General features: G+C 33.1%; 2 protein-coding genes across 3 annotated transcripts; one reads left to right on the top strand and one right to left on the bottom strand.

The window, feature by feature from the left end:
• Positions 1 to 58,903: 58,903 nt before the first annotated feature.
• Positions 58,904 to 252,348, bottom strand: LOC140451485 (uncharacterized). Of its 2 annotated transcripts, XM_072545316.1 has the most exons (5): positions 252,119 to 252,347; positions 202,172 to 202,422; positions 172,134 to 172,282; positions 78,861 to 79,034; positions 59,892 to 60,032 (listed from the first exon to the last, which is right to left on the bottom strand). In XM_072545316.1, the coding sequence occupies exons 1-4, from the start codon at positions 252,215 to 252,217 to the stop codon at positions 78,862 to 78,864; spliced, it is 672 nt and encodes a 223-aa protein (XP_072401417.1). In that variant the 5' UTR covers positions 252,218 to 252,347; the 3' UTR covers positions 59,892 to 60,032; position 78,861. The 2 variants fall into 2 exon arrangements, with proteins under 2 accessions (XP_072401426.1, XP_072401417.1); XM_072545325.1 differs by lacking the exon at positions 78,861 to 79,034 and having other exon boundaries at positions 58,904 to 60,032; positions 252,119 to 252,348.
• Positions 252,349 to 265,314: 12,966 nt separating this feature from the next.
• LOC140451478 (uncharacterized) lies at positions 265,315 to 266,606 on the top strand. Its single transcript, XM_072545304.1, has 2 exons — positions 265,315 to 265,920; positions 266,207 to 266,606. Exons 1-2 carry the CDS (start codon positions 265,497 to 265,499, stop codon positions 266,287 to 266,289), a joined length of 507 nt encoding a protein of 168 aa, XP_072401405.1. The 5' UTR covers positions 265,315 to 265,496; the 3' UTR covers positions 266,290 to 266,606.
• The last annotated feature ends 21,752 nt before the right edge of the window (positions 266,607 to 288,358 follow it).

Here is a 288,358-nt window from a genome sequence, read left to right as displayed (position 1 = left end):
TGATTATATGAGATAATGGTTCCAAACCCTAGTATCAAGAAAGAAAATATAACAAAAATTATTAATATTGTATAAAGTTGAAAATTATGTACATAAAATAAAAATTATTGTAATCTTTTAAGGTATTAATACAATACATATATAAAAATTGTAAAATTTATGGACACATAAAATACCAAATTGTAATTAGTATTAATAAATATAATAATATTAAAATATAAAGTTTTTCATTTATAACACATTCTATATTGTTTAGCAAAAAAAAAAAATAACGGTCTCAGAATATGCTTTAGAGAGTGTTATATAAAAATTTTAAGAAATAACTGCGTAAACTTAATGCATTATCTTTAAAAACCTGATTTGCTTGGTACTCAGGGCGTATGCGTCAGCTAGGTGTCAGGTATGCGTCAGCTAGGTGTCAGGTATGCGTCAGGTATGCGTCAGCTAGGTGTCAGGTATGCGTCAGGTATGCGTCAGCTAGGTGTCAGGTATGCGTCAGGTATGCGTCAGGTATGCGTCAGGTATGCGTCAGCTAGGTGTCAGGTATGCGTCAGCTAGGTGTCAGGTATGCGTCAGGTAGGTGTCAGAGACGTTTTTGCTTTTATTAAAAAGTGTTAGTTCTCTTTATCGCTGGTGATCAGCACGTTATATAGATACGCATCACTTTTTCAAAATCATTTAGTGATTGACAGCTGGTGGAGTAAGACGTGACTATGTTTGAAGAATATGACTATGTGTTTGGCCCCGAGTATGTTGGCGATAGAACATGGAAGCTGGGAGAGACAACTTTAATATTTGAAGAGGATAATATATTAGTAGATGAAGAAAAGTTTCCAGCAACAGACGGTCTTCAGAATTTATTATTTTACAAGTATCCTAAAAACTTTACGCCTCTAAATCATCAAATGTACAAACGAATACTGCAAATAACTGATGTACACAGAGATACGTTGGGAAAACTAAGACACCAAGCTTCACCCGAAAAATATCGTGACATTATTAGACCACTATTTAAAATGACTAAGAACAAGAAGAAGAAGAAGAAGAAGAAGATTCATATGAAAACAGATGGCAAAAAGGGAGTTTTAGATAATAATAATAATAATAACAGCCAGCAAAATACTATTGGTAATCGGATAGCGATAAACAACGATCCACAGAAAAGCTACTCTCCAAGTAGAATAGGTTATCTTTGTAAAGGTGAAATACGATATGTATAATATACATGTATATTATTAATAAATTATGTTAATTTTTCCAGTGTTTTATTTTCGGTGTTTAAAGTTTTTAAATTCATAGCTAAGTTCATTACCGTTTTTTTTTTGTTGTTATATATTTTTTACCGAAATTTTCCACTTTACCCTCGTATTTTGTTTTATTTTTATTTTATCAATGTTTTGATAATGTATTTAATCAAAGCATATTTTGATCTTTTTTTTTTTTTGTTGACTACATAGCCATATACGAATAATAGTTTGACTACATAGCCATATACGAATAATTGTTCTTTGATTTTTTGTTTATATAAATGACGTTTTTACAAATAAAAGAAAGGAAAGCTATTTGGTTAGTTAAAAACAATGTTCACACTTTAGAGTTTGGACATTATTTTCAACCGTAACAACAGACGGGACGAGAACCCACAGCTTGTGTCTGTCGGGTTAGTGGGAGAGGTTGAATAGGAAAAGTAAGGAAATGTTTAAAGGTTTTGGAGAGATTTCTAGGTATCTTAGGCTAACATTTATATATATATTACAAGTATTTCTGTTTCTTCGTTTCACATAAACTACTTACTCAGTCACTAAGTTCGTCAGTACTTCCTACAGAATCATCTTCGGTATCACTGGCTAGGAAAAACTGAGTAGCTATACCAACAGTATGCACCGTTCCTCCACACGTAAATTTATACGTTGTAGGCATGGCGTGATAACCACAACGGGGGTGAAGCGTTGGTCTAAATACATCGTCTGTAATATTCTTCGTAAATGATGTTTTACATATTTGGCAAAAAAATGTCACCTCAATATTGACTGAGCACTTGGGGTCGCATTTGCACATAAGTGGCTTACAATTGGGAAACATCTTATGGTTTAATGATTATCTTACTCACAATGTTTAAAATACTTAAATACTATGTTTTTAATACACGCTGCTTATTATATCTTATAATAATATATATTTCTTATGTATTCTTATGCCGTTATTTGTTAAAACATAATAGCATTACTGAACAGATAAAGAAATACAGAACCTACTTATCGAATATAAAATTGTTTAAATACTTTTCTCAGTGTAGTAATAGAATTAGCCGTCTTTGTTTGCGAATCCAGGAATATTGCTCTTAATTTGCATGACACATTTTTATCTAAGAATTTTATCTATGAAATGTATAGTTTATTGCAACTGCATCCTGTCTAACAAGCAATTAGAACCGCTGAATAAACTAATATCATCAAACATATGATTCGAAGACCTTAAATGCATCTGGATCATATGTGACTTTCGAATTTCTCATGATATATTTAAACCATACTTGCGGTCAAATATCTAAGACTGCATGTTTTTTTGGTATTCTCTGACTAATTATTCAAAATGCATAAAAAGACGGGATGCTCTATTTTCTGCGACAATTTCTAACCAACTAATAATGGGTAAGTTTACTCTACAAACTTATTAGTCAAGTGTCTTAAATACCTATCTTTTTCCAGAACCGGCAATCAGAAACAGGATAAGGGCGCACCTCACCCCGCACCAGCGAGTAAGTTTTTGTAAAATTTTTATATGTTGATATAGTTAATTACTTGAAACGTATAGGTCTGCTCTTCTTCTGCATAACGTTGAATTTTAGTTAATTTCTACTGTTTTATTTTTATATGTTGATATAGGTAATTACTCGAAACGTATACTGCTATGCCTTGGTCTGCTCTTCTTCTGCATAACGATGTTTTTTTTTTTTTTAATTTTTGTTAATTTCTACTGTTTTATTTTTTATATGTTGATATAGGTAATTACTTGAAACGTATAGGTCTGCTCTTCTTCTACATAACGTTGAATTTTTGTTAATTTCTACTGTTTTATTTTTATATGTTGATATAGGTAATTACTTGAAACGTATACTGCTATGCCTAGGTCTGCTCTTCTTCTGCATAACGATGTTTTTTTGTTAATTTCTACTGTTTTATTTTTATATGTTGATATAGATAATTACTTGAAACGTATAGGTCTGCTCTTCTTCTACATAACGTTGAATTTTTGTTAATTTCTACTGTTTTATTTTTATATGTTGATATAGGTAATTACTTGAAACGTATACTGCTATGCCTAGGACTGCTCTTCTTCTGCATAACGATGTTTTTTTTTGAATTTTTGTTAATTTCTACTGTTTTATTTTTATATGTTGATATAGGTAATTACTTGAAACGTATACTGCTATGCCTAGGTCTGCTCTTCTTCTGCATAACGATGTTTTTTTGTTAATTTCTACTGTTTTATTTTTATATGTTGATATAGATAATTACCTGAAACGTATAGGTCTGCTCTTCTTCTACATAACGTTGAATTTTTGTTAATTTCTACTGTTTTATTTTTATATGTTGATATAGGTAATTACTTGAAACGTATACTGCTATGCCTAGGTCTGCTCTTCTTCTGCATAACGATGTTTTTTTTTGAATTTTTGTTAATTTCTACTGTTTTATTTTTATATGTTGATATAGGTAATTACTTGAAACGTATAGGTCTGCTCTTCTTCTACATAACGTTGAATTTTTGTTAATTTCTACTGTTTTATTTTTATATGTTGATATAGGTAATTACTTGAAACGTATACTGTTATGCCTAATAGGTCTGCTCTTCTTCTGCATAACGTTGAATTTTTGTTAATTTCTACTGTTTTATTTTTATATGTTGATATAGGTAATTACTTGAAACGTATACTGCTATGCCTAGGTCTGCTCTTCTTCTGCATAACGATGTTTTTTTTTGAATTTTTGTTAATTTCTACTGTTTTATTTTTATATGTTGATATAGGTAATTACTTGAAACGTATAGGTCTGCTCTTCTTCTACATAACGTTGAATTTTTGTTAATTTCTACTGTTTTATTTTTATATGTTGATATAGGTAATTACTTGAAACGTATACTGTTATGCCTGATAGGTCTGCTCTTCTTCTGCATAACGTTGAATTTTCGTTAATTTCTACTGTTTTATTTTTATATGTTGATATAGGTAATTACTTGAAACGTATACTGTTATGCCTAATAGGTCTGCTCTTCTTCTGCATAACGATGTTTTTTTGAATTTTTGTTAATTTCTACTGTTTTATTTTTTATATGTTGATATAGGTAATTACTTGAAACGTATACTGCTATACCTAGGTCTGCTCTTCTTCTTCTTCTGCATAACGATGTTTTTTTTGTTAATTTCTACTGTTTTATTTTTTATATGTTGATATAGGTAATTACTTGAAACGTATACTGCTATGCCTTGGTCTGCTCTGCTTAGGTGTCGCTGTTTTTTTTAAATCTGATCGCTACAAAATTTTAGATATATGTATTTTAATCTTGTTTTTTAATCGGTTTTTTTTGTTTTGTTTCAGACCCTACCAATGATCGTGCTGCGGGGCGAGGCTGCCCCGAATGCCGCCACCCCCGCGGATATGGTGCCCCTAGGCACCTATAAAGGGGTGAAGATTTTAGTGGGCGTACGCCAGGCCAGCGTGCTGGTCTGGCTATTAAAAGGTACTTTTGTGTATATATATTTTTAATACTTGTTTTTTTAATATGTTGTGTATTTTTTTTACAGAACAACAATAAAGAGTTGTAAAGAGTTGTTTTATCTTTTAATGTTTTCCTTTTTCCTTCTTTGTTAACCATGCTATCCTTTGTATTGGAAATTTACAAAAAATTATTAAAATATTAATTCAGTTTTCATACAATCTATAGACTAATAATTTTCTGTTATTCTACCTAGTTGTTTTTTATCTGTGCAAATTTTAACCTTTTTTTTTCATTCTGTTTTGTGCTTTGATTTTTGTTTATATAAATGACATTTTTACAAATAACAAATAAAGGAAAGCTGTTTGGTTAGTTGAAAATAATGTTCACACTTTAGAGTTTGGACATTATTTTCAACCGTAACAACAGACGGGACGAGAACCCACAGCTTGTGTCTGTCGGGTTAGTGGGAGAGGTTGAATAGGAAAAGTAAGGAAATGTTTAAAGGTTTTGGAGAGATTTCTAGGTATCTTAGGCTAACATTTATATATATTACAAGTATTTCTGTTTCTTCATCTATGTGTGAATGATTCACGGAAATTTCTCTGCTAATAAAAACATCTGGAGCCATAACATCATGGGCTTATAAAATAGACGCTTTGGTCATTTAGCATTTGTCGTTCAAACGGTATGGCTGACTATTTAATGTTAGTTTTATTAAACAGTAGTGAGTTCGCAAATGTGACAATCCACCCGGTAGTAATTAATTTTCTGAGTTTTTTTTCACGTGATCGGATTTTTACCTTCTCGTATTGTGTCAACGAGTACGTTTATACGAACGATCTACGTTTACGGCGTGATTTTGTTACGGGGGAAGTGCTCCAAATTCAGTTCGTGGTCGATTCAGTTATCGTCTTAACGATCAATTATATCCATAATACTGGCTTATTAGAACAGCCCATTGATAATTTCTCCACTGCCACCATTGTGCACGTTTTTACTCCTCATCCTCTTCCTTCTCAGCCTTAGTTTTCTCTCGTCCGTAACACTTTCCCTAAATAACAACTAGACTTTTTATTTTCTCGCGATAGCTCCTCTTCCTTCTCAGCCTTAGTTTTCTCTCGTCCGTAACACTTTCCCTAAATAACAACTAGACTTTTTATTTTCTCGCGATAGCTGCTCTTCCTTCTCAGCCTTAGTTTTCTCTCGTCCGTAACACTTTCCCTACATAACAACTAGACTTTTTATTTTCTCGCGATAGCTGCGAAGATATACAAATAAGTGCCCTGTGTAGGATTCTACAGCCTTTCAGATCATTGCAGTAAGGTAAGTTTTTCCACAATTTTCTTTTTTCAATTTTATAAAATTACTGACATGCTGAGTGAAATTTAAAAAAATCTTACCAGCAGCGTTTCTCCTTCTCAGTGTTCGTGTCTCTTCATAATTTGTAACGAGTCCGTTACTTAAATAATCGTTTACCTTCTTTTTGTGACTGGAATCTTTTAATTTTGTTCTAAATTAAATTCATATTGAAATATTCTTAAACTAAATATTTAAATAACTCCCAGTGAATATTATTTTCTGAGGTTGGCATTAAACTGCGCCCTCAGCGGCGAAATTCTGAAAGTACATTTATTCTGCGACGTGTAAAATCTCAACTTGTCACTTGTTAACTGGATGTGAGTGAATAAACATCTCAGAGTAGAGCGGCTGGGAGTCCATTTTTTTTCCCGAATTTAGTTTAAGTTTATTTTTTATGTGAAGAGCTGTTATTTTAGAAGAAACCATTTGAGTTATTTTGTTGTGTTGTACGAGGATATTTTCAGTTGGATCACCCTAGCCGGTAAGATAACATTACAAATAAATTATAAGGAAAAATCCTTCATACCATCCGCCATTGTTAGTAAAATTCAGACTTATTTTAATTTCGTCTTTGATAGGTATCTCATATATTTGATACATGTTATATTTCACCTTATTTCATTAAGGAAAAGTTTTATACCTAAATAAATTATAAGTATTAGATTCTATATCTATCTCAAATTTTTATTTCCTTTCAAGAGTTAAAGTAAACAATTATGTATTTCAATTTCATACCATTTAAACCGGCTAATATTTCTTTTTTTTCTATTCTATTTAATATAAAGATCATGTTTTCCGTTAAAATTATCTATTTAATATATCCATACATTATAAAAACATTGTCACACCATTCGAAGGTCACTATTTACCGAAAACCATTAAGGTTTTTATTTCAATAAGGTCACTTCCTGACATTTTTTGTATCGCCTTTCAAGATTGATAACCCTTGTGTTTTTCCGTACCTTTTGTATGTACAAAAACATGGAGTAACACAACTGTTTTTTTAGCCTACTCAAGAATCCAGTTACAAGTCAGGGGAAGAATTATTTTTTAGTTGGGGTTATACTTAATAAAGATAAGGGGAAGGAGTTTCAAGTTGGTTTTTTTTATGGGAAATTAAGAAGCAGTTTAAAGGGACGTATTTGTCCAATAGTACCTGATCCAGGGAATACAGGTTTGGTATCTTGTTACCACCTGAGTCCAGTTCTCCAATCTTCGAGGGAAACCGACAGGAAGAACTGACTTATTTTTTTTTATTATCATTCAATTACTTTAAATAATTTTTTTATGTCCTCTTCAAGGTTTAACTTTTGGTTCAATTTTTAATAACAAAAACTATCCTTAATAATAAATATTTTCAATTTTTCCTAAAAAAAAAAACATTTTATCATTGTAATTTAATTTAATTATTTATTGTTTACCAAGGGATGAGGTTATAACTCTCCCTTGAATTTCTCTTTGTTAGGTTATTGTGTGCACACATATCCCAGAGAATTTTTTACTTAAAAACCTAAACAATTTTTGAACGAAAACTAACTATTAGTGAGTAGTATATAATTATATTTATTATTTATACATTATTATTGGATCTAACTTTTGTCACAATTTGAAATTTTTAAGGGGTATATCAGGGGTAAATTGTTTTATAATTATTCAGGGATTTTACTGTAAACATAGATAAGTTAATTGTATATAAGAGGTGATGGGTCATATATAAGTGTTTAAAATAGTCTGTACATAAAATTGGTATTTATTAAAGTTGGGTTAAAATTTAATATTTCAATTAGTACCTATCTTTCTTATTTTCAGCAATACAAGATATCTCGGAAGAAAACATTTAACTTCCTGGCGCCCAAGCATTCACTAGAGCAACTTTTACTTTTCATCTGTTTATTTCTTGGTGGTTTTCGTGTCATTAGTTCTTATATCTTACGGTCTCTGTAGGGCATGCAAATTGGCCGAATCCTTCTTTGAGTGTCAAGTGGTCATTCTCCTGCATAGTCGCTAGCCAACATTTAATTCTGCTATAATTTAAAATTCATAGTTACTCTTTATTGATATCTTCTACATAATTTATCTCTAATCCCTTCTATCTTCTGTTCTTCCACATATTAGTTCGTTGGTGTATCAAGGTACATTTTAGAGTTCACCCTTTTGCTACACTGGATAGAGTCACCCAGACTTTCTCTAGCACAATTGTTGCTACATTAACATAATTTTGTTACATTGGCGCCCAACGTTGCCCAATTGTTTTGATTTGAATTCGTTATTAGTGAGAAAACATAATGATAATAGACCTTATCTTCCTATTAAGATTTTAGGACAATCTTGTTTAGCTCTTTTAGATAGTGGCTCGAACATTTCTGTGATAGGTTCACATTCATTAGCTTTACTGAAAAATGCTGAGATCTCTATTATGCCCATTTCTTCTCTGCAAGTGTCTACTGCAGATGGTACAGTTCAGTCTATTACAGGCAAATTTGAAACTGAAATCACAGTAGCAGATTTATGTAAACAAATTACATTCTATATTATTCCTTCAGTTCAGAATTCTATAATTTTAGGTATGGACTTCTTAAATGCTTTTAATAGCACACTAAATTGTTCTAATTTTTCCTTTTCTATTTCTCAATTTAATCTGTCCTTACTTAGTGCTATTCAGGATTTTACTAGTTTATCTAGTTCAGAACAAAGTCAATTAGAGAATATGATCTCTAAATTTACAACCCTTTCGTCAAAAGACAAATTAGGTCGTACATCCTTAATATCTCACACTATCGAAGTGGGAGATACCACACCTTTTAGACAATATCAGTATCCTATTCCTCAGGCTTGGCAAGTTGACTTGGAAAAGGAAATTGATTCCATGTTAGAGTTGAATATCATTGAACCTTCCACGTCTTCTTACTGTAGTCCTTTGTGGTTAACCAAGAAAAAAGATGGATCTTTTAGGGTTTGCTTCGATGGTCGAAAGTTGAATAATATTACTACAAATCGGGATGCTTATCCTATTCCCCGAATAGACGTCATTCTAAGTAAACTCCAGAATGCTAGGTATATTTCTTCTATCGATCTATCTAAAGCTTTTTTACAGATTCCTTTGAGTGAGGAAAGTAAAAAGTATACAGCTTTTGCAGTTAGTGGGAAAGGATTATTTCAGTTTGTCACTATGCCTTTTGGTCTTGTTTCAGCTCCTCAGACAATGTGTCGTCTGATGGACTTAGTCATTGGTCCTCAGTTAGAGCCCTATGTTTTTTATTATTTGGATGACATTTTGGTTGTCACTCCTGATTTTTCTCTTCATATGGAAATTTTGGATAAGTTGTTTTTACGTCTCAAAGAGGCTAATTTAACTATTAATTTAGATAAATGTCAGTTTTGTCGTCCTAGTCTTAAATTTTTAGGATATGTAGTCGATAGTAAAGGTTTAAGGACTGACCCTGATAAAGTTACAGCTATCAAAGATTTTCCTATACCTAAGACTACTACTCAAGTCCGTAGGATATTAGGCATGTGTGGATATTATCGTCGGTTTGTGCCGTCTTATTCTACTTTGTTATCTCCACTTACAGATCTCCTTAAAAATAGGAAAAAAGGCCAAACTATTACATGGACTTCAGAAGCCGATGATGCTTTCCGGCGTATAAAAGAAGCTCTTACTAGTGCACCTGTCATGACATCTCCGAATTTTAAAGAGCATTTCTATCTCATGACAGATTGTTCCAACACTGCTTCAGGTGGTGTACTGTTTCAAATGAAGGATGGTTCGGAACATCCAATAGCTTATACCAGCAAAAAGCTCAATAAAGCACAGAAAAATTATTCCACCACAGAGAGAGAACTTCTTGCAATTATCCATGGTCTTGATGCCTTTCGGTACTATCTTGAGGGTCGTAAGTTTACTATCATCACAGATCATAGTTCTTTATTATGGTTACATTCCATGAAAAATCCGTCACAACGTTTATCCCGTTGGATTTGTAGGCTTTCTGTCTTTGATTATAATATTGTTCATCGCAAAGCCAATGGTGTTGTGGTTGCAGATGCGTTGTCACGTACATTCGATATCAATCTTTTAGATCTGTCCACTTTATCTCCAGATAATTGGTATCGAAAGATGATTCATAATGTCACCCAAGAACCTACTAGATATCCTGATTTCAAGGTAGAGAATAATATCCTGTATAAACATGTAATCAGTCCAGTTGAGTCTTTATCGAATATGTCTGATTGGAAAATAGTAGTCCCAACAGCAAATAGGGATGAAGTCTTGAGAACTTTTCATGATGATGTGACATCAGGTCACTTTGGTTTTTATAAAACATTTAGTAAAATAGCTGAGTTATATTACTGGCCTGGTCTGCGCAACTCAGTTAAGAAATACATCTCTAGATGTAGAGTTTGTGCAACATGCAAGCCGAGTAACCTACCTCAAGCTGGATTAATGGGTTCGTTTAGGAACATTAATTTTCCTTGGCAAATGATCTCTTTAGACCTTATTGGACCGTATCCACGTAGTTATTCAGGTAATACGTATTGTTTGGTAGTTGTAGATTACTTCACCAAATTTCCTTTAGTTTGCCCTCTTCGTAAGGCTACAACTCCAGCTATTTTGAAGTTCTTAGAGGAGCAAGTGTTCTTACTATTTGGTATTCCCCAGATAGTATCATGTGATAATGGTCCACAATTTATTTCTAAAGCCTTTAAAGATCGTTTAAGTAAATATAAGGTCCAAAAGATATTCTACAATGCAGCTTATCATCCGCAAGCTAACCACACTGAACGTGTAAATCGTAGCATTGTTACTGCTCTTCGATCTTACACTTACACTGATCATAGAGCTTGGGATCAGTACATTCATTCAGTTGCTCAAGCCATTCGAACTTCTATTCATGAAACCACTCAGTGCTCTCCAGCTTATGTTAATTTTGGTAGGCATGTTCCATTGTCAGGTGATTATTTCGGTTTAATTTCTGAAAATTCAACAACTCTTCCTCAAATTTCTGAGAAACTTCACCGTATGGAAGATATCCAAAACTTACCTCCAATATTCGCGGACATTAGGAAGAAGTTGAAAGCTTCTTACCATAGAAATCAGCATCAGTATAATTTGAGGAAACGAGATTTGCGATTTTTTGTGGGCGATCGAGTTTTGAAACGGAATTTTGTAAAATCAAATAAAGGTGATGCCATTTCTGCTAAGTTTTGTCAGAAATATGTTCCCTGTACTGTCGTTAGGGTAATATCTCCTTTAGTATATAAATTAAAAGACAATTCGACAAATAGACGAATTGGTCAATTTCATATAAAGGATTTACTCCCTGATAATACAACAGATGAGGCAACATCTTCATCTTCAGAGGAAGATTAACTTAATGTCTATTAAGTTAACTTATTCCTATGAGTGTTATTGTTTTGGCTCGGTTTGGTTACGATTTGATATTTTCTTAGATTTTTGTTATTAATCACCAGATTTGATATATCTACAGCTTATATTTTGATTAGTATCTGTTTATAATAAGTTAAAATTATTAAGGCCATTAGACTGTTTACTTATATTAGATGTTGCATTGGTATGGAACTAAATATTGTAATGCTACTATACTGTGCTATATGTTTATGTGTTGTATAACCTATGTTCACATTTTGCTTACTTGTTTTGCCAGGTTGGAAAGAATGTTGTATTTTTTTTTATGGATTTGATTCCGGTTATTGGTCATGATCAAGTTATATAGGAACATGTATCTGGATTTGCTATGTGGGATGGTTTTTTTTTAATGTCATTAGGAATTTATATAGATAATCAGTATGCATAATTTTAGTACACTTCTATATTATATAGACTATTCTGCCTGTGTATATGTGACTGAATATGTGGGTTCGAAGTTTTAGTTCAATTGTTGGCCTCAGTTGTGCAATGAATTTCGGAATTCACCATTTTCATGACAAGTTGTACAGTTATCTAGGCAGGAGAACGTCTTAGGATTTGAACATTTAGCTTTAATCCTTAATATTTTCCGACTTTGGTCTAATATAAGAATTGTTCCTTAGCTGATTTATTATTCTTACTTATATAGTTTACTCAATCCATGACATATTCCCTTTACAGCTAGCATGTTTAGATTACAGTTATGGATAGTGATTCCATATTTTGGCAACAAATGACCATTTATAGTTATTTTCACTTCTTTCCTCAGGCACTTATCTATATTTTGGTATATTGAATTAGGAATTATCCTGTTCTCTTTTATTAGTATCAGAACGAATTATAAATTTGCAGTTTCTTCAGAAATTGGTCTACTCGTTCTTGATGTTCTGTTTTGTTATTACCCCTACCTTAACCCTTACTGTTTTGCTATGGTTGTTAGAGTTACTGGCACATTAAACTCTTTTTAGTGCTCTTATGTTAGATATTCTTATAAATTTGTTGTAGCTACCTGCTATAGTTATCGAGTATCAGCATAAGTTAATTTTGTTGTTTTTTCTAGTTTTTATTTTTGGTCTTTATTTTGGATCCCAAATGTACTGATGGCAGATCATCAGGATGGAATCGATTTTATGGCTGTCCTTTTGTTTAAGCCGTTAGTCCCACATTTTGATCCAATAATTTATTTGATGAATTTTAAGGTTAGGCACATATTACCGGATGTGGGTATATGTGGACCTACCATATTTGGTTTATTTGGTTATAGTGTGAATTGGGTCATTATTTGCCTGATTGATTATCTTTGGATATGCTACTTTATAAATCTCTTGTCCACTGTATGGTCAATTTTGGATTTACCATCCAATTCGACACTGATATTGTTGTCTATACATTTGGTATTTTTTATTGTTACTTATATTGTTTTATATAAGTATGTTGGTACTTTTATTATTACTTATTATTGTGTATCGGTCCACCCATTTGCCTGATTGATTATTCCTTGGATATGCTCTTCTATAAATCTGTTGTCCATTGATGAGTCAATTTTGGAACCAGGGTCCGATTGCACATTATTTTGGATTATTTGCATTGAGTATTTGTAGTACTAGTCTATACTATGCTATGTTAAAGCTTTACTTTAATTTTACTCTAGATAGTATGTGACTTTGTACTTAGTTACATGTGGGTATCTTTATATGAAACCATATCTTTGTTTCTACATCACTCATAATCTGTGGTTAATGATAATCGTGTGAATCGATGTAGATTGTTTTGGAAATATTTTAGTGAGTTAATATAGTTTATAGCTGTACTTGGCAAATTGTTGCCATGGCTATAATTTTTATATATAAGTTTATTTTTTCTTCTCGATTCTTGATTGCTCCACATATGGTTGAAGTATTGGTTAACCTACATCTAACCAATCAGTCAAGTAAAAAAAAAATTTTTTTCACTAAAAATTTTTTTTCTCCAAGTAAGAGGGGAATGTAACGAGTCCGTTACTTAAATAATCGTTTACCTTCTTTTTGTGACTGGAATCTTTTAATTTTGTTCTAAATTAAATTCATATTGAAATATTCTTAAACTAAATATTTAAATAACTCCCAGTGAATATTATTTTCTGAGGTTGGCATTAAACTGCGCCCTCAGCGGCGAAATTCTGAAAGTACATTTATTCTGCGACGTGTAAAATCTCAACTTGTCACTTGTTAACTGGATGTGAGTGAATAAACATCTCAGAGTAGAGCGGCTGGGAGTCCATTTTTTTTCCCGAATTTAGTTTAAGTTTATTTTTTATGTGAAGAGCTGTTATTTTAGAAGAAACCATTTGAGTTATTTTGTTGTGTTGTACGAGGATATTTTCAGTTGGATCACCCTAGCCGGTAAGATAACATTACAAATAAATTATAAGGAAAAATCCTTCATACCATCCGCCATTGTTAGTAAAATTCAGACTTATTTTAATTTCGTCTTTGATAGGTATCTCATATATTTGATACATGTTATATTTCACCTTATTTCATTAAGGAAAAGTTTTATACCTAAATAAATTATAAGTATTAGATTCTATATCTATCTCAAATTTTTATTTCCTTTCAAGAGTTAAAGTAAACAATTATGTATTTCAATTTCATACCATTTAAACCGGCTAATATTTCTTTTTTTTCTATTCTATTTAATATAAAGATCATGTTTTCCGTTAAAATTATCTATTTAATATATCCATACATTATAAAAACATTGTCACACCATTCGAAGGTCACTATTTACCGAAAACCATTAAGGTTTTTATTTCAATAAGGTCACTTCCTGACATTTTTTGTATCGCCTTTCAAGATTGATAACCCTTGTGTTTTTCCGTACCTTTTGTATGTACAAAAACATGGAGTAACACAACTGTTTTTTTAGCCTACTCAAGAATCCAGTTACAAGTCAGGGGAAGAATTATTTTTTAGTTGGGGTTATACTTAATAAAGATAAGGGGAAGGAGTTTCAAGTTGGTTTTTTTTATGGGAAATTAAGAAGCAGTTTAAAGGGACGTATTTGTCCAATAGTACCTGATCCAGGGAATACAGGTTTGGTATCTTGTTACCACCTGAGTCCAGTTCTCCAATCTTCGAGGGAAACCGACAGGAAGAACTGACTTATTTTTTTTATTATCATTCAATTACTTTAAATAATTTTTTTATGTCCTCTTCAAGGTTTAACTTTTGGTTCAATTTTTAATAACAAAAACTATCCTTAATAATAAATATTTTCAATTTTTCCTAAAAAAAAAAACATTTTATCATTGTAATTTAATTTAATTATTTATTGTTTACCAAGGGATGAGGTTATAACTCTCCCTTGAATTTCTCTTTGTTAGGTTATTGTGTGCACACATATCCCATAGAATTTTTTACTTAAAAACCTAAACAATTTTTGAACGAAAACTAACTATTAGTGAGTAGTATATAATTATATTTATTATTTATACATTATTATTGGATCTAACTTTTGTCACAATTTGAAATTTTTAAGGGGTATATCAGGGGTAAATTGTTTTATAATTATTCAGGGATTTTACTGTAAACATAGATAAGTTAATTGTATATAAGAGGTGATGGGTCATATATAAGTGTTTAAAATAGTCTGTACATAAAATTGGTATTTATTAAAGTTGGGTTAAAATTTAATATTTCAATTAGTACCTATCTTTCTTATTTTCAGCAATACAAGATATCTCGGAAGAAAACATTTAACTTCCTGGCGCCCAAGCATTCACTAGAGCAACTTTTACTTTTCATCTGTTTATTTCTTGGTGGTTTTCGTGTCATTAGTTCTTATATCTTACGGTCTCTGTAGGGCATGCAAATTGGCCGAATCCTTCTTTGAGTGTCAAGTGGTCATTCTCCTGCATAGTCGCTAGCCAACATTTAATTCTGCTATAATTTAAAATTCATAGTTACTCTTTATTGATATCTTCTACATAATTTATCTCTAATCCCTTCTATCTTCTGTTCTTCCACATATTAGTTCGTTGGTGTATCAAGGTACATTTTAGAGTTCACCCTTTTGCTACACTGGATAGAGTCACCCAGACTTTCTCTAGCACAATTGTTGCTACATTAACATAATTTTGTTACAAATTCACCTTCTTTTTTGTTTATATATATATATATATATATATATATATATATATATATATATATATATATATATATATATATATATATCTATACACATAAATGTTACCTTTAACAACAGATATACAAATAGACAGAATAGACAAAAAATATCGTACTAGTGATTTTATTTTCAAGAATTTTAAAAATTTAATAAAAAGTTAAAAAAAAAAATGAATTAATTGTCAAATTGACGGTCTTCTTGTGGTTAACTGTAAAAATTTTTTATTAATAAAAAAACAAGTTCGAAAGGAGCACATAGTTTTTTTAAATCCAGATTATATTTTTTAAATTCAAAATAATAATAATAATAATATTCAATCTTACCTCAATACAGCTGGTTGGCTAAGGCTAGCATACCTATCAGTTCTGCTGCATCTGCAAAATAGTTTTTCAGTTTGTGTTCCATACATAGTTATACACGTTTGTACTTACTTACAACCAGCAAAATCAGGATATACACTCCTCGTTCTAAAAAAATACAATGAAATATGTGTGTCACTAATACTAGATTTTTTTATCTTAACAAATTACTACAAACATACTTACCAAATACTCCTATAGCTGTAAAGTAAATAAAACTGTATATTTACAATTAACAAAAAATTCAAAAAACGTTTTTACCTTCGATGTTCATGTCTGTAACAAAGAATTAAAAAATTAGGTATCGTCTAAATGATATTTTAGTGTTTAACTTACATGTCAAAACATGCGTCGATAGATAACCTGCTAAAGCTACACAACAATTAGTGTAGTAAAAGTACTTTTTTTTTTACTATGCTTAGGGCTTACTTACCTATTAACGACACCACATCTACAAAGAATTGAATAAATATCCTCTCTTTTTTTCCCCCGTTTTATTTATACTTACATCCTAGTATAGCCGACACTGTAAACAAAAAATTATTACTAATAATACTAATAATAATAATCGGTAATCGATTCTTACCTATGGGCATTGTCTCAGCCCTGTTCACTGAAAAAAGTAGTGATTTTCAAGTGATCTAAATTATTAGAGTATACTCACTTAGTTGCTCATCTAAAATCAATATATATATATATATATATATATATATATATATATATATATATATATATATATATATATATATATATATATATATATATATATGTAAGTATAGTGTTGCCGAGAGGGGGCATTTGGGCCTGTAGGACCCATCGCCGGCTCTTCGGACTTATTCCTGTCTCCGGAATTGGAACGGGTGTTTACCATCTTCGTTTGTCGCTAGTGAAATGGGTCAGTACTGTTGCCGTTACAGAATAACCGTTACAGCGACAAGTATCTGTTACAGGTAACGGTTCCAAGGAACAGTTACAAAATAACAGATCAAAAATGGAAAACAGAACAGGTAAAATAATCTAAGTATTCCTTGACTTACGGAAGGAATAACTTGGTAAACAATAAAATAAAATGGTATGATAAATGTAGTGCAAAGAATATGTTTCTAAGTGTTTCTTGACTTACGGAAGAAACAACTTAGAATGAAAAGTAAAAATGTACAAGATCAAAGAATAGAAAAATGCAGAAATATGAGTAAAAATACACAAGGTAAAAGAATGCAGAAATGTTCTTAAGTGTTTCTTGACTTACGGAAGAAACAACTTAAGAGAGGAATATAAACAAATGAAATAAGTAAATATAAAACAATATGTGAAAATATGTCTAAGTGTTTCTTGACTTACGGAAGAAACAACTTAGAACATAAAAACAACAAGAGAATCAAATATGCAATAGAAGAATATAAATATTTACAAGTGTTTCTTGACTTACGGAAGAAACGACTTGTAATATAGAATAGAAAAAAATAAAATGCAAAAATAAGAATACAAATATTTACAAGTGTTTCTTGACTTACAGAAGAAACAACTTGTAATAGAAAATAAGAAAATAAAATGCGGAAAAGATATAGAAATATAACTAAGTGTTTCTTGACTTACGGAAGAAACGACTTAGCGTGAAAATGCAAATAACAGAGACAAGTATACGAAATATCAGAAATAAGAGTGCAAATATGGAAATACTTCTAAGTGTTCTTTTGACTTACCGGAAAAGAACGACTTAGACATAAATACAAGAAATATAAACAATCAAAAATAATTAAATAAAATAGTAAATAAATCAATACATGAACAATAATAATATTCTAACCTGAAAAGGTCTGAATATACGACAAATGCTAAAATAAAAAGGTACACAGGAAATCAGAAATTAAACAATAGCTCAAGTTGATACAATAAAGCACCGACTAGGTCTACAGTAAGAAGAGGCAAGCTCGACTGACCGATGAGAGAAAATCTACCTGCTTTTATGTAAAACAAATCCTTTGTTTTACGTAGCGAAAGTGGAATTTCCCTGCATCGAATCAATTAGAAATTTGGATTTGGCCAACCTTGGAATTCCCAAGTATTTTAACCGATATCCAAATTCCTTGATGCGTCGAGGACATCCCCCCTCCTCTGAAAGACCTAACGGTGCTAAGAAAATTTATTAAAATAATAGAAAAATACAATTTAAGAATAAAAAAAAATACAATAATAAAATTTTTACCCTAAAAGAATATAATGTAAAAGACTTAAGATAAAAAAAAACTAAGATATTGTACTTAAGATATTTGAACTTAATTGTATATGGTCCAGTAGGCCCAGGTGGTCCAGGTGTGCCGGGTGGCTCGTCTGCTTCCGTCAGGGCTACTTTATTCACCCTGAGGAGGTCCTACGACGTCGTGAAGGTATAAGGCTACTCAATTCACCTTGATATCTCCACGTGTCGTAATGGGACCTTATCCTTGTTCATCTTTGGCGGTCGGCTGCGCTGTGGTTCCTTCATCCCGTCCGTCCGGAGGGGTCAGGGTCCTATGGTCAGCATCGTCGACCATCGTGAACTCTTGGAGGAGATTCTCTTCAATCTCGCTCCTGGGTACGTCTTCTGAGGTTTGCTGCTCGCGTCTTCGAAGTCGTTTCTTTCTCTTGTGTGTCCGGTGACTTCTCCGGATTTCCTCTCGGAGTGGTATGTCGACCGGACCGTCGAGGATGGGGTCGGTGTCCTCCTCCTCGTCGCCGTGCTCCATTGTCTCTATCAATAGAAGGCATTCGGCGTCTGGCATGTCATCTGCTGTCAGGCTAGATTCTTCCTCCTCGTCGACGTCCTCCATCGTCTCTAGTAATGGAACGCCGTAGGCTTCTTCTTCTTCTTCGGGTGTGCCTGTACTGATGTCCGCTGTTTCGGTTTCTTCAGTGGTCGGCTGACGTGGACGGTTGTCTAATACTTCATTGTCCTCTTGGGTTGACTGCTCTGCTTGTTGGGATGGGGTTTGATGGAATTCCAGCTGTTGTGGTTTGGCTTGCCTTTCTGCTGGGGTCGCCCAGTAGATGGTGGTTCGGCAGGCAGTACCAGCGTGTAGACATTTTCGGGGTATGTCTACATTGGCCTCTTCCTGCTCCAACCAAGGCATCCCTAACACAACGTCGTGGTTCAAATCCTCCATAACCATGCAGTTTACAGTCGTGTCCAGAGTGTCAATGTTCATATTGACTGCAGCAGTCCCTAGGGTGTGGGATGTGCTGCCCGTGCATGCCAGCTGAACCAGTCCTGGTCCTCGGTGCAGGTCCCGTCTCTGGATCAACCTCTGGTGAACGAAGTTCCCGGAGGCACCGGTGTCGACCAAAATCTTCACTTGCTGCCCGTTGATCCTTCCATAGAGTTGGGGGAGGCCTGGTGTCGAGGGTTGTACCTGAATAGGATTCAGTTGGGGCACCATCGTCACAACAGGGTTCAGTTGGCGCCCCGATTGGCGTTTCCCTGGTTCTGTGGGGTTGGAGGTGGTGGTTGGTTCATTGATGGCATCCTATACTGTCCACTGGGGTTCCTCCATTCGTCTATCGCCTCAGGGTGTCGTGGAGCGTTATCCTGACGTGGGGGACGGTACGGTTGTTGTTGCTGCTGCTGCTGCTGGGGTTTGCCGGTCCGGCGGATGTCAGATTCCATGCCCTGGGCGATTGTCAGAAGGTCTTCCTCGGTCCTGGGGATGTTCGCTCTCAGGTAGATCGCGATGTCGGGTCTCAGTAAGTTCGCTATCGTTATACACCTCTGGTCCTCGGGGATATGTGGCATGAGACGTCTGAATAAGGCAGATTTCTGGTTAATGAACTCCTCCGTGGATTCGTCTCTACGTTGATGTTCTCCATGAAGCTTCGACGTCAGGGTTGAAATTGCGGCAGGGTCATTGTATCTCCTTAGGAGACGGTCTCGAAATGTGGTGTATGGCAGGTCCGTGTATGAGAATTTCTGAGCCCATTTCTTCGCATCGCCGTGGAGGGAGTTGTCTATGAGGTAGTCGATCCATTGGTCCTCGTCTACGTTATGTTTGATTAAGAAATTCTCAGCTTTTGTCGAAAAGCTGAGCGGATTCTCGGTGTCCCGGCCTGAGAATTGAGGGGGCTTCGTATATGTAATTCTGGGCTTCGGTGGCTCAGGTTGAGGCATCTGGGGTGTAGTGCCTTGAGTAGTGGATAGGGCCGTCATCGCTTGCATTAGGGCAGAGATAAAGTCAGCTGTGGAAGGCTGGCTTGAAGACGGTCCTGGGGTCGTGGATTCGGATTTTGTGGGTTGGGCGCCATGTTGCCGAGAGGGGGCATTTGGGCCTGTAGGACCCATCGCCGGCTCTTCGGACTTATTCCTGTCTCCGGAATTGGAACGGGTGTTTACCATCTTCGTTTGTCGCTAGTGAAATGGGTCAGTACTGTTGCCGTTACAGAATAACCGTTACAGCGACAAGTATCTGTTACAGGTAACGGTTCCAAGGAACAGTTACAAAATAACAGATCAAAAATGGAAAACAGAACAGGTAAAATAATCTAAGTATTCCTTGACTTACGGAAGGAATAACTTGGTAAACAATAAAATAAAATGGTATGATAAATGTAGTGCAAAGAATATGTTTCTAAGTGTTTCTTGACTTACGGAAGAAACAACTTAGAATGAAAAGTAAAAATGTACAAGATCAAAGAATAGAAAAATGCAGAAATATGAGTAAAAATACACAAGGTAAAAGAATGCAGAAATGTTCTGAAGTGTTTCTTGACTTACGGAAGAAACAACTTAAGAGAGGAATATAAACAAATGAAATAAGTAAATATAAAACAATATGTGAAAATATGTCTAAGTGTTTCTTGACTTACGGAAGAAACAACTTAGAACATAAAAACAACAAGAGAATCAAATATGCAATAGAAGAATATAAATATTTACAAGTGTTTCTTGACTTACGGAAGAAACGACTTGTAATATAGAATAGAAAAAAATAAAATGCAAAAATAAGAATACAAATATTTACAAGTGTTTCTTGACTTACAGAAGAAACAACTTGTAATAGAAAATAAGAAAATAAAATGCGGAAAAGATATAGAAATATAACTAAGTGTTTCTTGACTTACGGAAGAAACGACTTAGCGTGAAAATGAAAATAACAGAGACAAGTATACGAAATATCAGAAATAAGAGTGCAAATATGGAAATACTTCTAAGTGTTCTTTTGACTTACCGGAAAAGAACGACTTAGACATAAATACAAGAAATATAAACAATCAAAAATAATCAAATAAAATAGTAAATAAATCAATACATGAACAATAATAATATTCTAACCTGAAAAGGTCTGAATATACGACAAATGCTAAAATAAAAAGGTACACAGGAAATCAGAAATAAAACAATAGCTCAAGTTGATACAATAAAGCACCGACTAGGTCTACAGTAAGAAGAGGCAAGCTCGACTGACCGATGAGAGAAAATCTACCTGCTTTTATGTAAAACAAATCCTTTGTTTTACGTAGCGAAAGTGGAATTTCCCTGCATCGAATCAATTAGAAATTTGGATTTGGCCAACCTTGGAATTCCCAAGTATTTTAACCGATATCCAAATTCCTTGATGCGTCGAGGACAATAGTATATTAAGAATGCTTATAGATACTTACAATACATGCCTGGTTCCTCTGAAAAATAATATTGATATATATATATCAGTATTATAGTTTCGGGTTTTACTATTTACTTACGTGTTAGTACTAACATCATAGCTAGTACGAAGTGTACCAGTACCTGTATCACTAAAAAAATCTAAATTTTAAAAATTGAGGATATAACTGACTGGCCCTTTCTTACCACCCAAAAACACTATTGATTGTATAGGCTTCATTGTAGCAACTATTCAAATTAATAATATTGTTCCCTAGTTATATAGGATAATGTTTGCGGTTTTACTTTTTTTTTTTATTATTTTTATAATGCGTCTAATTGATGATTATACTCTGAGAAAAAATGAGAAAATATATAGTTCTAACTTTTTGCATTCCATAGTATGTTATATTTTACGTCTTTAGTCTTATTTCTTGGTATTGCAACAATTATTCTTATTTGTCTGTTATTGCAACATTTTGCATTTTAATATAAAGGCTTATGACTTGTATTTTTTATACTATATGTATTCGTTTATTGGTCTCTGTCTTAATATAAAGAGAAAGAAAGAGAAAGAAAAAATAACTTGTGTATTTTTATACTTTGTGTATTCGTTTCTTAGTCTCTGTCTTATTCGTTTCTTAGTCTCTGTCTTAATATAAAGGCTTATAACTTGTGTATTTTTATACTTTGTGTATTCGTTTCTTGGTCTCTGTCTTAATATAAAGGCGTATAACTTGTGTATTTTTATGCTTTGTGTATTCGTTTCTTAGTCTCTGTCTTAATATAAAGGCTTATAACTTGTGTATTTTTATACTTTGTGTATTCGTTTCTTGGTCTCTATGAAGGTGAAAGAAAGAAAAACGATGGTGATTAGGAGCAGAGGGCAGCAAAGACACATATACCGTAACAGAGCGTAGCAGAGGCTAGCAGAGCATAGCAGAGGGTAGCAGAGACACACAGAGGGTAGCAGAGACACACAGAGGGTAGCAGAGCATAGCAGAGGGTAACAGAGACACACAGAGGGTAGCAGACACACACACACACACACACACACACACACACACAGTACGCGCTTCGTAGGTTAAGAATAGACGCTATTATCACGTTGCGTAAAAGAAAAAGAAGAAGAATTGATGTTGCGTAAAAAAAGAAGAAGAATTGATGTTGCGTAAAAGAAGAAGAATTGAAGCTATCTTCACGTTTAGGTTTGGTTAGGTTACGTTAGGTTTGGTTAGGCTACGTTAGGTTAGGTCATACGTAAAAGAAGAAGAATTCGTAAAAGAAGAAGAATTAGGTTAGGTTAGGTTAGGTTCGGTTTGGTTAGGTTACGTTAGGTTAGGTCGAATCTGGGGAAATCTGTGTCAGGGGTCTGGGGAAATTTGCCATATTCACCATAGGGTAGCGAGCGGTTTTTCCCCAGAATCTGGGGAAAAAAGTGAACTGAAGTGACACCCTATCTACTAACTGTACTTGTCCAAACAGTCACTCTAGGGTTATTTTGTAAATAGAAATCGATTTTTATGGCTTTGTTTTAAATTATTAAAAACAAACATCAAGATTATATTAAATTTGTTTTTAAAAATCAGTTTGAAGAATAACAAATTTTTAGCATATAAAAATTTCTAATAACTTTGACTTTTTATGTGATACACTTGTATCTAGACTCAATATAAAGCTAATAAAAAAAAACATTGAAATAAAACCAAAACCTTCTATTGCTTAGAGGAAATCAAATAGCATTTTTTTTCTTGTTTAAGAAATTGCAAATATTTTCATTGTTTATTAAAATTAAGAGCTGATAATTGAACACATTGTAAAAGAATTTCTAAATTTTATAATTCGATTTATAAATGGCATACACAGTGAAGAAGTAAATTAGTTTTGAAACATTAAATAATGGTACTCGTAAAATATCGCCACAGAAAAATGCAAGGGAGATCTGTCTGCTGCAATATCTCAGCTTGTTTCTTATTATTGGTTATGGAAATTTCTGTTTTTTTTTTAATTGTGCTTTTACACCAGCTTTTCACTGAGCCTACGTACAGCCGTATGGCATGAAAAATATCAACAGTAGTAGAAGCTAAAAAGCACTTTTTCAAACTGTTTTTTTAATAAAATGTTGAAGTTTACAAATAAAGCTTCAAATAATCGATTCAAAAAACGTCAAATACCTGTCAAAGGTTAAACACCCTTTTTAAAGTTCCTCACAGATTTTAAAGATTTAAACAGTGTTAAACAGATAAACGGCCGGTTTCCGAAACGTTATTCAAATCTCCAATCATGTAATCAAGTATCAAATTTGATCAATTGTTAACAAGCGACAGGTTTCTGAAACGAAAATTATGGTAAAATTACGTGATCACCGATTATAGATTATTTGACATACGATTTTACATGGAAACAGTAGAATCGATTGTAATCGTTTATTATTTCTGTAGGAATTGTTCTTTATCTTGCTCTAAATTAAGAAAGTAATGTTGCTGTTTCACTTTACCATCATTCCTGTTTATGTGTAATCTGCATTCTGAAAATCAACAAACAAACATAACCTAACTAACTAATAATTTTGTGTCGTTCGTTAGTGTTTACCAATTTGTCATTTATCATCTTTAATTCTTAAAATGAACCTTTGTAACAATTTTTTTGGGTTCTTTCTAAACAACAGCTTTTTATAAAACACCTTAGGTTTATGTATTTTACAACGTAACCAAAGATTTTATTTTATTTACTTACAACCATTGGTACATAACCAAAGATTATAAGATTAATCGTCCAAAAATCTCAGATTACCTGACAAGCTAGTATGACAGAAGTTTGACATAGATAAAACGATAATTAGCGTTTCAGAAACCCAAAGTACTTCTGACAGGCTGTTAATCATCGATTATTTGCTTGTTAGATTAGTTAATGTGTGTTATGTGATTGAGGTTTGATCGATGTTTCTGCAACACAAAATGCATTTAATCGACTGTTAACAGTAGATTACCTAATTTTGATAATGATCAGCCTTTCGGAAACCGGCTGAAAGTAATTCATCGACGAGTTAACAATACGAAGCGAAGTTCTTTAATCACAATGTGATAAGAAAATGAGTATCAAATTTGGTTTTATATTTCAATAGTCGAATTTAATTGCGGCTATATTGGTGTAATTAAAGAAAACCAGTGAAAATCCCAAGAAATAGGTGAGATCCTTTTTTCTTTCTATCCAGTTTGGGAGAGGGTCTATTAGGTACTCACATTTAGGTAGGGTGTTACGGTCTGGGTAACCAGGACTTCACATCATGAACAGCAATTAAATATTTACATTTACACAAAACAACTTCAAATCCAACCCAAAATCATATGTCGTTGCCGCAGTCTCTAGACCTCCTCCCCGTTCGTTTTCTAAAAGGGAACAAGTTATTGTCATGCACTCCATTTTGAATACTGTGTTATTTAAATATACTAAAGAAATTGGTGAAATAGTTTATTCAAAAAATATTAATTTTACATCTCGCATTTCGAATAATCGAATCTGCGTTTTCCTCACTTCTACCGACATCGTTGATCAACTAATACACCGAACGTCATAATTAATTCCACCGTCATCTTTATCTGCAGGCTTCTTTCTGCGACCAAAAGAATCCTTATTTCAAATGTATCTCCTTCCATCCCGCATTCACTAATCGAGCCGTCCCTAAAAAATACGGAACATCAGATGATCAATAGGCATATATCAGGAGTTTTCCTAGGGTAACATTTGTAATCCCTGACAAGGTGAACTTCGAAGTGCAATCTTCTCTGTTAATTAACCATGAAAATACATCCCTTAAAATATTTTTATTCTCTGACAGACTATAGTGTTTTCTTTGTAAGCTTAGGGGTCGTACCGTGGGGTCTGATTGCAAAGTCTCCAGTTGACCAGATCACACACTCATTGCAGCTAATGCTCCTCCCTCTTCTTCATTTTTAGCTGACTCTAAGGAGTCCTTAATCCTAAATCCTTAACTTCATCAAAAGAATTTCTATCTTCGGAAATTGAGTCCATCTCCGTTAACTACATACCCATCCTGGCTGCCATTATGGATTTATCCATGCCTTGTCGTACTAATTCAAAGCCCATGTTGGCAGTAGGACAAAAAAGGGGACATTTCAATGACAGTCCTCCTGATACTCCTACCATTCTATCTTCATCCGGTATTCTTGCTCTATTAAGTTCTTTTCCTCCTTCGGCATTTTCGATGCCACCCAAACCAGCCAAAAAATGTCCAAATCTAATCTTTGATTGGATTACTCGATGAAACCTTATTATATTTCCGCTATAGAAATGATTTACAAAGATAATCCGACTAATTTTACACTCAATTCCACGCAACTTATTACACTTCTTGAGAACTCTTTTGTATGTATCACCCCACTACAAGAAGCTTAAAAATCCTCCAACATAGATGGTATTCAAAAGGACTTATTGCAGCTCTACATAGGTACAAGGAAAAGATCACTAAAAAATCGTATCACTAGAATCTTAAAAAAGTTAAAAGAACAGCCTACCTCCGACTTACAAGAGTATATATAAGTGCATCCTCTGATAAATCTTCTGATGTCAAATCTAATCACAGCATACATGATGAATAGAATTTCTCTCTTTCTCTCGTATTTATTCATTTTTTCTGCTCTCTGTATATTTTTACTTCATCTTTTGCCCAATTTAGACACGATATTTAATTAAGTAAGAAAACTTTATTTACTTCAAATACTAGCCCAAGTCCAGTGTGGAAAAAAAATTGTTAATAAAAAATAACCTTAAAATGTCCAATCTCTTTTTTAATCGAAAGGTTATCCTTGACAATTAAGAGACAGCCAAGATTCTGGCAGAAAATTTAAAATAAAAGTTTTGCAACAAATCTGGACCTAACCATATATACTCTTTTCTTCCTTCGCCCTTTCATTATTCATCCTCAGTTTCACAAGATACCAATTATCCGAACTCTCGTATAAACTATTTCGAACTAAAAGCTGCACTCAAATCCTATAAAAACACAAAAATTAGGGTTTTCTAGAATGATCTTGAATGAAAAATTTCTCGAAAATTCCTTAGGCACCAACGACCCTCTAAATGAAGCCAGTAAATTTATCACTGACATACCGCTGACAATCGTTAATGAAAGATCTTGCCCTAATCTATACTAAGATTAAAGAAAGATCATTACAAAAAAACAAACGAACACAAACGGGTTATGTCATGAAGACAAATCGTTTTCGGAATCCATATTCCATCATCAGGTGTATATTATTTGAGCCACTAAATATCTGGATAAAAACCCGTTAAAAGTTATATGTTACAATTTAGTTTACATTATTTAGTCTTATATATTAGGATGTTAAAGTTACCTGTGGATATGATAACTCCACTCTCATTTATAAAAAAAAACTGTTTCACAAATCCAAGGCAATAAAACTAACCTTCATCCTATGAATTTAGTCTTCCTTCATTCCTATATCCTAACTATTTCTCCTATCATCTTCAACAACACAGTTATCTCTGACAGTCAATTCATTTCCGACACACTCGCTAATGGGGTTGAAGACAGATTCAATAAAAGTAATATGGCTTTTACTCCCAGTTCTTTACGCGCTCAATCTTTCTCCGCCATCTCGTCAACTCCACACGATGTCAAGTTTATGAACGCCTTGTTTACCCTAAATAAACTAAAATTTACCTTGTTTTCATGTACAAAATCTGCTGATATGCAAAATCTCTCTAAACTTCTCGAAATTTTTATAACCTTATCTAGAACACACAAAAATTCCCAGATGTTTGGCGCAATTCTATAATCATTCCAATTAAAAAACCTGACCAACCATCTATAACTCCAATATCTTTCGTCTGATTTCTCTTACTTGTATTACCTGCAAACTTCTTGAAACAATGATCAATGAAATACTCACTTGGTTCGTTAAACAGTATAATATTATTCCCGACGATCAATCCGGCTTCCGACGTAATCGGTCTACTATTGATAACTTTTTTATTTTTCAAACACACATTTCTTAAGCAATCTATAATTATTAACAAGTTGTCGTAGAAACTGTGCTTAACGTTGAAGGGGCATTTTATTCAATCTCCAGAAAAGCAATCATTGACAAAATCTCCCACTATAATTTAAATGGTAATATTTTCTCATTTGTAAAAAAATATCTAATTGAAAGAATCTTTAAAGTCCTTGCCAAGGGTAAACTTTTTAATCTCTTCCTCAAAATTAAGGTGTCGCTTTAGAATCTGCATTAAGTTTAACTTTATTCATTCTTGCCATCAACGAAATTTGCCTCCCATTAAATATGTTCAATACGCTGATGACCTAATCATTTACTGCCATGTTAAATCTGTCCCAACCTCATATAAACTTATACAAAGCGAAATTAATAAAATTTTCCATAGGGATTTCCACTCCCTTACCCCAAATTTTATTTAACAATTCTCTAGTTTCTGTTGTTAATTATTGTAAAATTCTCGGTTTTATGTTTGACTCCAGATTAAATTGAAAAAATCAAATCTCTGAACTTAAAATCAATTGTTTTAAAAGGTTGAACATTTTTAAAACCCTCAGTCATCTTCAATGGGGTGCCAATAAAACTACTTCTAGGTCTGAGCGCCTTTTGCTTTAGTGCTATTGAGAGTGTATACCGTGAATCTAATGAACTTTCTCCTACCCAAGACGATAATCACTTCTACTTTCGTATGCTTCATCAACGTCCGCAAATCCATTTAATCCCGTTCATTCCCTAATTGCCACAATGCCGTCTTCTTCCACTAACAATAACCAACACCTTATCATAAAACCTCTACCTCAATTAATTTGTCCACTACTTAAAAATATTGACCTTTTTCTGACTAGTTCATTTCCTCTACCTTTACTTCCCCTCTGGGCTAAAGATCTCCCTTCAATATATACCTCACTCACTATTTTTAACAAACTTGAATCTTCTAACCTTCTTATAAAGAAAGCATTTTTAGAATTTAATTCTCTATAGAGATACTTTTAAAACTACCACTGGTATTGGTTGTGCAGTAGCCACTAAACATGAACTTGTAAGATCATCTCGGTTACCCTTAATATGGAACGTTTGCACAGGTGAACTATATAGTAATGTGTTGGCTTTTAAATTCATCTCACATTAAAACAGACATATTGCCATTTGTTCAGATTAACTCTCATATATCCATTTAGTCAATACAATTTTCACTGAGCATCTATTAGTTCAAAACATTCATGATATAATACCAAAATCTCTCTGCTTACGATGTAACAGTCTCTCTCATATGGCTGCCTTCTTACACCGGAATTACTGGTAATAAAACAGCAGATCATTTTGCCAAACAAGCTACCAACCATGGGGTGACTGAAGTCACTCCAATTCAACTAGCTAACGAATCTCGAAATTCGTTTTTAAAAAGTCGGTAGAGCATACTTGACAAAACTTAGAACAAAAGAGCAAAACAACTTTTCATAAACTTCAATCTTTTGTTGGTCATCTCTCCCTAGACTTCATAACTAGAAGAGAAGCATCGACTATTACAAGACTACGAATCAACCATACCAAACTTACAAACTGCAAACAATTTACCAACCTGTATAAAGCACTGGACTTGAAACCTACTCTAAGGAACTAGAGAATTGTCTACCTCTTTCTCAACTGTAAATTGTATATGTTGATTATAATTATTTTGTGTTTAGAAAGTGCCAAAACTAAATCATCTACATATCTTTAAAAAAAAAGGAATGAAAAAAGTGCAATTGTTGCTACAATCACTGATAACATCATCCATGACATAGCAACTTAGAATGGGTGAAAGACTAGATCCCATAGGACTACCAAAAATTTGTTTTTGGTAGTCCTTTCTTTTTTCTTACTCCTATATATATATATATATATATATATATATATATATATATATATATATTGGCATAACTGCCAAGTTATTTATATTTTAAATACAGAACTTAAATTGTTTTGTTACTTTATTGTGCAGAAAGTTGCTTTTTTTCAGTTGTGTTAATAATAATATTGTTGTAGGTAATGCTGCATTGGAAAGTCTGGAGCTACCCGATTTAAAAAAAAATTTCTATGCAGTAAGCATTTTGTCCAAAAATATCTAAATGCAAACCAAAAAAATATAGTGAGGTAGAAGAGGAAGGTTTGTTAACGACACCACGCGTTTTTCATGCGTATTCGATAGCAAAACAACCTCGACCAGTGCCAATAGTGCTTCGCACTACATACATTGCTTATTTTAGTTCATGAAAACAATGTTACAATCAATTTATATAATTATTAATGTAAACAATTTTGTTTTGTTTTTTTACCTTGAATTAATATTTCGTTAATATTGTCTATGTGTAGATATTAGAATTTTGATAAGTGGTATATAACTATTAAAATAATGCGAATTTAATTTTTGCAATATCTATCACTTTGTCATTTAAAATTATTTCATTAATAAACAGCTCAAATCGAGCGAGTTGATTGAAAAAAACATTCTCATTTATGTAAACAGAAATACAAAAATGGTGTTTATATTATAAAATACATAAATAAATAAAATAAAGGATACTATTTATTAAAGTGTTGTTAATTATTATTCCTTTTATCCCAACACATAGATTAATTTTTCCTTAAATATGTGTTGCCTCTTGTTGTGGCATATCGATGTGTTTATTTGTTTCAAAAGCATTATCCAAAAACCATACCCATAAATTTACTATATTTTCAAACGTCATTTTAAAGATTAAAATATTGAAAATTTAATTTTCTCAAAACATACATAAACCATTGTTTAAAAAGATTTTTTTTTAAACAATGATAAAACTTAAGTCTTGACTAAAAAATAAACCTCCGCATTAGTGTTCTAAGACCATAGCAATCGAGTCTATTTCAATTAAATATTTAATCCTTTTCTAGCAAATCATATAACCAAATTAAATATCTGGTAAACTAATAAAAATTTAAAAAAAGGCAGCATTTACCTACTTCATTTAAATAGATTACTAACCGATTTAGATTTAGCAAGTCTCAAAGTATAAAAACAATTTGAAATATTTGCTCGAAATAGTCAAGTTATCTTTCACTAGACGCATACAACGATAATAACAATAAGCATTTTATTAAAGTCTTATATTTTCTTAACAATCTGGCATCCGTGTACAGGTTTGCATTAATTATGAGACAGGTAAAACTATACTCGAATAGAATCCTGCAGAGAATTAAGTTTCTGTTAATAGTTTTTTAAATTTATGACTAGAGGCCGCCACATGACGGCAGACTAAAAGTCAAACGTTTGTTCCATAAGGATTGTCTAACTAGTCCTATTTAAACAATGGTTATATCTTTGTTTCTCATTTTTTGTTTAATGTCACATATCAGCTCACATGTTTTATGGTTTAACTCAGTATTATTAAGTCCACTAAGAATTGACTTAGAGTCTGAGATGATCACAGCATCTTGCAAATTTGCGTGCTCTAGCCAATCCAGAGCTTTCCAAATAGCTACCGCTTCTGCAGTGTAAATAGAGCAATGTGGAGGAAGCTTTATTTTAAGTGATTTGTTTTTGGAAGGAATATACACTGCAGACCCTACTTTCCCATCGTTCAGTTTAGAGCCATCTGTGTAAATTATAGTTTTATTAGTATATTCACTCAATATGGAGTTCAACAGCTTGTTATTTATTTGATGTGAATCTGAATATTTCGGAAATATAATATTAAATTTTTTGAAGATTGTATTAAATTCTAGTTTATAAGATGGTTTAATAAAATTTGTTGAAAGTGTAACCGGTAAATCATTGGTTTCCATAAAGGCATCTGCTAATGGTGGTGAATTTTTTATTCTCCAATAATTGTTTACTAGATTTTGTATGGATAATTCATACAGCATACTTAGTAGGCCACTTGTTTTAGCCCTTAATTTTAATACATATTTTGTTGCTAATAAAGTTCTACGATTTTCTAAAGGCATTTCATTACTTTCAGCAAGTAACAGGGGGCATGATGTTGATTTCATAGCACCCAAAGTTAATCTCAAACTTTTAAAATGAATACGATCTATTTTTAGTAAATGTGTTTTGCGTGCTGATCCGTATAACACACATCCGTAATCCAAAATTGATCGCACGTAGGTCCTGCAAAACATCAATGCAACTTTGGGATCAGCACCCCATTTCCTGCAAGTGACACATTTAAGTAGATTGATGCCTTTCTCACATCTTTTTGTTACATATTGGACATGTTTAGACCATAGTAATTTGGGGTCTAGGATTATACCAAGATATTTATACTCAGTGACAACGGGTATATCATATCCTGACAGGTGTAGACTATCAGGCGTACGTAACCTATGTCTTGTAAATATCATAATGGCAGATTTTTCTGGGGATATAGTAAGTTCGTGGTCTTTAGTCCAATTATCTACTAGTTTCATGATGTGTTCCAGGACCTCCACACAATCGTCATATGAATCACGGACGGAGTAAATACATATATCATCGGCGTACTGTATACATTTTATGGAATCAACAAAAATGTCGTGTATACTTGCCGAAAATATGTTGAAGAGAACTGGGCTTAATACAGACCCCTGTGGTAATCCTGTATGAGTTATTCGTGGACCATATAACTGATTACTATGGTCTCTGTTAAATTTGTGGACAACCCCAGTTTGCATAACTTTGAATGCATTACTGTTAAATTAACACAGTCGTAAGCGCCTTTAAGGTCTAGAAAGAAACATGCTAAATATTTATTTTTAGAAAAATTTAGTTGGATATCTGTTGTTAAGTGACTTTTTGCATCTAGTGTTCCCAGACCAGATCGAAATCCATATTGAGTGCTTGGCAAAAGATTATAGTGTTCGACTGTCCAGTTAAGATGATTTTTGATAATTCTTTCGAAAGTTTTTGTTATACAAGACAATAGAGAAATGGGTCGATAAGACGATGAGAGAGTTTTGTCTTTGTTGGGTTTGATAAAAAGACATATAATTGTTTCTTTCATTTTGTCAATGTAATTTCCTTTCAAAAGCCAATCATTAAATATTTTTAATAAACGATTTTTTGCCTTATCGGGAAGGTGGTTAATTATGGAATAAGTGATATAATCTTTCCCGGGCGCAGTAGATTTTGATATTTTAATAGCTGCATCCAGTTCTTGGATGTTTATTGGATTTTCTAGTAATTTAAATTTACTGGAATTGCATATTGTTACGTGTTTTAATTGGTCTTGGACGTATGGTGGAGCGAACTTGTCAAGTAACTCTTCTATTAGCTCTGTTGAAATTGGTTGTGTCTTTGAATGATAATTTGAATGATAAAACAGCAACGCCTCCATAGCCATCACGTCGATCAACTCTAATATTATTAAAACCTTTAATATATAAATTTTTATTTTGTGACAACCAAGTTTCGTTCAGAAGAATGACGTAAATTTTATGACTTTCTAGAAAATTAAGCAAATTAGTCTTTTGTTTTATAATAGATTGGCAGTTCCACTGAAGAATATTAAGTGTTCTATGATTCCCCATCACTATCGTTGTCTGATAAACAAGAAAGTATATTTCTGATTTCATTTTGAGTAACTTTTTGAAATTCAACTGAGACTAGTTTGGGGTCAATTTGTTTAATTATTCTTTCTAAAGCAAATGGAATTTCTTGTAGAATTTGTAATTGTATTTTTTCTTTATATGCTATAAACTCATTACGATATGGGTTAGGAATTATAGGATGTGACACTGGTTTTGTTTTAGAAGTTGAAGGAAATTGTAAGGCAGTTTTACATTGAGTCGTGGATATGGCTTTTCGTTTAAGAGGATTAGAACTTTGTTTAGGTTTAGGAACAAATGAATTGTTTACTGTACAGTCATTTGCCGCTGTCGGGAGTTGGGGAAAGTTATTTAAGTTACTAAGCAATTCAAATTTATTATGTGTCGTGATTTTGGCATAGGATGGATTTTTTGCTATAAACTCAGCTTCTTTAAATGTAGTATTCTCAATCGCCATTATTTTTTTAATATTATATTGATGTTGATAAGCTGGGCATTGTTTCGTTAGAGTCGTATGATCGTTTGTTTTACAGTGAAGACAATATTGTGAGTTATTACAACGGGAGTTGTCTTCGTGTTCTTTGCCACAATTTTTGCATAAGCTGAAAGTGGACTTACACTGTCTGAGAGTATGACCAAATTTAAAACAATTTAAACACTGTACTACAGGGTATATGTATTGTTCAACTTGAAACCTTACCAAATCTGACGTAATATATTGAGGAATAATATTTCCTTCAAATGTTAAAATTACCATTTGCCTAGGAACAAAAATAGTTTCATTATCTGAATCAATACGTTTTCTTTTCATACGTCTTACCTCGGTTATTTTTTGGTCGGAAATAATATTATTCATCATATAATTTTCGTCCAAAAAAGTATCAACTTGTCTAATTATTCCTTTTTTGTGATTAAAAAAATTCGGAATATAAGCAATAAATTTGTTAGAAATAATTATGTCGTGATTGACTAAACTATTTGCACAAGTGTAAGAATTAAAAATTACTTTCACTTTATTTTTACCGACGAGTTTAATATCGACAACATCTTTCTTAAAAAAGTTATTAATGAATAAATAATGACCAACTAAAAAACGGGCCTTTATCAGAAGATTTATACCTATTATTTAAATCAAAACAGGCACTTACTGCCTCCATATTTTCACCTTTATCAGGGGGTGGCTTTTCGCCACCCGAAGAATCATCCATTTTTAAATATAAAGAACAATCCTACCTTGTTTTATTAGTCATAGTCATAGTCATAGTCATCTTTATTGATCCTTTAAGACATTCAAAATAAATGTATAGGATAAGTCACTACAGAATTTGGTATAAAAAACATTAGTGTGTATAATACAATATTCACAGTGTAAAAGAAATTGACGAAACATAAGAATTGACGAAACATAAAATATATAAAATAACATTTTTACAAGTAAAATATGAAGCTATTGCAGTTTGTCCTCAAGATATTCATTTATAGAATAATATGCTTTTCTTAAGAGTAAATCTTTAACATTTTTTTTAAATTTAGAGATAAGTGGTATTTCTTTCACAGTTTTTGGCAAATTATTGTATAAGGTCAGTCCCATATATCTGAAGCAATTTTGAAATTTGGATGTTCTGTGTTTAGGAACTCGTAAAGATTCAGCACTTCTTGTATTGTAGTAGTGATTGTCTGAATTTACTGGAAATGTATTGATTTCCTCTTTGACATAAAGTAAACATTTATAGATATATAGGCAGTAGAAAGTTAAAATTTGATGTTTAATAAAAACTGGTTTACAAGACTGTTGATAATCCAAATTAAAAATTTTACGGATAATTTTTTTTTGGTTAATGAACACTTTGTTACTATCTACTGAGTTCCCCCACAAAATTACATTGTAGCACATGTGGCTGTAAGCAAGGCTATAATAAACGTTCATTAATGCCGAGATGGGTAGTGTGTTTTTAATTCTAGATATAGCATAAAAAGCTTTATTCAATTTCATGTTCACTGAATTCACTTGCTCTGACCATTTGAGATTACAATCAATGAATACACCCAAGAACTTTGTAGAGTGAGTGGAAGATAACATATTGTTTCTATCGTGGATGGTTAAGATATAGTCATATTTAGATGAGTTGTATGAATGAAAATAAATAATTTGCGTCTTGTCAATGTTTAATATTAGTCTGTTGGTATCACACCAGCGTATAAAGCAGTCAACAACAGTCTTCATTGTCATTTTTAATTCCTCTAGTGTACGTGCAGAGACTATTAACGAGGTATCATCAGCAAACATTGATATTATAAGTGCCCTTATGTGATCTGGTAGGTCATTAATAAAAATTATGAATAATAATGGTCCCAGCACGGATCCCTGTGGTACTCCTTTATTTGTCGTGTATGGTTCTGAGCTTGATTCTTTCATCTTAACAACACTCTTCCTGTCACTTAAGAAATTTATTATCCATTCTAGAAATATCCCTCTAAAACCAACGTTATATAATTTATTGCGAATAAATGTTATGTCTAAGCAGTCAAAAGCACGTGATAGATCAAAAAATAGTCCTGCCACGTGGTTTCTACTATCTAGTTCATCATAAATACGCTCAAACAAGCTGCATGCAGCCGTGAGTGTTGACTTTTTTGATCTAAAGCCGTGTTGGGTTGGAGTTAATAAATTGTATTCTTCTATAAAATTTAACATTCTGTTGTATACAACCTTCTCTATTACTTTTGAAATTATGCTAAGGACAGATACTGGTCTATAATTTGAAATATCATGAGGGTCATTCTTTTTGAAGATTGGAATAACTTTTGCCATTTTAAATATGGATGGAAATTGGCTGGTTGTTATTGAGAGATTAACTAAATGGGTTAAAGGAATCGATATATGATCACTTATCAGTTTTATTATTTTTACAGATATGTTATCAATACCAGTACTAGGCTTATTTTTTAGTTGATCGATTGTATTTTTTATTTCAATTGGAGTTACCGGTAAAAAGAAAAATGTTTTGTTACACATTTTTGAGGTAGTACAACAAGAAGGTAACGATGTGCCAAAATGAGTTTGAAGATTGTATTCTGTAATTGTAGCAAAATATGAGGCAAACGAATTAGCAATATCACAAGACTTGGTAATAATTTTATTATCATAATGTAGAATAATATCAGACCTGTTCTTTTGCCTACCAGTTTCACTGTTTACTAAATTCCAAACTGTTTTTGGTATATTGTAAGATTGATTAATTAAGTCACTATGAAAGTTTTTTTTAGTATTTATTAATAGAGAATTATATTCTTTTTTTGCCTGTTTATAGGTATCTTGAGACTCGAGACTCCCTATATTTTTTGCTATCCAGTGTAAATTTTTTAGTTTTTCGCTAGCGTGTCTTACCTCATTTGTTACCCATGTAGCCTTATTTGTTTTGTGTGCTTTATACCGTGTTTTTATTATTATTATTCCTTACTATTTAAAAAACTAAACTTTAACTGCTTAGAAATCGAAAACTAATTAGCACTTAATTGATGTGGACACTATCGATGCCAGCACACAACTGTTTACCAAGGTAGAAGTTAAGAATTGTAAGTTAATTGCTACCAGTGGCGTAGCAACACTTGGATACATTTCTTACAGAAATTTATCCACCGTTTATTTATCTGAGATATGTTGTTCATTCTTCTCTAGGGATGTACTTAATCTCTTATCAATTCTTTGATTTGGTTTTTGCGCTCTTTCACATCTGTTTCAAACCCTCCAGCGGAGTTTTAGGTCTTCATTTTATATAAGCATTTTGTTTTTTCTTAGCATTCTACTTTTACCTCTTTTAATAAAGTATATTTATTTTTCTTTCTCAAAGAGCCTCTTTTATTTCTGTTTTTATGTTGGTATTATAATTTTTCAAAATAATTCGACATTATTCCCACTTGATTCTTTTTTTTTTTCAGTTATTGCTCTAGCCTAATTTGACAGATTTTTTCTTTCAAATCATAAAATTTTCATGCTTTGTTTATATTTCGCTATAATAAAATTAATTTTTTTCACAGCTAATTTTGCCAGTTTAATACTTGTTTCTAGTGAAAATTTTTGTTTGTCAAAATGTATTATATCACTGATTTGTGTCCGCTTGATAAAAGTATACTTTTATTGATCTTGGTTATTGAAATATGTTATTGTTGTAATTGTTCTCCATTTTTAGTTTGTGTACTTTAACAGAGTTACTTCGTGCATAGTCGTTGCCAAATATTCTATTTAAGTATATCTTTCATAATGATTATGCATATGTTGTTTTTATTGCCAACATCTTTTCAATATCTTCATAACATTTAACTCTAAGTTCTATTGGTTTACTCTCTTAGGGCTCGTATACAATTAATATTTTAATCTATTGTTACGTAAAAATATGAGTTATATTAAAAAACCTGTAAACTTGTTTATTCGCTAATATGTTCTAGATTCTACGACCCTTCGACCAGCTGGCAGAAACTCCAAGTAATAAAAAAACTGGTTCCAGTCGAACGTTCCGGAAATAGCATTCGAGGCAAAACCAGGTCAATTGAGGTCAACATCCATGGGGTTCGAGAAACAGCTGTTTTCGTATAAATATGACGGAACTTTGACGTGTGTTTTAATAAATTAAAATAAGAACGATAAATTAGAATTAATTAAAGACATAACAGTTAAATAAAGACATAACACTATATTGTTCCGTGTTTCATCTACTATGATTCCCTTGGAGATGTAGTCAACATTTGTATTGTTATTCGTCATCGTCTTTTTTTGCTTATTAGAAGTTCTGGTTTTCTTGGGAACTCTGGTATATAGTGAGGTATTGGCCTAACTATTCCTGTCTTGTGACCTTTTTTTATAAATTTGAATGGCACACATGTCTTAATTTATCTATTAATTCTTTTATCAGTTCCTTGCCCTTGTTGTTCAGTGCTGTAATATTACAAATTGCTATCATTCATTTATTTATATTTACTTTTACTTTCGAATATTTCTTCGTACGCCGTTTTTAGTTCTGTCAAATTCCGTTAAAAAAAATTAATATCTTAAATTTAATATTTACTCGTTTTTTCTGGTATATTTTGCAAATGTGTTGATTTGACCAGTTTTTCTCGATTTAAGTCGTCGTACAATAGGCTAATATTCGAGGAGTGCATCTTGCGATTCTAGACTTTGTTTCTTTCGTTCTCTAGCTACTTATCTTCGAATATTAAGTGGAGTGATAGCTCTCCGAAGAGAAGACGAATCGACTTTAGGTTAGTTCAATGGTTAATTTCTTAGAGTAGGAAATTCTACTAGTCAAAGGAGAGGTAACGCGCCATCTAGCCTTAAAGCGAAAGTGAAGCCGATTTTAACCGGTCCGCCATTCGTTTGGTGCTCATTTTCGGATTGGCACAACTCGTTTTGTTAATTATTTTTGTGCGATTTCTGAGTGAAAAGTAGCAATTTTTTTAACTCTTTAAAATGGTGATGTGTTCGGCTTACGGTTGTAAAAGCAACAACAGAAAGAATGAAGTGGAAGTTACATTTCACAGGTAAATAAATATTTTTGTTATGAGTACGTAGATGAAAATACCCTTAATACTCCTTTATTCTTACATATTGCCTTTTAAACTGTTATTTATTTAAAAAACAACACCTTAATGTACCTAATTAATAACTAAAATTACATGTTTTAGTTATAAATTTCGAAAAATTCACATGTAAACTTAAAAACAGCATAAAGGAGCACCATTTTACCAGTGGTGTATGATTAAATTAATTTATAATGGGATTTATAAAATATATTATGGCAACTACGAAAATGAAATCAATAACAATTACTTTTTATATAGGTTTCCAACAAACGAACCAAAAAGAAGTCTTTGGATTGAAAATATGAAAATTAAAAACTTAAAAAATAATTTTCCGTTGGGTCCACATTAAAAATTATAGATTAAGTACAACTAGTTTGAAGTCACTGATGTGAATCTTTAAGTTAAACATGATTGTACGGTGCCATTTAATAAAATTATTAAATGGCACTGTACAGTGCCCTATTATTAAAAAATATTTATTTGTCTGGTTTTTCTTATTTTACATGACTTCATAATTATTTATTATCATGGTGTATTTATAATACGTAGTCATGTTTTGAGTAACTGAACCTGGATCACAGTGAGACTATGCTTATTTAATCAATGTTTTTGTGTTGACGTTTTACTAAAAGTTCCACAAAAAATTTACTCCTTATGTACTTTATTGTTAAAAAGAAAGAGACATGCAGAGTTAATTGATGTGGGATTGCTATCTCTAGTGATGAACTCAGTGCTCAAGTGAAGAGATTAAAACTTAGGTTAGAACTGGCAGAACAAAAAAGTGCGGTTAAGTCCCAGAAAATCAGAATTATGAATTATGTCACAAAAATTAAGAAGACTGAAGAAAAAGATATTATCAATAAAACGTCTGATAAAAGAGTTACAATCAAAAAATTTGTTGTTAGAGGAACATTCAATTTTATTTGAAAACATGCCACCTATATGTAAAGAACTGGCAAGACGGAAAATAGGCAAAAAAATGAAATATTCTTCTACATTGAGACAATTTGCGATAACTTTAATTTTTTTGTCTACAAAGGGGTATATTTATGTAAGGGAAAAATTTCAAACTTGTCTTCTACATCCTTCAACAATATCCAAATGGTTCAGAAATGTTAACGGAGAACCTGGGTTCACAAAAGAATCTCTTGAAATTTAAAAAAAATATATGACAAAGTTAAGTCACAAAGTCCTCTATTGCTATCTCTTATAATGGACGAAATGTCAATAAGTAAAAATGTAGAATGGGACGGGACAAAATTTCACGGGTATGTAGATTTTGGAAACAATTTGCAAAATGATAGCAATGACATAGCCAAAGATGCTTTTGTTTTTAGGCGAATTGTGTTAATGGAAGCTGGAAAGTTCCTGGAAACTGGAGCTGGAAACAACAGCAAATGTTGCAATGACGCATATTCTGGTGATCTGGTGGTTTAGGAAATTGTGTTCCATTGGACGATATTCCTATTTTAAGTGGTTCAACTCGATTTAAAAAACCTGAGTTGAATATTTGTTCACCTGAAGCTCGATTATTAGAAACATTTTATGAACAATCTAGAAACTATTTGGAGCAAACATGACTACATAATGAATTCGACTGTAATTAGCGAGTGTTCCATTCAAATAATTACTTACATAGCAGGTTTTGTAGCCCGAAAATTGCAAAACACAATAAAATGTGTAGATTGTGTAGATGCATTGTCTGAAAGCAAATTAAATTATTTAAACTCATTAATTACAAAAAAAATCAAGGAGGATTGACATATCCGCCCAAAGATGTGATTGGCATTTGCAAAACATCGGAACATTTTTTAAGAATAAACGAAATGGGAAAATCCAATTTTATCTCTATTCTAAAAAATAAAATTATGCTCAACTGCGTTCAATTTGAACAATATTTTTGCAATCTACAAGAACATATTTTAGGCTGTGCTTCAAATCATATATATTTTTTAATTGAAGCAATAGTGGACAAACATAAGATTACATTTCATAACAAAAAACAAAATGAATTTGATGATATTCTAAATAAATATAACAAATGAATACTGTTTAGTGGACAATAAATCAATATTTCAAAAAGTTGTTTGCTTCTATCACATCCCCTAATCCCTAATCCTGGTTTATTTCGACCTATGTATAAAAGTTAGACAAATTCTTGAGACCAAAGACTCAAAAGAGTCATTTTTTTAAATCTTTTGTGTACATCTTGCATAATGTTATGTAAAATTAATAAAAATAGAAAATTAAACTAAAATTATGATTACTATTATTTGGAATTTAATTATGTAGTTTTATATTCTTCTTATTGGCCTAGGTGATACGCCACTGGTACACGTGTTTGGTGCTCACTCGGCTTCACTGTTGTTATCGTTGCGGTCACTCCTTTGACGAGTAGAATTTCCTACTCCAAGGTTAATTTATTGGGTTAGGTGTTACTTGAGAGACGCGTAGTTATGGTTAATTAATTAAGTTAGGTGGTGCCGCGAAGCGATTTGTGACGTATTTGTGTAACGATTGTGATAGCGTGTTCGTTTTGTGTTTGTCCTACAGGAAAAAAATAAAAGTAAGTACTATTGTCGCTGAGGTGGATCTACGGAAGGTTGTGGATCACCGTCAGTCGCTCTATCCGCTAAGATGGATGATCTTAATAGCCTTTGTGATTCCATGGTACACTAAAACAAAGAAACAAAAGGGACAGGAACAAAATAAGAAACACAAAGACAAGCTTCTTTATTTATTAAAAATCGGCGCGTCGGGGTCAGTTCGCCAAGGATTCTCCCACTCTGAGAGTATATCGAGGGTTCCTCACTGGATGACGTGTGTGACCTGGCGGGTGTAATTGGACACACTGTAACGGGATTTAATTAAGCATCAGATTCAAGTAATCTTTTTAATACCGTGACACATTTGCGAAAATATATTATTTGTTTACGACATCGAAAATATCGTTGTAACGAGGACACACTCTGACCTAGTGAAATTTGCAATGTAATCAAAAGCTTCTTAAATAACGTGTATCAATTAACAAATAACAAACGTATTATCATAACAAACTAACGTGTGTTAAATAGCTGGAAATCACGGGATTAGGGGTATTATTATTATCAATACAGTTAAGAATGAAGAATCAAGAGAACGCTCTAAGTTAGTCAACGTCAACTGAGTACTATTTAGTATTGTACTTGATTCTAATAAACTAAACTATGAGTCTCTAGTGTTTTAAATAAATCTACCATACAAGACGATAAGTGAAGATTATTTATTACATGGCGATCCTACCTTTCGAATAAGGAGTTTTCTGATTCGCAGAAACAAATCAAAAATGCCAACCACATACTGGAAATTTAAATGGAAATTTACATAATAGATGATATATGGAACCCACTGTGGAAAAAACATCAGCAGGTAAGAAAATTCCCGAAAAATTTCGGTCCAAACCCGCCAGGAGCCCCGCGACAGAATCCCAGCTCATGATAATGGACAATAAATGGGAACAATGGATAATTGGACAAAATGTGGAAAAGTGAATTAACAAAAAACCATGTATATATATTATGTAAGTAAATTTTATTTTTTATCCCTTATATAAATTATGCAGTCTAACAGAAATTATTACTTAGTATTTGAATATAAGAATTTAACTAATTCAAGTTCAGAATGTTGAGTACACAATTTTTATTGTTTTTAAAAGTAGTGCAGAATATAATTTATTTTTAAATTATCGCAAATAACTGTTTATATATCAAATTCTATTTTTAATGAAAGAAATGTGCCATATAATTTTATTTACTAAAGGTATATTTTTAAAAATATTTATATTTGACCATGAAAATACACCGACAGATCGGAAATATTAAATTACGACATGAATTTGCTTAAATGACAAATTCTTCAATTAATATAGACGAAGAAATCGGATATGACTTTTTATTTTACTATTTAGCTATAATACATTAGGATATTTAGAATTATTGTTACATTTATAAGGAAGAAAAACGAATTTAAAAGAACTTTTAAAGACAATTGACCATGGCGTCAGAAAAATTTTCATTATGTTGGAACAATTTCCACGAAAATATGAGTTCAGGAATAAATTCATTATGGAAGAGCACAAGGAAAATGCATAAAAGCGCATAAAATGGTTCTTTCGGTTTGTAGCCCATATTTTAAAGAAATTTTTATGTCAAATCCCTGTCAACATCCTATAGTAATTTTGACAAACGTGACTTACGAAGCACTAAGAGACTTGTTACAATTTATATACCATGGAGAAGTACAAATTAGACAAGAAAATTTAAATACCTTCATTGAAACGGCCGAATCATTGCAAATACAAGGACTCACTGGAGATAGAAAAGTTTTAAATGATAATAACATTATGGAAATTTCGGATAAAGAATATACTCAAAATGTAAAAGATTTTAAACCAGTTTCTCTACCTGTGACAAAGAAACAACAACCTATAAAGAAGGAAGAACATAGCGACACAGAGCAAGAAATAAGTATGGCTCTTACAACAAACGAATTTTTAAATATCGCAAGCAAGGTGTTACCCAGCGAGTTTGATGGAAAAGCAGGTAAACTGCAATCATTTTTAGATGCACTAGAACTCCTTGAGAAAATAGCGATAGGACACGAGGAGACAGCGACAACATTGATAAAAACAAGATTAACCAATAAGGCCAGAAACGTTATAACTACAGAGGATACAATCGCAAGAATAGCAGAGGTACTGAAGAGAGAACTGAGAGGAGACAGTCCAAAGACGGTAATAGCTAAATTGGCGAGGAAAAGACAAGGACATAAAGATGCAGAGGTCTATGCATCTGAAGTTGAAGAATTAGCGGAACAGCTAAAAGTTGCATACGTAGCGGAAGGAATGCCATTGGAACTAGCGAGAAAATACACAACAGAGGCAGTAGTAGCTACAATGAAACGCAACGTCAACACAGAAAAAGCTAAATTCATTTTGGAAGCATGTAACTTTTCAACCACACAAGAGATAATGTCCAAATTTTTATCGATTGATGAGACGGAAGATAGCACACAAGGAAGAGTGTTAAATTACAGGAACAAATACGATTTTGATATGAGAAAAGAAAGGAAGAATGCAATATATGGATATTATAAAAATAAATTCGAAGCAAGAAAACAATATAGAAACAAAAATTATAGAAATATAAGTGAATATGAAAGACATAATACGAGGATATATCGTAATAGAAACAGAGGAGATTGGCAATCACAACGAAGAACAAAGAATAGTCAATGGACACAGGTGAGATGCCACAGAAATAGAGGCACAGCAAGAGCATATTACGCACCGCATGCGAATACGAATACAGTGACAAAAGTTGATTTTTGACAGAAATGTAGGCAAACTGCATATGGTTCGACCTTAATGGTTGAAACCTACGTCGAGCAGGAGGCTGCTAAGAGGATAAGCTAGGGTGGTACTTGAATCCCAACCCGCTGAGAGTCCTGCGTCTCCAGCACGACAATACAGTAACTACAGAATGGATTAAAATTGCGGAACGAATTTTGAATAATGATTTTTTTTTAATGAAATAAATGGAAAAATGATTGAAAAAGATGTTTGTCACAATGAAAGACGATTCCCTACAATTATTTTATTTATATGCAAGAGAAGAAAATATGTTAAGTAAATTAAGTAAGCACAAAGGCGAAAAATGATAAACAGATTATTTTGAAAAGTATATGTCAGTATTATTATATATTTGGAGAAATTAATTTCGAGATCGAACCGAAAAACAGAAGAAAAAGTTACAGCAATAGAGAAAACAGAAGTTGAGAATTAATTTACAGTAGGATTAATAGATAAACCGATTAAAATTATGTTTCCTATACGAATCATAAATGTAAATAATCGAGACATATAAATTAGATGTTTAATTCCGAAGATACAAAACCAGGAAAATTTTTTATATATTTTATATGGAAGAAACACGGCAAAGAGTAAAAAAGAGTCGAACAACTATTAAGCACAGTAAAAACTATCAATATTGGAAGAAAACGGCCCATCGAAAAAAAATGCAAAATATGCAGATGTTTTTTATTTTGGAAAAGACCCAGATGTACAAGCAAAAGTTAGTTTGTAAAAGACGAGAAACCAAACAATAAACAAACAAAAAACCATAAATATAATAATTTCATTACGAAAGCAAACACAGTATTAGTCATAAAAACATTACATAATGACATTAGGTTAATAGTATGATATTTGATATAGTTTGAATGTACGTAGTAAGCATGTCCATAAACTTGAAATAATTAAAATATAACTGACCAGGTTAAATATTTTATTATTAAGATCCGTATATTTAAAATTTTATTTACGATGCAAGAGGAAATATTAAGACCCTCGGAGAAACTTTTTGAGATTTTGGCTCACAAATGTGAGTGCAGAAGATTATAAAGAAAATGATAATAATGAACTGAGAATAAAACGTGACGAAAAAAGAATCAACCAATTCTTAATGAAATACGAAGAGAAAAATAATAATTTTTTTTTAAGGAAAGTATAAAAGCTTGTATAGTACAAGATAAACATAATACAATCAACACATAATATAGTACAAGATAAGCAGATCAAGAAGAGTTATAATTAATGACTTCCACATGTTAGAGGAAGGATATGGAAAAATAAATAGGATATATTAAATACAGAAATATAAGTTAATACTATTTCTGGAACGAATTACGAAGAAATGTTGAGAAATATGTGAAATGTGAAGAGATGCGACGACTGCCAAATACATAAGCACTAAATCATAAACAAGGAACCCATGAAAATGTACATGGATGAAAATGGAAACAGATATATTGACGTACAATGCGAATTAAGCAACTACGTAGAGAATATGTAATAGAAAATAAAATAAGCCAAAACAGTAGCCAAATCATTGGTAGAAAAATTTATCTTGAGGTATGGAGTACCCAGAAAAATAATAGCAGACCAAGGCACAGAGTTTATAGCTAGAATAATTAAGGAAACAATACTTTGCTACAATTAGAGTCAATGAATATACTCGTAATATATAAATGTACTTTTGAATGCAAATAATATAAAAATATATTTAAATGTATATAATGTGTAAATATAGTTTTAAGTTCGTACAATATATATTTAAAATGTGTATAACAAAAAGAAAAATGTTAGACTGTATAGTAGTAGTTAAACAAAAGAAATAGGGATAAATGAATAAAACGACAAAACTTTATTGTGAGATGTCAAAGTTATTAATAGTGTATATGAAAAGTGAAAACAGAACTATTACTTGGTACCAAGAATTAATGCAAGAATTAATGCAAGAATTAATGCAAGAATTAATGCAAGAATTAATACAAGAATTAATATAAGATTTTATTATTATAAATTTTTATTTATTATTTAAAATATGTAAAGGTTATTGTAAATATTATGTGCACATAATAGGGGGTAAGATATAATATGTAATCAACCACATAATAGGTGGTAATATAAGGTAATATAATCTAAATGATTTAACGTAAGGTAAGAAAAACGTACGTAAAATATTAAATTAATATACCAGTAAGGCATAATGAAGGATACCAGATAGCATATTATAAGGGAACAATTTGGGTAACCTTATAATATGCTGAGGTTAGGTTAGGTTAGGTTACTAAATTTTTTTAGATATAAGGAAATATGTACCAAAAATTTGTATATAATTCTATAAATATGTATATGTAAATACTGAATGTAATTAATGTATATATGTACAGTAATCAGTTGATGATGACACGAAAAATTTTCTTCTTTCGGAAGGGAAGAGTAAAAACAGTTTATGTAAATTGATTGAAAACGAACAGCACTCAGAAAATTTTTCTTCTGAGGGATAGGGATGTAACGGGATTTAATTAAGCATCAGATTCAAGTAATCTTTTTAATACCGTGACACATTTGCGAAAATATATTATTTGTTTACGACATCGAAAATATCGTTGTAACGAGGACACACTCTGACCTAGTGAAATTTGCAATGTAATCAAAAGCTTCTTAAATAACGTGTATCAATTAACAAATAACAAACGTATTATCATAACAAACTAACGTGTGTTAAATAGCTGGAAATCACGGGATTAGGGGTATTATTATTATCAATACAGTTAAGAATGAAGAATCAAGAGAACGCTCTAAGTTAGTCAACGTCAACTGAGTACTATTTAGTATTGTACTTGATTCTAATAAACTAAACTATGAGTATCTAGTGTTTTAAATAAATCTACCATACAAGACGATAAGTGAAGATTATTTATTACAACACGCCTCTTGCTTGTTCCGAGTTGTCCACTCACAATACGAGTTACGTAAGTTTGAATCTCGGAGACAAGCTTATCTCGGAGACCGTCTTTACTAACCGTATAGAATGGTATAACAACTCACTGGTCAAGCTTTAGAGAGCGTGCTTTGTTGCTGGGAAAAAACAGAGTGGAAAGAATATGGAAAATAACCGAAGTTGATTTAAAATAATAAATAAATAAAATTGAAAGTGTTTATGTAGAAATGTCCTGTAAGAGAAGAATAACAGATGGTTATCATAAATACACACACAAATATATATAAGCACAGATATAAGATAAGGTTATGATATAAATGAAGGTAGAATGTCTGTAAAAGAAAATAAGGTTAAAATAGTGTGCGCTGGAAATCAGTAGCAAATAAAATGTTCTGGAGCAACAAGGTTGCGACAGAAATATTGAACACATAAAATATGCAAAGTAAATATTAAAAAAAGTCAAAGTTAAAATGCAGTAAAATATCAATACAAATAGCATCAACAAAATATCATCAAAGTAAACACAGCTAATGGTAAAAATAGGTAAATATAAATGGTCAAAAAAATATAACACTTTAAAATGGAAATATTCCTGAAAAAGATAAAATAAATAGTACCAAAAATAATATTCTAAAAGAATATTAGAAAGTACCAAGCTGGAACGATGACGAGCAGAAGAGAAGTCTAATTCTCTTCCAAGGTTTCGAATGTTTAACATAAGTGGGTATTCCCCAATCAGAGGTCTTATCTAGATCAGAGTCGAAACCTAAAAGGCCTTCTGAAAAAGTGCACCGTCTTTTATCCCATTTTCGTAACCTTGGTTAGTGTAAAAAGTGGGCGTGACCACTAACTCACCAATTAGAAAATAAGATAACGCCAGGGACCAATCAAAAGGCTAAGAGGTGAGAAATGCGCAGATCTGGGTGCGTACTAGTCAGTCTTACGCTGTTGACGTGGCAGATCTGACGACACTATTTTATATATTTTAGAGGGCTTTTATTTTGATTTTATACAGCATCTATTATCCATCATTCTTTCTAAGTTTGTCATGTTGTTTAATTTATTTCTACATTATTTGATCAAATACTGTTGTAAAATGTTCACGCATGTATTCTATTAGAAAATTTTCTTTGTATTTTCAGTAGATCATTTCGACAAGTAAAAAACAATTACTTTAAACATTACTTTTTTTTATTAAGTATCTTTGCTACAATATTAAAAATTTCTTTGGTATTTCAAGTAGACATTCTGGATCCTCTTCAAAATATTCCGTCGTTGATTTGGTCTTCTTAAAATCATGATAAATGTCAATCATTCTTGGATCTTCGTCACTTTTATGCATAAACACTAAATTTTTCAGTGAAAATTCTATTTGATGAGGTAAATGATATTTTGTAATTGCATCTGATGGATCGAATACTATCTCATTATGTTTATTCCAGAAATGTGGCGTAATTACAACACCATTTGAATAGACCTTTGCTCATTGTTGTCAATTGATTAATATGTTATACTGTGTTGGCTTCTGTATCTGTATCTGTAGAGTAGGGAGGGCGAGTTAAGTCTAACAGCACTTAGGCCACAATTGACCCATTGTGCATCCTCCCAGGGAGCTGTCACCCTTAGCTCATTGTCCATCCTGCCATTTCTAGCAAGGTGGACAAGTCACCAGGAGACATCTCTCTTATGTGGGCAGGTGTGGGCCAGGACTCGCCGAACGCGTACTCTCGTATTAACGATAACTCTGGGCATTGACATAGGACATGCTCTACAGTTTCGTCTTCTCGTTCACACTTCCTACATAGAGGTGTGTCTGCTAGCCCCAGTGTGTTGAGGTGTTTGCTTAGTTGACAATGACCAGTTAAAAAACCAACTGCCAAACGTAGGTTTTTCCTGGTCATTCCCAAGTACTTCTTTGATGTTGACTATTCAAGGTTACTTAGTGTTAGCCTGGCAAGTTTATATCCTTTCCCTTCTTCCCATCTTTTTACGGTTTGCGTATGGGAGTGACATTTAACAATTTCCGAGATTGCTGCAGTTGACCAACCAAAAAGATCCCCAGGTCCTAAGAGTCTTAGGCCTGCCGCCTTCCTAGATAATTGGTCAGCAATGCGGTTGCCTTTATTCCTATTGTGTCCTTTAACCCACCTCAGGATGATGGTACTACCATCCGAAGCTTGAGTTAGTGACTCGTGACACTCCATTACTAAACCTGATGTGACACGTGGTCTATTCAAGGTTAGTAGCGCTTGTCTGCTATCTGTGCAGATTATTATAGTTTTCCCTGCTATACCTTTTTACTATATCCCTGCTATACCCTATACTATATCTCTTTTGCGGCTATGGAGATACCAGTCAGTTCTGTCTGAACTACTCTGGCATTTTTGCCCATACCCCACTTTATTCTTAGGTTCAGTGATCTGGAGTATATCCCGCATCCTGAGCCTTCTTTCATTTTGGAGCCATCGGTGTATATGCAATAGGCATTTGTCACGTTTGTCTCCATATACTGTCTTCAATTTTGTAGGGTTTGTTAAAGACAAACTTTGGTTCAATTGAGTCGCAACCTGCCTGTAGGAGTGGTAACGCATCCAACTCTCCTCGCCAGAAACGAGTTCTCAATTGTCCCATTCCTACATCAAGGTTTGCACCAGCTGAGCGCAGTCGCATCATTGCCACTAGCGCCACCTCTTTGACATATATATCTAGAGGTGTGATGCCAATGATCAACTCCATTGCAGCAGTTGGTGTTCTTTTCATGGCACTTGTTATATTTATGCAAGCGATCCGCTGAATATGGTTTAGTTTGTTAATCGCTGTTGCCTGTAGCACTTTTAGTACCCAAGCAATAGCTCCGTAAGTTAGCATTGGCCTAATGACAGCGGTGTAGACCCAGGCGATTACCTTGGGCGTGAGGCCCCAGGTGCGTCCGACCGTTCGTCGATACTGCTCATAGGCAATATATGCTCTTTTAGCTCTACCATCTAAGTGTGAGTTCCATGTTAACTTCTTATCAAGGGTAATAACAAGGTACTTCACCTCGTCAGAAAAATTTAGACTGTAGTTTAGAATCCTTGGGGGTATTAAGCCCGTGATTCTTCTTTTCCTGGTAAAGAGGACCATCTCTGTTTTCTTAGGATTTATAGATAGTGAGTGTTCCTTGCACCATGTTTCTATTATTCGGAGAGCAACTTGTGATCTCTCACATAGTGTGTTCTCAAACTTACCGCTTTGCAGGACAGCAATATCGTCTGCATAGGCTATTGTGTAGAAACCGTTGCTGCTGAGTTGGTCAACCAGGGTATCTAGAACTATGTTCCAGAGTAGTGGTGATAGCACCCCTCCCTGTGGACACCCCCTCGTAACCATGCCTCTAACAGAAACGTCTTATGCTTATTGCTCTATTAGAGAGCATACTGAATATCCATTCGCTTATTATTCTCTATTAAGCAAATTTTACATTATGCTCATTGTATAGGTGTTGGTATAGTCGGTTCGCTATTCTCAGTTCTAACTGTCTAGTGAATTTAGTAATTATTATTTTGCGAAGTTAGTTACTTTTTGACAAACTAGAATTGGCTGGAAATTACTATACAACGAAGCACACGTACTCATAGCCAATATTAATAGTAAACAAACTAAATAGTAAATAAAATAAAACTTTACGAATTACCGACAATCAATATTTATTTATTTTGCGCCATATAATAAATAATTATGTTAAATTATAACAACTAAAATATATTTTTTAAATTTTAAGCTGTTAATACTGTGAGATAGGAACTTTTGTGTTGTAGGGTTCCAGCCAAGAATCTGTCAAAATATGCCCGAGCTGAGCGAATGAACTTTATTGGTATTTCTTGTATATGCGTTAAATTCAGCACTTTTTTTTTCGAGTTGTAACTTACGTGTTCTAATAATTAATTATGAATATATTTTGACCTATTACTTTGAATAAACGGGTTTTAAATTACTTTTATCGCATTATGTTGTTTGGCTTTTCCAACACGTGAACTTTGGCTTTTGTACATACATACTGAATTAGTTTTATACATATACGAATGATCTTTGCCTTTTCGGTATTTTAGATTTTTATTTAATTTTGTTATATATGTGGTGTGTTTCAGCAGTTTTGCTGGTAAAACGCTTATTTCGTATCTAATGTACTTTTTATATCTGGTGTCTGTTTTACGTTTTTTTTTATTTTTGTGTCATTTATTTGTTAACTTATTGCTTGAATTATATACTGTTTCTATTTGGGGTCTGATGTTTTGTTTTTACAAAATAATTCGTTATCGTTAAATTTGAGCTGCTTTTATGACCTCATATGCGTTTTCATGTTTTATTAACTAAGTGTTATTGCGTTAGTAATTGTTCTCGGTTTCTAAAACGAAATCTGTATTTAATTCCACTTTTCCTGATTTCTTAAATATGTTTTATATATTTGATCATTAATAGTTTATTTGTGTATTATATTGTGTTAGTTTTTGCTTTACTATATGTATGTTATATTTTATAGACATTTTTATGTATGATTTGTATTTTTAGAAATACTTATTTTTCCGGTATTTTTGATATGCCTGTATGTCGTTTGTAATTTAAGCTTCTTCGTGAGTTTTATGGGTTTTTGTTATTTAATGCGTAACATTTTTGTATACAGTTTATTTCATCTTCTTTATTTTCCTAGATATATTTACGATGTTTATGTTATTTATGATGTTTATGATGAACTTTGAGACTTTTATTTTGTATGTATTTTATTATTGTTTATCGTCTACTATTTGTATTATTAGCTAGGTGTTAACATATATATTAAACTTCATCTTTTTCTTTATGGGCTTATTTCAAACAAGTATTCTAAGTTTCCATTTCTTATATTATTGGACTAACGTTACCGCTCTGTATTCCATAGCTTTCTGTTCTAGTCACCTGCAAATTGGTATGTATACAGATATATCTATATATATATATATATATATATATATATATATATATATATATATAAACAACACAGTTTATTAGGGCTGCAGTCAGTAGGTTTGGCCGGGATGTTATAGAAACACTCTTTTGACTTTGGTCGAGCTTTCGGAATTCTTTTATTCCTTCTTCAAGACACTGTAATTAGAGGAACACTTCAACATATCTCAAATTGTCATTACAAATTACTATAGATAAATTCACATTCAGATGGCAGCGTTCCAGAGATAGGCCTGTACTTTCTATATGCCAGAAATAACTACATTGTTGTCAGTTTTTAATCGTACCTACAATCGTACTTTATGGGCCGGCTCCTATAAAAGAATTATAATTTCGGAAGTATTTATGAATGTGAAACGGAAAAATACTACATTTTTTTAATTATATAATTTTTCTGTTGGTATTTTAAAAATAGAAAGTTATATTTCGGAAATGGAATTATATCTTCTGTTCAAAATTGTTTACAATTCGTGGAAATGAAATAATTATTTGTATAATCCGTTTTTGATCTTAATGTCCTTTTAATGACACACTTTCTCTACCTGCATTTACAGTTACAGACATTAAAAAATAATTTAGAATTAAAAAAATATACCTATTTATAAATTCAAAATTATTGTCTAATGCCAGCAATTATAAATTCAGGTAAATACTTGAGAGTCATTAAAAGAATTTTCAGTTGATATCAGACGTTTGTGTCGTGTCAGTGTCAAAATGGCCGCGAGTGTAATAAAATTCAAAAACGGTAATTTGTTAAATAGTGAATGCAAAAAAATAGTGTTAAATGTTTTTAACTATTTATCAAACAGTAATAATGATAAAAGTGTATCAACAATAGTGCGGGAAGTTTCTGCTATGACTGGAGTCTCTGAGCGAACGATATTCCGATATAGAAGTGAAAGTAAAAATGGTCCACTCGTAACTCCTATAAGAAAAAAAAGAACCGGTTATTTGAATAGTCGTGAGAATAGATATGATGAAGCAACTCGGTCTAGAATAAGACAAGTAGTGCACGGTTTTTTTATGGACAATATTCCTCCAACCCTTGACGTAGTACTAGAAAAAATTAAGCAAATGGAGCATCTTCCGAATTTTTCCAAGAGTACGTTGAGAAGACTATTGCACGACATGGGTTTTATATATGGCAAACAAGGTAGAAATTCAATATTAATAGAAAAACAAGAAATAGTCGCTTGGAGGCGTCACTATCTCCGGGAAATAAAGAAACTGAGGAACGAAGGAGCCAATATCATTTATATGGACGAATCATGGGTTAATACTGGAATAACCAATGGGCAAGTATGGCAAGATACAACAATAAAAAATAGCCGACAGGCTTTCGTAAATGGACTTACTACAGGTTTAAAAACTCCGACCGGAAAAGGGCCAAGATTTGTTTTAGTCCATGCAGGAAACAAAGACGGATTTGTTGAAGGTGCTGACATCACTTTTCTTGTCAAAAAAGGTGCTGAAGATTACCATGAAGAGATGGACGGAGATCTATTTGAAAAATGGTTTGAAGAGATGTTAATACCGAATCTCCCAAAAAATAAAAAGAATGTCATTATCTTGGACAATGCATCTTATCACTCTAGAAAATTAAATTTTCTCAAACAATATTGGATGAAACGTCAAATTAAGGAGTGGCTCTGTGAAAAGGACATTTATTTTGAAGAAGATTACTTAAAAAATGAACTTCTGGAAATTGCTAATGTATTTAAAAATATTTATGACAAATACAAAATTGATTGTATTGGTGAAAAATACAGGAATCACAGTGACGAACAATGCCGTGTAGATGTACATATCTTAAGACTTCCGCCTTATCACTGTGAACTGAACCCAATAGAAATGGTGTGGAGTGAAGTGAAAAGGTACGTGTCCTCTAAGAATTCAAGTTTCAAACAAAACGACGTTAAAACATTGATTTATGAAGGTTATGATAAAGTACAGAACAATGGACATTGGAAAAATTACGTCAACCATGTTATAAAATTGGAGAATAATTTTTGGACAGTAGACAACATTCAAGATGACATTGAACCTATTAGAATTTCATTAAACGATGACTCTGAAGATGAACTAGATTATGAAAATGAAGATGATTGAAAATTGTTTTTCGGGGGTATTCTTTTCTCAGTAAAGGTAATAAAATATTTAGTTGATCTGGTTGAAATGTAGCACACTTAAATAACTCATTAATCGACATAATTTCAAGTAGTTATTGCACAATTGAGGCCCCTAGAACACAAGGGGTGTAAGTGCCAAAAACAAAGTTTTGAAAAATCTTTGTTCAAAGTTCGATATAAATTTAAAAACCTAGGTAGCACTTTTTCAGTTTTCAGCATGTTTTCAATGACATGTAATTTTTGATGGTGTTATTGTTGTTAATGTAGAAAGTTTGAAGCCAAAAGTACGTGCCTGTTGTTAGATATCAGTTGCTAAGTGATAAGCAACTGCACTTACACCCTTGTGTTCTAGGGGCCTCAATTAGGGGTTTTTTGCAATTATCTCAGTCATTTGTTTATGTATTTTAATTTACAAACTAAAAAATTAAAAAACTGTTTAAGATCTGCAACATTTATTTGAAACATTTTTCCCTAAAATGCACGAGGAACAAAATAGGCAAAAAAATGATTTTTTCCAAACTTCATCTTTCTTTAAAAAATAAACAAAGCAAAATTGGCTGTAATTCTTCAAGGAATTATCATCAGTTATCCCTTATCTACCGTTTAGAACATTAAAAAACCTGTAGAATATTTTTCATATTTTTTTCCCTATTAACTGCGGTATTATGTATAAAAGCATTTTAGGAATTATTACCATTTATTTCATTCACGAATTTTCTATTAACAACTTTAGCTTACCTAAACATATCTTAGTTTACCGTGAGTTTGGCCCTGCTTATTTTACAAAAGTAGCAAAACTTACAATGGCAGTAGAATTGGCAACGCTGTTATCCTATATCCGTACACTGCCATCTCAACGTGACTTTATCTATAGTCGTTGAGATTATTTGTGTAAAAGCTACGGCACTCAACATTAAAAACACACATATAAAATATAACATGTAAAATAATGGACAAAATACATTTTAAAATTTAGTTGGAAAGTTAAAATTTTGTTAGTGACATCTTTTAATGGTGTGTTTTGACTGATCTTTTACTGAGCTTTACATTTAACGTTGAATATTTGATGGTCGTTTACGGTGTACAAAAAGGATGATCGACTTTTTCCCGCACGGAGTCACGCCTGTGTACCTTCACGAACGGGGTTGTATTTAAACCTATTAGTTGATCGTGAGACGGGACCTGCAAAGTGCGCTGTCAACTAGGGTTAGGTATATACAGTGCATTCCGTATGTTTAATAAACATGTTCAGGGGAAATTGTTGCCTGATGGCTATCAAAGAACCGTCTATGACCAACATATATTCTTACAGAGACTTATGTTCAATATCCACTTTAAAACAATAAATTACTTGCTCGTCGTAGATAAACTATAGTATACAAATATTTACGTTTTCCTTTCGCCTTTCATTTAACGTCTCGCGCGTCAAAATCGGATAAATAACAATGAAGATGTAATGGTCTTTTGGCACGTTAGTTGGTTTGAACATAATTTATGGATGGTAAACATTCGTTTGTCATTCTTGGATTATATCTGAATATGATTGTAAAATGGTAATTGTTGTAAATAAAATATAGTATGCAACAAAACGATATTGTATATCAATAATTATATTTGTTCAATCACAAATTAACCCCTTAATTTGTAATCTCACATTATTCTTAACTTCTTAATCTATTACAGTTTCACCGTGTATAAGTGACATTGTGAAAATTATATCGAGTAATATTTTAATAATTAAAGTCCATTCACCTGTTAATGAATTTTCGAATAATATATTTTTTCTAATTGAACTTCCTAAGTGTTGCAATGATGGCCTAGATTAAATTGTAATGTAAGCTAATAGTGCAAAGTTGGTATGACATGATAGGAAGCAATAACCTCTGTGCTTAGGTATGAACTATTTGTGAGATTATAAATTGGGGATTTGAGCTCATTTGAACACAGTCAATCATAAGTAGTTACCTAACGAACATCATATTGTGTAATTACCAGTAGCTGTCAATAAATCAACACTTTTACTCCACAACTTCAACCTTTGATTATACCTATCATCGTCGATCGACAAGAAGCGGACAAAGGGGCATTTACAAACCGATTCGAACCTCAAATCCAAGTTCGAAACTTTCCAATATTGGTGAGCTGTGTATAGTAGTTACCGTTCGGAGGATACTTGTAATGAATGCTCAGATGAGTTTTATATTTACGTATAGTAGTTGATGACCTACATTTCCCTCATCTTTCCTGCGGTGTCCAATATAATACTTTTTGTTATTCAGTTGTTGCTCATTCTTTGGAAGAGTCCATACCAGCGTAGTTGTGATGTCTTTCGTTATTCTGTGTTTAACGCACATAATTTCTTACGATTCTTTCATTTCTTCCTCTGACAAATTTCGTTTTTCCGACAGATTTTTTTTAGCGATTGTTCTGTCCCATCTTGCCTCTGGTATACGTCTGCTATAAGTCTGATATGAGTTAGATTGCTTTTGCTATGCGTTAAATTGCGCATGCTGTACGTTTGCTATACGTCTGATCTACGTCTGATATGCGTCTGCTATATGTCTGATATGAGTTAAAATGCGTCTGCTATACGTTTCATATGCGTTAGATAGCATCAGGTATACGTCTGCTATATGCTAGATCGCGTTAGATATCTGTAAGCTGATGTTTAAGCATTGGAACTACATTTTAAGTATATTAATATAGCGTGGATGTCGTTTTGGTGATGTCTTTGCGTTTGTTTTTTGCGATAACATATTCATTAGCGCATCCTCTTTCATTTACCGCTTCATACGTAGTAATTGAACCAATAACAAAGAGGATACGATATAGTGCCGTTTTGGCAATGTTGCCATGTTTGATTTTATTGTTGTCATATTCGATATCCCATTCTCTTTCATTTGACGTCTCATACGTCAAAATCGGACCAATAACAGCGGGGATACAATATAGTGCCGTTTTGGCAATGTTGCCATCTTTGATTTTATTGTAGTCATATTCGATATCCCATCCTCTTTCATTTAACGTGTTACATATATTAATCTAACCAATAACAACAGAGAAACGATATAGTGCCGTTTTGGCATTGTCTTTGCGTTTGTTTTTTGTCCTCACATATTCATTACCACCTCCCCTTTCCATCGATAACTTGCACGTTGTTGTACGTTAAGCCGTTTAGACGTTACAAGCTTAGTGTTCTTTAGTGGCAATGCCGCCATCTTTGTTTTCTGTGTTAACGTATTTCCCGTCTCCTCCCCATTCCAACGAGCCCTGGTACGTCACGATCGGACCAATAGAAACGACGATATGACGTAATGCCCTTTTGGCATGCTCCGATGCGCATGGCACATACTGCGTTAAACTCCATTTTTTGCCCTCATTCCAACGAATCCTTGTACGTCACGATCGGACCAATGGAAACGAAGATATGACGTAATGCCCTTTTGGCATGCTCCGATGCGCACAGCACATACTGCGTTCTGTTTTTTTTGTGGTAACGTATTCGTTATTCCCTCCCCTATATGGTTTCGGTCACGAATAAAGGTTCGGAACCATGCTAAGTTACGCGTTGGTCGGTAATGTAGATCCAATGCTTACCGACAGTGACGTTACACTGTCTGGCCCAAGTTTCCCATACTCTGCTCTCGTGCGACGGCACGAATATCGACAAATCGTCTATAGTGCAAAGAGTATATACGAAGGTATTTTCGTCTAGATTGGGACTCTGTATAATACTGACTTTACCTTTTGTTTGCTAGGTATTGTCTGAAAAGTTTGAAGTTACATATCTGTAACATTCCTATTACGGAAAGTGGCTATTAAACCGGCCACATCTGCAGACGACACTGCAATACTAACTGTCAGTGAAACATTTCAAGAAACAACTAGACACATCCAAAATGTAGTGAACAAAATAAGAACTTGGAATAACAAATGGCGCATAAAAATTAATGAAGGCCCATATCAATTTTAGTTACAAAAAAATAAATAATCACCCAGTTGGGCTAAACAATAAAATCGTCGCGTACAAGAAAACCGTGAAATACCTAGAGAGTAGAGTAGCAGGAACATATCAGAAAGAAAATTGAAGAACTGAAACTGAATTATAAGAAGTTATATTGGTTATTAGGTAGAAGTTCACAACTTAAAAATCAAAAACAAAGTATTAGTGTACAAACAAATGCTAAAACGAGTATGATTCTAGGGTCTACAGATATGGAACTGTATTAGTGAGGAGAGTAACTATGCTTGCCTTCAAAGAGACTAAAACCGAATACTAAGAATCATAGTCAACGCTCCGTGGTATATCCGCAACAAAGACTAACATCGGGAACTTCATATAGTGGCAATTAAACGAGAAATAAAGAATATTCCCAGGGGTCACGAAAACTGACTCCATAACCATACAAACAGGGAAGTGTTAGAACTGCTAGATAATCAAGACTCAGTCCACAGGCTCAAACGCGCCAAACCTTTTGAACTTATGTGATAGTGATAAATGTGTAAATGTCAGTTTAAATTCGGGAGGAAAACCTACCCAAAAATAGTGAAGTGTGCTACAATAATCTTATATACTTAGAACAGTAAACTAGAATATTAAGTTATAGGTATATAAGGTATAAAATGTTGGTTAATCAAAGGATTAGGTATATTGTTCCTTTAATAAATAAAAAAATATTAAAAAAAAATATTAATTTTAATCGTTACAACGAGAAATATATCATTTTTAAAAGTATGACATTTCATTTTAACATCTTAAAACTAAATAATTGTTTTGCATTGTACATTTTAGTATAGAATTTTTAACACAAAAACAATGCTACGTCACGATTTATACAAACTAACGTCAGTTGTATTTAAAATTTTCATAACATCAACTTTGAGTTGAAATTTCTCCAACAAAGCTAAAAATACATCCTTACGGAGCTGCTCGATCTTTCATAGGCGTCAACATGGTATTATAACAAGAAAAATAGAATCGTGATGACATTGAGAAGTTTAAAATTATATTGATTAATTAACCAAACACATTTTTTATTATTAATAATATAAATTGTATAACAATTGTGTATAAGTTAAGTACTTCAAAAAATAAATTTTAATTAAATAGATAACTGAAAAACGTACGCCGCTGATACGAGTATAATTCAAATACCACGTTCTATTTCCTTTCTATTACACTGTCTTTACCAGCCCTTTTTAATGTCTCACTGAATTCTTTCTCCCTAATTTAGATTTAATATTACATAATAAACGTTATTGATTTATTTAATGCCTTACTGTTTGAGTTTTAAAGTGTATTAAAAATATACATTTTATGTGATCTTTTATAATATTGTGGTAAACCTATCTCATTTTCCACATTATTGTAAAGTGAAAAAAGAAATTTTGAAAATTCGATTATTTTCTTTATTGTAAAAATTAAATTGACTAGTGTATTATGAAATAGTTGACATTTTGAAAATTCCTCACTTGTTTACTATTCTGATGTTTTGGCAACACTGTGGAGTTCTGACGTCGTAAATCTTGAATCACGTAACATGATTTTAATATGAAAAATACTATAGTAAATCGTTGTTATGGCGACTATTTAAATATGTCAAATTAAGTAAATTAAATTCCAAGAAATTTTATAAAACATCAAAAGTTAACATTGTCCATTAATGTATTTTGACACTGTCTACATACTTTCGATATTCTACATAACTGATGTATCCGTCGTTGTCCGGATCTATGCGAGTTAGGAATTCATCGACGTACTTAGATATAGCCTCGTCAGATAGACTTTTTGCCGAGTCGTCACCATCTAAAAACAATTACAACAATTAAAAAATGAAGATAAACAAAAACCGTATTTATGGTCACTTTTGACCTTGTCATTTCACCACATTGTTGCCGTATTTTCGGAATAGACGAGAGAACAAACTACTACTTGACAAAATATTTGTGACTACAAAAATAAAAAAATACTGTATTTTTTTAACCCAGTCTCAAGTGTGTAGTAAATTTAGTAATTATTTTTTTGGCTACGTTGAACAAATTTTGACAACTACAACTGGTACTTACTATAGAAACCAAGTAATAATAATTGTAATGTAAATAAAAATCAGTCGGGTGCAGTTTGTTATAGTTATTTATGCACCAAGGGTGTTATTAATGATTACACCCGGAGAGCAATATAATCTACCCAGGGCATATGGCCCGAGGGATGGATGTTGTTCGATGGGCGTAATTAGCAGGTAATACCAGTGGTACATACAAGATTTTGTCAGTTCAGTTATGGATTTATGTCATTTATTTATATTCAGTTATATATTAAAAAATTTACTTTCAATATTTATAAAAATTGTTAAAAAATGTTAGTTCTATATTTACTCCTTTCGAAATTGTTTAAAATAAAAAAACTTCGTTCTATACCATTTGCTTTTTTTTTCTTATACAACAGGACTTTATAGGCCATAACACCCGCGTATTATGCCCTAGGATATAACAAGTTTGTTTATGGCAGCCGTGTGTAATAGAATGTGAAAACACTGGTTTGTCTTCACTTCTCCGCTGGTTCACTGGTAAATAGAATCGAATTGAACACTGTCTAGGTATGTGTACACTTTTACTTCTTACTAATTCTAAAAATGGAATGAATGCGCATAACCAAGCGCGAAGTTGACATGGTTGCCATTAAACAAATATAAAAAAGTCAGAACATAGCCCCCCTTTTGAAGGGTACCTTCAAAAATATACATATACACAAAATAATGAAATAGTAACACAAATAAATACACAATAAAAAAAAAATAAAAAATAAACACACAAATAATTGTCAATTGATAATGTCTTCTTGCATGGGTAGAGGGCACAAATGTCTTATTGAACGAGTAACTGTTGCATTCCTGGTGCTTACCTCTGCTACTCTGGTCTCTCCGTCTCTACCTGGATATAATTTAGTGATTCGTCCTGTAATCCATTGACAGGGAGGAACAGAATCATTTTTAATAAGAACCAAGTTCTCTAGTCGAATCTTGGTGACTGGATCTTTCCATTTATACTGCTGATGGAGTTGAGATAAATATTGTTTAGAAAATTGACGCCAAAATTGTTGATACAGCTGTTGAACATGCTGGAATCTGGATAAGCGACAGCTGGCTATATTGTGTACGTCATACTCTGGCAATAACGTGTAACTTGTAACTTCAAATGTTACATTATTACGTTTTAAATGATGCTTAGTGCTTTTAACAGCTGCTTCGCATAGCCCCCCATGATTGGGTGTATAAGGAGGAATGAAAATCCACTTTATTCGTAGCTCGCTTGTAGCCTGTTCAATAGAACTATATTTATATATTTATATAAAAGTGCTGCCATTGTCTGAATAAATAGTACTAGGTATACCACGTCTAGCGGTTATTCTTTTCAAACTTGATAAGAAATTCTCTTTTGTAAGATCTAACACAACTTCTAAATGAACAGCTTTTGTGCAAAAGCAAATGAATACTGCCAAATAACATCTTAATACTTTAGCCCCACGCCCCTTTTTGTTAAGAATATTAAAAAGACCTGCATAATCTATACAAGTTACATGAAATGGAAAATTCGGTTTAATTCGATTTTTTGGTAGATTAGACATTGGACTTACAAATGGGGTAGGATTAAATTTGAAACAAGTTAAACAATTTTTGACAACTTGTTTTGCTAACACACGTCCTGCTATAGGCCAGTAACGTTGTCTTACTGCCGAAAGCAATAATTGAGGACCTGAATGAAATAGTCGCTTGTGTTTATATTCGAAAATTAAAATTAATTTAGTAAAATAGTGTTTGGATGAAAGAAGAATAGGATGTCTAGTATTAAATAATAAGTAAGTATTGTTGAGTCTTCCACCCACTTGAAGAATGCCTTTATTATCCTACTTTCTACTTTTAGAGATTATTTTATCAGTTCTATTAGTTGTGTTGGTATATTAAATTCTTTCATTGCTTTTATTAAGAATTCTCGGTTTATATTGTCATATGCGCTTTCAAAGTCTATGAAGAGATGATGTGTGTCGATGTTATATTCACTTGTTTTTTCGAGGATCTGTCGCAGAACAAATATATGGCCTATTGTTGACTTCTGTCTACAGAAGCCACTTTGGTATTTTTTTTGTCTGTTATAATCTAACATTCTTCGTCAAACCAGTCATTCGTTCTTGTTCTTCTTTCTCTACCTTCTATGCCTAATACTTCTTTAGCTGCCTCTTTTATAATGTCTCTGCATTCTTCCCACTCCTTATTTAGGTTTTCATGTGTTATTCTGTTTTCTAGTTTGTTATTTATCTTTTCTTTATACTCTTTATTTTTGTTTGTTTCTTTGAGTCCTTCTACCTTGTATCGTTCATGTTTAGAGCCTCTTTTCTTTTTGATGTTTGAAATTCTAGCCCTTACTCTACTTTCGACCAGGTAGTGATCAGAATCCGCATTTGCCCCTCTTCTGGTGCGGACGTTTATTATATTCGATTGGTGTCTCGAGTCTACAATGACATGATCTATCATATTTACTGTAAGTCCATCTGGGGATTTCCAGGTACCTTTGTGTATATCTTTGCGAGCGAAGTACGTGCTGGCAATCACCATGTTAAGTGAACTTGCTAGGTTTATTAACCTATTGCCATTGTCATTTGATTGCTCATGGAGACTGTGCCTACCTATTGTAGGTTGGAATTGCTGTTCTTTTCCAACTTTGGCATTTAGGTCTCCATAGATTATTTTTATATCATTTTTTGGGCATAACTGATATGCGGACTCTAATTCGTCATAAAACTCTTCTTTAATTTCCTCTTCTTTTTCTTCTGTCGGGGCATGCGCATTAATTAGACTGTAGTTAAAGAAACGACCTTTAACTCTTAAAATGCATATTCTTGGACTAATGGCTCTAAAATCTCTTATAATATGCTTTACTCTCTTGTTCACTATGAATCCTGTGCCCAAGACGTGATCTTTAGGATCGCAGCTGTAGAAAATCGTACGGCTTCTTTTTTCCATTACATTGTTTCCAACCCACCTCATTTCTTGTATGGCAGTTATGTCTACTTTGTATCTGTCTAGTTCATTTAGAAGATTTTGGAGAACTTCCAATCTATATAAGGTTCGAATATTCGATGTCGCAACCCTCAAATCGTGTTCCTTTTTCTCGCACAGTCGTCGTCGTTTGATCAGTCCGGCTTTTCTTCCTTAAACGTTCATAACTCATAGTTTTTCTAGGAGAAGGTAGTTAACCTTCAGCCCAACCCCCTATTCGTCGGAGGACCAAGACTCCCTTCTTCGTCAGCCCTGACCCCACCTTCCACTGGGGGTTGGTTACCCAATCTCCAGTGGGGTTGCTCAGGTTACCGGCGTGTACTAAATTGGAGGTAAAGATAGGAATTGAGTAGGATAGGCTAAGTGATGCCAACAGGATACGGCATCATGTATTGCGCCTCACTACCCCCTTTACACATTCTGACTTTGGCAATTGCAAAAACATTGGTCCGTTCCACCAAATTCCAGGTGAACATGGTAGACAATGCTTGAATTTTCGCTAGTCGATTAGCAACGAAAACTTATAATTTACTAGGATCAGTATGAATTCAATTTAATGCTACCTGAGAATCAGACTACATGAAAATGGGAACATTTACGTTAATTACTTCTGTTACGATTTTTATTAATTTTAAACCTAATAGACAAGCACAAAGTTCTAGTTTCGGAATAGTTACAAGTTTTATTGGCGCAACTTTAGTTTTTGAACACAAAAGATTAATGTGATACTGATGCTAATAATCGACGCTTCTAAGATAAATGCACGTAGCATATACAGCTTTCGATACATCACAAAAAAATGAATATCAAGTAAAGTATTCGTGACAACTTTACGAGGAATAGATATCTGATTGAAAATAACAATATTATTTTGAAATTGGAACCAAGTCTGTTGCAAATGCAAAGGAATCGAAGTGTCCCAGGAAATATGAAGAGTCCATAATTGTTGAATGAGCATTTTTGCAATAATAATAGATGGACTTAACAGACCTAGAGAGTCATATATCTGAGCAATAATCGATAAAGTGTGCTGTTATAATATATAATATAAATATAAATATATAATATAAAATATAAACTCATAATTGTTTATGTAGGTGCTGGCATAATTTTAATATGAAAATAAGTTATATGTAAATTTATCAATTAATATAAATACTGTGTGTGTATGCAATCAAATTACGGTACTGTGATGTTGATGTAATAGTTCTTCTTCTTCCTCAGTGCACTGGGTTGACTCGGGAACAGAATCTTCTCAAAAGGTCACGTGGTCAGGTTACACAAAAATACTGAAGTGTTTGTCGCGCTGATTTATACAAGACTGTATCTAAACTAAGATTGAAATGCGTGTCGCCCCGTAGCGTTGCTCCCTTAAGACTTTTAGGAGGGGGCGGACTGTACAGGTCCGTATTAATTCACGATTGACAAGACATACACACACGTTAATTAAAGAATTAAATATAAAAATAAAATATTAAAAATTATTAATAAAAAACTAAGAATATATGTAGAGGGACGTAACATTCCCACCCACCAAAATGCATATTTGCATTTTTAGTCAATATAAGGCAAAGGGCATAGCTTAACCAAAGGTCGCCTAAGTTCACCGTTCGCGGTTTGTACGATAGCTACGCGAGCAATATCATCTTGACCGAAAATTAAAGTTTTAATTCGACCCATTTGCCATTGTAAGGGAGGCTTGTTCTCATTACGTATTAATACGAGTGTACCTATATTAGTGTTACCCTCATTTTTATGCCACTTCGAGCGTTGATGAAGAGTATGTAAATATTCTCTGCTCCATCTTTGCCAAAAGTCTGCATGTAATCGTTGCAGCAATTGCCAACGACTTAGTCTATTTAAATGAAAATCACTGTAATCCCGATCGGGAATTATCTTTAAAGGCTCTAGTGTAAGAAAATGTCCAGGTGTTAACACTGAAAAATCATTTGGATCATTACTGACAGGACATAAGGGACGACTATTTAAGACAGCCTCTATTTGTATGAGTAATGTATTGAATTCTTCATAGGTTAAAACCTGTTCGCCTATGACTCTAGACACATGTGTTTTTACGCTTTTTATACCCGCTTCAAACAATCCACCAAAATGGGAAGCTGCCGGAGGATTTAAATGCCATGTAATGAAGTCGTTTTTATCAAAATGTGACTTAATGTCTTCTAAATAGGATTTTGCTCCTTCAAAATTTGTTCCGCAATCAGAATAGACAACAGAGCAACGTCCTCGACGTGCTATAAAACGTTTGAATGAGGCTAAAAATGCCTCGGTACTAAGTTCAGACACCAATTCTAAGTGCAAAGCCTTAGTGGCAAAGCATACAAATAGGCAAATATAGGCTTTCGTTCGTTTAGCATTTTTAAGCTTATTGGCTCGTATCAGAAAAGGACCGCCAAAGTCGACGCCAACGCAAGAAAATGGTTTGGCCTTGGATATCCGTAGGTCGGGAAGAGCCCCCATAGGTGGCTGATAATTTTGAGGTTTTAGTCTCCAACAGGAAAGACATTTTGAAAGAACACTACGAATAACACGTTTGAATAAAATTATCCAAAAGTTTTGTGACAAGGCGAAGTGCGTTCCTTGAATGCCTGCATGTAGATGTACAATATGAATTTCCGAAATAAGTATTTTGATAAAATTACCTTTGGAAGGTAAAAGAAGAGGAAAGCGCTTCTCATACGCTAATTCTGACTGGCTAAGTCTTCCGCCCACTCTGAGGAGATCATGTGAATCAAAGAAGGGATTTAATTTTTTCAAATATTTGAATTTTATAGAATTACCCTTAACCTGTTCTATTTCCTCCCTCAAATATCTTTGTTGCACTAATCTAATTAGTTGATTAGTGGCGTTACTTTGTTCCTGAATAGAAAGCCTTCCAACTGTTCGTTGATTGGCTGATTTTAGGTTACCAACAAATCTAAGAACATAGGAAAAGATACGTTTTAATTTTGAAAAGGAAGAAAATCGATTACAGAGATTATCGACAAATTCATCAGATGGAAAAGACAAAAGACAACTTTTCTGTTTCAATTCTAAGTTATGCTCGATAGAATTGGTCAAGGAGAATGACCAGTTATCTTCAGTAGTGCGAAGAAACTCCGGACCCACCCACCAAGCAGGAGTATTTAAGAAATCCTCAGGGAAAAGTCCTCGGGATCCGTGATCCGCACTATTTAATGAAGAAGGAATATATCGCCAGTGTTTTGAAGCAATTCTGTCTTGAATATAAGAAATTCTGTTACTGAGGAAGGTTTTCCATTTATATGGCTGTGAATTAATCCAGTGAAGAACAACAGTCGAATCTGACCATGCGTAAATTCTACTAAACGGTATAGTGAGAGTCTGCAGTATATAAGATAATAATTTACTAAGAATTACTGCTGCATTGAGCTCGAGACGAGGAATAGTTTGTACCCTGGTAGGAGATACCTTTGTTCGGGCTAAAAGAAAATAAGTTTTGATGACTCCCGTATCATAACACACACGAAGGTATGTAACAGCAGAAGATCCACGTAAAGAAGTGTCGCAAAAGCCATGAAGCTCACAGGAAATAATTGCATTTAAAGAAATATGACGAGGTATAGTCAACTTAGACAGTATAGGCAGTTCAATTTTAAATTGTTCCCACCTTGAAGTAATTTCCAAAGGTGGAGTTGCATCCCAATCTAAATTAAGTAGCCAAAGACGTTGAATAATAGTCTTTACTATCAGGTTAGTGACAGGATTAAGAATGCCGTAAGGATCGAATATGCGAGCTATTTGGGCTAAGAGATTTCGCTTTGTACAGGAAGCTTGAAGAGGTAAAATTTTGTAAAAGAAATCATCAGATGATGGATTCCATCCAAGTCCTAATACCGTCAACGAAGATTGATCTAAGTCAAATGAAAAAGACTGTTGCAGGATATGATCCAAAGGAATATTAGCGAGAGAGAATAACTGAGGGGCATTACTTGCCCATTTTCGTAACTCAAATCCACCACGTTTCAATAAAGATATTAATTATTTTATAGCAAGAACACTATTTTCTAAAGAATCCTTTCCTGTCACCACATCGTCTACGTAAGTATCTTTTAGGAGTATAGATGAGGCTACAGGTAAGTCCGGTTCGTCGAGTGCTAGCTGCTGTAGAGTACGAATTGCAAGATATGGTGAGCTAGACACACCGAAAGTAACCCGTGTAAGTTCGTATTCAGCAATAGATTCCTGTTCCGAAAAACGCCAAAGTATTCTTTGAAATCTTTGTTGCTCAGGAGCGATAAGAATCTGAGTAAACATGGATTTAATATCTGCAGTAAAGACATATTTATGAAACCTGAATTTAAGCAATAAATTTACAAGATCATTTTGTAATTTTGGACCTGAATATAAGGTATCGTTTAAATACGGAAAGTTAGGGGCGTGTGCGGAAGCATCAAACACAACGCGCAATGGAGTAGTACTAGACTCCTTGTAAATACAATGGTGTGGTAGATAATAAGCAGTATTTATTGCCGTATTTAGCTGAACAAGATTTAAATAATGATTATCTATGAAACTTTTGATAAAGCTTGAATATTGAATCTTAAGTGATTCATTTTTGGCAAATCTGCGCTCTAAAGAACTAAATCTTTGTAAGGCTAAACGTTTCGTGTCGCCAAAAGAAGGTATTTCGTTTTTGAAAGGCAGCTTTACTACAAATCTGCCCTCCGAGTTTCTACAAGTGGTATGAGTATACAGCTTCTCACAGAACGAGTGTTCCGGAGAATAAGATTTAACTTCTGGTACTTCCTCAATGGCCCAGAATTGTTTTAATGTCGCATATAATTGCTCAGAATCATTAGAAGAAAATGACGTAAAAAAGGAATGAATATTTGTTATATTTGTAGGTGGAATATTGCCCATCAAAACATAACCGAAACTTGTTTCAAGAGCTAAAAGCTGATCATTACGGGTTTTAATAATTCCTCCTGTTAAGATGTAAGGAAAGATATTCGCTCCTAATAGAACATCAACTTTACCTGGAATATTTGCCATTTTATCAGCCAACCTTAAATGTTGAAGATAAGGCAAGTTGTTTAAAGAAATTGGAACAGTTGGCATATTTTGACAGATTTGAGGAAGAATTATTGCATCTATCTCGCAATGAAAGTTTATGTCATAAGACGAAGAAATGTTCAATTTTACGCCTGATTTAGTTGGGGTGCACATTCTATCAAGACCTTTTATCGATAAAGCCGCATTGAATTTAGGGAGACTTAATTTGTCTGCACATTCTTTACTAATGAAGTTAGCTTGAGACGCACTGTCTAATAAGGCTCTAACTTCAAAGGCTTTACCAAAACGATCGAGAACATGGATTGTAGCTGTAGCTAGCAAGACATTATTTGTCAAAGTATTTGATAAGGCGGATATAGAAGGCACAGGATCGTTAGATGAACTAGCAACCTCGTTTTGAGAAGAAGAAGAAGAATGATCATTCGCATTGAGATTATCAAAATGAAGAGCAGTATGATGTTTTTTATTACAATGTGTACATATTTTGGATGAAAGGCATTTGATCGTAACATGAGTTTTAGACAAGCAGTTTATACAACATTTATTCTGTTTAGCAAAGTCAAAACGTTTTTGAGGTGATTCAGCAAGAAATTGATTGCATTTAAATACAGTATGATCCGAACCACAAAATAGACACTTATTTTTAACAGAACTGGTCAAAAATGTAGAAGTTTGACGAGATGAATACCTTACGTTATAAGAAGTATCGGAATTAATAGATTTAACATTTTTGCCGACTTGTCTTTTATATGAATCCAATGAAGTGCAACGCTGCAATGCGAACTTATAAACTTCCTCATAGGAAGGTACATTTTTTGAAGCAAAGTGTAATTCGAAAGCTCTAACTGTTTCTACATCCAATTTGTCCATCAGTAAATTCATTAGAATGAAGTCCCATTGAGAAAGAGAAAAAAGTAATTTTTCTAGGGAAGCTAAGTTTTCATTGAAAATATCTAATAATTTTCTAAGTGAGATAGGATCATCAGTTTTAACCACACTGGCATTTTGAATATTTTTCGATAATGCTCTAGAGAAGTCTCGTTTACCTTCATAGCGATCAATTAAGGTGTTGTAAGCAATTATATAATTAGAATCTTGAAGCTTAATGCTTTTAACTAAATTGTAAGGTCCTCCCTTAAGTGATTGCAGAAGATAACTAAACTTTTCTATATTAGAAAGATCAGAATTATTATGTACAAGATCATTATACAAATCTATAAATGTGGGAAAATCGGTAATCTCGCCCGCAAATATACTTAAATTTAGTTTCGGAAGATTTACATTAGTTTTTGATCTAATATGTGGATCAGCGGACACATTTTGAGTTCCACTAGTAGTATTGTTCAATAATGAATTATGTTTAAAATAAAGAGAAGCTATTTTATTAATACTATTAGCAAATTCAAATCTAATTAATTCCTCCGAATCCAAATTTGCGTCATCCTCGACAGCAATTAAATTAATTAATTCAGTATGTTGATTATTAAAACTAGTATTGATAGCTTCGTAATCTTTTGCAGCAAAGAGAAACCCTGGAATTAATGAAGCATCAACTAACATTTCATCTGCCAGCTTTTCCATTTGTTTAATTTTACAAATGTCAACGTTTCTCATTGCACGCAAACGAACAATTTTATTTGAATTTCTGGAAGCCATTATTATTTATAGAAAGAGAAATTTATGTAACACAAAGAACCTTTAAAGAATGATCTCAATAAGTTCAGTATGTACTCGTATATGTAATATATGTAATACTTTTAAAGTTATGAAACTCAATAAGTATCAGTAAGAATAAATATTTATTATATGTGAGTATGTATAATCGAGCAAACAAAAAACACTCCAAGTATTATTTAAACAAAATCAAAATATATTTATTTAATTGTAACTAGAAATATACGCATAAAATATTTTTAAAAACCAAAGTGTTCCATAAATATTGCGTTTTTTTTAAATTTCCTTTAAAGTTATTTAAAATAAAATATATGAACGTATAAACCACTTGTATTTAAAGAATTTTAAATTGTAGATTGTAGTACCTAGTCACAGAAATTGTATGTGATTTTGGAGACTTTTGAAGGCTGTACCTAGATTTAACAATAGTTCAGGTAGAGACCTCGTTTGGGATTAACGGGGCTGATGCCAGATGTGTACCGCTTGTGGAATTTTTATAATGATTTTAAACGAACTTTGATAAGAAGGTATGCCCAAATATTTAAAAATTTATATAATTTGATCACGTTTTTAATTGAATAAATTACTTTAAACTAATTTTAATGTGGATCTGAAGGACCAATGAATGAGCTTTGAATTCTATAAGAGAAACACTCACTCATAATTGTTTATTTAGGTGCTGGCATAATTTTAATATGAAAATAAGTTATATGTAAATTTATCAATTAATATAAATACTGTGTGTATATGCAATCAAATTACGGCACCTGTGATGTTGATGTAATAGTTCTTCTTCTTCCTCAGTGCACTGGGTTGACTCGGGAACAGAATCTTCTCAAAAGGTCACGTGGTCAGGTTACACAAAAATACTGAAGTGTTTGTCGCGCTGATTTATACCCCGTAGCGTTGCTCCCTTAAGACTTTTAGGGGGGGCGGACTGTACAGGTCCGTATTAATTCACGATTGACAAGACATACACACACGTTAATTAAAGAATTAAATATAAAAATAAAATAATAAAAATTATTAATAAAAAACTAAGAATATATGTGGAGGGACGTAACATGTGCCTTTTAGTAAATGGTTCATGACTACGTAACTTGTTTATGTTAAAAGTAAATGAATCAGACGAATTTAACCACTCGACACCTAATTTTTTGCAACTATCATTATCTCCCAAATTTAATACTGAATTTCGGATTCTTGAAAATTAGTAATTACGTGCTGATCATTGGAGACCAATTTTGTTAAAAGAAATTGAGCTCTACTGCTCAATTAGTAGCTGACTTGAGCATATCATAAATAGATTTGCATCTTTCTTGTAGTTCGCTTAGATCATTAGATCCAGTTAATGGATCATCGACATACATATCATTTAAAAATGTGCTGGAAGCTAACGGAAACTTGTCTAAATTGTCTTCAGCTAATGCTCTGATATATTTAATTGCTAAATAAGGCGCAGATTTAGTGCCGTATGATTATCTTACGCCAAAGAATTTGTTGTAAATATTTATGATCTGGATGTATGAGTATCTGCCCATACATCTTAGAAATGTCTGCTGATACAACATATTTATAAATTCTGAATCTTAACAAAATGTTTAAAATATCGTTCTGCACTTTGGGTCCTACATATTGAAGGTCATTAAGAGACCATCCTGATGAGCTTTGACAGCTTCCATTAAAGACTGTTCTAAGTTTTGTAGTAACACTAGACTCTTTTAATATGCCGTGATGTGATAAAAAATAGGAATATTCTGAATTAATAGAAATTTTATTCATGTGACCAAGGATTTCATATTCGTCTTCTTCTTGTAGTTCCTTCTCCTATCGAAGGTTGGCTATCATCACAGCTATCCGTACCTTATTGGCGGCTGCTCTAAAAAGATCTACTGAGCTGCAACTATACCACTCTCTTAGGTTTCTCAGCCATATTCGTGAAAAAAATCAAAATAGAGTTGCTTAAAATAGGAATTGGAGAATTTTGATTCTAATGACTTAAATCTTTTAATAGCTGTTTGCTTTGAATCACCTAATAAACTAGGAGAGTGTTTTAAAGGCAACTTTACAACGAATTATCCATTCTCATCACGAGATGTGTCTTGTTTGAATAAGGATTCGCAAATGCCATCGTCTTGAGACAAAAATTCATTCTTGGTAGAACATCTTCAAGTTCCCAAAATTTTTTTAATTGATCATCCTCAGGGATGTGTACTTTAATAAAATTGCATACATATTTATCTGAATTAATTGGAACTGTACCTGTTACAACCCAACCCAATTGAGTATTGATTAGTAATGGAAGATTTTTACCTAATGAGATTTTATCTTGTAATATAATATCCCAAAAAATGTGAGTTCCAAGTAATAAGTCAATTTCTTTGGGACAATTGAATTCTGGATCTGCTTAATTAATATTGTGATGTAATCGAATGTTATTCATATCAATAGGATAAGCAGGTAATCTACTTGATATAACTGGTACTACTAGAAATGATATACTAGAATTGAAATCTGAAAATTGTAAAAATATTTTTAAGAACATTTTTTATTAAGGTTAGAAGAACGTTGACTAATACCAGTAATTGAACAATTTGTACCAGTTAATTGTAGTTTTAATTTATTGCAGAAATGTTCGGTGATTAAGTTCATTTGTGCACCGCGATCTAGTAAGGCTCGGCACTTATGATAATTACCAGATTGGTCTTTAATATTAAACATAACTGTAGCTAATAAAACTTGACTCTAATTTTTTGCAAAATTTATACTTATTTGCTGTTCTAAATTATCATTTCTATGATCAGAATTAGTAGGTAAACTTACTTGGTGACTGGTGTCAGGAATTGAAACTTGTACATAATCTTTATGAAGCAAAGTCTTTGTGAGTTTTACAAATATGACATGGACCAAATTTACAATGGCTCTAATAGACAATTTTCGCATAATTTATGTTTTCTAACTTCTTGAAACCTCTGAAGCTATTTTCTTGTGGCATTTTAAAGTAATTACTATTTAAATGGGAATAAGCCACAATTAAAGGTTAAAGTACGTTTATTGACGTTTCCATTTTCGAAGTGGAAATGGAAGGTTTTCTAACTTCTTGAAACCTCTGAAGCTATTTTCTTGTGGCATTTTAAAGTAATTACTATTTAATTGTGGCTTATTCCCATTTAAATAGTAATTTCTTGAAACCTCTGTTCGACCGATAAAGCTTTAAATGTGGGACACTTATAAATTGAATGTTCCTTTCTGCAGAAATTGCATCGGTTTTAAATGTAAAGTGTACTAGATTGTTAGATCTGTTGTGATACTTGTTTGAAGTTGAAAATTGTGATTTGAATGCTTGAGACTCATCTAAACTTTGTAATATATCTGTTTTGTTTTTTAAGAAATTAATAAACTGTTCTAAAGAAGGTAAATCATTTGCAAATTTAGTTTCTTTCCATTCCCGTATAGTATTTTTCTCAAACTTGTTAACTAAGATATGGATCACGAATTTTTCGAACATTTTTCGAAAACTAGCATAATTATTATCTTTTTGCATCGTTGATAAATTTAATAGAGATTTAAAATGACTATTCGAAATTGTTTTTTCTCGAACCTATCGCATAATAATTCTTCAACACAACTAGCTGCATACCCTTCTAAAGAGGCTTTTAAAAAATGAAACTTTTGTCCATCGCTTAGCGAAGTATTATTAGCAATGGTCGCATTAAAATTATTTTTAAAGGCAATCCAAGATTTAAACTCTCCTGCTGTGGCGCACCCAGGGGGGGTTTTGGGGGTTAAACCCCCCCCCCCAGGGCATATAAAGTAAAAAATATATAAAGAATAGTAGGAAAATGTAACTTGTCTTTCACACACAATACAAAAAATCCAAAACGCTGATTGAATAATTAAATTACCACTTTAAATATGTAGAACACAATAATTATTGTATAAATAGACAATAATTAATAATATTTTTCATTATATTTAGATATATATACCTAATATTAGCCTTATGAAAAAGTAGACTGAACGAGTCTGTTGCGAGTAGCATGTGCCTACGGGACTGTATCTGCGGCGGCCTTGTGGACTATCACGGGTTGTGTTCCTCTGCATGTGTTAGCAGTAGAAAAGAAACATCTCTATGGGAGAAGAAAGCATTTGACAACAGCTATAAAAAAAAGAAGAAAGGGAAAGATGAATCGAAAGATGGCAAGAAGTGTGGAACAACAAGGAAGATATTGCTCAGTGGACAAAGATGCTGATCCCGAGCCTAAGGGACTGGGTAGATTGTCTGTTTTAAGGCGTATCTTCATAGGTTCAGAAAGACAGATACAGATAAATGCCTATACTGCGAATATTCCGACATTGTTACTCACACAATGCTGCAGTCTAATAGATGTACAGTGAAAAGAAACAGAATGTATAAAGAAATAGGTATGAACCCTGTGACTGTAAGATAGATGATCGTGAAGATGACGGGAAATGCGGAGGGATGGAATAGTGTTCACAATTACATCCGAGCAGTCTTTAAAAAGAAAGAAGAAGAGAAACACCAACCGGGCTTACAACAGATCTAATTACTATTTTAATGGGAATAAGTCGCAATTGAAGGTTAAAATAAGTTTATTGACGTTCGAATTTTTGATCTTTGATCTTGCACTGATAACTTGTTTATTCTCCAACAATTAATAGAAAAAAGAATAGCGGTTGGTACCAAAGTACATCTAGCCTTCATCGACCTAGAAAAGGCGTATAATACAGTTCCAAGACTTAAATTATGGCAAGCTTAACAACAACTCGACATTAGTCCATACCTTTTAGGAATAATCACAATAAAAATCGGATATAGACTATCAGAACCAATAAAAGTAACTAAAAGACTAAAACAAGGATGCAGTATGTCATCCTTACTGTTTAATTTATATATTGAGGCAGCCCTCCAAAATTGGAAAAACCACTGCCAGAGAATGAGAATCCCCATAGGAAATGACGTACTGTTCTCCCTGAACTTTGCGGATGACCAAGTCATCCTAGCTCAAGATTCTTATGATCTAGAATTTATGATAAAGCGTCTATAGAGAGAATATTTAAAATGGGGGTTACAAGTTAGCATAAAGAAAACAGAATATTTACTTAATTATCAATTCAGATGCAAGGTTTGAAGTGTTAATAGACGAGGACGTGGAAATCAAACAAGTGGAAAAATTTAAATATTTAGGTCCACTCATTGCTAAGAACGGCTTGGGAGAAACCGAAATTAACCACGAATTAATCAGGGACGTAAAATTTTAGGATGTCTGAACTCCTTATGGTGGGATCACCACATTTCCAAAAGGAACAAAAAAAGAATAAATAGGGCAAATCACGGTTGAATCAGTTCTTTGTTATGGCTCTGAAGTATGGACAATTAATGCAGATCTGAAGAGAAGATTGTTGGCAGTTGAAATGGATTATTTGAGAAGTGCTAGAACATCAAGCCAGGAAAGGAAGACCAACGAATCTATAAGAAATAACATGAATGCTACAGAAACGGTCATTGGCAGAATAGAAAGAAGAGGTTCAAAATGGTTTGGACATCTATTAAGAATGCCTAACGAGCGTTGGGCCCAAAAACTTCACAAATAGAAGCCCCCTGGAAATAAAAAAGAGGTAGACCTCGACGCTCATGAAATGAAGGAATTAGAAGAGCGATGGAATCGAGAGGTTTGGAGGAGGAGCATGCTTTGGACCGGGAGGATTCCCGGAGGAGAACGGGAATACGGCGATAGCCGTTTTCAAAATGTATTGTATTTACAAGTTGGATTAATGTCAAACGTCAATAACTTTATTTTAACCTTCAATTGTGGCTTATTCCCATTAAAATAGTAATTACTTTAAAATGTCACAATAAAATAGCTTCAGAACAATAGATAAGAGAAGGGAGTGTTCCAAAAATGTCGTCAGCCTTACAGTGACCAGCCCACTTTTGGGTGGTTTTAGTTGGTAGGCATAATAATAGATACCTGAATCTTTGGCACTGCTATCTTTACTACTTTAAATTAAACTAAAATCCAAATTTTAGGGACTCAAAATGGAGGTAGCATAAAAAAATTTCAAACCCCCCCCTAAGCAAATTCTGGGTGCGCCACTGCTCTCCCTGCAAACACTTTTAATTTTATTTTAGGCAATAGGACATTTTGCAGGGGATCATTCCTTGTTTTAAATTTACTAGACTGACTATATTGTGAGCTATTACTTGTTACTGGTTTTAAAACACCTTGTAAATACGCTTGCGCCGCATAAAATCGATTTTCAAATTCCTCTCTTTCTAAATAGTTTTCTGGTAATTGACTTTCAGAGCACTTTCTTTCAATTTCTGTTTGAATTATATCAAAATCGTTTAATGGATTTATATTATTATCGTACCTAAATTGAATATCTGTAATATCAACATCACATTTGTCTTTTATTTCATATCAACCCGGATATGGGTGAAACATTGTCATTTCCCAGAAGACATTTAAACAGTAATTACTTAGAAATGGATCTGCAATGCGAAAAAATCATCGAAATCCAATTAAGGATTCAAAATAAACATAGCTTAAAAATTATGGTTCAGTTGAGGTGGTAAATCACGTAATACTTTGAATGTACTTTTCTTTTTTGAGAATAGAGATATCGAGATGATTTTTTTAGGAAAATGTTGAGAAAGGATAAAGCTATCTCAAAATATTAAAAAGATAAAGCGTTTGTTGCTAATACAATACACAGGGTGTTGTAAAATTAGATGAAAAAACACAATTTTATTTTTACACCTAGTATATAGATAAAACGTTAACATTTCTCAAAAAAAAATTAATATAGTAATTCATTAGAAATATACCTTCAATCTGAAAAAAATCATCGAAATTAAATTAAAAGTTCAGAAGTAATATAGTTTCAAAATCATGGTCCATTTAAGGTGGTGCGTTAATTTTGGAGAGTAGTATTTATAAACTTAAAAAATTATAAAAAAATATAAAAAAATTATAAAAAATTGTAAAAAATTATAAAAAAGTAAATCAAAATTAATAAAATTAAATAAAGTACTATTTTTATTTGGAATAAGCCACAATTTAAGTTTAAAATAAGTTTATTGACGTAAAATAAAATAAAATTACATAAAATTAAATTAAATAAAAAATTAGGAATGGGTATATCAGGGAAAATTTAGGGGTTAATGATGTGAACTTTGGTTAAGTACTGGTAACAGTTACTTTTTGTGTTAGGGCTCGTTGCTTTGTAACTGTTACTTCTCGTGGAGTTACTTTTTTTAAAGTACTAGGTAATTAGGTATATATGTATTAAAAAAATTGAAGCTCATAAAACTATAAAATTTAAGATAAGGCATGATAGACTGTTTCATGTTAAGAGGATTATAAACAAATAGAGCAGAAATTTTCAATTATCAAATAACAAAGTATATTCTAAACAATAAAATAATTAACAATAACAATGAAAAAACAAATAAAAAACTTAAAAATTTACTTCACTTATTCTAGGTCTGACAAATATTTCTTTGCCAATACCGCTAGTCATGGATATATCTTTTCTCTATCCTTTCACCAGCGCAGAGGATTTTGTTTTGTTGTTACAGTGCTTGAAGATTTGACCAAGTGTCAAAATCTTGCCAAATGATGTCGTCACTTTCTGTACTTGACGTCTCCGTCAACGGTAACTGATGTGTATCATTACAAGGCTCTGCGGCCGTACCGTCTTGTTGACTTTTTTTAATAATTAGTCTAACTAATTCTTCTTGAAGCCTCTCTTTAACCTTTTTTAAACAGTCATCCTTATTAAATCCATTAGTTTTAAATCTTGGATCCAGAAAAGAGTATTATTCCATTATTATATTATTTTCAGGGTTCCCAAAACGTGTAGTTATTGAGGCTATAGAGCGTTCCACGTTAAGAAAATAACATTGCGGAGATAGGGCCATGTATTTCTTATGAACGATAGAAGCGCAGCGATGGCACGATGAACACAAGCACGATTCAGGGTTGTATAATTTGTATTTTCGTTTCCACAGACATGAATTAAATTAATGTTTTTTAAAGTAATTGACCAAAAGTGACCATTTGAAACAGGAGATGAAAAGTAGGGAAAATGATTTTAATTAAATAACTAGTATTTACAAAAGATAATTTTATTTTATCTTATTTTAATTATAGTAACGACAGTTTATTTGTTTTTCGGTAAGAATACCATATACCATGAATCATAGAAATCAGTAGAAAATATTGCTTAGTTAAATCATGCACTTTGCCGGCTATTAAAGATTTAAAAGCAAATAAACGGACCGCTTGGAATGCATATATCTATATACTAATTGCAACTTAAAATAATACGGTGTGCGTATGTCCGCGATTTTATGTCGTTCTCTGAGACTACATAATGATAAGGCTTTGTGGTTCTTCAGTTGTTATTCTGACTTTATAGTTAAATGTTAATTGAAAATGGAAATTCAAAAATAAAGCCAAGGTAATATATTGGACATCCGTGCAAAACAAATTGTTTTAAATGTATTTAATTATCATCTAAACTTAAAAAGTGGTAAAAGTGTTAGAAGTTTAACCTATAAAGTAAGTGCTATGACAGGAGTAAGTTTTAGTACTGTTTTTAAAATACGCAAAGAAGCTGCGGAAGGAGGACTAATGCCCATAAAAAAAAACAAGAAAACGTACCAAAAGTAGAGTGAACAACAGAAAGTTTACTTATTTAGTTTACTATTGATGCATACAAATTATAGCCATTAAATTCTGTCCCACGTTTTAAAACAATTAGTACTTCAAAATAATTCAATATTTTAAGATGATCTACATAAAACTAATGAAAAAAACACATACATTAAACCTGAGGTTTTCCTGTCGCTTTTTGCTGAGCTCTAATGAATTCAGGATAATCAATATAACCATCTTTGTTGGAATCATCAACGTTTAGAATAGGATCGATAAGATTAGTCAGTTCTTCATCAGGGAAGATTCTCATCGCCTCGTTAGTTTTTTCTTTGTTGCCTTGCTCTGTATGATACACATTAACCATTACCAATACAAACATATGATATAACTAGTTTTAGAGGTATCTGGTAGGAATTATTTGAATTTTTAAAATTAGAAGAAAAAACAAAATCTTTTACTGTAATACAAAATAATAACAGAACATAGAATGCGAATATTTATATATATATATATATATATATATATATATATATATATATTATATATATATATATATATTATATACAGGGTGGTCCTTAAGTAACTGTACAAAAGAAATAGTAGATTCTACACTTTAAAATATTACGATTTAAACCAAATTGCTTTAATAAAATGTTGATATTAAGAAAGATACTTGTCTTTCTACAAGTACAAATTTAAAATTTTATTTTTCGCTATGACTTTCATGTTTGTAAAGATTTATGTATAAAAATTTACAGCTGGGTACTTTTAAATATGAGAAATTATAATTTGATGCACACTTGGATATAACTGATAGGGGGCGCCACATAATATGTGGTATAAATTTGTACTTAAATTTTTGCTCTTTAAGGTACCTGTATTTGGGATAAGAAATATTAAAGATACATTATATTAACAAAAAAAAGGTATACCTGTTAATAACTTCAAAACTCAACAGTTTTCAAGATAATCGCATTTTACCAATCAGCTGCATAATTCTGATTTAAGGCAATTACTCCAGGCAACGAAGAAAAAATAGACAAAAACATTAATATAATACTTCTGAATTTTGGTATAAAATACCTTTAACCAAAGTTAATAGTTAACGAAATATTAAATAAAATAAATATATCAGCAGGACAATTAATAATATGATTTGACAAAATAACAGAATAATAGGATTTTACATCAAACATTTTACTTTTTATGTTAAATTAAAGTCATAATCAAAATATTTTGTTTAGAAACCAAATTAAGAAATAGTTAAACTAAATAACATAACTTTTGGTCAAAGTAAGTGTTCGATATGAACACCATTTTCTTTAATTTATTTGTCAATATATTCCATAAAAGATCGTCTCATATTAAATAGCATCATTGGTTCTAAAGAAACTGCTGCAGTATTTATTTCTTCCCATAGTTGGTTGCGAATGTTTATGAGATTCTTATAGACACGTTGTTTTAATGCGTTCCATATACCAAAAGCTAGCGGATTAAATTCTGGGCTACGTGGTGCCTATAATGTATAATGGATGAATATACTCTTTTGGATACATATCCAAATCTTATTGTATATTATGGAACTACATCTTATTTGTCACAGAGGTTAAATAATGTATTAAACTGTGATGTATCTCGTTCATTGGTTACTTACATACACACGGAATAACCTATCGATGACATTACTTATTATTTATATGATTACGTTACAGCTTACGAGTAACTATAATTAGATCTCAAACAAATGGACTATTATGATTTAGTAACGAACTAATATTATGCTGAACTAAATTGCCTGTGTGTTTACTCTATTTATAACAATATTGGTTATTAGGCTAACGATGATGTTTTTGTAAACATGCTGAGTTTTTAAGGTTAGATTTGTAGCAAAAGTATTATGAAATAAGACACATATGTGTTCTTTAATACCTGTGCTCTAGTTTCTATTTGTCGTAATAAAAATGGGTAAACAATTTACGTAATGAATAATAAGTATTCTTTTCGGATTTTTTATGAATTAAATAATTATATCAATATCTCACCACATTGCCAAGGAATATGACTACCACGACCAATCCAACGTTTAGAAAAGTTGTATTTAAGTATGTTCTAACTGCCTTCCCTCTAGAATGTGGTAGTGTAAAATCTTGCATAAACCACATATTTTGGGTTTTCAGCATTTTGCAATAGAGAAAAAGTAATACAACGCCATTATAGAAACTTAAGAAGCGATAGAAAAGGGAAATTGTAAACATAATGACGGCCAACGTCTAAATACGGAAACGACACTTAAAGAAGAAAATGAAGAATCGTTTCTCCAGTAAGACAATTAGCACCCATAACAAAGCATTTTGTGATGTTACATTATCATCCTTGAGTTCTTTTAATAAGAATAAACTATGAATTATGCTTATCTACAGGTATTCAGTGCTTTACAGCACAAATATTAAACTAAGAATTATTATGTAGCTGACTTATAAAATGCGATTATCTCGAAAACGGTTGAAATTTCAGGTTACTAACAAGTATACCTGTTCCTTGTAAAAATAATGTATGTTTAATATTTTCTAACACAAATATAGCTAACTGAAAGAGAGAAAAAGTTACGCGCAAATTTATGCCACACATGTGGCATATGTGGCGCCCTCTATTAGTTACATTAAAGTATGTATAAAATTAAAATTTATCCTACTCAAAAGCATCCACCTGTGAATTTTTGTCCAAAAATATTTACAAACGTAAAATCTATAGCGAAAAATAAACTTTTAAATTTCCACTTTAACACCCTGTATCTTTCTTACCCTCTTACCTGTACAGACTAGTCACTTTGAGACCATGTATAGGTAAATATACAACTGAACGAAGATAAATCTGTTGCATCCCAACTAGCCAGCAGATAGTTTCAATGTCGTTCTTTAAACTTGGCCCAAACCGATCGATATTTATGTATCGAAATACTATTTTAGGTAATAAATATTTACTTCGGCAACATCTATTGATACTAAAATGATAAAAAATACAATGATTTTACCTCCTGAGGTCAAAATGTATGTTTGATTTAAAATATTTAATATATAAAAAAATCGGAATATTGAAAAACCGACAACGGTGCCAAGCCTAAAAATATTGTTACGAACATGCATTCGGCGTGGCCCATGTAACGGTTGCATCTCGAAAGTGCCGAGAACTTTCGAGCGATGTATGGAGCGCCGAAGGGATCGACCCGTCAAATAGGTGAATTAGAGGTGGGATACTCCAGAATATTCTAGTACATAATTACATTTATATATAAGCCTACCTAGTTGTTAAGATACTATCGAACTGTAAACTTATAAATAAATATATTTATATAAGTTCGAACCGCTCGTTTTATTTAAATAACGTTACAAAACGAACATACACGACTTATAAATAGAAAATGATAGTATTTCTTGGTTATGCTAAATTACTGCAACGTGAAAAGAGTTTAAGATGATAGCGGGATGTATATATATATATATATATATATATATATATATATATATATATACATATATATTGTTGGCGTAGGTTAGACCATTCTTGTTCTCTTGAATGATTCTGTTCGCCCTTGTAACTGGTGCGCTGGTTTAACTTCGCTAGTGGACTGTATCTCTAGTAAAAATTAAAGGATATGTGCACAGATACCAAATTTATTATCCAAACTCTTATAACAAAATAATATCGACTATATCGACATGCCATCTGTTAACCTATTTTTTTTCGACCGACTGTCACTCTCGGCTGGCGGGTGGCGACTCTTCTCTTTTTCGGCAAGACATGAAGTGTCAACCGCCAATACAGCTAAGGCCCCGTCTACAAATGCGCGGCAAATTTAAATAATTCTCATTATTTTACATTTCTGAACATATATGTATATATATATATATATATATATATATATATATATATATATATATATATATATATATATATATATACTGTAATTTTGGAATCAGCAAATCATCAATGTAATTATCTGATTAATTAACATATAATTAGCAAACCAAAACAAAAAAAAAATTAATAAATTTTATTATTAATATGTTAATAATTTTTATTACAGATGCCAAATTAATAATTATATGTTTTCTTACCTCATGGTTCTTATTTGAGTTCAGAAATACCTTTACCTTTTATAATGGTCGATAACAAGAGGAGTAACGGAATAAATAAAAGAATTCAAATAGTGCAATACAATTAAAATATAATGATAAAATACCCTTGAAAATTTTCATACAAATAAACAGATCCCTTAGAAATAAATGTTTCCCCAAATTATATGTACATTATATAGCTTTTACACATAAACTAACACAAAATCATACAAGTTTAGTTCAATTAATTTTCTCGTCTCAACAATTTGCCTCTGTACTTTACTAAAACACCCTCCCTGGTTCTGCTTATAAAAACAATACTGTGGATTAAAAACGTCCTTACAACCGTTTGTATCTCCTTTTGGCGGCCAAACTCTCCTTAGCTATGAATCTCCCTAGGAATAGTAATTTGTTTTTTTTTACTTACAAATTCTGAAACTTTTTATACTACGAATTCTCTAACTTAGGATTCAAATAGTAGCACTGTTCTCACTTTCATTTACAATATTTCTCACAAATTAAAATTTTCTTTCGTCTTAGTACTATTTGTCTTCTCTTGGATTCGAGGTTCATTTAAAGTCAAATAGCAGATCCTCATCGTTGCTTATTACATTTCAAAACACTTATCAACTTTGTTTTTGATTCTAATATTTTTATATTTAATGGTGCCTTTTATAAACAAATTTTTGGTAGTCCTATGGGATCTAGTCTTTCACCCATTCTAAGTAGCTATGTCATGGATGATGTTATCAGTGATTGTATCAACAATTGCACTTTTTTCATTCCTTTTATTAAAAGATATGTAGATGATTTAGTTTTGGCACTTCCTAAACACAAAATTTATTGAAACAGTCAACATTTTCAACAATCATAATCAACATATACAATTTACAGTTGAGGAAGAGGTAGATAATTCTCTACCATTCCTTGACATGAGAATTGTAAAAAATACAGACAATATGTTGAAAACCAGATGGTTCAGAAAACCCATATGTAGTAATAGATTTATAAGCTATTACTCTCATCATCCCAATAAGATAAAAATGAACCTTATAACAGGATTAAAAGAACGTGTTTCAAAGCTTTATCATTCACTACCTTTTATACCATCATTAACACCTAAATTAATATAAACACTAAAGGTTATTGACAATATAAAAATAGCAACAAAGAACATCAAAACTATTTCATTTATATTCCAAAACTAAGTATCCTATAAACAAATTAGAAAAAAACATGTAGTAAATCGCATTATTTCTCACAAAAGTGATTGCAGAATTAAAAAACCATCTTGTGCTTTGGCAGAGCATGTAATCGATAAAGACCATATTATGGATTTTGATAACATTAAAATTTTATGAAGTGAAAGTAATAAATTCAAAAGGACTTTTTTGAAAATGGTTTGTATTAGCAAAAGTGATAATAATTTAAACAAAAGATCAGAAATTCAAAATCTAAGCAAAATTTATATAATTATATTATTTCTTTGTAGTTTATATATGAAACCTGTAAAATATCACATTTTGATTTTGATTTAATTTTCCATATATTTGTTACATTTTTTCAGACATCTATCAATGGTGAATAAATCTTCTCCTTTTTTGTTACTAAACAAAAAAGAATGTTTAAACAAAATTTTATTTTTGGCAATATAATTATCAAAAATAAAAATTTTAAGTTGGCATTTATGACATTGAGGCTTAATTGTAATTAGTCGCTATTCTAACTTATTTATAAATTCAATTGATTTTGTGTTAAGAAAAATCTTTTCAAAATTATATTAAAATTTCAGAGAAACATTTATTAGATAAGGACATTTTTATAGTAATTCTTTTTGAAATATGTTAGCAGCAATTTTATTAACCAAACTAATTTAATTTGGTGAGTTAACAAAAATTTAGTAGCAGTTAATAGTAGCAATTTAATGTGTATGCAGTCTAATTCTACCTGTTATTGTTTTTTAAGAGGCAGAGTTCAAAGTTTTGTGTTCAGTGCCGGCTTCGGCCTCAAATGGTCGGTCCAATTCGCAGTGTGAGATGCAGTCCTTTTGTGCGGGTGTTCGTGTCCAGAGAGTTCAACTCCAGTTTCCAACCTCAGGAACTTAAAGTTCTAAAGTGAAATCCAGGTAACTTTTTGTGCATAAATTTCAAAGTAAAGTAGACATTTTTTTTAAATAACAATAATTGCTTTCATACACGATAAAAATTGTAATATTTAAAGTTGTACATTTTATGGTTTAACTTTAGCTGTCATTTTAATTGTTGTTTTAAATTTAATGTTAACTTATGACACCTCGTTTTATTATTTTTGATATTAATTTTTGTTAAAAAAAAAGGTTAACCTCGATGTAATAATAGTTTTGAAAGTTTTTTGTAGCGTTTCCCAATGGTAAACAGATAGGACATATGTAAGTCTTTTTATATTTTAATCTTTGTATGTGGGTATATTTTATTTTATAAAAACTGAACTGAACAGTTACCAGCTGAAGTCCGTTTGAAGAGGTTTACTCTCCGGACACTGGAACACACTTAAGCATGGGTGTATGTTACCTGAAGTAAAATTTAATTAAAATATTAAACATATAATATTATCAACATCATGTACAATCTTTGGTAACACATTACATTTTAAAGGGTTTTTACCCAAATATTTTGGTGGCTCAGGCATGGTAACCTGTATTTTAACCTGATGATGGAACAGTTGTTTCGAAAACGTTCGTGTTTTTAATGTTGCCCTTTTAAGGGTTTTTATAAAATAAAATATACCCACATACAAAGATTAACCTCTTTTTGTTATACGTGGTATACAGCCAGCTGCAGGAATTATTTTCCTTGTGGATTTTTTTTTTATATTTTATTTTGGTATAAACCCATGTAATTTGTGTCATTATTTGTATAACTGTTTGTGGTAAGACACAATAAATGTTAAATTTTTTTAAATTTTTTTAACAAAACCTTTTTTGAGTTTCAATTGAAAAAGATTTTTCTCATTTTTAATAATTATTTCAATAGTTACAACTAGCTGTTGTAATAGTTATAATTAAGCACGTCAAAGTGGCGTCCTTTTTAAATTACTAGAGGTGTTTCCTGTTTCCTTTCTGTGTTTTCTTTTATTTGTCCCAAGAGACTCATGTAAGTACCCCTTTGTTCCATTTTTTTGTAGTTGCCCCAATCCAAAACCCTTTGTCATTTACTTATCCGCGACCCCATCTCTCCTAACAAACCCTGAGTGCCGTTCGCACAAGTTTCGATTATTTTGCTTGCCCTATTTCCGCCCCAATAATTTCCGTCACCAATTTTCAACCCCATAATCTTACCCTATCTATCTATACAGCCCTTGCTGTCCAATTTTGGACATAGGCCTCCTCTTCCTTCTTCCACGTCTCTCTATTGTAGGCAGTTTGTATCCACTTCGGGCCTGCGTGTTTCTTCAAGTCATCTGACCATCGCATTTGTGGCCTTCCTCTTTTTCGTTTGTAACTATATGGTCTCCAGTGTATAATCATCTTATTCCATCTGTCGTCTTTCTGTCTTATGGTATGTCCAGCGAACTTCCTCTTAAGTTTTGCTATCTGTCACTTTTGTTTTGTTGCGGATCCAAGTCTTTCTTTTCTTGTCTGATAGCCTGATGTTTATCATTTGCCTTTCCATAGCTCTTTGGGTCTTTGCTATTTTTTCCATGTTTTCCGTTCCTTTGTAAACGTCCAAGTTTGAGAACCGTTGGTGAGAACAGGAAGAGGAAGTATACATTGGTTGAAGACTCTTGTTTTTAAATATTGGTGTTATTTTCTATTTTTTAGTATATAGAAACGTTTTCCGAAGGATACCCAAGCCAACCGTAGCCAACCTAATCTTACCCTACGGTAGGCAAAATATAATTGTTACAGAACTGCAGTCAGAAATACTGACTGCAGCCCTAATACCCTCTGTTGTTTGTTTATTTCGACAGTTACTAATATCCAGTATTTCTTATTATATATATATATATATATATATATATATATATATATATATATATATTTATTTATATATATATATATATATATATATATATATATATATATATATATATATATATATATATCTACGGCTTAAAGTGGACTCCGCCCATGTTAAAATTCCGGTTCAAGTGAGCTCCGTGGTCAAGTGGCCACCGATATACGGAGCTCACTTGACCATTCCATAATATTGGCTCTGTCGATTCGTCAACATGTATAGTTTCACAATTTTTAAAAAGTTTGTGGAGCCCCTAAGTACCCCTGTATCATGAATGTATATCGCTTAGTTCACGTGTATATATTATAGGGGTCGTTCAGATCTTGTTCCGTGTATATTGGAACCATACGTTCCCTGAATTTGGCTGACTAATTTATAACTAAATATTTTATAAGTTATTTAAATAACTATTTATAGGCGGCATTTAGATTAACAAATACCACTCCACATACCTGATATTTTTCGTACTTCTCCTCGCTGTGTTGGGCAAGATTTAGTATTTGTGACATATATGATCTAACCTGTCATATATAGCCACTTTTGTCTTTTAATTTGAGTTTTTCTTTTATTATCGGTTTATATTAAGGATCATGTACAGAAGTATTCTGTATAGCTGACAAAATAAATAGATATATTGGCCGATAGCTTTTGTGGTCGTTGGAGTTTTTGCCAGGTTTAAGCAAGGCAACAACTTTGTCTTTGTTTTGCTTGTCTAAAGACTTTGGATATTAGCCATTGTTGTATTTTTAGTTCAAATTTTATAGTTAGTTTTGTGCTCAGATCCTCAGCCAGGAGCCGTAATATTGTTCATTATATACGTGGATAGCGGATCCAAGCTCAACATCGTTGAAAGGTTCTCTCAGCTGACTGGTTTTGTTTTCTCTCATTATAAGTTTTTCTTTGCTTCTTTGCCTGCATTTAATATGTAATTTTCAGCGATTAGCTTAATACCAAATACCATAGGATTGGCCATCTATGTGCTTCCTGCATTTTGTTAAGCGCATATGTAAAGTGGAGTGTCTTTATCTCTAGATATACTCTTAATATTTTTACACATAATTAGAATAATCCGTAAAATAGTTTCGAAACACAATTCCGATAACTGCCTTAATCTGAACCTTCTATAAATGCAAGGTATAACAGACGCTGATAAAGATGTTAATAGAGACATGGGGAATCTAAAATTTGCATTCCACGACATGTCTCCTCAGCTAAGCAGAAATCGTTAGCGAATTGGTTTCTTGTACTCATACAGAGTAGATCCGAATAAAAATAAAATTAAAGACAGTCAAGATTTCCCTTCACGCAAAAATAGTCTATGTATCTGTTGATACGTATTTCGCTTTAATAAAGCTCATCAGAACAGTTATTCATAGGCTTTCTCAACGTGAAAAATAAATCTTTTCCTGTCTTTGTGAAGCAACGATAAAATGGCTTCGAAACGGACGCAATAGCGACATCTAATATTAAATCCGTAAAATAGTTTCGAAACACAATTCCGATAACTGCCTTAATCTGAACCTTCTATAAATGCAAGGTATAACAGACGCTGATAAAGATGTTAATAGAGACATGGGGAATCTAAAATTTGCATTCCACGACATGTCTCCTCAGCTAAGCAGAAATCGTTAGCGAATTGGTTTCTTGTACTCATACAGAGTAGATCCGAATAAAAATAAAATTAAAGACAGTCAAGATTTCCCTTCACGCAAAAATAGTCTATGTATCTGTTGATACGTATTTCGCTTTAATAAAGCTCATCAGAACAGTTATTCATAGGCTTTCTCAACGTGAAAAATAAATCTTTTCCTGTCTTTGTGAAGCAACGATAAAATGGCTTCGAAACGGACGCAATAGCGACATCTAATATTAAATCCGTAAAATAGTTTCGAAACACAATTCCGATAACTGCCTTAATCTGAACCTTCTATAAATGCAAGGTATAACAGACGCTGATAAAGATGTTAATAGAGACATGGGGAATCTAAAATTTGCATTCCACGACATGTCTCCTCAGCTAAGCAGAAATCGTTAGCGAATTGGTTTCTTGTACTCATACAGAGTAGATCCGAATAAAAATAAAATTAAAGACAGTCAAGATTTCCCTTCACGCAAAAATAGTCTATGTATCTGTTGATACGTATTTCGCTTTAATAAAGCTCATCAGAACAGTTATTCATAGGCTTTCTCAACGTGAAAAATAAATCTTTTCCTGTCTTTGTGAAGCAACGATAAAATGGCTTCGAAACGGACGCAATAGCGACATCTAATATTAAATCCGTAAAATAGTTTCGAAACACAATTCCGATAACTGCCTTAATCTGAACCTTCTATAAATGCAAGGTATAACAGACGCTGATAAAGATGTTAATAGAGACATGGGGAATCTAAAATTTGCATTCCACGACATGTCTCCTCAGCTAAGCAGAAATCGTTAGCGAATTGGTTTCTTGTACTCATACAGAGTAGATCCGAATAAAAATAAAATTAAAGACAGTCAAGATTTCCCTTCACGCAAAAATAGTCTATGTATCTGTTGATACGTATTTCGCTTTAATAAAGCTCATCAGAACAGTTATTCATAGGCTTTCTCAACGTGAAAAATAAATCTTTTCCTGTCTTTGTGAAGCAACGATAAAATGGCTTCGAAACGGACGCAATAGCGACATCTAATATTAAATCCGTAAAATAGTTTCGAAACACAATTCCGATAACTGCCTTAATCTGAACCTTCTATAAATGCAAGGTATAACAGACGCTGATAAAGATGTTAATAGAGACATGGGGAATCTAAAATTTGCATTCCACGACATGTCTCCTCAGCTAAGCAGAAATCGTTAGCGAATTGGTTTCTTGTACTCATACAGAGTAGATCCGAATAAAAATAAAATTAAAGACAGTCAAGATTTCCCTTCACGCAAAAATAGTCTATGTATCTGTTGATACGTATTTCGCTTTAAAAAAGCTCATCAGAACAGTTATTCATAGGCTTTCTCAACGTGAAAAATAAATCTTTTCCTGTCTTTGTGAAGCAACGATAAAATGGCTTCGAAACGGACGCAATAGCGACATCTAATATTAAATCCGTAAAATAGTTTCGAAACACAATTCCGATAACTGCCTTAATCTGAACCTTCTATAAATGCAAGGTATAACAGACGCTGATAAAGATGTTAATAGAGACATGGGGAATCTAAAATTTGCATTCCACGACATGTCTCCTCAGCTAAGCAGAAATCGTTAGCGAATTGGTTTCTTGTACTCATACAGAGTAGATCCGAATAAAAATAAAATTAAAGACAGTCAAGATTTCCCTTCACGCAAAAATAGTCTATGTATCTGTTGATACGTATTTCGCTTTAATAAAGCTCATCAGAACAGTTATTCATAGGCTTTCTCAACGTGAAAAATAAATCTTTTCCTGTCTTTGTGAAGCAACGATAAAATGGCTTCGAAACGGACGCAATAGCGACATCTAATATTAAATCCGTAAAATAGTTTCGAAACACAATTCCGATAACTGCCTTAATCTGAACCTTCTATAAATGCAAGGTATAACAGACGCTGATAAAGATGTTAATAGAGACATGGGGAATCTAAAATTTGCATTCCACGACATGTCTCCTCAGCTAAGCAGAAATCGTTAGCGAATTGGTTTCTTGTACTCATACAGAGTAGATCCGAATAAAAATAAAATTAAAGACAGTCAAGATTTCCCTTCACGCAAAAATAGTCTATGTATCTGTTGATACGTATTTCGCTTTAATAAAGCTCATCAGAACAGTTATTCATAGGCTTTCTCAACGTGAAAAATAAATCTTTTCCTGTCTTTGTGAAGCAACGATAAAATGGCTTCGAAACGGACGCAATAGCGACATCTAATATTAAATCCGTAAAATAGTTTCGAAACACAATTCCGATAACTGCCTTAATCTGAACCTTCTATAAATGCAAGGTATAACAGACGCTGATAAAGATGTTAATAGAGACATGGGGAATCTAAAATTTGCATTCCACGACATGTCTCCTCAGCTAAGCAGAAATCGTTAGCGAATTGGTTTCTTGTACTCATACAGAGTAGATCCGAATAAAAATAAAATTAAAGACAGTCAAGATTTCCCTTCACGCAAAAATAGTCTATGTATCTGTTGATAAGTATTTCGCTTTAATAAAGCTCATCAGAACAGTTATTCATAGGCTTTCTCAACGTGAAAAATAAATCTTTTCCTGTCTTTGTGAAGCAACGATAAAATGGCTTCGAAACGGACGCAATAGCGACATCTAATATTAAATCCGTAAAATAGTTTCGAAACACAATTCCGATAACTGCCTTAATCTGAACCTTCTATAAATGCAAGGTATAACAGACGCTGATAAAGATGTTAATAGAGACATGGGGAATCTAAAATTTGCATTCCACGACATGTCTCCTCAGCTAAGCAGAAATCGTTAGCGAATTGGTTTCTTGTACTCATACAGAGTAGATCCGAATAAAAATAAAATTAAAGACAGTCAAGATTTCCCTTCACGCAAAAATAGTCTATGTATCTGTTGATACGTATTTCGCTTTAATAAAGCTCATCAGAACAGTTATTCATAGGCTTTCTCAACGTGAAAAATAAATCTTTTCCTGTCTTTGTGAAGCAACGATAAAATGGCTTCGAAACGGACGCAATAGCGACATCTAATATTAAATCCGTAAAATAGTTTCGAAACACAATTCCGATAACTGCCTTAATCTGAACCTTCTATAAATGCAAGGTATAACAGACGCTGATAAAGATGTTAATAGAGACATGGGGAATCTAAAATTTGCATTCCACGACATGTCTCCTCAGCTAAGCAGAAATCGTTAGCGAATTGGTTTCTTGTACTCATACAGAGTAGATCCGAATAAAAATAAAATTAAAGACAGTCAAGATTTCCCTTCACGCAAAAATAGTCTATGTATCTGTTGATACGTATTTCGCTTTAATAAAGCTCATCAGAACAGTTATTCATAGGCTTTCTCAACGTGAAAAATAAATCTTTTCCTGTCTTTGTGAAGCAACGATAAAATGGCTTCGAAACGGACGCAATAGCGACATCTAATATTAAATCCGTAAAATAGTTTCGAAACACAATTCCGATAACTGCCTTAATCTGAACCTTCTATAAATGCAAGGTATAACAGACGCTGATAAAGATGTTAATAGAGACATGGGGAATCTAAAATTTGCATTCCACGACATGTCTCCTCAGCTAAGCAGAAATCGTTAGCGAATTGGTTTCTTGTACTCATACAGAGTAGATCCGAATAAAAATAAAATTAAAGACAGTCAAGATTTCCCTTCACGCAAAAATAGTCTATGTATCTGTTGATACGTATTTCGCTTTAATAAAGCTCATCAGAACAGTTATTCATAGGCTTTCTCAACGTGAAAAATAAATCTTTTCCTGTCTTTGTGAAGCCATCTTTCGAAGCTGTCTTTCGAAGCCATTTTATCGTTGCTTCACAAAGACAGGAAAAGATTTATTTTTCACGTTGAGAAAGCCTATGAATAACTGTTCTGATGAGCTTTATTAAAGCGAAATACGTATCAACAGATACATAGACTATTTTTGCGTGAAGGGAAATCTTGACTGTCTTTAATTTTATAATTAGAATAGTTTGTCCTAAAAAGGACCGATTTGACAAAAAACATATTGAACGGGTGATTTAAGAATTAACGATTACTTAATTATTCATTACCCAGGGTACGCCCGATTCCGGTGGTCTTATTAGTACTTCAATTTTCGTGAACGCTTCTACTTTAAACTTCATAAAAAATGACTTTTCTGTTACTGTTATTTTAAGACGATATTTCGAGTCAGATTTGTATAGTAATAACGATAGTCAATATATAGTCTCTATAAGTAAATGAGTTTGTGGTATCGGTTACAACTCATATATATTGATAATGAGGAAATAAACAGGTTAAAATAGGTGTAGAAAATTTTACCTACATATATCGGCACCATTGTTCAGGAGATGGGTTTATCCCAGAGATCAAAGGTTACATACTTTTACAGGCGTATTCTAGGTTCTATTTATATATTTTTATTACTAAAAAAGTGTATTTATAATAAAGGCCTTAAGTTATCTGTAGATTCCATGAATATTAGAATCTATGGAAATTAGCAAATTAAAAAATACAGACATAATTCTGAATGACCAACTTGAGACAACCAGTTATCCCTTCCTCAACTTATTCAGTTACAAAATATGACGTGTAAACGCATACCTGTTTAATTGTTAGATAAAATGAATTTCCATCAAGTAACGGTCGAATCTATCACTTACTAAAAGAGTACGAAAATACCTGCTTATGCTTTAGAGTATGGGTACTTTAGTACAAAGTACCCTTTGCTTTTGCCAATTGCTTTGTCACTTTCTCAGCGATGGGTCTTCCTTTTGCTCATCAATAATGTTACCGCTCGATATAGTTATTCTAAGATATTCAGATTTCACTATATGCTCTACATTTGGTTTTATCTCCTATTAATTTACAACTACGACGAAATCTTTATAATATATCTGATGCATTGATATTAAAGTGGAGTAGAATACTTGGTAGATAATATTTATTTGTTTTGAGTATACTTATTTTACAACCTAGTACATAAAAAAAAATACTTGTGTGCTCAGTGCTTTCTAAGTCTGTAAAACATAAACATGCTTCCATATTAGATTATACATTTATTAAGAATGTCCACCCTCTGAATTGAAGTTTTTATCTTAAAATATGACTGTGTCCCACAATCTTTCACAAAAGTTATTCTTTTCTGAAATTTTCTGAATAAGGTTCAATAGGTTTTTATATTTTGTTTTACGTTTTAATCTTTAAATCGGAGTTCATTTTTTAAAAAACTATAAACATGTGACAACAAATTGCTATATGAACGGCGTTATGCATCACTAGACCCAGCCCCAATTTCTTAAATTGTGGATTATGGCGCTTTCTGGTGGAAAAGAGGAACAACAGGATAACATCAGATGTAGACCAAACAAAAGAAATTAGGACACGCATTGAAATAGCACGTGCATTATTTTTTAAACTTAAAAAGTTTCTTTGTTTTCGGGATATAAAGTTAGAGCCTGAAAATGCTTCGATGTTACGTGTTCTTTACTTTTCTTTATCGCTTGGAAGCGTGAACACTAAAACAAGTCCATCTGAATAAGTTGGCCGCCTTTGAATTTTGGTGTTACAGAAGAATCCTACGAATATCATGGATTCAAAGAATTTCAAACGTGGAAGTAACTAGAATGATAGGAAATGGGGCGAAAATATTATTAACTATCAAAAGACGAAAACTTGAGTACTTAGGACATGTGATGAGAGGACAAAAATACGCATTATTACAACTTATTATGCAAGGCAAAATCCGAGGAAAGCGAAATGTGGGAAGACGAAGAATATTCTCGCTTAAAAACTTAAGGGAATGGTTTGAATGCAGTAGTGCAGAACTTTATAGAGCGGCAGTCAACAGAGTCCGTATAGCCATGATGATTTCCAACCTTCGATAGAAGATGGAACTTAAAGAAGAAGATAGAAAAAAGCATAAACCATTTACGTAATAAATCCCATTAACCCGTTAGTAACGGATAACCAGATATATTTAAAAAGATTAAGTACCTTTCTTTTTAATTTGGATTTTGAATTTTGCATAACTAGAGCAAGCGACTAATTTTTGTGTATTAGTTTTGGACCAAGCGCCTCTTGCGAGCGTTTTAATGATTGTAAATCGAATATTTGGCAACATTGTACATAAACGTGGTTAACAATGGTGACGTTGGCAACTTGTTGAGGCGTTTAGGTTAAGAAGTAGTTTCAGTTATTGCTTAAATTTTTCTATAATAGTCACATTACAGAAGAGCTAACACAGAAAGAGAATACTTAACAAAAGACATAACATTAAGTAAAATGTATGAATTGTATATTGAAGAAGCAGACAATGACCTTGTTAAATTTTCGTTTTACAAAAACATGTTTTTAACACGATTTAATCTTCAAAGAAAAAAGTTGAAAAAAGATACTTGTAGTAGATGTGATTGTTTCGAATTAGAAATTAAAAATTGCGCAGATAACGAACAATTAAGCGTTAAAAAAAGAAAAAATGTGCACTTAGAAGAAAGAAAGCTAGACATGAAGATAAGCAACGATCAACCAGAAGTGGAAACCTTTTGTTTTGATTTAAAGAAAAACTCTTCCCCTTTTGAGAATTCTAATAAATATTGTATATTATAAGCGTCAATTATGTATTTACAACCTTAGTATCCATAGCGCCAAGGATAAAAAAGGTCATTGTTGTATTTGGATAGAAGGTGAAGCTGGTCGGGGAGCCCAGGACGTAGGCATTTGACTTAAGAAACACATTGAAGAAAATGTTACTTCTGCAAAACATGTAATTTTGTGATCAGACTCTTGTGGCGGCCAAAACCGCAGCATTAAAATAGTTTTGATTCTGAAAATGATTTTGGAAACTCATCCTACCATTGAAAAAATTACATTACGCTATTTCTTTCCTAGTCATAGCTTTTACCCAATGGTAGTGATTTTGGAGATTTTGAAAATGCCCTAAAATTTCAACAACGTTTATATACCGTTGATGATTACCTAAACGTGATGAAAAAATTCCGTAAAAAGAACCCACTAGTAGTTCACAGAATGAAAAAAGAAGAATTCGTCAAGCTAAGAAGAAATACAAGCGAATCAACAGAAGAGACCAATTTAATAGATCTTGATAAAATATTAAAGTTAACAACTACAATTTCGTAAATATGGAACACTTTAAATATCTTAGATAAATAATCACGGTTAATAATAATGCCACTTAAGAAATACAGATCATAATTTAAACTTTTTACCTATTTTAATACATAGATGTTAATCATGGATAATGACTAAAACGGATAAGGAAGAACTACGAATATTTGAAAGAAAAATAATAGGAAAATTGTTTTAACCTCATTATCATATCGCTACAAATCCGTATAGAAGAAGAACACATACTGAATAAACAAAGCTCTTATAACGATATTGTTCAGGAAAATAAATCCCTTAAGGTATATCGGACACATGCATAGACGCCAAGATATCAAACTTGTAAAACTGGTATGGAAGGAAGTTAGCACAGAAGAATACCACTTGGGCGTCTCAGTATGCAATGAAGAGAAAACATCCAATCATATCTCAAAAAATTAACATCGTGAAGGTTTTTCTCTGAACCCCATAACAAATGGCTAATCTTTTACTTTTCATTAAAAATTTAAATTTTAATAAGTCACGTAAATAACGTTTTAAAAGTGCCTTTCCTGAGATAACTCTTTTTAAGCCTGGTTTGTTTGATTACATGTAATTGATTTGATAGTCCCCAACAGATGAGTATTGACTATAGGTAGGATAGCAGGTAGTTGAACAGGCATGTGTTGATAAATATGATGGGTCGGTAGATAGTCTCATTATTCCTAAATCTGACCTCATGTTACCTTCCCCCTTCATTTGTGGAAGTCCTAAAGGCATTTTTCTCGTGGGGCATCCTGATCTAATTAATACCTGAGTTTTACGTACATTGTTTTGTTAGCGTTCTGGCCACATATCCACACATTAGCACTGGTTTAATCACTGTTTTATATATCCTGATTTAAGAAAGTCGTATTAGACCTCTGAATTTAAAAGTATTATAAGAGTTATATATACATCAGTTAGCTACCTGAATATTCCCTTTTATTTCTTATGTTACAACGTTATCTACGATATCTAAAATGTTGCAATCCTTTAAAATTATATGGGTCTATTGTTACGTTATGCCCTACTCTACGTCATCTCTTTTGTATGTTAAAGAACATTTATATGCTTTATTACTGACTATTAGACCGTTTTTTTTATGCTAATATCATTATTTTATAGCATTCTAATAATTTATGGATTAAATCCGGATAGCAAATTGATATTCTTCAATTTCTCGGAAATATAATATTCTAACACACAAAATCCTATTAAATTGCCAAAACCTTCCTTGCATATTCTATTCACTCATGAGGGGCAGCAGCAATATCAGTACCATAATAAGGCGTATAGTACTGGACTGGCTAATCGTTGGATAATGGGAAGCATGAGTTTTAATGTTTTCGGGACTGCCATCTATTAGCGGAGAGCAGAGATATCAGTACCAAGTTAATGCATATAGTAATTGTTGCTTGAACTTTATTATTATTAAACAACACTATATTTTCTAGTAAAATCATCATGACTTTACAGTAAGACAAATTTTCGAACGTTGGTTATGGAAACATCATGTACATACCACCAGGTTCCCTATGTCGATATCCAGCAAAATCGTTGTAATAAGGAGACGGCAAACAAAAATCCAGAGATAAAAATATGCACCAAGAAAGTCTGTTTTATTCAACAGTCGAATAAACTACAGATTCTTGATTCAAATAGTCAAAAAATCAATAAACAGCTTAGTAAAATAGAAATAACGCCTATTTAAGATGTAATCCATTAACGGGCCAAGGTACAAAGCACTCCTGGCATATGCTAATGATATGGATCTCATAAGAAACTCTCTCCGGTCCGCAAACATCTTTAACAAAGTGCACGAAAAATGTTTCACTTAAAATCAACGAAATGAAAATCGAATACAAGCGAATCAACAGAAGAGAACAATTTAATAAATTTAGAAAAAACATTTAAGTCAACAACTACAATTTCGAAAGTATGGAACACTTTAAATTTGCTGTGACAAAAATCATCATACTTGGGTTACATTGATATTTATGTGGCAATTAGCTGTAAAATTCATTGCCTTTTTCCTGTCGTATCATATTTTAGCATATCATATTTTGAGTGAAACTGATCCTAAATGCGTCTAATAATATTAAGTTTGTAAAACAGCTGTCCTTTTATGCTCATTCGTTCACCTTTTGTAAAACAGTCTGTGTAATTATAGGGGATTTATATAATCTTTTCATTTCGTAATCTTTTCGTTTTATAATTATAGTTCTCTTGCTTTTATTTTCTATGGTAATACATATACATACCCAATTCAAAAGGGAGAAAACCAGCGAGTTCTAAATTAAACATAAACATTATTCTCTCTTTCTCCCAATATGTTATATAAAGATCATCGTCATCGTATAGTCAGAACGGAACAAGATTCTATTGCCTTTTCTTCTTTTTGTCTTCTCTTTCCTATTGAAAATACAGCCAGGTAAATGACGTTTTTAAAATTTATGTCAATATTTCTGAAGTGCCTTTCCTTGGATAATTTTTTTTAAGCCTAGTTCGTTTGATTACATGTAATTGATTTGATATTCCACAACAGATAAGTATTGATTGTAGGTAGGATAGCAGGTGTTGATAAATATAATGGGTCGGTAGATAGTCCCATTATTCCTAAATCTGACCATATGTTACCTCCTCCTTCATTTGTGGAAGTCTTAAAGGCATTTTTTCTCTTGGGGCATCCTCCCTTGGCAATGCAGTTATTATAGAGTCTTTGGATAAAGCCAGCGCAACTTTAGCACTGAGATTTAGTTTCTTGTACGACGTTGCTATCTTTATATATGTGTTTGACCTTGGAATTAGCTCTGTTCGGTATTGGTTAGTACTCGGACCTCTGTAAGTCGGAAAATACCTCTGATGGCTTTTCTAGCATCACCATTTCCTGGTCTAATTAATACGTTCTCGTCACGTATCCACACATTAGCACTGGTTTGATCACTATTTTATATATCCTGATTTTAGAGATTCGAATTAGACTTTTGGATTTAAAAAAAGGTTATATATACATAAACATCAGTTAGCTACCTAAATATTCCCTTTTATTTGTTATGTAACAACATTACCTACGGCATCTAAGACGCTGCAATCTTTCAAAATTATATGGCTTTATTGTTCCGTTATGCCCTACTCTCGATCCTCTCTTTTGTATGTTAAAGAACATTTATTTGATTTTCTCATTAGTGACTATTAGACCATCAGTCAGACTATCAGTCAGTCCCACGGATTCTGGGGTGGGGGCGGGTAGGGGGGGACGGCGGCGGGGGGGGGGGGCAAAATTCTGACATATTTTAGAAAACCATCTAACAGATATATATCTCTAAAAATTGCAACTTTCAAAGCAAGAACCCTGCTATCAGAAGAAAAATTCATAGAAATGGAATCTGAACTTGATAAAATCAATTGGGACATTGTTGGAGTCGCTGAGGTCAGGTTCAACATGCCCTCAAAAATATGAAAAATAATAGAGCTCCGGGGGAAGATGGTATAGTCATTGAGACAATTAAACTAGGAGGTCCACTTTTGATGTCCCGAATCAAAACACTTTTTAATCTATGTCTGCATAGTGAAAACATTCCAAGTAAATGGAAAAATTCGGTTACAATCCTCCTCCACAAAAAAGGGGATAAATCAGATCTCGAAAACTATAGGCCAATTAGTTTGCTTAACTACCTATACAAGCTCTTTACTCGAATACTGACAAACAGATTAGAAGCAAAACTCGATTTCTATCAATCAGAAGAACAGGCAGGATTTCGAGCGGGACACGGAACAAACGACCATTTGCAATGCCTTAAAACTCTAGTTGAAAAGTCTATCGAATATAACAGACCCCTTGCTCTTATCTTTGTCAACTTCCACAAAGCATTTGACACAGTCGAAACAGTTGCTATCTTAAAAGCACTATCAGAATGCAGAATAGATCACAGGTATGCAAATATTATTCGAAATATATACGAAAATGCGACAACAATCGTTAACCTCCATTGCACTGAGAAGATAAAAATTGGCAGAGGCGTGCGGCAGGGAGATACCTTGTCGCCAAAACTATTTATAACAGTTATGGAGTACGCATTTAAAAGGCTAGAGTGGGAATCAAAGGGTATTAGAATCGATGGAAAGATATTCAATCATCTCAGATATGCCGATGATATTGTTCTCATAACAGACAACTTAGGAGAAGCCAGAGTTATGCTACAACAACTACAGCAAGTAACCCAGAAAGTCGGTTTAAAAATAAACTATGGAAAAACAAAAATGATGACCAATCTCGTCCCCAATGAGCTAATAGAAATCGAAAAGTCGTCCATAGGACTTGTGGAAAAATATGTGTATTTGGGTCACGAAATAAGGTTAACGCGAGATAACCAAACATGCGAGCTACTCAGAAGAATAAGTCTGGGTTGGGCTGCATTCGGAAAAATGAGAGACGTATTTAAAACAAATATACCGATCCATTTAAAAAGAAAAGCTTTTAACCGGTGCGTTCTACCAGTCCTCACATACGGAGCAGAAACCTTAACTCTCACAAAAACATCAGCCGAAAAATTGAGAAGGACACAACGAAAGATGGAGAGTTCAATGCTTGGAATAAACTTAAGCAATAGAATAAGAAACGAGGAAGTTCGTAGACGAACCGGAGTGGAAGACATTATCGAACATATTACAAAAAAAAATGGAGATGGGCAGGACATGTTGCAAGAATGAAAGACAACAGTTGGACAAAAAAATTGCTTGAGTGGAGACCACGGGCTGACAAGTGAAGCCGAGGAAGACCCCCAAAGCGATGGACCGACGACCTCAAAAGAATCGTGACCAATTGGATAGCAGAGGCGCAGAACAGAAGCAGATGGAAAAGTCTAGAGGAGGCCTATGTTCAACAATGGACAACTCAGAGCTGATTGATGATGATGATGATGACTATTAGACCGCTTTTTTTGCTGCTACTAGCATTATTTTAGAGCATTCTATTATTTAGTTTATGGATTAAATCCGGATAGCAAATAGATATTCTTCACTTTCTCGGAGAAATAATATTCTAACACACAAAATCCTATTAAATTGTCAAAACCTTCCTTGCATATTCTATTCACTTATGAAGAGCAGCAGCAATATCAGTACCATAATAAGGCGTATAGTTCTGGACTGGCTAATTGTTGGATAATGAGAAGCATGAGTGTAGCAGTTTTAATGTTTTCGGGACTGCTACCTGGTATCGGGGAGCAGAATTATCATTACCGAGTTAATGCATATAGGAATTGTTGCTTGAACTTTATTATTATTAAACAACACTATATTTCCTAGTAAAATAATCATAAATTTACAGTAAGAAAAATTTTTGAACGTTGTTTATGAAAACATCATGTACATACCACCGGCTTCACTATGTCCATATCCAGCAAAATCCTTGTAATAATGATACTGGAAACCAAAGATGAAAATATGCTCCAAGAAACTCTGTGTTATAAAACAGTCGAATAAAATACAGATTCTCGATTCCAATAATCAAAAAATTAATGAACAGCTTACTAAAATAGAAATAACGCCTATTTAAGATGTAATCCATTAACGGCCCAACGGACAAAGCACTCCTAGCATATGCTAATGATATAGGACTCATAACTCTAATGAGAAACTTTTCCGTCCACAAACTTCAATAAAGTGAAGAGAGCACAAAAAATGTTTGACTTAAAATCAACGAAATGAAAACCAAATAATACAAGTGAATCAACAAAAAACCAATCAACCAATTCAATAAATTTAGAAAAAACATTAAAGTCAACAACTACAATTTCGAAAGTATGGAACACTTTAAATATCTTAGATCACTAATCACGGTTAATAATAATGCCACTAAAGAAATACAGAGCATAATTCAAACTTCAGACCTATTTTAATACATGGATGTGAGTCATGGAGAATGACTAAAACAAATAAGGAAGTACTCCGAATATTTGAAAGGAAAATAATCAGAAATTTTTATTTAACCCCATTATCATAACTACTATTTAAATGGGAATAAGCAACAATTAGAGGTTAAAGTTAGTTTATTGACGTTTTAATTTCCACTTCGGAAATCGTTCTCAAAATACAAACATTAGTGAGAATGATTTCCGAAGTGGAAATTGAAACGTCAATAAACTAACTTTGTGGCTTATTCCCATTTAAATAGTAGTTATGATAATGGGGTTAAATAAAAATTTCTGATTATTTTCCTTTCAAATATTCGGAGTGCTTCCTTATTTGTTTTAGTCATTCTCCATTACTCACATCCATGTATTAAAATAGGTCTGAAGTTTGAATTATGCTCTGTATTTCTTTAGTGGCATTATTACTAACCGTGATTAGTGATCTAAGATATTTAAAGTGTTCCATACTTTCGAAATTGTAGTTGTTGACTTTAATGTTTTTTCTAAATTTATTGAATTGATTGATTGGTTTTCTGTTGATTCGCTTGTATTTGGTTTTCATTTCGTTGATTTTAAGTCAAACATTTCTTGTGCTCTCTTCACTTTATTAAAGTTTGTGGACGAAAGAGTTTCTCATTAGAGTTATAAGTTCTATATCATTAGCATATGCTAGGAGTGCTTTGTCCCTTGGGCCGTTAATGGATTACATCTTAAATAGGCGTTATTTCTATTTTAGTAAGCTGTTCATTAATTTTTTGATTATTGGAATCGAGAATCTGTATTTTATTCGACTGTTTTATAACACAGAGTTTCTTGGAGCATATTTTCATCTTTGGTTTCCAGTATCATTATTACAAGGATTTTGCTGGATATGGACATAGTGAACCCGGTGGTATGTACATGATGTTTTCATAACCAACGTTCAAAAATTTTTCTTACTGTAAATTTATGATTATTTTACTAGGAAATATAGTGTTGTTTAATAATAATAAAGTTCAAGCAACAATTCCTATATGCATTAACTCGGTAATGATAATTCTGCTCCCCGATACCAGGTAGCAGTCCCGAAAACATTAAAACTGCTACACTCATGCTTCTCATTATCCAACAATTAGCCAGTCCAGAACTATACGCCTTATTATGGTACTGATATTGCTGCTGCTCCTCATAAGTGAATAGAATATGCAAGGAAGGTTTTGACAATTTAATAGGATTTTGTGTGTTAGAATATTATTTCTCCGAGAAAGTGAAGAATATCTATTTGCTATCCGGATTTAATCCATAAATTAAATAATAGAATGCTCTAAAATAATGCTAGTAGCAGCAAAAAAAAAGCGGTTTAATAGTCATCATCATCATCATCAATCAGCCTTGAGTTGTCCATTGTTGAACATAGGCCTCCTCTAGACTTTTCCATCTGCTTCTGTTCTGCACCTCTGCTATTATTTGCTATAGTTTATTTCAAGCAATGATCTCTCCATCTTTCGTTGTGTCCTTCTCAATTTTTCGGCTGATGTTTTTGTGAGAGTTAAGGTTTCTGCTCCGTATGTGAGGACTGGTAGAACGCACTGGTTAAAGGCTTTTCTTTTTAAATGGATGGGTATATTTGTTTTAAATACGTCTCTCATTTTTTCGAATGCAACCCAGACTTATTCTTTTGAGTAGCTCGCATGTTTGGTTATCTCGCGTTAACCTTATTTTGTGACCCAAATACACATATTTTTCTACAAGTTCTATGGGCGACTTTTTGATTTCTATTAGCTCATTGGGGACGAGATTGGTCATCATTTTTGTTTTTCCATAGTTTATTTTTAAACCAACTTTCTGGGTCACTTGCTATAGTTGTTGTAGCATAACTCTGGCTTCTCCTAAGTTGTCTGTTATGAGAACAATATCATCGGCATATCTGAGATGATTGAATATCTTTCCATCGATTCCAATACCCTTTGATTCCCACTCTAGCCTTTTAAATGCGTACTCCATAACTGTTATAAATAGTTTTGGCGACAAGGTATCTCCCTGCCGCACCCCTCTGCCAATTTTTATTTTCTCAGTGCAATGGAGGTTAACGGTTGTTGTCGCATTTTCGTATATATTTCGAATAATATTTGCATACCTTTGATATATTCTGCATTCTGATAGTGCTTTTAAGATAGCAACTGTTTCGACTGTGTCAAATGCTTTGTGGAAGTCGACAAAGATAAGAGCAAGGGGTCTGTTATATTCGATAGACTTTTCAACTAGAGTTTTAAGGCATTGCAAATGGTCGTTTGTTCCGTGTCCCGCTCGAAATCCTGCCTGTTCTTCTGATTGATAGAAATCGAGTTTTGCTTCTAATCTGTTTGTCAGTATTCGAATAAAGAGCTTGTATAGGTGGTTAAGCAAACTAATTGGCCTATAGTTTTCGAGATCTGATTTATCCCCTTTTTTGATGAGGAGGATTGTAACCGAATTCTTCCATTTACTTGGAATGTTTTCACTATGCAGACATAGATTAAAAAGTGTTTGGATTCGGGACATCAAAAGTGGACCTCCTAGTTTAATTGTCTCAATGACTACACCATCTTCCCCCGGAGCTCTATTATTTTTTATATTTTTGAGGGCATGTTGAATTTCCTCTCGTAATATATCTGGTATATCCTCCGATCCTACATTATGTACCTTTTGTATTGGTTTTTCGATGAGCTCTGGAATAAGTTGACTTTTATATAATGTTTCATAGAAACTTTCCACTATATGTAATATGCTTGGTCTATCTGAGATAATATTTCCATTTTTGTCTTTAAGTTGGAAGATTTCTTTTTTGTCATTTTCTATTTTTCTCCTCAATGCTTTCATGCTTTTGTTGTCTTCTATAGTTTTTATAATTTTCTCGTTGTTGTATTTTCTAATATCCCGTCTGATGGCTTTAGAGATTTCTTTATTTATGTTGTTTATATCTTGTGAGTCAACATTTCCTTGACTTCTCAGCATTCTACGATCTTCCATTTTTTGTTTCGTTTCTTTACTATTTTTTGTTCTTTTCCATGTTTAGGGCCAAAATTTTCCTGAGCTTGTGTTATTGTATCTACTATTTCTTCGTTTAGGTTATTTATGTCTTCTCTTGTTGTATTTCTGAGTAAGTTACTGGTGATATATTTTTCAAACTCGAGTTCATTCGTTGGGCGCATCCAAGGTTTGAATTTTTTACTTTTTATCATCTTCAGTCTTTCTTGCTTAATATTGACTTCTACAGTTGCTCGGACCATTCTATGATCGCTTGCAACCGAAAATTGATTTAAGACTGTAACATCTTTGACTATATGTTTTTTGTCAGTGATGATGAAGTCGATCTCATTTTTGGTCTTACCATAGGGGCTCTTCCAAGTCCATCTTGTATGGACCTTCTTATAGAAGAAGCTATTCATTAAATATAGATTGTTTTCTAATAGGAAATTTAAGAGTATTTCGCCCCTTTCGTTTCTACCTGGTGTGCCAAAATTTCCGAGGGCATTTTCAGCTGGGTCAGTGCTTATTCCTATTTTGTCATTAAAGTCGCCACATATTACCGTAAAATGTTCTTGGTCTTCTGAAACAGCTGTGTACAAGTCATCATAGAACTGTTCTATTTCTTCGTCAGCGTGACTCGATGTTGGTGCAGAGACTTGAATGATCTTTATGGAGTAACGGGTGTTAAGTTGTAATTTTGCAAGTATAACTCTTGTGGAAACTGCTTTTACTGATATGATATTCTCAGCTAGTTTTTTATTAATAAAGAGCCCAATGCCTCCATTCCCATAGTTTTCTCCGACATGATAGAAAATGTGACCGGATTTTAAAGTGGTTAGGCTTTCTTCTTTCCTTCTGACCTCAGTGACTCCAACAATGTCCCAATTGATTTTATCAAGTTCAGATTCCATTTCTATGAATTTTTCTTCTGATAGCAGGGTTCTTGCATTGAAAGTTGCAATTTTTAGAGATATATATCTGTTAGATGGTTTTCTAAAATATGTCAGAATTTTGCCCCCCCAGAATCCGTGGGACCGACTGATAGTCTGACTGATGGTCTAATAGTCACTAATAAGAAAAGCAAATAAATGTTCTTTAACATACAAAAGAGAGGATCGAGAGTAGGGCATAACGGAACAATAAAGCCATATAATTTTGAAAGATTGCAGCGTCTTAGATGCCGTAGGTAATGTTGTTACATAAAAAATAAAAGGGAATATTTAGGTAGCTAACTGATGTTTATGTATATATAACCCTCTTTTAAATCCAGAAGTCTAATTCGAATCTCTAAAATCAGGATATATAAAATAGTGATCAAACCAGTGCTAATGTGTGGATACGTGACGAGAACGTATTAATTAGACCAGAATTGCTAGAAAAGCCATCAGAGGTATTTTCCGACTTACAGAGGTCCGAGTACTAACCAATACCGAATAGAGCTAATTCCAAGGTCAAACACATATACAAAGATAGCAACGTCGTACAAGAAACTAAATCTCAGTGCTAAAGTTGCGCTGGCTTTATCCAAAGACTCTATAATAACTGCATTGCCAAGGGAGGATGCCCCAAGAGAAAAAATGCCTTTAAGACTTCCACAAATGAAGGAGGAGGTAACATATGGTCAGATTTAGGAATAATGAGACTATCTACCGACCCATTATATTTATCAACACCTGCTATCCTACCTACAATCAATACTTATTTGTTGTGGAATATCAAATCAATTACATGTAATCAAACGAACTAGGCTTAAAAAAAATTATCCAAGGAAAGGCACTTCAGAAATATTGACATAAATTTTAAAAACGTCATTTACCTGGCTGTATTTTCAATAGGAAAGAGAAGACAAAAAGAAGAAAAGGCAATAGAATCTTGTTCCGTTCTGACTATACGATGACGATGATCTTTATATAACATATAGGGAGAAAGAGAGAATAATGTTTATATTTAATTTAGAACTCGAAAGGGAGAAAAAGGGTTTTCTCCCTTTTGAATTGGGTATGTATATGTATTACCATAGAAAATAAAAGCAAGAGAACTATAATTATAAAACGAAAAGATTACGAAATGAAAAGATTATATAAATCCCTTATATTTACACAGACTGTTTTACAAAAGGTGAACGAATGAGCATAAACGGACAGCTGTTTTACAAACTTAATATTATTAGACGCATTTAGGATCAATTTCACTCAAAATATGATATGCTAAAATATGATACGACACGAAAAAGGCAATGACTTTTACAGCTGATTGCCACATAAATATCAATGTAACCCAAGTATGATGATTTTTGCCACAGCAAATTTAAAGTGTTCCATACTTTCGAAATTGTAGTTGTTGACTTTAATGTTTTTTCTAAATTTATTAAATTGGTCTCTTCTGTTGATTCGCTTGTATTCGGTTTTCATTTCGTTGATTTTAAGTGAAACATTTTTCGTGCACTTTGTTAAAGATGTTTGCGGACCGGAGAAAGTTTCTTATGAGATCCATATCATTAGCATATGCCAGGAGTGCTTTGTACCTTGGCCCGTTAATGGATTACATCTTAAATAGGCGTTATTTCTATTTTACTAAGCTGTTTATTGATTTTTTGATTATTTGAATCAAGAATCTGTAGTTTATTCGACTGTTGAATAAAACAGACTTTCTTGGTGCATATTTTTATCTCTGGATTTTTGTTTGCCGTCTCCTTATTACAACGATTTTGCTGGATATCGACATAGGGAACCTGGTGGTATGTACATGATGTTTCCATAACCAACGTTCGAAAATTTGTCTTACTGTAAAGTCATGATGATTTTACTAGAAAATATAGTGTTGTTTAATAATAATAAAGTTCAAGCAACAATTACTATATGCATTAACTTGGTACTAATATCTCTGCTCTCCGCTAACAGATGGCAGTCCCGAAAACATTAAAACTCATGCTTCCCATTATCCAACGATTAGCCAGTCCAGTACTATACGCCTTATTATGGTACTGATATTGCTGCAGCCCCTCATGAGTGAATAGAATATGCAAGGAAGGTTTTGGCAATTTAATAGGATTTTGTGTGTTAGAATATTATTTTTTCGAGAAAGTGAAGAATATCAATTTGCTATCCGGATTTAATCCATAAATTATTAGAATGCTAATGATATTAGCATAAAAAAACGGTCTAATAGTCAGTAATAAAGCATATAAATGTTCTTTAACATACAAAAGAGATGACGTAGAGTAGGGCATAACGTAACAATAGACCCATATAATTTTAAAGGATTGCAACATTTTAGATATCGTAGATAACGTTGTAACATAAGAAATAAAAGGGAATATTCAGGTAGCTAACTGATGTATATATAACTCTTATAATACTTTTAAATTCAGAGGTCTAATACGACTTTCTTAAATCAGGATATATAAAACAGTGATTAAACCAGTGCTAATGTGTGGATATGTGGCCAGAACGCTAACAAAACAATGTACGTAAAACTCAGGTATTAATTAGATCAGGATTGCTAGAAAAGCCATCAGAAGTATTTTTCGACTTACAAAGGTCCGCGTACTAACCAATACCGAACGGAACTAATGCTAAGGCCAAACACATATATAAAGACAACAACGTCGTGTAAGAAGCTAAATCTCAATGCTAAAGTTGCGCTGGCTATATCCAAAGGCTCTATAATAACTACATTGCCAAGTTAAATTGGGAGGATGCCCCAAGAGAAAAAATGCCTTTAGGACTTCCACAAATGAAGGGGGAAGGTAACATGAGGTCAGATTTAGGAATAATGAGACTTTCTACCGACCCATCATATTTATCAACACATGCCTGTTCAACTACCTGCTATCCTACCTATAGTCAATACTCATCTGTTGGGGACTATCAAATCAATTACATGTAATCAAACAAACCAGGCTTAAAAAAAGTTATCTCAGGAAAGGCACTTTTAAAACGTTATTTACGTGACTTATTAAAATTTAGATTTTTAATAAAAAGTAAAAGATTAGCCATTTGTTATGGGGTTCAGAGAAGAACCTTCACGATGTTAATTTTTTGAGATATGATTGGATGTTTTCTCTTCATTGCATACTGAGACGCCCAAGTGGTATTCTTCTGTGCTAACTTCCTTCCATACCAGTTTTACAAGTTTGACATCTTAGCGTCTATGCATGTGTACGATCTACCTTAAGCAATTTATTTCCCTAAACAATATCGTTATATGAGCTTTCTTTATTAAGTATGTGTTCTTCTTCTATACGGATTTGTAGCGATATGATAATGAAGTTAAAACAATTTTCCTATTATTTTCCTTTCAAATATTCGTAGTTCTTCCTTATCCGTTTTAGTCATTGTCCATGATTAGCATATATGTATTAAAATAGGTAAAAAGTTTAAATTATGATCTGTATTTCTTTAGTGGCATTATTATTAACCGTGATTATTTATCTAAGATATTTAAAGTGTTCCATATTTACGAAATTGTAGTTGTTAACTTTAATATTTTATCAAGATCTATTAAATTGGTCTCTTCTGTTGATTCGCTTGTATTTCTTCTTAGCTTGACGAATTCTTCTTTTTTCATTCTGTGAACTACTAGTGGGTTCTTTTTACGGAATTTTTTCATCACGTTTAGGTAATCATCAACGGTATATAAACGTTGTTGAAATTTTAAGGCATTTTCAAAATGTCCAAAATCACTACCATTGGGTAAAAGCTATGACTAGGAAAGAAATAGCGTAATGTAATTTTTTCAATGGTAGGATGAGTTTCCAAAATCATTTTCAGAATCAAAACTATTTTAATGCTGCGGTTTTGGCCGGCACAAGAGTCTGACCACAAAATTACATGTTTTGCAGAAGTAACGTTTTCTTTAATGTGTTTCTTAAGACAAATGCCTACGTCCTGGGCTCCCCGACCAGCTTCACCTTCTATCCAAATATATCAATGACCTTTTTATCCTTGGCGCTATGGATACCAAGGTTGTAAATACATAATTGACGCTTATAATATACAATATTTATTAGAATTCTCAAAAGGGGAAGAGTTTTTCTTTAAATCAAAACAAAAGGTTTCCACTTCTGGTTGATCGTTGCTTATCTTCATGTCTAGCTTTCTTTCTTCTAAGTGCACATTTTTTCTTTTTTTAACGCTTAATTGTTCGTTATCTGCGCAATTTTTAATTTCTAATTCGAAACAATCACATCTACTACAAGTATCTTTTTTCAACTTTTTTCTTCGAAGATTAAATCGTGTTAAAAACATTTTTTTGTAAAACGAAAATTTAACAAGGTCATTGTCTGCATCTTCAATATACAATTCATACATTCTACTTAATGTTATGTCTTTTGTTAAGTATTCTCTTTCTGTGTTAGCTCTTCTGTAATGTGACTATTATAGAAAAATTTAAGCAATAACTGAAACTACTTCTTAACCTAAACGCCTCAACAAGTTGCTAAGGTTATGGGATTTATTACGTAGATAGTTTATGCTTTTTTCTATCTTCTTCTTTAAGTTCCATCTTCTATCGAAGGTTGGAAATCATCATGGCTATACGGACTCTGTTGACTGCCGCTCTATAAAGTTCTGCACTACTGCATTCAAACCATTCCCTTAAGTTTTTAAGCCAGAATATTCTTCGTCTTCCCACATTTCGCTTTCCTCGGATTTTGCCTTGCATAATAAGTTGTAATAATGCGTATTTTTGCCCTCTCATCACATGTCCTAAGTACTCAAGTTTTCGTCTTTTGATAGTTAATAATATTTCCGCCCTATTTCCTATCATTCTAGTTACTTCCACGTTTGACATTCTTTGAATCCATGATATTCGTAGGATTCTTCTGTAACACCAAAATTCAAAGGCGGCCAACTTATTCAGATGGACTTGTTTTAGTGTTCACGCTTCCAGGCCATTAAGAAAAGTAGAGAACACGTAACATCGAAGCATTCTCAGGCTCTAACTTAATATCCCGAAAACAAAGAAACCTTTTAAGTTTAAAAAATAATGCACGTGCTATTTCAATGCGTGTCCTAATTTCTTTTGTTTGGTCTACATCTGATGTTATCCTGTTGTTTCTCTTTTCCACCAGAAGGCGAAATAATCCACAATTTAAGAAATTGAGACTGGGTCTAGTGATGCATAACGCCGTTCATATAGCAATTTGTTGTCACATGTTTATAGTTTTTCAAAAAATGAACTCCGATTTAAAGATTAAAACGTAAAATATAAAAACCTATTGAACCTTATTTAGAAAATTTCAGAAAAGAATAACTTTTGTGAAAGATTGTGGGACACATTTGTATTTTGAGAACGATTTCCGAAGTGGAAATTGAAACGTCAATAAACGTATTTTAACCTTTAATTGTGGCTTATTCCCATTTAAATATAAATTAATTGTGGGACACAGTCATATTTTAAGATAAAAACTTCAATTCAGAGAGTGGACATTCTTAATAAATGTATAATCTAATATGGAAGCATGTTTATGTTTTACAGACTTAGAATGCACTGAGCACACAAGTATTTATTTTTTTATGTACTAGGTCGTAAAATAAGTATACTCAAAACAAATAAATATTATCTACCGAGTATTCTACTCCACTTTAATATCAATGCATCAGATATATTATAAAGATTTCGTCGTAGTTGTAAATTAATAGGAGATAAAACCAAATGTAGAGTATATAGTGAAATCTGAATATCTTAAAATAACTATATCGAGCGGGAACATTATTGATGAGCAAAAGGGAGACCCATCGCTGAGAAAGTGACAAAGCAATTGGCAAAAGCAAAGGGTACTTTGTACTAAAGTACCCATACTCTAAAGCATAAGCAGGTATTTTCGTACTCTTTTAGTAAGTGATAGATTCGACCGTTACTTGATGGAAATTCATTTTATCTAACAATTAAACAGGTATGCGTTTACACGTCATATTTTGTAACTGAATAAGTTGAGGAAGGGATAACTGGTTGTCTCAAGTTGGTCATTCAGAATTATGTCTGTATTTTTTAATTTGCTAATTTCCATAGATTCTAATATTCATGGAATCTACAGATAGCTTAAGGCCTTTATTATAAATACACTTTTTTAGTAATAAAAATATATAAATAGAACCTAGAATACGCCTGTAAAAGTATGTAACCTTTGATCTCTGGGATAAACCCATCTCCTGAACAATGGTGCCGATATATGTAGGTAAAATTTTCTACACCTATTTTAACCTGTTTATTTCCTCATTATCAATATATATGAGTTGTAACCGATACCACAAACTCATTTACTTATAGAGACTATATATTGACTATCGTTATTACTATACAAATCTGACTCGAAATATCGTCTTAAAATAACAAAAACAGAAAAGTCATTTTTTATGAAGTTTAAAGTAGAAGCGTTCACGAAAATTGAAGTACTAATAAGACCACCGGAATCGGGCGTACCCTGGGTAATGAATAATTAAGTAATCGTTAATTCTTAAATCACCCGTTCAATATGTTTTTTGTCAAATCGGTCCTTTTTAGGACCAACTATTCTAATTATGTGTATAAATATTAAGAGTATATCTAGAGATAAAGACACTCCACTTTACATATGCGCTTAACAAAATGCAGGAAGCACATAGATGGCCAATCCTATGGTATTTGCTATTAAGCTAATCGCTGAAAATTACATATTAAATGCAGGCAAAGAAGCAAAGAAAAACTTATAATGAGAGAAAACAAAACCAGTCAGCTGAGAGAACCTTTCAACGATGTTGAGCTTGGATCCGCTATCCACGTATATAATGGACAATATTACGGCTCCTGGCTGAGGATCTGAGCACAAAACTAACTATAAAATTTGAACTAAAAATACAACAATGGCTAATATGCAAAGTCTTTAGACAAGCAAAGCAAAGACAAAGTTGTTGCCTTGCTTAAACCTGGCAAAAACTCCAACGACCACAAAAGCTATCGGCCAATATATCTATTTATTTTGTCAGCTATACAGAATACTTCTGTACATGATCCTTAATATAAACCGATAATAGAAGAAAAACTCAAATTAAAAGACAAAAGTGGCTATATATGACAGGTTAGATCATATATGTCACAAATACTAAATCTTGCCCAACACAGCGAAGAGAAGTACGAAAAATATCAGGTATGAGGAGTGGTATTTGTTAATCTAAATGCCGCTTATAAATAGTTATTTAAATAACTTATAAAATATTTAGTTATAAATTAGTCAGCCAAATTCAGGGAATATTAAGACTCACATCCATACATAAGCTCTACAATATCGTAGCTATCAATCCACCTAATATCCGAAGATAAGTAGCTAGAAAGCAAAAAAACAAAGTCCAGATTCGTGACATCCACTCCACGAATACCAGCCCATTTTATGACTAGAATAAAGGAAAAACTGGCTATATCAACTCATCTGCAAGATATACAAACAAAAATAAGCTGCTCCTCGCCATCTGATCCCTCGAACGGAACTTCCTTATGGTAGTTATCTTCCTTAAATCTGCCAGGAGGACTCTTGCCTGCAAACACCGGTTAACTTGTGTGCATGTGGGGTGGTACAAGACTTATCACACTTTCTTAGTTAACTTTACCGTTCAAATCGCTCTTTATGAAGGGAAAGGTTTATTTATGTGAACTGAACACGTAAAGTACAGTCAGTAAGCTATTACTTATAAAGATCATTGCAAATTTGACACTAACTCCACTTATATTGATTACATATTACCCCTAAATACGAGATAAAACATTCAGAAATATGTAATATTGGTGAAGTGGTATAATTCATGTTAGAAAAATTAATCATTCTTCCCTTTTTTGTGCACTACTAGCCATTTTAACAAAAAAATATCTACTCGTATTTTAGCACTTAAATATTTATTTTGAGATAACCTTCTATCCAGAATTAAAAAATAGAATAATAAGAAATAGAATCCAGAAAAATATAAAATAATAAAATAGAAGAAATAAAATAATAAAAAAGCTGTATATAAGATATCATGAAACAATGGATGATATAAAAGAAGTTCTTATTAATGGGATTCTTAAATAAAACGTATAAAGACATACTCACGTTAACAAAATACATTAGGAAATTTTCGCATATGAAAAAACACATCCAACTTGGTAATGAAATCCCTTTGTATCTATAAATCTATTTTTAGAAAAGCACGTACCTACCAAAAACAGGTATTTGGTAGTACACATATCTGTTACATACTGTAATGCGTATGATAATGATAACAAAAGTAAGGACTCTATATGAACCGTTTAGAATATACGTTGGAAATAAATGGCTTAATCCCATAGTTGCCAAACTATCAGAGCTTACTTAAACCGATATACGTATGGTTCCAATATACACGGAACAAGATCTGAACGACCCCTATAATATATACACGTGAACTAAGCGATATACATTCATGATACAGGGGTACTTAGGGGCTCCACAAAATTTTTAAAAATTGTGAAACTATACATGTTGACGAATCGACAGAGCCAATATTATGGAATGGTCAAGTGAGCTCCGTATATCGGTGGCCACTTGACCACGGAGCTCACTTTAACCTGAATTTTAACATGGGCGGAGTCCACTTTATGCCGTATATATATATATATATATATATATATATATATTGTTATGATGTGTTTTTTGTTTGAATGATGAGCAATGAGTATTTTTAATAATATAGGGTTTTTATCGCTATCGGTTAAAATTTTAAACAAACTATCTTCAAAATTGAAATTGTTATGACACTAACTAAATTATATTAACAAAATTTTGTACCTTTCTTTCACTGAATGCCTAAATGAACTGTTTTCCACTAAGTATATAGATTCTAATCACCACTGAATGTCTTCGTACTTCAGTTATCCTTGTTTTTTTTTGTGAAATTACTTTTTCCAATTATCAGCTTCTACCAATTTAAGATATAGTTTTCTTCACCAGCATTTATACACCACCAACCAAACCAGCAAACAGCATTTATATTTATTCTTCTTTTCAATATACCAATATCCAATTATTATAAGTTGATTTATACTAATCTCCAACCACAATATAATTTAATTTCTTCCAATATACTTTTATAATCTTCAATAATTATTTGTGTATAATTATAAATGTGCATTAATTATATGCATAATTTTTAATCTTCATTTAACTCACTATATTAAACAATTTGACTATTTGTACCTGATTCTCTGACTCCAAATAATCTTTCATATTTCTTACTAAACTTTTCTGACTGACTTCTTGAAAATTCTGAACAATTTACTTCACTAAATGTGTCTAATAACTTTCATATTAAACTGGCCTGACTTCTGACTAAAAACTTCCAAAAACTGCCATCTTGAATCCAAATCACGGGTATTTATATCTTTTTGGATTTCTAGAACCATCTCGTAAGATATCATGTTCCAATTTGTTCTATCAAATACTTGTCTGAATTTTCTGGAACAAACCATTTCGCAAACATGACCATCTCCGGAGATCCAGAGAATTCCATTCTTTTCTATTAATAATTTTGTTTACATTTAGGCTTTTCAGATCAGAATATATAATTAAATTAGTAACTAACACTCTAATTTAATAAAATACACATTTCAAACAATATATTATATAACCCCACTTTATATTCCCTTATGATTAATTTCTATCTGTCAAATTACTCCGAGAGTATTTTTGGTTGCCTATGCACATGGCTCACTTATATATATTTACAATATTAAAATACAACTTTTTACAATTATTATATGCTAATTTATTAAAAATGCCCTCACATAAATATATTTTTATTAAATTCTCTAGTATATAACTTATTTAAAATAATCAAATACTTTTTTATATCTAATATTATGTAGTATATAACTTATAAATTATTTTCTATAAACCCCAATCGTCACAATACCCCAAAAATAATATTTAAAATAAATAATTTACTTATTATTTTTTTAAATATTAATTTTCTCATACCTTATTAAATTTAATAAATCAATTTTTTTTTTTATTTAAAATGTGTTAAATACATCCCTGTTCGCTGTCTATATCAAAGCAGAGAACAACGGATCACAGTTCGGCTATTTTATGGTCAAACTGTCATGTCAAATGGAGCAATGAAAATGGAGGCTATGTCAAAAATTAAAAACAACTAATGTAAGGTTCTATAATTATTTTGTATTCTGTTTATTTATAGACAAGATTTCCGTTCACAAGGCTTTCATCTATATGAATCGTAAGTTTTACACTTTCCATATTATTTTTAGAAAGACATTTATAGTATTAATTCTGTATCTAACCCCAAATTATGATTTTTAGGGTAGCAACAATTTCCACATGTACAAAATTCAACAAGTATGATGTCAAATTTATTCACAACAAAGAAATCTACCATCTATCTATGAAATGGATCTATCAGTAAGTTATTAGTGTTATTATATTTGTGTTAAAGGTATAGAAATCATTATTCAATCTCTTCATGATATTGAAAAATGTCGTTGATATGAAATATGCCTCTTAGTCTGTTCTCTGCATCTATTAACACATAACTATTTAGTCCATTCTGATTTTCAATTGTATATGGACCTTCAAACATTGGTTGTAATTTCTTACAACGGTTTTCTTTAACATTACTTTTTCTAAGTGAACGAATTAACACTAGGTCTCCTTTTTGAAATGTGATTGGTTTTTTTATATTTCGATTTTGTCTTCTGATATATTTTTCAGCTTTCCTCCTAATTCGGTTATTCACTTTCTGCATTACTTGTTCTAACATATCCTGATTATATTCACTAATCCACTTTCTGTTTCCTATATGGCCAAACATTAAATATTCTGGTACTTCCTCTGTATTCAAATTATGTGTATTATTTAAAAAATATTCTACTTGTGGTATATGTTGCTGCCAAGTTTCGTGTTGATTTTGACACAGTATCCTTAAATATTTTATAACTTCTTTAATATATCTTTCTGCAGGATTTGCCTGAGGATGTCTGATACTTGTAAAATGAATGTTGATTCCCTTTTTCTCACAAAATGTCCGAAATTTTTGGTTGTTAAAATATGTAGCATTATCTATTATGCAATTTCTAAATGGTCCTATTTCTTCGAAAAATTGATTAATATATAATTTTAATGTTTTAACATTTGTTCTAGAGCAGGGATATAGTTTAATAAATTTTGTATATAAATCAACTATCACTAGTATATGCTTTTTTCCTGTTGGACTGAGAACTAAATTTGAAATAAAATCCATGGAAACTGTATTTAGTTTTTCATATACAACATTAGATTTATATGTGTTCTGGTTTTTGAAATTCTTTTCTTTGTTTAGTTGACATATTGGGCATTGGGTAGTAATTTCTTTTGCTATACTTATGTCATTCTTTGCAAAATAATTGTTCCTAAATAGCATCCATAGCTTTCTTGAACCAATATGCATATAATTGTTATGTAAATTTTTCAATATTTTCTTTGCTAAAGTTCTAGTTATTACATATACTTCTATGCCATTTATTATTTTATAATATACCCCATCTTTCCTAAGGACTTTTTGTTTTTCACTCAAATTGATCTGATCTCTTATAATTTCTTCTTTAGAATATAATCCAGTACTTTCTACTAATTGATTTAATCCAATTTTTATTGTTCGCTGCCCTTTTTGTGATGTATTTTCTAACCTTGATAAAGCATCTGCCACTATATTGGATTTTCCAGAAATGTATTTGATTTCAAAGCAGTATTCACTAAGTATTAGACTCCACCGATGTATTCTACTGTTTCCATATTTGTTATTTAATATTGACGTTAAAGCTTGGTGATCTGTTTCTATTGTAAATTCATTACCCAACAAATAAAATCTTAATTTTGTGACACAGTGTATTATACTTGCTAGTTCTAATTCTGAAACTGAGTAACCCTTTTCATGTGGCTTTGTGATTCTTGAAATGAATTGTATTGGGTATTCGACCCCATCATGTATTTGTAATAATACCCCTGATAATCTCTCTATTGATGCATCTGTTCTTAGTATGAATGGCTGTGTATAGTCAGGATAGTATATTTTCAAATTTGACAGAAAAATGTTTTTAATTTCTTGGAATGCTAGTTCTCTTCTCTGATCCCATCTCCATTTTACACCTTTTCTCAGTAGTTCAAGTAATGGAATTTCTTTTATACTTAGATCTGGTATCATCCTTTTATAATAATTAATTATTCCAATAAATCCTCTTAAAGTTCTTAAATTGTGTGGTGTTTTATATTCCTGAATGACTTGTGTCCGTTCTGGATCCATTTCGATTCCCTTAGTGTTAAGTTTATAACCTAGATATATGACTTCTTTTTGAAAAAATGTACATTTTTCTTGATTTATTTTTAGTCCAACTTTGTCTAATCTATTTATTATAATTTTTAGGTGTTTCTCATGATCTTCAGCCGTTTTAGAAAAAATTAATATATCATCAATGTAGTGAATTACAAAATGTTCATATTGATCCAAAATATCATGAAGACATCTACATAGAGCACTGCAAGATGATTGAAGTCCAAATGGTACTACTTTGAATTGATATACTACTCCATCTATCTGAAATCCTGTATACTGTCTACTTTTTCTTTCTAGAGGTATTAACCAGAAACTATGCTGTAAATCGATTTTAGTGAAAAATGACATTCCTGTAATTCTTCCTAATATTCCATCTATACTCATTGGTGCTTCAAATTGCTTTTCAGTAATCTTGTTAATATTCCTTGCATCCAAACATAACCTGATTTCACCTGATCTTTTTCGTACTACTACTATGGGGTTAATAAAACGTGTGTCTGCCTTCTCAATGATCCCATCTTCTAACATATTATTAATTGTTTTGTTTACTTCTTCTCTGTATTTATATGGTATTGGGTATGATTTTGTTTTAAAATCTTTTTCTTCTTTAACTTTTATACTATGGATATAATTTTGTGCAATTCTATTTTCTTTATTGACAAGTCCCCTGTGTTGCTGCAATATGGAAATGACTATTGATTTATATTCTTCAGGGCAATTTAAAACTTTCATTATATCTTCTTCTTTACAAATAAAATTATTCTTCATTATGTACTCATTATTCCTTGCGTCCAATTTTACGCACTCCGCCTCGTAGGCATCCATCTGCTTAAAATTTCCATTCCTTAAATATTCACTACCATTATTCTTTACATTCTTTTGGGACATTTCCCTATCATCAAAATACATTTCTTCTTCATAAACATCATTATTTTCTTTTAATAATATCCTATCAACTCTTATTCCTTCTTCCACCTCATCTTTCTGCATAAATTTAATTATTTGCCCTTCCAAAGTTACCATTTTTTCTTCAAAATCTATCTTTACTTTCTTCTTTTCCAATTCATCATTTCCCATTAATACATCAACACATAAATCCTTGACAATAAATCCTTGCATATTAATTTCTTTATTAAGAATATTAATTTTAAAATTGGCTAGTTTATCAATTTCACCCAACTTCTTATTATTTGCACCAATAATTTTAATTTTTGGAATCTTTATTATATCTGATAGTTTTAATGTATTAAAAATAAAATTCTCCGAGACTAAAGTACTTTCTGAACCAGTATCTATCATAATTTTAATCATTTTATTTTTGGCCAAAGCATTTATATAAATTAAATTAATAGATTCAATAATTTTATCTTCATCTAAAGAAATAAATTCAGAAGGTTTTTCATAATAGCAATGGCCTAACTTGTAATTCAGAAAGTTTACTGCACAAAATTTTGATTATTAGAATTGTCAGATTGTATCTGACCACTTGGATCTGATGTCCTATGTCTTTCCCTACTATGACTTCTACTCACATTCTCCTGCCTTGTACTACTTCGTTCCCTGCCTTCGCAGCTTCTATTCCTTCGAACACAATTTACCTGTCTGTTATAGTTAGGTCGTTCTGTATTTCTTCTATTGTTAAAATCTTGTCTATTATTATTAGTACTGTTATTAAAATGTTGTCTATTATAATTAGTATTATTATTAAAATTTTGTCTATTATAACTAGTATTATTATTAAAGTTCTGTCTATTTGGATTAGTGTTAGTATTATTAAAATTTTGTAAATTATCACCATACCTAGTATTATTGTTATATGATTGTCTATATTGTTGATTATCATTTTTATTATATTGAAAAGTATTGTTGTTTTTTCTGTTGTTATTATTACTTGTCATATTGCCTCTTTGTATTCTTTGAATAAAATTAATAAAACTATCTATTGTTTGAATATTTTGTACAGTTACGGTTTGCACAACATCAGCATCAAAATGTCTAGATACATTTAAGACTGTTTCATCCTCTCTAAGTGGTGGTTCTAAATATTTTGCAACTGTTATCAATTTCAATGCATAATCTACCATATTTGATTTTAAATTTTGATTATACTTTCCAAAATATAGAATTTCTCTAAACTTTGCTTGCTCTAATTCACCCCAATAATAATTTAAAAATTTATTTTCAAATGTTTGAAAGTTATCTAAATCATTTTCAATACTAGCAAACCAAGTTGCTGCATTGTCATTTAATGTCATTCTAATATAATCTTTAATATCATTAATATTATTCACAAATCTTAATTTATGTTTTAAACTATTGATGTATACTCTAGGATGCAAATTTTTTATATTACCAGAGAATTTAATCCCAGTCTCATTTGTTAAATTTAAGTAAGGTCTCCCTATGTCTCTCATTTGTGAAATATCATCTATTCTCTGTTCCACATTTCTTATTTGATTACTATTTATTTGGATATTTTGTTGTATATCGTCTAATTTTTCTTCTGTGTTTCTCCTGTCTTCATTAATTTTTACTTCTAAGTTACATTTCTCCAACTCTATTTTCTGTTCTATATCTATTTTATTATCTTGAATAATCCTCTTTACTTCTGTCCTCTCATTTTCTATCCTTTTCTTGTAGTCATTCCGTATACTTTTTATTTCATTTGCTACTTTTTTCTCTGCAGTTTGAAGTTTTTTATCCATTTGTTTTTCTATTTGCTTTACAATTTTATTATTATTATCTTCTATTTTCTTTTCTAATTTTCTATAATTCTCTTCCAATTTCTGTTCCATTTTTTTCATGTCCTCTTTGACTTCTTTTGAATTCTCTTCCATTTTTTTCGTATTCTCTTCTATTGTCTTGTTCATCTGCATCATTAATGACATCAAAGCTGCCATATTGACATTTTCCTCTCTTTCTGGATTCATTTCTGCAGTATCTTGTGGAACTTGAACTAAACTCTCCTCTTGTATAGGTTGTGTTTCTACTTCCACATCTTCTTCATTCTTTTTGCTTCTTGTACCTTTCTTTCCTTGAGACATTTTGAGACTTTACTTGTTCAAATATAATTAAAATTAAAATCTATACTTTTTTCTTTCTACTGATAATTAATTTAATTATATGAGAGCACTTATCTTCCCAAACTAATTCTTTTAAATAGAGAGCCACCGCGTTGGGTGCCAAATTGTTATGATGTGTTTTTTTTTTTAATGATGAGCAATGAGTATTTTTAATAATATAGGGTTTTTATCGCGGTTCTCAAAGAATTAGCTTGTAAGTACTTTTTTAAATTATCTTTATTATAACTATTATGAAACACACATATATATCTAACCTAGTCAATGTAAATTTAAAATAAACTATCTTTAAACTGATATTCTTATAAAACTAATTAAATTCTATAGACAATCTAAAATTTTAAACAAACTATCTTCAAAATTGAAATTGTTATGACACTAACTAAATTATATTAACAAAATTTTGTACCTTTCTTTCACTGAATGCCTAAATGAACTGTTTTCCACTAAGTATATAGATTCTAATCACCACTGAATGTCTTCGTACTTCAGTTATCCTTGTTTTTTTTTGTGAAATTACTTTTTCCAATTATCAGCTTCTACCAATTTAAGATATAGTTTTCTTCACCAGCATTTATACACTACCAACCAAACCAGCAAACAGCATTTATATTTATTCTTCTTTTCAATATACCAATATCCAATTATTATAAGTTGATTTATACTAATCTCCAACCACAATATAATTTAATTTCTTCCAATATACTTTTATAATCTTCAATAATTATTTGTGTATAATTATAAATGTGCATTAATTATATGCATAATTTTTAATCTTCATTTAACTCACTATATTAAACAATTTGACTATTTGTACCTGATTCTCTGACTCCAAATAATCTTTCATATTTCTTACTAAACTTTTCTGACTGACTTCTTGAAAATTCTGAACAATTTACTTCACTAAATGTGTCTAATAACTTTCATATTAAACTGGCCTGACTTCTGACTAAAAACTTCCAAAAACTGCCATCTTGAATCCAAATCACGGGTATTTATATCTTTTTGGATTTCTAGAACCATCTCGTAAGATATCATGTTCCAATTTGTTCTATCAAATACTTGTCTGAATTTTCTGGAACAAACCATTTCGCAAACATGGCCATCTCCAGAGATCCAGAGAATTCCATTCTTTTCTATTAATAATTTTGTTTACATTTAGGCTTTTCAGATCAGAATATATTGTTACGATAATTATCCTGGCCTAAAATAACCGTAAATATTATGACTAATGTGTTCTGTTTTTAGATTTTACGAGAGTATTCTATTAGCCGGCAGAAATTTACCTGAATGAACCTTCCAGAAACGGTCGAGCCGATGTAAAAATACCCGTTTGCCTTACCGTTATAATTTCACCGCTAATCGAGAAGGCTGTTCGATGATTCTAGCGTAAAGGCAATGGCATATATAAAGGACATTTTATTTGGAAGGAAGAGTTAATTCGGACGACGCGCTCGCGATAAAATGTTACGTTCGCTTTTTAATAAATTATGTATGTTTAGTGAAAATAAATAAATATCAGTCATTGTGCTTTTTAATGAATTAAGATAAGAACAAGACATTATAAATTAAAGACTTAACAATTAATAAATTCACAACAAATGGTGTCAGAGTGAGATCGAACATAAATTAGACTTATAATAATAATACAAGTGAATATAAAATAAATTGTGAAAATGGCTACGATTTATGAGCTGACAGTGACTAATTTAAGAAGACATCTTGAAGACAGAGAATTATCTTCCACCGGAAAAAAGGCTGAGTTAGTCCAACGACTAAAGAACGCTTTGCTAGAAGAAGGACTAGATCCAGAGACTTATATATTTGAAGACAAACATGATGCTGTCATCTCGTCGATTTCGAAATTGGAGAACAAAGTTTCTGACGATATTTCGAAAGTTTCTTCTGATGTAGCCAAAGTATCCGGCGACATCGCTTCTTTAGAAAGCAAAGTTTCTAACGAGATTTCTTCTCTGGAAAGCAAAGTCTCTGCTAACATCTCTTCGGAAATCTCTAAAGTCACTTCTGAGATGTCTGCCCTGGACGATAGAATATCTTCGTTAAAAAACCAAGTTGCTGCCGATATGTTGGCCTTCGAAGAAAAGATATGGAAAGAGATGGAAAAGAAGATGGAGGAAACCGGGACAGCAGAGAGAGGAAACAATCCAATTACAGTGGAGATAAAAGAAGACGAGACGAAATGTAAGTTGGAGACACGGCCGAAATTTGAAGGAAGTGGAGGTTCTATTCATGTTAAAGTCCCAACTTTCGACGGAAAATCATCATGGAACAACTACATGAAACAGTTCGAATCAGCCGCAAGAGCAAATGGATGGTCTGAAAAAGAAAAGGCGGTAAACCTGACTATCGCTCTTCGAGGAGATGCCTTAGATGTGCTTCAGACCATAGCAGTAGAGGAGACCGATGATTTCGAACAACTGAAGAAGAGGTTAAATATGCGATATGGCCACGAACATTTGGAGCATGTATATCAGTCGCAGCTTAAAAATCGTAGACAGAAGAAAGATGAGGCTCTTCAAGAATATGAGGTAGATATTGCCAGATTAGTACGATATGCTTATCCAACAGCTCCCGAAGACATGATGGAAAAATTGGCCGTTCAAACGTTTATTGATGGTCTTCGTGATCATGAAATGCAGAGAACACTACGATTAGCTCGTCACAAGACGCTGGTTGATGTCTTATCCGCCGCCCTCGAATACGAGTCAGCTACGCAGGCCTCTGGTGGGTACAGTAAAGTTAGGACTGTAAAAGAGGAAGGAGATGAAGATAAACTTGACCAGCTCGTTAATATGATGAAAAGCATGACATATAAGAAAACGAAGACCATCAGATGCTGGAATTGTGGCGAAATAGGACACGTGCGAAGCTCCTGTAAGCACCCTAGGTACGACGCAAATCAAGAAACTCACCATCAGGAAAACTAGAACGGGTCAGCCTTAGGGGGGCAGCTTCGACCCAGAACTTTTCCAAAGACCCTCTCATACTAATAGCTTCTTTGAAATGTCGTGAAGATAGTGTATATGTAGATGGAGACATAAATGGTAAAAAGCATACGTTGTTGGTGGATACCGGAGCGACCAGAACCATTATACGCCCGACAGTTATAAACAGCCGAAAGAAACTGTTACCAACGAGGTTGCGACTTCGGACCGCTACAGGTGAAAATGCTAACATTCATGGAGAAATCCAGGTACAATTGGGAATTGGAGCAGAAAAGTTCGTCCATACTGTTATAGTTGCTGACATCGAAGAGGATGTTATATTAGGAATGGACGTAATGAATATGCATGGATTCCAATTGGATTTTAAGAATAAGGTAATCAAAGTTGGCAACGAGGAGGTATTTCTCCATCCACATAATGACAACACTGTGCAAGCAGCCATTACAGAAGATACAGTCGTGCCTGCGAGAAGCGAAACGATCATAGTAGCGCGACTACAGGGAATTGTAGACGAAGGGACACCTGTTATGATGGAGCCTTGGAACCACGACGATGAGGTTGGCCGTGGAATCATAATTGGAAAGGAATTGGTGACTTCGGCTAAAGAAATTCCTGTGAGACTTATCAATGTCAACGACTACCCAGTGACCATCAAGAAAGAGACAAAGGTAGGAACTTGTGTACCTGTGACATCCATAATCCGTCAGGCGACAACATATGATAATTCCAACGACAAATTCGACCAAATGGTTGCAGTTGCAGGACAGTCTCTAAATCAGATGGAGAAAAGGAAATTAAGGGAATTTCTTCGGCAGTATCGTGATATTTTCGTACCGAAAGGAGGAAAGACGGGAAGAACTACCGTTGTTAAGCATAAAATTGATACTGGTAATGCTAAGCCAATTCGTCAAACAGCTCGACGATTACCACAGGCGAAGAGAGAGGAAGCTGAAACGATTGTTCAGGAAATGAAGAAAGACGGGGTGATAGAACCTTCTACGAGCCCATGGGTCTCTCCGGTGGTCCTGGTTAAGAAGAAAGACGGAACGACGAGGTTCTGTGTGGATTACCGTTTGCTGAACAACGTTACCAAGAAAGATAGTTATCCTCTGCCTCGGATCGATGACACATTGGACACATTGGCTGGAAGTAAATTGTTTTCTACTTTGGATTTGAAGTCTGGATACTGGCAGGTAGAAATGGACCCAGTAGATAAAGAAAAGACAGCCTTCACCACAGGATCTGGATTGTGGCAATTCAACGTTATGCCATTTGGACTCTGTAATGCTCCTGCGACATTTGAGAGGCTTATGGAAAATGTGTTGAGAGGGTTATCTTGGAAAACATGCCTGGTTTATTTGGATGACATAATCGTCTTGGGGGAGACATTCGAAGAACATCTGAAGAATTTAGAAAACGTTTTTAATCGACTTAAAGCTGCCCAATTGATGTTAAACCCCAAGAAGTGCCAGCTATTTCAAGGTAAAGTCAATTATCTGGGTCATATAGTTAGTAAAGAAGGAGTGGCCGTGGATAAGGGAAAAATCGATTCCATTAAGGAATGGCCAAAACCAACTGACAAACATCAAGTGAGAAGTTTTCTTGGACTATGTACTTACTACCGGAGGTTTATTAAGAAGTTTGCAGATATCGCTAAGCCATTAACGCGACTTACGGAGGAAGCAAGAGATTACCGCTGGGATACAGACTGCCAAAATGCCTTTGAGACCTTGAAAAAGCATTTAATAACAGCACCAATTTTAGGGTATCCACTGCCAGAAGGAGAGTTCATCTTAGATACAGATGCAAGTAATGTGGGAATTGGAGGAGTGCTGTCTCAGATTCAAGGAGGACAGGAACGAGTCCTCGGATATTTTAGTAAAGTTCTTTCAAAACCTGAGCGGAATTATTGCGTCACGAGAAGAGAACTTCTGGCAGTAGTGAAATCAGTAGAGCACTTCTATCAATACCTCTATGGAAGAAAGTTTCTAATCCGAACCGACCATGCCGCCCTTAAGTGGTTGATGCAGTTTAAGAATCCAGAGGGTCAGATAGCCAGGTGGATCGAACGACTCCAAGAATACGATTTTAAGATTGAGCACCGGGCCGGAGTTAGCCACAGAAACGCTGATTCTCTTTCCAGAAGGCCATGCTCAGCAGAGTGTTCCCACTGCAACAAAACGGAATCCAAGGAAGCAGCAGTGCTAAGAACGACGATTGTCAACGACGACTGGACGCCTACTAAGATAAGGGAAGAACAAGAGAGAGATCCAGTTATACAGAAAATCCGAAAATGGAAAGAGGAAAACCGTCGACCACCTTGGCAGGAAATATCAAACCTATGCTCAGTAGTTAAGACGTATTGGGCCCAGTGGGACTCATTTATCATCGAAGATGGCTTGCTCAAACGAGTCCTGGAAAATGATGACGGTTCAGAGAAAAGAAGACAGTTGGTGATCCCAAAGAGCAGAATAGCCGAAGTACTTCGTCAGTTACACGACAGTCCATCGGGAGGGCATTTTGGTGTAAGGAAAACCCTTCAGCGAATTCGGGAACGGTTTTATTGGATGAACAGTTCCGACGACGTAAAAGACTGGTGTAAGAAATGTACTATTTGTGCTACGAGTAACGGGCCTCACCGGAAAAGGAGAGCTCCTATGAGACAATATAATGTTGGAAGCCCGTTCGAAAGAATAGCTTTGGACATTGCAGGGCCATTTCCAGAAAGTGAAAATGGGGGCAAGTACATGTTGGTAGTAATGGATTACTTCACTAAGTGGGTCGAGATTTATGCACTTCCAGACCAGAAGGCCGCCACCGTTGCAGATAAGTTGATCCAAGAATATATCAGCCGATTTGGAGTGCCTTTGGAGATCCATAGTGACCAAGGCAGGAACTTTGAAAGTGATCTATTCCAAGGAATATGTGATAGACTAGGCATGAAGAAAACAAGAACTACCGCGTATCATCCGCAATCGGATGGTATGGTAGAACGAATGAATAGGACAGTTGGCAAGTATTTGACAAAGATGGTGTCCGATCATCAGCGAGACTGGGACCAATACCTTCCGTTCTTCACAATGGCCTACAGATCTGCTGTTAACGAATCAACGGGCCAGACACCAGCCAGAGTCCTATTCGGACGCGAAATGCGACTACCTTGTGATCTAGAATTTGGGTGTCGACCTGGAGAAGATGTAGCAGGTGAAGATTATGTGATCGAATTACGAAGAAGAATGGACGATGTACATGAGTTGGTCCGTTCCCACCTTCAGATCGCTAGCGACCGAATGAAGAAACGGTACGATACACAAGCCGAAAAGGGTTGCTTTAAGAAGAACGACAAAGTATGGCTGTATAATCCCAAGAAGCGAAAAGGTTGTTCTCCCAAATTGCAGCAGTTTTGGGAAGGTCCATACCTCATCATGGAGAAGATCAACGATGTCATCTACCGAATAAGCAAGATTCCGAGGGGAAAGCCGATGATAGTACACCATAACCGGCTGGCGTCTTTCGAAGGTGACCACGACGTAGATGAAGAAGTGGAAGTAAACCAAGTCCAAGACGTGTCTGACCTCACGTTTGAGGAATTCATGGGTGCCTATGGAGGTACCGGTAAAGCAAGACATGGTGTTACCACTGAAGAAAAGCAAGATCTACTCGCGCTCCCCGATGACTACTCGCTGGCCCTTACCATCCCGGCCAGTATCAAAGACGCACCAGGGTTGGCATCCGTCTTTCGAAGGAAGTTTGGTCGAGTTGCAGAACTTCAATGCCAGGTGCCAGCTCCCGGTAAAACCTTGAAACTCCAAGATGCATCACGTTACCTTTTCTACCTGGTAACAAAAGACACTGCCCGTGACCAACCTACCTACCGAGATGTGTGGGAAGCCTTACTTCAATTGAGAGAGCACGTACTAGAGTCCGACGTGCAAAAGTTAGCCATGCCAAAGTTGGAGTGCCGCCAATTAGATTGGAGGGTTATCCGAAATATGGTGGAGGAGATCTTTAAAGACACCGAAGTCCAGGTGTTAGTCTGTTGCAATCCGCATAGTTACTGGTGCGGAGAGAAAACCGTCCCTTGTCATTTTTATACAACTGGAAGTTGTAAAAGAGGGTCCAGTTGCCGATACCAGCATACAGTTCCGGTTTCAGTCCCGACAAGGTTCCAGGAGGAACCATCTTTTAAGAGGGGGGCAATGTTACGATAATTATCCTGGCCTAAAATAACCGTAAATATTATGACTAATGTGTTCTGTTTTTAGATTTTACGAGAGTATTCTATTAGCCGGCAGAAATTTACCTGAATGAACCTTCCAGAAACGGTCGAGCCGATGTAAAAATACCCGTTTGCCTTACCGTTATAATTTCACCGCTAATCGAGAAGGCTGTTCGATGATTCTAGCGTAAAGGCAATGGCATATATAAAGGACATTTTATTTGGAAGGAAGAGTTAATTCGGACGACGCGCTCGCGATAAAATGTTACGTTCGCTTTTTAATAAATTATGTATGTTTAGTGAAAATAAATAAATATCAGTCATTGTGCTTTTTAATGAATTAAGATAAGAACAAGACATTATAAATTAAAGACTTAACAATTAATAAATTCACAACAATATAATTAAATTAGTAACTAACACTCTAATTTAATAAAATACACATTTCAAACAATATATTATATAACCCCACTTTATATTCCCTTATGATTAATTTCTATCTGTCAAATTACTCCGAGAGTATTTTTGGTTGCCTATGCACATGGCTCACTTATATATATTTACAATATTAAAATACAACTTTTTACAATTATTATATGCTAATTTATTAAAAATGCCCTCACATAAATATATTTTTATTAAATTCTCTAGTATATAACTTATTTAAAATAATCAAATACTTTTTTATATCTAATATTATGTAGTATATAACTTATAAATTATTTTCTATAAACCCCAATCGTCACAATATATATATATATATATATATTGTTATGATATGTAAAATCGAGACCTGTACTAAACAAAATGTAAGCTATACATAAATTATTTATTTGTCATACTTGAGTGACCCGCATAATTTTAAGTGAAATCAAAAGACAATTGAACCGGGTTTTCCAAATACATTAATGCAGTGATTAGAGACAATAGAAGAGATTTTAGAAAGAGGTTTTTGTTAGTTTTTAAGAATTATAGAAAAATATTATTTGTAAATAAGTTTTAGGAAATTGTATAAGTATAGGTAAAAATTTGTTTGTTATCGAAATGAAAAAATGGGGAATTGTGACGAGTTTTGATTGGCGGAGATTGAAAAAGGTGGGATAGGTATGTAGGATTGAAAGTTTAGCTAGATTTAGGAGAGAGAAAAGATAATCAGTTGGTTTCCCAAGTCTGTAAGACGAACAGTGATTGTTCTCTGGCGGTTCCCGAAATGTAGCAAGCAGTAGTGTTGAATGTTAGTGAGTTTTTGTGGAGTTAGTGTATCTGACAGAAGCTGAAGCAGCAAAATATTGTAAGTCATATTTCTCTACTTATATTCCAAGAGTCACTGTTCAGGCCAACGAGAGATTCAGTTTATCGTAAAGAGAAGATATTCCAAGAGTCATTTTTCACTCGGGCCAACGAGAGATTCAGTTTATCGAGAGGAGAAAGGCTATCATAATTTGAATGATTTGTGCTTTTGAAGGAGATCATTAAGGACGATATACTTGCAACAATCTATTGTAAGATTGCTGATTACATAGGGAGCGGTTGAGAGGAGATAATATAGTCTACAAGGAACAAGGATTTGGACCACTCATCATCAGAGAGAGATATTTTTGTTTTCTGCAGTTTTTTTTCTTTTATTGATAACACAATTTTTACACTTAATTTAGAAAGGATATAAATATTTTGATTAGGAGAGTTAGAATAGTTTGGGATTTTGAGATTTCAATTAATATTGTTTGTACCATTAATTTTGATTGTTCACGTACGTAGAACAAAATTTTGAGAATCATTATATGAGATTTGTTTATTGAAAACTTTTGAGTGTGAATTATTTCATTATTTTTATTTCAATATATAGTGTTAGATCATATGTGTTTTTTATTATTCCGGTATTCTTTGGACCTTACCTTTCACATGTAATAGCATAGATATTGAAGCACGAATTTAACCCTGAGATAAAAGAATTAAAAATTGTGATAGAGTCATAATCATATCATTTAAATAATTTTAATTAATCAAAAAAAATTAATTAGCTAATTATTGCTTGGCGCACCAAGACTATAAATATCACAATAACTGGCTTCCAAAACGTGGGGCTTGAAAATATCGCAGCTTTACATTTGAAGGAAGGGAAAGAGATCTGGAATAAGTACAGGTGATCCAGAGATAAAAACATATAACATTGAGGGAATTTGAATTTGAAAGTATTTTGACAATTTTTCCAGGGAATATAAATTTGATTTATTGATTGATCGTAGTTAGTGGATATTTACTGCTATTAAATTATTTGATTTTATTTTCTTTACCAATCGTACATTTGATATTTATTTTGAATTATTTGAATTTTACTGATTGCATATTTGATATTTGTCGTGAAAATTTAATACATTTGGGGAGAAATATTGTCGTGTTCTGAAACATATAGAGTGTTGTAAAATTTCACATTTGGCGGGGACAAAAACAGTAACGAAAAGAAACAACATGTCGACCACAAGGAGTCAAAGCAAAATGCAAGAAAGGAAGGAGGATAACAGAGAAGAGGAAACAATTGTTGAAGAAGGATCGGATAATGAAGGAAATGTTACAATAGTTGAGGAAAAAAAAGAATTATCAGGAATAGAGAAAATATTACAACTAATGCAAATACAGACACAAACAATAGAGAAAAACCAAAATGAAACATCAAAGAAAATGGATAAAATGGATAGAAATCAACAAGAAACATCACTAAAAATGGAAGAAAACCAACGGGAAACAAAACAAACAATGGAAGAAAACCAACGGAAAACAAGACAAGCAATAGAACTAAATAACAGGAATATAGAGCAGCGTCTGGAAAACTATGAACAGGAAATTAAAGGATGTGTTGAGGGGATAAAGAAAGAACTGATACAACAGATAGAAGAAATAACCCTAAAGAATGCAAAACAAGAGACAGAGATTAAAGATATCCAAAATACAATGAAGGAGATACAAAATTGCCAGAGAAAGGAACTAGAGATGCAAAGAGAAGAAATAGAAACTAAAATGAAGGATATTAAGACTGTCCAGAAAAAGGAATTAGAAAAATTAGAAACAAAATTTGAAAACGTTTTACAAGAAGACATGCGAGAAATAGAAAGAAAAATGGAGGAAATCAAAAAGGAACAAAATTCCGGGGAAAGAAGGGAAATGGCCATCCATGGAACAAGCGAGGCGAAAATACAATTTGGCGGGGATATTCGGAAAACACACCCAGTACCGTTTGTTAAAAATTTGAAAACCAAATTACAACATATTAGATATTTTGACGATTGCAAAGAAACAATTAGAAACCATTTGAAAGAAGGAGCAGCGTTATGGTATGAAAGCAAGGAAGATGAGTTTGAAAATTGGACAGATTTTGAAAATAAATTTCTCAACTATTTCTGGGGGAAAAATAAACAGAGAGAAATCAACCAAGAGCTACAGAATGGAAAATATCACGAAAAAATGGGAATATCTGAAGAAAGATATGCTTTGCAGATATATAACAATTCAAAATATCTAGAATACAAATATTCTACCGAACAGCTGGTAGAAATGATCAGCAGACATTTTGAGGAAACTTTGGAAGATCAAGTGATTTTGAGAAACTATCAAGATATTGATAGTTTGTGCCAATTCCTTCAATTAAAAGAAGCGAAAAGAAAAGAAATGAGAAATAGAAGACAACATGACCAATATAATGGACCGGAAAGAAGGTATTCATCAAATTATGACCAGAGAAACCGACATCCCAGATCAACAAACGAATATAGGCCGAGAAATTACAATAATTACAATAGACAACAAAATTACGATAACAGGAATGACACACAACATAGAACATATGAAAATCACAACAGGAATAGAGATGCACAAAATCCTCCGAATAGGAATACTAACGAACAAAGGGACGATAGAAATAACCAGAGCTTCCAACAACAAAATAGAAGGGAGATGAATCATGTAGCAATAGGAAACGAAAGACAAATTTCTAATTCTAATCTAATATTTTTAGATGCATTTATAAAACATAAAGCGATTAAAATTGTGATTGATTCTGGCTCGGAGATATCGCTAATCAATAAAAAACTAGTAAAAGAATTAAATTTGGACAGATTTGTGTATAAGATTCCTAGGGTTGATTTAGTGGGTGCAAACAATAAAAATTTGACGACAGTAAACGAAGGTTTGGGAGTACAGATAAGAGTGGGAAACAAATTCCATATTATGAAATGTGTGGTGATTGAAGATTTAAATCATGATATGATAGCGGGAATTGATGAATTGAGGAAAAAAGATATCACCATAAATTTTTCGGAAAATAAACTGGAAATCAGAGCAGAACCAGACAACACAGGAGAAGAAAAGCAAACAGATAGGAAAACAAATTCTGGAAGGATCAATGCACAGGAAAAACGCAAAGAAATCGATATGACTGTAGAGGATAAACCGAAAGTACAAGAACAAGATCTAACAGAAGAGAAAAAGAGAGGGAAGAAAAAGAAGAAGAGTTCGAAAAGAAAGCAGGAAAATAAGATGGAGACCAGAGAAAAACAGGAAATAGAAGGTACAGAGGAATTGTTGGCAACCGGCGATAAAACAGAATGGAAGCAGGAAGAAAAAGAAAGTATCATCAGAGAAATAAAAGGAATAGAAACATGGTGCTCGGAATACCAAAGGGAATTAGAGGATAAAAAGAAAACAGAAGAAAAAATGGCACTGATGGACGAGAATCCAGAATTTTGTGAAGAAGTATTATGGACAGTGAACACATGTGAACAAAAGGAGGATGAAAGAAAAATAAATTGTGGAGAAAACATGGGAAAGAAAATAGAGAAGATTTTAGGAAACCATGGAGATCTTGTTAATGAAGTAAACCGAGTGGCTAAAAATTATGAACTTTCTTTTAAGGGAAAATACTTGGAAAAATTTAAAACGAAAATATATCCAATCCCGTATAAAGACAGGCAATATACGGGGTATTTTAACATTCACGACATTTATCAGTATCATAAGTAGATTTTAATAACATAGTGAAATAATTTGATCCTAGAAAACTTTTGTCATTTTTAAAATTTAACAAAGAGTTTTCGGCAGATCAAATGGCGGGGATTTGTTATGATATGTAAAATCGAGAAAAATATTGGTTTGTTTAAAATATTTTAAAGTTAAAAAAAACATTAAAATAATTCAGAAAGAATAACCAACAAACATTTCGAAGAAGGAAAGTTATTAAATTCTTGGATTACCTGTACTAAACAAAATGTAAGCTATACATAAATTATTTCTTTGTCATACTTGAGTGACCCGCATAATTTTAAGTGAAATCAAAAGACAATTGAACCGGGTTTTCCAAATACATTAATGCAGTGATTAGAGACAATAGAAGAGATTTTAGAAAGAGGTTTTTGTTAGTTTTTAAGAATTATAGAAAAATATTATTTGTAAATAAGTTTTAGGAAATTGTATAATTATAGGTAAAAATTTGTTTGTTATCGAAATGAAAAAATGGGGAATTGTGACGAGTTTTGATTGGCGGAGATTGAAAAAGGTGGGATAGGTATGTAGGAATGAAAGTTTAGCTAGATTTAGGAGAGAGAAAAGATAATCAGTTGGTTTCCCAAGTCTGTAAGACGAACAGTGATTGTTCTCTGGCGGTTCCCGAAATGTAGCAAGCAGTAGTGTTGAATGTTAGTGAGTTTTTGTGGAGTTAGTGTATCTGACAGAAGCTGAAGCAGCAAAATATTGTAAGTCATATTTCTCTACTTATATTCCAAGAGTCACTGTTCAGGCCAACGAGAGATTCAGTTTATCGTAAAGAGAAGATATTCCAAGAGTCATTTTTCACTCGGGCCAACGAGAGATTCAGTTTATCGAGAGGAGAAAGGCTATCATAATTTGAATGATTTGTGCTTTTGAAGGAGATCATTAAGGACGATATACTTGCAACAATCTATTGTAAGATTGCTGATTACATAGGGAGCGGTTGAGAGGAGATAATATAGTCTACAAGGAACAAGGATTTGGACCACTCATCATCAGAGAGAGATATTTTTGTTTTCTGCAGTTTTTTTTCTTTTATTGATAACACAATTTTTACACTTAATTTAGAAAGGATATAAATATTTTGATTAGGAGAGTTAGAATAGTTTGGGATTTTGAGATTTCAATTAATATTGTTTGTACCATTAATTTTGATTGTTCACGTACGTAGAACAAAATTTTGAGAATCATTATATGAGATTTATTTATTGAAAACTTTTGAGTGTGAATTATTTCATTATTTTTATTTCAATATATAGTGTTAGATCATATGTGTTTTTTATTATTCCGGTATTCTTTGGACCTTACCTTTCACATGTAATAGCATAGATATTGAAGCACGAATTTAACCCTGAGATAAAAGAATTAAAAATTGTGATAGAGTCATAATCATATCATTTAAATAATTTTAATTAATCAAAAAAAATTAATTAGCTAATTATTGCTTGGCGCACCAAGACTATAAATATCACAATAATATATATATATATATATATATATATATATATATATATATATATATATATATATATATATATATAATATCTAGATCCCTTGCCTTGCCTTTGTTAATATAACATTTCAAAATTGACAATTACATTTTTTGATAGATTTTAGAATCAATCAATGTTTTCAAAAGTTAAATTAAAAAATTAATATAAAATTACTTTAATTGGGAATCTTCCGGCGTTCTGTGTTTCTGTGTTTTTGCTGATTTATTTAATAGATTAATTTTTGATGTTTCTTCAAAATAATAACATCTTAATGCTACAGATCTTTTAAAGGTAAGATCATTTACTTAATTGTTTTTCATATAGATGTATCGCTTATAATACTCTTTTAGATGAACTGATGATGCCCAATGAACATTGGGCGAAAGGTCTTCAATAAATAAATAAAGTAGCACAACTCTTGTCTTTTTTATCTCCAAATTGACCTAAAATATCCCATTCACTTACGAGTGCACATTATATATATATATATATATATATATATATATATATATATATATATATATATATATATATATATATCTACGGCATAAAGTGGATAAAGTATATATAAATATATAAGAGTATGTAACGATGCTATGATCGTTTAACAGTTCGAACCGTGGGAGTGTCAATATTTGCGCATCCACTTCTACAACCTGACGGTGTAGTGGGATTCAAACGGCTATTTAAGGCGTGTGAATAGCGGAATTAGACAGTCTTGTAGCTAGCGCTCTAGGCTCCCTGACTCGCCGGTGTAGTGAACCAGCGAGACATTCTGGACAGAGATAGTTCCGTATTGAGGATCATACTCTGTCCCTAACCAAGCGGAACCCATCGGTATTGCGTATTGAGCATTACCGTGGATCTGCATAGAACCAACCGGGACAGAGATTTCCGTATTGAGGATCATACTCTGTCCTTAGCCAAGCGGAACCCGTCGGCATTGTGTATTGAACATTGCCGTGGGTCTGCACAGCTAAATATTTTGTTTGCGAGCATATTCGGAGCTTTCGCTGAATTGAAGCGAAAGCGAGTATATTAGTAGTACTAATTAGTTTCTTTTCTTTTATAGACGTTTGCCGGGAAATTCATTCATCGCGGGACCCAGACGGAAACGTAGAATTCATTTTATTTTTGTTTTATAAGTATACAACGTAGGATTCCTTTTTTTTAGTTTTTATTTATTGTATATATATACTTAATAGATTTATTTTTATTTCAAACCTGTGTTTTACTGAGTCTGTCGCCCCGAAAGAGCTACCCATCACAAACTGGCGCCCGAGCAAAAATTAATAAAATGCCGACAGATAAAGACACAGACTCAGTAACAGGTACGTCGTGGATAAACCGACTTTGCAAAGAGGAATTGCAGAGCGAGGCCGAAAAATACGGCCTAGATCCCAAGGGAACCGTCGACGAATTGAGAGCACGACTCAGAACCTATTTTAAAAATCGCGAGGAAGCTACAGGAACAATCCCAAAAGAAAAAACTTCCAAGGGAACAGAATCCGACACACTGGCCCAGGAAATTTCGGGCATTCGAAGACAATTACAGGAGTTAGCAATAACGAAACAAATGGGGCAACCAGAATTGCTAAATCAAGTACGAAAGTGGAACACACACTTCGACAAGAAACATTCGGATGCAATAGAATTCTTAGAGAGGATAGACGAATTAAGCTTGGCCTACGAGATCGATAAACAAGATCTGCTAAAAGCATTACCAGAATTATTAGGAGACCACGCTTTGTTATGGTACAGAAACAATAACGAAAATTGGAAGTCATGGACAGATTTCAGCGAAGATTTTAAAAAAGCTTTCTATCCCAGGGGATATTTGCTACAACTAGAAGAGGAAATCCGAAACAGAAAACAGAGACAGAACGAACCAGTAGATAGATATATCACGGAGATTCAAACATTAATCAGACGAGAAGGATCTTTTTCTAAAAACCAAGAACTCGAAAGGATATACAAAAATTTGTTACCAGAATATAAGCTTTATGCTCGCCGCCGGGATTTCGGAAACTTAGCCGAATTACAGGATTTAGCCCAAGAATACGAAGCTCTAGAAGACGAAAAGACCCGAGCAAATCAGATTTGCCGTGGAAACTGGAGACGCACGGACCAAGCAGAGTACGATGCGAAAACGGCATGCTTTAGATGCAAGATGCCAGGTCACAGCCGTAAAAACTGCAAAAACCCATGGAAAAAGTTTTGTTCGCGTTGCGGCAGAGAAGGGGTTTACAGCAGCGACTGCTGTTTCAGGCGTCAGGGAAACGAATTACAGACTGGAGAAACAAGGAGTCGTCCCAGTCTGTAAAACAAGATTCGACTCCATTCGTTTTCGCCGTTACACAGCCAGCAAGCAATGACATTCGACTGTTCGCATCACTAAAAATAGGGCAAAGAACATACAGAGCGCTCATCGACACAGGAACTACTAAAAATTACGTCGGGGATAGAATAGCTCAGATATACAAGGACTCTCTAGATAGCTACAGCGGGAGAACAAGACTAGCAAATGGAGCGTCAATGGAGCTTAACCAGAAGTTGACAATTGAATGCGAGATCGATAAGTTACAAACCCGACAAACATTCATAGTAATGCCAGGGTTGACGGAAGATGCCCTACTAGGAGTGGAATTCCTCAGGAACCATTCTATCGAACTTAAATTCGATAAACATACGACCGAACAATACATACAACATCAAGAAGAGACATGTAACACTTTAAAAGACTCCACTCAAAATACGGAGTTAGAAAGGTTCCTAAGAAAAGAACTAAGGGAGTTTGAGAATATAACAGGACCCACCAACTTAATAAGACACGAAATAAAATTGAAGAAAAAGTGCGATCCAGTCAAGCAGCCTTATAGGCGGCACAATCCCGCAATGCTACAGATCATCAACCAAGAAGTGCCATTTGTTTATAGATTTAATTAAAATCGAATAAAATAAAACTAAAATATAAAGAAACATTTTATTTATGTATTGTTCCGTTCAAAAGTTTAGGGGGAAGGACTTTTAAAAACCACACTGTATATGTTGGCAGTAACAAAACATAAATAAGTTGAAAATAAAAGAAGTCATTGTATTTAATTTAGTGTGTAAGTAATCGTAATTGTACACCATTATATTTAGTTCCTTTTTCTGTTAATCGCTGTCACATTTAGTTTCTGCTTCATTATTATCGTCACTGTCATCACTATCTCCGGTATTTATATTTATAATAATTGGTTCGATATCATCCAACAAATTGTCGATTTCCCACAATTTTTTTCTGATGATATTACGTGGTTTACATAGTTTTTCCATTTCTCTGGCGTAATGACCTGGTACGTTGCTGTAATTAAATTTCGCATTTCAGCTTCTTTAAAATTCGCGTTACGTCCTATATACCGTTTCACTTTACTCCAAACCATTTCGATGGGATTGAGTTCACACTGATAGGGTGACAGAAGCCATTCTTGAATATCTTTTTTAGTGTTGAACTGTTGGGAATTTGTTCTGACTTTCTGCTGTGATAGGAGGCATTGTCCATTACCACAACAGTTTTTTCCATCAAATTTAGCATTAAGTTATTTTCGAACCAATCTTCGAAGGTCGGTCCATCTATTTCGTCGTGGTTGTCCTGAGTATTTTTCTTTGCCAAAAACGTGAGCTCTGCTCCATCAACAAATCCACTGGTAGATTCTGCGTGCATTAAAACGAACCGTGCACCACGAGCTATTGGAGCTGTTAATCCTGTTGTCAGACCACGAACAAAAGCATCGCGATGAGATGTAATTGTTTTATCAACCCATTATTTTTTCACACTGTGCCCGATATTTACCCATGATTAATCCAAATACACTATGTTTTATCCTTCTGCACGGTATTTACGAATTGCGCGTAAATAACGATGACGCCGCGAGATGATTTCTGGTTTTTCAATCAAAATTGAATTTCTGCCACGTTTTATAAACACAAAATCCATATCACTCAGCAAGCGATGTAGCGTGGCCCGTGAAAAGTTGCACAAAGTTTCTTCGACATTTACAACAGCTAATATAGAGTTTATTGTTGGTGGTATGTTGTCACGAAAAAATTGATGAACTATTCTACGAATTTTACTCCTGACACCTTTATCGTACTTGTCACGAGAATTAATAACCTTTCGCTTCTTGGGCCTGCTCTTTGGAGATTGTAATCCAGGTGATAAATATTCCTGTCGTATGCGAAACAGAGTCTTTTCGCAAACACCACTCATTTCTTATATTTTCCTAATTACACTTGATACAGAATCGTTGTTATCCTGATTAAAATGATAATTAATAATATTCATTAGTATCTGCTTCTCTGAAAGTTTCAGAGCTTTTCCACGTTTCCATTGAACAATTTTCTCCATTTTGCGGTAAAAATTCGGTGTCAAATATAACAATAGCCAACAACAGAAAATAACAATAATTGCCAACAGCAAATCACAACAACAGCCACCAACAAATAATAACAATAACAAAAAAGTGACAGTACATCCAAGATGGTACAAATAATCGTAACTCGAATATGTTTACGCGCTCTGAAGAACAAATAAAGACTAATTAAGACCCTGGATGTATCAAGCTTTTAAACATATTCTGTACAAGAATTATTCTAATTGCTTCTTAATTACTGAATAACTTAAAAGTATTTGCAGTTGATATCAACCAAAATTACAAATTCCTTACAAATTATGGAAGTAATTAGCACCGCAGTAAATTTGGCAGTTAGTAGAAATTACCGGAATTATTTTAAACTTTGAAACAAATGTTTATGTAATGCACATTTGATTATACTACTGCTACTAATAAAAGATTAAAGTTGATAAGTTACTATTGAAAGCAAATAATGTATAGTATTATGTAAAATTATTAGCAAACGATATTTGTAAATTACATAAAATTGTACGTGAGGACTTGTTGAGAACTCCTGGTTTATTCCGTTTATTTTGATAGACAATAGAGAACGTCATCGCTCACTGCATAAAACTGGCAACGTCTTGGCGAAATTCTCATAAGATTAACATTGCATATCTTACCTGTACAGATTAGTCACTTTGAGACGATGTATAGGTAAATATACAACTGAACGAAGATAAATCTATTGCATCCCAACTAGCCGGCAGATAGTTTCAATGTCGTTCTTTAAACTTGGCCCAAACCGATCGATATTTATGTATCGAAATACTATTTTAGGTAATAAATATTTACTTCGGCAACATCTATTGATACTAAAATGATAAAAAATACAATGATTTTACCTCATGAGGTCAAAATGTATGTTTGATTTAAAATATTTAATATATAAAAAAATCGGAATATTGAAAAACGGACAACGGTGCCAAGCCTAAAAATATTGTTACGGACATGCATTCGGCGTGGCCCATGTAACGGTTGCAGTACTGCAACGTGAAAAGAGTTTAAGATGATAGCGGGATGTATATATATATATATATATATATATATATATATATATATATATATATATATATATATATATATATATATATACATGCTTTCTGTTGTTTTCCGGATTTGACTCCGCGTTGAATAATTTAATAATTTTGGTTTTGGCAAAAACCATTCTTTTGACGACGTTTTGGCAAGATCGCACATATCTACGGCATAAAGTGAACTCCGCCCATGTTAAAATTCAAGTGGACACCGATATACGGAGCTCACTTGACTATTCCATAATATTGACTCTGTCGATTCGTTAACATGTATAGTTTCATAATTTTTAAAAATTTTGTGGAGCTCATAAGTAGCCCTGTATCATGAATGTATATCGCTTAGTTCACGTCTATATATTATAGGGGTCGTTCAGATCTTTTTCACTGTATATTGGAACCATTAGTATATCGGTCTAAGTAAGCTCCGATAGTTTGGCAACTAGGCGATTAAGCCGTATATTTCCAGCTTATATTCTAAACGGTTCATACGGACTCTTTATTTTTGTTATCGTTCATACGCATTACAGTATGTAATAGATATGTATACTATCAAATACCTGTTTTTGGTAGGTACGTGCTTTTCTAAAAATAGCTTTATGGATACAAAAGGATTTCATTACCAAATTGGATGTATTTTTTTATATGCGGAAATTTCCTAATGTATTTTGTTAACGTCAGTATGTCTTTATACGTTTCGTTTAAGAATCCGATTAATAAGAACTTCTTTTATTTCATTCATTGTTTTACGATATCTTGTATACAGCTTCTTTATTATTTTATTTCTGGTTTTGTCTGTTTACTATATATAATTCTAGATAGTTTATCTTAGAATAAATATTTAAGTGCTAAGATAGATATTTTTGTGTAAAAATTGGTAGTAATGCGCAAAAAAGGGAAGAATGCTTAATTTATCTAACAAGAATAGTATTTCGATACATAAATATCGATCGGTTTGGGCCAAGTTTAAAGAACGACATTGAAACTATCTGCCGGCTAGTTGGGATGCAATAGATTTATCTTCGTTCAGTTGTATATTTACCTATACATCGTCTCAAAGTGACTAATATGTACAGGTAAGATATGCAATGTTAATCTTATGAGAATTTCGCCAAGACGTTACCAGTTTTATGCAGTGAGCGATGACGTTCTCTATTGTCTATCAAAATAAACGGAATAAACCAGGAGTTCTCAACAAGTCCTCACGTACAATTTTATGTAATTTACAAATATCGTTTGCTAATAATTTTACATAATACTATACATTATTTGCTTTCAATAGTAACTTATCAACTTTAATCTTTTATTAGTAGCAGTAGTATAATCAAATGTGCATTACATAAACATTTGTTTCAAAGTTTAAAATAATTCCGGTAATTTCTACTAACTGCCAAATTTACTGCGGTGCTAATTACTTCCATAATTTGTAAGGAATTTGTAATTTTGGTTGATATCAACTGCAAATACTTTTAAGTTATTCAGTAATTAAGAAGCAATTAGAATAATTCTTGTACAGAATATGTTTAAAAGCTTGATACATCCAGGGTCTTAATTAGTCTTTATTTGTTCTTCAGAGCGCGTAAACATATTCGAGTTACGATTATTTGTACCATCTTGGATGTACTGTCACTTTTTTGTTATTGTTATTATTTGTTGGTGGCTGTTGTTGTGATTTGCTGTTGGCAATTATTGTTATTTTCTGTTGTTGGCTATTGTTATATTTGACACCGAATTTTTACCGCAAAATGGAGAAAATTGTTCAATGGAAACGTGGAAAAGCTCTGAAACTTTCAGAGAAGCAGATACTAATGAATATTATTAATTATCATTTTAATCAGGATAACAACGATTCTGTATCAAGTGTAATTAGGAAAATATAAGAAATGAGTGGTGTTTGCGAAAAGACTCTGTTTCGCATACGACAGGAATATTTATCACCTGGATTACAATCTCCAAAGAGCAGGCCCAAGAAGCGAAAGGTTATTAATTCTCGTGACAAGTACGATAAAGGTGTCAGGAGTAAAATTCGTAGAATAGTTCATCAATTTTTTCGTGACAACATACCACCAACAATAAACTCTATATTAGCTGTTGTAAATGTCGAAGAAACTTTGTGCAACTTTTCACGGGCCACGCTACATCGCTTGCTGAGTGATATGGATTTTGTGTTTATAAAACGTGGCAGAAATTCAATTTTGATTGAAAAACCAGAAATCATCTCGCGGCGTCATCGTTATTTACGCGCAATTCGTAAATACCGTGCAGAAGGATAAAACATAGTGTATTTGGATTAATCATGGGTAAATATCGGGCACAGTGTGAAAAAAGAATGGGTTGATAAAACAATTACATCTCATCGCGATGCTTTTGTTCGTGGTCTGACAACAGGATTAACAGCTCCAACAGCTCGTGGTGCACGGTTCGTTTTAATGCACGCAGAATCTACCAGTGGATTTGTTGATGGAGCAGAGCTCACGTTTTTGGCAAAGAAAAATACTCAGGACAACCACGACGAAATAGATGGACCGACCTTCGAAGATTGGTTCGAAAATAACTTAATGCTAAATTTGATGGAAAAAACTGTTGTGGTAATGGACAATGCCTCCTATCACAGCAGAAAGTCAGAACAAATTCCCAACAGTTCAACACTAAAAAAGATATTCAAGAATGGCTTCTGTCACCCTATCAGTGTGAACTCAATCCCATCGAAATGGTTTGGAGTAAAGTGAAACGGTATATAGGACGTAACGCGAATTTTAAAGAAGCTGAAATGCGAAATTTAATTACAGCAACGTACCAGGTCATTACGCCAGAGAAATGGAAAAACTATGTAAACCACGTAATATCATCAGAAAAAAATTGTGGGAAATCGACAATTTGTTGGATGATATCGAACCAATTATTATAAATATAAATACCGGAGATAGTGATGACAGTGACGATAATAATGAAGCAGAAACTAAATGTGACAGCGATTAACAGAAAAAGGAACTAAATATAATGGTGTACAATTACGATTACTTACACACTAAATTAAATACAATGACTTCTTTTATTTTCAACTTATTTATGTTTTGTTACTGCCAACATATACAGTGTGGTTTTTAAAAGTCCTTCCCCCTAAACTTTTGAACGGAACAATACATAAATAAAATGTTTCTTTATATTTTAGTTTTATTTTATTCGATTTTAATTAAATCTATAAACAAATGGTTTGTATCGCTAGCACATAATGTAGAATTAAAAACAAACTCCTTGTGTGACATAAACAAAAAGCATTTCTTAATTTCTATTTTATTTTAATTTAACCCAAGTATGTTGTAGCAAATATTATTTATGTTTGAGAACCACTGAGAGAAGGAAGTCAGGCAGGGTCGTTAGTGGGCATTAGTACTTAAGCTACTCTCAACACAACAGATGGATTAGGCTAAGTAGTAAGAAGTGACGTTTATTTTAATACAAGTTTGCAAAGAAGTATGGCATTGATGTTGTGCATTTACCCTGTACAGTACAGACTAGTCACATTGAGACAATCTATAGATACTGTTTCCCAGAGAATTGTGTAGGGGAATATTTTTATTACATATTTCAATTTACAATCTGTTTCATGGCAGATATCAGTTAATAGTTTGAGGTAACTATTATGTTTTTATGGGATTAAGCTACAATTATTAGTTGTGATTGTGATTAAAATCACATTTTTAATTAATTAACATTTAACGTTTTGATTTCTATTCCGGAAATCTTTCTCAAAAAACGTTTTTTTACAAAATGTGTATACACTTTTTTTAACTATTACTTAAAAAATATTATTTAACTGTAATTTTGGAATCAACTAGCAAATTATCTGATTAATTAACATATAATTAGCAAACCATAATAAAAAAAATTACCAAAAAAAAACAAACAAATTTAGAATCAAATTATATGATTAATCTATCTATATCAAAAGCTAGGACGACAAGTCACACTGTTTGTCTAGTAAGGTAACTACGCCACCTAGGAAAGAAATCTGAACTATCAACATCTGACATACATTTAAATCATATATTGTTCTTCAAACGATACATTTGATTTATTACTAATCATTTTACAAGTTGATGATTCAAATATTCTTAATCGAAAATTTTACTACTTCACAGTAACGTATAATATTTTATTATACGTCATTGGGTAAGATACACATACACTTACTATAAAAATAAAATTAAATAGAATTAAAGAAAATTAAATAAAATTAAATAATGGTAAATAGACTTAAATAAAATTAAATCAAGTTAAACAGACTTACGTAAAAGCTATACCTGTAAAAAGGCTGCTATATCATTTCTGCTTCATTTCCCATGTAAAATTGCATAAGATTCATTATACTAATTTTTAGCGAATAAGTTGACACATAAAAAAGACACCTTACTACATTGCAACATACGACATAGCAAATAACGAATATATTAAGTAAGAACTAAGACAAATTTGGATTTATTAACTTAAAGAAGACCTCTGGCTGAGTACAAAATAAACAACTAATCGAATCTTAACATGCGACATAGCAAATGGAAGAGAAGGAAATAACGAATATATTAAGTAAGAAAACACAAACAAGGCGACTACCAAAAGGGCATTACACAGTACCTGTGGACGAAAATAGACATACTTGATTTATATATATATAAAGCGTGAGGTACATTGCTTTATTGGCCTAAAGAAGACATCAGACTGATTACAAAATAAACAACTAGCCTAAGCTATCAATACACACACACACACAGACACATAAATATATATATATATATATATATATATATATATATATATATATATATATATATATATATATATATATATATATTTATATATATTGTTATGATGTGTTTTTTGTTTGAATGATGAGCAATGAGTATTTTTAATAATATATATATAGGGTTTTTATCGCGGTTCTCAAAGAATTAGCTTGTAAGTACTTTTTTAAATTATCTTTATTATAACTATTATGAAACACACATATATATCTAACTTAGCCAATGTAAATTTAAAATAAACTATCTTTAAATTGATATTCTTATAAAACTAATTAAATTCTATAGACAATGTAAAATTTAAACAAACTATCTTCAAAATTGAAATTGTTATGACATTAACTAAATTATATTAACAAAATTTTGTACCTTTCTTTCACTGAATGCCTAAATGAACTGTTTTCCACTATATAGATTCTAATCACCACTGAATGTCTTCGTACTTCGGTTATCCTTGTTTTTGTGAAATTACTTTTTCCAATTATCAGCTTCTACCAATTTAAGATATAGTTTTCTTCACCAGCATTTATACACCACCAACCAAACCAGCAAACACCATTTATATTTATTCTTCTTTTCAATATACCAATATCCAATTATTATAAGTTGATTTATACTAATCTCCAACCATAATATAATTTAATTTCTTCCAATGTCCATCCAATATTCTTCTAATATACTTTTATAATCTTCAATAATTATTTGTGTATAATTATAAATGTGCATTAAATATATGCATAATTTTTAATCTTCATTTAACTCACTATATTAAACAATTGGACTATCTCCAACTAACTTTCATATTTCTTATTAAACTGCTTGACTGACTTACTAAAACTGTGAACAATTGACTTCACTAACTAACTTTCATAATAAACTGCTTGACTTCTGACTAAAAACTTAAAAACTTCCATCTTGAATCCAAATCACGGTTATTTATATCCTTTTGTATATTCCAGAACCATCTGGTAAGAGATCATGTTCCAATTTGTTCCATTACTTTCATATAGATGTTCTCGAAAAAAATATCTGTTCGATCCACCGCCATAATCATTATTTCGAGAATGTTCGACTGTAAACAATGGTCACACTCTGCACTCTGGAGAATTCGTTAATGTTCCATTGATAATTTTGTTGACATTTAGGCTTTTCAGATCAGAATAAACATTTAAATTAGTAACTAACACTCTAATTTAATAAAATACACATTTCAAACAATATATTATTATAACCCCACTTTATATTCGTAAATATTCTTAAACGTCACTTCAGAGTATAAATATCTGTCTATCACTCACTGTATAGTTGGTTGCCTAGGCACATGGCTCACTTAAATCTATTTACAACATTAAAATTACTAAAATACAACTTTTTACAATTATTATATGCTAATTTATTAAAAATGCCCTCACATAAATATATTTTTATTAAATTCTCTAATATATAACTTCTTAAAATAATCAAATACGATTTTGGTGTATAAGGCGCATTTAAACAACGTGTCTACAAGAATCTCATAAACATTCACAACCAACTTTGGGGAGAAATAAATACTGCAGCAGTTTCTTTTGAATCAATGATACTACTTAAAATGCGACGATCTTTTATGGAACGTATTGATAAATGTATTGAAGAAAATTGTAGACATATCAATCATAAACTTTGACAAAAAGTTAAATGTTATTTAGTTTAACCATTTTTTAATGTGCTTTATAAATAAAATGTTTTGATGATTTTAATTTAATATAAAACGTAAAATGTTTGATGTAAATCCTATTGTTACGATAAATATCCTGGCCTAAAAATAACTGTAAATATATGATGACTAATTCTAATATGTTGTAGATTGTACCAGATGATTCTACCAGCTGGCAGAGAGAAACCGGTCAGACGATGACCTTCTAGTATAAATCAGAGAATTCTAGGCCAGTTGTGGTTTCATATATAATAATGGATTTTTCATTGAAGGAGTCAGTGAAGATCTGAAGACCGCGCCCGCGATTTTTAATTGTCACGTTCGCTTTTAAATAAATTATGTATTTTTAGTGATTAATAAAGTTATATATAAATTATCGTGCTTTTTAATAAATTAAAGTAGGAACAATATAACAAATTGAATAAAGACAACAGTTAAATATAAATACCATTACATTGGTGTCAAAAGTGGATATAAAATAAATTGTGAAAATGACGACGATTTATGAGCTCACAGTGACGAATTTTAGAAGACATCTCGAAGACAGAGAATTAGCTTCTACCGGAAAAAAGGCTGAGTTAGCCCAACGACTAAAAAACGCTTTGCTAGAAGAAGGACTAGATCCAGGGACTTATATATTTGAAGATGCTGTCATCTCGTCGATTTCGAAATTAGAGAACAAAGTTTCTGGCGATATTTCGAAAGTTTCTGGTGACATCGCATCATTAGAGAACAAAGTTTCTGACGATATTTCGAAGGTATCTTCTGATGTAGCCAAAGTTTCTGGTGACATCGCGTCATTAGAAAACAAAGTTTCTAACGAGATTTCTTCGCTGGAAAGCAAAGTCTCTGTTAATATCTCTTTGGAAATCTCTAAAGTAACTTCTGAGATGTCTGCCCTCGACGATAGAATATCTTCGTTAAAAAACCAAGTTGCTGCCGATATGTCGGCTTTCGAAGAAAAGATTAAAGAGATGGAAAGGAAGATGGAGGAAACAGGGACAGCAGAGAGAGGAAACAATCCAATTACAGTGGAGACAAAAGAAGAAGAGACGAAATGTAAGTTGGAAACACGGCCGAAATTTGAAGGAAGTGGAGGTTCTGTCCATGTGAAAGTCCCAACTTTCGATGAAAAATCGTCATGGAACAACTACATGAAACAGTTCGAATCAGCCGCAACAGTAAATGGATGGTCTGAAAAAGAAAAGGCGGTAAACCTGACTATCGCTCTTCAAGGAGATGCCTTAGATGTGCTTCAGACCATAGCCGTAGAGGAGACCGATGATTTCGAACAACTGAAGAAGAGGTTAAATATGCGATATACCCACGAACATTTGGAGCATGTATATCAGTCGCAGCTTAAAAATCGTAGACAGAAGAAAGATGAGGCTCTTCAAGAATATGAGGTAGATATTGCCAGATTAGTACGATATGCTTATCCAACAGCTCCCGAAGACATGATGGAAAAATTGGCCGTTCAAACGTTTATTGATGGTCTTCGTGATCATGAAATGCAGAGAACACTACGATTAGCTCGTCACAAGACGCTGGTTGATGTCTTATCCGCCGCCCTCGAATACGAGTCAGCTACGCAGGCCTCTGGCGGATACAGTTAAGTTAGGACTGTAAAAGAGGAAGGAGATGAAGATAAACTTGACCAGCTCGTTAATATGATGAAAAGCATGACATACAAGAAAACGAAGACCATCAGATGCTGGAATTGTGGCGAAATAGGACACGTACGAAGCTCCTGTAAACACCCTAGGTACGACGCAAATCAAGAAACTCACCATCAGGAAAACTAGAACGGGTCAACCTTAGGGGGGCAGCTTCGACCCAGAACTTTTCCAAAGACCCTCTCATACTAATAGCTTCTTTGAAATGTCGTGAAGATAGTGTATATGTAGATGGAGACATAAATGGTAAAAAGCATACGTTGTCGGTGGATACCGGAGCGACCAGAACCATTATACGCCCGACAGTTATAAACAGCCGAAAGAAACTGTTACCAACGAGGTTGCGACTTCGGACCGCTACAGGTGAAAATGCCAACATTCATGGAGAAATCCAGGTACAATTGGGAATTGGAGCAGAGAAGTTTGTCCATACTGTTATAGTTGCTGACATCGAAGAGGATGTTATATTAGGAATGGACGTAATGAATATGCATGGATTCCAATTGGATTTTAAGAATAAGGTAATCAAAGTTGGCAACGAGGAAGTATTTCTCCATCCACATAATGACAACACTGTGCAAGCAGCCATTAAAGAAGATACAGTCGTGCCTGCGAGAAGCGAAACGATCATAGTAGCGCGGCTACAGGGAATTGTGGACGAAGGGAGACCTGTTATGATGGAGCCTTGGAACCACGACGATGAGGTTGGCCGTGGAATCATAATTGGAAAGGAATTGGTGACTTTGGCTAAGGAAATTCCTGTGAGGCTTATCAATGTCAATGACTACCCAGTGACCATAAAGAAAGAGACAAAAGTAGGAACTTGTGTACCTGTGACATCCATAATCCGTCAGGCGACAACATCTGATAATTCCAACGACAAATTCGACCAAATGGTTGCAGTTGCAGGACAGTCTCTAAACCAGATGGAGAAAAGGAAATTAAGGGAATTTCTTCGGCAGTATCGTGATATTTTCGTACCGAAAGGAGGAAAGACGGGAAGAACTACCGTTGTTAAGCATAAAATTGATACTGGTAATGCTAAGTCAATTCGTCAAACAGCTCGACGATTACCACAGGCGAAAAGAGAGGAAGCTGAAACGATTGTTCAGGAAATGAAGAAAGACGGGGTGATAGAACCTTCTACGAGCCCATGGGTCTCTCCGGTGGTCCTGGTTAAGAAGAAAGACGGAACGACGAGGTTCTGTGTGGATTACCGTTTGCTGAACAACGTTACCAAGAAAGATAGTTATCCTCTGCCTCGGATCGATGACACATTGGACACATTGGCTGGAAGTAAATTGTTTTCTACTTTAGATTTGAAGTCTGGATACTGGCAGGTAGAAATGGACCCAGTAGATAAAGAAAAGACAGCCTTCACCACAGGATCTGGATTGTGGCAATTCAACGTTATGCCATTTGGACTTTGTAATGCTCCTGCGACATTTGAGAGGCTTATGGAAAATGTGTTGAGAGGGTTATCTTGGAAAACATGTCTGGTTTATTTAGATGACATAATCGTCTTGGGGGAGACATTCGAAGATCATTTGAGGAATTTAGAAAACGTTTTTAATCGACTTAAAGCTGCCCAATTGATGCTAAACCCCAAGAAGTGCCAGCTATTTCAAGGTAAAGTCAATTATCTGGGTCATATAGTTAGTAAAGAAGGAGTGGCCGTGGATAAACGAAAAATCGATTCCATTAAGGAATGGCCAAAACCAACTGACAAACATCAAGTGAGAAGTTTTCTGGGACTATGTACTTACTACCGGAGGTTTATTAAGAAGTTTGCAGATATCGCTAAGCCATTAACGCGACTTACAGAGGAAGCAAGAGAATACCGCTGGGATATAGACTGCCAAAATGCCTTTGAAACGTTGAAAAAGCATTTAATAACAGCACCAATTTTAGGGTATCCACTGCCAGAAGGAGAGTTCATCTTAGATACGGATGCAAGTAATGTGGGAATTGGAGGAGTGCTGTCTCAGATTCAAGGAGGACAGGAACGAGTTCTCGGATATTTTAGTAAAGTTCTTTCAAAACCTGAACGGAATTATTGCGTCACGAGAAGAGAACTTCTGGCAGTAGTGAAATCAGTAGAGCACTTCTATCAATACCTCTATGGCAGAAAGTTTCTAATCCGAACCGACCATGCCGCCCTTAAGTGGTTGATGCAGTTTAAGAATCCAGAGGGTCAGATAGCCAGGTGGATCGAACGACTCCAAGAATACGATTTTAAGATTGAGCACCGGGCCGGAGTTAGCCATAGAAAGGCTGATTCTCTTTCCAGAAGGCCATGCCCAGCAGAGTGTTCCCACTGCAACAAAACGGAATCCAAGGAAGCAGCAGTGCTAAGAACGACGATTGTCAACGACGACTGGACGCCTACTAAGATAAGGGAAGAACAAGAGAGAGATCCAGTTATACAGAAAATCCGAAAATGGAAAGAGGAAAACCGTCGACCACCTTGGCAGGAAATATCAAACCTATGCTCAGTAGTTAAGACGTATTGGGCCCAGTGGGACTCATTTATCATCGAAGATGGCTTGCTCAAACGAGTCCTGGAAAATGATGACGGTTCAGAGAAGAGAAGACAGTTGGTTATCCCAAAGAGCAGAATAGCCGAAGTACTTCGTCAGTTACACGACAGTCCATCGGGAGGGCATTTTAGTGTAAAGAAAACCCTTCAGCGAATTCGGGAACGGTTTTATTGGATGAACAGTTCCGACGATGTAAAAGACTGGTGTAAGAAATGTACTATTTGTGCCACGAGTAACGGGCCTTACCAAAAAAGGAGAGCTCGTATAAGACAATATAATGTTGGAAGCCCGTTTGAAAGAATAGCTTTGGACATCGCTGGGCCATTTCCAGAAAGTGAAAATGGAGGCAAGTACATGTTGGTAGTAATGGATTACTTTACTAAGTGGGTCGAGATTTACGCACTTCCCGACCAGAAGGCCGCCACCGTTGCAGATAAGTTGATCCAAGAATATATCAGCCGATTTGGAGTGCCTTTGGAGATACATAGTGACCAAGGCAGGAACTTCGAAAGCGATCTATTCCAAGGAATATGTGATAGACTAGGCATGAAGAAAACAAGAACTACCGCGTATCATCCGCAATCGGATGGTATGGTAGAACGAATGAATAGGACCGTTGGCAAGTATTTGACAAAGATGGTGTCCGATCATCAGCGAGACTGGGACCAATACCTTCCGTTCTTCACAATGGCCTACAGATCTGCTGTTAACGAATCAACAGGCCAGACACCAGCCAAAGTCCTATTCGGACGCGAAATGCGACTACCTTGTGATCTCGAGTTTGGATGTCGACCTGGAGAAGATGTAGCAGGTGAAGATTATGTGATCGAATTACGAAGAAGAATGGACGATGTACATGAGTTGGTCCGTTCCCACCTTCAGATCGCTAGCGACCGAATGAAGAAACGGTACGATACACAAGCCGAAAAGGGTTGCTTTAAGAAGAACGACAAAGTATGGCTGTATAATCCCAAGAAGCGAAAAGGTTGTTCTCCCAAATTGCAGCAGTTTTGGGAAGGTCCATACCTCATCATGGAGAAGATCAACGATGTCATCTACCGAATAAGCAAGATTCCGAGGGGAAAGCCGATGATAGTACACCATAACCGGTTGGCAGCTTTCGAAGGTGACCACGACGTAGATGAAGAAGTGGAAGTAAACCAAGTCCACGATGTGTCTGACCTCACGTTTGAGGAATTCATGGGTGCCTATGGAGGTACCGGTAAAGCGAGACATGGTGTTACCACTGAAGAAAAGCAAGATCTACTCGCGCTCCCCGATGACTACTCGCTGGCCCTTACCGTCCCGGCCAGTATCAAAGACGCACCAGGGTTGGCATCCGTCTTTCGAAGGAAGTTTGGTCGAGTTGCAGAACTTCAATGCCAAGTGCCAGCTCCCGGTAAAACCTTGAAACTCCAAGGTGCATCACGTTACCTTTTCTACCTGGTAACAAAAGACACTGCCCGTGACCAACCTACCTACCGAGATGTATGGGAAGCCTTACTTCAATTGAGAGAGCACGTACTAGAGTCCGACGTGCAAAAGTTAGCCATGCCAAAGTTGGAGTGCCGCCAATTAGATTGGAGGGTTATCCGAAATATGGTGGAGGAGATCTTCAAAGACACCGAAGTCCAGGTGTTAGTCTGTTGCAATCCGCATAGTTACTGGTGCGGAGAGAAAACCGTCCCTTGTCATTTTTATACAACTGGAAGTTGTAAGAGGGTCCAGTTGCCGATACCAGCATACAGTTCCGGTTCCAGTCCCGACAAGGTTCCAGGAGGAACCATCTTTTAAGAGGGGGGCAATGTTACGATAAATATCCTGGCCTAAAAATAACTGTAAATATATGATGACTAATTCTAATATGTTGTAGATTGTACCAGATGATTCTACCAGCTGGCAGAGAGAAACCGGTCAGACGATGACCTTCTAGTATAAATCAGAGAATTCTAGGCCAGTTGTGGTTTCATATATAATAATGGATTTTTCACTGAAGGAGTCAGTGAAGATCTGAGGACCGCGCCCGAGATTTTTAATTGTCACGTTCGCTTTTAAATAAATTATGTATTTTTAGTGATTAATAAACTTATATATAAATTATCGTGCTTTTTAATAAATTAAAGTAGGAACAATATAACAAATTGAATACAGACATAGTTAAAACAGTTAAATATAAATAGCATTACACTATTATCTTATTATTTTGTCAAATCCTATTAATTATTCTACTGATATATTTATTTTCTTTAATATTCGTTAACTATTAACTTTAAAGGTATTTCATACCAAAATTCAGAAGTATTGACGTTTTTGATATAAATGAAATAATTTATTTTTAATAATTTTTGACAAAGATGAGGTCTCTCTTCAGCTTTTTTTCGTCCAGACGACGTTTCTCATCAGCGTCTTTTTCTTCTAGATTTGGACGTTGTTCCAATGCGGCAATCATACCTCGAATTTGCTCCATATTGGTCTGGTTTCTTGTTTTTATCATACAAATTCTAGACAATAACGTTTTTCACTTAATCCCACTGTTTGTGAAACCATATTGTTACGTTTTTTTATGGGTTCGAGGATTAAGTCAATTACACGTATATTAACTAACTTTATTTAATTAATTTACTACAAAAAAAAATTCACTATTAGTAACTAAATAACTAATATCTCATTAAAAATTATAAATACAGTAATAATTTTCGCCAATAATATCGGTATCGCTAACAAACACACTTGCCTAATTACTGTCTCTTCAAAGTTCAAATTTCACGAAAAAATGTATACTTTCTAAAAAGTTTTGCATGGTCTAAAACTTAAGATGTAACTATCAGATATTAAATTTTATCAATTTTATACGAGGTATGTCAAAAAATGTGAATTTCGCTCAAAAGTAATGTACCTTTATATTTCACAATATCGAAAATTGTTATTATGAAAAGTTGTTTGGAATCAAAAACCGAACATCATTTTTTTTATTATAAATATGATAACTCTTCCGTTCCGATAAAAAATGATAAGCAAAATTTCTCAAAATAAAATTTATTAAAAATCTAACGAAAATTGAAGTGTTAATAACCTATCAATTTGTTTAAGTTTGTCTTGTAACATTTTAGCGATGTATTTAAATGTGTAATACATAATAATTCACTTTCTTCTAATTATTTAACGAACATTATTAGCTCCCTCAATCCAGTAACAGCTCAACATATCAGACTTCTCTTTCAATACAGGTAATTATGTTATCAGGAAAGTTTTTCAATATTTTTCTAACCATAGCCGGAGTAATACTCTGAACACATTCTTTAGTGACTCTTTCCAAATGAGCAACATCTGTAAAAGGTCTTTAAAGATACATCTTTTCCTGTGACATCCCCATAAAAAAAATCGAGTGGCGTCAAATCTAGAGACCGAAGTTACAAAAAACTGCAGAAACCTAGTGTATAACTCTTCCATGAAAACGATTTTCAAGGTATTGCCCTCATCTATTATTGACTCTTCAATGTTCATTAGATTTTTAATTAATTTTGTTTTGTGAACATTTGCTGAACATCATTTTTTATAGGGACGGAATAGTTATAATATTTGTAATAATAAAAAAAATGATGTTCGGTATCGGTAATTTGAGAAAAATTTGCACTTTTTTTAAAAATGTAATTGCACATTAAACATAAAAATTCCAAAAAACTTTTTCGTAAAATTGAACTTGAACAAAATTCCATTTTTTGACATACCTCGTATAAGATTGAGAAAATTTGATATATATATATATATATATATATATATATATATATATATATATATATATATACATATATATATATATACATATATATATATATATATATATATATACATATATATATATATATATATATATATATATATATATATATATACATATATATATATATATATATATATATATATATATATACATATATATATATATATATATATATATATATATATATATATATATATATATATATATATATATATATATTGCGGTTAAACGCGAATATCGGATAATACTAGAATTTCCCAGATAGAGTTAGATTTATCCGGTTAATTCTATATTATCCTGTTCAAATAAATAACTGTTTCGGGTGAACGAGGGGGCTAATCAATCGGAGCTTCTATACCTCTACTAATCCATCGATTCGAAAAATGGTTATTTAACCAATTACGACAGCATCAAAGTGCGGTGGAGCTCCATCGTACAAAAAAAATAAAGATTTTCGCTCGTTTAGCGTTAAATTTTTTAATATCTCGAATACGTGATTCTTTAAAAAATCAAAATAAATTTCACCATTTCAGGTAGAATATGATAACCTATTAATTTGTTACCTAAAGTTCCTGCCAAACATTAAGTTTAAATGAGTGTTGGCAATGTGATACCCTTTTAACTCGTGGATTTTCACCACACCAGTAGTGTGCATTATGGAAATTAAACATACTTTGTCGCGTAAAGGTGGCCTCGTCCGCAAAAAGAAGGCATTTAAAAAAATGTTTAACGAGGGCTGTCCTTTCTGGCAATGTTTCAAAAAATCCACTCTAACCAGTAAATCGTCTAGCAAGAGCTAGACGATAGAACACGAAATATTTAGGCTGTAGGTGTGTTCTTTTTTAGAATCACTTTGCCGAGTACACTGGCATTACAGCCACTAGACATATTTTATTATATACGCGTAGAAATAATATTTAAAGGTTTCTATTAATATTAACTTAAAGAAATACACAACAATATGTTTCATTTAATTTGTATAAATGCATTATAAAGCGTTTTTATAAAGAACATTTGTTCGGACCACACTGTAACTGTAATCGAACGAAGGTGATATTTTGGCACAAACCGAAATCGGTATACAATATTGAGTTTAACCAAGACCATTTTGGTGTAAAATTGTATGATGTTTAAGTTCACTTGGAATTTCTACCCTTAAAAAAGTTATGTTGAATAATACTTGGTACGAACCTTGTAACTAACGTCTTCTAAGAGAGTCAAATATAAAAACAAATTCATGGGATTATCAGCTTCCAAAACATATTTGTACAACATTTCATTACAATGTTGCAAGTAGTTTCGGCAAAATCGTAAAAATGTATATTTTTTTCTTTAACATTCTTTATATTGAAAACGGATGGCGTTACAAAAATGTTTACTAGGCAAACCCCAATTATTTTTCAGTTTTTTACCTATCTTAGAGATGGTGTTACCTTTTTTTGAAACACCCTGTATATATAAAGTTTTATAACTTTTAAAAACAATCAAAATATAATACGAGAAATAATAAAGCAGAATATTGGAAGAATTGAAAAAGAAATAATAAAATACATTCGCCTTAATATTTAAATGTTAAATTGTATTAACATTTTCTCAACAAATAATTATTTTAAATATTTTAATTTACATTACATTACAGATAATTCCAAACCAGACCTCTTAAACTTCAGTATAAAGTGCGTATGAAAAGTTTATTTATAATAAGTAAAAAATTGGATTAAAGTAGAAAAATAAATAAAATATATACCTTAATTATCTTTCTCGAATATATACTAACATTAAACAAAAATTCCATTTTCTTACTACATACATGGTTGTATGTTGATTAAACGTTATCTATAAATCGAAGTGTATTTGCAATATGCGATTATTAATATAATAGAAAACAAGTACAACATCATAACAACATTCAAAACAACCAATACACTGAGGTCCATCCTGTCCAAAACCAAACACAAGTCAACAACAAATATACCAACAATAGCTAATAGGAGGCCAAACACACCATCTGCAATGTAACATACAACACATATGCAACACATAATACACACATAAATAAATAAAAATTTTTGCTCAATTTACATTACACAACCACAACTAAGATATAATTTTGTTACACAACCATATAACATGAAACACACAAAAGCAGTCAGTCATATTCCTAGGGTAATAACACCACCCTCAAAATGTGTTTTTTGCCACCAGAGTCTATTGGCCTACAAGATCTGGGTCAGGTATGTCAATTTTAAAATGACATAACCAATAACAAAATCTTTGGTTACAGACATCTTTACATAAACCTTTTTTGAGAACAATTTCCGAAGTGGAAATCGAACGTCAAAAATATTAGTTAATTAAAAATGTGATTTTCATCGCAATCACAACCAATAATTATGGCTTATTTCGATAAAAAAAAAAACAGAATATTTAACTTAACCATGCCACAAGAAAGTAGTTTCAGAACCTTTCTACACATAAGTTGCATAAAATTTAGTTTTCTGGTGATTTTTTAATAGAAGATTTTTTTCAAATAATTCGATTAATCTGGCATAATTATATCGATCAGAAATATACTAATTGAACATTACTTCAATGTAACGTTAATATCTTTTTTTATTTTTAATAGTACACTCATTACAAATTTTGAAGTTGAAGAACTGAAAACATGATTCGAATAATATATATTTGAAATTTTAATATTTTTTTATTTACTATTCAATAGAACCTCCAAGGCCTACCGTCGAACGTAAATGTCGTGTACCGGGCTCCGTGTTAGTAAAATCCGAATTTCGTACTATCGCGAGCAGCGATATACGAAATATGAAGATAGGAATTAGATGGTGATTGGTGAAACTATTTTTTGTATCGATTTAAAAACAATAATTATACACAATAAGTAAATAAATTGAGTGATAAGGCGAATAAAAGTTTTTTCTTGAAGCGGTTGAAGCGGAATCGAGAATTAAGTACCAGACTTAAGTACCTAGAGAAAGAGAAGAAAAGGGATAACGTGATCGTGCTGAAATCGGCCATGGGAAAATGATAGAGGAAACCTTACAGATACAGATAGAGATTAAATCAGCTCTTAAGATAGTAGAGAGACAATGTGTGCTGCAGCTAGAAAACCAAGAAGAAAAGGAGATGCTAATGAGAAATAACAGAAAATTTAGAGAAGAAAATATTTACATAAACAATGACTTGACAATAACTGACAAAAAATTCAAGCGAAAATAAAGAAAAAAGCACAAGAGGCCCGAAGGGAAGAGGGAAAATAAAACAGTAAAAAGGGGGATTCGGAAGGTTACTGTAGATAGCAGAGTATGAATATGGAACCGAACAAAAGAGAGCATCAGCAGAGATGGATCAAAGGAAAATGGAACTATGGCAATGAACGAGGACATGGAGGGGTTATCAATAGGGAAAACAAGGAACATGAGAAGTACTTGTGAAGCAGGCGCCCTAAAATATATAGTGTTAGTAATGAATCAATACAAAGTGGATATCCTGGTAATGCAAGAAACAAAACAAAAGGGAACTAGTGTAACAATGATAGACAATTACAGCTTTTTCAGTCGTGGTGAGGAAGACCGAATGTTGGGAACGGGTTTTATAATTGGTGACCGGTTACAAAGTACGATAGTGAAGTTCGAGCCAATATCAGAACAGATTTGTAGGCTGAGACTAAAAGGTAAAACTAGAAAATTAAGCTTAATAAATGTGCAAACTCCAGAGAATAAAGATCAGAACGTAAAACAGGAATTCTATAGTAAGTTTATTCTAACGTAAGTTTGAACTTATATATAATCAAATTTCAAAATATGATTTAAAAATTTTAATATTATTTAAATGCCAAGATGGGAAATGAAGAGATGTACCAAACAACTACGGTTGTTCGGTACATCTCTTCATTGAACATGACGAAAATGACGAGAATGGGGAGTTGGTAGGCTTTGCGCAAGAGAACAACTCGAGATTTATGAGAACTTACTTCGATCACAAGAAAATGCACAAAGATTGTAAAATCGACCATCTCCTAGTGGAAAACAAGCACGCGAAATTAATAACAGTTGTTAGAAGTTATAGAGGGACAGACGCGGATTCCGATCACATACTAACGATCACGAAATTAAGAGAAACTATCACTAAGGTCAGAGAACAGAGAATATCGTATAAAAAATATGACGTCGCAAAACTAAGAAACAATGACACCGCTGACAACTTCCAGGCAGGCGTGACAGCAAAACTAAATGGAGTGGAGAATAATAGAAGAAGCTACGAAGGAAGCAGTTCAAAAAGCGGTTAGGTCAAGTAAAAAAGTAGTGAGATAAAGAATGGTTTGATGCCGATTGCAAGAAAAGCCTTAACAAACGAAACGAGGCAGGACTAAGATATATGAACAAAGTGACAAAAATAGAAATTAATATGAAGCAGAGAGAAGAAAGAGGGGAAAAAATGTGTAGGAGGAGGAAAAATGAGCATACGGATAAAAAGCTCCAAGATATTGAACAACATTACACTAATAAAAATGTGAGAAACTTCTACCAGGAGGTGAAAAGGAACAGTGACCAAGGCGCAAGAAAACAGAATTACTATGAGAGTGAAGAAGGGCATCTAGTAGGAGAGAAGCAGGCGAAGCTAGGGCAAGAGCATCTCAGAGATCTGCTTAATGAAGAAACGGATGGAAATGATGGGGAGTAAGTGGAAATGGTAGGGGAATTCAACGACACGGCGGAAAAAATGGATACTCCCACTGTGGAAGAAATAAGAGAAATCATATATAGCATTAAAAGCAAAAATGCATGCAGCAATGGTATTCCTGCAGAACTAATCAAGTATGCGGGAGAAGCACTTATGACGCGGATATGTAGCCTGCTAACGAAAATTTGGGGGAGACAATAAATGCCGAAAATATCTAGAAGCAAGAGTATGTCCTATTCATAAAGAGAGAGAAGATAACTTGTTAAACTGTTTGTTCGGGCTGTTAGGCCGTTGTCTTCTGAGATTAGTTCTCGACGTTTCGCCAACAGTAAGGGTTGGCATCTTCTGGAGATGCGACTGCTTCGCTTGTAAGCTGAAACTGATGCCGCGTTGTACTGCGGCCATATTTATATTTTCTACTCGTCTCTTCTCCACTGGTTTCGGCGTGAGGGGGCGTATCGTCGTTTGTAGTAGCTTTTCTTTCTTCGTGTTTTACGGGAAGGATTTTTGTGTATTTTAATACTAGTATCCATGTTTTGTTGATTTTTAGTCCTTCTTCTATCAGATTAAAATTATTTGGATGCTTATATATCTCCACCGCTTCCCGATACAACCGTGGGTAGTACTGTTTTATCCAGCATCTGCGTTTCTTCAAACAGTATGCGATGTTCTCCACTTCCCAAAACGTGTTCGGCAACGGCAAATTTGTCGATATGTCATAAACGACAATGGCTTTTATGTTCGTTTATCCTTGTGTTTGTGTGTCTTTTCGTGGTTCCCACATATACCATTCCACATGTGCATGGTATTCGGTATACTCCGGCCGTTGCTAATGGGTCGCGTTTGTCCATCAACGATCTTAAACAGTCCTTCATTTTTCTTTGTAGGCTTGAAAATGGTCTATAAATTGGCTTTTTTTAGGTATTCGCCCGATGCTGTCTGTTACCCCCGATATATAGGGCAAGAACGCTTTGCCTATACATTCTGTTTCTTCGTCCTTTCTTCTAGAGACGTTGTTCATCGCTTTATGTATTTCTCTTCTGGTATAACCCATTAGAGGTGAGCGCTTTTTCAATATGAAGTTCACTTTGCAGATACTGTGGTTCACAAATTCTCTTCGCCCTCTCCGCCAGAGTTTTGATGATACCTTGTTTTTGGCCTGGATGATGATTTGAGTTCCTGTTTAGGTATCTGTCCGTGTGTGTAGGTTTTCGATACACTTTATGTCATAAGTAACCTTTCTTTCGATTTACTAATACATCTAGGAACGCTAGTTGTTGATCTTTCTCTGTTTCCATCGTAAATTGAATATTTGGATGTAGTGTGTTTATATACGACAGGAAATCGTTAAGTTTTTCTACTCCGCGACCCCAAATCACAAAAGTGTCATCGACGTATCTAAACCATACCCTTGGCTTGTATGCCGAGTCCATTACCCTCTTCTCTAGAACATCCCACATTCTCTCTATTACACATGTAGTGTGATAAAGCAATGAACAACGTCTCCAGAAGAAAGGACGAAGAAACAGAATGTATAGGCAAAGCGTTCTTGTCCTATATATCGGGGGTAACGGACAGAATTGGGCGAATATTTATAAAAAAGCCAATGTAAAGACCATTTTCAAGCCTACAAAGAAAATCAAGGACTGTTTAAGATCGGTGAAGGACAAACGCGACCCATTAGCAACGGCCGGAGTATACCGAATACCATGCTGATGTGGAATGGTATATGTGGGAACCACGAAAAGACACATAAACACAAGAATAAACGAACATAAAAGCCATTGCCGTTTAGGACATATCGACAAATCTGCCGTTGTCGAACACGCTTTGAGAAGCGGAGAACATCGGATACTGTTTGAAGAAACGCAGATGCGTATGGATAAAACATCACAATACTACCCACGGTTGCATCGGGAAGCGGTGGAGATATATAAGTACCCAAATAATTTTAATAGGATAGAAGAAGGACCAAAAATCAACAAAATATGGATACCAATATTAAAATCCACAAAAACCCTTCCCGTAAAACACGCAGAAAGAAAAGCTACTACAAACGACGACACGCCCCCTCACGCCGAAAACAGTGGAGGGGAGGCGAGTAGAAAATATAAATATGGCCTCCGTAGTATAACGCGGCGTCATCAGATATGGGGATAGAGACTAGACTGTGAGACTTGCAACCGTACAACCGTATAGATTTTCACAGCCTAGATCCGAGCACCACGCTGAAGTCCAAGCGACTAACGGAGTGCAGCTACCCCTACTCAATTTGGTCTGACGTGGAACTGTATGGTTGCAATTCGACCGTTGAATTTTCGATTTCAGTAAATCAGGATATCTCTGATTTAGTCTTTTTCAAGACTAAAGAAGTAGATAAAACTGACTTTGTTAATAAAATAACTTGTATTATTTCGGATTCCGATCATTTCAGAAGGGAGTTCCCACTGCACAGACGATCCTTCAAGACAAAGAAAATCAGGCCCACCTCACGAAGAGGTGGACCGGCCCAGGACAAGGAGTTCCAAAATAACGACTCTAACAACCCATCCCCAGGAAGTGAGATTTTGGACATAATGGCCCAAAACAACATTAAAATCATGGAAGAGGAACCATTCCAGGCCGTGAAATGCAACAGGAGGAATTCTCGAGAAGACATCCAGGGTGCAAGACAGAGAGAATCCACGAGCGCGGGAACTTCAGGAACAGGAGTCGTAACGAAGAACCGATACCAGGTACTCGAATCCATCAGTACCGAAGAAAAATCCACCAATGAGATGGAGAGGATCCCACCAATTCTCATCGCTGGACAAATAGGAAGCTACTCCACCTTCATCAAGGAAATTAGAGGACTTCTAGGACACAATAACTTCCAGATCTCACCTGCAGGAAAAGCTGGAACGAGGGTATACACAAGGACGAATCAAGACGCTGAAACAGGACTTCATCTCTACAAGTACAGCGTTCCACACCTATATCAAGATGTCTGAGGTCACGAAGAAATTAGTAGTGAAGGCTGCCCCAGGTATGGATCTAGATAACATGGAGGCTGAGCTAAGAGAACAGGGAATCGTCGCCAAAATCACGGAAATGAAGACTCGTCAACAGGGAAAGTTTAGCAGTTCCTACCTACTACAAGTCGACAAGAAACAGGACCTGAAGGAAGTTAAGAAGATTAATGGAATCCAGAACATCAGAATCAAGTGGGATACCTACTCCAAACCAACCAGGGCGACCCAATGCTACAACTGTCAGGCCTTCGGACATTCTGCCAGGAACTGCTACAAGACCCTAAGGTGCATGAAGTGTGCACAAACCCACCCCACCAGGAACTGCCCACTACCAAAGGGAACCGTCAACAAGGTCAGATGCTGCAACTACGGAGAGTAACATACATCAAACTACACAATGTGTAAGAAACATATCGAATATCTGGACATGCAAGCACAAAGAGCAGCGAGAAGCCGACCACAGCCTAATGTGACACCTCCACCACACCCTTCAGTATTCAGGACAACAGCAAGCGGTCTATCCTACGCACAGACAGCACGAGGAAGCCAACAAAGTCAGCCAACTCCAAATAATAACACAGATGGAATCAAAAGCACATGGGCGGAGATCAATAAAATAGTAAACGTAGAGAAAATGATCGTACTACTTCAGGACATGGAGAGGGAACTACTAGCAGCGAAATCATTCAGCGAACACGCGATGATATTCATTAAGTACGAAGAAATCTACAATGCCAATTAGGCATCTAAAGATCCTTCAACTCAACATAGCATCTATAAGGCTATGAATTAATGAACTAAGGGAAACGGTGATAAGGCACAATCCAGATGTCATATGCCTATCAGAAACACTCTACATGACGACCACACAGCTGCCAAGGATAACAAACTACGATGAATATGGAAGAAGGGACCTACCTAACAAAAGAGGAGACGCCATATATATTAAAAATAACATAGAATGGAACCAGGTGGTATTAGATACTAAAGTAGGTACTACTAACATTTTCTCTGTTTACAGGAAAAGAAGTGAGAAACCAGCACTTGAAGAATTGGATGCCATGCTAAACTCAGAACAAACCGTCGTCCTAGCCGGAGATTTCAACGCTCAACATGCAGCATGGGATGCAACACGGATACAAGAGATGGAACAATTCTACAAAGATACTGTGAAGACAGAAATCGGATGCTATTTGCATCAGACGAGCCTACAAGAATAAACCCAGAGGACAAAACAACTCTACCTTGACTTTTTCATCACAAAAGAAGTTATGGAAGATGTCAGGGCCAACTTCAAATGCAGTTTGGATCACAAACCAGTAACGGGAAAGATGACATCTAGAGTCGACCTTCCCACTATCGATCCGGTGGAAAGATGGAGATGGAAGGATGCAAATTGGCTAAACTACAGAAGACAACTCAACCAGATCGAGATGAAGAGGGAATTCCTATCTACAGAAGAAATAGAAAGACAAATTGAGGAGATAACGAGAAAAATTTAACAAGCGATGGAGGACAACATACCAAAATCTATGACGAACAACAAAGGACTAATCATCCCAAACGAACTGCAGAACCTCATAAATGACAGAAACAAGGCCAGAAAAGCTTTCCAGAGAACAAGAAGACAAGAATTCAAGGACTACGGAGGTACACTATCAGAAGAGATTAGGGTAAGACTCGGAAGTCTTACTGAAAATCAATGGCACAACATCAGGAAAGCAGAAGAAAACCAAGGAAACGTCTGGAAAATGCTGAAAGCCAAGAGAAGAGGAAAACAAGAGATGCCCCAAATCATAGACAACGAGGGAATTCACTTCGAAACTCAAGAAAAAGTGGATGCAATAGCAAGAAAAATGGCAGCAACACACAGACAGAACCAGGACATGTCAGATGCAAGAACGAGAGAAGTAAACAACGAATACACCAGGATTAAAAGAAGAAACGAATTTTTAATAGAAGAAGAAGACTACACCAGCCCAAATGAAGTCGCCAAAATCATCAGGAAACTAAAAGGGAGCAGAGCACCAGGACCAGAAGGAATACACAACATCACCCTCAAGGAACTACCAAAGAAGATCATAGTACAACTATACTATATCTTCAAGTACTGCCTGGAAAAAGGACACTTCCCAAACAATTGGAAACACGCCAAGATAATCCCCCTGTTTAAACCTAGGAAGGATAGAAGAAGACCAGAAAGCTACAGGCCAATCTCTCTTCTAGAAACAATCGGAAAAATCCTGGAAAAAATCATCTATAAAAGGCTGATGAAGCATTCAGAAAGAAGAAGAATCATCCAAGAAGATCAATTCGGATTCAGAAAAGGAAGAAACTGCGAACTACAGCTAGCAAGAATAATCAGCGATACAAAGATAGGATTCAACAGGAAGTAAATGACAGGAATGGCCATACTGGACATAGAAAAGGCATACGACACGGTTTGGAAAAAGGCACTAATCTTCAAGATTGATAAAGCTGGACTTCCTGAACTTTTCAAGTCTCAGCAGACCAAAAGATGTCGACGATCCAATAAATTCAGGAAGGGATGCCACAGGGCAGTATACTCTCGCCCATTCTATATAATATTTTTGTTTCAGATCTACCAACTGATCCAAAAACTTCTACAGCCTTCTACGCGGATGATACAGCAGTGTATGCAACCGGAAAGGATGACAGAAGAATCATCAGAAATATGGAAAACCACCTTGGAAAAATCACCGAATTCACGGACAAATGGAAGATAAAAATCAACGCAGAGAAGACGCAGTTCATCATTTTCACACAGGAACACAACCCACCAGTGCACGAAATTACAGTTGGAGAAAACAGGATCCAAGCAGGAGATTCAGCCAAATATCTAGGAGTCCACCTCGACAGAAGACTAAACTTCCGGTTGCATACACAAAAAACCAAAGTAAAAGCTAATGCTACTAAAAAACTAATACTCCCCTATATTTTCAGGACTAGTCCACTAACGAAGGCCAAGAAGATCCAGTTGTACTAGCCCTACGTTAGATCGGTGATATTGTAAGCAGTCCCAGTTTGGAGTTCAATAGCGGAGACCAACTGGTGGAGACTTGAAGTCACAGAGACATTATGCTACAGGATCATACACGGATCAACATGGGAAGAAAGATTAACCAAGGCTACCATCAAGGAAAGACTACAGTACACACCACTGAGGGAGGTGGCCGAGAAAAGGACTAGGTACTTCTTCCACCAGGCCACAAGAAGACTCCGTAAGACCAGAGACATCCTCGAGAAAAACAGGGTCCAGAGGATGTTCAGAAATACCCATAAACTGATTGACCATATGATCAGCGACTAGCCGGATGGATGCCGAAGAGTAGCCAACCAGGAAAATAGGTACGATGCCACAAAAAGTACCTACAGAAGAAGAAGCCAGGAAGCCAACAACAGAAGCCCAGGAATCCGAGAGGAAGAACCATCCAAGTCAGGCGGTGCAAGAGCGGGACGTCGAGAAGAAAAATAAGATACTTAACAGTTTAGAATGTATTTTATAATGGCAATAAACGTTTTTATTTTATTTTTTATAACGCGGCGTCAGAAAATATAAATATGGCCTCCGTAGTACAACGCGGCGTCAGTTTCAGCTTACAAGCGAACCAGTAACATCTCCAGAAGATGCCAACCCCTAGTGTTGGCGAAATGTCGAGAACTAATCTCAGAAGATAATGGCCTAACAGCCCGAACAAACAGTTTAACAAGTTAGACGATGGCCGTGAAAGCCTAACGCATTTTATTAGAGATAAGATAGTGGGCTAAAACTAGAAGGATATCACTCTTCTAAATGTAACATAAGGTACTCGCCAAAGTCATATGAAGTAGACTGGAAAGGCATTTAAAATTAATTTTACTCTACAACAAGCAATGGAGAAACACGTTGCTAGAAATCTTGCTACTTCATAGATTTCGAAAAAAACCGACGACACAGTACCTTCAAAATCTCTATTTAAAGTTTTCACAACAACAATGAAAACATATCAGAGCTCTATACATCTATAAGAATCCACCGAGTGTTGTAAAGATGAAAAATTCTTTTTCAGAACAAAGAATACCTTTTTTTCGTAAAATTATTAATTAATAAAAGAGTTATCATATTTGTAATAAATAAAAATTTTGAATGTAATGAGGAAAATTTCCAAAAATGTTTATCAATTAGAAGGTTGTAAGTGCATATTAAAACAATTTTTTTTATTCCAAACAACGTTTCATAAAAATAATTTATGAAACATAAAGAAACTTTACTCTTGGGCGAAATTCATATTTTTTAACATACCTCGTATAAAATTAATAAAATTTAGGATATGATTACAACCTTAGCAACTTGAATGCACGAATAATAATATATAGTAGTAGTGTAGATCTTTAATTTATTTTTGTAAACAACAACTCTGTTTACACGCTCGCAGAAAAAGTTCAAATAATAAAATTGTTTAATGGTGGTAATTCTGGACAACAGTGTGTAGATTTATTTTCTGTTTTTTTTTTGAGAGGAGACCAATTGCATGCGTTCAGTCAATTCATAATATTGTTAAAAATGTTGAGAGTTCTTATTGCCTCAAAAATTGCAGGACATGTCACGCTCAAGAAGTGTCACCAGAAAAAGATGAGGAAAGAGAATACCGGGATACACAAATTTGTGCAACTATCGAGGTAGATTCAACACATTCAAGTAGAAGCGTTGCTAGAGAGTTAGATGTTATTAATGTTACTGTAACGAAAGTATGTAAAAACCACGGTAACAAGAATTTTAAATCTTCGAAAACGCAGCAGCTTTATCCAGACGATTACTTTCGAAAAAATGGAGAACACGCCTTTCCGATGATGCAAATATATCTGCTGAGCTCTCTAGTTTAAAACAAGCACTCGTCTAAAACAGTTACACAGACATCAATCTCACACTCAATCTCAACACAACGACTCAGTCCCCCATCAGACGAAAACTTTTCTTCCTTACAGCACAGGTGTCACTGACAAAATCGATAAAATTCTTAAATCGAGAGAAATATACAATATTTACCCCCCAACAAAAACTTTAATCTCTTGTCCGATCAATCAAAGACAACATTCCAAATGAACAACACGGAGTTTATGAAATTCCTTGTGCAGACTGCCACCTATCTTATAGGCCAAACAAATCGTAGAATCCAAAATAGGATTTATGAACATTCCATTTCTGTTCGCAATTCCGATTCAATTTGAGCTCTACGTCAGCACCATCTTCATACAGGTCACATAATTGATTTTGAAAACTCCAGAACAATAGCTCCCATCCGCTTCTATAACTCAAGAATTATGCGAGAAGCCATAGAAATTGAAAAAATGCCAAATTTTCTCAATAAAAGAGCTGACGGCAATCCGGTTACCTTCGACATGGAGAACTCTCATAAAGAAAATATCGTCTGATCCACCCTCCAATCAAAATCCCGCTGTCAGAAATGTTCGCGCCAACCCTCACGCCAAACTTCACCCAAACCACGTCACCATCGACGGTATAAATTAACCGTCCGCTCTTCCCAGTAGCAGTACTGCATTGATTAGTGATCAGTGTAGTAGTGTCTGAGACCTCGGAAGCATTGAAGAGGACGTCAGAGAAGATGTCGAAAGATCAGCGCAGTGATAATCGACGCGGTTCAACCCGGAAGCCTGTTGAGTTTAATATTAATTCTTGTAATAGTATTAATCATCTTAACTTTAGGTTTAATATATATATATATATATATATATATATATATATATATATATATATATATATATATATATGTATATATGTATATATATATATATATATATATATATATATATATATATATATATATATGTATATATATATATATATGCAGGTTGGTCCTTAAGTAATTGTACAAACAGAAACCGTAGATTCTGCACTTTAGAATATTACGATTTAAGCCAACTTGGTTTAATAAAATGTTGATATTAAGAAAGATACAGGGTGTTAAAGTGGAAATTTAAAATTTTATTTTTTGCTATAACTTTTACGTTTGTAAATATTTTTGGACAAAAATTTACAGTTGGATGCTTTTGAGTAAAATAAATTGTAATTTTATACATACTTTAATGTAACTAATAGAGGGCGCCACATATGCCACCTGTGTGGCATACATTTGCGCTTAACTTTTTTGCTCTTTAAGTTAGCTCTATTTGTGTTAAAAAATATTAAAGATACAATATTTCTACAAAGAAAAGGTATACTTGCTAATAACCTGAAAATACAACCGTTTTCGAGATAATCGCATTTTATAAGTCAGCTGCATAATAATTCTTAATTTGATATTTGTGCAGTAAAGCACTGAATACCTGTAGATGAGCATAATTCATAGTTTATTCTTATTAAAACGTCTCAAAGATGATAATGTAACATCACAAAATGCTTTGTTATGGGTGCTAATTGTCTTATTGGAGAAAAGATTCTTCATCTTCTTTAGGTGCCGTGTCCGTATTCAGACGTTGTCCGTCATAATGTTTAAAATTTCCCTTTTCTACTGCTCTTTATAAGTTTTTATAATGCCGTTGTATTAATTTTTCTGTATTATAAAATGCTGAAAACCCAAAATATGTGATTTATGCAAGATGGTACACCACCACATTCTAGAGAAAAGGCAGTTAGAGCATACTTAAATAGAACTTTTCTGAACGTTGGATTGGTCGTGGTAGTCATATTCCTTGGCAATGCGGTGAGATATTGATATAATTATTTAATTCATAAAAAATCCGAAAATAATACTTATTATTTATTACGTAAATTGTTTACCCATTTTTGTTAGGACAATTAGAAACTAAAGCACAAGTATTGAATAACACATATGTGTCTTGTTTCACATTACTTTTGCTACAAATCTAACCTTAAGAACTCAGCATGTTTACAAAAACATCATCGTTGGCCTAATAACCGATATTGTTATAAATATAGTAAACACACAGGCAATTTAGTTCAGCATAATATTAGTTCGTTAGTAAATCATAATAATCCATTTGTTTGAGATGTAGATTAGATTAGATTAAGAGAGGTGGCCTTTCGGCCTATTCCTCTGCGACCTTTTCAGATCTATTGTGGTCCTCTAGTCCTAGATAACATTCTCTAGCCTGACCCTTTTTATAAAGTCTAGTAGCTTCGAGACTGTACCTTCCATGTAGCTATTTGCCGGTGGATTTTCTTCTCCTAATGCAAAGAACCGCTCATTTGCCAGACTGTCACACTGACATAAAATGTGCTCTGCTGTTTCTTCTTCGAGGTGACAGAATCTGCACAGGTCATCATCTGATAATCCCATCAGCTTCAAGTGCCTCAAGTGTTTGAGATGTAATTATAGTTACTTGTAAGCTGCAACGTAATCATACAAATAAGTAATGTCATCGATAGGTTATTCCGTGTGTATATAAGTAACCAATGAACGAGATACTTCTTCTTCTTGCAGTACCGTCTCCTATCGGAGGTTGGCTACCATCACAGCAATCTTCACTTTGTTGGCTGCAGCTCTGAACAACTGTATTGAACTGCACCCTACCACTCCCTTAAATTTCGCAACCAGGAAATCCTCCTACGTCCCACATTTCTCTTTCCCGAGATTTTTCCTTGGATTATGAGTCTAAGCAGAGAGTACTTTTCTCCTCTCATTATGTGGCCCAGATATTCCAGTTTTTTCGTTTGTATGGTTTTTATGACTTCGCATTCCTTCCCCATCTTCAGCAGAACATCTTGATTTGGTACTCTTTCTGTCCATGGTATTTTCCACATTCTCCTGTAACACCACATCTCGAATGCCTCAATGTTTTTGATGTTTATCATTTTCAGTGTCCAGGCTTCCATGCCGTACAGCAGAACGGAGAAAACATAGCACCTTAACATTCTCGTCCTTAAATTTATATTTATGTCCCGGCTGCATAGGAACTTTTTCATTTTGACAAACGATTGTCTCGCTATCTCTATTCGCCTCTTGATTTCTCTTGTCTGGTCATTAGTATCAGTGAAGCAAACCCCTAAATATTTGTAGGACGTAACTCTTTCAACTGGCTGATTATTTATGGTTAAATTCACATTGGTGTATAGCTTCTTTATTACAATCATGAATTTAGTCTTTTTGATGTTCAGTTTTAGACCATATTTTTTGAACGAGATACATCACAGTTTAATACATTATTTAACCTATAAGATGTAGTTCCATAATATACCATAAGATTTGGATATATATCCAAAAGAATATATTCATCCATTATACATTATAGCCATCACGTAGCCCAGAATTTATTCCGTTTGATTTTGGTGTATGGGGCGCATTAAAACAACGTGTCTCTAAGAATCCAATAAACATTTGCAACCAACTATGGGAATAAATAAATACTGCAGCAGTTTCTTTAGAACCAATGATATTATTTAATATGAGACGATCTTTTATGGAATATATTGACAAATGAATTAAAGAAAATGGTGGACATATCAAACACTTACTTTGACAAAAAGTTATGTTATTTAGATTAACTATTTCTTAATTTGGTTTTTAAACAAAATGTTTTGATTATGACTTTAATTTAACATAAAACGTAAAATGTTTGATGTAAAATCCTTTTACTTTTTTTGTCTATTTTTTCTTCGGAAAAAATAGGCAAAAAATACTCTTTGTCTGGAGTAATTGTCTTACATCAGAATTATGCAGCTGATTTGTAAAATGCGATTATCTCGAAAACTGTTGAGTTTTGAAGTTATTAACTGGTATACCTTTTTTTTTGTTAAAATAATGTATCTTTAATATTTTTTATCCCAAATACAGGTAACTTAAAAAACAAAAAAGTTAAGTGCAAATTTATTAAAAGTTAAGTTATAACGAAAAACAAAATTTTAAATTTGCACTTTAACACCCTGTATCTTTCTTAATATCAACATTTTATTAAAGCAATTTAGCTTAAATCATAATATTTTAAAGTGTAGAATCTACTGTTTCTTTTTGTACAATTACTTAAGGACCACTATATATATATATATATATATATATATATATATATATATATATATATATATATATATATCAATGTTTTGTTTACGAGAAAAATATATTTTGCAACTTAATCCAATCTTTTGAGTTGAAGTGTGTTCTATAATTGAATTTTTATTGCTATTATATATTAATATTGTTCATATTTAAAAAAAAAAACAATAACTTTGATTCCGGTTCTGGCAACCATAGTGCAAACAGTATTAGTGTTAGTTGTATTTCAGTTATATACCTATTCATAAATAATTTGTACGTTTCTGAATTCAAAATAGTTAAGTTGTGAGGTTTGAATAGTGATCAATCTGTAAGTAGAAATTAAACTATTATCTAGAGGTAAACTTTTGGATCTCATGGAAACTTTTCGGTAAACTTTTAAACAGCATATTTGCATCATAATATATAGATTAAAACAAGTTTTAGCTTGTGGGTATGAAATCTACTTTTTTCGACAAAAGCAATCCACCTACTTAAAAAGTGTAATAAAATAACAATAAAATTCTTTTTATATATTAAACCATAGTCAGATCATAAGTTCTGAAGTAATTTGAAAAATAATTTCTTTTATCTAATACTATAAAGAAAACACAAGAAAAACGTAATATAAAGAAAACATAATAGTCATCTGGGATGATAGGATGCAAAATAGTAGTTTTTGGATAGAAAAATATTTATATTTATATAAAAATTATGACGCCACAGAAAATAATACAACAATATTTTAGTATATTATAGAACACATTTCAAAATTTCTCTAATACCATGAGTAAAGCAGTTTTATAACACATCAATAAAAACATTACAAAAATGAATACATACCGTGCCAATGTATAAGAGATTTGATTAATTCACAACCATCCAATTTGTTATTATTGTCGGCATCATGCATCTTGAAGTAGTGAAACTGTAATTCTTGTTCACTCATTTTACTTGTATCAATGGGCACGTCCATATGTTCAGCGATATGCCTGTAATTTATTATTAATATGGAAAAATTATTATTTTTTTATTTATCAAAATATGTAAAAAGTTTAAAAATTACTGTTTATTTTTAAACACATTCCAAAGTTGTTACAAATGTTTTTTAATAATAGTATTTAATTACTATTGAAGAAGGTGATATAACTTCGAATTGTACGAGAAGTATAAAGAAATAGTTAATGGTAGAGATGTAAAATCTTTCATAAAAATAGGTAGACTTAGATGGGCTGAACATGTGTCAAGATCAAATAAAAATTACCCACCCAGACGAATTATTAGCGGCACCAGTAGCAAATAGGAGTAGAGTCGACAAAGACTGAGATGGACGGATGGTGTGGATGAGGACACGAGGAAGATCGGCGCAACAAACTTGCAATGGTTGGCGATGAATATAAATGACTGGCGAAATAGACTGGGGATGGTCGAGGCTCAACTAAGGCTGTAGCACCACTGAAGATGACGATTTAATTACTATAAATGAGAACGTACATAGTACCAGGAAAATAATTATTATACACTTTATATGTAGATCCAATGATGTTCAAGGCATAAGGTTAACATAAGTTACCAACCTAAAACTCGTAAAAGTATATAGTCATTTTCCAAAACATTTACTACGGACACTGCTTCCTTTCATATTTTCTGAATATAAGGTTTATTGAGTATTAACCATATCAGAACAAATTTAAAACAATAAATATGGGTATATATACGACTACAATACTATTTCATATTGACATACCAACGATTGATGGTGTGCGAGATAGCTGGGACAGTATGCATTTCAAAAGACCGCGTGAATCATATCCTACACGAAATTTGCGATGTGTGCCGCGTTTTCTCACTCCGGACAATAAGCCCAAGCGTGAGACCAATTTAGATAAGTTTTTACGCAGTTTAAGCGCAATTAGAAGGAGTTTCTACAACGTTTCGTGACCGTCGACGATGCATGAATCCCAGAGACCAAGGAACAGTAGAAACACTGGACTTCACCCGGCGAACGTGCTCCGAAGAAGACGAAGCTTATCCTGTTGACCGGAAATGTGATGGCCACCGTATTTTGGAATTCATAAGTGTGATCCACGATACACAAATACCGGTATGCTACTCAAGGAATAGAAATGTGTACTCCGACGCGCATGACGTCACCTGCAAAGCAACAGTACAGGGTACTACGGTGTTCGAGATGTAGGATTCCCTGTCCCGGTAGATGTATTTGTTCACCGTGCTGTAGATGAATTGTTTTGACAAATTATTCACCCCTGTGATAAATATTTAAATATTTTTGTTTTTGCAGATCCTTCAACTTTGATTAAACTTGTAATTGATCATGGTTTTATTATTAACATTGAAATAATTAACAAAGATTACTTTGAAGCGCTACTAAATATATCAACTTCAGAATTGACAATTGCACATATACATCATCTCTGTTTAAAAGGCTCTATGAGGCTAAGAGTGAGACCTGCAATTCAATTATTGTCAAATTATGTGGCAAAAGCTATTAGTTATGCTGGAGAAAATGGACTTATGCCAAAAGATAGGTACTGGAAAGAAGCTGCTGTAATTATTCAGCTATTTAATGATTGGCTTGATCTATTAAATTCTAGATGTAAGTTCGTTGCCAATTCTCCAGTCACGTCTACTGGATGAAATGTCAGAAATGGTCAATTCAATGCGGGTTGGTAAACATAAAGGACTTATTCATTTCAAAAGGGGATATTGCTTACTAATAGATCTCTGAAAGAGTTACTTTTTTACCTACAAGCAAAATACAAAGTTGACTATATTTTAACTTCGAGGTTAAATTAAGACGTGCTAGAGAACTTTTTTTCTTATATTCGAGAAATGGGTGGTGCAAATGATCATCCTTCGCCAATAGATTTTAAATATAGATTAAGGTGGTATATTTTAGGAAAACATTCGGCGGCGATCTTTAAGGAGTGTCGCAATACTATTGAAACTAGTGAATCCTGCGTAAATAACAGCTCACTAGAAAGTCCTCAATTGCCAAACGATATTTTGGCGTCAGAAGATATTTGTTTGACACAAAAAATGCTGTCTAATTGTTTAGAAAAAACTGAAGGTTCGAAAGAATCTCAGTCTGAAGAGGACAAAATACTTCAAAATACATTTATAGAAGCTCACTACTTGGAAGAGGATCATATAATTGACGATGACGTTTTGAGAGTCGCAGACAATTATAAGGCAAAAGAAAAAAATTTATCGGGACTCTTTGAAGTATGTTGCTTGTTTTGTTGCATACAAATTCAAACATAAATATAGTTTAGGAAACCCTACAAAAACTTATGAGACATAACCAGATACAGACAGTCTCTAGAGGTTCTCTTTTGTACCCAAACGAAGAATTGTGGGAAGCTACACCAAAAATGGAATCATTGTTTTGTAAAATACATGAAAGCTCCTTATCAAAAAAAAAAACTTTAACAAAAAAACGAACCAAGATGTGTCCGCTGCACAGGAAAACACCTAACAGCCAAATGTGAGAAACCCAAGGACGAAAAACCTAAATGTGTCCACTGTGGAGAAGGGCATCCGGCTAACTATAGAGGAGGTATCGTGGCAAAGGAAATACAAAAAATAAAAGATAAATATAACAAGAAACAGACCTTACCCAGAAAACCACAAAGAATGCATACAAAACCTGTAGAAAATCCAAAACAAGAAGAAAACAAAACAAGAACTTATAGCATGGAAGCAGCTGGTAAAAGTAACGAAGACAACTATAGTAGTCAAAAAGATCTGAAAATAGAACAAACACTACAGAAAATATTAGAGAGATTAACTAACCTGGACGAGCGTATAACCAGAATAGAATATAGCACCAAAGGAGCTATACCTAAAAGACTTGGTAATGGCGGGTATTTTACGAATAGTAGGATGGAATGCAAACATCAGCAAGAACTACAAGCGATATTAGATATAGAAAAAATAGACATATGCCTCATTTCTGAAACCCATTTTACGAATGAGTCATATATTAGATTTAGGGGTTATAAAACTTATCATACTACTCACCCTTATAATGCAGCCAAAGGAGGTAGTGCAGTAATAGTCAAAAAAAATATTATGCACTATCAGGAAATGGGATACAGAACTAAATAATTTCAGGCCACATCAATAAAAATTAAATGTAAAAATTTTGAGGTAATCGTCACAGCGGTTTACAGTCCGCCAAGACATGCCATCAAGAAAAATCGATATGTAGATTTCTTGACCAGCCAAGGACACAGATTTATCCTTGGAGGAGACTTCAATACAAAACATACGCATTGGGGGTCACGACTGACTACCACCAAAGGGAAATCATTTTTAGAAGCAATGAAATATATAAAATGCGACGCAATATCAACGGGAAAGCCAACATACTGGCCTACTGACACAAATAAAATCCCAGACCTTATCGACTTCTTTGTAGTCAGAAATATTTCAACAAATTACATAGAGATAGATGAGGTATTGGATATGAACTCGGACCATTCTCCAATTATTCTCACACTCAGTGACACTGTTATCAAAAAAGAAAGCCCCCTAGACTTGTTAACAAAAATACTGACTGGAAAAGTTTCCAGATAGACCTTGAAGAGAAGATTAACCTCTCAGTTCCATTAAGAACCGTTGATCAACTAGAGGCAGAAGTAGAATTACTCAATAAAAATGTACAACAAGCTGCTTGGAACAACAGCACGAACAGTGTCGAAAGAATAAAAGGAAATAACTAGGTACCCGAAAGAAATCAGAGAAATGATAACCGAAAAAAGAAAACTGAGACGCAAGTGACATCAGTCTAGAGCACCAGTTGATAAAACTAGATTAAATAATGCTACACAAAAATTAAAAAGAGAAATTCAAAAAATTAAAAACGAATCGATTACCATCTACCTAAGTGAACTATCAAATGATAGCGCTACTGATTAACCATTGTGGAAGGCTACCAAACGATTAAAAAGGCCAATCTTACAGAATCCACCAATTAGAAATACTAATGGTAGCTGGACAAGAAGCAATATACAAAAGGCCAACAGGTTTGCTGACCACCTAGAAAATACTTTTCAACCTAATGAAGAACAAGAAATAATTAACTGGGAGCTCCCTAATCAAGATGAAATGGATATTAGTCCTGTAACTCCAAAAGAAGTATATTTGGAAATAAAAGAAAATATAAATCTAAAGAAAGCTCCTGGATTTGATCTAATTACTGGGGAAGTGTTAAAGCAACTTCCAAGGAAAGCTATAATAAAATTAACACATCTTATAAACGCTTCCTCTAGGCTGAGGTACGTACCAAAGTTAAGGAAGGTGGCAGAAATTATATTGACACTAAAACCAGGAAAACCTCCACAAAAAGCTTCTTCATATAGGCCTATTTCACTGTTACATCTCATGTCTAAATTATACAAAAAATTACTCTTGAAGAAACTAAAACCGATTATAGAGGAAAAAATCTAATTCCTAATCATCAGTTTGGATTTAGAGCAAGCCACTCAACGATAGATCAGGTGCCTAGAATAACAGATATAGTAGAAAAAGCTCTTGAAGAAGGAAAATTCTGTTCCGCAATTTTCCTCGATGTAGCGCAGGCTTTTGATAAAGTGTGGCATGACGGATTATATTATAAAATGAGATGCTACTTACCAAAACAATATTCTGAACTACTAGAATCATATATATCTGACAGATACTTTCGAGTTAAATATGAGAAAGCATACCCAGAATTAAGAGAAGTTAAAGCTGGAGTTCCACAAGGAAGTGTCCTGGGGCCAGTGCTATACCTGCTCTATACAAGCGATATTCCATCATTAGAACCTAACGCAATTTCGACATTTGCACACGACACATGCATTTTAGCAGTCGGACAAAACCACGAGGATGCAGCAACCAAGCTACAGAACTCTGTTGAACAAATTAACATCTGGACCAGGCGATGGCGTATCAAACTGAATGAAACAAAATCTGTTCATGTCAATTTTACTAACAAAAGAGAACAACATATCCCAGTTAGTATAAATAGAAACCAAATACCTTATGCAAATACTGCAAAATATTTGGGTATGACATTAGATTCCAAGCTACGTTGGAAAGCACATATTAAGAAAAAAAAAGAGGAATTAAAAATTAAGTTCAGAAAGATGTACTGGTTGATGGGAAAAAAATCCACTCTGTCTACTTATAACAAATTGTTATTGTATAAGCAAGTCCTTAAACCGATATGGACATATGGGATACAGCTATGGGGCTGTACAAAAGAAAGTAACATCCAAATTATACAACGATATCAGAATAAATTATTAAGGAACGTTGTTAACGCTCCATGGTACTTCAGAAACTATGATCTTCATCGAGACCTCCAGATGGATACGGTTATCCAGACAATAAGTAAGTTTGCCGAGAGTCATGAACAAAGGCTCACCAACCACGTGAATGTCGAGGCCATCAAACTCCTAGACAACGCCAACCAGATAAGAAGACTTAAGAGAATGAAACCGTTTGAGTTAGTGCTATAAGTGAGTGAAAGTGAAAAGGCAGAGCAAAGTGCGGCTAAAGTGTACACGTTAGCTAGTAGTACTATAATGTATTAGAGCCTAAGGAATATTGCTGAATGTAACCTTAGATAAGTTTTTCGTAATATTTGTATATAGAACTAACTTGCTTAATGATCAGATAGCGATAATCATAAGATTCCTATTGGAGTTTTATTAAATAAAAAAAAATCAAAAAACCTAAAATCTGTCAACAGCCGACACAGAAAACCTTAGCTCAGCTTGAGAATACCACGATACCATTTGAGGTACTCTAAGATTAAGAGAAATGAACAGGCAGATTAGTTTCAGTGACTATTAAAGACAACTCGACAAAAATATGCCAAAGTTTGTTAACTTTAAAAAATAAATTTTAATAATGTAGTATAAAATATTCAATAAATCTTTATTATGAAACACTGTAAATTAAGCTTATGTTGAAAAATGCAAGTCAAAGTTCCAAGATATTTTGTTGTAACACATTAATTTAAAACAATTTTCTCCCATTTTAAAATTGATTGATGATTCAGAAAGTGTTTTTAATATTTAACCATTCTACATACTTTGTTCAAAATACACGATATTGGATATATTCCAGTAATGAATCCGACCATCGAAATATGTATAAAATAGAATTAATTTTTATGCTTATTAATTGAAAAGATATTATATTCCTACATTAATATGAACAAACAAACTTTAAATAGCGAAACGTCGAAAAATCGAAACGGGGCAACCGTTAGTGTTCTAATAGAAACTTTGCTTCGCACGTGACATCACAGAGCGCGAGGGAGATAGAGCTAGCGTGCGCAATAGCATACCGGTATTTGTGTATCGTGGGTGTGATCTACAATGACTACCTGGAGAAGGGCAAAACCGTCACAGGGCTCTACTATGCCGAATTACTGGGACAATTCGACGCCGAATTGCAGAAAAAGGCCCCATTTGGCGAAGAAAAAAGTGCTCCTCCACCATGAAAACGCAACGGCCCACACTTTCGCTTGCCACGGCTAAATTTGGTCGAATTAGACAACAAACTGCTACTTCATCTAGAGTTTTCTCTAGGTTTGCCACTGTGCAACTACTTTTTGTTTTCAAACTTGAAAAAGTCGCTCACCGGGCAGAAACTTGAGTGGAATGCGGAAGATATCACCTCCATGAAGAACTACTTTGCAGACCTCGAGAAAACGTTAGACGATCTTCTTTACGATAACGTCTAGAAACGATAGGGATGAATCAGTTTCCACCTCCATCGTGAACTGGATACTAGGATGTATGCCATTCAGATGGGTTTGAAAAGACACCAAAGCATCCCTGTCACGGAGCCAAATGACGAATGTATCGTCAACATATTGTAGCCAACATGTGGGTTTGAGCATTGATGTCGATAGTGCTCGGGTCTCAAAGTCTTCCATAAAGATATTGGCAATTACTGGAGATAGTGCCCATTGGTGCACTATTTGTCTGTAGAATTGATTTTGGAAGATGAAATAAGTGTTGGACATACAATGTTTAATGAAAGATAAGTGATTTTGCTGTTACTTGTACTTGACCAAAACTCTAAAACCTACAACAGGGTGTCACTAACAAAATCGTTTCTCAAATGATTTCTCATCTGTTCGAAACCTTTTCGAAGACTTTGAAAGAATATTGTTTGTTAGTATTTCCTATACTCTTATCTTAATTTTTATTTTACCGATATCCAATCTATGTATATGCAGATATGCGTAGACAGTTACATCTACTCAATTTCCACTGGCGTGACTCACCAGAAATGCCATTCGATGCATTTCAGCTCACTAGAGCTCCCTTTGACTCATGCTCATCGCCATTTCTCGTCTAGGGTTCTCAAACACATTGCGGAAAAGAATAAGGATGAGTTTTCTTTAGCCTGTAATACTCTCTTGTATTCTACTTGTAGATGATATTTTAGGTGGATGTGCCTCCTTAGAAGAATTAGAACTCTTGTTGTCTCAACTTAAAATCTTGTTAGGTAAGCACGTAATCTCCACAAAATTTCCCCGAACAACGAAGAGTGTTAAAAGACATGGCCTTACCTCTTCAACACACTTAACCCAAAACTTATGTGATTATTCTCCGAAAGTCCTCAGAATTAAATGGAATCAACAATCAGATCAGTTAATCACTAAGAGAAAAGTGCTCTATTTTGATGTCTACTTTCTATTCAATGAATTTAGCCGGGTATATCACTGCCTCTTCCAAAATTCTCTTGTAACTTTTATGGTAGGCTAAACTTAGTTGGGATGAACCGATCCTCGATCCAGAATGGTTATGTGACTGAAAAAATTTAACTTAATGGTTTTCAATCCATTTCCCTTTTGAAATTACCCAGAAGTTTAGTATTAGATAAACGAATTATAGATGTTCAACTCCACGCCTTTTGTGATATCTCCCTTAAGATATTTGCAACATGTACTTATCTGCGCGTAGTGTACGAGGATTGCTCAATCTCCTCTCATTTGCTATCTTCCAAATCTCGAATATCTTTTGCTAAGCAAAATATCACGACACCTCGCTTAGAATGCTGTGTTGATCGTAGTTATTTTAACTCAATCAGTTTCGAATGTATTGAAAAGGAATTCACCGATCGCGCAAACTCATATTTATAGTGACTCGTTAGTAGCTCTTAGTTGGATTTTGAATAAAAGGCTTTCGTTAAATCCTTATGTTCATAATCGTGTGCAGAAGATTATTGTCCTAAGAAAGGATTACTCCTTCCATCAGGGGAACATTACACGCAATTCCACCCTCTCAATGTTATGGGTATCAGGCCCAGAGTTTCTTATTAAACACCCTCTCGATTTTTCTCAGTTTATTACCCTCTAGATTATTCCCATAACTGATCCAATTATCACTAGATTAGTTACCTCCGCCAGGGTGTCCACCAGTGTCAGTTCCCACCCAGGCAACAACAATAAAACTGGCCTCTTGTCTCTCTCACACAATAAGCTTTTCCCCACTCCGAAAACTCTACACAGTTTTCGTCCATTATTTTTTATGCATCGAGCGTAGTTGTGACGGTTACAATATTATAGACTACAAGCCCATGAGACCCAATCAATACTACAATATGTAATTTACTACTTTGGACTACTTTATTTAATACGTTACTTATAGTAACTTTGGAAACTATACCTTCAATTTTTTTCGGTACAGGTGGCTACACAGGTAAGGTGAACTTACCACTCAAGGGGGGGTACCTGTAACCTAATGCCGTACAAAAATATTGGTACCAGTAGGTTTTTAGATACCAATTTAGGTAATTTCATACAGTACTGCATTCATACACATAGTTTCGGATCGTTATTTAGATTGCAGTGCCGTACATATCACCGGGGTGAGAAATCTAGGGCGCCACCCTTGATTTTTAAGTAGTTCAAATGAATTTGAGCCAACATGAAATTCACTGATTTAAATTTAAAATCCACAAGGAAACCAAATTCCTGTAGTTGGCTGTATACCAAAAATTTTTATTAAAAAAATAGCAGTTGCTATCAACAAGTCCTCACAGACATTTCGTGTAATAGCCCAGGGAAATAAGATTTTTTGTGACACTCGTCCGGCAAGGCAAACCACAGTCGTTTTGAGTAGTATGGACCTCTATAACAAGAACCTATATGTTTCCTGCAGTCGATTTTTGGGCTTAATTAGTTATTAACAAATTAAGGTCAAAAAACGGTAATTTTTCGCTTTTTTCGTCTATCAGCAAAAAGTGAAGCATTTAACAAATAATTAACAAATTTGAGAGTAAGAAACATAAGTCATATAAAAGTTTTTAAAATGGCGTTTTTAAATGTTCTTATCCTTATTTTTTGCTTAGAAAATTGCAAAATTAGTCAAACATTTTTTTTAAATATTATCTTTTTTAAAAATAAAATTATAACCACTATATTACGTAGTACAGTGTTGGGACTTGTGATGCTTAAAATATAATCAAAATTTCAAGTCAATCGGAGAAATAGTTTAAAAGTTATTTAATTTGTTTATCCCAAATTAAATTTTTTTGCAACAATATAAGTCAGAAAATTATATAGTCCTATTAATTATACGGAAAGCTTCTGAAAAAAGAATACTTATTCTATTATTATTATTTAAAAAAAATGAGGAAAAATAATTGTAAATATTGCAAAATAATTTGACAAAAACATGTCGATTTTTTGCTTATAAACAATTAGAAAAACTATTCACTGCAAAAAACAATTTTTTTCATATTTAGACAGCCTAAATTTTTTTACAAATTTAAGAGAAAAAAAAGTTGACCTAGGATACTTTGAGATGAAGTTAGTGCCTTTTTTTATAAATTGAAAGTAGCTTTGTTTATACAGATTGAACGAATTTAAAACGGAACATACGAAATCAATGTATTTCGGCTCAACTCCGCTCTAGGTGGTTGGCCAACAAAAGGTTGTCAAATAATTATATTATAAAAATCCAATACTTCAGCGGGCTGCTGGATTCTGAATTCTTTCAAGAACAAGTCAAAACTCACCCAAATAGGTTGCCTAGAATCACTGAAAAAACTAGACTACTCAAGCAGTTATTATGCTGTCAAACCACTTATCGCTTCCTTATAGTCCAAGAGATAGAGCCGAAATTTTGAACTGATCAGTAATATGACATTTCTCTATTGGAATATATTCATTGTAACTGGGTTAAGACTTTGCCTTACAGGCGGACGCCCCTCGTGGTACAGGGGGTGGCTATACAGAGATGAAGTTGTCATTTTTTTCGGAAAAATTAACGATCGATAATATGGCTGAAAATTTGCCCAGAGGTATATTTAAGAAAAAAATGTGATTTGTAAAGTAAATATGACTTTAGTTTGAAAAAAAAAAAACATTATCATAATATCATTTTAAAACTACAAAATATTCTATAAAAGATTCAGATGATGACGTAGAGTTTTATCAAATGTTTTAGAAACATTTTTCTAATTTTTTTTTCTTATCGGAAAAATCGTTTGAAAATTTTTGAAAAAAAATCATGGTATAACTGGCAGAAAGTCGAAAGGATTCTACAAATTAAATTTTACCTCAAAAAATTACGAAAATTTTTATTTACGGAAATTTTGAGGAAAACTCTACTTGGCGCTTTTCAGAATAGTAACAGAAGTAAGCATATAAATTTTCAAATCAATCGGTATAAAAATATCATAATAAAATCAGTTTGAAAATTGTTACCGAGACCTAAAATGCGCAGGCAAGTGGTACATTTGATCCCGTTTTATGGCTCCCTGTAACAACCCAGCTGTCCGCTCTTTTCGATTTAGAGTTTTTAGGGGCTAAATAATGAGCCATGAAAATGGCGGACATATTACTTATCGTTAATTTTTCCCCAAAAAATTGCAATTTCACCCCTGTCCGCCACCCCTTATGTATCCACTCTCGCTTCCGCCCTTTGGGATTTCGTCTAGTTATACCAAGATCTTACTCTGGGCAAATTTTCAGCCATATTATCGATCGTTAATTTTTCCGAAAAAAATGACAACTTCATCCCTGTATAGCCACCTCCTGTACCACGAGGGGCGTCCGCCTGTAAGGCAAAGTCTTAACCCAGTTACAATGAATATATTCCAATAGAGAAATGTCTTATTACTGATCAGTTCAAAATTTCGGCTCTATCTCTCCGACTATTAGGCAAGCTCCTCTTTCCTTTAAAGGAGACAGATAGTTGAACGATATTTTATACAATGTCTATCACCGGGTATGGATTTATTTTTGTCCAAGTTTTATATTGGTCCACTATTTCAAATGCAGTTCAAACAGACATATATTAAATTGTATGTTCCGTTTTAAATTCGTTCAATCTGTATATCAATTAGAAGACCTTATTAGGGTCATCTGAAATAACATAATTTATAGTTTTAATGTGAAAAATTCGAAAAAGTTTGCATTTTAATGGAAGTTAATTTTGCGTATATTGCGATAATTATATTGTTTAATAAACCATCTATTTTGTTTAAACAATTTTTTTTTCAGTTTTTAATTTTTTTTTAGAAATATTTGAGGTAATTTTTATTGTAAAAAATTAATATTTATGATTAATATATACTTCTTCAATAAACTTCGTAAATATTTTATTTATAATAGACTTTATGAAAAAAATAATAAATTATCCTATTCAATTGTTTCTACTTTAAAGTACTTAGTAATATTTCTTTAAAAATAAAAAATCTCAAATAAAAAATTTAAGATTTTTCTCAATGGAAAAATCATCTCCATGAAAAAATTTTCATGATAACCTATTTATTTATTTATTTGGCACTTTTAAACAAATTATAAAAAAAATATTTTTTGCTTCAAAATTACTTTCTTTTAATATGAATTAAAAAAGACAGTTAAGATTTGATTTCACGTATAGTGCGTCTGTGTATCCGCCTTATACATATTTCGCCCTAATAGAGTTCATCAGAGACAGATATTCACAGTCGCCCTGAACGTGAAAATAAATATTTTCTGTCTTAGGAAGCAACTCTACCTGGCTTCGTATAGACGCAAATAGCGACATCTGATATTAAAATCCGTAAACTAATTTTCCCAAATTCAGATTTTTGCTTTAATCTGTGCTTTATAAGAATTTCAAGGCAAAACAGACGTTGATAAAGATGTTATTAGAGACATGGGGAATCTAAAATTGCACTCCACAACATATCTCCTCAACTAAGCAAAAATCCTTAACGAATTGGTTTCTTGTACTCGTATAGAGTATATCGGAATGTGAAAGACAGTTAAGATTTGATTTCACGTACAGTGCGTCTGTGTATCCGCCTTATACGTATTTCGCCCTAATAAGGTTCATCAGAGACGGATATTCACAATCGCCCTGAACGTGAAAATAAATCTTTTCTGTCTTATCTAACATGGCTTCGTATAGACGCAAAGAGCGAAATCTGATATTAAAATCCGTAAACTAATTTTCCCAAATTCAGATTTTTGCTTTAATCTGTGCCGTATAAGAATTGCAAGGCAAAACAGACGTTGATAAAGATGTTATTAGAGACATGGGGAATCTAAAATTGCATTCCACAACATATCTCCTCACCTAAGCAAAAATCCTTAACGAATCGGTTTCATGTACTCAAATTTTTCAACTAAACTTTTCCCAAATAGCTCTTGGCACAATTATTTTTTCTGATGAATCAACATTTACATTGAACGGAGAGGTAAACCGACAAAATTATAGATATTGGGCAGCGCAGAATCCTCATTGGATGCGTGAGACACACACTCAGTATCCTCAAAAGTTGAATGTTTGGGCAGGTATTATAGGAGATCATATTATTGGTCCTATATTTGTAGATGATAATTTGACAGCGGAAAAATATTTAAGCATAATAAGAGACGATGTTCTTCCTCAGCTGGCTAACTTATATCCCAATCCAATAGATACGACCCTACTGCATAAAACTGTCTGGTTCCAGCAGGACGGTGTCACATCCCATTATGCTTTAATGGTGAGAAATTACTTAAATGAAATCTTCTTCAACAAATAAATTGGACGAAGGGGTACTATTGAGTGGCCAGCTTTGGATTTTTTTCTGTGGGGTTATCTCAAAAACAAAGTATATGCAACACAACCAACTAGCATTGAAGACCTCAAAGAAAGAATAACTACAGAAATACGGAATATTTCACCTCAAACTTTAAACAAAGCTCGGGACGAGTTTTATAGGAAACTGTGGTATTGCCAACAACAAGGTGGAGAACATTTTGACCATTTATTTTAATGTAATCCAATCAATTACCTCGGGTATTCTATGAATTAATTGTCTTGAAGAAAATTATACTTAATTTCAAAATTTCGTCGAACTACATGATATATTTCGTTTAGATCAGGTTGTTAAGGAGCTTTTAAAAACATAAAAATATACAGTGTGTTTCATTTAAAGTACAGATTGTGGACTATGCCACACTTGCGTGCATCACCCTATTCATTCAAATTTATGTTTAAAAAGTGCACATTTAAATTTAAAAGTTAAGGTATCTTAATCTCAGGTTAAGGTTCCCAGACTCTGGAAAGTAGCCGAAGTAATTATGATCGCCAAACCAGGTAATTCTCCTAATGAAGTGACATTCTATCGACCAATATCACTCCTTCCGGTGATGTCAAAACTATTTGAAAAACTTCTACTGAAAAGATTAAAACCAATAATAGAAAGAAAAAATCTTATACCAAATCATCAATTTGGTTTCAGAAATCAACATTCCACTATAGATCAAGTTCACAGAATAACGAATATAATAGAAAAAACATTAGAAGAAAATAAAGTCTGCTCTACAATCTTCTTGGATGTAGCACAGGCGTTTGATAAAGTCTGGCATGACGGTTTAAACTATAAACTAAGAACGTTCATGCCTAAACAGTATTCAGAAATCTTGAAATCATACATTGCAAATAGATATTTCAGAGTAAAACAAGAAGAAGTTTACACCGACTTAAGGGAGATCAAAGCTGGCGTGCCACAAGGGAGTGTCTTAGGTCCGGTCCTGTACCTATTGTATACGTGTGACATTCCAGAGCTAGAACAAAATACTATTGCCACCTTCGCAGATGATACAGCCATACTGGCGATAGGAGACACTAGTGAAGAAGCGACTGATAAGCTGCAACTATCAGTAAATAAAATACATAACTGGACCAGAAAATGGCGAGTAAAATTAAATGAGACTAAATCTGCACACGTTAACTTTACAAATAAAAAAATAGAAAATTTACCAGTTAGAATAAATGATACCCGAATTCCTTATGCAACATCAGCAAAATACTTGGGCATCACCCTAGACGCGAAGCTGCGCTGGAAAGTCCATGTCAAAAAGAAAAGAGGGGAGCTTGATATTAGATATAAGAAATTGTATTGGCTGATTGGAAAAAATTCAACATTATCAATTCATAATAAATTATCCATCTACAAGCAAGTACTGAGGCCAGTATGGGTATATGGGTGCCAACTCTGGGGCTGTACCAATGCTAGTAATATACATATTATCCAGAGATTTCAAAACACAGTACTGAGAAACATTGTTGATGCTCCTTGGTATATCCGTAACAGCAACCTCCACCAGGACCTAGGTATGGAAACTGTGATCGAAATAATCAAGAGAACAACAGCAAGTCACGGGCAGAGGCTGCATAGTCATGTGAATGTCGAGGCAATCCAGCTTCTTGACAACACTGAACTAAAGAGAAGACTCATAAGGACAAAACCATTTGAGCTAGTGTAAATGTGTAACAGTTTAGTGTAAAAAGCAGAGTATAGTGCTGTGAAATTATTGCATGTTAGTTGTAGTGCATTAGTTAATAGATAAAATAAGAGTAAGCCATAGGGTAAGCCTTAGATTTAAGCATTTGCTGTTATTATTTTAGATCAGAACATAACTGATAATTGGTCATTTGTGACCAGATAGCAGTATACAAACACCGCACAGGTGTTAAAAAAAAGGTGTTTTAATGTTTTTTTATTATTTTCTAAAATAAGGACACAAACAATTTTATTCCATAAGTGGTTTCCACACTGTATAAGTTGAATAGAAACCATGCACATTTTTTTTCTTCGAATTTTACGAATTTTTTAAAATTTATTTGGGCAACCGTGCACTTGTTTGCAATTGTGTTTGTTTAAAAATATGTTACAATTGTAGATTATGTTACATATTTTTTTATCATAATTTTTAAAAAATTGATACTATAATTCGATAATTACGTTACAAGTGACAACGATGGTCGGCGTAGGCCCGATTGTCTGGTGCCTAAACAGCAAGCATAAACACGACAATATAAATCGTTGTCCGGCAAGCTGCTTAACTTCAAACGCTTTTTGTACGGTGATCTTATGTGAGCTGGGTCGGCCAGTTTCGATCGGGCATATTAATGATATTTCAAATGCCTGAATACGATTCGATGCTTTCTGTGGTAATATAATAACATAAAAGTTGTTATGTTATAGTTGTTTTAACGGACGCTAATGTATTGAGTGATTTAGTACATTTAAAAGTTATTTACATGCATTAACATAATTTTTGAATATATGTTTTTCAATTTTAAAGCTCTTAAAATTATTGGGTAGGCCCGACCTATCCTGCCTACCCCCAAAAGCCGCCACTGACTGACGTCTTTTAGTAACTTTAAATACCTAAATGACAGTAGCATACTAGATTCATGTCAATTGTTTATTTGGCTTTTTGACTAATATTTTATTATCTTTAAAGTTTTTTTTCCTAATGTTTAGCAGATCAGATACGAAAATACCTGATTATTTTTAAAGTATATTTTAATAGACCTGATTTTATCAATATTACTGGTTTAAAATATAGGATAACGGAAAAAATTAACAAAATAACCCCCGAGGTCATACAAAATGTTGTACGAGAATTCCAAAATCCCCTCGGTTACTGTCAATAAGTGAATAATTATGGTCAAGTTGAACATTTAATTTAATTACTGTAAAAATAAATTTTCTCAGTTATGATTGCACAAAAACTCAAAAAACTTATATTGCTGACCAGAGGACTAAAATCCCTTTCTAACAAGGTGTCGCTCGACCCCTTTTGTTAATTAAAATTTTCGAGAGGGTGCTTGTAATTCAAAGGGGATGCTGAAGGGGATAATATTTTTATACTGTAAATTGTCAATTTAAATATAAAAATCGACCTGTTCTAGGTTTTTTTCACATAGTACATAATAACGCTAAAAATGAATTTATTCCATACATATGGACCTCATGGTATATACAAGGTGATCCAGAATTATGTACATTAATTTCTAGAGCTCATAGTACGTCCAAAAATAAGGGTACTTCTTTATGTACACTTTTTTATAAAACTGAATAATAAGGGAGATACAACCCGTTAAAGGGATGAATTGAAATTCTTATTTTTTCAAATATCTTCCAAACGGTTTTGAATACGGAGTTCATATTTTGGGAGTGATTATAAGACATTAGGATAATTAATTTCATGTCACCACCTACCACATCCTATATTAATACAGGGTAGTTTTGGAGGGTAAGTGGGGGTTATTGCGTCACATGTTTTTTAATTTTTACATATTTTAAAAAAATATTTTAAAAATTGTTTCCTTAGACTTTTCTACGCAAAAAAGGTGCTCTTGTAATATTTCGATAGATATCACCGTTTTCGATTTATTTAAACTCGAAGGTATACATGTATTTTATTGTAATCGTTACATTTCTTAATATTCATCAAGTATGCTTTGGAATTGACACTTATGTTAGCAACAACACTTTAATCTCAAGTAGTCTATGAATTGTCAGTGACGTTTAATAACAATTAAATTATTTTATCTACACTTTTAATGTACTCGACAGTGAAATTTGTTTAACACGTCTCTTTTGCTATATTTTTAAATTTGTTTGCCCGCAATATGGCACACTATTCAAATTCTGAGATGACAGACATACTTTTAGTATTAGGGAAATGTTCGGAAAATGCTGCTGCCGCTGTAAGACGCTACAGAGAAAAGTATCCGAACAGAAATATTCCCAATGCCAGGACTTTTGTAAGTACTGAACGACGACTAAGAGAAACCGATTGTCTTCAAAGAAGGAATACAGATGCTGGTCGTCGTAGAGAAGCAAGAAATGTTCGCGTTGAACAGCAAATATTGGATGCTGTAATAAATGACCCCACAATAAGTACACGCAGGTTTGGATTAAGAACGAATATTTCCCATCAAAGTGTTTTAAGAGTTCTGCATAAAGAGCAATTACATCCTTACCACTATCGACAAGTGCAGGAATTGTTACCTGACGATATGCCACTAGAGTTGATTTTTGTGAAGTATTGCAAAATAAAGTTCAAACTGCACCAAATTTGTTAAGCAACATTCTGTTTACAGACGAGGCCACATTTACAAGACAAGGTATGTTCAATTCTAGAAATATGCACTTCTGGGCTAAAGAAAATCCAAGGGCTACAATGGAAACTCACTTCCAACACACGTTCAAGATAAACGTTTGGGCAGCTACTTTAGGAAATAGTTTCATAGGATACCACATCTTTCCCGGAAATTTAAATGGTAACATGTATTACAATTTTCTAGACAATATTTTACATGATATTTTGGAAGATATTCCATTACAAATACGAAGAAACATGTTATTCATGCATGATGGTGCTACACCACATTACACAAGAATTTGTAGAAGGTGGTTACATAAACATTTCCCTGATAGGTGGATAGGCCGGGGTGCGGCCTATCCACCTATCAGGGATGCGGTACTTGATGAATATTAAGAAATGTAACGATTACAATAAAATACATGTATACCTTCGAGTTTAAATAAATCGAAAACGGTGATATCTATCGAAATATTACAAGAGCACCTTTTTTGCGTAGAAAAGTCTAAGGAAACAATTTTTAAAATATTTTTTTAAAATATGTAAAAATTAAAAAACATGTGACGCAATAACCCCCACTTACCCTCCAAAACTACCCTGTATTAATATAGGATGTGTTAGGTGGTGACATGAAATTAATTATCCTAATGTCTTATAATCACTCCCAAAATATGAACTCCGTATTCAAAACCGTTTGGAAGATATTTGAAAAAATAAGAATTTCAATTCACCCCTTTAAAGGGTTGTATCTCCCTTATTATTCAGTTTTATAAAAAAGTGTACATAAAGAAGTACCGTTATTTTTGGACGTACTATGAACTCTAGAAATTAATGTACATAATTCTGGACCACCTTGTATATTATACAGGGTGTTTGAAAAAGGTATGTCATATTATAATCACGCATTCCGGGGACAAAAATAAATTGATTGAATCCAACTTACTTTAGTACAAAATTGTACACAAAAAAAGTTACAGCCCTTTGAAGTTGCAAAATAAAAATTGTTTTTTTGCATTATCTCCTAAACTACTTGACATTTTGTAATAAAAATAGACACGTTACTTTCTTGTTCTGAAAGCATTTTTCATAAGAAACTCTTTTTGCCTCTTATCACTTTTTTCAAAAAACAGTTTTTATTGAGTTACGGCCCTTTTCATTAACCTTTAAAAAATTACGTGAAACTAAATAAATGGCTTAAATGAATTATTAACAAGTACAAAAAATGTCTATAACCTCTATAAATATGATATTACAATAAATGTTCAAAATGACCCCCATTTTCTTTAATGCACATTCGGTATAGTTTTAATAAGGAAAACCGAATGCGCTGAAAAGTCGTATTTTTCTGACGAAATTGATTTGCAGCTTCAATTATTCTAACCATCAATTGTTGTTCGTCCTCTACTGTTACAAAATACACTTTCTCTTTCATAAACCGCCAAAAACAAAAGTCCATGGGGTTATACCTGGACTTCTGGGTGGCCAAAAAATAGGTGCGTCACGACCCCTTCCAATCCACCGACCAGGATACTGCCTGCAAAGGTATTCCCAGACTTCTTTACCGTAATGCGGTGGAGCGCCATCTTGTAGAAACCACATATTTTGCCTTATTGCAATATTCACTTCTTCCAAATACTCTTGTAAATCTTCTGCCAAGAACTGCAAATAATTCACCTTTAAATTGTTGGGAAAAAATACTGGGCCTATTAGAATGTTATCCACAATTCCTGCCCTAACATTAACTTTGAAAATCCTTTGGTGATGAGTAGTTTTTTTGGCGTGAGGATTTTTGTCGACCCAAATGAGCTAGTTATGATGGTTTGTTATTCCATTTCTACTGAAAGTAGCCTCGTCGGTAAACAATATATGTCTAATACAATTAACATTTCGAGTGTTTTTCATTAACAAAAAATCGCAAAATCCAATTCTTTTAGGATAATCTTCAACCAATAACCCTTGAACCGTTGTTAATTGATAGGGTTTAAGCAGCTGATCCTTTAAACGCCTCCAAACCCTTACGTGAGGAACATTTAGTTGAGCAGCTATTACCCTTGTACTTGTTCCAGGGACTTCTTAAATGATTTCTAAAATGTCTTCATCAGTTGCACCCATTATTGGACGACCACTATTGCCAGCAACTTGCGGTTGGAACGTACCCGTTTCCCGTAAACGACGATGAATGGTCAGAAATAATCGTCTATCCGGTGTATTTCGATTGGGGTATTTTACTGCATAACGCCTTGCCGCTGTTGCACTAGTTCATTGACATTCGCCTTCGATATTCCCGATAGTTTATTGAAATCATAATTTAATCCGATCCAACTTACCCAAAGTTAAATGCATATCTGCCATTTCCTGAAATGTGTAGGCCAATGTAATATCAAAATTTTTAATATTAATCTTATTCACACAATAAATGATAGTTTCAAATTATTGACTATTATTGATGGAACTGTTTGTAATTATTGTATCCGTAGAAACTAATTGTAATTTTAAGGCCAACTAAGAAAAAACTAGTTTTTCGAAAAAGTGATAAGAGGCAAAAAAGTTTTAAAAATAATGTGTTAAACTAATTATGCCACAAAATTCATTTTATTTGAATGTACTCAAAAGTTTGGGGGGATTTAGGGCTGCACACCCCCCTTAAAATTTTTCTGTGCGCTTAGATTTTGTTGTTTCTTTTGTATGAAAAATGCTTTTAGAACAAGAAAGTAACGTGTCCATTTTTATTACAAAAGGTCAAGTAGTTTAGGAGATAATGCAAAAAACAATTTTTATTTTGTAACTTAAAGGACTGCAACTTTTTTGTGTACACTGTTGTACTAAGGTAAGTTGGATTCAATCAATTTATTTTTGTCCCCGGAATGCGTGATTTAATTTATGACATACCGTTTTGAAACACCCTGTATATATATATATATATATATATATATATATATATATATATATATATATATATATATATATATATATATATATATATATATATATATAAAGAGAAGTACTTGTGACTCGTTTGGAAAAAAATATATAAATATGTTTTGGATGGGTTGGAGTCAATAAAATTGGCTATTGGTTAACTATTTTTTATTTCGAGCTTTCAATTGTGTTAACAATTATTTTCAAGAGCTGCTAAAAATACAAAATATCTTACAAAGTGGAACTAGATAAAAAATTTATATTAACTCACCAAATAAAATTAGCTTTGTTAATAAATTGCTGCTAAACATATTTTAAAAAACTATTCTAAAAATTTTCTTATCTAATAAATGTTTCTTAAATTTTGTAATATAATTTATATATTTATTAGATAAGAAAATTTTTAGAATAGTTTTTTTAAAATATGTTTAGCAGCAATGTATTAACAAAACTAATTTTATTTGGTGAGTTATTATAAATTTTTTTTCTAGTTCCACTTTGTAAGATATTTTGTATTTTTTAGCAGCTCTTGAAAATAATTGTAAACACAATTGAAAGCTCGAGATAAAAAATAGTTAACCAATAGCCCCTTTTATTGACTCCAACCCATCCAAAACATATATAAACAGCACGGTCTAATGTCGGTTACTTGAAATTTTTAAATAGTTGGTTATTGATTACTCCATTTGCATATGGATACACTTGCACGTGTATTTTTAATTTATTTGCTATTGAGATTACTTCTAATTTTTAATTTCTTGTAATCAGATACACTTTCAATCAGCATAATACAGCATAAAAGCTGTAAGCCAGAGCGTACAAGTTCGAATCTCGGCACCAACAACGACATTTTCATTTCTAAAAATGATACCTACGAGCCGTTCTGATACTGGGCTAGTGTGCATCGACACTAGCTACTTGAAACAGGGTTAAAGGTGCAATTGGCGCCGGAACAATCTGAAAGGATCTCCCTAGCAAAAAAAGCCATACGATATTATTATTATTAATATAGCATAAAGGGAAAAAACCTAGTCATTATTACACAGGAAAAGAAAGAGGTTGTAAATTGAGGATGTAAAATACACGCAAGAAATAACAAGTTCCTTAATAAAAAGAAAGCTTACAGAACTGCGGCCATTGAATAGTTTACACCCTTACATATCTAGTAGCCGATTTTTTGAATTTTTACCTCGTTTAAATGCACATTTTACATCAAATGGAACAAAATGGAAATTATAGAAATAAGTTTTTGATGTTCTTCAAGTTTTACAATTGCTCTTGTTTATTGCTCGTGATGCAAATGCATTCTAGACATTTTTCTTTGCAATACGCGCGAAATTTTTGACAAGCACTTTGACATTTAGCAAATCCATACGACACTGCGATTTTACAGTATTACAATGTAAAAATTAAGGTATAAACTATTCAGTGACCGCAACTGTACCTACATATGAAGATATTTATACTATGAACAAAAAATAATAAAGCAAAAATATCATGTCTATACCTTTGGTATAAGAAGACATTTAAAATATAGGACAATACAAGGACAACCTGACGTGATTCCAGCAAAAATAGACTTATATGAAAAATGTCTATTATGGGCTGCTTTTCGACAGATCCCTGGACTAATAAAGTAATTAGCAAATACAATTTACTTGTCAAACACAATAGCAAAAGCAAAATACAATATATAGGGAATGTGCACGGATGGGGTGCCCAAGATGAGAAACTGTTATGTTTGTTCTAAAACCCCATAAAATTAAATAAAATTTTTTAAATTAAATAAAAGTTTTTCAGAGCCTGCTTTATTTCGTAATCAATTTTATTTAAATCCCTATGAATTTCGGAAATGTAACAATAATCTAATGAGTGACGTTTACTTCAATAATCTAGTGGGTAACATTTACGTCATTACCTAAGCAATAATATTTAAAGTTGCCACACATTAAATTTTAATTATAATACATAAAAATAATAATAAAGAATACAGTAGAAAAACTATCAGTAAACAAAAACACAACTGCTCGTCATAGCCTCCACCAATTTTAAAATATCTCTCCACTCTATTTTTTTAAATTCTTTATATGCGTTTTTTAGCATGTCTCAGGTGATTTCATTTACGTTATTAACTATAGCTTGTTTCAGATCCTCAATACTATGGTTTATATTTGTTTCGTAAATATTCTGTTTTAGGTATGTAGCTCCTAAATGTATCCAAAATTATTAAATCGGGTAATCGGGGCGGAAGAAATGTCAGTCCATACCGTCCTATCCATTGTTCAGAAAAAATTTAATCCAGGCATCCTCTTATTAGCAAAGTCGAATGTAACGAACGCCATTATGCTGAAAATCCATTTGACGTTTTTGCTTCAAGAGAAGGTCATTTAATTCCGGTATTAAAAAGTTGTCCAATCAATCCAAATATACTTCCCAATTTAACATCTCCTCCAGAAAATACAATCCGATTATTCAATTTAGTAAAACAGGACTCCTTATAGCAAATTGAGGATATTATGTTGAATCCTGTAATAAGGATTTTTGGGAAGCTTGGGAAGTTTCATGTCGTTTCATCGGAAAATAAAATATTGTAGTGAAAGAACCAATGATAAGTTTTTCAGCAATGATTACACAAAACTCAAGCCTCATATAATAATCAGAATCTTGAAGATGTGAATAAATTTCGGTTTCAATTGATAAATTTGGTTTTACCTGAATAGTTTCTGTAAGGGGCTCTTGCTACAAACCAACATCCGCTTCTCTTTTTCGTAAGCTCAACTTTGAATTCTCCCTTACTGAGTGCATAAGCTACGGCAGTAGCTGCGTCATCGTACGTCTTTTTATTTTTTTTTTTTTTTTTTCATTTTTTACATATTCTTTCTCATTGAATTACTTTTTTTAAGGCCCAATACCATAGCACTTTACAGGATATATTCGTTGAAGAGTTAGCATTGTTGGAAAAGAATAAAAATTTTGAGTAGAAGTATTTACCGGGTTTGACAATTACTTAAGTACAATGCTCAGTAGATTATTAATTTCGATTCCTCTCTGTTTTTGTCACATGTCATCTGCCAAGCCACTATAGTAGCCTAAGATCCCACTCCAGGATCACTAAGTTCATAACGTAGTTAATCAAACTCACATTTTTACGTACATTTAAAATTAGGTTGCCAGTCATTTACATTGATAATAGGTTGCCAGTCATTTAAAATTAGGAGAATACATTGATAATATCTGCGGCCAGTCAAAAGTGACCGCATTTATTTTTATTTCAATTAATAGTAATTCATTTTTGACAAAAATTTTATTTTCTTTCATTTATTTTTTAAATAAAATACGCTGCTCATGATGTATATGCATGTTTTTTATATCAAATTAAAACTAATTTTTTTTATTAATATGATGATATAAGTTTGCCTGAGAAAAAAATGGTAGAAATTTTTTTATAAAAGAAATATGGACACAGAAATCCTTCCCCAATGATTGGAATATTGGAATATTTTGCACCATACACAAAAAAGGAGATATCTTTGAATGCTCTAACCACAGAGGAATTACGCTTCTAAATGCAGCGTATAAAATATTTTCCACAGTACTATGTCACCGTATGGCACCATATGCAGAACGAATAGTAGGAAAATGCCAGGCTAGTTTCAGAAGTGGTAAATCGATAATTCATCAGATTGCAACCCTAAAACAAATTTTTGAAAAAATACTGGAATATGGTATTGATACTCATCACATATTTACAGACTACATAGCAGCCTACGACTCTGTGAATGGAAGAAAAATGTTCAAAGTAATGAAAGAGCTAGGAATAGCAAATCAGTTGGTAAATTTAACAAAACTCAACTCTTGAAAAAGTTGAATGTAGAGTACGAATTCAGCAGGAACTGTCTGAACCTTTTAAAAAAAATAACGGGCTGCGCCAGGTAAACCCTCTCTCCTGTATATGGTTTAATCTAGCTCTGGAAAAAGTAACACGTATGTCACAAATCACAACCACTGGTTCAATAAATAATAAATCAGTGCAAAGCCTGGCCTATGCTGATGATATCAATATTGTTGGGAGAACGGACAACGCTGTACGAGAGGCGTATGTAGCATTAAAAGAATCAGCTACAAAAATGGGTATAATAATAAACACCAACAAAACGAAGTACATAAAAATAAGAACGCATCAGAAATAGGGCTATCAGAGTGGAGCCATAACCTCTTTTGGTATGCAGGCCGGGCGATGCCGGCTGGGTGGCTATGATCATCACGCAATCAAATCCCCGCCATCCGAAAACCGGCCTAGTCCTGCTGGTCTGTTCCTCCCCGTTCCGATCCGGAAAGCAACAGACCAGCAGCGTATGGCCCTTTTTGGCCCGATGTTTGGCTAGATTTAATCGTTCGAGATCCGACCATCCCCCCTGTAATGTAAAAGCAATGCCAACGCATATCGCGTGCTCAGAAAAATTAGACAGGATAACAAAAAGTGTTATCGAAAAGTTCACATACATGAAAAACACAACACAAACATCTACGTGGTCGTAAGATAAAATCCTAACGTAGATCCCACGATAGGAAGAAGCCGATATGAATACTCAAAAATAAAATTCTCATAAGTCATTTATGGTAGGACCTCATAAAATTACTATGAATATGGATACTACCTTGAATAGCCTTAGCGATAAAATTGCGGACGTCTAACCTTGAAAGGTTTAAAATTCTCATGCTACGAGAATTCGACTGACACCATGTTCCGCGAGCTCCCACGATTAAAGATGCCATGCAAATCTGTTTCCCTGGATATCGGGTCTGCATGGTCTGAAGGAATCGAGGTTCAGTGTACAGCGCTGTTTTATTGGCAGTCGCTGTACTTAGTGGTTCAGGACCCTCCGAGCTGACGGCAACGTCTACGACAATTACCCGATCATCCTGCTGTGCGACAAGGTCAGGTATCTTCAGAGTCCCGTCGGCGCATCTAATTCGCAATTTACTACCAATAAACCAGTTTGGATACAAAAGAGGTTTTGGAACTCTAGACGCTTTAACAACACTTGTAGATGTACAGAATAACTTATCTAGGAATAAATATTTAACAGCCCTATTCTTGGATATTGAAGGAGCATATGAATCAGTTTGTTTATCAATCTTGAAATTCAAAATGCTAAATTTCTTTCATTTGCCAATTGCTTTCGTTAACACAATTATCGGTTTCTATACAGACAGGGTAATCTACGTCAGAGACCATAATAACAAACTAATAGGACCTCGACACAACTATCACAAGATACCACAAGGCTCGGTATTATCGCCAATTTTATTTAATATGTACACCTCTGACATACATAATATTCAAATAAACAACATCCCATTTAAAATAATACAATATGCAGATGACTTTTGTGTCTATACAGAAAGTAAGAAATATAAAAACGGTAAGCAAAACCTAAGCAGAGTATGTATGTTCTTTTCCCATGGTACTTAGAGAACGGCTTAAAAGACACAACCTTTCTCTAAATCAAAATATACTTCTTAATAATCAATCTTTTACATTTAAAAACCATGTCAAATACCTGGGCCTTATACTGGATAAAAAATTGGCTTGGAAACAACACATACAATATATGCTGGATAGATGCAATAAAGGTAGTAATTTTCTTAGAATGACAACTAAAGTGTGGTGGGTTGCTATGTTGAAACATCCTTATTGTTTTACAGAGCTTATATACGATCCATTATAAATTATGGTGCTACTCTTTATGGTTCTACGTCTAGAAATCTTCTAAGAAAAATTGACATTTTTCAACATTCTGCCTTAAGGGTCTGTTTAGGTGCAATGAAATCTAAACCTATACAACCACTACATGTTGAAGGCTATGAGCCTCCTCTTGCGATTAGAAGAAATTTATTAAGCGAAAAATGGGTACTCAACAAATCCCAAATTATTTTCCAGTATACGTCAACTTAACGAATCAGATCTCTCACATATATTAGATTAAAAAGTCATCTCCACCTTTGTGCAGTGCTTTACAGAACAATTCTATTTTTTAAAAGTATTTGGCCAAAGTGGACAAAAATTTAGACTTCTTTGCTCTCTTCCATAAAACTGAAGTTATAATACCCACATATAGTGACAACAACAAATTGAGCAACATTATTCTGAGATCTGTTTTGAACTGTTATAGTGATGCTATAGTTATATACACGGACGCATCTAAATCAATAGAAGGGACTGGCTGTGCCTATTTTCTACCCTCAGGAGGTTCTGAATTTAAGTACAAACTTTCCAATGAGTTTTCAATTTTCTCGGCGGAATCATTGGTCATACTCGAAGCTTTGAAATATTTTAAAAACTCTTATATTAAAAAATCATTAATTTTTTCAGACTGTCTTTCAGTTCTACAGAACATAAAAAACACTTTTTTGCCCAAAACATTTAGTAATCCTTTTTTTAATAATAAAGGATCAATTAAAGCACTTAGCAGACTCTGGCTTTAATATAAAATTTATTTGGGTTAAGGCACATATTGGACTCAAAGATAATGAATATGTAGATAACTTAGCTAAAACCAGTACAATATCAGGCACCTTACTGTCATATTCTTTATGTGTATCAGATGCAATTACGATTTAAAAAAAAACAGCTATCGACATGGAAAGATCAATGGAATCTTTACTGCTTTACAGACCAAACCAGATGTACCACTTTACAACCAGTTATTCCACAAACTACTTGGTATAAGAATTTTAAATGTCCACGTAAATATATAACCACCATAAATAGACTACGCTTTGGACATGCGTGTTATCCAAGTCAGTTATATAAAATAAATGTTATTGAAGATGATAATTGCAAACATTGCGGAAAACTGGGTGATCTTGATCACATATTTTTTGTGATTGTTATTTAAACTAATAATACGAAACCCATACGGAACTGCTCGATCTTTCATAGGCGTCAACATGGTATAATAATCAGAAAAATGTAATCATCATTATATTGGGAATTTTAGAATTATATCGATTAAATAACCAAAAACATTTGTTATTATTAATAATATAAGTTTTATGAAATAACTCTGTAAGTCTACTTTAGTAACTTAGTAACTACTAAGTATTTATAAATACATATTAAATTTAGATGAATAGCTTTAAAAACTAAATAGTCTGTAGAAAGCTGATAAGCTTTCCTATAAGATAGATTCATTGAACAAGAAATAATGGCGGGACGTGTTTACTATTAATGCTCCAAAAGTGATAATTTAAAATTTAGAGTATATAATTTTGTATTAAAATGTTTTCTTATGTATTTTAGTGTATTGCAGTAATCTTAAAACTAAGTGTATTTACTGTTAATATAATAGTTTGACAAATAGTTGACATTTTAAAAATTCCTCACTTACTATTTTGATGTTTTGGCAACGCTGTGGGATTCTGACGTCGTAAATCTTGAATGACGTGCACGCATTATTATATGAAAAATACTATACCTAAACATTTTGTACTTCATCGGTTTACGACTGTCTTGCGAATTTTTTGTAGAAAATACCGTTAAGTATTTAACCCTGAAGCCGTTTTTACATATATTTGATTTTGAACTTTTTCATCTAATTATTGTCCCAATTCGTCCTAATTTGGAGGCCATCTTTGTCCAAGTTTTTCCTGATTGGAAACCCAATTTTTTCCTAATTGGAAACCCAAGTTTATCCTAATACGGAGGCGACTTCTATCCTAATTTGGAGGCGCTTCTATACTGTTTAGAGGTAACTCGCATCATAGTATGGAGCACTCTTTTGTGTCTCAGTTTAGACAGAGGCCAACCCTGATTTGCGAGCATTTTTCTTAGGCAACCTTATATCATCATATTAAGAACAAAATTAGCTTTAATTTGATAGAAAAAACGTGCATATATGTCATGGGCAGCGTATTTTATTTAAAAAATAAATGAACGAAATACGTTTTGTTCACAAATTAATTACTATTGAATTAAAAATATTTGTGACCACCTTTTGACTGTGGTTTGTTTTTTAACCAGGAGGAGTAATTCAAATTTACCGCGCCGTAATGCTTGTTTGTAATTGGTCCAACCGCAGGCAAGTTTACTCCACTAAATTGATGACATTTTGACATTAATGACATTTATGAAATTTTAAAATTCAAAATTTATATCGACAATTTTTTGTATTTTCTGTGTAATCCTTTAATTTTTAGATTTTTCGTTTGCATTTATATTTCTTTTCAGAACTATTTAGTGACGTATTAGTGTTATAAGATAACAGTATGGATTCAATGCCAATTATCCTTCTCCACCTAAAAAACGACGAGTAGATTTGGGAAAAACAATGCATTAAAAAAAAGGAACAAACAAATAAAAATTGATAATCCTGGAATGAAAATAACAGCCATAGTAGCAAGAATAAAACGGGCCACGGGTTAGTTTTGCAGAATAGTTATTGTTAAAATCAAGACTTACTAAAGTAATGTGTTAATTTTAGGTGTTGCGGATTTAACTATTTAGAGAACAATTAAGGAATATAAGCAGACTGAAACAGTAAGATGTCCTAAAAATATTGGCGGTCGACCTTCTATCCTTGCAACATACGATGAAAGAGTTAAAACATCTGTACGACAGATAGTATACAGCTTCTTTTTCAAGAATGAAATGAAATTATTATATAAACATAAATCTATAAATGTACATTTGAAAAATGGGCAATACCATAAAAACTGGTTATACTCCTATAAAGGAGCAAATAATATTTATTGTTTAAGTTAATGCGCTGATGAAATATTTTAAAATTCCATTGGATTTTAGACATAATTTTATCACGAATATATCGCTTTCGTATACGTTTCGGACGATTTTACTGTACAATGTGATAAATAAGCTCTAAGAAATCTTCAACTTCTTAACAATCCAACATTTTTTTTATTGTAATTAGAAAAACAAAAAAATATATTGGAAGTGAATTGGAAAAAAATATTATTCAAATATAAACAAAGTTAGGTTAGAGTCGACGTGTAAGGTTATCAAGATAATCAACCAAAAAAGAAGATTTAATTAGTGACTTTTCTAGTAACTTTCTTGGGTAACTGTCTTTTTAGTTTACTCCTCCTGGTAAAAAAAACAAACCATAGTAACCTATTATCAATGCATTTTCCTAATTTTAAATGTATGTAAAAATGCGAGTTTGATTAACTACGTTATGAACGTAATGATCCTGTAGTGGGATCTTAGAGTATGAGTTGAGTTATGAGATAGAATTTAATATTTTACTCCAATCGTTAGAGACGAAAATGCTACTGAATCTGTAAAAATTATACAAACAAGTTGAATTTTGCGACTCCAAAATAGATGCAAAAAAGTTTTGTCATTCCTAACCCAAGGGTTCCCTCTAAAACAGAAAACATCGAGTTTTATAACAAGCAAAACTTATCAAGAATTATTATTTTTTGCTAAAAGTAAAGTTCTTCCTCTTGGGCACCCCATTCTTGGTCACACTGTAGAAAAACCAAAAGAATCTAAAAATATCCAACTAAGACTACTTACTCCGCTTCTTGAGCAACATTAGCAGCATTTAAAATTTGTTGAGGTTGATCATGGTTATGTTGATGATCATGATGTTGCTGCTGATGTACTGGTACATTTTGCTGGGGTACAGGGACCTGTTGGGGTACATGTTGATATTGTTGTGGTGCAGGTGGTTGTTGATATTGTTGTTGTGGAGGGGGCTGTTGATATTGTTGTTGAGGTACTTGATGTTGAGGCACTTGCTGTTGGTATTGTGTGTGGGAAGGTTGCTAAAATGAATATATATCGAACATAATTTAAAACGAAGTAGAAAATAAGTACGAACATTTATTTACTTTGCTTGAATATAGGGTTCTCATGTTAATATTATGTCAGTTATTAAACCCACGGGAAGTGATTACGATGACAATTGAAACACAGATTTAGGAAGCATGGTTAGTAAATTCTCGGTAGTGTTTCTCACCAAATAATGTTTGTAAATGATCTCTTCCGTTGATACTCAAATGGACTAAGGCATTGTTTATTACAATAATTTATTATAGTCGACAAATTGTTTGCGTTCAAGCTTAGCATATTACATTTTCAGTGATTTATAATAAACACTCGTACTGATAAGGAAGTTAACCATACTTGCAAATTTGTGTTTAATTCGAACTAAAAGAAATTAAGGTATACATTTTAATTGTGTATTTTAAAAATCGTTTATACATTATTATTAAGGCTGTTTTATCGGTGCATCAAAACCTAGGGACAGTGTTTTCTCTGTTATTTACTGACAAAATGTCTCGAAATTTGGACACGTTATTCGAAATTATGTTGCCTTTAAACTGATGGTTTTACTTTTTTTATTTTTTTGAAACTTCTGTTGAAAAATTGGAATATACTGTTTAACGTTCTATTATAACCAAACTTTTTACGCCCATCACTCGAAAGAGTTTTTTTTTCTGTAATCGTTGATTTTTGTTTCACCTTTTTGTGTCCAGTAATAATCGAGAAAAGCGTGTTCCAACTTTAAAGAAAATTGCTAAAAAATACTGAAATCTAATAGCGAAACGCGTTACTCATCATTGGGCTTAGTTTCATCGTTATCGCCTTCGTGACGTCAAATCTCATGAACGTACGGTCAGTTAGTTCGTGTTAAAACTAATTTGAATGGAGAATAATGTATTTGTTGTCATTAAACTACCCGTCGGCCGGCGGCACTGAGTAAAGATGGTCTCGCGTAAGCAGTGTAGAAAAGTAAGTGATACGCCCATTTCAAATCGCAGTTGGCTTGAACTGCTAAAACAGCCTTAAGATGTATTTTTTTATTATTATCCTAGATATATTACAGTATTTATTTTTGGAACATGAAATTATTAAGAGGAATGTGAATTTACCAGATTTGCCCTACAGTTTTAAGAGTTATGACAATTATTATAATTGATATAATAAATATAACATGGGTATAATTGATTGCTGCTAACGTAAAAGAATCGAATAATTAAAAAATACTTATTGATACTACATTGATCATAAACACAGGGTCACTACAGGGGGAAATAAAACGTAGATGTGATCTAGCTAAAGTCGCCGTAGCAAAGATGGCCAAAATATGGAAGGTCTCTCAAATTTCAGGAACTCTAAAACTGAGGTTGATCAACTACTTAATATTCCCAATACTGACATACGGATGTGAATCTTGGACCGTACGGCAAGCGAAAAGAAGAAAGATAGACGCCACTGAAATGTTATGTTGGAGAAGAATGTTACGAATTCGGTGGACCGACCACAGCACAAATAATTTAATTTTAAATGAACTAAAGGTCAGCGAATGGCTTTCCAGCAAAGCCCATCTCTAACAATTAAAACACTTTGGGCATGTTATGAGAGCAGACACAGAAAACATGGAAAGACATCATTCAAGGAAAGGTAGAATGTTGAAGATCACGAGAAAGATCCCCATCAAGATGGATCGACCAAATTACAGGTATATGCAAAAGACCTATGCATAAGTTAAAAGAAATTACCAAAGACAGAGATCTTTGGACACGGACAATATTCACGACATTACAATGACCACTACACTCCGGGTCAGAACTGAAGAGATATATATTGTTATGATGTGTTTTTTGTTTGAATGATGAGCAATGAGTATTTTTAATAATATAATATATAGGGTTTTTATCGCGGTTCTCAAAGAATTAGCTTGTAAGTACTTTTTTAAATTATCTTTATTATAACTATTATGAAACACACATATATATCTAACCTAGCCAATGTAAATTTAAAATAAACTATCTTTAAATTGATGTTCTTATAAAACTAATTAAATTCTATAGACAATGTTAAATTTAAACAAACTATCTTCAAAATTGAAATTGTTATAACACTAACTAAATTATATTAACAAAATTTTGTACCTTTCTTTCACTGAATGCCTAAATGAACTGTTTTCCACTATATATATTCTAATCACCACTGAATGTCTTCGTACTTCGGTTATCCTTGTTTTTGTGAAATTTCTTTTTCCAATTATCAGCTTCTACCAATTTAAGATATATTTTTCTTCACCAGCATTTATATACCACCAAGCAAACCAGCAAACAGCATTTATATTTATTCTTCTTTTCAATATACCAATATCCAATTATTATAAGTTGATTTATACTAATCTCCAACCATAACATAATTTAATTTCTTCCAATATACCTTTTTTAATTATATTAAACAATTGGACTATTTGTACTTGATTCACTGACTCCAACTAACTTTCATATTTCTTACTAAACTTTTCTGACTGACTTCTTGAAAATTCTGAACAATTTACTTCACTATTCACTAACTAAATGTGTCTACTAACTTTCATAATGAACTGGCCTGACTTCTGACTAAAAACTGTCCCCTTGAATCCAAATCACGGGTATTTATATCTTTTTGGATATTCCAGAATCATCTGGTAAGAAACCATGTTCGATCTCGTTCTATTTCTTCGATATGGATGTTCTCGAAAAAATATCTGTTCCATCCACCGACATAATCATTATTCCAGAATGTTCGACCGTAAACAATGGTCACACTCTGCACTCTGGAGAATTCGTTAATGTTTCATTGATAATTTTGTTGACATTTAGGCTTTTCAGATCAGAATAAACATTCAAATTAGTAACTAACACTCTAATTTAATAAAATACACATTTCAAACAATATATTATTATAACCCCACTTTATATTCCTAAAAATTTCCTAAATTTCTATCTGTCACTTCGAGAGTATTTTTGGTTGCCTATGCACATGGCTCACTTAAATATATTTACAACATTAAAATACAACTTTTTACAATTATTATATGATAATTTCTTAAAAATACCCTCACATAAATAATTTTTATTAAATTCTCTAGTATATAACTTATTTAAAACAACCAAATATCTAATATTATGTAGTATATAACTTATAAATTATTTTCTATAAACCCTAATCGTATCAATATATATATATATATATATATATATATATATATATATATATATATATATATATATATATAACAAAAAAAATGTGAAAGTTTACCACTGAGTTACGATGGGAACCTTTATTTTTAATGACAACCACAATTCTTCGAGGCATAGTTTTTACCAAGTTCTGACAAAATTCTATTGTAAACGAATTCCATCTTTCTTACAATTTTTGCAAAGTCTCTATCAGGGACAAGTCGGGAATGTTAGAAACCCAATCCAGAAGTGGTATGCCATGGTCTTCAATCCATTTTAAACTCTTTTTTGAGGTATGACAACCTGCGCCGTCCTGTTGGAAGACAAAATCTTCCGCTGATGTTAAACGGTGTTCCATAATCGGTAAAAGAGATTCTTCTAAAGTATTTAAATATTTCTCCGTATTTACAATCCCATCAATAAAATGTAACTTTCCCAAATCTTTAGACGACATGCTGCCCCAGATCATGACAGATGCGAGAAATTTCACTTTTCTCTTAGACAGTCGGCATGGAAAGCTTAATTTTTCCTGAGAATGACGCGACTAATACTGTCTCAATATTTATGTTCTTTTGACCATCTTAGTCTATTTTTCTTTTGTTATAATGATAAAAGAACCTTTTTCATAGCCTAAAATAAAATGAAATTTATTAAAAACAATTCGTACTAATTTTTTCAACTATAAAACTTACTTTGTAAGTACCAAATCCTAATTTGTGGGCCTCTCGGTGACATGTTGATCTAGAAACGTGTTTTCCAATAACGTCACTCCATAAAACGCTTAACTCCATATAATTTGCTCGTTGATTTTTCACTATAATGCGTCTTAATGGCCTACGATCTGCTTCGGTTATTTTACCTTTTCATACATTTCTAGATTTTGTGACGACCGAACCTGTAGTTTTCTATCTTCTGAATATATTCCTTACACTATAGCGTGACAATTGCAACGTATTCGCGAGTTCCGACTTGTATTTACCGATAGTTCCGATAACTTTACCTCGACCCATTGTACAATCCACAAACGGCAAAAAGATTTACAATACTACAAAATACATTTGACATTAACTGACAATATTGTTTTGATGTCATTTTTCCATAGCTACCTCAGGATTTAACGTAATTATGAAAAAATCATCTTTGGCCCAACACCGAAAGGTACAAATGGGTCTACTGATTAAGTAAAGTAAAGTATGAAAAAATCAACGTATGGTGACATAAGTGAATGCATAGCCAGGGTTGAGTGATTTTTTTTTATTGTTGAAAATAAATAAAAAACAATATGGGTAATGTTTTTAATAAATATTAATAAAAATGCCATATTAATTAATATGGGAACTTCATCATTATTGGCTCGAAAATCCATTGTGGATCTTGGCCTGCTCACAAAGAAGTCGCCACTCCTGTCGATTCCTGGCAACTTATAAAAACATGCAGAGTAGATTTGATTTATGGTAATCGACTTCAACTGCAAATTCTATAGGTGGGCCAACTGATATGAGAAGGGGCTCGTAATATCACGTTTAACATAAAATGAGGTTTAACAAACGTCATTTTATATTTATATAACTTTTTTATAATAAATCGAGAACGATTGAATCGATTTGGCTTATTTTGGTTTTGAAATATTTATTTGAAGTATATTTGAATATTTATTTGAAGATAGGAAGGTTTAATATGTGAGAAAATATGATGAAATTATAATGAGAATAGTAGAAGCAACGGTTTTATTTTCTCATACAAACAGTTACAATATACCCTTATACAAATTGTATAAAAAACTACCTCTACTATAGTGGTAGTTCATTTAAACATAAATTAACGTTTAACACAAACTTCATGTCTATTTACTTTTTTCGTTTACCTTAAACTTGAGGAAATATGTTAAAATTGTAATAAAAATAGTAAAAGCAAAAATACACTGTAGTGAAGTGAATAGTGATCAGTGTCGTAGAGTTTGGGGGCTCGGGAGACTGAGACCTCGGAAGCCCTGAAGAAGACATCAGAGAGGATGTCGAAAGCTCGGCGCAATGGAAATCAACGCGGTTCAACCCGGAAGACGGGTGAGTTTAATATTAATTTTTATAATAGTATTAATCTTATAATCTTAGCTCTAGGTTTAATATATATATATATATATATATATATATATATATATATATATATATATACACTCGCGATCATAAAATCCGGGTCACCTTGAAAATCACCGTTATTTCATTTTTAACGAGCTTTATCGTAAATAATAATAACACAAATACAAACTAATGCATATTTCTGAGAATTGTTGTTGCCTTAGTGGTTTCCTTTGTAGCAAAGAATTCCAATAATGCCATTTTCGCGGAAAACTATACACTTCCCAAAATGAACGGTACCTGTAACTGCCGCTTGTTTTAAATGTCTCATTTGTGCTTCGACTTTCTGTTCAAACGCAACAAACAAACGTTTATTATTGCCACCATTTGTGTGTATTAGTGCCATTATTAGTGTTTATTATTGTTTATTTTTGCCAAAAATGCCTTTGACTGTTGTTGAAACGGCACGCATTGTTGCGCTTGTGGAAGACGGTCACACTCAACGGCAAGTCGCAAGAACTGTTGGCGTAAGCCTTTCTACGGTTCAACGAGTGCTTCAACGCTTTCAGGAGACGGGTTTGCTAACCAGACGACCTGGATCTGGGCGAAGAAGAACGACCACAGCACGAGATGACCGTTTACTTATGTTTCAGGCTTTACGAAACCGGATCTCAACTGCGGTTGTGCATCGAAATCGTCTACAGGAAGTACGAAATTGCAATGTTAGCGTTGCAACAGTCAGGAGAAGACTTTGTTCTTCTGGACTATCTTCTCGGGTAATGGCTACAGGACCGCCACTTCGCCGGGCGCATCGAGTTGCACGACTAGCTTTTGCTCGACAATACGCGCATTGGAGAATTAATGATTGGAGCAAAGTGTTATTCTCAGATGAATCCCGTTTCTGCCTAACTGGATCCGATGGACGTGTAAGAGTTTGGAGGAGAACCGGTGAACGATTTTCACAAGCTTGCATTGCTCCAAGAATGTGATTTGGTGAAGGCTCGTCCATGGCTTGGGGAGGTGTATCTTCCGACTTCCGTACAGAATTACCCTTCATCGAAAATGGGTCCTTAACTGCACGAAGGTACATTACGGAGATTCTGGAAGAACATGTTATGCCCACCATGGCGAGACTTGGAGAAGACGCCGTTTTTATGCAGGACAATACGCGACCGCACGTTGCCAGGATCAGCATGCAATACTTAGACGGGTTGGAATTACGAGGTTACCCCGGCCAGCTAGGTCTCCGGACCTGAATCCCATCGAACTTCTCTGGGACGATTTGAAAAAACGTATTTAAACCCATACACCACCTCCTAACAACGCAAAGGAGCTTAAAGATCTGTTAGTGAGAGAGTGGAATAACTTACCACAACATGTAATCCGGAGAAGAATTGAGAGTATGCCCCGTCGTCTGCAAGAGGTTATTAGAGCAAGGGGAGGCAATACACGATATTAGTCACTGAAATTTCACTGATGTTTCACCACGTTCTGTATTTTCAATTTTTTTTCGTATGTCTGTTTTATCAACAATTTGGTTTGTTTTCTGCTTTTTCAATAAAAACAATAAAAAACCGTTGTTTTTTTTCTTTCAAAACAAACATTAATGACAAATAAAAATACATTAGCCTAAAAAAAGGTTATTACTGCACCAGAGGCAAAAATATTCAATAGACTTGAAATTTTTAAGGTGACCCGGATTTTATGATCGCGAGTGTATATATATATATATATATATATATATATATATATATATATATGTGTGTGTGTATATACAGTAGACTCCCTCTATAACGAGAACTGAAATGACAGACTAATTACCTCGTTATAAGCGGATCTCGTTATATCCAACAATAATACTGTGCATACATATGAACATGTAGTTTTCTAAAACATTAACTTTCTATAGTGAAGCCATTGGGAGCAATATAAGATGCTAATAAATATTGTTTGAATGGCGTTTTTGAAAAAAAGTTGTTTACTTTTACTGTCAATGAAATACATTAAAACAAAAAAGAGTTGTTTACTTTTATTGTCAATGATAAGCGTTAAAACAGAAAATCTGTATTCTGTAAATCTGTATAAAGCGTATTTTCATAAATAACATAAACTACTGCGTCTGCAATTGAAAGAAGCCTGTCATTTTTGACTGCTTTAAATTGACCAGTATTCTACCTATCATATTTTCTAAAGATGTGAAACAGTTTTATGCTTCTTCATTTGCGTTTTTTCTTTGGATAAAGTTTCTGACAACCTTTAAAACACTTCCCACATCTTGTCTATTAGGGCCTATATTATTAGGTGTAAATGGTCAACCCCCTACAATGACACTTGTGAATCATAAATTGTAAATTTCCGACTAAGAATCATAAATTGTAAGAAGTTTATTGCGGACGGCAATTAAAAAGGGTATTTATTTATAGCTACGGTCGGGCCAAAACGTAAAAAAACACGTTTTTCAATCTTATTTTCTCTCGTTATAAGCAAATTTACCTCGTTATAGAGGGTTATAGCTCAATAGAAATTTCACGTTACATCTAATGTACCTCGTTATAAGCTAAAACTCGTATTAACCGTGTTCGTTATAGGAGTAGGTATACCATTATATATATATATATATATATATATATATATATATATATATATATATATATATATATATATATATATATATAAATATATATATAAATATATATATAAATATATATATAAATATATATATATATATATATATATATATATATATATACATCCCACTATCGTTTTAAGCTCTTTTCACGTTGCAGTCATTTAGCATCACCAAGAAATGCTATCATGTCGGTTTTTCAATAATCCGATTTTTTTATAAATTAAATTTTTTACATCAAACCATCATTTTAACATTGGGAGGTAAAATTACTGTATTTGGTATCATTTTAAAGCCAATAGATGTTGCCAGTGTTAATACTTAAATAATATTTGAAAACATAAAAATATCGATCGGTTTTGGGTCAAGTTCAAATGAAAACATTGAAACTACCTGCCGACCGGCTGGGGTCAACCAACTAGTTTTTTTATATCAACGTTCAGTTGTTATATTTATTCAATTTAGATATTTTTTCCCAGAGAGTTGTGTAGAGGAATATTTTACATATTTCAATTTCCAAGCTGTTTAATCGAAGCTATCAGTGAATAGTTTAAGATAAATATTAGATTTTTATGGGATTAGGTCAAAAATATTGGTTGTGATTGGGACGAGAATCACATTTTTAATTATTTAATGTTTAACATTTTGATTTCAATTCAGGAAATCGTTCTCAAAAAACGTTTTTTGTGCAAAATGTGTATACACATTTTTACATAATTTGTACAATAAACAAGGTTAAATATTGGAAATCGTATCGTTAAATATTAGTTAATTAAAAATGTAATTTTCATCTCAATATCGACCAATAATTGTGGCAAAATCACATAAAAAATAATATTTGACTTTGACCATGCCATAAGAAAGTAGTTAACGAAACCTCGCTAAATAGTTTTAAAAAATCTTACAGAAATTTAAATTCTAAATAGTATGAGGGGTAGCCGACGAAAAATTCGTAAAGACGTACAGTTGATTTTGCTTTGTTTTCTTAAACAATCTTAAAAGGCAAAATAAAAAATTTTGCTTATAAAACGTTTTGTATAAATTCTAAAGAAAAATAATTTAAATAAAAGTTGTAGACCATAAAAAGTTTTCTATGTAGAGAAATACCAAATTTAAATACATAAATAATTGAGATAATTCCAAAAAACCATAAACCCTAAGATATTATATATTTGTACTAATTTATAAATGTTAATAACTTTGTTTTGTGACTAACGACAGATAATATAGCTACTTGAAATCATGGCAATTGATGAGTTATTAAAGTGTGCTAAATATCAAGCAGATTAAAAAATATTTTACAATTTATTCAATTTGTTTATCACAGAAAGCAATTATTTAAACAACTGTACTTGTCCAAACTCGTATGACTATAAGTATTTTGTAACTTGCAATCGATTCTTTGCGCTTTCAGTTTTAGGGTATATTAAAAAAACTTTTAACATAATATTAAATTTTTTATTAAAAACCAGTTTGAATAGGGGACTTTTTAGTTTTTAGACCACTTAACGTTTTTTTAGTTTCTTTGACAAGTGAGGATTCGGTTATTTCTTCATATGGGCTATGAACAATTGTCTAGTCAAGTCAACACTATTATAGTTACCTATACTTTTCCAGTAGTCATGCAGACGGTTCATTTTAATTGTCCCCATATGTAACATAAGCTCGAGAAAAGTCTTAAATTCTGTTTGTGTTGTCTCTTTCCAAAACGCAATCCTCGATTTTTCTGAACGACTTTGTGCAAGTATATTGTCAGTCACTTCCACCATTCATTTAATCCACATCGTCCTCGCCCGATGCTTCTAACAATGATTGTAATTCAGCAGTGGTCAATCTACGTTTATGTTCACATCTACCTTTTTTAGATGTCGAAGGCATATTATTTACATCCATTTCTTTATAAATACTATAACTCACTTTTACGGAGGTAATTAACAATAAAAACGTTCTACTGGAAACTATCAACTTACGACTTCCAATACTATAAGGCCACTTGAGCCACAATACGTTTTTACTCAATAATAGTTCCTGTATAAGTAAAATTTAACTTTTTTAACTTTTCTATCGGCCTTTCTACTAGTCATGCTTCTTCTTAAAACTTTGTAACATCTTGTACACTTTCTTCTCTTTGTATTATCTACATCGCTTTGCCTTAGATGGTATTTTTGGGTGTAACTGGTCATGAGGGTTACAACATTTCTTTATTTGTAAATGCCTTCGCGAACTCCAGTCTGAACTCAAGGATAGGTTGTCGCTTTTTTTACGTTTTCTATTATTTAGCAACTAAGCATTGACTACTGCGGTATTAAATATTAATTCCATTGCCACTTTCCGGTACCACTTCAGAATTTTGCGTATTGGGCTTTGGTAAGAAGCCACTTGATCACTAAAATCAACACTCTTTTTCACCAAGTTATAATCGAGAATAATTTGTGGTTTTAGTACTTGTGTATAATTTTTCTTTTCATTTGATTAAACCAAGATACAACTATTATGTTTAAATGTTGCAAGGATTAAAACTGGTCTTTTGTCGACCCATTTTATCACTCGTAAAATCAATAATGGGGTTAAGTTTCATCGTGAGTAACTGGTTGCAACTTTTTTAATCGAGATTTTAGTTTTACATGTTTTTAGAGTAAAACATCTGCACATGAATAATTCATTTCTTGAACAATGATTTCAATTCAACGACCAATATTCTAAAATAAGGTGTTAAATAATACAAAAATATTAAATATTTTGAAGATGTAAGCAGTGATTTTTACTTACCAAACTAATTTTTATTTGGTAAGTTAACAAAAATTGTTTTTTCTTTTTAGTTCAACCTTGTAAGTATTTTGTCTTTTTTAGCTCTTGATAATAATTGTAAACACAATTGAAAGCTCGAGAATAAAAAAATAGTTAACCAATAGCCCTATTATTGACTCCAACCCATCCAAAACAGTTATATATTTGTTCCAAACGAGTCACAAGTACTTCTTTTTTCTTATATATATATATATATATATATATATATATATATATATATATATATACATCCCGCTATCCTTTTGAACTCTTTTCACGTTGCAGTAATTTAGCATCACCAAGAATTGCTATCATTTTCTATTTATAAATTGTGTATGTTCGTTTAGGGCACCTTTGTAGGCTTGGCACTGTTGTCGGTTTTTCAATATTCCGATTTTTTTTATATATTTAATTTTTTACATCAAACCTACGTTTTAACATCGAGCGGTAAAATCACTGTATTTGGCATCATTTTAGAGCCAATAGATGTTGCCGGTATTAATCATTAAAATAATATTTTAGATACCTAAATATCGATCGGTTTGGGTCAAGTTCGAATAACGACATTGAAACTACCTGCTCACAAGTTGCAGTCTCAACAGGTTTTTTTCTTCGTTTAGATGTTATATTTATTCAACCTAGATATTTTTGCCCAGAGAATCGTGTAGGGGAATATTTTACATAAATTTCAATTTACAACCTGTTTAGTCGAAGCTATCGATGAATAGTTTGAGATAAATATTATGGTTTTATGGGATTAAGGCCTTAATTATTGGTTGTGATTGTGTTAATGTTTAAAATTTTAATTTCCATTCCGGAAATCGTTCTCAAAAAACGTTTTTTTGTACAAAATGTGTATACACATGTTTACATAATTTGTACAATAAACAAAGTTATTGTAAAATAATAGTGGAAATCAAAACGTTAAATATTAGTTAATTAAAAATGTAATTTTCATCTTAATAACGACCAATAATTGTGGCTTAATCACATAAAAAAATAATATTTGACTTTGACCATGCCATAAGAAACTAGTTCACGGAACCTCGCTAAATAGTTTAAAAAAATCTTATACAGAAATTTAAATTCTAAATAGTATGAGGGGTAGCTGACGAAAAATTCGTAAAGACGTACAGTTGATTTTGCTTTGTTTTGACGTGACAACGTCTTAAATTAGGTTGTGGCTCGGAGTCATTCATGAAAAAGTGTAACGCCCGCTCACGTCTGTTACAGTGAGTCACCGAACGAGAGAGAGGCCCGCCGGACCGGCGAATGCCTTGCGTCTCTCTCCCACTCAAACATGATCGGTCCGCTGCGCGTGCAGCACTAGAGAATTAGGCGCGTTGAATCGGTGCGTGCTTCCGTGCTTGTGTCTCTGTCTTTCTCGAGCGTTCTTGGCGTTCAAGACACATTACAGCAGAAACACTTCCTTTCATATTTCTCCTACCATCGTCCTATCCTCAACAAAATCACTCAAATAGAAATTAGTTAAGTTTAAGTTTACATGTACAATGTTTTAGTAAACAAAATATATTTCTATAGTTAAAATTTGTGCAATTCTTATTTTCATTCAATTCCTTGTTCCTATTGTGCAATTTAATAATATTCATATCAATAAATATTCTACCGAGAAAAAGACGTTGCCACGTAAAATCTTCGCCCGTAAAACCGACTTTACAGGCAACCGATTTTTTTTTTAAACAATCTTAAAAGGAAAAAAAAATAATTTTTTGCTTATAAAACGTTTTGTATACATTCTAAAGAAAAATTATTAAAATAAAAGTTGTAGACCATAAAAAGTTTTTTATGTAGAGAAATACCAAATTTAAATACATAAATAATTGAGATAATTCCAAAAAACCATAAACTCTAAGATATTATGTTTGTAGTAATTTATAAATGTTAATAACTTTGTTTTTTGACTAACGACAGGTAATATAGCTACTTGAAATTATGGCAATTGATGAGTTATTAAAGTGTGCTAAATATCAAGCAGATCAAAAAATATTTTACAATTTATTCAATTTGTTTATGACAGAAAGCGATTATTTAAACAACTGTACTTGTCCAAACATTATGACTCTACAAGTATTTTGTAACTTGCAATCGATTCTTTGCGCTTTCAGTTTTAGAGTATATTAAAAAAACTTTAAGATATTAAATTTTTTATTAAAAACCAGTTTGAATAGGGGACTTTTTAGTTTTTAGACCACTTCACATTTTTTCAGTTTCTTTGACAAGTGAGGATTGTCTATTCGCTTATTTCTTAATATGGGCTATGAGCAATTATCTAGTCAAGTCAACACTATTATAGAAGTTACCCATACTTTTCCAGTAGTCATTCAGACGGTTCATCTTAATTGTCCCCATATGGAACATAAGTCCGAGAAAAGTCTTAAATTCTGTTTGTGTTGTCTCTTTCCAAAACGCAATCCTCGATTTTTCTGAACGGCTTTGTGCAAGTATTTCGTCAGATTCACTTCCACAATTCATTTAATCTACATCGTCCTCGCCAGATGCTTCTAACAATGATTGTAATTCAGCAGTGGTCAATCTACGTTTATGTTCACATTTAGCTTTTTTAGATATCGAAGGCATATTATTTACATCCATCTTTTTATAAATACTATAACTCACTTTTACGGAGGTAATTAACAATAAAAACGTTCTACTAGAAACTATCAACTTACGACTTCCATTACTATAAGGCCACTTGAGGTACAATACGTTTTTACTCAATAATAGTTCCTGTATAAGTAAAATTATTTTTTAATGTGCTTCATTGAAGCACACTAGACATATTCCAGTTTTGCCATCACATTCTTCAGAGTATGTTTTAACTTTTTTAACTTTTCTATCGTCCTTTCTACTAGTCATGCTTCTTCTTAAAATTTTGTTACATCTTGTACACTTTCTTCTCTTTGTATTATCTACATCGCTTTGCCTGAGATGGTATTTTTGGGTGTAACTGGTCGTGGGGGTTACAACATTTCTTTATTTGCAAATGCCTTCGCGAACTCCAGTCTGAACTCAAGGATAGGTTGTCGCTTTTTTTACGTTTTCTATTATTTAGCAACTAAGCATTGACTACTGCGGTATTAAATGCGGTATTAAATATTAATTCCACTGCCACTTTCCGGTACCACTTCAGAATTTTGCGTATTGGGCTTTGGTAAGAAGCCACTTGATCACTAAAATCAACACTCTTTTTCAACAAGTTATAATCGAAAATAGTTTGTGGTTTTAGTACTTGTGTATAATTTTTCTTTTCATTTGATTAAACCAAGATACAACTATTATGTTTAAATGTTGTAAGGATTAAAACTGGTCTTTTGTCGACCCATTTTATCACTTGTAAAATCAATAATGGGGTTAAGTTTCATCGTGAGTAACTGGTTGCACCTTTTTTAATCGAGATTTTGGTTTTACATGTTTTTATAGTAAAACATCTGCACATGAATAATTCGTTTTTTGAACAATGATTTCAATTCATCGACCAATATTCTAAAATAAGGTTTTATTACGTCGTCCGGAATATTATAAACTGGTTCTCTTTCACAAAGCATTGGAAATATGGTTTACATTCTATATTAAGAAAAATCTTTTACTGCAACTCTTGTTCGACCTAAACTAAATTAATACAAAAAACAAATTAATCTATTTTTTTTTATAGAAATGCAGATTCCTGTCGGATTTTTATCAGTGCGGCATGAGTCACTGGTGCCTCGTATATCCGGACCTCTTATCGCATTACAAACATAATTCTCAATTAGCTGTGCGGTACAAGATACATTTAGGTCGTATAATCTTAAAGCCGTAATACGACCATAAGACCGTATGTTATAAATAAATATATTCCTATAAGAATTATCTTGAAAGATGAAAAAAATACAATAAAAAAGTGCAATATTAAGTGTTATATAAAAAATAATAAGTCATTCACGGGCGTACAGTTAAAAACAAAAGTTTTCAGTGTTCTATTGCTTGATTATTATTATCTGGTATTCTGAAAATGTTCAGATTTTTTCCTGGTCTGATCTTCCTCAACTAATGTCATCTTTCTTAATTGGTGGGTTGTATTGTTCAGGTCTCTTTAAGTGTTTTTGTTGCTATCCATAATGAATGATCTTCTTTAGACAATGTACTAATGTAGTGTTCAAATGTGGCATTGCGTGCATCATGTAGCGCTGATCTTATTTGTCTGATTATCTACCTCTTGCTCTTCATTTTTCGACTATTAGTTGTATAATATAATTCGGAGTGTTATTTGTGTTTTCTTGATTTGGAATTGTTAATCGTGTAGCTCCATATGAAATAATAGAAGATCAAAACGGCAGCATATTCATCCATAAAAAAAGGAAACGCAAGAAAGATATCTGAAACAACTGTTTTATGTTATAAGAGATAAAATAGTCCAAAATTACCAAAACAGGTGAACAGGGCAGTATAAAGAGAAAGTAGAATTATCTATGAAAAAGCTTGAATGGGGAAAAGAAGTAAGCTTAGACCAAATACCAGCAGGAATTATTCAACTGAGGTAAAAAATTAAATGGATAACAATATTCACTCCATTTACAAAAAAGGCGGTGACCCGCAAAAATTTTAAGAATTTCTTTAATAGCCTCCAGTCAACAATTTCCTAATCATGTTTAAAAAACGTACGGAATGCACTGTATATACTAACCCAAGTCGTCAACATACTTGTTGTTGCAGTTATGTATTACGATCAACTTAAAGGTTATGCACGACTCCCCTTGTATCGGTACACAGGCATGCACATGCGGGAGAAAAAAGATTTGTGATACCTTTACATTATGTCACATTTTAACGTTGAATATTTTATGGTCCCCTTTGGGTTATAAAACGAATGATCGAATTTTTCTCGCACAGATCCCTGCTATGTAACTTTACAAAGCGAGTCGGTTGCTGGGTATTAAAGAACCGTCTATGGCCATCATATAATTTTACGCTAATATTTCACGTTCTGCGACGCATTCCACGTTTGACACACTGTCTTGTTTAGTTTTCTGTCATTCTATTTTTTAAATCCTATCTCATTCTCGTCACAGCGTCAAGGAGCAGTAAATGTGTGCACTGAACGGGAGGCATATGTCTAGCAGTGAACGTTGGAGATTTTTCGAGTTTATCATATCTTCTTCTTTGAGTGCCTCTCTTATCGGAGATTGGGTATCATTAGGGCGATTCTAATTTTATTTACTGCTGTTTTGAATAATTCGTTAGTGGTACAGCCAAACCACTCTCTTAAATTTCTCATCCAGGACATTCTTCTACGGCCTGGATTTCTGCGTCCTTGGATTTTTCCTTGCATTATATTTTGTAGGAATGTGTACTTTTGTCCTCTCATCAGGTGGCCAAACTATTCAAGTTTTCTCTTTTTTATATTCAGTATAACTTCTGGATCGTTATTTATTCTGCGTATTACCTCTTTATTTGTAATTTTATCCACCCAACTTATTTTTAGTATACGGCGGTAGCACCACATCTCAAAGCTTTCAAGATTTTTAACATTCTTCTGTTTAAGAGTCCATACCTCAACAACCGTAAAGCAAAGTACTGAATACGTACTAAGTAGTTAACTAAAAGGGGACGTATGCAAAGAGATGTATGACGTAATCGTATGGTATTCGCTAATAATCCTGTCACGTAATATGCCACACACTTCTGTGCGTTAATTCGTTTTATTGCTGCCAGTTTAAGATGTTATTAGATGCCGCCATGTTTAATTTCTCTCCATCATTGTATTATCTCCGTTAAATCCTATCATTTTAGGCTCCATATGTCATGATTAGACCTATAGGACCGGAGATACGCAACTAAGGCTCTTTTGACATAACATATATAGGAGCAAAGATATATACCTAAGGTAATTTTGGTGTTGATGTATTTGATTTCTACGTCGTAGTATTCTATTGGTTAAATGGTACCATTTGAGGTACTGTACGTCACGATTGGACTAATGGGATCGAAGATACATAACTAAGGCCCTTTTGCCAGGCTACTCTATTTAATTTTTATTAAACGAGGTACGAAACGTCACGATTGGACTAATAGGACCGCAAATACATAACTAAGGCCCTTTTGACAATCTGATGTATTTTATTTTTCTATCTTATTGTATTTGATTGGTTAAATCCTATCATTTGAGGTACTGTACGTCACGATTGGGCCACTAAAAACGAAGATACGTAACTAAGGCCCTTTTGCCGTGATGCTGTATTTGATTTCTATGTCATTGTATTCTATTATTTAAGTGCTATCATTTGAGGTATCGTACGTCACGATTGAACAAATAGGACCGAAGATAGATAACTAAGGCCATTTTGACATGCTACACTATTTAATTTTTATACCTCATTGTATTTTATTTGTTAAATCCTTTCATTTGAGGTACTGCACGTCATGATTGGACTAATAGAACTAAAGATACACAACTAAGGCGCTTTTGACATTGTTCTGCATTTGATTTTTCTATCCCATTGTATTATTTATGTTAAATCCTATCATTAGAGGTACTATACGTCACGATTGGACTAATAGAACCGAAGATACGTGACTACGGCCCTTTGGACATGTTGCTGTATTTAATTTTTTTATTTCATTGTTTTCAATTGGTTAAATCCTGTCATTTGAGATACTGTACGTCACGATTGGACTTATAAAACGAAGATATATAATTAAGGCTTTTTTGACATGCTGTTATATTTGATTTTTCTGTCTTATTGTATTTTATTGGTTAAATCCTATCATTTGAGGGGCTGTACGTCGCGACTGGACGAATTGGAGCGAAGATACAATAGGTAGTTGCAATATATCATAACCCGTTACTTTTAACCAAACATGATGCCAGAATGATTTGTGGATGAAAAAAAATATATATTTCGTTGTGGGTAATATTATATTCAACAGCGATGCCAAATTTCTGATGCTAAAATGATTGATAATGAAAGTGGGATATACATTTTCATGTATATAATGGCAGCGAGTAAACGGTAAAACCCTGAACTAAATATATATATAATATTTTCACTGTACCATTATTTTAGACTCAAACATTTTCTGGAATAAACTTATATAACTCAGTAAGGGATAAAAAGAGAAAGCGGATATTTTAAAATACCAACACGGTATCAAAACTCTAATCAATGAGATGGTTAAAATTCTTGTAACAAGTACGGGAAAACACTTATTAAGGTCTTGTAAAGTAGCGTCGATATACAGATGCTACTTTGCAAAACGATGCTAAATTGATGGTAAAAGCATAATGTATCGATGCGAAAATGATAGTAGGATGTATATATATATATATATATATATATATATATATATATATATATATATATATATATATATATATATATATATATATATCTGCGGCATAAAGTAAACTCCGCCCATGTTAAAATTAAGGTTCAAGTGAGCTCCGCGGTAAAGTGGACACCGATATACGGAGCTCACTTGACCATTCCATAATATTGGCTGTGTCGATTCGTTAACATGTATAGTTTCATAATTTTTAAAAATTTTGTAGAGTCCATAAGTACCCCTGTATCATAAATGTATATCGCTTAGTTCACTTGTATATATTATAGGGGTCGTTCAGGTCTTTTTCACTGTATATTGGAACCATAAGTATATCGGTTTAAGTAAGCTCTGATAGTTTGGCAACTATGCGATTAAGCCGTATATTTTCAGCGTATATTCTAAACGGTTCATACGGACTCCTTAGTCCTTATTTTTGTTATCATGCATACGCATTACAGTATGTAATAGATATGTCTACTACCAAATACCTGTTTTTGGTAGGTACGTGCTTTTCTAAAAATAGCTTTATAGATACAAAAGGATTTCGTTACCAAGTTGGATGTTTTTTTCATATGCGGAAATTTCCTAATGCATTTTGTTAACGTCAGTATGTCTTTATACGTTTTATTTAAAAATCCGATTAATATGAACTTGATTTATTTCATCCATCTATTGTTTTACGATATCTTGTAGCTTCTTTATTATTTTATTTCTGGTTTTGTTTGTATACTACATATAATTCTGGATAGGTTATCTTAAAATAAATATTTAAGTGCTAAAATAGATATTTTTGTGTAAAAATGGATAGTAGTCCGCAAAAAATGAAAGAATGCTTAATTTATCTAGCCAGAATATATCACTTTACCAATATTACATAGTTCTGAATGGTAAAGTAATTTAGGGGTAATATCTAATCAATATAAGTGGAGTTAGTGTCCAATTTGCAATGATTTTTATAAGCAATAGCTTACTGACTGTACTCTACATGTTCAGTTTAAATAATTAAACCTTGTCCCTTCAGAAAAGAGCAATTTAAATGGCAAAGTCAACTAAGAAGGTGTGAAGAATCTTTTACCACCCCACATTCACATAAGTTAACCGGTGTTTGCAGGCAAGAGTCCTCCCGAGGGTTCAGATGGTGAGGATTAGCTTTTTTTTTTTTGGTATATCTTACACACGTCTTGATCTGGCCAGTTTTTTCTCGATTTTAGTCATAAATGTATTCTAGGTTCTAGGTTTTGTTTCTTTCGTTCCTTAGCTACTTATCTTCGAATATTAGGTGTCTTGGTAGCTACGATATTGTAGAGCTTATGTATGGATGTGAGTCTTAATATCCGCTGAATTTGGATGACTAATTTATAGCTAAATCTACGAGTTAAGTATGTGTTGGTGTTGCATAGAATGCAAGCGTTTACGTTTTAAGGGTGGAAGGATGTGCTCCTCATTTTTAGCTGACAAGTTTGCGGAGAATAATACTTCTGGTCCTCAGTGTGCCTTTTAGTTTTAAACAAAGTTCTGTGAATGACTAAGTGTAATACAAACTATCTTCAAGATATTTATAGCACGTCCAGAGTATAAGGATTTCATGACATTATTGGATGTTCAGATTTGTGAAAACGTCTGTGTTGGGGACATTAAAGTAGCACACCTGCGTTTTTCCGGAGTTTGGCTTAAAAATGATTTATAGTCTATTTTTATTGTGTTTAACGCATGATTTAGATTTTTCTCCACTTCAGCAACAAAAGTTTTTGGTTGTGCAATAATAGATGTGTCGTATACATAATAAAAGTCCTAGTATTTACTGGTATGGGTTGATGGTTTGTGTACATTTTATACAGTGTAGGTGCCATTACGCTACCCCAAAGGAGACCGTTCTTCTGCGTTCTCCATCTGCTATTCTTACCATTGAGAAATACCAAAAATCTTCTGTTGTGTAGGCATACGCTAGTAAAACAAGTAAGTTTATTACCTAAGGAGATATCATATAGATTTTGAAAAAATGCCCTCTTATTTAAGGTGTCGTAAGCTGCAAATTGCTGCTTAGATTGACAAATACCACTCCTCATAACTGATATCTTTCGTACCCATCTTTGCTGTGTTGGGCAAGATTTAGTATTTGTGACGTACATGATCTTCCCTGTCTGTAGCAACTTTTGTCTTTTAATTTAAGTTTTTCTTCTGTTTTACCTCTTGAGGAGTATTTTGTAAAGCAAAATAAATATATTGTCCAATAGCTTTTGTGGTCGTTGGAATTTTTGCCAGGTTTAAGCAAGGCAACAAATTTGTCTTTGCTTTGTTTGTCTGCAGACTTTGGATATCAGTAACTGTTGTATTTTTGGTCCAAATTTTATAATAAGCTTTGTGCTCAGATCTTCAGTCAGTGCCGTACTATTCTTTATTATATACGTAGATAGTGGATCCAAGCTCAACATCGTTAAAAGGTTCCTTCAGCTGACTGGTTTTGTCCTCTCTCATTTTAAGTTTTTCTTTGCTTCTTTGCCGGCAGAGCTTTGCTAGCACTTTCACATTTATTATGTGATTTTCAGCGATCAGCTTAATACCAAATACACAATTTTTTGCCCTCTATGTATTTTCTGCACTAGAAATACGTCACATTTGTGCTAAGCGCATATGTCTGATAAGGTTAAGTAAAGTAAAGTGTCTTTATCTCTAGATATGCCCTTAATATTTATAGACATAATTAGAATAATTGATCCTAAAAAGGACCGATTTGACAAAAATCATATTGAACGGGTGATTCTGATTAGCCGATTAATTAATTATTTATTACCCAGGGTACAACTGATTACGGTGGTCTTATTTGTACTCAAATTTTCGTAAAGGCTTCTCTTTTGAACCCCATAAGAAATTTTTTTAAAAACTTTTCATTAAAAATAATTTTACATACTCTACGATATTTCGAATCAGATTTCTATAGTAATAACTATAGTTAATATGGAGTCTCTTTGTGAAAAGTAAATGAGTTTGTAATATCGGTTACAACTCATATATGAATGATAAGGACATAAACGGTTAAAATAAGTGCACAGAATTTTAACTAAATATATCGGCGCCATTGTTCAGGAGATGGATTTATCCCAGAGATTAAAGGTTACATGTATATTCCAGGTTCTATTTACGTATTTGCATTACTAAAAAAGTATATTTAAAATAAAGGCCTTAAGATATCTTTAGATTCTATGGAAATTATAATCTATGGAAATTAGCAAATTAAAAAATACAGACATAATTCTGAATGACCAAATTGAGACAAACAGTTGTCTCAAGTATTGTTTATATTGTAAAGGTCATCGTCATAGTATAGTCAGAACGCAACAAGGTTCTATTGGCTTTTCTGCTTTTTGTCTCCTCATTCCTATTGAAAACTTAGCCACGTAAATAACGTTTTAAAAATATATGTTAATATTTCTGAAGTGCCTTTCCTAAGATAACTTTTATTAAGCCTAGTTCGTTTGACTACATGTAATGGCTTTGATAGTTCCCAACAGATAAGTATTGATTTATTGATTGTAGGTTGGATAGCAGTTGGTTGTACAGACATGTGTTGATAAATATGATGGGTCGGTAGGTAGTCCCATTATTCCTAAATCTGACCATATGTTACCTCCCCTGTTGATTCGTGGACGTCCTAAGGGCATTTTTTCTCTCGGGGAATTCTCCCAGTTTAACTTGGCAATGCAGTTATTAGAAAGCCTTTGGATATAGCCAGCGTAACTTTGGCGTTGAGATTTAGTCTCTTGTATGACGTTGCTATCTTTATATATCTGTTAGACCTTGGCATTAGTTCCGGTTCGGTATTGGTTAGTATTCGAACCTTTGTAAGTTGGAAAATAATTCTGATAACTTTTCTAGTAATCCTGATCTAATTAATACCTAAAGTTTTACTTACATTGTTTTGTCAGCGTTCTGGTCACATTTTCAGTCAATACTTTAATCACTTTTTTATATATCCTGATTTTAGGGATTTGTATTAGACTTCTGGATTTAAAAGTGTTATGTGGGTTATATTTACATTAGTTAGCTACCTGAATATTCCATTTTATTTCTTATGTGACAGCGTTATCTACGATACCTAAAACGCCGCAATCTTTCAAAATTATATGGGTTTATTGTTACGTTATGCCCTACTCTACGTCCTCTCTTCACGTATGTTAAAGAAAATTTATTTAGTTTTCTCATTACTTACTATCAGACCGTTTTTTACTGCTAATAGCATTATTTTATAGCATTCTAATATTTAATCTATGGATTAAATCCGGATAGTAAATAGATATTTTTCACTTTCTCGGAGAAATAATATTCTAACATACAAAATGCTATTAAATTGCTAAAACCTTTCTTGCATATTATATTTACTTATGAGGGACAGCAGCAATATCAGTACCATAATAAGGCGTATAGTCCTGGACTGGCTAATGGTTGGATAATTGGAAGCATAAGTGTAGCAGTTTTAATGTTTTCGGGACTGCTACCTGGTATCGGGGAGCAGAGATATCAGTACAAAGTTAGTGCATATGGGAATTGTTAATTGAACTTTATTATTATTAAACAGCACTATATTTCCTAGTAAAATCGTCATGACTTTACAGTTAGACAAATTTTCAAACGTTGGTTATGGAAACATCATATACATACCACCGGATTCCCTAGATCGACATTCAGCAAAATCCTCTTAATAATGATACAGGAGTAAAAATATAAATATTTGGGAGCTTACATCAACAAAGGATTAGATTAAGACTAAGAAATCAGGGTACGAATAGAAATGGCAAGGGCAGCGTTCTGAAAATTCAAGCAATTGTTCTGTGACAAAAATCTGAATACTGCGCTGAGACTGAGGTTTGTTGAATGTTACGTCTGGTCTCAACTATTGTACAGAGTAGAAATATGGACGGTAAAAGCGCAAATAGTTAGGAAGCTTCAAGCCTTTGAATTTTGGATATACCGGAGAATGTTGAGAATTCCATGGACTGCCACGGTCACCAATGAGGAAGTGCTGAGAAGGATGGGTCGAGACAAAAAATTGTTGAGAACAATAAAAGTACGCAGGACTGCATACCTGGGACACATACTAAGGAATATAAAGTCTTCTGCAGGCCATCATGCAGGGTAGAGTCGATGGCAAAAAGGGAATAGGTAGAAAGAGGAAGTCATGGCCGCGAAATATTCATGACTGGACAAACATGACTGTAGACGAATTATTTCACGTTGCAAAAGACAGAGATACTTTTAGAAATGTGGTCTCCAACCTCCGTTAATGGGGACGGCATAGGAAGAAGAATGATACGCTAAACAAAAAAAAACAGAGATGAAGATAGGCGCCAAGAAACTCTGTGTTATAAAACAGTTGAATAAAATACAGATTCTCGATTCAAATATTCAAAAATTTAATGAACAGCATACTAAAATAGAAATAACGTCTATTTAAAATGCAATTCATTAATGGCTCAAGGTACAAAGCAGTCCTAGCATCTGCTAATGATATTGATCTTATAAGAAACTCTCTCCCGTCCGCAAACGACATCTTCAACAAAGTGAAGAGAGCACGAAAAATGTTTCACTTAAAATCAACAAAATAAAAACCAAATACAAGCGAATCAACAGAAGAAAGCAATTCAATACATCTAGATAAAATATTAAAGTCAACAACTATAATTTCGAAAGTATGGAACACTTTAAATATCTTAGATTAATAATCACGGTTAATAATAATGTCACTAAAGATGGCTATAGAAAGCATAACGATGGCTTAACTTGCAAAGCGGATAACTCCATTTTTTACCGAAATACAGGTTTTTGGCGTTGTCGACTGCGTCTAGTTGTCGCTCACATTAAGATCAATAAAATATCTCCCTAGCTTTTAAAATAACGGAGAAAACAGTGAACACGTAAAACGGTCAACTGCTAACACTAGCATAACAACACCGAAATGTGGCTAACTCCAAGGTCAACCGCGAGTTTATTTGTATTTGACTGTGAGTAACAAGTGCCACGTTTTCAGTGCGCGGTCTTTTTTTAGAAAACTGTGAATTACCAGATAAAATAAAGTTGATTTGATAACGAAACAGTGTATAAGAGTGGCGGTAAGTAGTTTTAATCAAATAATATAACTTTTTGTGGCATACCCGAGTCGATAGCCGTAGAGAACGGTTTGTTTTGATATTGCTGTCGGTGCGAGTTTGATAGTGATCGCTATTGTGTTATTTTGTGAATTTGTTTAGTGCAAATTAGGCCCATAATTTGGTATTCCAAAAAATCTAAGTATGGAAGAAGATGCTATTGGAGGTCATAGACCGCCCGATGAATTACATTCCGTAAACACGTCTGAAAAAACTAATATTGATGATAACAGGTCTGTAAATACTTTAATTGATTTTGAAAACCGGTATAAACCCAGCGATAAGGCCCCATTCTTTGTATATATTGAACACAAAAATAAAAATATCGGTAGGTTATTTCCAATGAAGGTAGGACATTTTTTATTAAATGATTCGTCCATTAAAAATGATGTACTTGATATAAAAACAGTTGGCATTAATAGGGTAAAAGTCATTTTTAAAACTTATTCTATAGCAAATAAAATAATTAATCATGATTTAATAAATAAAAATGATCTTATAGCTTATATTCCAAAATTTTATACACATAGAAAGGGCATAGTCCGTATGGTTGATACTTTCTTTTCGGAGAATTATTTAAAGGATGCGATAATATCCGAGAGACAAGTGGTAAATGTTCAAAGGATGCAACGAAAAGTAACGAACAACGATGGCACAACTCAATTAGTACCAAGACAAATGATAATTGTAGAATTTTTGGGAAACGAGGTTCCACAAAACATAATAATTAATTTATGCAACTTTTCAGTAGATCCATACATACACCCGGTAGTGCAATGCTATAAATGTCTCAGATATGGTCACTCCTCAAAACAATGTAAATCTAAGGACAGTAGATGTAAAAAATGTACAGACACCACCCATACTGTAGAAACTTGTAATGAAAATAATCATTGCATATATTGTAAAACCAACGATCACACCTCGTTGTCTAGAAAATGTCCAATATACGAAAAACAGAAGAAAATCAAAGCAATAATGGCATCAGAAAATATAACATTCAGAGAAGCAGAACAATTACATAACAATCCAAGTTACGCAAAAATAATAACTAATAATAGATTTTCTATTCTAAATAACACTTCCAATTTTCCCAGTTTACCTACCTCGTCTAACAATGTCCCTAATTTCACATTAAATAAACCGGTAAGGAAAACTATTCATACTTCTACAAATAATAAACGTAAAGCAACTTCTCCACCAATTTTACCCCATACCTCTGCGTCAACTTCTATCAAAAGACCTACCCCTAAATCTAATCCTATAATACCCAATCCCTCACATCTCATATTAATCAACTTATGTATACCAATAATCAATCTCAACCTATATGCAATTTAGAAAATGAATTAAGAAAACTTATTTCTAATAATTTAGAAGAAACAGGTAATAACAGAGAAACGGATAATTTAGCGACGAGTGACAATGAAAGCATTCACTCGTATTATTAATTTCCAAATGCACAGTCAACTTACTCAATCTTCCTTAAATATTTTACAATGGAATTGTAGATCGTTAGTAAGTAATAGGGATAGTCTCATAAATTATATTAATAATTCTCATGTAGATATTATAATTTTATCCGAAACTTGGTTGAAAAACCAAATAGACTTTAAATTAAAAGGGTATAATTTTGTTTCAAAATGCCGTGAAAGTGGCTATGGCGGTGTAGGCATTTTCATACTAAAGGGCATTGATTATCAAATAATTAACATTAACTATAATTTTAATACCGGAATAGAAGTGTGTGCAGTCTTACTTAACAAAATTAATATATCTTTTGTGTCTATATATAAACCATCTGACATCAGAGTAGAAAAGACTGATTGGATACATTTATTTGAACAATTCGATTATAATAAAACAGTTTTTTGTGGTGATTTTAATGCCCACCATTACATGTGGGGTCCGATCCCGGATGACCGTAATGGTAGAATATTAGTCGAAAGCATGGATTTTTTCGAATTAGTTTCTCTAAACGACGGATCACCTACTAGAATCGCCGCGAGTGGCAATCATTCTGCCGTTGATTTGACTATCACCTCAGCCTCATTAACAAATCGTATAAACTGGTCAGTATATCCCGACACATTGGGATCCGATCATTTTCCTATTAAAATAGAGCTTAAAATTAATCCTACTTCTTTCCTAATTAATCCATCAACAAAATGGAACGATTGCCGCGCTGACTGGAAGCTATTTCAGACAGATTTAGACAAACAATTATCCACATTTTTATCATCTAATAATCTTTCTAACGATGAGAAGACAGCCCTACTCTTTCAGACTATCTCTCTAGCTGCTTCCAAATCTATGCCCATAAAAAAACCTTTTACTCCCTCAATTCCAAGGCCTTATTGGTGGGATGAGGAATGTACATTCATAATAAAAAAAACGATCAGAAGCATTGAAAGCGTATCGAACCCAAAGTAACTATAATAATTACATAAACTATAAAAATATAGCAGCCCAAACCAGACGATTATTTAAAACAAAGAAAAAAAGTAGTTGGATAAATTTTTTAAATAGTCTAAACAAAAGCACACCTCTTTCAAAAATATGGTCAACTTCAGATCAATTTCCAATAACTATCAGTACAACAAAAAACCTCAACTTTCTGAAAATCTCATTAAACAGATGTTAGACCAACTTGCACCTTCATCTGCCTCTGGTAATGTTGGTAGGATTAAAGAATTTTTTCGTTTTAATACTAGTGTAGATTCCATGTCAAAACCTTTTACTCCTTCAGAACTTGATTTCGCACTAAAAAAAAGCAGAAATACAGCCCCCGGTTTGGACGGTTTTACTTATAAGATATTGGACAAATTGCCGTCAAATGCCAAAGATGTTCTCTTACAAATCTTTAATAGTTGGTGGTTGAAACAAGAATATTGCGATACTTTAAAAAATATTATCATATGCCCTTTACTCAAATTTAACTTAAACCCAGAACTTCCATCATCTTATAGACCCATTTCTCTATTATCATGTGTGACAAAATCCTTTGAAAGGCTTATAAAATTTAGATTAGAACATTTTATTGAAAGTAGTTCAGTTTTTCCCTACTCACAGTATGGATTTCGTAGAGGTCGAGGTACCATTGATGCTCTCATACATTTAGTTACGGATATTCAACTCTGTTTTTCAAAAAACGAATTTATGCTATGTTTGTTTCTAGATTTAAAGGGTGCATATGACGTGGTTGATTTGGATATATTATATTCAAAAATGGTGGGGTGTGGTATTGATAAAAGATTATCTGTAAATATAATAAATTTGTATGTGAATAGAAAAATATACTTACGGGACCATAGAAATGTATTACACGGTCCAAAAATATTATATAACGGTCTCCCACAAGGCTCAATTCTAAGTCCTTTATTATTTAATGTTTATACTGCAGATCTGCATGGTTTGATGGATGAAAAATGCAAAATAATTCAATATGCAGACGATATATGTTTATATACCAGCCATAAATCCTATGAAGATTGTATGTTGAATCTAAAACTTAGCTTTAGTAACTTAGATAAGTGGGTGAAACAAATGGGTTTTAGTATATCACAAGAAAAATCTTCGATTGTATGTTTCACTAGACGTAGACAAAAAGTCACAGGCAAATGCCAGATAGGTGATTATAATTTCCCCTTAGCAGAAGAGTATAAGTATCTAGGCATGATCCTAGATAAAAAACTCTTGTGGTCCAGCCATATAAAGTACGTAAAACAAAAGTGCGAGCGTGGAATTAACCTTCTGCGTTTCGTTTCTAAAAAAAGATGGGGTGCAGATCAAAATATCTCTATAATGTTTTATAGATCCTACATACGATCCATTCTGGATTACGGCTGTGTTCTTTACGGTTCAACATGCAAAACAAATCTATTAACTCTTGACAGAATACAATTTAAATCAATAAAAATTTGTCTAAGAGCTATGATGTCTTCACCAAACCAAGCAGTTCTAGCAGAAGCCCAGGAACCACCTTTACACATACGTAGGCAAATGTTAGCCAACAAACGTCTAATAACATACAGATCGTTTAATACAACTATGGTTCACAAAATAGGTTTACTTTTGACAGAAAATTTAACAAATTCTTATTGGAGAATAAAAAATTCTCCTCCTCTTGCAGAATCTTTTATCGATACGAATTTATTTCAATCTTATATATTACAGCTCCCAAAATTTCCTTTTTACATACAAGACTTTGAAGTTCTGATAGACAAACCAACCATTATAATGCCCTCTTATTCAGACTTGCCAATTTTAACTAATATGATATTCAAATCCATACTAAGCAAATTAGGGGAAGATTTAACAATAATTTATACAGATGGTTCAAAAACTGTTGAAAGTACTGGTTTCGCTTTTTTTGTTTCAAACAGCAATTATGTTGAGAAATATCGAATTCCTGAATGTTGTTCTATTTTTACAGCCGAGGCTGCTGCTATACAGAAAGCACTAACTTGGTGTGTCACTAATTATTGTGAGAACATCGTAATAGTATCAGATTCTCAGGCAGTATTACAAGCTATTCGTAGCCATCCATTGGATAGTTTTCAAAACTCCATTATACTTGATATCAAAAAATTATTACATGATCTAAAATTCACAAAAAAAACAGTTACTTTACTCTGGGTTAAAGGACATAATGGAGTAATTGGAAACGAATTAGTGGATGGTATGGCAAAAAATACATCTGAGATATCAGAAATTACAAATTTTTACTACTTTAAAGATCTTTTTTCTATTATCAGGAGTATTGGCAGGGAAAGATGGATGTCAAAATATAAAGAGGTTCAGAAGACTTCAAGAAACCATTACTTTTCTATCCATCCATGCTTACCAAAAAATATTCCCCATTTTAATTTTAACTATAATAAAGTACATTCTTCGTTAATAACCCGGTTAAAACTTAACCATGGCCTCTTTCCAGAGCATCTGCATAGGATTGGAATCTATGAAACCCCTTTCTGTCCTTGTGATGGTAAATCTGTCGGAGATTTGAACCACTTATTTTTCGATTGTCCTAATCATAGGGAACAGACTCGAAGCCTATATCTAGATTTAATTGATCTCAATATTAGCCTACCAGTAAACATCAGCAATCTGTTATCTTATTCTGACAAATCTATATATAATATTCTAATCAAGTTTATAAACGATTCTAAAATAAAAATTTAAACATCCTTATAACAATTTTCTGTGGCAAAAAGATTTTTTGTCTAATGCCATCTCTCTCTCTCTCACACACACACACACACAACTTTTTGTGGGCAATATCCTAGTTATAACATAAAAAATGTGATGATGGAGTTGTCCATTTTTAACGTAACTATTTACTATGTGAATTTAGGAGTTACCCAATATACCAATTCTGTGATTTTACAGTCCTGTAGTCTATAAATTAAAGTTGTTGTTCATTTTTTACGATTTATAATGTAAAAAATAGTCCAGTGCATAGATACAAGTAAGATCTATACTTTTCTTCTTCTTACTTTTTAGAAATTCTACATATTTTATGTTTAATTAAAAATTCCAAGTTATTTAAAAATATGATAATTCTGTGTAAAGTATGTTTTTAGAAAAAAAGTAGGTACAATTTTAAAAATGTAAGAAGGAAGGATAGATATATGTGATTTATGTATACACTGAAATTTTTCCACATTTGAATTTCCAAAAACATTGCCCAAAGTAGACTACGATTACGACTGAATGCAAAAAATATAGTTGTCAAGGTAAATATTCCCCTTGAGAATTGCTATATTATTGCTCTGCAAATTGTTATAGTGAACGTGCTCATAAGTTATAGTGTAAAAAGTATATAAAATAAACGGTTCGGATGTTAATAAGATTATTGTTACAGATAAAGAGGATGTCGAGGGCAAAAAAACTTGTTGAAGCTGCACTGAAGCAAAACAATGAAAATTACTTAATTCTCACAGAAGAATCTATTGAAGATAGGCCTATGATACTTTTTGCTGATAGTACGTCAACATCTGATACTCTAACAGGAAATATCATGGAAATTAAGCCACTTGCCAGTGGTACATCTGAGGCTGCCACAGAGGTGTTCATCAATACTGAGCCATTAGATATCATTACGCCTATATATAATGCTCATGCACAAGAGATTATGACTGTTGCGAGTCTCAATAATGATTCGTCTGTTTTCTTGAAATCTGTTACTGAGGAATTCTTAGCTCCAGTTACAACGTACCATTATACAGCACAGAAAGACAACAATACTAGCTTGATTGACAAATATTTAAGTGATGATAGCGACTGCATGAATGCACAACTTGTACCTTATTCTGAGCACTCGGATTCTAACAGTGAAGAAGAACCTAGTAGAATTAAGAGAAGAAAAAGGTGTCAGGTAAATCAAGCTACATGGACAGATCAAATGAACAAGCTTCACAGGGAAAATGGGCAACCGTATACTGGGCGTAAAAAAATTGAAGGGAAATGGGAAAAAACACAAAAAAATAAACGAGTTCTTAAACCTCGATGCAAATGTAGGACAACTAACAAAAGTGCTTTAAAATGTAGCGAAGTTTCAGAAGAAGAAAGGAAAACTATATTTGAGTTGTTTTGGAGAATGACTTGGGGGGAAAAAAAGGTTTTCGTGAATGGTCTTGTGCAAGAGATACCCACAAAACGTCCAAGAGACAGAAAAGAGCCATTATTAACAAGAAGAAAAAGCACAATGGTATTTAACTTAAACTTAACTAACGAATGCCGCGTGAGAGTTTGTAGAACGATGTTTCAAAACACTTTGTGTCTTACCAAAATGACTATCTGGAACTGGAAAAAAGGCAAAGAGAATATTTCTCATAAAACAAATCAACACGCAACAAAAAATCCCTACGAAGTAGAAGTGAAATCACTTAAAGATTTTTTGAACAATATTCCAAAAATGGAATCCCATTATTGCCGCAAAAGTTCGACCAAGCTTTATTTGTTGCCAGAATGGACATCAAAAAAAGCCTTGTACATTTTCTACACATTAGACTGGAGCACGCCACGGAATACCAAACCTGTTTCAATTGCTAAATTTAGCAACACTTTACAAATTGAAAATATATCACTGTTTAAGCCAAACAAAAGATGAATGTGAAAAGTGCCTCTCTCACAAACTCGGAAATATACCTGACACAGAATACAAGGAGCACATAGAAAGAAAGAATGAAGCTAGACTTGAAAAAGAACAGGATAAAAATACAGAAGAATTTGTATTCACAATGGACACGCAAGCTGTGTTATTGGCACCCAAATCTAATGTGTCATCTCTATATTATAAAACTAAGATATGCACGCACAATTTTTGTATATTTAATATAAAAAATAAAGACGGATTTTGTTATCTCTGGAACGAGACCGAAGGTGGGCTATCCTCTGACAATTACGCTACCATAATTGTCAAGTTTATCACGGAGAAACTTTTGCCGAGTATCCACAGAGAATCTGGACAGGATACTAAAATTATATTGTACAGTGATGGATGTACAGCACAAAATAGAAACGTAATATTGGCAAATGCATTACTAAACATGGCAACATTAAACAATGTCACAATTCAGCAAAAGTATCTAGAGGTAGGCCATACCCAGATGGAAGCGGACTCAATGCATGCCACCATAGAGAGGAAACTGAAAAACAAAATAATTCATGTACCAGCTGAATATGCACAAGTTTGTGTTGGAGCTCGCAAACATCCTAAACCTTACAACGTATCTTACCTAACCCATGAATTTTTTAAATCCTTCGCAAGTTTACAGTTTTATAAGTCAATAAGACCAGGAAAAGCCATAGGAGATGCCAAGGTACTTTTAATGTTAATTTTGTTTGGTCTTCTACAGACACAGAAGACGAAAAAATTGATAAATTATTAATGTTTTGTTTTTAGGTCACATATATTCGCGCCCTACAATATAAACAAGGGAACCTGTACTTTAAGTTACGGTTTACAGATGAATGGCAGTTACTACCACAACGATGTGATAAAAAGGTCTCAGTTAAACCTATTGAAAGCTTACCGAATCTTCATGAAAATCGGCTTAAAATAAGTAGTCGTAAATTCAAAGACTTACAACAACTAAAAAGTACCTTGCCGTGAACTACATGGACTACTACGACAATGTGCCACATGAAGACTGATAAAAAAATACTCTATGGTATAATAAAAATACTTGATTATAAAAAAAATACACAAAAATATACTTACAGATTGATTTTATTTTTCTATAGAGGTTCCATAATACGATGCAGAGAAAAATGGGCAACTCCGATTATTTAATATTTTCTTTTAATTACAAACAGGGTAAATCCAAAAATTTAAATAATTGTTATTTAATCAAAATATTTTTTTATGCTTTTTAGTAACTTCAAAGTGCAAAATAAATAGACAACAAATAGATTTTTGGAATATTGATATTATAAGTATTAATTTTTTTAAGAAATTTTTTTGTGTTCCTGTAAAGGTTTAAAAAACGGAGTTAGCCGCTCTGCAAGTTAAGCCATCGATAATTCACTTTAGACCTATTTTAAAACATGAATGTTTTTTAAAACAATAAGACCGAACATATTATATTATGTAATAATTGTAATAGATATGTTGGCTAGAATCAAATTACCATAAAGTCACCGAAATATTTTATTTGAGTAATGACTCACTACTGATTGCTACGATACGTTATACGATACATTTATAGTTAAAAGCGAAATTATTAGGTGTTATGCCATGTATAATATATGTGTATCTATAAAGTATTATAGTAAGATATTGAATTTCCTACATTTAAAAATCGAAATATTGAAATTAGACAGTAAAAAATTATAATTTTAAGATTGATTTATAAATTATTATAATTTAAATTTTACTACTTTGTGAAACAAATATTGTATATCAAAAAACGTAGCAATCGAAACATCGGAACGTACATTTATATATTAAATTTTTCAGTGTCAATGCATTAAAAAAATACTAATAAATAAAAATGGACACTTGCATTTTCCAAGCTTATAACAGACACTAACTTAAGTTTAAAAATAATTAAAGCAAGTAATATAAATTACCAACATAAAATATTTAACTACATTAACCAAGTATTTGTGAAATTTCTCGATGACTAAATTGATTGATATTTAAATAAATTTCAAGTTTCAAAACGTACCTGCTGTAAAATTTAAAAATCTACGACTAATCAAATTATTGGCAACATCGGAGGAGTTTAGTTGTGTACGCAAAGAAATGTATACGGATCCCAAAAGTGTTTCAACCTATTACGGAGTCCACTTAATCCGACGTGTTGGTCGGAGTCCACATACAGCGCTACCCAGATAATAATATACACGGTGTATATTTGCCTGGAGTTAGTATAATACCGTTTTAGTACGGGGCCACATTAACCGCTAGATCTATATATATATATATATATATATATATATATATATATATATATATATATATATATAATTGAAGTAGATTACATCTATAAACATCAATAGAGTCAAAGTAGATCATAATAATATATATATATATATATATATATATATATATATATATATATATATATATATATATATTGCTATGATTGTTTATTTTGACTTTAATCTTAGTTTATATCTCTCGGCTAAGCTAACTGTTGTAGTGTCCAATTGAAAACCTAGATAAATTACTTCCTTTTGGAAAAATTGACATTTTTCGATGTTTAATTTTAATCCCGCTCTGTCCAATTCTTCCAGAATTATCTTTATATGTTTCATATGGCTCTGTATATCTCGTGAAAAATCAACAAATCATCGATGTAATGGACTATGAAATCTTCGTATCGATTTAAAATAGAATGTAGAGCCCGTACCAATGCTGCACAAGCGCTTTGTAAACCAAAAGGCACTACCTTGAACCTGTATACAATACCATCAATTGAGAACGCGGTATAGTTTCTACATTTTTCAGCTAAAGGTATCAACCAAAAACTATGCTTTAAATCAATTTTAGAGAATATGTGTGATCCTGTAATTCTTCCAAATATGGCCTCGATGTTTAGAGGTGATTCATATTGTGATACCGTGTGCTGGTTGATATTTCTGGCATCTAAACATAGTCTTAATTCTCCACTGCTTTTTTTTACTATTACAATTGGATTAATATACGGTGAATCACATCGTTTAATTATTTTATCTTTTAACATTTTATTAATTTCTTCTTTCACCTGTTGTCGATATTTATATGGGATCGGGTAGGTCTTCGATCGAAAGTTTCCCAAGTTTTTTACCTCAAAAGAATGTTCGTACTTTTTTGCCACTGTGTTTTCCTCATTTATTAAAGTTTCGTGTTCTTTTAACATCAGACGCACCTCATTTTCTTTTTCTTCTCCACATATCAATTTTCTTTCTTTTTCCTCAGATTCTTGACACATATTTATCGCCCATTTTTCCTCCTCTTTTTCATTAATCTCTTCCTTAAATACCACTGTTTCAATCATATCCTTTTCATTTTCCTTTGTTGACACTATTTCTTCTTCTTCTTCGGGGCTCATCCCTTCTTTTGAGGAATCTCCGGTATTGACTTCCTTTATCCTTTTCTTAAGTTTTCTTCCTTTTCTTCTTTGTCCTTGCTTCGTTGCCAAATTCATTTCCACTGTTTGTTCTTTTTCCGAATTATCAATTTTCTTTTTCCCATGTTCATTTTCCTGTTCTCCTTCTTTTTTTTCTGTTAGTTTCATCGTATTACTTTTGAAATCTATGACTACATGTTTTTCTGCCAGTTCGTCCACTCCTACAATCATGTCATGCGACATATTTGGCCTTATTACACATTGTAGTGCATACATTTTCTCATCTAATCGTACCCTTACTCGTATTCCTTCATTTATCGTTGCCAATGTCCGTTTATTTGCACCCACCAAATTTACCCTTGGTATTTTGTAAATTAAATTTGTCAAACTCACTTCTTCTATTAATTTTCTGTTTACCAATGTTATTTCTGAACCGGTGTCTATCAAAATTTTGATTGGTCTATTTTTTAAGAAACCATCTACAAATTTTAAATTAACTCCTCTTCTTTCCTCATTATTTCCTGCTAATTTAATGAATTCCTTCGGGTGACAAAAAATTCCTGCCTGGTTTTTTGGTTTTAGTGGGTGCTTTCGTGAAAAACCGTCTGTTGTTCTTCCGTATTTCTTCTTTCATCGCTGTGTCTTTCATTCGCATTTTCCTCTATTTGTGTATGATTTACCTCTCTTCTGTTTTCTTTTGGTCTGTCATATCCGTTCCGGTTTCCACGATATTCCTGTTCATTTCGTCTATTGTAATTTCTGTTTTCGGGATATGCGCGTGTGTTATTTCTGTTGTGGTTTTCTCGATATCTGTCCTCATTCCATAGCCGATTTCTGAAATCATCATTTCCTCTTCTGTTTTCCCTATTTTCGTTTTCCCTCCTGGGAATAAATTCTCGTCTAGTGTAATCCCTCCTAAAATTTTGTCCTCTCTCTCTGTATTCCTGAGTTTCTCGGTGTCTGTAATTTTCTTGTGACCTTCTTGCTCTTTTTTCCTGTATCCGTGATGCCCTTATTTGTAGGAATTGGCATAAACTATCGATGTCTTTGTAGTTTTGTAGATTGATTTGATCTTCAATTGTGTCATCAAAGTGTCTTGCAATCAACTCTACTAATTGCTCGGATGAATAATGGTATTGCAGATGTTTTGCGTTATTGTACATTTGCAATGCGTATGTTTTTTCTGATATACCCATCCTCTCATGGTATTTCCCATTTTGCAATTCCTTGTTTATCTGTAATTGCTCTGTCTTTCCCCAGAAAAAATTCAGAAATTTATTTTCAAATTCTTGCCAATTTTCAAATTCCTCCACTTTGCTGTCGAACCATAGACACGCCTCATCTTTGAGATGATTTCTGATCATTTCCTTAGCTGTCTCAAAGTTTCCCATGTATTGTATCTTCTTCTTTAGATTATGCATGAACGGTACGGGGGCAGTTTTCTTACATCCCCGCCAAACTGTAATTTCGCTTCGCTTTTACCATGGATGATAACTTCTTTTCTCTCTACTCCTCTTAGTTCAATTTCTGCCATTTGTTTTTCATTTTGCTTTAATCTCCTTTCTACTTCTTTCCTGTCTTCTTGTAGCGCCATTTCAAATTTTTCTTCTAACTGTTCTAATTCCTTTTTCTGACAATTTCGTATCTCCTTCATTGTGTTTTGGATATCTTTAATCTCTGTCTCTTGTTTTGCATTCTTTAGGGTTATTTCTTCTATCTGTTGTATCAGTTCTATCTTTATCCCCTCAACACATCCTTTAATTTCCTGTTCATAGTTTTCCAGACGCTGCTCTATATTTCTGTTATTTCTATCCATTTTTTGTTTTGTTTCATCCATTATGTGTTTTGTTTCCAGTTGATTTCTATCAATTTTCTTTGATGTTTCAATTTGGTTTTTCTCTATTGTTTGTGTCTGTATTTGCATCATTGCTAATAATTTTTCCAGCATCCCTGTTTCTTTTCTTTCCTCCATTATTGTAGCATTTCCTTCATTATCCGATCCTTCATCAATAATTGTTTCCTCTTCTATCTTATCCTCTTTCCTTTCTTGCGTTTTGCTTTGACTCCTTGTGGTCGACATGTTCGTTAGAATATTTATCCCCGCCAAATATGAAGCTTTGAAATTTGTGCAATAATATCCCCGCCAAATATGAAATTCGAGTAATGTTGCAAAGACGAAAACTTTTCCTCTTATCCCAAATGAAATAAATTCAAATAAATGCAATAAAATTTTAAAACTTTTGTCAGTTGTTGTACCTAGAGAAATTTGAAATGTAATGTCATAAAAGCAAATATTATAAACTTTAACCATCGGCAAATAAATTTTCAATCAATCTGCTTTCTTTCTCTATCCGTTTAAATTTTAACTAGAAATACTTTCTACGCCTTACACGTTGGGGGCCATTTGCTATGATTGTTTATTTTGACTTTAATCTTAGTTTATTGAGCCAATAAAAAAATATAACTTATTTGTTATCAAAAGTAAAATAAACTCCTTATATTACCTGTGATCGATGGATTCAAAGATTTTCTAGTTGTCTTTTATCGGGATAGAGAAAAAAGGATAAGAATAAAAAAAAATATTATATTACAAAAATTTACGTTTCTTTATTTTATATGAAAGAATAAAACAATTATCAAATTCTGTCGTTATCTTATCAATCAGCATACAAGAAAATAACTCAAATTTTTATAATAATACGATTTTAAATCTACATACATTTATATTACGTGAAAACCAATTTTACTTAAATTTTTCGTTACTTAAAAAAAGAAACAACAAAACTTTAAACTTTTGATTAGCCTACCAAAACCTTAGTTCTTAAATTTGAAAGCTAATGACCATGATGTCAAACCGACCCTTCACAGATATAAAATTCAATTGTACAAACACTTACAGCTTATTTTCTTGTTGAGTTGTATGTTGGAACATACCCAGAAAAGTCCAGTCTCCTCAACGATGTGATCTCTCCTCTTTGGCACCCCGGCTCCTTCCTAACGTCTCTGCAAACCTCCTGCAGACTACACAAAGACACCTGATTCACTTCTCCAAACTCAGCTACTTATTTATGACACAAGGACCTCCTTTTGTCAACTTGATGCCGTAAGAATACTTTCACATATACTTTACAAGATGCCCACGGTAGATACAAGGACCTCTTTTAATCTACTTGTTATCTCCTTCTGCAGAACTATTCACTTCTTTTCGTTACGCCGGTATCCAAACTCACGAACCACACTCTATCTTGAGACAAACGACTGTTTCTGTCAATGACCAAATTATATCTAACTTCTCCGGTCTCATGATCGGCTCACAAAATTCCTATTTAAAAACGACCGTCCAATCAAAAGCTCAAATTGTGTTTACCATGATTTTGGAAAAGCCTAATTTCGGTTTCAGAGAAAAACTAAATAGCTTACTTTAAAATTGGTTTTGTCAATACACAATTTATACATATTTCAAAAGATTAGAATATGGTAATTTAATACTCGACTATACAAACAATGAAAAGATTAACTTACAGGTAAAATGTCTTCTAATTCTAAACAAAGGTTTTTTGATAATTTTGTTTGAAACGGAAAAAGGTCGTTTGCCAAACAAATTTCTATTCTTATCTACACTAAATCTTATCTTAAATTACTATATACATTTTGTTTATAATGATATCTTAAAATTTTATTCCGATGGATCTTTTTATTTATTTTTTTCTTTGGTTGGGAAAGAAAAAGTATGACAATATATATTGAAGTAGATTACATCTATAAACATCAATAGAGTCAAAGTAGATCATAATATATCATAGTAGATCATATATATATATATATATATATATATATATATATATATATATATATATATATAAATATATTATTATGATCTACTTTGACTCATTGATGTTTATAGATGTAATCTACTTCAATTAATTAATCAATTAATTATTTCATTAATTAAACAAATCAAAACATAATGCAATCTCAGGGCTGAATGATCCTATCAGTAATTTTGTAGACAAAAGAGAATCAAAATAATAAACATATGGATTTCAATTAGAAATTATAAAAATCCTTTATTTTATCAAAACGGAAATCGATATTCAATATTGCAAATTTTTTTTAGTCTCCTATCTTTATTTCATATAACAATTACAAAAAAAAAAATCTTATTTCCTTTTGTCTCCAAATTTTTTTAAATCAATAACTGTGAATCTCTCTACTTCTGCTTTACACAATGTTCTCGATGTTCAATTTTCTTGATATAAAAACAATTTTTATTTATCAATATTATTGTATCATAAAAAAAGTCAACTACAATGATTTATAATAAACAAAACTGATTGAAATTTGATGATTTTATAATAGTGAAATATGTAGTTCCATATGCCCTGTGGTATTGAACATGGAAAACAATACATTCATATCATAACAGAAAACGACTAACCTTTGCTGATGATTATACACTGTCTTCACCCATAACACGTTTCCTTACTTGCTGGAGTTTCGATCAAAGGAAAACTCGTCCACGTCCCCCAAGAATGTCTCTGCTCATCTGCTAAATTTTGTTCTCCTTTCCTTTCACTGCTTCGTACCGTACTCGTTCCGGCTTTCTCCTGATGCAATCTTTCAAATTTTTGAATCACTTAACACAATACTGGATACTTTAGACTCAAGAATTTATATCATCTCTCGACTTGGCCTATTACTCGTTCCACGATTTTTTTGATGATGCTTGTAACTTTTCAAACACAAACCAGCTTTTTCCTTTTTTAGTACACTGCACTCAAAACTGGACTTCTCCTTTCGATCGAACAAAACACACTGCTCCACTCTCCTCATTCATTCTCCGACTTCCAAATCGTTCCCCCCACAATTAATTTTCCATTCAATCAAAACCAACTTTCAATCATGTCGCATTATTTACCCAAAACTACCTCTCTCCTTAATCTAAACAAATTTTCAACTTTACGTATCTTTTTGTTCTTATGGAGTTCCAAGAAAGAAATAAAATTCCATATCCTTATTCTACTTTCTACAACTAATCACGTTCTTATCTATTTTTGATAATCTTAATATAAAGGTAGATTTTAACTATCTGCTACCGTACTGCTAATGAGTTCCCTACCCGCATATCTCGAAAATGTAATGGTCTCTCCTTTGTTTAATTAAAACATATTGTCCGTGGTTTTAATAAACAGTTTGACGAACACTTTCTTAAACTACCAACCCTAATCGTCTCTAATTGTTTGCTTGAAATACATTGTTCATGGGGCTAGTAAACAATTCTGCGAACCACTCTCTTAAAACTAGCTATAATTATTTTTACAAAATGTGTCATTTACATGGCGTTAAAAATTTATATGGTCGTGGTTGAGAAACATGAAATTTTTTATTTTAATTTACATTTTAAATAGGAATATAGTTTTTTATTTCTCATGTCAAATAGGAATATAACAAATCACCGCCTTTGTATTCGATAAAAATTATCCGCATCTGCAACTCATTTTTCTCGAGGCAAACCAATATCCCTGTATATTGCCTTCTCTTAATCTATCTATGTCTTATGCCCTAGCTTACTATCTACTTTATGCAGTTCCGTCTTTTATTCGTGATATTTGTACACATCGTGAATATTGTAAATTCCTCGGATCTTTTCCGAGTCCATATGCCTCAACGCATAACTGTTTATCCCATCTTCCTTATTTACGATATAGGGGCCTTCGAAAACAGGCATTAAATTTGCGCAAATGCCACCAGGAAGATTTGATACTCGTAATGCGCTCACAAGTACTTTTTCACCACTTTGGTAAGACACTGGTCTTCGTTTTCTATTACGATCCTGTCTTTGGATATACTTCTTCCCTGTATTGTTTCAATTACCTGTTGATATTCTTTTGGCTCTGGGTCTTCCCATGGCCTTATCGGCATTACACCTTTCATGATGTATTCCGGGGTCTCTTTTGTTACTGTACTCGGAATGATATTTAGATACATTTCTATTTCCGTTATTTTCCTGCCCCATCGTCGATGTTGACCTTCCGTTGCAATTCGAAGAAATTTCGTCACTTCCTGTATAAATCGCTCCGAACAATTACTTTGGGGATGCCTGATGCTGACAAAATGTGTCTCTATTCCCCGTTCTCGAAGTTGTCCGTTGAACCGATCATTCCGGAAATACGTTGCATTGTCTAGTAGAATCTTTCTTGGTGTTCCTACTGTGGCAATAAAATTGTCGATTTTTCTTAATATTTCTTTCTCCTTTGTGTTGCGACAACTGTATAATTTTATGTATTTTGAAAACACATCCACCATCACCAGAATATGTTTGTTCCTTTGGGTGGTCATAATTAGATCGCTTAACATATCTATTGCTACAATGCCCAATTTGTTCCGGGATACAATATTTTTTGCAATATTTTCATTTTTGAAATTCCTACTCTTATATTTTTGACATACTTCGCACTTCTGGGTAATTTCCTTTGCAATGCGGTAATCTTGTCGGCTGATGTAATTTTCCCTAAAAACGAGCCACACCTTTCTGCTACCGATATGTCCATTGTCCTCATGTAATTTCTTTATGATCCTTTCTGCCAATGTCTGTGTCACTAAATATAGTTCTCTTCTTTTTTATCTTTCCTGTAGGTCTTCCTGGTTTATCCTTATCTCGTTTAACGAAAATACACCTTCTTCTTGTGTTCATATATTTAGTCCCACATGTAAAGTAATTGCTTCCTTTTTTCCGGTGTCTTCATCCCGTGTTAGAGCGTCGGCTATGATGTTGTCTTTTCCTTTGATATACCGGAATTCAAAATCATATTCCTGTAATAATAGAATGCCTCTATGTATTCGATTATTCACCAATCGATTTTTCATGATATGTGCCAAAGCTGCAAGATCCGTCTCGATTGTGAATTTAAAACCTTAATTTGTTTACGCAAAATAGTACACTGGCAAACTCCAATTCTGTTACACTATATTTTTTCTCATGTGTTTTAGTCACTCGAGATATAAAACATATCGGCACTTCTTGGTCGTTTTGTATTTGTGACAAAACTCCTGCAAATTTTTGTATGGACACATCAGTTCGGAGTATAAAAGGGGTGATATATTTTCCTTCCTTTTGCGAATTCTTGTTTTAATATTTTGAAAGCTTCATCCTGTTCGTCTTTCCAATTCCATTTTATCCCTTTCTTCAGCAATTTTATTAGAGGAATTTCCTTTTGGCTTAAATCGGGAATTAGCTTTTTAAAATAATTGATCGTGCCAAGAAAACCTCTCAATGTTTTCAAATTTGTTGGCCTTGAGTATTCAACTATGAGCTTGACTCTGTCTTCGGCTAAGCTTACTGTTTTGGTGTCCAATTTAAAACCAAAATAAATTACTTCTTTTTGAAAAAATTGACATTTTTCAATGTTTAATTTTAATCCCGCGGTGTCCAATTCCTCCAGAATTATTTTTGTGTTCCAAATGACTCTGTATATCTTGTGAAAAAATTAATAAATCATCGATGTAATGAACTAAGAAATCTTCATGGCGATTTAAAATGGTATGTCGAGCTCGTACGAGTGCTGCACAAGCACTCTGCAATCCAAATGGCACTACCTTAAACCGGTAGACAATACCATCAATTGAGAAAGCGGTATAGTTTCTACACTTTTCAGCTAAAGGTATGAACCAAAAACTGTGCCTTAAATCAATTTTAGAAAATATGTGTGACCCCGTAATTCTTCCAAAAATGGCCTCGATGTTTAGAGGTGATTCATATTGTGATACAGTGTGCTGGTTAATATTCCTGGCATCTAAACATAATCTCAATTCTTCATTGCTTTTCTTTACTATAACAATTGGGTTAACATACGGTGAGTCACATCTTTCGATGATTTGATCTTCCAACATTTTATTAATTTCTTCTTTCACCTCTTGTCGATACTTATATGGAATCGAGTACATCTTCCAAGTTTCCAAGTTTTTAACCTCAAATTAATGTTCGTACTTTTTAGCCACTCTGTTTCCTCATTTATTAAAGTTTCATAGTCTCTTAACATCAAACGCAATTCATTTTCTTTTCCTTCTCCACATATCAATTTTCTGTCTTTTCCTCTGATTCTTCACACATGTTTACCGTGCTTTCTGCATCCTCGTTTTCATATACCTCCTCTTCCAATATCACTGTTTCAATTATATCCTTTTCGTTTTCATTTGTTAACTTTATTTCTTCTTCCTCTTTTAGGCTCATCTCTTCTGTTGAGGAATCCCAAATTTTATTTTCTTTTGTTGTTAATATTCTTTCTTCTTCTTCCCCTGAGCTCATCTCTTCTTTTGAGGAATCCCAGGTTTTAACTTCTTTTATCTTTTTCTGACATTTTCTCCTTTTTCTTCTTTGTCCTTGCTTCGTTGCCAAATTCATTTCCACTGTTTGTTCTTTATCTTATTCGTCTGTATTTTGTTTCTCATGTTCCTTGTCTTGTTCTTCTTCTTTTCTTTTCTTCTGTTAGTTTCATCGTATTGTTTTTGAAATCTATCACTACATGTTTTTCTGCCAATTCGTCAACTCCTACAATCATGTCATGTGGCATTTTAGGCATTATTACACATTGTAGTGCATATAAACTCTTACCCAATCATACCATTACTCGTATGCCTTCGTTTATAGTTACCAATGTTCGTTTATTTGGGCCCACTAAATTTACCCTAGGTATTTTGTAAATTAAATTTGTTAAATTAACTTCTTCTATTAATTTTCTGTTGACTAGTGTTATTTCCGAGCCAGTGTCTATCATAATTTTAATTGGTTTCTCGTTGATAAAACCATCCACAAATTTTAAATTAACTCCATTTCTCTTTTCATTGTTTCCTACCAATTTAATAAACTCCTTAAGGTGAGAAAAGATTCCTGTTTGGTTTTTTGTTTCTAGTGAGCGCCTTCGTGAAAACACGTCTGTTATTCTTCTGTGCTTTTTCGCCCGTCGCTTTGTCTCTCATCTTCATATTCTTCTATTTGAGTATTATTTATCTCTATTCTGTTTTCTTTTGGTCTATTAGAAACGTATCGGTTTCCGCGAGGTTCCTGTTCATTTCGTCGATTATTATATCTGTTTCCTTAATATGTGCGGTTGTTGTTTCTGTTTTGATTTTCTCGACACCTGTCTCGTTCCATTGCCGATTTCTGAGTTCATAGTTTTCTCTTCCGTTTTGTCTACTTTCGTTTTCCCTCCTTGGCATAAATTCTCGTTTTGTATAATCCCTCCTAAAATTTTGTCCTCTATCTCAATATTCTTGAGTTTCTCGGTGTCTGTAGTTTTCTTGCTATAGATTGAGGTGATCTTCAAGTGTATCTTCAAAATGTCTTGCTATCAGCTCTGCTAATTGTTCGAATGAATAATTGTATTGCAGATGTATTGCGTTGTTGTAGACTTGTAGTGCGTACATTTTCTCTGAGATACCCATCCTCTCATTGTACTTCCCATTTTGCAATTCCTTGTTTACTTGTAATTGTTGGATTTTTCCCCAGAAATAACTCAAAAAATTGCGTTCAAATTTGTGCCAACTGTCAAACTCTTCCTCTTTGCTGTCAAACCATAGACTTGCCTCATCTTTGAGATGGTTTCTGATCGTTTCTTTTGCTGCTTCAAAATATCCGCTATCCATTTTCTTTGATGTTTCATTCATTGTTTGTGATTGTATTTGCAACAGTTGTAATAATTTCTCTATTCCTGATTCTTTCTGTTTTTCTGTTTCCATGATTGTTGTTTCTAAAACGTCTTCTTGTTCTGAATGTTCTTCTTGTTTTTTGTTTTCTTTGCTGCTGCCCCCCCCCCCAATTCTGCATCCCCGCCAAATATGAAATTCAACTAGTATGTTGCAAAGACGAAACTTTTCTCACCCAAATGTAGTCATCATCATCATTGGTACTGGTGTCTTATAAAAGGGCCTCGACCTTCCCAAGTATATTACGCCAGTCAGTTCTATCCATTGCCAACTGTTGCCAGTTTGCTGCGCCTATTTGTCTACCATCCTCATCTACACCATCCCTCCATCTGACTTTTGGCCTACCCCTACTTCTACTTCCCACAGGTTGTGACATAAGGATTCTTCTAGGAGGGTTGTTCTGCTGTGATCTTGCCAGATGTACCTCCTTCTCCAAACGCCATTTCCACAGATGCCACCGAATATTCTTCTCAGGATCCTTCGTTCAAATATAAGCAGGAGATTTTCATCTGCCTTGGAAATGGTCAACGTCTCCGACCTATATGTCAACACTGGTTGTATAAGGGTTTTGTATATGGTTATTTTTGTTTTTTGATTTGTTAGAGTTGTAGTTGTGTAGAGTTATCAACCGTGAATTGGTGGCCGATGTTTCTGGTTCTATTGTTGAGTGTTGATGCCATTATCTTAGTTTTCTCCTCATATACTTGCAGGCCCATATTTTTTGAGACGTTTGACAAGGTAGTATACATTTCTTCTAGCTTACGTGTTGTGCGGGCAACTAGGTCAACATCATCTGCATATGCCAAAATTTGGGATGATTTATTAAATGTAATAAATTGTCAATAAAATATATCAAATGTAAATATCAATCAAATAAAACAATAATTATGGGAAATTTGTACCTAAAGAGATTTAAAATGTTATGTCATCAAATGCAAATATCTCACTTTCAACCACGGGCCGGTAAATTTTCAATTACCGGTTTTTTCTTTTTCTATCCTTTCAACTTTGCCACTACAAATACTTTTCAATGCCTTTACACGTTGGGGACCATGTTATAATGATCTACTATGACTCTATTGATGTTTATAGATGTAATCTACTTCAATTAAATAATCAATTAATTATTTCATTAATTAAACAAATCAAAACATAAATCAAATATAAATCTTAGGGCTGAATGATCCTATCAATACTTACATTTGTGGCTTCAAATATTTCTCAGTGGTTTCCTTATAGGGATAGACAAAAGAGAATCAAAATAAACATATGGATTTCAATTAGAAATTATAAAAATCGTTTATTTTATCAAAACGGAAATCGATATCGATATTGCAAATTTTATTTATTCTCCTATCTTTATTCATATAACAATTACAAAAAAAATCTTATTTCTTTTTGTCTCCAAATTTTTTTAAATCAATAACTGTAAATCTCTCTACTTCTTTACAGAATGTTCTCGATGTTCAATTTTCTTGATATAAAAATAATTTTTATTTATCAATAGTATTGTGTCATAAAAAAAGTCAACTACAATCATTTATAATAAACAAAACTGATTGAAATTTGATTTTATAATAGTGAAATATGTAGTTCCATATGCCCTGTGGTATTTAACACAGAAAACAATACATTCATATCATAACAGAAAACGACTGACCTTTGCTGATCAACATTACATTACATACAGCTTAAGAGTGGTAACTTCATTATATATTTTTTTTAATATCACTATAATACAATTTTAATAATGTTACCTAAAGTTAAAATTAAATTTAACTAATAATATACTGTTGGAAGTGCATCATATGATCTTTTTGGTTCTCTGTAAATTATTGTTTTTTACTTAAGTTTTTTCACATACTTTTTATATACATGTACAATTACCACATGTCTTTTGCTGTGCTAAGTTTGAGTTAATTTGTAAGCTGTATTCAGTTCCAATTAATTGTTTATACAACATAATCTTATAATGTCCATTGTCATAAGCTTCTTTGCACATTTAATATCTTTGACTGCTACATATCTTTTTAAGGTAACACACTTATAACTTTTCTATGGATGTTTGGTTTTTCATATTGTTCTTTTTAGATGAACTGATAATGCTTTCTGATTAGAAAGCGAAACGTCTTCAATAAATAGATGAAGTAGCCACCTTCTTTGCCTTTTATTTCTCCACTTTGACCGAAAAACCCACCACTCTTCGAGTGTTCTTTAATTTATATTGGATTCACGGTCGTACTCCTTTTCTCGATTTATATATATATATATATATATATATATATATATATATATATATATATATATATATATATATATATATATATATATATTAGTAAAACGCAATCAAGTTATAAAGAAATAAATTTAATGAATACAATTTTTGAAAACCTTTGATAAACTATTTTTCGCAATATTTTTAACTTAAAAAAATAACTTGCCAAGCAGTTTTTATACAAAATTTATTAAAAAACATACAACATAACAATAAGATCAATTAAAAATTAACATTAAAATATTATAGAAACATGCAATACAGTAGATGTTCTCAAAATATCTTTTGATTGTGCAACTTTCAGTGCGCACTCCACACAAACTCTTTTGGTGCAATCCATACATATTGGAATTTTACAAATTATGCAGAAGTGTGCTGTTTTTCGTCTTTTTTTAGCTAGACAATGTTTGCAATATTTTCTGATCTCAAATTTTTCTTCCTGGTTAGTATTAGAAAGTTCTACTTCTATTTTTAAAACATGTCCAATATACATTCTGACTTCCCGACTGATGTGCATATTTTGAAAACGACGTCTCTTTTCTGGTTCTACTAGCTGCATTGCAAGTTGTTTATTGAAGTTACTGGTAAAATCATACAAAGTAGAACCTACAGATCTTTGTGTTTTTGGTAAAAAGCTAACTGGAATTTCACATTTATTTTTTTTTTCAATGTTCCAACATATGTAAGACCTTTTGATTTTTGTAAATTCACTAATTTTATGGAACTAAACCAATTATCGGCGGTTATGATTCTGTTTGTGTCGAAAATTGGCTTAGCAAGTTTAAGAATGGCTTGCATGGGCTTAGAATATTTTTTTTTATTATCTGGCAAATCTAAGCCATCCGAATCTTTGCCACAATAAATATATGCATTATATAGATATCGAGTTCTAGCATCTGTCAAAGCCATCATTTTCAACCCATATTTACAATCCTTTGCTGGCATGTACATCTTAAACCTTGACCGTCCTCGGAATAAAATTAACATTTCATCTATACATGTATTTGTACCTAGAGTGTAAACGATTTGAGAATTCTGGATTAAAGCATTGAATATCTCAGATTATAGATTGGAGCCAAAGGATCACCCTTGTTTCGTACGAATCTAGTTTCTGGGTCATCGAATCATAAGCATAAGATTATGACAGCAAAACGATTTGAGTTCATCACACATCTGAATATATCTCTGTCCGATCCATCCGTCGCAAAAATTGAATGAATATCTTCGTGATTAGATTTGAAGATAGCTGTAAGCAAAAGCATTCCAATAAAAGCCTTTATCTCAATAATATCTAAATCACGAATAGCACTTGAATATTTATTTTGATATTTCCCCCTCAATTATGTCAGGCGTAAATTGGAGTATTAAAGAATAATTTGAATAATGCGATTATCAAAAAAAAAAACATTCCAAATTTCTTATGGATCGGCTTTATGAAAATTTTTAGCTTTTATACCCAGACACTTAATTACAATATTATGTTGCAAAGTGCATGTATTTTTTAATATGCAGGTAACTTCGATCATTTGAAACAGTTTTTTCTGTAAAAATTGTTTTCTATAGAAACTTCATGTGACATCTCACCTTTTTCTGTTACATCTTCATCTTCAGTAGAAAGTCTTTCACAATCATCCTCCACTTCTTGTTTCCAAATCGCTTTCATGATCGCTGTAAATAAATTCAGAATCTGAATCAGCATCATTCTCGTTTTCATCAACCTCATCTGCCCATTTCAGCAAAGTTTCTTCATAGTTTGCATACCATATCTAATTCTTTTTGATGGACCAGCTTTACTATCGAAATCCGTTACTAAAACCTAAAATAAACTGAGCAATTTATAAAATATGGAAACACGAAATATAACCTTATCACAGACCTGTAGTTTTTTTGACTCCTTCGAAAACTGAAGTTGTAATAAAATCCAAATAAAGTACACAAATAACACAGTCGCCTAATTGCCAGTTGAATACTGATCGTTGAAAAGATACATATATGCCTGGCCAGAGAGAGTGGGGGGGGGGAAACCTCGAAACTCATCACTATGCACTTGCAAGGAGTCAAATCGACTCCACATATGTGGTTACGAGTTAAGAAACATGCAATATTACAAGGCTTTGTGATATTAAGTTCATAAATATACATTGTGTATAAATAGGATAATATATGATTCACAAAGTTGGATATATTTAGAATTGTTGAGTCTAGATTGACTTCTACAACCTAGTCAATACATTTTAACACTTTTAATGGAGGTGACTGGTAATAAACTTTTTTTATATGAACACTGTTTCATATAAAAGTCTATATGATCAACTTGATACCAGGGAGGGCGACAAGGAAATACAATGAAATAGCCAAATATGTAGCAAAGAAAGCAGAAGATTTTATCCAGATAAGATGTATTCAAAACAAAAAGTTGGCATTGGGTTCAGTGAACAGAATATACCTTATTTATGGAGCAATAAAGTGATATGGCACAAATCAACACAATACCGTCTAATCATATCAGTAGCTTCTTCAAAATTATATATCTTACTTACTAGTTAATGGTCAATAAGTCAAACATAAACTTTTCGAAACAGTACCTTGTTGTAAACTTACTTGTAATTAAATTATGTTATTCTTGATTAATATATATATATATATATATATATATATATATATATATATATATATATATATATATATATATATATATTATATATATTAATTATTATTAATTATAATTAATTATATATTTATAATTAATAACAACTAATTGCATATAAGACGTGCATTTTTAATATAAATGATACAAATTTAAGGCTCACATAAAGCTGAAGACAAGTTTTTGGGATATGAAATACATGTTTATTTTTTCTTATCAAAAAGAATTGCAAACAGTTAATGTTTTTTTTTATTTAAAATAATTGAAAATTATGATCTCCAAGATTAATCAAAATATAAAACTCTTCCTGAATGATATTTGAAGTAGATACATATGGTACGTTTTAAAAAAATACCTGATAACGATGTGGCGGCACTCCTGGAGGTAAATTCTGTGCACTAATAGCGAGCATAAGTATGTTCAAAACTATAAGTGAAAAACTGTATAACAACATTTTTCTTAAATTGAATAAAAGTTTAATTCAAATACTCATAGAAACGTAAAGTTAGGTTTAAGTTCAAATTTAGCCTCTGTTAAAACTTAAAAGCATAGGTTAAAGACCACGTAGCCAGACTCTTCTTCTCTTCTTTTTTGGCGCTGCACTTAGGCAATTTGCCAGCTCGATACGTGGGAATTCCAGATAATCGAGTAACCTGTACTCCTGTGTGAATTCCGATAGCTAAAACACAAACTATAGCTGCGGGTGTGCCACTTTACACTCCAGAGCCCGAGCCAGACTCCAGAGTATATACATACCCCCTAGTAAGGTAACTCACATAGAAAGTTTTGGGAGAGTTTCTGGCGCCAAATACGGATGGGCCGAAACTAATTTCATTTGGCGGCAAATTCAAAACGTAGATTCTAAATTTTAGGCGGCAAATTCAAAAAATATGCTCTGAATTTTAGGCTCAAAAATTCAAAAAGTATGCTTCTAATGGAAAATAAGTATAGTCATAAAATAAGAAATAAAAACTTATTCTATGCCAAAAAATATATTCTCTCTGTCCAAAAATATAATATACACTTACACATTTTTATTATAAATGTATAACATAATATCTGATACAGAGAGAGTACAGTCCATCTAATTTACAAACTGTTGCACGTCATCGGCGTCATAGCCCGTCACATGATACCAACACGAAATATTTAGGCGGTAGGTGTGTTCTTTTTTAGAATCACTTTGCCGAGTACACTGACATTACAGCCACTAGACATATTTTATTATATACGCATAGAAATAATATTTAAACATTTCTATTAATGTTAATTTAAAGAAATACACAATAATATGTTTCATTTAATTTGTATAAATGCATTATAAAGCGTTTTTATGAAGAACATTTGTTCGGAACACACTGTAACTGTAATCGAACGAAGGTGAAATTTTGGCATAAATTGGTAACACTTATTTGACAGTTGCGGTGTTGACACTTTAGTTTTGTTTTTATTATTTACTATTAATTAAACTATGTTGTTTTTTAAACAAGCTGCTCAAATTGTTTTTAACAAGATTATTTTTTAACTCTTGTTTTGTTTCTATTTATTTACATTAAATATTAATTTATTTTGTTGTATACTGTTGTTGTACACTTTTGCAATAATTATGTGACCTATTTGATTTAAAATGGATTCAGGAATTTTTTATACTTTGGCAACTATGTCAACTTCGATCTCTGACGTAGATAATGACGTGCAACGGTTTGTAAATTAGATGGACTGTATATATTATGGTACAGGAAAGGTTTTATTTAATATTTTATATTTATATCTGTTTTCCATTACATTAACAAACCAAAGTCCCAAAAACAACAAAATAAAACACAAACATCCTGACACTTGTTTATTTGTATAATTTTCTTTGGTAAAGTATTGGCAACAAATATCCTCATCCTCCTCATTTCTTGAGCCCTTGTTAAGGTGTGGGTGAAGACACTCTAAATATTGTTAAACTCGGATCGCTATCTCTAGTCCGAACTGTCTAGTGAATTTAGTAATTATTTTTTTGCGAAGTTAGTTACTTTTTGACAGACTTGAAGTGGCTGGAAATTACTATACAACCAAGCACACGTACTTATAGCCAATATTAATAATTAACAAACTAAACAGTATATCAAGTAGAACTTTACAAATTACCGACAATAAATATTTATTTATTTGCACCATATTATAATAAATAGTTATGTTAAATTATAACAACTAAAATATATCTTTTAAATATATGTTGCAGTTTCGCAACTGTGTATAAACATTTATAAAATATTAACAGACTTTGTAGTAGTTTTGATTCTCCCCGTATATCAAGATTACCGCTTCAGCCCGTACAAAAATACATCTGTGTTAAGAACTAATTTGCAAGACCAGCCATCTGCGAAATATCACCATAGGGGATGCATTTCATACACAGACTCGAGTTTTATCTCTCAAACCACACACATGTGTATGGGCGTTTGGGTAAAAGGTACCTAAGACACTTGGCATCGGTCCTTTGACCGAGAAAGTCGTTTTATGCAGAAAAGTTGCATTATCAATTTTGTGTGGTTTCTGTGCGTCGCTGAAGACAATTTACCATAGCTGTGATGCTATCATTTCATGGGTAAAGTACACCTTAAACTATTTGTTGCCAAAATTACATTGCTGGATATATAAAGTACGTGCATTTGATATATTTATTTGATATTTGTCTGGAACTTTATCGCATTTGTGCCGCGATCGCGATTTAACGTTGTCAATTGGACATTTTGCATTTGTTTTGTTTTATGTAATATTTACTGTATTCTTATTTTTTCGTATTTTGTCATTACCGATTATACTTTGAATTGAGTTTATTAATATTTGTATTTGTATTTGAATATATACTTTGAATTGAGTTTAATATAATTTATATATGTTATGTTTGATTGCATTTTGTGTAACTTTATTAACAAGGTTTGTTCATTTTACCACGGATTAAGATTATTATTATATGTGCGCATATTTTTCACTCGTTAACGTTTAATATCGATTTATGCTTTATTTCTAATTATACTCAACCATAGCAATCGAAATCTTAAATTTCTTTGTTGTTAATGTGTTCTTAAAACCTATTCATCAACATCTTTGTTTTGATTTGTAAATAGTTATCTTTTTGGTGTTGTTTCATATTAACTAATATTTAAGTTTGTACTACATATATTCTTCTTATTTTAAGTTTATATCCTTCTTTAGTTATAATTGTATATTGGGTTATGTATATTTATATTTAATTTCACCTCTTTTTAAAATAGAGTTTTATACAGTCCGCTGGCTTTCATTTCTTTTCTTTATTTGAATATACATACCCAATCCAAGGGGGAAACCAGCGAGTTCTTGATTGAACAGAATATCATTCCCTCCCCCTTCAGGATGACCCCAATTGTTATATTGAGGTCATCGTATGTGCAGAACGCAACATAATGGTCCTTCGAGCCGGATTTTCTTTTTCTGGTTTTTTGTGTGTATTTGGGGTTCTCTGGTAGTAGATACCCTTTTTACATGTTCTTTTTCATGTGTAGTTGCGGTTTCCTTATGGTAGGAGCCTTGTCGGTTATGATAGCCAGTTAATATGTCGTTGCTTACGGTTTCCTTATGGTAGGGACCTTATCAATTATGATAACCATTTTATTTGTCTTGCTCACGGGTTCCTTATGGTAGGAGCCTAGTCGGTTGTGATAACTATTTGTTGGGGTATTTCTTTTAGCTGGAAAAGATACCCAGTCGTCTGCCGAAAGACGATACCTAGTCTGCCGAAAGACTATTTCGTTGTCGAGGTTCTCTTATGCTAGAGACCTTATTGCGGTTATTACAACCATAGTATAGTCGGGTTTTCTTTTATCTGAAAAGTTGCCCAGTCTGCCGAAAGACATTTTACTTTTTACGTTGTACAAGGTTTATTTACTGTATACCTTTTTGTGGTTATCATAACTATATAGTCGGGTATTTCTTTTATGTAAAAAGATACCTACTCGTCTGCCGAAAGACGATACCTAGTCTGCCGAAAGACTATTTCTTCTTTACATTCTTTGTTCCAGGTGCTCTTCTGACAGAGACCTTCTTTTTGCGGTTGTTATAACCATTTATTGCATATTTCTTTTTTTTACACATTGCTTTCTCGAGGTTCTCTTCTGACAGAGGCCTTTTTTGCGATTGTTATACCCATTTACATTACGGTATATCTTTTATACTAAAAGATATCCAGTTGTCTGCAGAAAGACGATTTTGTACTTTACATTAATTTTCAAGGTGCTCTTTTTACAGAGACCTTTTTACGGTTTTTATAACCATTTTACATTTAGACTTCTTTTATACTGAAAGATAACTAGTCTGTCGAAAGACTATTTCTTTTTTATATACTTTATTCAAGGTGCTCTAATGACAGAGGCCTTTTCCGGTGTTTTTATACCCATTTCTTTCTGAATTTTTCATAGTGCTTTTAGTGGAGTATTTCTTTTGTCTAAGCATATAATCAGTCTGCCGAAAGACATTCTTACTTTTACTTGTTTAGGGTTTATAACCATTTACATTGGGGTATTTATTTTATGGAAAAAAGATACCCAGTCTGTAGAGACATTTCTTCTTTTGTAGTCGTTAGTGTTTGTGAGGGTGGAAAAAGTATTTTCGGTTATTACAACCATTTTTTTGTTTAATTTTTCCTGATTGTAGGGACATTAGTAACAGATTGTAATCGTTTTATGTTGGGATATATCTTTTTCTTGATAAGATACCTGGTCTGTGGAGACTGTTCTTTTTTATTTTGTTTGTAGTTGTCTTATTATAGAGACTTGCTTTCGACTATTACAAGTATCTCTTTGGTTTGTTTCTGTGACAAATCCAGAGATTTACATTACTTTTACTCGTTCACCATCTTTTTCTTTTTGTCTTGTCAGTTTTAAACATTAGCTGCTCCATTTTTGGCTAAAGAATGGACACCCTCAAATTCAAGAGACGGTCTGCAAAGAATGCAATTATTCGTCACTGTAATTGGATTGCAGAAAATGTTTCATTGGTCGATATTGATTATCTTTTGAAAGTTCGTCGTGAGTATTTACAGGTTGAATATGATAAATATGAATACGCACAGGATGTAATCGACAATTTATTGGTAGATTCCGCTGAAGATAGCGAGGATCGAAACATTGTAGATGATTTGTTTTGTAAGGCAATGGGACTTATAATATGGGAGCCCGTCCTCTCATCCTTTACGTATCATAAAGTAGGTAGTGCATCCCATTGTTCTTCTAGGTTACATGTGGGGGAAAGACCTTCCACACTTATTTCAGCTTTATGCCATCTACTCAATGTAATTAAATCTTCTCAAAATTATATGTCAAAAGACTCATCTTTTTCACAACCTCAACCTTCTTTCGAGACATCCACGTCTCAAATACCTCGTGTGATGGCGCCTAGTTCGTCAGGTCAGCTATCCTCGACTTTAGCTCATGTAGATACTGTCCGTAAGGCGTTACCTACGGGCCTTAGCAGTATTGCATATTCCCTTCCACCTGTTACAATGGTAAATGATAGTGAGTCCTACGAGACTCGTGACGCTCATACAAACGCGAGTTCTTCTACGGGGCTATCCTTTAATGATGTACATCTCTCTGGGCCTCAGGTCCATTCTAATATTCAATCCTTGCCCAAGGATTTTTCTTTGCATGATTTCTATGACAACTCTTAGAAAGAATTGATCTTCCTCAATACAATCTGTCCAGTTTAATTCATGAGAGCACCCGCACACTATATAAGACTCGAATGGACTCCAAACTTGACGAAACACTAACAAATACCAAATGCATATATGAGAACATAATATCAAGTATTCATCAAACAGCACAGGAGGTCTTAGGAATCAAACAAAATAAAATTAGTAACAAGCTTTGGTGGAATGAAGACGTCGAAAATGCGGTAACAGAAAAGAAAAGATTATACCATAAGTGGTTGAATACAAAAGATGACGCAGACAAAGACCGATACAATGAAATGAAGAAGAAAACTAGAAAGATAATTATGACCTCCAAAGATGAGATATGGGATAGAAGGTGCAGAGAGATAGAATCTTATATTGGAGGACGACAATGCACTGAGGCGTGGAAGTTTATAAACTCTGTTAAGAAGCCGACTAACGAGAAAGTGATTCTAAATCCCATAAATCTCGAGGATTGGACACATTATTACAAACATCTATTAAATGAGAACAGAGACGAATTTAAAGAAGATATGAATTCATCAAGAATCGAAATTCTGGGAGAGCATATTACCATAGATATCAACATAGTTCAAAAAACTATAGCAGGGATGAAGAATGGAAAAGAAAGTGGACCAGAGGGAGTAACTATGGAATTAATAAAGAATGGCTCAGAGAAATTAGACAGAATGATCACGGTGATATTTAACGAATATATTAATGGACATCCAACACCAGATGAATGGAAAACAGCATATATGACCCCAATATATAAAAAAGGTGACAGGAGAAATTGTAAAAACTATAGAGGGATATCGGTCACAAGCTCAATGAGTCGACTATACAGTCGAATACTACGAGACCTGATAGAGGAAGATTATCAATCGTCTGAAGACGAAGAACAAGGAGGATTTAGAGCAGGTCGTTCATGTACAGATAACATCTTCTGTCTTATCAAATTATAGAAAAGAAAATTGTGAGTAGATAGGCTATATATATATATATATATATATATATATATATATATATATATATATATATATATATATATATATATATATATATATATATATATATATATATATATATATATATATATATATATATATATCTGAGCACAACCCCTAAATCGCAACCCCTAAAATCGCAACCCCCGGTCGTAAGTTCCAAACGGCTTAACGTAGGATGACGTACGAGGGCTCGTTGGAAAGGGGATGAAAAATGAGGTTGAATGCAGTATGTGCCGTGCGCATCGGAGCATGCCAAAAGGTCATTACGTCATATCTTTGTTTCTATTGGTCCGATCGTGACGTACGAGGGCTCGTTGGAACGAGGAGGAGACGGGGAATACTTTGACACAAAAAAACAAAGATGGCAGCATTGCCAAATGGACGCTAGAACGTATCTTCGTTGCTATTGGCATGATTTTGACGTATGAGGTGTCAAATGAAGGCGTTGGTGACACAGAAGCCATGTCAACGTTCAGTATAAACATTCTTCTTCTTCTTGTCCGTACAGTGCCTAAGAAAACGTGACATCCGACGAAGAACGTGAAATTCGACGCAGAACGTGAAATGTCGCGCGAAATGACGTGACATTCGACGCAGGACGTGACAGTCGACGCAGAACGTGAAATGTCACGTGGCATTCGAAGCAGGACGTGACATCCGACGTAGAACATGAAATGTCACGCGAAATGACGTGACATTAGACGCAGGACGTGACATTCGACGCAGGACGTGACATTCGACGCAGGACGTGACATCCGACGTAGAACGTGACAGTTATGTGTCAACGCAAGACGTCGCTTGACATACATAGAGTAATGGAATTTAAATAAAACAACCATTAAGAAGGAACACATTAATCTTTATTCGTATATAGTTACAATTTTGTTTAACAAAGTTTTTAATTGTTTTAATAGACCGTCTTCAGGGAAGGGTATTCCAAAAAGTTCCCAGCTAAACGTTCCTGCAGCTACAACTCTACGTGTGTATTCGCTATACTTATAATAGGTATTGTTCTGGAAAAAGTAAATAAACCCATCCGTGTAGCGGAATGCTGATGTTATTTTATCTGGTAGTCCTGGGAAGAGATAATTTGTTGGTCCACGGTTTAAGACATCTCCAGCTTCGTTAAATTCAGTATAAGAATTATCATTGTATAATAAATACGTCTGATCGCTGTTTGCTTGAAACAAGGCATTTATGTTGGTTCTCGCAGGTATAGAAGGAAACATAAAACGTTTTTGAATTTTTAAATTGAGAAAAGATACAGCGTAATACTGATTATTGCTTATAGTTACTAAGTGTCCCTCGGACTTCTGAAAAACATGTGAAACCTGCGTAGACCTCAACTCTTTGGGGAGATAATCGATGATTAATTTAGTAATGAGTAGGAGAAATAAACATATCTTTTATTAAAATATCTTTTATTATTGAGATACATATAGATACAAGTTATATACAACACTGAAACTTTTATATTAAAAAAAGACATAGACATGTACAAGTATTGTTTATTTACATTACATTAGTACCAAAAGCACTTCTTTATAATCTTCCACCATCTTTAGTAAGCGATTAGGATATGCCAGCCAAAATCGTCCCTTTTTCACAAAACCTAGTAGTTTAAGTAGCGTTTTACTCAGGTAACCTCTATTCAAATATTGGATAAGGGTATTTCGTCGATCAGTATTTTTAATTATGTGATGTAATTTAATTTGAACGTCGTCTGTTAATGCCTCAATTTGCGTTTTTATGTGTAAAAGTCGTTCTTCTCTAAGTATTCGTTCTGCTTCCAATCTCCTTTGATCTTCAGTTCGCAGGTTTGTCAATTGTTCTTTACATGTTTCACATAATATGTACCTAGTCCTAGTATCGATCCAATCGTTCATTTCGAATATTTCTATACAACCGCAAGGTTTTATAGTTTCACTTATTGTCTCATAAGGCATTGTGTATTCTAACCAGAGGAATAAATGTAAGAGACTTCTGAAGAGGTATCCGAAACGTTTAAGAAAAGAACTAGCATACTCCAGAGTGCTATTCTCTGCATACACAGACACAGAGAGCAACAATAAGGCATGTAAACAGACCAGCACCTTGATTTATACTAATTTCCAAAAAATTGTTAATACAGTTATTTATACAAAAATCCAAACACACACATCTTCTGACTGAAGAAGTTTTTGTATAATATTAACCGTATTTTTATAAAGCATATATTATATGGATAAAATTAGTATTAATCAAAGAATTGAAATTAGATACAGAAGGCAGTTTGGGCAATATTATGTTTTGTAGGTTTGTCTTGTGCTTCGGATCTCTGGTAAGAAATAGTTACATAGACTGTACTCGTAAAATATGTTCGCAAGTTAAATGGTCTCGTCCAACAGTACTTGATCCTAACCTTAAATATGATTGGCTATATGTATATGGTTTTTCCGATGACTAAACGATCTTTCTAACTATTCTTTAAAGGTGTATTTTTCGCTACTTATTATTTAACATTTTAAGTCGTAAATGTATTGCAGTTTCGCTAAAAAACTTTTTATTCTTTACAATTCTAACATAACATTTATTAAAAACATATCTTTTACACTTTTAATTATATACAGATACAAGTTTAGATATTAGAGTTTTTAATTGTTGTAAGATATTTTCGTTTGGACAAGGCACTTCAAAAAGATTCCAATTAAATGATCCTGCTGCAATAACTTTTCTCCAAAAATTGTTAATACAGTTATTTATACAAAAATCCACGGCACTAAGCTTGAAACGTCTAAAAAACTCAACGTACGACAACGAGCAAGGTATCGATGGAAAGTGGCGGTGAGAACGAATATGTTAAGATAAAAATCAAACGTAAAGACATTGCCAAAGGACACTAAGTTTGTAACGCCCAAACAACTCAACGTACGACAACGTGCAAGGTATCGATGGAAAGGGGAGGTGGTAATAATTATGTTAAGATAAAAATCTAACGAAAAGACATTGCTAAAAGGACACTAAGCTTAAAACGTCTAAACAACTCAACGTAAGACAACGTGCAAGATATCGATGGAAATGGTAGGTGGTAATGAATGTGTTAAAATAAAAAAAAGGCAAAGACAATGCCAAAACTGCATTAAGCTTGAAACGTTCAAACGGTTTTACGTGCAAGGTATTGATGGATAAGGGAGGTTGTAACGAATATGTTAAGATAAAAATAAAGCGTAAAGACATTGCCCAAAGGACACTAAGCTTGAAACGTCTAACCAACTGAACGTACGACAACGTGTAAGGTATCGATGGAAAGGGAAGGTGAGAACGAATATGTTAAGATAAAAAGCAAACGCAAAGACAACGGTACTAAGCTTGAAACGTCTAAACAGCTCAACGTACGACAATGTGCAAGGTATCGATGGAAAGGGGAGGTGGTAATAATTATGTTAAGATAAAAATCTAACGAAAAGACATTGCTAAAAGGACACTAAGCTTAAAACGTCTAAACAACTCAACGTAAGACAACGTGCAAGATATCGATGAAAAGGGTAGGTGGTAATGATTATGTTAAGATAAAAAAAACGAAAAGAAAATGCCAAAACTGCATTAAGCTTGAAACGTCCAAACGGCTCAACGTGCAAGGTATTGATGGATAAGGGAGATTGTAACGAATATGTTAAGATAAAAATAAAGCGCAAAGACATTGCCAAAAAGACACTAAGATTGAAACGTCTAAACAACTTAACGTACGACAACGTGCAAGGTATCGATGGAAAGTGGCGGTGAGAACGAATATGTTAAGATACAAATCAAACGTAAAGACATTGCCAAAGGACAATAAGTTTGTAACGTCCAAACAACTCAACGTACGACAACGTGCAAGGTATCGATGGAAAGGGGAGGTGGTAATAATTATGTTAAGATAAAAATCTAACGAAAATACATTGCTAAAAGGACACTAAGCTTAAAACGTCTAAACAACTCAACGTAAGACAACGTGCAAGATATCGATGAAAAGGGTAGGTGGTAATGATTATGTTAAGATAAAAAACAACGAAAAGAAAATGCCAAAACTGCATTAAGCTTGAAACGTCCAAACGGCTCAACGTGCAAGGTATTGATGGATAAGGGAGATTGTAACGAATATGTTAAGATAAAAATAAAGCGCAAAGATATTGCCAAAAAGACACTAAGATTGAAACGTCTAAACAACTTAACGTACGACAACGTGCAAGGTATCGATGGAAAGTGGCGGTGAGAACGAATATGTTAAGATACAAATCAAACGTGAAGACATTGCCAAAGGACACTAAGTTTGTAACGTCCAAACAACTCAACGTACGACAACGTGCAAGGTATCGTTGGAAAGGGGAGGTGGTAATGATTATGTTAAGATAAAAATCAAACCAAAAGACATTGCTAAAAGGACACTAAGCCTGAAACGTCCAAACAACTCAACATACGACAACGTGCAAGGTATCGATGGAAAGGGGAGGTGGTAATGATTTTGTTAAGATAAAAATCAAACGAAAAGACATTGCTAAAAGGACACTAAGCTTAAAACGTCTAAACAACTCAACGTAAGACAACGTGCAAGATAACGATGGAAATGGTAGGTGGTAATGAATGTGTTAAAATAAAAATAAGGCAAAGACAATGCCAAAACTGCATTAAGCTTGAAACGTTCAAACGGTTCAACGTGCAAGGTATTGATGGATAAGGGAGGTTGTAACGAATATGTTAAGATAAAAATAAAGCGTAAAGACATTGCCCAAAGGACACTAAGCTTGAAACGTCTAAACAACTGAACGTACGACAACGTGTAAGGTATCGATGGAAAGGGAAGGTGAGAACGAATATGTTAAAATAAAAAGCAAACGCAAAGACAACGGTACTAAGCTTGAAACGTCTAAACAGCTCAACGTACGACAATGTGCAAGGTATCGATGGAAAGGGGAGGTGGTAATAATTATGTTAAGATAAAAATCTAACGAAAAGACATTGCTAAAAGGACACTAAGCTTAAAACGTCTAAACAACTCAACGTAAGACAACGTGCAAGATATCGATGAAAAGGGTAGGTGGTAATGATTATGTTAAGATAAAAAAAACGAAAAGAAAATGCCAAAACTGCATTAAGCTTGAAACGTCCAAACGGCTCAACGTGCAAGGTATTGATGGATAAGGGAGATTGTAACGAATATGTTAAGATAAAAATAAAGCGCAAAGACATTGCCAAAAAGACACTAAGATTAAAACGTCTAAACAACTTAACGTACGACAACGTGCAAGGTATCGATGGAAAGTGGCGGTGAGAACGAATATGTTAAGATACAAATCAAACGTAAAGACATTGCCAAAGGACACTAAGTTTGTAACGTCCAAACAACTCAACGTACGACAACGTGCAAGGTATCGATGGAAAGGGGAGGTGGTAATGATTTTGTTATGATAAAAATCAAACGAAAAGACATTGCTAAAAGGACACTAAGCTTAAAACGTCTAAATAACTCAACGTAAGACAACGTGCAAGATATCGATGGAAATGGTAGGTGGTAATGAATGTGTTAAAATAAAAAAAAGGCAAAGACAATGCCAAAACTGCATTAAGCTTGAAACGTTCAAACGGTTCAACGTGCAAGGTATTGATGGATAAGGGAGGTTGTAACGAATATGTTAAGATAAAAATAAAGTGTAAAGACATTGCCCAAAGGACACTAAGCTTGAAACGTCTAAACAACTGAACGTACGACAACGTGTAAGGTATCGATGGAAAGGGAAGGTGAGAACGAATATGTTAAGATAAAAAGCAAACGCAAAGACAACGGTACTAAGCTTGAAACGTCTAAACAACTCAACGTAAGACAACGTGCAAGATATCGATGGAAATGGTAGGTGGTAATGAATGTGTTAAAATAAAAAAAAGGCAAAGACAATGCCAAAACTGCATTAAGCTTGAAACGTTCAAACGGTTCAACGTGCAAGGTATTGATGGATAAGGGAGGTTGTAACGAATATGTTAAGATAAAAATAAAGCGTAAAGACATTGCCCAAAGGACACTAAGCTTGAAACGTCTAAACAACTGAACGTACGACAACGTGTAAGGTATCGATGGAAAGGGAAGGTGAGAACGAATATGTTAAGATAAAAAGCAAACGCAAAGACAACGGTACTAAGCTTGAAACGTCTAAACAGCTCAACGTACGACAATGTGCAAGGTATCGATGGAACGGGTAGGTGTTATTAAATATGTTAAGATAAAAAGCAAACGCAAAAACTATGCCAAAACGGCAATAAGCTTGAAACGTCTAAACAACTCAACGTACGACAACGTGGAAGGTATCGATGGAAAGGGGAGGTGGTAATGAATATGTTAAGGTAAAAATCAAACGTAAAGACATTGTCAAAAGGACACTAAGCTTGTAAGTCTAAACGGCTCAACGTACAATAGCGTGCAAGGGGTAGAAATGCAAATATCGATAGAAAGGGGGTGGTCACGAACATGCTAAAACAAAACACAAATGCATAAACATTGCCACAACTACACTACAGCAAATCTCTGTTGTTATTAGTCAGATTACTACGTGTAACACGTTAACTGAAAGAGGAGCGATATTTAATACGTAAACACAAAAAACAAAAGACAAAGACATTGTCAAAACGGCACTATATCGGATCTTTGTTGCTACTAATCGGATATAGAAAATAATAATCAAAGCAGTCTACATGCAAACTGTTATATCTTCTATAATATTACAAACTGCTGTTCCGACCTACACCTACGGAGCACACCAACTGTCATAAAAGGACATGATATGTTGTCATTGTTCTTCGGTGGGCAGTTAACCTACATTCATTGTACTGCATTATTCATATCAGAAATATACGATGTAATTTACAAACTACAAGTACATTCATTATTTCATTTCAATCCTGAAGACATCACCCAAAATATATACAAAGTGTGTACGGACACAACAGTTGGCGACGAGGACGGAGCGAATTACGTTTATATTTTTTAAAAATTGTGCAAAACAACCTGGAAAATGCCAAATACTGTAGACATGCCGATTACCCCAAACCAAGGCGGACTAGCTGAGACGGTCCATCATACAGTACAGACCGTATTTTCCATAGAATCGTACGACGTATCAAAGAAATTCGATAGATGGCTGATGAGGTTGGAAAGTGCGTTTAAAGTATTCGGCATCCCACAGGGTAAGCAATCAGCTTACTTATTACATTATATGGGACCAGAGGCGTACGATATATTATGTGATAAGTTATCTCCTCAAACACCAGATGCGAAATCATATGATGAAGTAGTGAATATTATGAAAGAGCATTACAATCCAGAGCCCCTAGAAATAGCAGAAATTTTTCGTTTCCTACAGAGAAAACAAATTGAAGGGGAAAGTGTAAAAGATTACCTAACAGTCCTACAAAGATTGGCAATTACTTGCAACTTTGGTGAGTACCAAAAGAAAGCCTTACGAAATCAATTTGTATTTGGCCTATGTAATGAGCGTATACAGAGTAGATTGCTGGAGATAAAAGATCTAACCATCGAAAGGGCCATTGAAGTAGCCTTGAGTATGGAAACATCAGCAAGAGATGCTGCCCAGTTACATCAATCACATGCAGGGATGGTGAATAAAGTTAGTGTGGAAAAGAAGACTGAAAAATCAGCTAATACAACATCAAGAAATGTGTCAAATAGTGGAAATCATGTAAATAAAGTCTTAAACTGTTTTAGGTGTGGGTCTGAGCAACACTTGGCAAATAAATGCCCTAAAAAAGATTTACAATGCAATAGATGTAAGAGGAAGGGACATTTGAGCAAGGTATGCATGAGGAGGAACGATACTAGTCAGGTAAATGAGGTAGATGAAGGTCAATTGGATGAAGTTTTATATATTTCAAGCGAACAGTCCCAATACAGAAAAATTTATCATAAAATTACAGGTAAATAATGTTAATTTAAATTTTGAAGTTGACTCAGGAGCAGCAGTTACATTAATAAATAATACAGATTACCAATATTATTTTCCAAATTTGCAGCTACACAATACAAATTTAAAATTAGTTTCTTATGGAGGTCAGCCACTAAATATTTTAGGCATGGCGGGGGTACAGGTCAAGTACAGGAAAGTAATTAAAAACTTAAACATTTATGTAGTAGTGTAACGTTAGGCACCAATTTGTAACGTTCCAACGAACATTCATTGGGTGCCAATTTGTAATCCTTCGAGGCTCAATTTGTAACATCCCAACGTTGAGCTGCTGTTGTCAACTTGTAACCGCAAACCTTAGTTTGCTGCTACAATCCGACTAACATCACTAACAACGTTGGAGTGACAAATCGTTTCCCGTTGGGACCAATTTTTAACGTCATAACCCCTAATGTATCAATTGCAAAATTGCTACATTAGACGTTATACGAAACACTCCCTGGCTAGCTCACTCAGGACGTGAATATGGCCTACTCTGGAGCAACACACGCAAACAAGTAAAAAGAAGAAACAATACACAGTTAAATTAACACATGTTTATTAAAATATTAAACAAAAAGGGCAGAAAAATACATGTTTAAAAATTAAATTGAATTTAAATAAAAATTATTCGACTTCTTGCTACAGTGTTACATTATAGTAAGGAAAAATGCTTGTCACCAAATCCTAGGTTTTATCCTGGTCTTTTCTGCTATGGTTGTTAGTAAGCCATGTTGTTAATTGTGGATTTTCTTGCCCTGGAGTCAACTCTCCTATCGGAATGATAGTGCCATTCTCAGGCCGGTTGGTCTTCTGGATGTTAATATAAATTGACCCGCACCTGAGAAATGTATCCCGGAGGTTGACTAAAATGAAGAAAAACACACCTTGCTTCAGAAAATGGTGAAACCAAAATGAGAGACCTTGCTTGGGGGATGAATAGGTGACCAATCAAATTTAACAAAATTTTATCATTATTCACCCAAGCAAGTCGAGAAACAATTCTTATTTATGTAGCAAATAAGTAAAAGTAAGGATATATAATCTTTTTAAGCAAATGGTAATTACTTTTTACTACTGAAATATTCTAATATTAATTACAAAGCGGATTCGGTAAAAATGACAAGATATATTTATTGAAAAGTTAGATAATTTAGAATTTAGAAACATTTCTATATAGAAATGGTAGTTTGTCAAAAGTTAATTATTATTAAAATCAAAAGATATTAAGGATTTAAATTCAATATTTAAAACTGTAAAAATATTCGTAAAACTTTTACATACTATGTATATTAAAGAAACTATATATTTCTTATCACTAATTTTTTATTATAAGAAATAAAAAAACACAAGAAATATCCACAAAAATATGTACCTACTTACATACGATAATCATAAATAATGAGAATTTTCAAAGTTAAAATTATAAAAAGATTTTTATACAACAGGTAGAATCAGGAAACCGATAAAATATATTAAACTCTTACCTCCTAATTCAGGAGACGACACAACAATTGGTTATTATACTTTTACAAAAGTCATGAAGAAAATCGACATTTTTAGAAATAAAAGCCATTATATCGACTTTTGTATCGAACGGGAAGGGGGAAATGTCAACAAAAAGGAGTCTTTGTCACTAGCATTAAACCAAAGAATATAGACGCTTATAAGCGTCTATATTCTTTGATTAAACTAAACAGAGAATAAAGATGGCACCTCTCGTTCCAAAGTAACAGAAATAGAGATGAAAATAAAATTCATTCTTTAGAAACTTGAGTAAAAGATAAAAATGATGATTATTAAGAAAATAGGAAAGGTAGATACTGAAATATATATATATATATATATATATATATATATATATATATATATATATATATATATATAAAGAAGATAGATTTGGACGCCAACTGGTTTTTATACCAAATACCAGTAAAAATTAAAAGAGAATAATGAATCAATTAAGTAACGACATAATTCTGACACAATCTATATCTGAGAAAATATATAGAAAAATAAGAGATACAATGGAGGATATAGAAGAATATGAATTATGACAGAAGATATGGAAATTGGAGAATAGAATTAACGAAATATATTAACATAAGAAAGAAAGCAGGCAATGTAGCAGTTATAACGCTACACACTTCCACCACCCAGTAGAAAAATTTCTAAAGTAATAATAATAGTCTCCCGTTTTATACCGCTATCGCGGCTTTGGGAGTATAGCAGGGTAGTCTGCTATATCTAGGGCCTACGGTATACAAGGAAGGTAACATGGCCAGTGCTACGCTTCAACCGTCTATTATTACCCCTGGTTTTACCCAAGGTACTCATTTTTATTCAGGCTGAGTCGACCTGGGGCCTATAGACATTTTTAAAATGTCTAGATGTTCTTGCCGGCGGTAGGATTCGAACTCCGGACCACCGGCTTACGAGGCAAACATCCTACCGCTTGCGCTACGCAGGCCCTAAAGTACCTTGAGAAATTTTTCTCATCACTAAACTCATTATATGTTATGATCATCAAAATAATAATAAAGGTAATCTTTACCAAATAATAAAGTTATCTAGATACCTAGATATAGGTATAATAACTTGTAAGTTTAGGTACTATTATTTAAACAAAATAAAGTGAAAATGGTTAACTTGTGATAAGATATAAAAATTAATATACTTATATTAACCTAAGTCAAAAAAAATAAATGACTATCACCCAACGAATTATAGTATCCGTTAAACTAAAATTTTAACTACATAATTATAAACTATGTATTACAGTATTGTAATACTATATACACTAAATGACTTTAGAGTGAGCACTCTGGGTATTATTTCATCCCCAACGAATTATAGTATTCGTCACACTAAAATTGTAAGGTAAATAATCCTATGCTATACCTTATAGCAATTCCTTACAAGGCTTTAGAGTTAATACTCAGGGAAATATTTTATCCCAACGAATTATAGTATTCGTCACACTAAAATTGGTCGTAGACCAAGAGGGAGAAAAGCTACGTTAAGGGTTATCCGCAATCTTTGGTACTGTACATCGATTATACACTGGGCCGATTGAAATCATGTTGGTATGAACGCAGTAGCTCATAATCCATGGTTAAACCTCGAAAGCGCTCCTCAGAGACGACAGTCCTGTGTACTATGAACCCCCCGACGCCATACCCTAAAGACAACCTTACCATTAAAGGAAGATCCAGTGGTATAAATGTACATCTCCGCCACAGTTCGGTCCCATATATATGTAATTACATAAATATCATACAAAAACAACTAATATGGGGACGATGTATCTATCACTCATGGAGATAAACATCGTTAGAAAGACATTCTTTCAAGAATGTTAGTTCTTAAGGGAAGTTGATTTTAAACCAAGGTAATTATGATATTAGCAATATCACTAGATATGCATATAATCATTAAGTTATAAAAGATAAGATATCATAATCATCAGTAATGCAGTAGGTATATAAATCCAAATATTAGTTATCATAATACCAATCTAGATTTTAGTTGCATATATTGCATGAGATAGTATGAGTAGAACATTATAAGCAGTTAAGAAAGATAAGGTAAACATCAAAATATAAAAGAAATAAGTAAAAATTTAGTAAGACCAATCTAGACATCTATTAAGTATAAAATTTACACAAGATGAAAAGAAAACTGCACAAAATTATACTCAGTTGAACTGAAGAAGAAAAATTAGTCATAAATATACTTTGATTTAAATCCAAACGTTATGCACCTGTTAGAATAATAAAGTAATCTAAACAGAAAAATTGTACAGAGCAAAATTATACAAGAGGGTATAAAAAACAAAACCTTTCCATTGTCATTTCAAAGAGACACAACCCTACACCAGATTTCTAAATAGTAGTATGCATAAGGTTAAATCTACCTTGTAAATGCAATAAAAAAAATTTCATTAAAATATAACACTCAAGAAAAAGAAAATTCATTGTAGTTATGCATTGATGAGGGCAATCATTGTGAACTAAATCAGAGAAACTTATTATGACTAAACTTCAATAGACAGTATGGTCTGGAAACAATTACATTGTTTATTAAAGATAAGAAGATAATGAGAATGAATTCTCGGCATATTGCATATGCATATTTATGGACTAAGGCAAGTCAATAAAACAGCAAATTGACATTAAGCTAGTATAAGATAAAGTAATTTTTGTACCAAATAGTATCAACAATTAAAGGTAGGTAAATATCAAGATAATTAAGTAACACAAGTAATTTTGATTGTCAGATAAAGATAAGTATATTCTTCACAATACCTAGTAAGTCAAAGTTCTACACAAAAGACATTAAAGATACTGCATAAAATTTGGCTTACTTATGATAAAGGAAAATACAAAGCAAAGATAAGTTGTGGTAATATCATATAAAATTGCTATAACACTAAACACCATCCAGATCTACACAAAAGAAATAGAACTAGAACTGCATAAATATAGACGTATGTATTTAAAATGTTAAAGACAATTCAAATGCAATCAAAAACTTCAAAGCTTCATAATCTTACACCAGAGGTTTCTATAAAAGAAGATATATGCATAAGATTACTTTCACTCCAAAAGATAAAGAATTATGCCTAACGCAACACCCCTAATGGGTAAATGGAAAATATTAACGCCCTTGTTAATAGTTTTCCTGCAGTGACCTCAAGTCCCGCGAAGATAAATCATCCTAGGCAATTTTTATGTGCTTGTCCGAACAAATCTCATATTTGAACCCACTCAACGGAAAAACAAGACACTTGCACTAGGTATGAAAATTAGACATAAGTTATTACCGCAATAGTTTTAATAACACCATAAAGGTAATACAAGTAGCTAACTTGTAAAGGTAAGAGATAATGTGTTATTAAACGAAGATAAAGATAAGTAAATAACAATCAAACTTGTGAAAGGTAGTAGATAAATTTTCTAGCAAAGGTTCTCATAACTAAATATTTTATTGAAAAGTCCATAAATAACGAAGATATTTGTTAACGCAGGTAATAAAAATATGTATAAGCTTAACAAAAGAGATAAGAAGATAATTTAAAATATATGCAATACAAGATATATGTAAGTTTAAATTACACTTAAAGGTAAGATATAATAGTATAACTGCAAGTTTTACTCAAAAGATATATTTTTAATATGCATTACTGATTTGCATCGTCACTAGAATCAGTGACATCTAATTTGATATCCCTGACATGAAAATTTCCAAGATCATTTCCATCTAGATCCTTTAAATTGTAGACTAATTTAGACAAAACTTTATTGACAATACAGGGGACAAATTTTGGCGCTAGTTTTGCAGAGAAATCATCGACAGCTTTTGATAGGACAAAATTTTTCTTCCAGACTTTATCACCAACGTGATATTTGACATCACGTCTACGAAGGTTATACCTGCTAGAATTCGTCGCATAAGAGTGACGTATTCTCTTTTGCACTTCTTTGAAAATAGAAGACATATTTTCTAGTGGTCTTGGGTCGAATAGCTTGTTTTTAATATTAATGACATTGCTTGCTTTGTCTTCTATTGCACCAAAGAAGGAACCGTCCAAAGGGATATTTCTGGCAAAAGTTAGAAACGAAGGACTAAATTGTGAAACTTCGTGTTTGGCTAGGCGAATAGCCTGGGCAATCTTAAAGATTTCTTTGTCCCAATCTTTATGATTATCATGTATAAAAGAACGAATAGCTGTTACGATAGTTTTGTTAACTCTCTCAGTAGGATTTATTTGAGGAAAATATCTCGCATTATACCAAATTTTTTGTACTTTATATTTATTCATTAAATTTTTGAAATCATTGGAAACGAACTGTTTCCCATTATCAACTGCGAAAATTTGTGGTACCCCAAAGATAAGAAAAACTTGATTTTCAATAAATTTAACAATAGCTGTAGAGGTAGCATTTGCCATTGGATGGACAAAAATAAATTTCGTGAACCAGTCGACAACAACTAAAAGAAAACGATTTCCATTTTTAGATCTAGGATAAGGACCTAATAAGTCAGCAGATAAAAACTGAAATGGAAAATTAATATCTCTGTACTTTCCCATTAAACCAGCAGGAGGTACATTTCCTGGTTTACTAGCAGCACAGATTTTGCACTTACTGATATAGTTTGCGACATAAAGTCTCATTCTAGGCCAGTAATACAATTCCGTGATTCTAGAGAGCGTTTTATATACTCCTAGGTGAGCAGCTGTAGGATCATCATGAAAGAGTTTCAAAATATCTTTTCTGTGAGGAGACGGAACGAAAATTTTCCATTCTGGGGAAGGATCTGAAAACTTATTCCTTGAAAAGATATGCTTGTAAAGAACATTACCATGAACTTTAAAAGCAGGAAATTGATCTGGATTATTTTGTACTTTTTGTACCATATTATCATACCAAGTATCTGTTTTAAGATTAGATAAATCTAAAAGAGAAATTTCAGGATTTTGTTCAGGTATTCTAGAAAGGGAATCAGCCACAACATTTAAAGAACCACTACGGTGAATGACAGTGAACTTGTGACAGGATAGTTTCATTATCCATCTGGCAATTCTAGGAGAAAGGTTTTTCATGGAATATAACCACTGTAAGGATGAGTGATCAGTAATCACAGTGAAGTTTTCACTTCCTTCAATATAACACCTAAATTTTTCAATAGATAATAAAATAGCCAGCAGTTCTTTCTCAGTAGTAGTGTACTTACGTTGAGCTTTAGAGAGAGTTTTACTAAAGAAAGCTATAGGATGCTCTAAACCATCTTCTTTTTGAAATAATACACCCCCAACACCAGTGTCACTTGCATCACAAGCAAGATAAAAATGCTTGTCAAAGTCTGGACTAGCAAGAACAGGAGCAGATGTTAGTGCCTGTTTAATCTGACTGAAAGCTAAGTTAGCTTCTGGAGTCCAAACAATAGACTGTCCTTTCTTTTTACCGTTGAGTAAATCAGAAATGGGAGTACAAATGGATGCAAAATTATTCAAAAATCGACGGTAATAACCTATCAATCCGATAAGTCTACGAATTTGAGTAGTAGTTTTTGGAACTGGATATTCCAAAATAGCTTCTACTTTAGCTGGGTCAGTTCTTAACCCTTGTTGATCTACAACAAAACCAAGAAATTTAAGAGAAGGTCTACAAAACTGACACTTTTCAAAATTGACTGTAAGATTTGCATATTTAAGTCTCTTAAACAACATTTTAAGAATTTTGATATGACAATCAAAGTCAGGAGTAACAACAATAATATCATCAAGATAATAGAAAACATAAGGCTCCAGTAAAGGACCTATAAATGAATCCATAACTCTGCACATAGCTTGTGCACTATTATTTAAGCCAAAAGGTAATACATTAAAACAGAACAAACCTCTATTTTGAACTGTAAATGCAGTCTTTAATTTGGATTGATCATCCAAAGGTATCTGATAAAAAGCTTGTTTTAAATCGATTGACGAAATAAATTTAGCATCTCTTACTTTAGATATGATTGAATCTATTAAAGGCATGGGGTAACTATCAGGAACTGTTATCGAATTAAGTTTTCGACCATCAAAACAAACTCTATAGGAACTATCTTTCTTCGGAACCAACCACAAAGAAGACAACCAAGGTGTACTGGTTGTTAATGGTTCGATGACTTTCAACTTAAGCATCTCATCAACTCCTTCGTTGAGAATTTTCTGCATAGCAGGCGAAAGAGGATATTGTCTTTGCCTAATTGGTTTCGCATCACCAGTGTCTATATGGTGAGTATACAAGTGGGTTCTACCAATAGAATCTGTTGGGCCTATTTCCTTAAACAGTTTGACTACCGAATGTAGTTGTGAAAGCTGATGGGTGGATAAATTCTCTGAACTTACTATAGTATTAACAACACAAGTTGACAGTTTAGCTGTACTATACGAAAAATTTGTGAAATCCAAAGAAATTCTAAACAATTTCATAAAATCCATACCTTAAATCATTTTATGTGAGATAGAAGGAACCACTAAAACTTTTAACTTTTGTGTGCTACCAGATAAGGTAACAGGTAAAAACACATAACCTAAGGTACTTTGGACATTACCATCAGCAGTAGTTAGCTGTACTGAAATATCATAGTGAAGATGCAAATTCAGCTTCTTAAGAAGAAATAAGGTTGGAGAGCCAATAATAGAGACATTACTACCAGAGTCTACAAGTGCAGATATTGTTTCACTGCCAATATTTATTGAAATATATGGTCGATTATCCTGTGTACGAATATCGAGAAGAGGATTAGTTCTACATAAAGTATCAGACGTTGAAATCAACGGAAAAGAAATATTCGCAGGATTTAAAGAAACATTGAGCGTTGTATCTATGGGAGTTTTGTCTATAGGTAAAGGATTAAAATCACAATTAGAATCAGAAGTTTCAGCTCGCGTTTTAATAATAGGTGGTAGTTGAAATGTTACTCTGCTTGTCCTTTGTTTGAAGTTTTCTTCAAATTTTTTCCTGGTATGTTCTTCCCTTTTAGGTTTGATGCAGACATTTGACTGCAATGAGGTTGATTCCTGTCCACTATCGAACAACCTCGCGCTTCGTTTTTTTGAACATTTGGGGCAATGTGCCTTAATAACGTTCTTAAAACCGCAACCATAACAAAATTTATTTTTCTGGTACCTGCACTGAGGATACACATGACCTCGTTTGTTGCAATTCCAACAAATTTCATCAAGTGAATTTGTTTCATATGAAAATTTCTTATTATTATTATTAAAGTGGGGTATAGATAACGCAGACTCAATTCTTTTACAGTAAGAGGTAAGATCAGATACAGTGTCTATATCGTGCAAAGCCAAAGCTTTGATGTAGTCTGGCAAAAGACCACGTCTAATTTCAGATACTTTATCTTTCTCTGAAACGGCAGAAGGTAAACGGAAGAAAAGAGCTTCAAAATTAGAGATAAATGTAGATACAGGTTCTCGAAAAGATTGCCTTGTAGAACGAATTTGTTCCCACAAATTCCTCTCATAATCTGCCGGAAGATAAGTTTCCTTTAAAGCGGCAACTAAGTCTGACCATGACTGAAATGTCTTTTTAAGAAGATGATTATGCCACCAAGTGAAAGCATTGCCATCAAACAGATCTCCTGCAGAAAGAAACAGGTCATCATTAGAACAATTCCTGGAGATTTTAAGCGTCTCAATTTGTTCAAGAAAAGGAATCAAAGGCTGTTTGCCGGAAAACTTTTGAATTCCCCATTTATAAATGGGCACAGACTTCACTACTGAAGATGCAGTATGTGGTTCTACCCTAACTGGAGTAGATTCTGAAGGAAGATTAAGTTTTTCCACAAGCACACCCTCAATTATTGACAATAATTTACTCCGTAACTGTCTTTTGACTGTTTCCTGCGTTGAAGAAGTGGTCTTCAGACGAGATACACGGCCAGACAAATGAGTTAAACGAGAACAAATACATTTGTACCTATAATCAGACTTACTACCTGAAAATTCATCGATGATACTAGATAAATCAGCAAGAGTAGCCAAGGCCTGATTATGGTCTTGCTCAAATTCAAGAGGGACAACTGTTTCAGAGAAGCTTATGTCTGATGCTTCCTGAGACAAAATTCCACTAAGGACTCTTCTTTTCTCATCGAGAGTAGAAGGAACCTCAAGATCTCTAATAATTAATTCATCAGTTTTCAAATGCTTAGGGTTGATGGTAGCCATTTTGTAAGATTATTTAAAAAACAATAATTTATGTAAACCAACAAGTAACCAAATCAACTTTAAAGATAAAGATAATTAAATTTACGAAAATAATATAAAACTACTATTTTACATTTAATTAAGTTTTAACACTACCCAACAACACATGGACTTGTCAAGGTTAATGATAACCAGCAGACAAAAAAGGTTGGTGATCAAAAAAAACTATCAGTAAAAACTAGATAAAAAAATAAGTATAAAAAAGTAAGTAAGATAGAAAATAGATATTTTTACTGAAATTTAATAAATTTACTACTCAAAATAGGAAGAAAAATGTTAAAGATAATAATAGCAAGAAAATATAAAAGTATTGTTTCAACTAAATACAAGAATGTATGCATTACTCAGAGTATATTACGTTAGTGCGCCAATTTGTAACGTTAGGCACCAATTTGTAACGTTCCAACGAACATTCATTGGGTGCCAATTTGTAATCCTTCGAGGCTCAATTTGTAACATCCCAACGTTGAGCTGCTGTTGTCAACTTGTAACCGCAAACCTTAGTTTGCTGCTACAATCCGACTAACATCACTAACAACGTTGGAGTGACAAATCGTTTCCCGTTGGGACCAATTTTTAACGTCATAACCCCTAATGTATCAATTGCAAAATTGCTACATTAGACGTTATACGAAACACTCCCTGGCTAGCTCACTCAGGACGTGAATATGGCCTACTCTGGAGCAACACACGCAAACAAGTAAAAAGAAGAAACAATACACAGTTAAATTAACACATGTTTATTAAAATATTAAACAAAAAGGGCAGAAAAATACATGTTTAAAAATTAAATTGAATTTAAATAAAAATTATTCGACTTCTTGCTACAGTGTTACATTATAGTAAGGAAAAATGCTTGTCACCAAATCCTAGGTTTTATCCTGGTCTTTTCTGCTATGGTTGTTAGTAAGCCATGTTGTTAATTGTGGATTTTCTTGCCCTGGAGTCAACTCTCCTATCGGAATGATAGTGCCATTCTCAGGCCGGTTGGTCTTCTGGATGTTAATATAAATTGACCCGCACCTGAGAAATGTATCCCGGAGGTTGACTAAAATGAAGAAAAACACACCTTGCTTCAGAAAATGGTGAAACCAAAATGAGAGACCTTGCTTGGGGGATGAATAGGTGACCAATCAAATTTAACAAAATTTTATCATTATTCACCCAAGCAAGTCGAGAAACAATTCTTATTTATGTAGCAAATAAGTAAAAGTAAGGATATATAATCTTTTTAAGCAAATGGTAATTACTTTTTACTACTGAAATATTCTAATATTAATTACAAAGCGGATTCGGTAAAAATGACAAGATATATTTATTGAAAAGTTAGATAATTTAGAATTTAGAAACATTTCTATATAGAAATGGTAGTTTGTCAAAAATTAATTATTATTAAAATCAAAAGATATCATTAAGGATTTAAATTCAATATTTAAAACTGTAAAAATATTTGTAAAACTTTTACATACTATGTATATTAAAGAAACTATATATTTCTTATCGCTAATTTTTTATTATAAGAAATAAAAAAACACAAGAAATATCCACAAAAATATGTACCTACTTACATACGATAATCATAAATAATGAGAATTTTCAAAGTTAAAATTATAAAAAGATTTTTATACAACAGGTAGAATCAGGAAACCGATAAAATATATTAAACTCTTACCTCCTAATTCAGGAGACGACACAACAATTGGTTATTATACTTTTACAAAAGTCATGAAGAAAATCGACATTTTTAGAAATAAAAGCCATTATATCGACTTTTGTATCGAACGGGAAGGGGGAAATGTCAACAAAAAGGAGTCTTTGTCACTAGCATTAAACCAAAGAATATAGACGCTTATAAGCGTCTATATTCTTTGATTAAACTAAACAGAGAATAAAGATGGCACCTCTCGTTCCAAAGTAACAGAAATAGAGATGAAAATAAAATTCATTCTTTAGAAACTTGAGTAAAAGATAAAAATGATGATTATTAAGAAAATAGGAAAGGTAGATACTGAAATATATATATATATATATATATATATATATATATATATATATATATATATATATATATATATATATATATATATATATATATATATATATAAAGAAGATAGATTTGGACGCCAACTGGTTTTTATACCAAATACCAGTAAAAATGAAAAGAGAATAATGAATCAATTAAGTAACGACATAATTCTGACACAATCTATATCTGAGAAAATATATAGAAAAATAAGAGATACAATGGAGGATATAGAAGAATATGAATTATGACAGAAGATATGGAAATTGGAGAATAGAATTAACGAAATATATTAACATAAGAAAGAAAGCAGGCAATGTAGCAGTTATAACGCTACAGTAGAGTCAAATAAACATCCACTGCTAGGCAGGGAGTGGATTAGGCAATTACAGTTGAATTTTCAAAATGAAATCTTTAGTGTAGATTTAAATGTGCAATCAAAATTACATAGTTTATTTGAAAAATATAGTAGAATTTTCAAAAAAGATATAGGAAAGATTGTGGGTCTACAGGCAAAACTTCAGGTAAAATCCAATATTCAACCATTTTTTATTAAAGCAAGGAAGGTACCACATGCATTACTACCAGAAGTAGAAAAAGAGATACAACATTTACAAAATGAAGGTGTATTTAAAAAAGTAAATAGCTCTGAGTTTGCAACACCAATTGTACCAGTGATTAAAGCAAATGGATCTGTTAGGATATGTGGGGATTTTAAGAGTACATTAAACCAATACATAGTAGTTGATGAGTACCCATTGCCCACAATTGAGGAGTTATTTTCTTCCATGGCGGGAGGTGAAAAATTCACAAAAATTGATCTGAAACAGACTTATTTGCAAATGGAAGTAAGAGAAGAGGATCAAAAATATTTGACACTGAGTACTCCAAAAGGACTTTTCCAAAGTACACGATTAATGTATGGATTAGCCAGCGCCCCAGCAATTTGGCAAAGGGAGATTGAAAACTTACTTAAAGATATACAGGGGGTATCGGTATTCCTGGATGATATCAAGATTACGGGACCAGATGACATTACACACCTTCAGAGGTTGGAACTAGTCTTGAGCAGACTACACGAACATAATGTACGGGTAAATTTTGAAAAATGTTAATTTTTAATTAATTCAATCGAGTACTATGAGATCGATAAAACTGGTATACATAAAACGAAAGAGAAAGTGGATGCAATAGCAAATGCAAGAGCACCTACAAATAAAAAGGAAGTTAGAGCTTTTGTTGGTCTGTTAAACTATTATGGACGGTTTTTAAGAAATATAAGTCACATATTACATCCAATATATAATCTCCTTAAAGATGGTGTAACATTTAGGTGGAGTAGGGACTGCCAAAAAGCATTTGAGAGGGCAAAAGAAGAGATTCTCTCAGAAAGGGTTCTTGCTCATTTTGACCCAACTTTACTACTCTAGTATTAGCTACAGATGGTAGTCCATATGCTGTGGGGGCAGTACTTTCCCACATCTACCCTGATGGAACCGAGCGCCCTATTCAATTTGCGTCCCAAATGCTGAGTGAGGTACAACAAAAATATGCGCAAATTGACAAAGAGGCTTATGGTATAATTTATGGAGTAAAAAAATTCTACTATTATCTATTTGGCAGACCTTTTACATTACTGGTTGATAATCAACCACTAATACAAATATTGTCACCTTCAAAAAGTTTGCCTACACTTACAACTACAAGAATGCAACATTATGCATTATTTTTGAAAAGTTTTCAATACAAGATAAAATACAAAAATACTAAAGCACATTTAAATGCAGATTCTTTATCTAGACTACCAGCAGCCAATATTTCAAATGTAATTTATGATGTTGCGGATAAATTCGAAATTATGCAAATTGAAACCCTACCCGTTACAGTAGAAGAAATGGCAAAAGTAATACAAACTGATAAACATTTACGTAACTTACTACAAGGACTAAAACGAGGCATAAAGATTGAACCTTCACAACGATTTTATATACCCCAAATAGAATTTACCGTACAGAGTGGTTGCATCTTACGGAACGACTGTGTTATAATACCAGGGAGCCTTCGAAACAGAATATTACAGGAACTACATACTGCTCATTTTGGGGTAGTGAAGATGAAATCTCTTGCACGAAGCCACTGTTGGTGGCCAAGTATTACTAAAGACATTGAAATATTGTGCAAAAACTGTTCTGTTTGCAATGAACATAAAAATAACCCTAGTAAAGCACCAGTCCACCCATGGCAGACACCTACAGCACCATTTGAACGTGTCCATATAGATTTTGCAGGACCTTTTATGAATAAATATTTTTTAATACTTGTGGATGCATATACTAGGTGGCCTGAAGTACATATAGTAAATGATATGACTAGTAAAACTGCAATAAATGTACTAAGGAAGATCTTCACAACTTTTGGGATTCCATTTTACTTAGTATCAGATAACGCCCAAACTTTTGTTTCATATGAATTCAAAAGATTTTTGAATGAAAATGGTGTTTTACATCAATTAAGTGCACCATATCATCCTGCTACAAACGGTTTAGCAGAGAGATATGTACAAACTGTCAAGCAATCTCTGCGTAACCTGAATTTTAGTACAGGTGATAAAGAGCTAAAGTTAAATAAATTTCTATTTCAATATAGAATTACACCTAATACTACTACAGGTTTAAGTCCTTCAACCCTTATGTTTGGTAGAGTGATACGGTCAAGGTTAGATACTTTTAAACCAAAAGTTGTTTGTGACAAAGCTCAAGATGATAGTTACAGGGTTTTAAATGAGGGGGAAAGAGTGGAAGCTAGAGATTACATACATACAAACAAATGGAGATTTGGACGAGTAGTAGAAAAACTGGGAAAGCTGCACTATATAATCAAATTAGATGATGGCCAGTATTGGAAACGACACATTGACCAGTTAAGAGCTATAGGGGAAAATACACCATTACAGTCTGAAAATAATGTTATGCCTTATGTGCCCACAGTTATAAATGAATATATCGAGAAACAAACAGCTGCTTGTGAGTCAACTCCAAATGGTGATAATACCAATATACCTGAGGTACAATCAGAACGAATGGATGCCAATAGATTATCTTCACATAGTCAAGGTGATTCAAGTATCATTTCCTCGCCTTGCTCAGATGTTCCTTTGCGCCGTTCCAAAAGAACTATAGTAGCACCAAAAAGGTTAGATTTATAATGGTATCATAGTATTACATTTTAGGGGGGAAGAGTGTTATATCTTCTATAATATTACAAACTGCTGTTCCGACCTACACCTACTGTCATAAAAGGACATGATATGTTGTCATTGTTCTGCGGTGGGCAGTTAACCTACATTCATTTGGGCGCGTTCAGCAGACGGAGCAGCTACCGCTCCGCTACTTCCGAATCCATCGGTGGAAGAACTTGCGGACGAGGAAAATAATATCCAGCTAATTGGAAATGTTGTGGATCAGTTGACACAAAATGAAGAATTAGAGCTAAATAATGTTGAGAGAGCTCAAGTGCCTCGTAATCAAAATTTTTATGAGGAAACCATTCACCAATAATATATGGGAGATTTTTGTAAAGCATTTTCGCATGAGTAGGGAATGTGCTGAAGTAGGTTTTAGTAAAGATTATTAGTTCTTTGAAAACTACATATAAATATTTTAGGTAATTACTCAGCAACTAGGAAATTTAGGAGTTATACCCATTTCAATTCAATACCGTACAATTCCTTTAGATAAAAAGTGGAACATCTATTAATGTGGCGAAAAGGCAAATAGAATGATGATACTTGTATATATTTTGGTTCATTAATATTTATGTTATATTTACAAACTTTTCTTATTTGGCTTATAAACACACTTTCCTCTGTAAAATAATTAATTTTAATAAAACAAAAGCTACTAAAAATATATCATTTTATTTACAACATTTTACAAGTTTTATTTACAGTGCTATAAATGTAGTTAATACAATAAACTGATTTGGAAGAAGAATATATGAATAGTATGATTACAAAAAAAAATAACATACAGTCACAAAATAAGATAACAAATCAATTCAGAAAAAGTCACAAGGTATAATGGTATTAAGTTATCTAATGCATGCAGATAATGTAACACTAAACACAATACAAAAGCTGAAGTCGAAAGTATTACAAAGTTGGATCAGAATTATCACTTTTGAAGGGGAAAACTGATAGATTAAAAATTTGGAGCTTCTTTGAAGAGTTAGCTAATAGAAGAGTTCTGGGAGTAAAGCTGTTATAAGAGTAATTGAATCTATGAAAAGAATATAAAAAGTCTGCACATACCTAGTTGCAATATTGGAGAATAATAAACAAATATTTTGGAAAGAAGTTTGAAGCAGGTGCACAGGCTGTTGATAATTTTAAATAGAACTATTAAGTCTCTTTGATTTCTATATACCTCAAGAGAAGTTCAGTATACATTCTAATGCAACATATTCACAGTATACATGCATCCATACAATGGCATGACAGAAAATTGGACAGTCTTAAGTTTCAGTTTAGATGCAATGTAATAGGGGGACAAAACTGTAGACCAGTAAATGAAAAGGGATCTAACCATGGAGAAGGAGATCAAATAGCAGAGATGTAAGAAAAATCTTTGATGGTTCTCTTCACAAATCCAAGTAGCTTCATAGATTTCTGTATTGTTGTGGAAATGTGTGATTTATAGTTAGAGTCAAGGTTCACACCTAGATCCTTGGTTTCAAAAGTAGAATATATGGTTAAATTGTGTTTACTATATTCGAATATTATTGGGGGATGAGGAAGGTGCAAATGAAAACTATGACATTTTGACGCATCCAAATACCATTTTGTGTGCTCCACTTAGAGGCGATCAATATCCTTCTGCAGACTTCGGCCTGGCATTTGTTTATTTTAAAGCATTTTAAATCGTCAGTAAATATATAGTAAATTTTCACTTACTTGGAAACAACACATTAGATAGTTGACAATTAGATTAAACATTACACACAATTATTATCTAAACAAGGAAAGCTATATAGTGCCTGAAAGAAAGACTTTGATATGTAAGTAATAAAACCATCAACGAATTGAAACAATAATTACATCTACAGGCATGATAACAACAGAACTAAAAAACCAGAAACAGAGAGGAATAACACCAGCTTTCAGAACAAACAATTACTTAAGCAAATATAATAAGCACCAGAGCCAACATAAAAAACCATTTATACAGTGGGGTATAACAAACTTAATCAAAAACCCAACATACAATATTACATCTGTTAAACCGGTAGAACCTTAAACAAATGTATACCAGAACACAAAAGAGCTTTCAACAACAAAAAACAGAGTCTACATGCACACTTCACCTTTTATATCATAATAATTCGTTTAGTGAACAATTTCAAATCCTTAAATTAAGAAATTTATGAACCCTCACACTGCACCATAGTGAAAAAAAGGACCCTTCTGGCTGTATATCTTTTTAACTCTATATACACACAAAATTAAAATCTAAGTATATATCTACACATTTCTTTAAAAAAAAACCTTAATTTGTGTTAGTTACAGGTGAGAATCACTATATGATTCACGCAGCCTTGTTGACTGATATCGTATATTACAGCAGTGTGCATCAAATGCCGATTCACACAAAAACAAGTCCATATGATTCATGCGACCTTGTTTATCAATGTAATATCGTTTATTACAATTATATGTCCATTTCCACAATATAGGCCATTTTACAGAAAAATACAATTTTGCTCTAAATGAATATTATTTATTTCCAACTGTTAGCCCGTATTTGTTTGTTGATTTCACTGTGTACTCTGTGCAATTCTTTATACTGTGAAAATGAGTTAAAAAAAACAAGAGAAACTAAATAGTGTAATGAAAACAATATTTTTTTAATATATAAAGTTTTTGTTAATTTCTTATTGAAACAACAATGTATTTAAATAATAGTTTTCGTTAAAAAATAAATATATAATAGTTGACTTAAGTAGTTTTTATCAGTAACCCACTTTTCAGGCTGTGAGAATCAAACATTGGTTCACATATTTCAGAGGCCAAATATAGTTTCTGTTGCTTACAGCCGTCTACGTTTAAACTGCATTAACGATACTTTGATATGAGAGACCACAATTGCTTCTCAGAGCTTTCATAATTTGTGATGTGTGAGCATTACAAATGCGTGTGTATTCGATATTTGATTCTCGCGGCTGTAAAATCGTATTACCCGTGTATCACATTATGCTTCTCATGGCAGTGAGATGTATTAAAATATACAGATATAATTATGAATGACCAATTTGAGACATACAGCTTTCCCCTCCTTTATTTGTTCAGAGACTATAAAGTGTAAAGCAGACATTTGTTTGTCAATTGAGAAAGACAAAATGCTGAAATAGCTGTAGTGGGAAGAAATTATAATAAAAGTTATAGAGATGTAGAAAACAAAAGTTTTCAGAGTTTTCTTTTTAGATAACATTAACTATAAGTAATGATCAATTTCGACGTAAACATTTTTAATAGCTAATATATGAAGTGAAAAGAAAGTATGAACAAAACATGAAGGAATGGAACCAAACAGTCATTAAATTGTAAAGATAAATAATGGATCACCTTTTGTTATTAGGAAACAGCTGGAAAGGAATTAGAAATCCAATCAAGAAATACCTCTAAACAAGTTAAATAAATTCAATGGATATGTCCATATAATAAAGTAATATATGGCTGGAAGTAAAAACGTAAAATCAAAACAAACAAACACCTAACCCTCAATTTTAGTACAGAAATGTCATGAATGACATTTCTCTCAACATGTTGGATGGAGGTAGCGATACATTTTTACGCTACCAAATTTGACAGGCCGCTCCGGAAGTAGCGTATCGGTAGCGGTTTGATTTTGCAGACTTTTACTCAACAGTTGTGGAGCAGCTCCGTCTGCTGAATGCGCCCATTGTACTGCATTATTCATATCAGAAATATACGATGTAATTTACAAACTACAAGTACATTCATTATTTCATTTCAATCCTGAAGACATCACCCAAAATATATACAAAGTGTGTACGGACACAACACAAACATTAAAAAACATCGAAAATCATGAGCGACAACACGTAATAAAAATACTTTAAAAAACATCAAAAATCATGAAAGGCAACACGCAAAAAGTAATAAACACATACAGCCAAGAAAATAATATTCACAGGCAGTACACATCAAAGAAAATACGGTTAAAATACATACTCAATTATGCAAACGAGACAAGAACCTGTAAATTAACAACAAAGAATTGTAAAAACGTAGCGAGTACATACCCAGACAGGCGTAATCTTTGGAAAAAAAAACGAGACAACCAAACAAAAATTTGTGAAATATGCTCAAATACAACAAAACTATGTTAAACACTGTCAAAATAAATACCTGCAAAGAAAAATGAACAAAGTATAGCGTGAACATTGGTAAAATATAATAAACTATGTAAACTACAGTAAAAAAAAACACCCTACAAAGAAAGAAGAAGCAAAAAAAAAATAACATAAAACATAACAGAAGAGGCAGAAGAGGTACTAGTGTGTACAACAATTAAAAAAAAAAGTAATAAACACGTACTGAGGGCTAGCAAATAATGTTCAAATAAAATCGACATACAATGAAGTAATAAAACACTTATCGATGGATAGGAACTAATGATCAAAGCAGTCGACATACAGTAAAAAATACATTTGAAAAACATCAAACTTATAAGAGGCGACACGCAAAAAGTAATAAGCACCAATCGACTAATAGGAAATAATGATCAAAGCAGGTGACATGCAATGAAAATACATTAAAAAATATCAAAATTATAAGAGGAAACATACAAAACAGTAATAAACACCTACCCGTCGGAAAGGTAATAAAATACAGTTAATACAATAAAACATATTGAATTATGCTAAAAACGAGACATGAGACAGACAATTAGCGACAAATAGCAAAGAACATCAAAAAACGTTTACAAATACCTGAGTACATATCCGATAGATGTAATCTTTGGAAAAACGAGACAAAAAGAAGGAACTTCTGTGAAATATGTTAAAATACAATAAAACTATATAAACTACAGTTAAAAAATAATTACCTACAAAGAAATAAACGAAAAAATATATATATAACGAACAAACATATCTTAAAACAGAAGAGGTGCTAATATGTAAAACAATAAGGGTTATAACCTCACGGCAAAATACCGTCTAACAAAAAAAAAGCAAAGGGCAAGCCGCCTAAACACAATAACAATAAAATAAATTATTAAAAATAATTATTTCTAGCAGCCGTAAAAGGAAATAATGCATAAAGTCAACGAAATACCGTGAAAAATATATGAAAAACATCAAAAAACATACACACAAAATGTAAAAAAATGGAAAAAGCAATCTAGCATTTAACATGTAATTGCAACAATAAAAAACGTCAAAAAGGACAAGAGGTGTTGACATAAACAAAAATTACTTGTCACCGTCCCACGGCAAAAGAAATTAGTGCATAAGTCGTCGAAATACAGTGAAAACACAGAAATATCTACCAAAATACTGCTAAGGGTAAAGGTAAAAACAGTGCCAAAATAGTAGAGTAGAGCTAGACGTAATCTTTGGAAAAATGAGACAACCGAACGAAAATCTGTGAAATATGCTCAAATACAATAAACTTATGTAAACTGCTGTCGCAAATAAAGAACTGCAAAGAAATAAACAAATATACAGGGGTGATATGCTAAAAAATAATAAAAACTACATGTAAATTATTTTCAAAAATAAACACCTGCAAGGAAAGAAGCAAAATCTAAAGTGAAAAAAAAAATGCTGAAATATAATAAAAATATTTAAAATACAGTCACAAATAAATACCTGCAAAAGAAATAAGCAAATATATAACGAAAAACAGAATACAGCATGCGTTTTATGTAAAAATAAGCAACTATATATGATAATCATTACTTGTCTGAGTAAACACTATTTGCGAAAACACTCACACTACGGCTGCAGAAGCTTGGATATTGTCTATGTACAGAACACATCGACCCCAGTGTTCTCAGAAAATAACACAGAAACAGTAGACACACTAACAGTGGATGTATGTTGCAGATGCTACAGACTCTGTTACTGTAGTGTCACACGCCGTTTGTACCGTTAAATATCACAGAATACTAGCGGTGTGTAACAATATAGTTTCTGAAGGATACGACGTTTAATTTTGATGACTGAACACTTACATACTGATTTGAAAACTGTACAACCAATTGCTTCCACCCCATGCATTGATAACAAAAAACCGATAACTTGAAAAAACACATAAACATGTTTACTATTTTGGCGAATTTTCTAGGCTGGGATTATGAACAAATAATGGATCACACAATATTCGTTCAATCTAAATCAAAAATAGTCTCAATACAAGCAAAAATAAGAGTGTATAAAATAATAATTCGTCCCACAATAACGTATGGAAGCGAGACATGGACTCTGAACCAGCGGGAAACGACAAAATTACTGGTACTGGAAAGAAAGATACTGCGGACTATCTATGGGCCTTGCAGAGAAGAGACAACAGGAGAATAGAGAAGAAGACACAATGATGAACTTTAGACAGTTTATGGAGATGAAAATATAGTACGCTACATTAAAGCAAACCGAATAAGATGGGCGGGCTATCGAGTGACGAAAGACTCCTGAACGCCACATTCAGGGAAAGGCCCGATAGCAGAAGGTCAGTTGGTCGTCCAAAAAAGAGATGGAGTAGCCAGTGATCTACGCAAAATGGGAATACAGAAATGGGAAATAGCTACTCAGGACCGACAACAATGGAGGGAAATAGTAAACGCAGCCAAGACTCACATAGAGTTGTAGAGCCAAATGATGATGATGATGATTATGACAATATTCTTTCAGGAATTGCGGTTTTCGATCTAACCACGAGACTGTAAGAAAACGATACTACCAAAATACTGCTAAGGGTAAAGGTAAAAACAGTGCCGAAATAGTAGAGTAGAGTTAGACGTAATCTTTGGAAAAATGAGACAACCGAACGAAAATCTGTGAAATATGCTCAAATACAATAAACTTATGTAAACTGCT

The sequence above is a fragment of the Diabrotica undecimpunctata genome, chromosome 1 (genome assembly GCF_040954645.1).
Source record: "Diabrotica undecimpunctata isolate CICGRU chromosome 1, icDiaUnde3, whole genome shotgun sequence".
NCBI classification, from domain to species: domain Eukaryota; kingdom Metazoa; phylum Arthropoda; class Insecta; order Coleoptera; family Chrysomelidae; genus Diabrotica; species Diabrotica undecimpunctata.
Note: the sequence above shows the minus strand (reverse complement) of the source record. Positions and strands in the feature narration are given on the sequence as shown.

What these genes read in the sequence shown, in the direction of transcription:
- LOC140451485 (XM_072545316.1), bottom strand. Translation starts at nt 252,217, where the DNA reads ATGTTGTTATACAGTTTTTCACTTATAGTTTTGAACATACTTATGCTC. An exon ending in AATGTTGCTCAAGAAGCGGA is followed by an intron (nt 172,283 to 202,171) that starts GTAAGTAGTCTT and finishes AATAAATTACAG; the next exon opens with GCATATCGCTGAACATATGG. An exon ending in ATCTCTTATACATTGGCACG is followed by an intron (nt 79,035 to 172,133) that starts GTATGTATTCAT and finishes TGTATCATACAG; the next exon opens with AGCAAGGCAACAAAGAAAAA.
- LOC140451478 (XM_072545304.1), top strand. Translation starts at nt 265,497, where the DNA reads ATGCCAAATACTGTAGACATGCCGATTACCCCAAACCAAGGCGGACTA. An exon ending in GGCAATTACTTGCAACTTTG is followed by an intron (nt 265,921 to 266,206) that starts GTGAGTACCAAA and finishes AAACTGTTTTAG; the next exon opens with GTGTGGGTCTGAGCAACACT.